The 285571-nt window shown below is 40.1% G+C and overlaps 15 protein-coding genes across 20 annotated transcripts; 8 read left to right on the top strand and 7 right to left on the bottom strand.

Annotated features, from left to right (window-relative positions):
• Positions 1-12164: 12164 nt before the first annotated feature.
• rad18 (RAD18 E3 ubiquitin protein ligase) lies at positions 12165-35054 on the bottom strand. Its single transcript, XM_080494672.1, has 13 exons — positions 34918-35054; positions 34014-34092; positions 33184-33245; positions 32869-32939; positions 28487-28857; positions 27862-27961; positions 26016-26203; positions 25205-25275; positions 25014-25074; positions 20818-20940; positions 20037-20160; positions 15270-15314; positions 12165-12515 (listed from the first exon to the last, which is right to left on the bottom strand). Exons 1-13 carry the CDS (start codon positions 34966-34968, stop codon positions 12416-12418), a joined length of 1446 nt encoding a protein of 481 aa, XP_080350798.1. The 5' UTR covers positions 34969-35054; the 3' UTR covers positions 12165-12415.
• A 12153-nt stretch (positions 35055-47207) lies between these two features.
• Positions 47208-99312, bottom strand: srgap3 (SLIT-ROBO Rho GTPase activating protein 3; the record flags this gene model as incomplete). Its single annotated transcript, XM_080494385.1, has 22 exons — positions 47208-47654; positions 48050-48365; positions 48458-48607; positions 48788-48968; positions 52023-52096; positions 52286-52513; positions 53628-53733; positions 54139-54273; positions 54396-54473; positions 55080-55140; positions 56835-56937; positions 57436-57463; positions 59263-59347; positions 59589-59786; positions 60591-60692; positions 60814-61035; positions 64553-64681; positions 66587-66772; positions 71998-72060; positions 77423-77585; positions 86066-86261; positions 99249-99312. The coding sequence occupies 22 exons, from the start codon at positions 99310-99312 to the stop codon at positions 47208-47210; spliced, it is 3315 nt and encodes a 1104-aa protein (XP_080350511.1).
• An 8451-nt stretch (positions 99313-107763) lies between these two features.
• On the top strand, positions 107764-116952 carry thumpd3 (THUMP domain containing 3). 2 transcript variants are annotated; one of them, XM_080495503.1, is made up of 10 exons: positions 107764-107782; positions 108057-108345; positions 108441-108518; positions 109347-109760; positions 110260-110390; positions 112421-112490; positions 112913-113028; positions 113119-113223; positions 114231-114354; positions 116444-116952. In XM_080495503.1, the coding sequence occupies exons 2-10, from the start codon at positions 108121-108123 to the stop codon at positions 116633-116635; spliced, it is 1455 nt and encodes a 484-aa protein (XP_080351629.1). In that variant the 5' UTR covers positions 107764-107782; positions 108057-108120; the 3' UTR covers positions 116636-116952. The 2 variants fall into 2 exon arrangements, with proteins under 2 accessions (XP_080351629.1, XP_080351630.1); XM_080495504.1 differs by lacking the exons at positions 107764-107782; positions 114231-114354 and having other exon boundaries at positions 107847-108345.
• A 2222-nt stretch (positions 116953-119174) lies between these two features.
• On the top strand, positions 119175-126326 carry LOC308129356 (prostacyclin synthase-like). The gene is made up of 10 exons (XM_080495295.1): positions 119175-119280; positions 119995-120118; positions 120612-120787; positions 121319-121462; positions 121957-122084; positions 122687-122868; positions 123810-123963; positions 124439-124620; positions 125041-125192; positions 125299-126326. Exons 1-10 carry the CDS (start codon positions 119201-119203, stop codon positions 125447-125449), a joined length of 1473 nt encoding a protein of 490 aa, XP_080351421.1. The 5' UTR covers positions 119175-119200; the 3' UTR covers positions 125450-126326.
• Positions 126327-128406: 2080 nt separating this feature from the next.
• Positions 128407-161881, top strand: LOC308129682 (potassium voltage-gated channel subfamily B member 1-like; the record flags this gene model as incomplete). Its single annotated transcript, XM_080495704.1, has 2 exons — positions 128407-128961; positions 160046-161881. 2 exons carry the CDS (start codon positions 128407-128409, stop codon positions 161879-161881), a joined length of 2391 nt encoding a protein of 796 aa, XP_080351830.1.
• A 6464-nt stretch (positions 161882-168345) lies between these two features.
• LOC308129485 (retinol dehydrogenase 10-B-like) lies at positions 168346-171213 on the top strand (the record flags this gene model as incomplete). Its single annotated transcript, XM_080495429.1, has 5 exons — positions 168346-168795; positions 170466-170564; positions 170662-170807; positions 170880-171011; positions 171093-171213. 5 exons carry the CDS (start codon positions 168346-168348, stop codon positions 171211-171213), a joined length of 948 nt encoding a protein of 315 aa, XP_080351555.1.
• Positions 171214-171830: 617 nt separating this feature from the next.
• cse1l (CSE1 chromosome segregation 1-like (yeast)) lies at positions 171831-180886 on the bottom strand. 2 transcript variants are annotated; one of them, XM_080494465.1, is made up of 25 exons: positions 180809-180886; positions 180127-180219; positions 179902-180044; positions 179421-179522; positions 179176-179321; positions 179003-179093; positions 178775-178882; positions 178066-178158; positions 177794-177961; positions 177592-177721; positions 177399-177464; positions 177010-177212; positions 176450-176534; positions 176266-176327; positions 176052-176188; positions 175563-175666; positions 175352-175449; positions 175117-175267; positions 174809-175017; positions 174166-174263; positions 173969-174054; positions 173756-173837; positions 173279-173425; positions 172603-172834; positions 171831-172489 (listed from the first exon to the last, which is right to left on the bottom strand). In XM_080494465.1, the coding sequence occupies exons 2-25, from the start codon at positions 180209-180211 to the stop codon at positions 172400-172402; spliced, it is 2916 nt and encodes a 971-aa protein (XP_080350591.1). In that variant the 5' UTR covers positions 180212-180219; positions 180809-180886; the 3' UTR covers positions 171831-172399. The 2 variants fall into 2 exon arrangements, with proteins under 2 accessions (XP_080350591.1, XP_080350592.1); XM_080494466.1 differs by having other exon boundaries at positions 180127-180232; positions 180809-180881.
• An 884-nt stretch (positions 180887-181770) lies between these two features.
• Positions 181771-192930, bottom strand: LOC308129332 (protein polybromo-1-like; the record flags this gene model as incomplete). Of its 2 annotated transcripts, XM_080495255.1 has the most annotated exons (28): positions 181771-182122; positions 182422-182635; positions 182901-182953; positions 184163-184231; positions 184365-184566; positions 184660-184861; positions 185464-185647; positions 186226-186383; positions 186586-186731; positions 186813-187061; positions 187160-187317; positions 187610-187795; positions 187915-188126; positions 188208-188847; positions 188960-189065; positions 189224-189503; positions 189613-189707; positions 189812-189953; positions 190506-190722; positions 190817-190902; positions 190998-191083; positions 191175-191273; positions 191353-191421; positions 191523-191639; positions 192031-192180; positions 192311-192458; positions 192558-192655; positions 192889-192930. In XM_080495255.1, 28 exons carry the CDS (start codon positions 192928-192930, stop codon positions 181959-181961), a joined length of 4572 nt encoding a protein of 1523 aa, XP_080351381.1. In that variant the 3' UTR covers positions 181771-181958. The 2 variants fall into 2 exon arrangements, with proteins under 2 accessions (XP_080351381.1, XP_080351380.1); XM_080495254.1 differs by lacking the exons at positions 192558-192655; positions 192889-192930 and having other exon boundaries at positions 192311-192445.
• A 4166-nt stretch (positions 192931-197096) lies between these two features.
• On the top strand, positions 197097-200156 carry wdr77 (WD repeat domain 77). The gene is made up of 11 exons (XM_080494564.1): positions 197097-197232; positions 197324-197458; positions 198016-198201; positions 198281-198422; positions 198512-198561; positions 198788-198858; positions 199035-199092; positions 199328-199399; positions 199483-199591; positions 199692-199760; positions 199856-200156. The coding sequence occupies exons 2-11, from the start codon at positions 197350-197352 to the stop codon at positions 200001-200003; spliced, it is 1014 nt and encodes a 337-aa protein (XP_080350690.1). The 5' UTR covers positions 197097-197232; positions 197324-197349; the 3' UTR covers positions 200004-200156.
• Positions 200157-202074: 1918 nt separating this feature from the next.
• Positions 202075-209820, bottom strand: LOC308128906 (uncharacterized protein). The gene is made up of 5 exons (XM_080494617.1): positions 209645-209820; positions 207503-207591; positions 205322-205409; positions 203015-204944; positions 202075-202918 (listed from the first exon to the last, which is right to left on the bottom strand). The coding sequence occupies exons 1-5, from the start codon at positions 209721-209723 to the stop codon at positions 202816-202818; spliced, it is 2289 nt and encodes a 762-aa protein (XP_080350743.1). The 5' UTR covers positions 209724-209820; the 3' UTR covers positions 202075-202815.
• Positions 209821-215236: 5416 nt separating this feature from the next.
• Positions 215237-217076, top strand: LOC308129484 (guanylyl cyclase-activating protein 1-like; the record flags this gene model as incomplete). Its single annotated transcript, XM_080495428.1, has 4 exons — positions 215237-215434; positions 216155-216304; positions 216540-216630; positions 216940-217076. 4 exons carry the CDS (start codon positions 215237-215239, stop codon positions 217074-217076), a joined length of 576 nt encoding a protein of 191 aa, XP_080351554.1.
• A 2067-nt stretch (positions 217077-219143) lies between these two features.
• On the top strand, positions 219144-225657 carry irf6 (interferon regulatory factor 6). Its single transcript, XM_080495775.1, has 8 exons — positions 219144-219332; positions 219659-219833; positions 222002-222197; positions 222290-222385; positions 222491-222730; positions 223471-223863; positions 223966-224084; positions 224684-225657. Exons 2-8 carry the CDS (start codon positions 219660-219662, stop codon positions 224906-224908), a joined length of 1443 nt encoding a protein of 480 aa, XP_080351901.1. The 5' UTR covers positions 219144-219332; position 219659; the 3' UTR covers positions 224909-225657.
• Positions 225658-227090: 1433 nt separating this feature from the next.
• Positions 227091-236850, top strand: eps8l3a (EPS8 signaling adaptor L3a; the record flags this gene model as incomplete). The annotated part of the gene is made up of 19 exons (XM_080495427.1): positions 227091-227155; positions 227268-227347; positions 227459-227523; positions 227607-227765; positions 228467-228616; positions 228746-228810; positions 228891-228973; positions 229068-229210; positions 229513-229612; positions 230203-230276; positions 230384-230458; positions 230859-231004; positions 231131-231236; positions 231381-231424; positions 231515-231611; positions 232168-232287; positions 233092-233177; positions 234374-234506; positions 236776-236850. The coding sequence occupies 19 exons, from the start codon at positions 227091-227093 to the stop codon at positions 236848-236850; spliced, it is 1866 nt and encodes a 621-aa protein (XP_080351553.1).
• On the bottom strand, positions 234948-265388 carry ampd2a (adenosine monophosphate deaminase 2a; the record flags this gene model as incomplete). Of its 3 annotated transcripts, none has more annotated exons than XM_080494754.1 (18): positions 234948-241040; positions 244892-245002; positions 245101-245274; positions 245494-245614; positions 245736-245899; positions 245975-246101; positions 246391-246554; positions 246658-246789; positions 246877-247071; positions 247189-247318; positions 247432-247521; positions 247697-247838; positions 248111-248297; positions 248387-248498; positions 249277-249345; positions 249923-250053; positions 250338-250468; positions 265270-265388. In XM_080494754.1, the coding sequence occupies 18 exons, from the start codon at positions 265364-265366 to the stop codon at positions 240825-240827; spliced, it is 2493 nt and encodes an 830-aa protein (XP_080350880.1). In that variant the 3' UTR covers positions 234948-240824. The 3 variants fall into 3 exon arrangements, with proteins under 3 accessions (XP_080350880.1, XP_080350882.1, XP_080350881.1); XM_080494756.1 differs by lacking the exon at positions 265270-265388 and adding an exon at positions 257155-257450; XM_080494755.1 differs by lacking the exon at positions 249277-249345 and having other exon boundaries at positions 265270-265366.
• Positions 265389-273174: 7786 nt separating this feature from the next.
• LOC308128891 (G-protein coupled receptor 61-like) lies at positions 273175-274578 on the bottom strand (the record flags this gene model as incomplete). The annotated part of the gene is made up of 1 exon (XM_080494601.1): positions 273175-274578. The coding sequence occupies one exon, from the start codon at positions 274576-274578 to the stop codon at positions 273175-273177; it is 1404 nt and encodes a 467-aa protein (XP_080350727.1).
• Between the last annotated feature and the right edge of the window lie 10993 nt (positions 274579-285571).

The following is a 285571-nucleotide window of genomic DNA, read 5'->3' as shown; positions in this document are numbered from 1 at the left end:
CATCAGAGATATAAAATGATCACGCATTATGCAATAATTGCAACTGTTTATTGGGAATGATTTAGCAAAGAAAACATCTCAGACAATAACAAGCTTGTTTATTAGTCTTGGGACATAAATGCACTGTTCAACACATCATATGCACACAAGGCATCAGGTGAAGACTGTGTAAGCGGCTTTAACGGAGCAGTTATATATGTATCCGTCAGAGGATTTAAATGACACCTACCAGTTTCGAGCACCTGTTGGTATCGAGATCCAGACGATATATTTCTTGTTTACACTGTATCTCCCTTGATCTCGCTGTATAATTAGGAGTACGGGCAACAGAGAGCAGAGTCAACAGACAAGGCAACTGAACTGTCAGCAGCTCTAATGTCACACAGGATTAGAAGGCTGGGCCTCCTGTGTCAGCCTTATCACAGATAATGGATTTGACAACATGAACACTGTGTGCTGTCTCGAAGGAGCCATTTAATTTACAAGCTATTGAAACGATTATCATGCATAGTGTTCTGGGCTTATGAACACAGCACCGATGTTTTCTTTCTTCCAGTCGTATTATCCTGTTTACAATACCCATGACAAGTGAAAGTGGTGGGATCTACAGTAGTTGTATTTAAACACATTTTATTTTCTATCTGTTCCACGATCTGACACAGATCAATCACGGGCACGTGAGTGGAAAACAGCACACGATGTGAAGAAGCAGGACCTACTAAGTTAATAAAATCGACTTAGGCAAGATGTCAGCTGTCTAAAAAGAAGAATCAATAAACTGTGATCCAGTTCACAAATATAAGCCCACAATAAGGCTTTGCCCTGTCTCCAAGATCAGTCTGCCAATCTCTCCAACATCAGCTGAAAATCCTCTCACAACCATTCCTACATTATTTGTGTTTCCTCAAATATCTTGAATGTTTACTGAAACACCCCAGCAGTAGGAAAATCTTCTGTTGAGTTTAATTTGTAAATGTTAAAACATCCTGCACATCCCTATCGTACAGCAGTCATGGAGATGTGCAGGATATGCAGATGGTTCACTCTCGCCACTGGTGAGCCTCAAACGATTGGCAACAATAACAAATGATATTGTTTGTGGCATATTGGCAGGTGAGAGGGAAGCAAATGAAATGCTGTCCTCTGGAAGGACAACTCTGTTTCATACGCAAGGTTTGATTGTACTATGATGGATATGAACACACACACACATCAGTATGCCTCTCACAGGCCTCTCCTCTCCTCAATTCTTTTGCCTTTTTTGTTATGCTGCGATTACAATGGTACTGTGTATTGTAGAAAAAAACAAAAAACAAAACTAGCCAAAGTAAGACGAAGACAAGTGCTGAGATGAAACAGCAGAAAGAATTTATGTATCTGACCTTTAACAAGACACAAGGTAACAAAGAAAAACTCATGATGATTCATCATTAATTGCTGAAATTATCAGACATAAACATTAAAAATGACTCATCATTGTTGCTCAGAGCTTTAAACTGAAGTAACCATATATCTATTGATGATTTTATATTGTAAAAGTTGAAATTCACAAAGTCCTGTCACATTTTCTAACTTTCCCCTATTGCCTCATTTTTAATGATTTCAAACATAAATATCGCTTTAATTGCAGACAATGTTTTTTTGGGGAAAGGAGGGGATAATCACTGACATTTTCATGTACCAACCTTCGGCATTTAATGAAAGCTCAAATGTTTCCTTGATCCTGCTAGTAGCTAGTTTGTCTCGAACACGAATGCAAGTTTAAATGTGCAGGGATGATACAACAAAATTGTGAACGACTCGATAAATCCATCAAAAATACACATCTTTTATGAATCCAGCTTGCAGGATTTTGAGTACCGGTAACAGTAAGATACTCAGCGTGGTCAGAGTAAGAAAGCCATAATCTTGAGACACAAATCGACTCTGGTCTGTGAAATGTGAAGGCGAGAAGCAGGAGAACGTATTCAAGACAATATATTTGCAAAAGGACGCCTCACATGGTGCCTGTGAACTGACTTTGTCTTCAGGTGAACATTGGCTCAGTTTCATTTCTTTGTAAGCTTGTGTTCCATCTGGTTTCAATTAAACATACAACATACAGCACGGTAATAGTTATGTATATATATTGATAGCCAAAGAAGAGCTAAACAAATGAACACTTTTATTTGTATGATCTGTTGTGTGCTTTTTTTCATGGTGTGTTCAAAAAGTGCACATAAAATGCTACCAGGAGAGGAAAAAGAAAAAGGTTAGATGGTAAGTAGAACTGTGAGACATGAGTAATGACATGACCTTCACCTTGACGGGCATCAGCATCAAAAAGCATACTTGGTTTGTCTGGTGTTTTCAATTTCCTGCTGGGTTCTCAATATTTACTTTGATTTAACCTCTATTTCTAAATAACCTTTGCATATAACCATTAGGTGCAGATTCTGGCAGCCACCTTAAAGACATAACAGCTTGAATTTGTGGCAGGGCCCAGGAAACAGGTTGAATTTTAGCCAAGGCATTGGGGGGGAGGCTGCAGGAAAGCTCCGTTTAAAGATTTGATGAGCGTCGCATACATTTTTGTAAATGTCTGAAATGGAGACATGGAGGACAGAAAGGGAAATGAAACGTCTTGATACAAGTCTCTGTGAACAGCAAAGCAATTCTGGGAGTGGCTAGCAGACGCGCTCAGGCAGATGTTGCAGCGACCTGATGTGATTTGTAATGATGTGGTGTGTGTACCAGCAAGAGCACACGGAGCATCAGTGGGAAACCTGATAAACACCAAGCCTCTTAGAGACGCCCTGAGACGAAAACACAATAGCAGAATGATAACAGCCACACAGTTTTACAGACAAGTCATGCTTTATTGTTTAATCTGCTATTTACACATCTTAACATCAGAGTGTGAGAATTTTCCAGAGATTTCAGCCAGTTCACAACTTACAGTTCTAAAATTAATTGGGCCATGTGGTTTCCACCACAATGTAAAAACATGAATTTCAGACTAATTGCTGTCTCGAAAATTGACTGTTGGTCTGTATGTGAGTCTTCCTATGTTTATGTATTTGACTTACACCATATCGAGGGTGCACCATGCCTTCCCTCATAGTTTGACTGGCTACAGAGCACTAAGCTGGATTAAACAGTGTGGTTGATAAATTGGTGGATGAACAAAAGGTATTCAGGGATCACTCGTAATCATGTCTATTTCTATAATGATGTTTTTCTTTCTTCTGTTGTTTTATTGAATGAGTTCTTGCTTTTTCCTTTGTTTTATTATTTGTTTACGTCATTGCTAAAAATAGGACCTGGTGGTTGAGGATTGTGAAGGAGGGTCGTAAAATATAAAAGATAGCCTTAATGACAGTTGGCTTCTTCCTAAATGTATGAGGTGTGACAACAAACTAAAACCAGGTCTGTTCTGCACCAAATGAAGACGGTCTACACCCTACCACTGATAACCGCTCAGAAAAGCAATAAATTATCAAACCTGATCAGATCTCATTAAGGTCAAAACACATCTTCAAAAAAAATCCTTATGAGCATCACCCTCATAAGAAGAGGTATTATCTGCGTGAATTAAACCTCTTGAGACCATTTATAAACACGCAGAAAACTCAACATGATCTTTCTTTCAGACAAGAGTGTGTTGATAGCTGGATTCACATCACATAGTGAACATATCCGGCCATTTGTTGTATATTTTAAAGCCCAATTCTCTCTCCAGATCACCCTCTTTTTGCAGTTTTATCTCTGTCTTGGTGAGATAAGCGAGGAATTTGACACAGGAGACACTGCAGAGCTGCTTTCTGGCCTTGTATGGCTTCACTGTGGTCCGAGCTATCTCCACACTTGCTCAAACAATGTGCTCAAATGGCCATACAAAAACAATCATCAGATTACCTCTGAAGAAACAAAACCAGAAACCAAGTTATGTTAAGTTCATAAATTGTTGATAAGCTGGAGATTGAGAGACTGAAGAAAACCACAGCATGTTCAAACAGTTAAAACAATATGCTAAGTATATGGGTATGTTTGGTTTGTCTTATTCCAGAGTCATAAAACATGCATTCGAGTTTAATTAGCGACTTGTGAACATTTCCAGTAGATTTGAATGCGATTGTGTGTCTCTTGAGATTGGTCCTACAATAGACTGGCAACCTCTTTAGGGTGTACCCTGCTTTTGTCACATTGTCAGTTGGAAGCAGCTCTATGAGGACATATCAATGTGGATGTGCAGTGCAGAGAACAAACTAGAACGTACAGTCTATACATACATAATTTTCATGTGAATGTGTCCAAATGTGGTTGAGCAAATTATCATCACCTGTATAAATCTGGTCCTTGGAAACATGTTTGTATAAAGTGCTCAGATCACAGAGTTCCCGCAATGGCAAGCTTATATTTCATAGTCGTGGTTCACAAATGCATCTCCAGCACTGTAAAAGCCTGCATTAGCAATCCGAGTGCTTTCAACGCCGTGCCAATCAACACAGAAAATCTTTGGGATGATAATGGCGAACACAACAGTGCAAGAAATTACAGTAAGCCGTGTTCAGCTGGAGTCGACGAAAATAGCATTTCATTTATGTCTGCTCCATTTAATATAAAATTTTAATTTGATATTGTGTCAAATAGAGATGTTTTATTTAAATATTGCAGGCTGAGCAGGCAATATGTTTTATTAAGTGTGGTGATTAATAATAAACCATCAAATCTGTTGTATTTCAATATGACTGATACGACCTTTAAGATTTTCCTTTTGAGAAACATCAGCATACCAAAAATAAATAATATATTTAGGACATAGGAAAACAAAATCATCACTAAAGTAGTACAGTTTTATGAATGTTTACAAATACCAAAGCAGCAGAACTCAAATGAGTCAACCTGAAACAGAAAGGACGTCAATCAAGGTCAGTTTGTGTGCTGGGATGTGGCATACTTCCCACTGCACCACAGGTCCAAAATAATCTCATACAGATTTTTGTTTGACTGTCACTAACAATTTCAAGAGATCTAATTCCATTGCAGTAAATTATGACCCTAAATGCATGGTTCTCGAAACAAAACAAAAAAGAGACAATAATAAGAAGGCCTTTGTTCTAATCTACATTAATGTAACTCATCTATGTGTTATCCATGTAATCCTGGCCAATCCTAAGAAGTCTCCCATGGTGGTCTGAAATGGGTGGGCTCGTGGTAGAGGTGTGTGTTTGATGTTATTGGTGATCCAGTATGTAACATTCACTGTCTGTTCCACGCATAGATAGAACTCCACCGCCGAACCTCGTTACTCTGCAGCTTAGCATCCAAAATCCTTTTCCTTATCTTATGAGGAACACAACCCTGCGGTAGCGTCAGCTCCATAAAGCAGACGGTATGGATTGTGTTGCACCAGAGCAACAGGTCTGCTCCTGGTACCGTAATGAGACTGAGCAATGGGATTATGTGCTGCCAGTTTAGACCAACCCTCAACGTTGCACGGTGATCTTCCTTCCACTTTCCACTCCTGGCCTGAGGAAGGTTTTTGTGATATTCTTGTTCTCGTTCTTTGGCAAACAGTGTCGTTGTAACTCGATATTCGGGGTAAAAATTACAGAAACGCCGGCTCCAAGCTTTTTACCATCGTAGTGTGCAGTAAATTATTTATGGGATGAATTAAAGCATTTCCTCTAGAAGTATTTTGGAGAAATATGTTTTTCACAGAATAGACACTATGCATGCCGCCTAATGAAAGTAAGCATTTAATTGTATGTAAGATTGAGTCCAGAGGATCCCAAGGGGAGCTCATTAAGAAAATAATTAAGACCAGAAGAGTTAAAAACCCAATCATGTTTCAATTTAAATCAAACTATTTGATGAAAATGCATTTAACCTCTAATTAACCTCTCATCTGAATCATCAGCAGGTGTGAAGGGTCTTCATAGACAAAGCCTCCATTCCGAGACCCATCTGCCGTAACTGCTTCACATCAGCTGACATGAGGCAAAAGGCTATGTGCACCTTGGCTTCATCGCCAGTTCATTACTGTGGACGCCAGCGACACGCACATTCTCCCGCACATGCAAATCACACACCAATGAGTCACAATCCAGACCCAGGCATGCATGGGTTCAAATATTGGCCGGGCCTTTCTATGTGGAGTTTACATCTTCTCCCTGTGTGGCTTTCCTCTCACAGTCGACCAACATGCATCAGAGGTTTGTACTTTGTTGTCCTTCTGTTATTCGTTAGTTCATATATTTGTCTATTACTCACGGACGTGTGTTTACATATGACCTCTATATGACCCCTTCCCCCACCAATGTAAAAAAAAAAAAAAAAAGTTGAAGGTACCATTGCGTATCTGAAAATTAAAAAAAAACAAAAACCCTGATTTGTACTTTTATCTGAATTTCTACTATTTTGCTTTTATTTAAGTAAAGAATCTCAATAAATAAGTTTGATGAATAAATATAAAATAAATAAAGATCACAAATCTTTGTTTATTGCATATTTATTCATTAAATGTCTCTTTTTACTTGGTTTTCTCTTTTGTGCTAGAACCATCAAGTCTGCCAACACAAAATGCAAACAGATGGCTCTTCGTGATATTGTTCATTGCCACTTCAGTGATGCTAGTTTCCAATTTTCCTGCAAAAAAAGGAAACGTCTATGAAGCTGTTACACAACCGGCTGCTGAGGATCTTTCTTCTGTCTTTCAAAGTTAAAGAAGGCATAATAAGTAGTTTTGTAATCTAATTTTCTCATCATTGATTAGATTCTGAGTGAGTTATTGGCGCTCTAAAAATCACACAACTGGACAGAACTGGACTATTGCCTCCAAAAAAAAAAGAGAGCAAAAGTGATTTAATGGACCAGAATAAAAAGCTTTAAAAGATGTGAAAGTCATGGTTTGACACAGACTGTGATGTGAGCTCTATTTCGTATTCAGTGACTTGCTCAGCACCAAACGCTTAAACCCTGTAGTGAACTAAATTTACATTCATCAAATGAACCCTCGTTTGAATGTAATCATGTCTCTCGCTAAATAAAACACACTCAGACAATCCATGTTCAGGATAAACACATGTCAGACATCATTTTGGTAAATTCAAAGAGACGTGACTGACATGCATTATGCATGTCAGTCACTTTACTCACGTTATCTGGAATACAACAGCATGACAGCATAAAGTATAAAATGTTAATGGGCTATTTATGCAAATGCGTTCTTCTTATTCAGAAACTTAATACGTGTGTGTGTGTTACAATCGTCTTTTTGTGCCAAAACCCCACAAACCTTCAATCATAGTGCGGGCCACTGGTACTGATACGTTAATCAAGAGTTTAACGACACAACAACCTGAATATCCTCAAGGGCTAAATGGTTCAATAAAGATCAATGTCTTCACACTATTTATTCTAATGCAGTTTTCTATTTGTAATATGCATCATTCAGTATGTAATTCTAATTAAATGGGTATTTAAAAAGGTGTTCATCTGCACTTAAATGATTTGTACTGTCTAAAAACCTTCAAGAACAAACTGAATTTGCCATATAAGATCTTTTTTTTTTTTTCTTTATGCATTTACTTTGGTCTGGCATCTGTCAGAGTGCACTCAATCATTTCAACATGCTCCTGCTGTGATTGTCCTGCAGATGCAATTCTCCTCTTCACAAGAAAGCAAGTAAAAGAACAGCTACTCTCCCAACAGCCATGGAAATGTCACACTCAAAAGTCAGCTTTTTAGTCTGACTACATGCCATTGAAATAATATTTTAAAAATCAGATGGATAATTCGCCTGCACAAAGTAGCTGAAATTAAACGGAGTAGTAGATTACAAGGTTGTATATATTAATTTTGACTCGGGTGGTGCCCTAAATAAATAAACAAACAAACAAACAAAACAAAAAAACCTCTTATCGTTTCATAAAGTTTTACTCAGCTACAAATTGTACAGAGAACTAAGGTAAAAATCTAAATTAAGAAGTTGTTTAGCTTTTATTTTTAAATCCGTACCACTCGAAGTGAATGTTCATTAAAAAGTCTCATGGTTTCATAACCCGGCAAAAAAAACTTTTAAAAGACAAACATAAAAGAAGGTGGTTTTCAACCAGGCATCAAAGTGGAGTTCTTATTTATGCATTTCAGTGTGAATTCTAGTCTTTATTTATTTAGTTTCGAAACCCTCTGACGATGCTGGGAGGAGCCAAATTAGATGACAGCCAGGTTCTTTCAAGTTTATTTTTAATTAGCTTTAATTTGGAGAGAGAGAGAGAGAGAGAGAGAGAGAGAGAGAGAGAGAGAGAGAGGGAGAGGGAGCGAGAGAGAGAATTTCTTCCTTTAAATTAATTTCTGTGAGCTCGTCAGGTCTTCTCACTCTGTCATGTGAGACTACTCATGTTTCAGTGAGTCTATAACCTTTACGCAGCAGAATACTTTATCATTTTCCATTTTACTTGAGGAAAGGGATAATAAAACCATAACTCTTATGCTGGAAACAGTTGCTTCATCCGCATCTCATAAATTAAATTATATTTGAAACTGAAGTAAAGGATGATCATGTAATCACAGTTCAATAAGAGCGGAGAGAAAAACTCCCCCAGTCATATGTGGGCCCTCAGACCATCAGATTAGATGTTGGGGAAGACTTAGATGTGTGACACAAGTTTCAAACTAATACTTGCACTTTTAATTTAATCAGGAAACTATCTGAAAACACATTTTAGTTCCTGCCTTTTGTTTTTCTTTTTTAATCTTATGTCATCGTTCCTGTGAGCTGGAGGAACATAACCACCCAGGTCACTGTTGCACTTGGACACAAGGCATCAAAGTCCCAATAAAGTTCAACACAACAATAAAGGAAGGCAGTAAAGCAATTATTAGGGACGATTTGACATCATTTAGTCATCAATGGTTTCATCATTTATTTATTTCAGGCTCAGCTTCAGATTAGTCACTAACTACTCAGAAAGTTATACTATACCTGGAATTAGTCCTTCTCATGAAGACATGGCAGTTTTACACAACCAGAATATGGTTGTGTGGAGTTTGCATATTTTCTAAAGATCAGCATCATAAAATGATTAAACCTGCCAAACCATTTGTCGTAGCTACGACTCTCACTCCACATTGAGAAGGTCCTCGGTCCGAGTCCAGTTTCGTTTCGTTTGTGTCTGTGTGTGCATAGTAACATCTGGGTACTGCAAATTTCTTTCCACTCAAGAATGCTTGCAGATGTGAAAATTAGTGTTTCTCTGTTTTTCCTGTGATGAACTGCTGAAGTGTCCAGGCTGTCCCTTACCTTCTCTTAATCAGCTGGAATCGACTGCATGGCCCTTAGTTGGATAAAGCAGCATGAGGGATGGATAGCTGATGTTGATCTTGAAGGAATTCCTTTGTCATCATTTGCTTTCCTGTCAAATCCACAAGTGAATTCCTAAAGTCCTCTTTCAAAAGCAGGCAAGTGTTCGTTATCCTGGAAATGACCAATTCTTTTTTTTTTGCAGCGATGATATTTGGGTGAAAACTCTTGAAATACAATATGCTGTGAGCACAGCTAAAGGACATCATAGACAAACTGTTGTTTCCAAGCTCAGGGAAATTCTTTCAAGCCAAAATGTTTGTTTAGTCTTGTGTATCTTCATCATCTTTCTGAATCCTTAAACGTTGTGTCTTCGCTACGCTCTGGCAGTGAATCATGAATAAGTTTCACCATCTCATAATGTGGGCACATTGGCGTCTATTGAGACTATAACTGAGGGATATAAACTTTAATAATATGCTTTTGTAAGCTTTAGCGACTTTTGGTTATATGTCAACAAATTCTAGCTCTTCGTGTTCAGATTTCTATCTAATCTGTATTTGACAAGTGAAACTTATACAATAATCCTGCTGAAATCATTAAGTTTCCATTTATGCCTTTGGGGGTTTTTTTTGTTTTTCCATCCGAGCAGCTGAAGGAAAAGTCACAAGTTCTGATGTTGAGTTTTATAAATAAAGTGAAGGATCAACATAAGAGCACCAACAAACTTAATATACAAGATATGCAGATGTGTAGACCACTTTATTGCATGAGGCATCAACTCCACTAGACTTCTGCAGTCGGGCTGTGGCATCTGGCATCAAGATGTTAGTAACAAACAGTCCTGTAACTTGCTGAAATGGGGCCTTGATAGATCGTGCTTGTTTGTCCAGCACAGTCAACATGTCAAACCCATTTTTCTCAAAACATTCCTGAAATGTTCACTATTCACTCTGTGGCAGAGCGCATATTCCAGCTGCAAAAAGGCCAGTGCCAGTAATTATGGTTTCCATGAAAGACTGTTCATGGCCTGCAACAACGCTCAGGCTGGTGGCACATATCAAATTAACATGGACAGTAAGACAAAAAGCTTTTTTTCCAGCAAAATAATACTGAAACCATAACTTGATATCTAATTCGCATCGGCTTCTCCAAAAGTACATTTTGGTACTGTGTGTGTTCTCCGAGTACGTAATGTGCATGCAGCCATTCCATTACAACAGGTGAACTGCTCCCATTGCTCAGTGTTCAGGCCTGATGCTCAGGTGCATAGTTTGTGATTTCATGGGCTCCCTGACTGGTCTGCAGCTAAAAAAAAAAAAAAACATACACCATGGGTCCCCAGGCAAGTAGGAAGGCCACAGAAAAAAAGCAGACAGACTAATTTTATAAGGGATGGGAAATCTAATGCATGAAAAAAAAATCTTAGTCACAGACTTCATTGTGTTCCATTTGTCATCAAGATTATTACTTTCCAAATTTGTAAACCATGGATGACTTCTTTCTATTCGTTGTCATCAACTTTGAGATTAAGGAGAGTTACAGTCTGAGACCAACAGAGCACCCAGTCCTTAGGATTTATGTGCCTATTCTGCATTTTTAATCATATTGATCTCGTAGAATGACATTCATTTTAACTTAAGATGTGTGGAAGGCTCTGAAAGCTGCACAAGGTTGCCTTAGGCCATTTGGCAAACGAGTGACTGTAATGCAGATTGAGATCAGAGAGGGAAGCCCCACAATTACTGCAGATTTATGAGTCTTAAAACCTGCATCATTGTGTGGATGAGATGATGAACATCCTCTTCATCATCACCACCTAGACACAGGCAAATATCGTGTCTCTGCACTGGGTCCAGTCTCCAGATCCCCTCCACGAAGCAACAAGCAAGTCACAATAGTTTGTTGCACAAATAGGAATCAAAACCTCCCCAACTCGACGACATGTCAAGTGTGCCGACAATAAATGTAAAAAAAAAAAAAAAGAAGCAGAAAGCGGTATTCAATCAGAGTTGGAGAGTAGCTATAAAATACTTATTCCCCACATTCACAAGAGACTAGCGCTGTCTTTAAGTGTGTCTTTGCTGTCTCGCCTCTCAGACTAAGCAAAGTCAGAAGCAGCATATGTCTGAGTCCAGGCTCCAGGCAGGCTCTGTTTTCAATCAAGCTCGGCTCCCAAACGTGTTCCTGCTAACTCTCCCATGCACATAAACAGCACCTTCTATTCCTAAGTGTTTACACTTCTGCTCGCCTTAACCTTGGATTAAAAAAACAAAACAAGACAAGAGTCTATTGAATTACATTGACCCTGGTTACTCCATTTTCAATGAAAACAATCAATTTGAACACTTCAGATTTGTTGCGAACTTCCAAATTGCCGTCGACAGAACGAAATTATGTGTGCCAGAATTTCTAACTGGAGCTTGAAAAACATGAATTGAAGTTTAAAGAACAAGGTGAGATTATCAAATAAACTGACATTTGGCAAAACAATTAAAAATAGAAACATACACTCGGAGAGATAATCTATACAAATTAACTTAAAATACAGCTTCACATAAATGTCAAAATCTGCACTTGCAAATCCACTTCATTAACTAAATACACGTGGCTTTGAATGTTTAACCTTTTAAGAACAAGTGGCCAACAGAAAGCTATGGAGCAATGTTACAAATGTTAAACAGAAGCAGCTCAACTTCCAGAGCACACGACCCAGACAGGCCACACACACACACACACACACACACACACACACACACACACACACACACACACACACACACACACACACACACACACACACACACACACACACACACACACACACACACACACACACACACACACACACACACACACACACACACACACAGGCAAAGAGAATACAGGGAGATTCATTTATGAGAAATGAAGAAACAATACAGAAGAAAAAATTAAGTAAATCTGGCTGTTGAAGGAAAAATGATGAAACGCTTCTGTCTGCTCGAACGAGACTGCGACATCACAAAAAAATAGAATTGGGAAAAAAAATTAAAATAAGTGAAACTTTAATACGATATATAATATACTGCCTGGGAAGAAAGTCGGTCAATTGTTCATTGGTCAATAGGCAATGATGACGCTCTCCACTCAGGTCTTACGCCTCCTTTTTCCAGAAAGGGGTAATGAAGCCACGTCGTCTCTTCTGGCGCTGGATGTTCGCTTTCTCGCTGAGATTTTCCTGACGATTCTGTGAAGAAAGATTTTTAGAGAATCCATTACATTACGTCAATAAAAAAAAAAAAAGGAATACAAAAAAAAAATGCATCAAGCATAATAAAGCTGGAAATGGATGCCAATTTCCTGGTGTGTCAAAAAGTTCATACAGTCAATTAACATCAAAAGTCCCTTTGCTTTGACTCGATGCTAAAGTCGGCATGGAGGTGAATATCCAGGGTGCATTCACACTCGATTGTCATGCTGGTCAGGAGATAGGTCACAAAAACAAAACACTATCTTTGTTAACAGCCAGCTTGACATCCCTCGAGGAAATACATTTCAGTGGGCAAAAGGAGTGGAGAGCACTCACACAGCAGAACAAAATCATTTTGTGTGGCCAGTTGAAAGGAGGAATGGATGCCTTTGTGAGCACAGGGCTCTTACAACTGTGCCTGTCAATCCAGCAAAGCCAAGGACAAAGTATTTCCATTTTAGACGCTATGTGGCTGGAAAAAAAAACTGAATCTGACCATTAAAAATTGAAGCTCTTCTTTTTTAGAGAAACAAAAGTCAAATATGAAAACACGCAGATGATGTTCAGGTGCTATGAACAAAGGCAGGTTTCTGAGTGTCACCGAAACACTTGATTGACTGTATGTGTTCCGCCTTTAAAGGTCTAGATATGTGCTGATAAAGATTGCCTCAATGCAACACAGTAAGAAACAAAACACAAGTTCAGAAAGTTGCAATTGCACTGTGATGGACCGGCGACCTGTCCAGGGTGAACGCTGCCTCCACCCGGAGTCACCGTCAACCAGCTAAAGACTCTCGTGATCCCAAGTTGAACAAAGCAGTATTGAAAAAGGTCAAACCTGCCAAAAACTAAAAACAAAGACATCCAGCAAAGTTAACGTGTCTGTTAAATGCCTACGGCTTTGAAACTCCACTCCGATAAAAGAAATCTGACATTAGTCTGAAATTAGTCATGGTTGAGTGAGATTTCTGACTTTGGATTGTCAGAACAACAATCTTTAGTGAGGAAACTAACAATTACCTGCAGAATATTTTATTCACTAGTGAAGACCAACCCCAGTAATGAAACACCCATGGCATCAACAGGCAATCACTGAGATCTCCTCCATTACTAATATCCAGACAAGACAAGTTAAAACCCCTGAAGGGAGCCCTGAAACCAGTGTCCTACATGTGGAATCACTTCCAGGTTCACACGAAAGGGCCTCTTAAGCTGATTGACTATGGATGTATATATCACCCCGGAGCCACAAACGAGGTCCCAGCCTTTTTATCTTCACCGAATGGACGGGAGGCAGGAAACAGAAAGCTGGCAATGGAATTTGAAGTCTCCATGTGGACAGCTGCACGATGGGGATGCTTCTCGATGGAGTGGGTTCCTGGCAAAGTGGCTGCTGTTTTATTCCTGGTCCACACTTTGCACAATCATCATTCCAATGGTCTTCTTGGCTCCAGTTTGAGATAGACTGGAGAACAGTGATCAGTTTCCTTTCAAGTTCTCTTCAAACAAACACTTGGCCTTTTCTCACAAGGTCTTAACTCAATGCTCGACGGCTGCTTGCAGGTTTAACCAGGTTTAAGCTCCAGCAGTGTGACACTCAAGCTTTCTGCATGTTGAATGTTTCTAATAGAGATTAATTCATGTTTAGAGAATCCACAAATTCTATCCAGGAACTTTTAATAAAATAAAAAAAAAAAATACTTGGACCACAGTGAGGCACATCTTGTAATCTCAGACAGAGATGTGGGTTTGAGCAGCAAAAGGCAGCGAGTCAGGCAGGGGAAGTGGGAGAACGATGCAATGCAGTGGAGTCAAAACAAAACCACCCCGGTGTTTTGAGAGTATGACTCAGAATTGTACTCCGTGATTCGCAAGTGAATGAGCTCGAGGTCAATGCAGTGATTTATACGAGTCTGCTGGGGATGAAGTGCACAGTGTTTCTGTCTTATTGTACTGTCAAAGTAATTTACAGAAATTATGACAGGAATAGCCCACTGACAAGATGATATCATCTTGTCAGATGATATCATCTTGTCAGTGGCCCACTGACTGATATCAATATAAACTTAAGCATTAATATTCAGCCCACTTGTCACAGCTATAATTGGTCCAAAATAAGAACACAGCAAACCCTGGAAAAACTTGATTTATTGCTAACATAACTGGAGTTTCTCATTATCTTTCAAATTGATGAAATCATGTTTTATTATCTTGTGAAAACAAGCACCAGGAGCTCATGGAAACAAACTACCAGAAAAAAAAAAAATCTGTCCACTTTCTTGGCAACAATAAGTTGACAAGATTGACTCAATAAAAGCTGTGCTGTTTGCCTCTGTTAATAACTGTATTTTTTGAACTTCAGAAAAGACTAAATAGTACACAGCCACAGAGACTATAATAGTAATAGTAATTGCAACAACACACATCCTGTCACCACGTCAGTGCAATAGCAAAACTCGAGCAAAAATACCATTTAACTTTCTGACAGAATAAATTCTACTTTTTTTACACTGTCAAGAATTCACCGAAAAACTTCCAATCTAAGTAAAAAGCGTCACATGGTGTGACACCGATTTAAGTCGTGAGGTAGTGTGGTGGTGGACGTGCATTGTCCTACATGCAGTTGGATAGGATAGAAATAGTATGGTGCCACAAACCGGCTATTACTAATAACACACAGAATACAATGAGAAATCTGCACTGAGCAAGTATTTGCATCACAGAAACTGACAATAACAAGCGATCACTTACTCAAGGCTGCCGGCAGGCTCAGGACCAAAGATGTCTGAAATAGAGCTGAGAGAATAGAAAGGAATGGAGACATCAGAGATATTAATGGTTTTAATCTGTGATCATTTCCAGATGCAGATTATTTAGCTTTAATATAAAAAGCACAAACGTACTTCTGACTGAGTAAAATCATCCTGAAAACTCTTGAACGTTAAATGTTAGCCGCTCTTTTCTTCAGTATAAATGTAAAAATGTCACCATGGAGCCTCAGTTGTTTGCCTGCTTTTGGAATTCCACAGTTGTGTGAACCATAAAAAGTTAGACTGTGTGAAGAAAAAAAATTAAATCATCTCTTTTTTTCCCCCCCGCTGATGCCGTCAGTCGGGGAGCGGTGGAGGTTAGTCGTTATAAGCTGCGTCAGTGCCTGTGTATCTGAAGAGCACTCAAACACACAACAGGTTTCTGGACGGGATCCGTTTGGTGCGTGTACTGTGAAGACGGTCTCATCTTCAGGGGCATTCATGCTCCGTGGGGGCTCAGAATAAACTCACTCTCACAGCACTGATAACAGGCTCAGTTTTCCATTGACACTTCAGAGCAACAAGTGCTGTTCGGTTTCTATCGAACCCGTTTTAAATTCCCTCCCGTACGGCGAAGTTAACCAGCATCTGCTGTCAAAGCATCTGTGACGTTAACCAAGCCTTTGTTTCTGTGAGTTTACAGCTGTTGTTTGTTCCACACTATTCTTCTTATTTACATTTCGAAGTGGCATCTGCTTGTGATTTTGAAACATGGAAAGACAGAAATGGACTGGATTTAGCTTTTTTTTTCCTCTCACATGTTTAACCACTTGTAAATAATAATAAAAAAGAAAAAGAAAAAAGAAGCGATTATTTGCACTCCCACAGTTGAGTGAATCAAGTTCGCTTGGAAAGAACAGCCTGTGACCGCTGGAGCTGAGCAAACGATGTTGTACTTTTTCACATCAAAACCATCTAAAACTACATATCACATCAGCTGAACCATTGCAAATTGAGACCAGATACACTGTCCTAATACGATTGACAAAGTAATTGGAACAAGGAGCACAATATGCAAACGGCGATGATATAAAAAGACCAAAATGAAAACAAATGAAACAAGAGGGCTTAATATTTCATAACACTTGAATCAGTGGAGTTAACTGCAGAATCATAAAAGCACTGCCAAAAGTGTGTTAACTTTTGAAAATTTTGGTTAAAAATTCAGTTTATACATTATTAACTGCAGGAAACCAGGTAATATAATTCCCTAACAAGCAGCTCATTATGAAGTAAATGAGTGTTACAGTTTCATTCGAGAAAAAACAAGAAAACAATTTTTTTTGGGGGGGGTGATTGTCTTTTTCTCAATATTACCATCATTAATCCTGCTCCTGTCAGGAGAAACTTTCATTCCAAACCTTTTCCACTGTCAATGGAGAAGTCCACTGTTTTAATTGAATTTCAAAACATGTGTCAGTGCAAGGTTTTAACGTAACAATAATTCACATCGAAGACAAATAATGACAAATGTGTTTCAATCTATGTTGCATTGATTCTGGCTGCTGCACATAACATAACTTTCTTTAACAGACAATAACACTGAAAGAAGTGACTCAATACTCTTGGAAAAAAAACGTCCCGAAGTGAATCAGACAGAACCTGTTATCCCTCTTAACAGCTGGAACTGAGATGTATTTTCCTTTAAAATGCGTCGTGTTTGAAGGTTGGCTGGGCACATGCTGTTGTTGGGTTTACAGCCCTCGAGCTAACATAAAGTGGTCTCTATGACAACTGCCAAAAGCTTTTTCACACCCTGAAACCATTTGCTTTCTGAACCAGGAGCTAGCTATGAACCAATTGCCGCCGATTTCAGCCCAACATACTGTACATTTTACTATTCATTGTTTGATTGGCTGTAGCTCAAATACTTTACAGGACAGACTGCAAAACAATAGATATTGAACAGTTTTTGCAATACTTTCGTACATATACATGTACATAGATGTTCCACTTTGTACAAACAAATTTAAATACATGGAAAGAGTCTTGCAGTATTAGCACAACTTAGGGATTCATTTCTCAATACATGAATCTTGTAAAATTGAATTCAACCTCCATGGTAAAAAGGCCATGTCAGTATAATTCCCTACTGATGTTGACAACATGTAGAAAAGCATTTTGGTTTTCTAGGAGTAGATGTCAATATCACAGTTCATTCACAGGTGCTCCACAGCGCAGCATCATGGCGACTCCCAGCTGAAACACACTGCAAACTAATGGAATGTCATTGACTGGAGTCATAACTGCTGAGTTTTTGAAGGGAAAAGGTGAACAAACACGACTGGACGAGTTCCAGATGAGGTGGGCAGCTCAAAACAGTGTGGCGCCGAAAAATAATTATTCTAAACATTGACCTGGCGCTGTACTTTGACAGAATTAGTATTTGTCCACGTTAACGGCATGCGGCTTTGTGGGGCTGGACTTCAACAATACAGACCGACTTCAGGATTTCTTTATCTGACAAACAACAAATGGAGCAAATGCTCAAAGATTAAAGATTAAACAGCTTGACTCAGACAGCTGCCGTGTGCGAGGCGCATGATATTTTTTTAATTAACCTGTGATACCTCATGAAATAGACATAGATGAGCTGAAGGAACCTCAATTCAATTAGCCAATTTAAACCTTAATTGTGCATATGGGTACATCACTGCCACTGGGCTGAATTATACATATATATGATCGCAGTGCAAAAATAGAAAACTCAGGCCCATCTATCGTTATACTGCTGATTATCCAGAGCAGGGTTGCAGCAGTTAAGGCCAGTCCTTGTGGACATTGGCTAAAATCCAGGGTTCATCCAGGACAAGTCATTAGTATACACAAGACAAACAACGAACAACTGAAGACTGCTTGCACACGTCAAGAAATATGACCTATAAAGACATCAATCACTCTAACAAACATGCTTTGAGATGAATGGATGGATCAATGGAGTTCAGCCAACTAAGAGATTGGGTAGTTTCGAAGCACCTGGCCTAAAAACAAGAATTAAAAGATTCCACCATTTTATTAAGATTGTGTTTTTTTTTTATTTTACATATACTGTATATAATATACTCCACATTTTTCCAACTAATTAATTATGCAAGTGATGTTCAGATTGTCCAGTCAAATCACCATCCGTAACATGAACAAACACGATTCAGAAAGTGTGTAGACATCTCACAACCTCTTTTCTGCCCAGCTTCAAAATTGTAGGTTTCCATAAATGCTGCTCCTGGAAGAACAGCCAACAGGCGATCACTGTCATTTCTAACCGTGTGGCCAAAGAGCCTCTCTGGCTCCCAAGTCTCAGATGTAGCATATGGCTGTTGGTCTGTATTTAGACAGAGCCAGTTATCTTTTCTCGTAATTACACTCAAAACCATCATCAAACACAGACTAAATGGCATAATTTCACACTGATGCTTTGCATTATTAAAGGGAAGTCAGCAAAAAATAATGGAAAAATAGTAACAGCACATCTACTTCGCAAAAAATGTTGGGGACCCGTCTGTAAACGTGAATGAGAAATCACAAAAATCAACGCAGGTATAAGTGTGATTTAGTGTGCACTGGCTTTTCTTTACTGTTTATGTCAATGCACAGGCACAATACAGAATATGGATCTTCTGCAAGTAAATCATACATATAAAACAACAAACAGTGGGACTTTTACCAAAATATTACAACGACACATGGAAGAAATTAGTGACTGTAGCAGCTATATGTTTTTTTTTAATACCTCTCTTATTAAACAGAAAGCATTTTTATGACAGACCAGCTATAATGAAGCGTGTGGAAGGCGCTCACAGTCTGTTCTGCTCTGCTGTATTACTTTACAGCAGGGGTGCCAAACTCATGGGCCTCGTGGGTTCAGGGGTCACATTCGGCACTATTTCATCTCGAGTGGGTCGGACTGGCAACATAGTGTTGTAATAAAACTTTAGTTTTTCTTTCTTGAGGTGCAGAATTGAAAAAAAAAATCTAGACTTTTTTTCAAACCAAACAATCAGTGCTGACAATCACTACAATTTCATAGACAATTTTCATGACACTTCCTGGTGCAAATATTGAGCTTTCACAGCCAGTGTGCGCCTGCATTTATAGTTCCTAGTCTAAGGTGCACGGTATAAAACCCTTACTTTGCTTCTAAAGATTAGCAGATCATTTACATAGCACTATATTTCAGTATGTCCAAGTCCCTAATTGTGCTTGGTGCCAGGCAGCAACATAATGCACGTGACGAGTTCAGGCACACAAACATTGGAACATGACATTGTGTGACATGTTTTACTTTGTAACTCCAGACCGCTGCAGTCTATGCTTTAACAAAATAAATATATACTTCATTATATATGTTCGTTTATAATTATGTTATTAAAAATCACTGGATAGAAAGGTTTTAAGGCCATTATGGAAGCGATAGAATTTTAATTTTACATAAACTTCCTATGACAGTAACATTGTGCAGGAGAGCTTTCAAGAAAAGAAAAAAGAAAAAAAACAGCTCAGAAATGAAGACAATAATGCCCCAAAGGCACTCTGAATTTTGTTAGTCATTATAGAAAGATATCTCTGCTCTTCTGAAAGAAATATTCAAAGTTTCAAAGCAGTTGCACGTAGACAACCCAGAGTTGCATCTTTTTATACAGCAACATTTTCACTTTAAAGGAGACCCCCTGTGGTTATTTAATCCTGATGCATCCCCCATCTTTCTTACCTGCTGACAGACACATCACTGCAGGTGGGGCTGGATGGAAAGCCAGTCCCTCTTCCAGATTGCTCTCCATCACTCTCTTCCTCCGTCTTAATCACTGGGGAACTCGTTGATTCCACAACAGGATCTGAAGGAGACAAACTACATGTTATAATGATAATTGCTGATTAGGGCATTACAAATAACATTATCGCAAGACTTTAAATATGTAAACTCAAATGTCATCCTGACTAATTTATCCTCTTAACACACAAAATCAACGCTAGTAGTGCATTCAAAGTATAAAAGAAGAACAGACTGTACGATGCATTTTTGTTTCATTTGTGCTGGAACTCATCTCCGTGTGAATATGCAAGTATAAAAAAAATATGACATTCTACAAAACCCTTATTTCAAACCCACATGTAATATGATCTTAAAATGATTTTATTTATTTGTGCCATTCTTTAACTAACATTTTGTTTTCACTTATTACAACACATGAAACAACCTTATATATTTAGCATAGACACATTTATTTATGAATCTCTCTTGACTCACCTACAACAAAATGCATTCCAATGATTGAGGTTAATTTGAAAAACTCCACCACATTCAGAGGTGATGCTGTTGTCAAACTGTCACTAATACTTTGCCCAGCAGATTTCCAAACAGCAAATAACTTGTGCCAAGAAAAATATACAAATACCATCTTTAACGACGGTAGTAAACTAGTCAATGCAGCACAGTGATACGATGACATTTCCAATTTATTCCCTACAAAACATAATGAGGATGGTCTTACCTGCCGACTGAGTCACTTGAGCATCCTGTTTCTCTGCAGTGACCTTCTGCTTAGGACGACTGGTCTCCAGGCGACCCCGGACCTGAGCAATTAGGCGACTGAAGTCACTGCTGTGCTGCTTCCCTGTAGACAGGACAGCATGGAGGGACGATTACGAAAAGGATAAAGTGTTTAATGGCCTTTGTACCGTAAAATAATACAACTGTAGCCGCCCTATACAGGACATGCAAGTGAACTTGAAGCTCCACGCATCGGCCTAATGCAAAGCAGCATCTCATAAATCATAGTAAGGACATGAAGTTGATAATCGAGTTGACTGGGTGCCATTGGTGCAGCAGGTGGCAACAAGGTGACAAATGGTGGCAGCCCACCAATGCTTCCAAAAAAATATTTGGGGAACAAAACAATGAGAGAAGCTCCAGTATGTGGTTTAAAAAAAAACATTAATATTAATATGGAACGCACACTCATGTTTCACTGAGACAAGAATATCAGTTTTTACATCAGACAAATCAGATTTTCAGTCAACCTTGAAAGGTTGAGCCATTTTATTGGTAAAAGTAAAAAAAATAAATATACATATATATATATTTACCAGATCCAAGATGAGACTAGTGTGGCTCTGACTACTGAGGTGAAGGCTGCAGTGGAAAGACATTACGGTCAACCAGGATTGTATGTGTACAAATGATGAGTACGAGATCTCTCAAGCAGTAATTAAAAAACTCAAGAATCTTTACAAAACAAAGACTGGAGAACAGAGCGGTAGTAAAAGAACAGAAACACACACACACTTTCATTTGTATTGCGGCAATGCAGTAGCGAGTATTAAATGTGGTAGTCTGAGCTCCTGATTACAAAGCTTAAAACACATTGCCCCCAGTGCTGCATTAACTCTTATGCATAAAGATGATTCAAAGTAAGCAGTAAAGGCCCGGAATCCTGATGTTTTGCACAATATGAACACATTTTTTTTTAGTTAAAATTAAAAAAAGGAAATAGGAATTGTTTTTTTACGTATTCGCTCTTTACATATATATGTGCAGTTGTAATATTAACACCTAAGCTTTTGCATGAAAGTGCAAATAATTTTCCTTCATCTAATATGCTTCGAAATAATAAATGACATTTTAATTAAATAATTACTGGTTTTACCATAACCATTTTCTTAGCTCGTGGTTCATTGTCAAAATCAAAAGATAGAAGTAATATTTTGTCTCGCACATAATTACAGTTTTGCATGAAGTCAAACTATTTCCAAAAGCCATGCCGGGATATTTGGCTATAGCTGTCTGAAATCTTTTTTCTGTATATACCAGAATTCATACACATTGTGAATAAGCTTTCTCCCCAACATGCCTTGCTGTTTACTACAAAGAATACATCTCTATTGAGGGGTGAATTGGTAATTAATGACAAAAGTTGAATTTCTTGTGACACCGCAGCACTTGGGCACACAGTTTTAAACCATAACAGGCAGTTTACAAAAAGATGCATTTGTAGTCAAAACGAGGAATGCTTATGTATACGGCCAATCTGCCCTTGGATGCCCTTGATTTGTGGCCTTTCAATGTGTCCAGCCAAAATATCCAAAAACACATTTGACTCCCAACATGGTCAAACATCCATAATGAGGGTGGATCACTGTCTGTCAAAACAACTTCTCTCCATGGCTGAATACGTAACAGCTGCTATCCATGTTAGGCTGGTATATCTTCCAGTGAAACACAAATCACTGTTTCATTAAAGACCATTTTCCTGGAAAAATGGATTACATTTTAATCCAATAAATTCAGTGACAGAAAGTTGTGCTCCTCCTTTCAGCGCTGGATGTGACATGAGCTCTTTTTAGATGCCTGCCATCTAAACTTGTAAGCGATGATGAAAGGCCTCGTGACTTTATGGGAGACGACGATTCATTATTATACTGTGTGAATGCAATTGATGCCAATAACAAAGCATTTTCTCCTTGGAAGCAACTACTGAGAGGCACATTAAAGTCACATTTCAGAGAAGCATGTCTTAAGTCATATTTTACTCTGCTTTTATTTCATGGTATAACAATACCAAGAAACTGATGTAGGCAGTTCAGTTTTCACATAAGTAAAAGACATTGAGCTCATGGTTAATTCAGTGCGAAGAAGTTTGCAGCTTCCTGTCTGCTCAGTTACCAGCCAACACACTGGCAGTGTGAGTCATCCACATCCCCCCCGATAAATCAAGAGGTTATCACAGAACTGCAGCTATTTTTAGAACCCTGCCTCCAGTGCGCCACATTCATTTTTCAAACTTTAAAAATTTTGCTACATCAAATTATTCTCCAACAAGACTGTCATCCAGATTCAATATGTAAACAAGTCTTTGAATAATATTCTCTCATGGCTGCTGTTCCCGTTTGACCTCTGCCCGGAGGAATGAAACACAAACCAGGTCTAGTGCTATGTGTATCTGTACATCTCTTGAGTTATTATCTATGAGTTCACAGCAAATGGGGGAGAAAAAAAACAAAAAACATCTGGAACGGACACCCAAGTAGCCTAATAAGTCTATAAATCATAATGAAAAAAAAAAAATAGTGGGTATTATTCACACTGAGGCCAAAACGCAAGTCATTTCATGAGTTTGACATTTTCATCCCTCTGCTTGCTGCTGAATTACTCAGTGCAGACAGAGTTATTCTGCATGTTTCTCTTTCTAGTAATGTGTTGACACTTTATGAGGCTGGCTTCAAAAGGAGAACTTCTAGACTAAATAAAGAAAGATTGACATGTTGGCTGGGTGGCGCTTGGAATACGCATACTTTCAATTACTTGGGCAAAAACACAAAAGGCATGTATATATTGTGAAGGATTTCAGAGAGACAGCCTCTGCTCCAACACTGCAATACTATATAACAATGACGACTCAACAAAACCGTGCAGTTTCTGTGATGGATTGGCACTGAAGAAGAAAAAAAAAAAAAAAAGAGCTCACCACTGTTGGATTGTAAAACGGACGTAGCAACCTAAAAGCTTAAAAAAAGAAATGCCCTGAGATGTTGAAAAGTTCAAAATCCATTGTCATAGTCCATTGTTGACATAAAACATAAAGCACATCTCATTTTTTGGACAGATATAATACGGAAGTGTTTTAAATCATTTGAAGCCTATACTTGTGCTCTGCTATATTCTGTGGAATATATTCTGACATAAGATGAATATTAGGAGATGAGAGAAGATGGATGGTTTTCCTGCTGGCTCTACTTTAAACCCGTCTAGCAGATGCTTTTAGCGGTTACTTCAACAGTTTGCAACAGAATACTAGGCTATTGACGTCAGATCAGCAACTTGGGAGTGTTACACCACTGGCTCTTTCACAGAAAAAGAAGCATGCCTTCTTTGGGTAGGAGAGGAGAAACAACCACAGATTTACAAGTTTATATTCCTCATATTCTCTGCATTAATGCACACTGTGGTACAGAGTGAAAAGCTGAGATCACAAGCAGAAGCAGCTGAAATAAATATTTTTTGCAGGGTAGCAGGCCAGATGTAGCAGCAAGATGAGAAATTGGCCAAAAATGAAGTGAAGCTACTGCTCCTTGACATTGAGTGACACCAGTTGAGGCGGTTTAGAGATTTGATTACGATGCTCTTTAGTTGCATTCTACCGGTGTTATATTGAGCATGGTCACCTGGGACAAGCCCTCAAGGCAGACACAGGAGCTGCTGTGAAGAATAAATCAGTCAGTCAAACTGTGAACTGCAGGAGATTCCACTGGGATGAGCCGGAGCAAACTACAAGGCACAGAGATGACTAAGCAGCTCTGCTGACTATAATTTCTTTCGAATCTGATGTGCATAAAGCTTGTATGATAATGGTTGGACAGAAGAAAGCAAACATGTGTGTTTTCACCTTAAAAGTCAAAAAGTTTTGTTTGATTTCATAAAGGATGTTTTATCAAATGGCAGGTACTGCCTGCACTTTATGACCACGTCTTTTGAGCATAGTATATAGATTTGATGGAAGGAAATAATTAAATAAAAAAAAAAAATAAAAAAAACCCTACTACACAGCACAACAATGGGTCCAATAGGACATTAGGGCAATAAAAATTAAAGCAACTAAGAAAAAAGTGTATCAAATTTTTTCAGTGGTGAATTTCGGATGTCAAACTAAATCCAACACAGGGTCGGCCCACTAAACACCAAGTCACTTACTGTAATTTGAATGCATCGCATTGATCTCTTCCTCCGTCTGGTTCTTTGAAAAAACCATTACCTGCAAATGAATAGAATAGAATAGAATAGAATAGAATAGAATAGAATAGGTGCATTTTACACTTAACATTTTTATTGTGATTTATGTTTATGACACAATTTAAAAAACTACTCAAGCTGTAGATACATACAGGTTTGGCCTTTTTCTTAAGCTGATTCTTCATCTTTTCATCAGCCTCCACCTCTTTAGCAATATCTTCCGCTGTTGACCAGAGTACAAAAAAACATCCTAATTACATGACATCATACATTTATAGTTACAGAGCCCATCCATGAGGTTAAAACAACCACTCAGATCAAACAAATGAAAGCATACATCTCTACTTCACATGTCACGAGGATGTGCAAAGAGCAGCAGCTGAAATTAACAGCACATACTTTTAATAACAGAACTATACTCCCATTAGAACATATATTTTAAAAGAAACCCTTCCTCAAAAAAGTTCAACAACATCAACATCAGATAATAGGCAACATCATTCAACCATTTATGTAACATTTCAACATGTATTATCGGAGATTAGCTTGCAGCCCAAGATTGATCGATTGGCCAGTTGAAAGATGACATACTAATCTGCCATTGATCTAGTTTTTTTTAACTCAGTCTTTTGTGATAAGCTTAGTTCAGCAGCAATTTCAAAAATTTACTGAAGAAACTACAGAGTGCTGTTAGAAAGATTTCTGAAGGATATTGATCATCACCCCTTCCAATAATTACAGGAATTCTCTTCACTCACAGCTTGTGGCTTTTCAGCAATTATATTGTACATAGAATCTTGATTTTTCTAAGGTGGTTGATTCTCTCCCTCCGTAGTGCAATGTAACCCTTGTGGTTAGCAAGTCAACCCGTTTAAAAGACCTTTAACATAAACCACAATCAATACGTTTGAGTATTGATTATAGTTGACATTAATGGTTCACATACAGACTGGGTACTCTTACCTGATTTGGGGTTTAGGGAGTCACACTGGGAGTTGTACAAGTGGACAAACGTTTGATGTCTTTTGATCATCTGGTCTCGGGAACCCTGCACTGACAGATGACATTCCTTAAGTTTCCTCTTCAGCTCCTGCACCGAAAGTAGGTTATACACCAACTTCCCCATTGGACGCTTTGTCTTGCCAGGATTGCTGAAACAAAAAAGACAGACAGTGTTTGTGGAGTGATCACCATATATTACAGAGCAATTCCTGTGCTGTATTACTTTATTCAGCTGTGACAACAATCTGGATACAAGCAGAGCTGCCCTCATGGTAATCAGAAGAATCCATTCTACAATGCTGGACATCTTAAAATTGCACTACTCAAAAAAAGCTTAGGGATATTAAGTGTTTTGGGTGAAATTTGTAGAAAACATAAAAAGTTCATGGTGTAGTGATATTATATCATGGAAGTAAAGCATTTAAGTAGAAGCATGCAATGACAAGCTCATTTTAAATAATATATTAAAACAAAAAGCCAACAACAGTGGAGGGTAGACCACAACAAATAATGTCCGTGTCCCAATAACTTGTCATGTGTCCTTGACCATCAATTACAGCTTGACGACGTCTCCTGCTGTTTACCAGTCAACTTATTGCCTGCAGAGGCATGGTATTCCACTCTTCTTGAAGGGCGGCCTCAGGTCATTAAGGGTCTCAGCTACAGTTACAAGCCACTCAGCTGATCCTCGAGGGTTTTTTTTGTTTGTTTTTTGATTAAACCAGATTCATGTCTGGAGAAAATGCAGGCCATTCTACTTTTGTTATTTAAATAGACAACACATTCAGCAGTGCAGCTGGCTTGCCTTGGGCTTGAAGTTTGACTTTTTCTGAAGCATCTATGACATGAATGCAAATTGAAGGTGACGGATTGAGACTTGCCTACTCTGTATCATGAATGCATTATTTTGGGCAGTGTGTCCGTATTAAAAAGTGTTTTGCTATGCCTGCTGCCAGGGTATTTCACACAATCTGGGCAATTACAAAATGTACAGAGATCCATTCGTTTAAAATGTCAACACTGTATACATAAATTACACAGTTCATTGATCAAAGCTTGAGTGAATATACCTGTATTCTATATTGTAGGAATAAATGATAGAGCCAAACATGCAACTGTGTTCTGTAATATTAGTTTTCTAAAACTCAGCAGTAGCGATAATCATTCATTTTCTACTTTAAATTTGTCGTCAAACAAGTAGTTGAACAAAGTGGAAAAGAAGATTCAGTTCCTGAATCTGAATCAGTTGACTAACCAAGGTTTTTGGGAAGAGATTATTATCTGACCAACGAAATGAAAAACAACCATTTAGTGAAGCTTGCAATCCTCTAGGAAGAAGGTCAGCAGCCAACACATACAGCTACTGAAAGACTGCCAGTACAAAGGGCGGTAAACTTGGTTTTGTCTTGTGGACGTAGGCTGACAGTGATTTGCTGCATAGTTTGTGTCACTCAACTTTTAGAAAGGAAAATGGATAAAAGACAAAAAGTCCAAAAGTTGGGAGTGAAAGCTGTGGCTTTTGCTCCTTGTTACTACCTCTGGTAAAAAAAAGTGGAAGACATGCTGAATGACTAAAGCGAAGGACATCCAGGAGCTGTATATCCAGAATTGGCTCTGATAATGTGGTGATAAATGGTCAATGTGTCCAAACCACATTTACAATAATCTTTAAAAGGCACTATACTTTCAAAACTTTAGACCTTGGTGTTCCCTTAAGTGACTGCATGAAAAAAGACATGGTAGTAAACACTCAGCATTATAGTTCTCTATTTCATTTGGAGTCCACCTTGTCAAGTAGTTAATTTACCTCCTCAAACTTTCTTTCTTCTCATCTCTGGAAAGACACGTGTCCAGATGCTTGTTGATGAACTGCTGCGACACACCGACAGAACACACGGGGCACTCCACTGCAAAAAAAAGGTTGTTGTTTTTTTTCTAAATCCCACACGTCAGTATTAAAAGTCATGTCCTTGGCAGATGGGAATAACTTATGTAGCGTCAATATACCTTCATTAAAGAACATGTTTTAACACAAGGTACTTTTTTTTAAGCCTCCTTCAAATAGAAGAAATACGTTTTTGAAGTTGAATTGGTTGACTTTTGACATACTGCAGCTACAAGCTGATTCTGTGTAGCTCCATGTAATCCATGATTGTCATAATGAACATGACTGGAGACTCCATTCCAGGATTAAAACATACACAACCCTCAACACTATGATTTGCTTTTTTACTTTACAGCGACGGTCCTCCCCTTACTCTAGTGGATTGAGTGAAAAATACAACTTTGATTTGGCAATGGCATAATAGCTTTTCTTGTGTAAATTCTTCCCAAGGTCATGAAGGGGCTGAAAAATAACACAACAAATAAAAGAGGCAGCTGAAAGTGTGGGGTGACACATTGCTCTTAATCGACAGGTAACCTCGCCACACCTTTGATAACGGGCTTCACATCACTTGATGGCGATGAGGAATGTGCCATCTGAATTCCATTGTCCTCCACTTCTGTTCGTTCTTGCTTCACAACCACTGAAAGTTGAGCGTTCGTTGAGTGTAGGCCAGAGCGCTTTGCATCATGGCACTGCGTGGTCTGTGCTTTTCTTTGCTGAACACAGTCAGCGACGGCGTCATCACGCTGGGCTTCTTTTCTCGGAGGTGTTCGGGGCTTCTTTTGGAAAAAGTTGCTCAAAACAGACCGATTACCATTTTGGCCCCGCCCACGGAGAGTTTTGCATTTGACGACTGAAGCTGGAGTTGTGGGTGAAATTGGAGGAGAGTCAAAATTTGCTTTCGATAGCTGCCGCCTGCAAATATACAAGAGAGAAAAATTATTGTCAACAGGAATTTGCAAAGAAAGTATTTTGACATGCAGACAACCATGCTTTTTTAAATTTATATGCAGGAGAGAATGTTCTGCAACAATTGCAACCAAAAATAACCCTAAGCACATTGAAAGGTTGACTCGGATGTACTGAGGGTCACATGCAAATATCTCATGGATATAGAAAGTCCCTTTAAAAAGGATGATAATTTCAATAAAAAAAAACTAAACCACTATGCACAGATAGATAAGAATAATACTACTGTAATTCAAATGAGCTCTTAATGTTAAACTACACCTGCTCAATTATTTTGTAGTTTTTCTACTGAGCTACAGAAAGCAGACACTTTGGCTTTAGTCTTGGAAAACAGCATAGCAAACAAATTGCCGCTGGGCCATTGCTTGGCAATAAAATGGAACCAATGAGGTGTGTGATGTGCTCCTTTCCATATTTAAAACGTATTTGTGCTCACTGTTCCCATTAGAGTAGGTACACACACACACACACACACACACACACACACACACACGCACACACGCACACACGCACACACGCACACATGCACACACACACACGCACGCACACACACACACACACAACCGCACACATAAACCCGTGGCGAAGCACAAAATGCAATGTGGGAACACATCGTACCCACAAAGATCTGGAGAAATACGCTTCCCCGGTACCAGGCATTCATCAAGCACACTCAGGTTTGACGATTAAAAGCTAACGGCAAAAGTTCAGGGGGAGTTTTGAAGAAAAAAGACAAGCCAAATGGCATAGGAAGTTTCAGATGACGATGTAAAAAAAAAGTGAAATGTTGCAGGCTTTAATGTAACTCTTCTTTCCCCAACTGTAAATTTGCATGTGGGGAATTAAATGTTATCTAACTGCACTGTGACTCAACAGAACCTGGACAAGTCCAAGGCGCAATCATTTTATGTTGCTGCCATTAGTTGTAACTGTTTCTGCCTCATTTGAGAAACAGCGTCTTCTCTGTCGCTTTAGCATGTCAAATGGTTCTGAATACGATGGTATCCATGTAGTTTATTGGCTGTTGTCATGGAGGAGACACCAGGTGGAGGAGTACATTATAACGTGTTTAAAATTCTGGAACATGCACGCAGTGTTCTTTTTAATCCAAATTTACAAGATTAAACAATAGTTATTTTATCTATTACAACATCCTGATTGGTGCAGCTGTGTGACAATTCTACCACCTCAAGGCATCTTGTTCTTGCCATGATTGAGGACAAGTGTGTCTTGCTACAGCTGAAGAAAAATATATTAGCATATCCATGGGCGGGTGGCAGCCTCAGACTTGCCGTTTGTAGGGACGACCACATAAAAGTCTAAAGATCAAAGTTTGTAGAGCCAAAGAAATAAATACAAATAACAGAAAATGAAAATCAAACAAGTGTTCTCTAGATGCGCATCATTGCTTGCTTCACTTCAGTCATGAAAAAATATATATAAAAAAAACAACAACAACCAGATTGATTGTTAATAACTCCAATTACAAATCGTATGTGAAATTTAGAAACATAAAACTCATTTTGTATAGCTCCACCATTAATAAAAGCATGGTGTGAAGTCAGTTTAGGTGGAAAAGCTGGGGTGATCTAAAAATAGTGGTTTTAATATAACGCATTATTCAGAAGCAGGGAGGAGACCTGATGCTTTTCTTTTTTTTTTTTAAAAACAAACCAATTTATATAAAACGAGACTGGCTGAAAATCTATTATAAACCATGCGGGTTACAAAACGGTAAAACAAAAAAATTCAGACTGATAGAAACAATACAATCTTCACTATTTTAGTGGTATACTGTCAAATGGTCAATGTTTTTTTAAAGGTTTTAAAATATGTGGGCCTGCAGCAGTTCAAAGCAACCAAGAGAAAGTCAATAAATTTCACTTAAAGACATCATTTGAACTTAGACCATCTTACTGGTTTTGCAAACCAATGGAACTCTGACATCAGTCATCCTTGAACTAATCTCACTTTCTGGCACATAACCACAGATTTTAAGCCACAATGATACTGTCACTGTTTCTTATTTGTCCTTCTCAGAGCCAAAAATCACAGTAAGTTTGTGACTTCAAATACCAATTTACTCATCTCAAAAATCACGTGCCTAGAAATGTCTGTTGCTTTTGGCACTATACAAATAAAAATTGAACGATCTACATAAGCTACACACTTTTGGCACACCCTGTATAACCCAATCTTTAAGTAAATTAAGTATCAGCGTTTGAGAAGTATGCATGGGGCTGTTGCAAAATGGATCTACTAATGTTTTAAGAAAAAAAGGCATTATTCCCCTTGAGGATTGAGAGTATTTCATAAAACCGTATCTAATATCTTAAAATGAAAGACATTAACTTTTGCCAAAGTAAACAAATGAAAGGAGACACTAAAAGCTCGCTTGTCACAGAAGGCAATATAAATACAGAGCACTGCAAATAACGGCTAATGATTTGCAAGAGAAATGGGCGCTTTCTGTTTGATGGCATTGAATTAGGGTCATCAGCCAACGTGCTGCTTTCACACTGACAAAATGCGAGAGCCTTGAACATGTGCTGAAGCAGAGAGTGTGCCAAACACAGGAGCACATATTCAACAATTCCTGTCGAGAATGCCCTTCACAGACGAGCCTGTGCGCATGCCAAAACTGAACTCTATAAACAGTGACAGTCTCTGAATGGAGGAAATGCATCTCCTCGGTTGAGCAAAGCCAATCATCAAAACACTGGAAAACAACAATGATTGAGAGAATATGTCTATTTGTACATACAAATAATACTTCATGACAGAGGCCCGATCAACGATTTTCAGATGCTCAGTTTTAGACAACAGGAAATTAAAAAGTGAAGGAAGGAGCAGCAGTGTAATGAACTCATTCGAGACACTGATGGCAATCAGAGCCTCGAAAGTTGGAAAGGAGACCTTGATAACACTGAGGTGACTGATGGAGCAGAGACGTCACCTCTTACTGACGTGTTAAAAAAAATGGTTTCGAGGTCTTTCTCCTGAAAATTGCACCGTAGCCATTGTTTGTAATACCAGGACAATCTGCTTCGAGGCAATGCTACTTGGACACTGTTATTTACTGTATGTGTCATTGGGGATGGGGAAACTAATGAAGTTTAAAGGAAAAAGAAAGTCTCCTTTAGCTCAACTAAGGTTACTGTTCCATGTGTCTACATCCTGTAATAAGAACAAAGCAGCCCTGAAGCAACACAACACACAAGGACAATATAGGAAGAACCCTGAATGACCTCTGTTGATGAAAAACAAATCCCCATTTGATTTACATGAAATCTCAGACTCAGAGGTAGATTACTGGGAGACAATTATACGTTGCTCCCAAAAGGTGGTAGGTATCTCTTAGTAAACGGGAAAAGGTTGCCTGGAGGACGTATTGTGGCTTTGTCTATATTGACAAGGAGATTACCTTAAATCCCCACAATAATCATATTTCTCTCTGGGTCTTAGACTAAAAATACAAATTGGAGAGATGTTCAAGTAGAGTGAAGAGATTTTACAAGGATTGTTCAGTAAATCTCTAGTATTTTTATTACTCTCTTAGTCCACTACTGAAGATAAAATAGCTGTATCAAGGATGTTAAAACCAATAATGCAGGCTGAAGGTGACGGTAAATGAACAGCTTAGATTTATTTTATCCAGCGTGGCGAGGTTTAAAATGCACTAAAATACAACTTCAATGGTACATAATGAATTTCCCCATATGGGATTAATAAAGTCCGATCTTATCTGGTCTGATTTGATCTTATAAGACAAAAACAAAGCAGCAATGATACACTACGAGTATGAAGAAAGTCTACAAATATGTAGACAAATGCTTGTCATAATTGTATTGAACTATGCTGCATTTTTTTATTTAACATTTTTCTAAAAATAACAATTCAAAGTAGAATGAAATGGATAAATAGAGACATTTAAATAACGTTTCTACAGCACTTTACCTTGCAGCTTGAAAGTTTTCCACCAACTCATCCAATAGGCGGTTGTTTCTTAGATCCTGTTCAGTCATTTGCTGGTTCAAAGAAAAAAGAGACAGACTCATGGTAACTAAGTCACAAAAATATGAAGCACAGCAGAAAGTGCTCACATGCATGGAGCATTTTAGTTTAATAAATCCCCTGAATGATTAACTGACTATTAAAGTTGTTGCTGATTAATTTTCTAAAGGTGTCAACCCAACTGGGAAAGTAATTGTCGTTATTATGCAAATCTAACCTGAGGCCACAATTACACATTCAAATCATGTTTATACTTACCATATTGCAGATGGGGCATTGCAGCTTATAGGAAAGGAATTTTCTGATACACAAGGAGCAAACTGCAAAAAGAAAACACAATGGAAGCACAAGTCATATTAATTCATGTGTAACTGCTGCCTCTTCCATTACATTTGTTGGAAATTGATTTTTATGCCTTTGATGCATTGTTTCAATTCCAATAAGAATGGGACGATGTATAAACAATACCCCATTTAGGCAGTTGGTAGTCATGGAAGGTCCTGCACATTTCAGTAGGACAATGCTGGACTACAAACTGCATTCTTCATCACAATAGGATGACCTGACAACAGAAGAGTCTGGGGGATAAACTGCCGTGTCTGCAGTCCACATGCTTTATCTACAGAAAGCTGGAAAACCCAAAACACCAGGTGCAATCACGAGACTACACCAGACAAGAATTGGCCTTTTTTTTCTCCTGAAACTCAGGAACTTGATCTCCTCACTCGAAATTTAATGAAGACTGCTGTTAGAGAAGATACTACACACTGAAAAAAGGTGGCACTGGATTTTAGATGTGCTGAATTGTGTTTTGTAATTTACAATTTTGCACGTATTGCACGATGAAAATGCCACAGCCTATGATGTACATAAGTCATCATGAATGCACAATAATAAAACTTCATTCGCAAAAAAAAAAAAAAAAAAGCAATTTACAATTTTATGTGATATCACAATTGCGAAACTGCTAACACATCCCTGAAAAGCAATGTCTGTCTATTTATCTTCTTTCCCACTCAATCCACATGAGAGTCGTAACTTCATATTGGCAATTCACCATTCAAAAGACTCCTCTGATTGTTACTTACAGTTATGTGAGCATTTGGTCATCATTGAAATATCAAGAAAGTCAAAACAGATAGGACACCGTAGCAGAGTGTCAATGTTCTGTGGATGAAAAAAAAAAAAATACATGATTTAGACAATGTCACAACCTCTATCACTGTCTAACACATGTACTGGACATTAAAGTGAAGGATGAGAAGCAATGGAAGCCTGTTTGACATGCCATGTTTGTGCCCAAACTTTTTACTTAACTTTGGTTTGACTTGTGCTAATGGCACTGGAAACTTAAGATCCGTGACCACAAAAGGAGCAGTGTTCAGCATGCATAGTGTTATGCTGCTCAAGGTTTTCTTAGTTTGTACTGTGGGGAGTGTCTCTCAGAGGAGTGCTTTATTTGGGCAACAATGATTGCATCTGTTTACTTCAGTATCAACTTGGATTTGTTTTTTTGGGGGGGGGTTTCTCCAAATTTGTACATTTTAAGAATAGTTTAAAGACTACAAAAATAAAATGTTGCTTCAGTGAACACATAACACATAATACATAACCCCACAATTAACAGGGCTCTGGTTCACATCGTTAACATAAAGCCATGCTACTGGCACAGATGCAAATTCCACAATGCTGACCACGAATTGATGTATGCTTAATGCTGCAGGCATCCGTACCTGAATATTTTCACTTTGACTGATACAATAGTGAAGTGAAGGAGTCTATTTCAGTAAACGTGTCAGACAGTAAACTTTCTCCAAAGAATAGGAATACGTTGTTGTGGGTAGAAATGACACTTTATGTTGTTTGACTAAACATGCTGACTGTTTGCTGACGTGAACTGGAATCACAGACAGGAGGTTTGCTTCAGCTGCTGTGGATTCAGACACAGCTCGTAGCCGTGAGCGATCAGTTTAAAATCAAAACTAAACTTACTTGGAGACACGCAAGATCAGGGGGCAAATCCGCCTCGGACTGAAGGGCCATGATGGGGAGATTAAGCCTCAGTGTGTTTGAGAAGTTGTTCAGTTTTTGTCTGGAATTATTGTTTCTTTATGCTAAATGCGCGCTCAACCGCCAGAAGAACGTCCTCTGACGTAATATGACCGACTTCCGCTGAGAGGCGGTGTAAATGTCACGTGACATGAAACAATAAACACGGAAGTAAATCAAACATAAAATCTAAAAAGCCTGACAGCAAAAATGATCTTCTTCTTCTTTTATAATAATAATAATAGTAATAATAATATATTTTGGGAAGAAGGAAAGTCTGCCTTCATTGTAAATATTTAGAAATATCAGAGTAGGTTATTATCCATCCGGCCATCTTCTCAAGCACTTAATCCAGTTCAGTGTCCTGTGGCGCTGGAGCTAATCCCAGTTAACTATGGGTGAAGACCTCGGACAGTTCATTAGTCCATCATGGGGCAAACATAGAGAAATTCACATTCACTCCTATGAGCAATTTATGGTCACAAGTTAACCTCACAAACCCGGCACCCAGAAGAAACATGATTATGATGTTTATATGATTGTATGCTGTATATATTTTTAAATCTTTAAATTGTTATTTTTAATATATTGTTACATGCCTTTTTGCACTGTGGGTCCGAGAGGACTGAAATTTCATCTGTGCTGTATGTCATGCATATTAGCACACTTGACAATAAAGCTGACTTTGACTTTTGACATGACCACTCGGGGAGAATGTTCAAATTCCACACAGAAAGGTCAGCCCGGTAATTGAAGATAGGAGCATAATCCAAGCAGTATACACGTGTATTCAGCACTTGTCCGCTCAACTTTACAAGATTCTGTGCAATTGCAAAGATGCACAAGCTTCCATAATTACCATATAAAGATTGAAAAGACATGATGACTAAATCTATGTTGTTGCTATAGTAGCGATACCCACTTGTGACTTCAACTATAGGTGGAAAAATGACTATTTAAAATAAATTGACTTGCACATGGTGGTGTGCCATGGTAGGGTAATTTCCTTTTCAGCTGAGAAAGAAATGTAAAAGACTTGATCCTGGAGGTGAGTGTCAGTATGGGGAAAAGAATATCCAGTTCAAAGCTTACAGTTTAAAAAATACTAGACACATATGCCTTTGACAATTGTTTTAATGTCGCTGTAACTGATGGTGAGGTCACGCAGTAGGAATCTTCTTGAAGTGAAAAATGTTCTGCAGATTTTTTAGGGGCCTCCTAGACAAACACAAACTGTGAATTGTGAGAAATAAACGCACCAAGCAACGTCCTAATGTCACAACCCCAGATCTCTATGATTAGCTTTTGGTCTTCTCTAGTAACTACAATAAATGGATAAGGTATATTACAATTGTTTTGCAAGATTATTTAATGCCGGTGATGTTATTGCCTTGACAGAGTCTGCTCACCCAAGCTGGTTGGGGATTGTTTTTTGACATTTCTTTTCACAATAACATGCTTTAATTGGTTTAAGAATTATTCCAGCATGACATCACATTCTCAAACATTGTTTGACTTGTCCTGTAATGTTTGTATTCATTCAACAGACAAAACAGAATTACTCCCACCAGAAAAGCTCATTCTCAAAATACCATCTACAGACAAGAAACACAAAGTGGTTTGCAGTCACAGGCATCGGATACAATGCTTACATTGAAAGTAAAGCCACTGCATCGGCTCAAAGACTCGTGATCAGTGACACAACTGTTGTGCCTCTGCTGCTGGCCAAGAGCTTGCAACCTAAAGCCATTACAAGTCCCAGTATCATTGATCATGGAGCCTTAACAAGCCACTAAGACCTTCTCCTGTCTACTCTTTGGATCTCGTTGTTCCCAAGACATGCATAGAGGCAATGTTGCACAAGGGTGTAAATACAAAGATGTTGTGGCAGAAGCGTTTCAGGTTTCTTTGAAGTAAATGACCAACAAGGTAACATATAATCTTTACATCCCTCCTCTAATGCAGTGTAGTCTAATTACACTATCTGCTTTAATGTTTTGCATGCATTTAAGTGCTGGAAGATTTTTACATATTGCTTTTATCAACTAGGTGGTGTTAAAAAAAAAAGTGAAATACTTACCTTTAGCTTTTTTTGGCTTCATTATTTCCTCTCTGACCAGAGTCCAGTCTTCTCTGAGTAACGGAAAACCAGATGTTAATGACATTGCAAATGTTAAGGCCAATCAAGCTTCACTATTAAAATTTGTTATCCAAGATCGGATTCAATTTGTTGATCCAAAGACAATATCATGGAGCCCTACTTAGTCCTGCTGATTAAAATCCTTATCCTGAAAGTTTCTTCAATTGTGTGAGATTGTGTCTGCCTGAAGGCTTTTACACCCTACAGCTTAATTTATTCTTTAGGTATTAGATCCCAAAAGGCTTGACTCACAATGTGAATTCTGTAGACCTGAACAGAATTTTTTAAGAATGCCCACACTTAGCTCCCTTCAAACCAACCAAAATGAGAACCACTGCAGAGTATATGACAGAAAATGCATACACCAACACGAGCGCAGATGAATGACGTAGAATCAACATCAAATCTGCTTTGTGTCTGATTGTTTCAGCTGGATTTTGACCAACCGCTGTCCATTTGCAGGTCTCTGTGGAGACTCTGATGGGTCTGGAAACTGGGAATGTTTAATCACTGGGTGCTCAGCCAAGTGGAAATTATATGCTTGTATTAGCAAGATGACATGATGTATGCCTGTGAGACTCGCTGTTTCACATTTTCAAGAGTTGTGTTACGGATAAAACCCATTACCAGGTATTTTACTGTGGATTTATTTCGATCTGGAATATTCAAATGTTTTTTTTAGGTTGTATTACTGGTGTTATGTGTCTCGGGATTATCAACAGTACATCAAATATACCAAATGTCCTCTGATATTTTATTTAAGTAAACCCATTATTCAGTTTAATCCTATTTCTTACTATTGCTTTCCTTACTCAGATTTCTTGATAATATCAACAAAGAGCAGTTGTAGTCCTAGCAGAGCTGGTGAATTATTTTTATGTTTCTCGGACCTCTCCCTGTTTACCTAAGTAAAGAAAGGAAACTGAAAAATGTTTCAATTTATTGGGCTGCATTGATCATTCAGAATTTCTGCCTTTTGTGCATAATTTGCATTGGCTACAATTTATTCGGTCGTCTTTTGACAGGGAATCAGTTGTAGGCAGTCAGCAGCACATTCAATTAAAGACCAAAGGATGCTGCTCAGCAGACATAATTAAAGATATGAAATGCAATGCTGTATTGTATAAAGTTATTGAGTGTTTGATGTTGGGGTTGTTTTTTTCTTGTTTTGTTTTTGTTTTTTTGTTGTTGTTTTTTTTTGGGGGGGGGGGTGAAACAAAAAAGGGTTTTCTAAAAAAAAAAATCATTCTGTGAAGAAAAATATTTCTAAAGCATTTCAAATTCCATTTAGATGTTTAAGTGAGTCTAAGTTTAGTTTTCCTTCCATCTTATTTAGCACGTATGTCCTGTGCAGGGTTACAATATGCTTCTAATGAAAGGGAACTATTTGTTTAACTGAAATGTGTTGATTTACTTCAGGTTCCAACAACAGTTTGGTTCTCAGGTGCTCATTGGAAACTGGTCCGTTCCTCCATGTGCAAACAAATGGAGGCTCCTTAAAGATATTTTCTGAAGGCAAAAGCATATGTGAACCTACAACCAGGTCCATTAATCGAGTGGTTAAGGTGAATTCATTGTTCATCTGTCTGATTAAAATTGTGTGACCCTTGTGTTCTTTACCTCTATATTGCCATACCATATGCTAGACTGTGTCAAAGAGCTGCACTGCACTTTCTTCATCAGTGTTAAACTGTTATCTACTGTTATCTGTTATCACATACAGCACATTCCTCTATAATGTGGCCTTTAGCAGTGAGTCATCTCACCTTGTGTTATCCAGTTCACATAGCTGGACTTGTTTGATATATTACTAACAACCGAAGCGATAACAAATCAGAACCAACCAATTATAAATAAGTTGTTGTTTCTGGTATTACACATTAAACTTAAAATAATTGTAACTTTGTCCTGAAAGATGCTGATGATTGTTATGCTTTAGGGCTTTTTCATGAGTTATGATTTATATTCATTCACTTTTAATGAATATCTATTTAATTTTATTGTTTTTTGCTTAGATTTTCATTTCACTGTCAAGATATCCATTATTCTTTAACTTCGAAGGAAGGAAAAAACATAACCCTCTTAACAATGTTAAATCTATTGATGCTGATACAAAGTATTTTGGAAAAATCCACAGCTACAAAAGGTGCGGTTGCTTCTTTCCTTAGAAATGCATCATTCATATATTGTCTTTAGTATTTAAAACAGTTTGTTTCAGATAGTAAGAGGATTATTTTGTGTGATGGATTTGGATACATTTCAAGTTGTTCAAACAAGACTTTGTTGTCATTCATCTTTTATATCAAGTTTCACGTATTTAGAGTTTTTCCAGAATGGCTCATATTTATTTCCAGGGCCACACTGTAAGGTTGTCATTGTTCCCTCACAACTACAATATCTCCAGTTCAAATCCTTAATTTGGGGAGTTCTGTGAGAATGGCAAATGGTAAATGGATTTCACTCGTACAGTATAGCGCTTTTCAATTGCTTGAGCAGTCCCAAAATGCTTCACACCATTTATCACATCCACCCATTCACACCAATAGAGGCAGCTGCCATGCAAGGTGCTCAGTCCATTGATCGGGCACAGTGATTAAGTGTCTCTCTGTGATCAAACTCTAGCCCAGATGACCCTGAGCTTGAATAAGTGGTGTAGAAGGTGGATGAATGGAGGATTTTGTTTTTTTTCTTTACATGATCACATTCATTTTAGGAGTCTGGATTTCCTTTCCCTTGTATTCCTCCCATGTGTTGATTAAATTTCAATTGTACTCAACTCTAACAAGATATCAGCGCCTTTCCAGTGAAGTAATTTGCTACAGCCTATTGTCTGTTGTCAATACGCAGTCTACTTTGAATATCACTACCTCAGCTGTGTGTTTTGCATTTAAATCATTTCCGGTTGCTGGAGTTGAAAAGTAATTTATGCTTTGCAAAACTTAGCCACAATAGTCATGACCTTGGGTCTTGCATTCACAGCCCATGTTTCTTTAACAAATATATCAATAATAAATATTGCAAAATGTAGTTTGCAGTTGAAAAATAGTAGCGGAAATACTGACAAATGAACTGTACAAGACTCAAACAGCCATGTGGCTTCACAAATATACTGAACATTCATGTTTACTGTATACTTGCTAACAACTCAGTCTGCAGCTTTATGTATTCGTGATAACTGTGCACACTCAATTACATCTTCATTCAGACGTATTGTATTTAATTGTTGAGCACAAAAGATTTGCATTTTTAAAATCTAAACCTCAAACCTGTTACTTATTTCACGTCATAATTACTGACGACTGGTGTTGAGTGACAGTTTAAGATTGCTTACAATCAACCAAAAAATTATAATTACTACCATTCTTAGACACTTGATTCAGATTTGTTTACACAAACTAAACTAAAAAAACCACTGGCTGACACTTGCTGTATATTTGTCGTACTCCGGTCCTCGAGGGCCACCATCCTGCATGTTTCCATGTCTCCCTGCTTCACAGCTGATTGTAATGAGCGGCTCATAATCAATTCTGTTATCACTTCTGTTGAACACAGTGATGGCACCATCATGACAATCAGGTGTGTTAAAGAAAAGAAAACATGCAGGGCTGCAGCCCTCCAGGACCTGAGTTTGACACCCCAATAAAATCAGTTTAATGGTGTTCTAACAGGCACTAATCAGCATCTATTGAGTAATCAGTAAGTTATTACCTTCAGTTATTTGAAGAAATAAAAGCTCCTACTTGACTGATTTGTTTTCACACAGACATAATCCATTAAAAAGTGGCCGGCACCACAGGGTCAGCCTTGCCTCACAAACATCCTTAAAGTATAAACAAGCACTGTTCCGAAGTTAAGCGCTCCATGTCTAACCTCTGTTGTCGAATGTATTATCAGGACCTATGTGCATTGATCTTGGCTGGCATGTGTGGAATGTCATGCATTGTTTGGTGTGACTGGTAAGACGGTGTCACGAACAATAACAGCCACCAGGGAACGCGTCTGTGATTCTCTGTTGTCAGGCTTAATTTATCTTGCATGCTGTATATGCACTGAGCCTGCCGCCCTCCTGTACATCAATGATACAGGCGGCTGTAAATGTCACTGAAATGAAGGCGTTGCCATTTGCTTTCAACTTGGAATTGAGATGATTGTTCCTTTTCATTTATATTTGAGGAAACAAGTCCAAATGTCATTGGCATCATAAATATATTGAGAACAGGGAAAATCTTTTGGTTTCATTGACAGTGCTATGCATCACGAGATTAACTATCAGAGGGACCTCCTCAGCAGGCTCTCTGGTCTCTATCTATCTATCTATCTATCTATCTATCTATCTATCTATCTATCTATCTATCTATCTATCTATCTATCACACACACACACACACACACACACACATTTGGAAAGAATTCATACTCCCCTTAGTAATTTGTCATATCTGGCTTCTCATTCACTGGCCTCTTTATGAGTTTCGCTTGGACAGTCTAATGAGATCTTTATAGTTTTGTTTTAGCTCATCAGAAGAGTCAATTTAACCTAATGTCCGTGTTATTGAGGACGTAATCTACATGTTCACAATATTCAGACTATTTCCATTTTTGCTTTTTTTTTAATGTATTGCAATAAGGTGGTCAGTGAACTTATATGTCAAAAGCAGAAGGTATTTTCTCTGGAACGGTGGAATTAATATAACAGATACACCAACTCACATTAGATTGTTCAAGTGTGGATTATGAAGTGGTTGCATTGTGAATGTTACCTACTAATTAGTATCGTATATTTGTGCACAAGCTAGAAACGTATTTATGTCATGAGAAATGTATGATTTGCTCTGGCCTCTGTATTCTCATTAAGACAGTACATGATAAGTGGCTCATAACAGGTCAAGATAATTTCTTTTCTAAGTGAAGAGTGTTGCCACTTTACCTCTCATTTTCATCCATTATTTTATGTAGATATGTTGAAGACCGAGAAGGTGAAGGTTGAAACAACAAGAAGAAATATGCTGTGACGCTCACAAAGACATTACAGGTTATTGAAGCCTTTTTTCCCCCTCTTTTGTGCCTTAATTAAAATGGAATATCTGACAAATGAGGTCACAGGAGAGGACTTATACAATTTATTTTTCATTCCAGCTGAAGCAGCTGCTCCTGATGAGGCGTATCTTATACTAGAGAGACATCACACATTTTCTGTGCCAGCATAAATAACTGGTTATTTGTTTGTTTTTCTTGCCAATGTATCCATCCTTTCCCTTTCTCATTTTCCTGCCCAAGAAATTTCAATAATTTTTGTAACTTCTTTTGTTTTTATTATTTAAAAGCAATTATACACATTCTGAGCCATGTTTTGCCATCCTTGCACAAAATTCAGCAGTGACATGTGCCATGAAATTTAACATTTATTGGAGAGAATGTGAGGAATGCTTTTGTTTTGATGTTATGATATGTAAACAGATACTTTCTATGTCTTTACCCCCCCAAAAAAGAAAAAATCTATGAATTTTTGTGGATGAATGACATCTAACCGAACCACAAAACTCAGAACAAATACACTTCAAGTAGGCGTTCTTTGCCAATGAGTAGTGTATTTTTGAGGTTAATCAAATAAAATGTGGATAAAGTTCCTTGTTTGACATGCCCTTGTTGAACAGCGTCTTCTCAAGTGGAACCAATTGCATTTTGTTTATGCTCTGTTGGTGTAAGCTGCTCGTATAACACTCCCTGGTCAATGAACTGGAAAGTCAATTTCAAAGAGAGATGTAATCGTGTAATATATGCAAGCCTTGGTTCACCATGTAACTTTCACTAAAATGTGTGTGTTGCAAAGTCATCTGCACCGTGCTGACTACACACGCAACAATTGAAGGTTAACCAGACAGGATTCTCTGCTGCAGTTTCCCCATCACGTGGCCATTAAATGAATTACATCAAGCAAGGCTTCTCGGTGATGTCTGTCTCCAAATTTACTGTCAGAAATGTCAAAGCTTGCTTCATTTCATTTATTTTGTAAGGTTTAAATATTGTAGGATAAAAATAAATTACTCTCATTCCTTAAACTACACCACACTATGAATACGATACAAATACCACCATGTTAATTTCAATCGATTTTATAACTATTTCTCTCGATTGAAATGTACATCTTTTGTGCAAACCCCTTTGGTCTTTTGTAAATATAAGCCTCTTGTGCTCCAAACAGCTGTACCCTGCTTTCCTCCATTACATCTTTCAAATATCAAAAACAAACAAACAAACAAACAAACAAGCAGCAATGTAACAAATGTAAATTGAAAAAACACATTAACCATCCACACCCAGTATACTGTAGCAGTAAATTAATAATCAACACAATTTGATCAATGATGCTTAGTCATTTATTAAAACCATTAAAGTATGCATGGAAAAAACTACGGTTCTTAATTCAATACATTTTTGTCACTGATACAATCATCTAAAATGAACTAAAGTGAGAGAGTTGGGCTGGATGAGATTTTGACTATTAATTTTGGTGTGAGTTTCAATGAATGATTCTAATCATCTTGTGCAGTGAAGAGCCTGTTTGAATTTTGTAGATATAATAAACAGCAACATGAGATAGTGTTAGGAGAAGTAGGCATGTGAAACAGCGAATGGCAATGGGATAGATGTAAAAAGGCTGATCAATGGGTTAATTAATTATCAATAGTTGACAGCATGAGTCCAACAACCAGATCATGAGTGAGCAGGCTACTATTTAACAATTCACTTTTGAACATGGCATGAGGCTGTTGAAGTTATGAGAATATTCATACTAGAGTCAAGACAGTTGGACTTCTTTAGTTAAAAAATATAAAATTTGCCAGAGGAATACAAAATAAGCAAATATCATGCATGATTCATGAAGTTGTGAATTGCATTCACTTAACTCAAAGTGTTTCAGTACATGTGAATATTTTGGTCTACCACGGGTGCAAAGTTATGTCTATATCACACATGCACGCACAAAACTCAAAAAATCCAAATCACAGAGCAATAATGGTTTTATTTGGAGACAGGAGATTTCACGCTCCAGTCAGTGGTCTGATGTACATTACAGCACAGGTTTCAACCAATCAGACACTCATCAACAAACAGCATCAATAGACAAACAATTAAAGAGAAAGTAAACAGTTTGACAGCAACTCACACCCAGCAGGGTCTCATTCTGCTCTCTCACTGGCATGTACTTTTTGAATAATAATGTACGGTCATCTCACGCCTGCGGACAAACAGTGTAACCCATCACAGCATACATTCCAAGAGAGAAAACATCAGTGTAACATCACACAGAGGGACAATGACCTCGAGTGCCTTATGACCTCTACATAGAGCGTCAGTTCAGCTTTTGCCTGCAATGATCTTATGTATCTCCGCAATGTAAGGAGCTAAATGACAAGAATGAAAGACTAAACTACAGCACACCAGTTCACAGGGGAAACAAAAGGATATGACAAGAAAATTCTGAGATTGTTCTACTGAACATTTTCAGTAGATCATAGATATAGTAGTCACTCGAACTTGAATTCCTTATGGTTCACCCAGACAAACTCAGTTCTTGATGAGTCTTCTGTGTTTCAGGAGAAATGGTTGGTTTAAAAAAAATAAGAAGCAGGACAAAAAGGATTAAAAGGCAACATCAGTTTAACTTATAGGCAACATAATACAGTTAAAAAAGTTTTTAAAAAGAACAAGTCGAATAAAAATTGACGTGCACAAAAGGCACTCAAATTTCCTGCTACACTTACACTTAAGTGTCCATAAATTAAAAAAAGAAATCTAGTTAAATAAATGAGGATTTCACTTTTACAATTGTGTGCTTCTTTTATATTTTAATAACTCAATGCTTGTTTTGTCATGACACCTTCATAGATTCACACAGATGCAAAATTGTAACCAGGACTATGAGACGATGAGAACTCTATGAATGAATTTCAGCATTGTAATATCAGCTCCAGACAATATTCATAATGCCTGCAAGTGGTAACAGTACCACCACAAACCAGCAGAGGATGTAGATGTTGCTTTAAATGCTATATTGTTTTTTTTCTGGCTGAATCAGCTCTTTAATCTTGATATTCCTCATTTCATAAACATTGATACATCTGTTGAAAAGTAAACAATACATTGACAACAAGCAGATATTTGAAGTTACAGCATGTATTTGTAACTGGCCTTGAAATCAGTGCCTGATTTACATGCATTTAAGTTATTTAGTATATTAACTGTTATTTTTGCTCGAACAGGCAGTAATATTTGTCATTCATTTTTATTTCAGAAACTTTTATTCCAATGGCCTAATTCAATACTCTCAACTTCATAAACCTTAAGGCCAGTTTATTTAAAAAAAAGAAAAAAAAGCAAGAAAAATCCAATGTTGAAATAATTTGTGCGTTTCACCAAGGCAAGGCACCACATACAGCCACCGAGTGTGACGTATTATGAGTTGCACATTACAGCGCAAAACATGCAGAGCAGAGTAGGTTCTTTGAGATACAGAGGTATCCTTACTACTGTAGGTTTCTAGACTAATTCTGTCAGAATGACAAGGTGCACAGTCGATACAAACACTAAAATGTTCTTGATTACTTTTACACTCATGAAAAAAGAAGTTTCTACAGTCTCAGCATAATTAAAGGCAGAAATGAAGAAGACTGCTCTGATAACAGGTTGTTACAAACAGTAGTTTTCAGCGTCCTTGTTGTGGATAACACAAGTTGAAAAAAGAATCGTAAGAGGTTATATTTCACTTTCTTTCAGTAATACTAAAACTGACCAGTGAAACTAGCAATGGAAAAACTTGAAGTTTCGTAAATTGCACCAAGATGGTAAAAACAAAACAAAAAAAACAACTAAATTCAGCCTTTGTGTTCAGCTCAACAGCAATTAGTTTTTTTTACAGTACAACTACAAAATGCATTCTGAGCACACGTGACATGGTAAATGTTTTTCATCCCCATTTCACAACTAAATGGTGTTTGTTTACTGGAGATAATACAGATGGTTTATGCTCAATACAAGTGCCATTCACACCGACCGTTTAGTTTTCTGTATTAACCTGTACACAATTAACACTTATAAATTACTAGCTATTTATTATTTACAAGTTTACCACAGGATTCCTAAATTACTTGGTGCAATATTCTTCTGCATTTCATATACAGTACATAGAAGGATCATGGAGAAAGTCATGTTCAGTCTGCCCACTGGTCAACCGTGCATGACGCGAGGGGGAGACTTGCTTTTATTTTAGTGCTGATCAATGTTGTGTAAGAGTTTTAAAGATCGTTTTCATGCCAAGATGCTTCGCCTTTTGCTTTTTCTGAGAGGGGTTTGGACACTTCATGATAGACAGAAGATAATACATAGTCAAACACGTCATATTGGATTTTAGTTTTCCTTATATACTTTTCACCCTTGCGAATAAGGCTTCAAACTAATATAAAATCTATACAGAGGTTAAAAAAAAACTTGATCATCATCACACCTCTCCTCTCAGTCGTAGCAAGAATCTTCAATATTTGTCCTATTTATTCCGGTACCTGCATGCAGACCTACGAGTTACCATGAAGTTATTTTGTTGAAAACAATCCATGAATTATAATTCAACTGAAAATATGGTGACTTCAAGTAAGTTGGCATGTAAACACTGCCTAAACTAGTTAATGTGAGATTTAGTGAACAGAAGTGACCCAAACATCATCTGGACTGACTGTGATGGGTGGAAACCAAATGACACACAAGTATTGCTTCACTTGCATTCAATGTGTCTCCTTTTTTGTTGAAACTGAGGTAAAACAAAAAGACACATATTCCTGTACACATTTACAGTGGCTTAATCAAGTTTTCTAAGAGAGCCCAGTTTTACAGTCACATCTTTACACAGTTTCATCTCCCACCTAATCATCACTGTGACATACTGTACTTTGGGAACACCCTGGATGTATGAATCAAGTCAAGCAGAAAGCAGAGAAGGAAAAATCCGTATCTGCTTTCCACACCTCAGCACCTGTTCCCATAAGCTGTTTTTTTTTTTTTTTTGTCACTTCGCACTAACCTTACACACTCGACCTCTGCTACATGGTACCAGACTTATCTCCACCATCACCAGAAATATTCAGGTTTGAGCCAGCTGATGTATTGTTACTCGGAAACAATTTCTCGGTGGGAGTCACAGCAGGACTGCCAACCCCTGAGGAGCTGGAGCTGCTGGAGCGATGTTGCGTGGGAGGCGGGCGAACCGGCCTCATGGGTGGGGGTCGCAGCTGAGCCCCAGCCAGCCGGGCGGAGAGGGCGGGTTTGAAGGTGGTCATCATTTCAGAGGTGGAGCTGCTGCTGCGGCGCATGGCTGCGTCTGGATCACGGATCATAATGGTGTGCAGTGGACTGCCAGGCTCTGAGCTGACGGGGTTCTTCATGGGCTCCAAGGTGTCCAACACCACATCGGGGGCTTGTTTGACGGTGTTCTGACGCTCCAGTTCACGCAGCTCGTGGAGAGCTGTGGTCATGGTTTTCTCTATGTCCTGAAGAGTTCAGGATGAGGAGGTGAGAATTCTCAAGAGCAACAGCCAAGTTAGAGTTTATCTCATAATAGGACAAATTACATGTTTCCATCTTGAATAATAATTGATAATGGTCTTTTCTAAAATTAGAACTGTATTATATCATGGGGCTCGATGTAAAAGCTGTCACATCACAAGCGGATGAATTGCTATTGCATACTCTCAATGAATATTCTCCTTTTTAAGACAAGATGCAATCGAACATTAGAACTAATTACTGTACAGACACATAGCTGGAAGATAAATGTGCATGCACATGAAATCAAATGAAAAATATATTAAAGAAATCTACAATTTTTAAGTAACAAATGAACCAAAGCAATAAAACACACTAAAGTTGTGTGGCAAAGCCTTACCTCAGCCAGAGCCTCAGCCTCCAGTGATTTGTGGTCTCCGAGGCTGCTGTGCCGGGTGGCTCCGGGCCCTGGTCTCAGTGGGTGGCCCTCGGGATAGGCTTTCCGGTCTAGGTAGTTGATACTGCCTGCACTGCCAAAGGTACCGAGCCGCCTTTTTTCTGGGCTCTCCATGCGACTCTTGTTGATGGACACCTTGTGAGGGCTGCTGGGGCACGCTGCAGCCCGAGGTGGTGTGTCTGACCCCCGCGTTGGACTGTGGGTGTCTGTACCACTCCGGTGACGAGGTATTGCAGCACCATCAGATCGTAGTCTAACCCTATGGACACATAAGAATCGTTGAGAAAATCCTATGCAACATCCAAAAAAAACCTTCCCACTTATAAATAAATTCATTCTCATTGTATCCACCTCCCCATGACTCCTCCAAAGTTGTAGTCAGGCGATTGCTCGCATGGAGATGGAACATCATTTTTGGATGAACCCTTGTCATCTAGCAATGGGCCACTGCTTGCCTCGCTATCTGCCTTCTGGCTCAGGTTATCTGAGAAGGCATCATCCCTGAAAGAGTGAAGTCGCTGAAGTGAGTGCAAGTTACACATGTAGTCTGCATAATTTCCTGCTGTAACTATGCGCAACAAATAATAATTGTACATGCAATTATAATGTAGAACTAAATTATACTGATTATAACATACTTAACAAAAGATAAACAATTGGTAAAATATTGTTGTTACATACAGGTCTTGTACAACGATGTACTGATGGGGGATGAGACCATCCACGCCATTGTGACGGCCCTCCCACCAGTCTTCAGACGCTCGATGATACAGAAGCAGAGAGGCTCCCTTTTTGAATGACAGCTCCCTGGGACTCCGGCCCACATAGTCAAACTTGGCGATGGCCTCAATCTGCTCAACTTCTGAAAGACACAAAGGAAAAAACACCTCAGATAAAAAGATAGAACAGAAGCACCTGAATCATGTCCTCAATCAATAAAACAGACCAAGACAGATGATCTTAAACATATTATTTTGCCTCCGGTTACATGACAATTTATACACCAATTAGTCATACCATCAGGACATGATGCTGTGTAGGTCCCCCTGGTCTGAAACTCACTTCTGACACATTCCTGTCACAACAATCATTAAGTTATGCAGCTACAGTAGCAATTGGTCCTGAGCCACGGCCATGTTGCTGTTTCATCACTTCTTTGATGGACATTTGAGAGATACTGATACTGAGATATTTGTACTTGCCTATTTCTTATGTTTTAATTTATTTATTTTATCACAGCAGAACATTACCTTCAAATAGATCAACAACTTCTCTGTTCATGATGAAAGCATCGGGGACATTAAACTTGTAAAGGCTGTTGATTTAATCCAATATAAAACACACATTAGGTGTGCTTGGTTATGGAATTATAGAGCCGGTCATAATTAAAACCATGGTAAAATGAAAAAATTTAAGGCAACTTCATTTTCTTATTATTTTATCTTGAAAAAAGAAAAGGAATACGTCTACAATGTTTTCCATCAAGCGGCCAGCAGGGGTCAGTGTGAATTAAATAAAGGTTTGACAGCGTTGGCTCCTGCTATGGTCCTGGAAAAATGTGTTTAAAAACTCAACAGTGATTTTAATAAATACTATTATACTGTACATATTAGAAATGCAGCTTTGTTTAAATTTGTTTCTCAAACTATTGACAAAAGACAGGCCCCCATTAGCAATCCAGATGGTAGACACATAAATGGTTTGCCTTCCAATAAAACTCAACCATTACCAAAACACAGTGGCTGCAATGTTACATAACAGTCTCAAAGTCAACAAGAGCACAGACTGCACCAGGCAGCCAGTCTTTGTTCTGTTTCCAAGTGAGAGTGAGAAAATATTGAAAGGTCAGTGCTCATTATCAATAAGCCCAGCTGACAGATGAAGCTCACAGATAGTTTTACGGTCACACACCACCAGCAGCACCGGGAAAGTGGTTTTGAGCATTACCTGTGTTTTGGCCTTTGTGTATGACCCAGTTATGTGTTCAAAGCTCAAAGGAGGACAGGGGAAGTACTGCACAAAGGAGAAAGTCCCAGGAGAATTACTGAATAACACTGAACAAAGAGCACGGAGAGGAGAGAGAGAGGGGGGCCTCACTCACACACAGAAACATGGATCAAAGAGGCACTGCTGCATGCCAATACTGTTTACTCAACTCGCCTTCAGCTTCAAACATCACATAAGCCTTTGCGATCAGAAGCTGCAGCAGAGCAAAACTTGCTCACCTCTGAGTCAAAAGCATCAAATAAAAAAGGTCAGGCTGTTCTTACGGCTGTGTCATCCACAGATGGATCAAAAATCGCATCACATATTACTTTTGTGTGAAAGGAGCGTAGAGCGGCACGGTGGTTCAGTTGGCGAGCACTGTTGCATCACAGCAAGAGGTTCAAATTTGGGTTAGGGCCTTCTTGTGTGAAGAAAGATATGATTATTAAATTATATGGCAACCCTTCAAAGGCTTTCTTCCAGCTTTATGATTGGGCTCTATCAGCTCCTGAGGGAAATATCTGAATCTTTGAGTCTGAAGCAAAGACTAGATCTTAACCTCAGTACAAGTGAGGTCATCTCCAGTCGTGTAGTCAATTTCAAGAGGGAAAATATTGATTATAGCATTAGTTTTAGACAATTGACTTTCCAAGGTGCCTTGCATATATCAACCGTCAAAGCTGTGTTACATACATTTGATTGCTAGGCATTCTGGGTGGATGTGAATGTGTCTAAATACCTGTATCTGTAAGTTAACAATGTCATTTACCAGTAACATGTCCAGGGTGTATCTTAACTATCGTCCATTGTGATAGCCTCCAGCATCCATGCTCCTATAATCACCCTGAATGACGTATGTTTAGAGGATAAATGACTTGGTATACAAACTGCCAAGGTGTGATTTGATCCCCTTTCACTGTAACACAAACAGACATCCTATTTATTAACATATTCTACAATTGTCCCAAAATGAACCGAGCCTGTCCTTCAAGACAAATAACCAAGGTGCAACATTCTGGGAAGCTTGGGAGGGCATTTAAACCCCTCTGGTCAACACAACCTCCTTTCTGCTTAAATATTGAGTGGGAGCGTGTTGTACTGTATTTCCCTCGCATGGCAATCAAAGCTACTTCAACAGCAGATCATACAAATCCAGAAGAAATAAAGATATGTTTTAATTATAAATGCACATTAAGAGTGAAATAAACATACTAAGCAGGTATATATAACATCACAACTTTTTTGTTCTACACAAAAAATACAGCTGAATAGGCAAATAACAGTTTGGAGGAATCTTGATTATAATGCAAATGAATAAACAAACTAAGATTTTGGCCAGATAATGGTTATATGAAAACCTCTAAAAAGGTAACATTTTTACTGACACTATCAACTTCTTCCGCACTGAATTTAATGGTGGTTCATGTGGCTGTTTTGGGCACCAATCGGGTTGTGCCACAGATAAAATCAGAAGATCACTTGCTCATTGTGGTACAATCTTTGAGGACAAGAATCAATCAGACTTTCCATTAGGATTACTTTTCATAGAAAACACGGTCTCTATCTGATTAACATTTCATATCAAAAGCTGTTAATCTATATAGGCCTTATGTGCAAGTGAGGTAAAAATTTCAATTTGAGTTTTTAAATAATAGAGCAAAAGTGTATTTATTTTAATGTTACAGTTGTTGAGTCAATGAGAATATTTCTGTTTTAATATGAGCATGTTTGTTTCAGGCAGAGAGGAAAAAATTGTCAATGGCTCAATTAGTGAAGTATTCCAATTTGGAATGAATTGAATGACTGACAGAATAACAATGACATAATTGCAACTCAAATAATCTTTAATAAAACAAAATAAAATAACACTCTCTTTAAATAACAAAACCCCTTCATAAAAACATGAAGCAGTCTATTAAAATATACTGACCTTCATCGCTAGTGTGTGGTTCAGTCCCATTATCAGCTTCATCAATGGTTCCTGGCTCGCTGTGGGGACTGTCACTACAGCAGCACACAGAGTAAAAACACATCAACATGTAGATTCAGGATAACAAGGCTTGTTTTCAGAATAAAAGGTATAAATAAGCCCAGATATAGCTAATGAGATCAAAGTTCCCCCCCCCATTCATAGTGGACAGATCATTATACACAAAATCATAATATACATAGAAATGTATAAAGAATACCTACCAGTACTCCTCTCCCCCAGTCATGCACTTCTCATAAACTGGCCCATCCAGCTCATGCTGGTTTGGAAAGATAACTTCATTGTGGATAATGATGGTCTTGATGGCCTCATTAACATGTGCCTGACACGTGACAGGATCCTGGCCGTCTGGGATGGGCATCAGGGTTGGACCGAAGCAGATAGCGAGATTGTACGGATCCATCATATTCTCATCACTGTACTGGGAAAGACTGGCAGACAGCACATGGCAGAATAAATGAGAATGAGCATGTGTATATTAACTTTTCATCCACTGACAGACAATGGTCGGTAGATCTAATTAGGAGGAATGACAGCCACATTTTAATTCAGGAATGTCAGTATTGTTCGGCTACACCACTGTTTACATTAGATAGTAATGAAGATATGAAGATGTCGACTGGTTGTTATTGCACAGATTTTCTGACTAATTTTGGACTGATGCAGTAGATGCAGGCAAAGACCTCAGCAGTCACAGAATAATTACATCACCATCACTCAGACTGAGCTTAAACTCAATGTAAATCAATAATTTTAGCAATTTTTTTGGTCTCTAGTACCCTATTTCCTACAATACTAGGTCTTGGGGCTGAATTTTTAATCATTTGAGCATTTGTGGATTTTTAAAGGTTAGCATGAAAATCGAATCTACTTGTGTAAAACTAAGGATATCAAGTCATCTATGGGACCCATGCAGTTCCACTTCAAAAAAGAAATATCAAAGATAGTTTTAGTTTCATGATCTTCAAGAAAGTACTGTGTGCCCAGAGGCTCCAAGAGTCTGAAATCAATGTATTTTTTACCTGCAGTCTTGCATGAATCACTGCACAGCTGAGATATTTTCTTCAAAGGCATGCAGAACAACCTTTTCAACAAATCAACTTCACTGACACATGCCACAACACAACCCGTTGTAACAAAATCACCCAGTACTGCAAGAGGAAGTCATAAAACAATCCTTGCATGTTATCAACAATGTGAAGCTGAGCAACACCACCCAGCTGCAGAGGCTCCACCAATGTAGGATATTAAATCGAGCTGTTTGTTCTGCAGGCGAGCTCCATAAAACAACCATTAATAACATCTATTATCAGGCGACGGGTATACTACTTGTGTGAGGTATGAGTTTCCAAACCTGTAAATAACTTCCAATACACTGAGTGCAGACAAATGTAGCACAAGATACTGCACTGGGTTGCTTATTCAATTTAGACAAACTATGAAATACATTTGTATGTGAGGTTTATGCTAAATGTCCCTTTTTTCCATGACAATTATGTTAATACAAAACACTGTACACTGTTATTGGTTGAAACTGTCACTCACTGATTGAGAAAAGCAAAAAGGTATCTCATCACAATTATGATGGTCCGGGGAAGAGTCACAACGATCTGCTGGATGTGATGTGCTCTCTCAGCTCCAGACTCCAGCTCTGAAACACAAAGTAGAAGGAGAGCGGCAAGCATTCTGGTTTACTAAGAGAGAGCAAATACAGCTTTGACAACAGTACAGCTACAAAGGCAGAGGAAAATGTAGCTCTGATTCTGAAAACTGCACTTTGAAACTTTAATATCCTCCCTACTGAACAGAGTGATCAAACTTTTAGAGCCAGCAGTGAATACTGTGGTGAATCTGCACACGGCAGACTGACGTCGTCCACACTCTCATCTTGCTACTGGCCCTCTGTTATGTCTCAAGAAAACGCTTGTGTAGGATTGCTTCCATGTGCTGCACAATCTTCTCTTTTTCACAAATGCAAATGTTCTCAGACAATGTGTGTTTTCACTTTTTCTATTCACTCCACTGACACCTCCCTGAATGTTTTCTGTTGACTTACTGATGGTCGAGATGAAGTCCAGGAAGCGCTCCTTGGGGAATAGGGGGTTCTCAAGCCCTCTGAAGTACAGCTTCAGTACGCCCGCCACGGAGTTTATATCATGTTCGTTTTGGTCATCGATCAAGGGATCTTCACCTAATTAAGAAGAGAAATGTGTGCTCTTAGCAGTTGCATTTGTTGGACTAAAAAATTGGCCAAATGTGCTACAAATCATCGAGATGTTTTTGTGACATTAAAAAACGAGAACATTGACTCACCCCTCTCAAATGAGTTCTTAATATCATTGACCTCCACCTGTGATCCTGGGACACGAAATATGCCCTGCTGCTGCAAGCCTGAATGAAGTACAACCCAGAGTTATGCTCGTGACCACTATGTCCAAGCCCCATAACCAGTTTCACAAAAGCCCACTGGTAACACATAACACAGAGCAGGAAATGTAATCTACTCATAAAGGGAGATGCGTATTTTTCCAGGAGAGGGCCCCTCAGCAAGCCTGCAGCATATGGTTTCATTTAGACGGTTCTAATCAGTTTTCTGTAGTTTCATTAGGTCCAGATCCAGAGGAAAGACCCGCGGGCTACAGCAATGAGCCGAGGACAGATGTGAAGGTAGAGAGGGAGGAGTTATAAAGAGGGTTGTGGTGGCTGAACTGACTAAACAAAGACCAATGGGACTTTCAAAACTCGGTGTGTGTGATCTATTGTTATGAGCTTGTCAAATCTACGTTAGGCAGCTGAGTGCCTCAGACGCAGAGTTGGAGAGCAGAGCAGGTCAACTCTCTACCTGCAGCTATTTGTGGAAATAGATTGCCTCATCCAACAGCTGCTGTCACTCCTTCTGAGGCTAAAGGGGGTTTTCAAAGGACTTCATAGTCCTTTTTCTGCCCTATTTCTCACTCAGAATAAGCAGGCAAGAGAGCAAGATGTGATGGGACTCACCGTAAAGATTGATGTATCTGACACAGCTTTCAACTACAAGTGGAATTGGTTGGCCTGAATCCTGAAAAGATATTGTATAAAAATAAATATAATACAAATAATAATAAAAGAATGACTTCATTGCGTCAGATCAGTGGTTTTCAAAGTGAGGAGCAAACGTCCTCTGGGGGCACCAAAGAGCTTTGGGAGGGTGGATGCTTTTGAGCAGAATACTTTCCTTTTTGATTTTTTAGGGGGAAAAATTTAGAAATTGAATGGAAGACACAGCTATTATTGTATTAAAACAAATGGTTTTGCTCCATAAAGCACATGTTTTTAAAAACCAAAATTATTGTATGTGTAATGGAGGCTAATTACAATGATGACATAAGCTTTCATACAAGCCCAGACATGAAACAGATACAAACTACATGTAAAAACCTAAATCTCCTCTACACTGTGACTTAGCAATCATACGTTCATGAGCTAATGTGACCTAAATTCAATTTGCTAGTATAGCAACATCCCATGTGTATCATCCCAATGGAAAATCAGGAAAACAAACAAACAAAAAAAACCAAACAAAAAAAACAGAAGAAAAAAATTACTGAACAGTTGTACTGGTAGCACTCATGTAAAGAGTAAATCTTAGCATGGAAGTAGATAAAGAATGTGGCTATGGTTCTTCGTTTTTCCTCTTAGAAATTTGCAAGCTATAATCTAGAGCCAAGCAGCAGTTGCGTTGATTGACATGATTTTTTGCTGCATTTCTATAGTAGTCAGTAGCTGTAACTTGTTGCAGCAGTCACACTATCCAGAGACTCTGTCAATAGATTCTCTCAGGGTATTTGAGGTTACACAATCGCAACGATGGCTGTCCAGGAACTCCTCTCACTGTATGACCAAAGATCAAAAACTTTGCTGTGATTGCCCATTTTCAATCTGGGATGGTCACAATTCCACCATGGATTCTAAAAACATGTTAACTTCATTTAAATATAATATCTCATAGTTCTAAAAACAATTCTTTGGATGTAGCAAGTGATGAATGAGTTTGGGGTTTTGGGCTCCCACACTGTGAAAATCCTGCCTGTGGGACAAAATCATTTCAGACATACAGGACAGGAATAGTATCAAAACACAGTTAAAAAAAAAAAAACAGATTCCCAGAGTTGTGAAAATTAATAGCATGCAACTGTAGCGCAAGCAATAGCAAGTACATCTGAATCCAATATTGTCTAACAGTGGTACCTGAATGCGGGTACGGGCATTCCTTCTTCCTCTGGGAAAGAAAGCAGCAAAGCACAGAGAAGCAGAGGAAGAGGGGGCAGAGAGGCACAAAGTTAGAAAAGCTCAAATGACAAATAACCCCGCTGGAGGTTAAACATGGCTAAGCACAGGGGCTGGCGATAGGAAAGAAATAGAAGTGCGGGAGGATTGGGTGCAGTGAGGTACAAAGCAGATGCACTGCAGTCTCCTGCTTCTCAGTCATCCAAAGAGTGAATGGATTCACAGAGAAAGCCAGAAATGTTAAATTGTTCTGGAGGCAAATAAAGAGACAGCTGACTACTGCTCTGTCTGTCTGCACCGGCAGAGCCATAGACGGAAGGAGGATTAGAGGTTAAACAGAGGCGATATATCATGATTAAGGGCAGCTGGAAAAGGGAGGGACAGAAGGCTAAAGTGAGGAAGAGAATGAGAGTGAAGGCTTGAGCTGCCTTCCTCTCCTGCTGCACAGGGGCTGCTCAGTCAAACACCACCATCACTAGAGGGTACCTTGATGAAGGTCTCCATATTGCCGTTAAACAGCTTATGGTTATACATGGAGCGCGGTCTAGGCTTCCGCATTTTCTGTGGTTTAGGGGGAAGGGTGGGGGGCCTGGGAATGATGGACAAAGGGAACAAGAACACCACATTTTGTGAAACTATAGAACCAAAAAGGGCTAAAAATCTGGAATAAAGGAGACAATTGTTAAAACAGAGCAACAAAACAAAGTGCAGCTCTGTAATTGATGAAGTTGGATAAAGTCTTTATCTTCATTAAAACACTGACTCACTAAAAGACAGGAACACACTAATAATTGAAGTTAAATGTATTGTTCACATACTGCAAGTGGAATTCGTAAAAAAAAAAAAAAGTGAATTGTGTACATCCTGGTAATACTGCATGCAACTGAATGGATGAATCAATATAAAGGGTGGTGATATTTTAATTGATGATATTTCAAAAAAATATTGTCCAGCAACTATTAAAAATATTAGCTTTTATTATCTGGAGTAGATTCAGATAAACTTAAACTACAAATGAGTGTAAGAAGCAGACTCATCATGACCGAAAGTCAGATTAAAGAAACAGTTCACTGTAGCGTGATCTTACCTTGTTGTACCACATTCAGCCCTTTCCCCTGTGGAAGAAAAACACAACAGAGACATGTCATATACTAGTGTCTTTGTGGCACATATTCTACAGACTGGAGTAAGTATCCAGCATCAGGGAATGGTTTCATCAGACACAACATGGCTATTGAGGCAGAGATGAATAGTGCAGTGCTAACACCATTCAATGGACAAAGCCAGTGAGCAGTCGTCACTGAAACCTCAGGGGAAACAGAGAACCCTGTAGGATTGTATTCCTCCTCCTCAGAGCAAAGAAAAAGGGGTGGCAGCTGCACTGTTTATATGATGGGTTAGGGGGGGCGGGGGTCTATCAGTAGTGACACTGAACAATGACTCTGCTGGCTCACTGAGTCTTTTGTTCGGGGGCTTCCAACTACACTTGCACATATTGTACATCTACATTGTTTATATTTTGACTAACTTAAGTAAAGAGAACACATCCACACACAGTACAGTTGGTTTCAGTTCAAAGTAGATCAAGTCTTGATGAACTGACAGTACAAATGTGCTATTTTCCAAAATCACAAAAGTATCCAACATTATTTGTTTAGCACATCTTACCATTACAAGAAATAAAGAAGGCATTTCAAAAAAAAAATCTTTCCAGCAGAAAAAGGTTGGCAGAGCAGCGGTGTGAAGAAACAGCAGCACATTATTACTTTACATCATGACACAGAGCTAAAGCTACCTTTGGTTAACCAACCTTAAAATTTAAAGTTTTGCAAGCAAGGGTGAGAAGTCTCCTTTGACATTCTTAAACATTCATATCTACAAAGCTAAGAAAGCTGATGCTTAACTGAATACATCTATTGTATGACCAGGGAAAGTGAAAGCAATCTAATTTTCTGCAAGAAGTAAATTGATCACTTTATTTTTGGTAAACATGTCTGGCAGGCATCCTAATGCCGTCTTCTGCCAATGCTTGACAATATGTCTTTATTAATGCATGCAGCAAAACGTAAACGCCATGTGGCGCTCACCACTCTCATTTTGTTCCCTCTGTGGTGCTCGCACACGACCACACATGCAAACACATTATTTCAAGTGTAAAGGAGAGAGCTAATGAGTGTGACTCAGGTCTGATTGATGACCTAAATAATTAAACATGGGTGGTACCTGGAGTCGCCATATGCTCTGTTCATACACTCTCTCAGCTGCTCCAATGTGGACACTGAACTATAATGTCAGTGTTTATGACCATAACACCATGCAGGTGATTGTTTGACACACAGCTCAGAGGGAATCGCAAGGACAAAGTGAGGTCCTGAAAACTAAATAAATGATTAAGCAATGAATACATCCCAAGTGTGAAACCTATAAATATGCAAAGGTTGCATGAGCAAAGCCTCAGCTGGCTGCACCTTATGCCCTTTCCTATTAGATGAACCACTGATGCAGGAGCAGCTGCAGGAATGGGCCCCGGTTTGGTCCAGCTGATTGATTGGGCATAAACTGTTCATGGCTGAGGTGACAAGGGGACCTCTGGGGAAGAGGGGAAGCCTAGGAAAACCTTTCTTTTGCAGACTAGAGATGGAAAGCTTCCCAGTGTCTACACCATAAAGAAACTGACTGGATAATAATGTAATTATTGGAATTGAGCAGAAAGCGAATAAAAAAAAACCTCATGTTAGCAGTTACCTGAATTCTTGTTGCCCATTAAATAAGCCATACACTACCTTAAGTCTGAATCCAACTATTTTTTTACAGAGCTATGAGAGGATTTTGTGAGCCATCATCACAGGCTGACATGCTGGGTCAATGTGCACACCATTAAAAAGGCACCTGAAACAAATCAAAGGCTCCTCACCTTCACCCAGTGTCTGCTTCAGTAGGTCATGCTTGGCCTGCAGCTTAATGATGAGGTTACTGCCATTTAGGTACTCCTTGAATTTCTGAACAGAGAGAGGAAGGGAGCAGTGAGTCCACAGCAGGTCTAATCCAGTGTGACATGAGCCTAATCAAACAATGCATTGTTGCCCGAATCCGCACAAATGCAATTTGTAGCACTTTTAATTTAATTGCTGCTCTCAGAACAAATGATGACTGAGCGTTCGATATGGAAAAGCAGCACAAAACTAGTTTATAGCCACCATCCATGAACAATTTGGACCACTGAAGTTAATATAAACTTACAGAGAAGTAGAACATTTCGGTCTCCTGCTGGTTTGCCCTCCTTTTGGCTACATTAAGCTTGCTCATGTAGGACTCGGAGGCCACAGACTTAATGGATTCAGTGGAGCGGCTGTGTTGAAAGGCATCCGACACGTCAAAGTCCTCCACTGTCAGCATATCCTGCAAAGTTTGCATGGTAGCGTCCAAGGTCTTCCTCACCTGGGTAGTTCGGAGGGTATATAAGGGAAAGACAATGACAAATAATGCACATTATCTTACACTTGGTCTTGAGGTTTAAGGACTTTTTTGGGGGAAAAACTTGAAGTAACTGATGAGATTTTCAAAGCTGAAAGTGAGTTGTGTTTTTGCCTTCAAGTTCAGTGTATCGACACTGAAGATAGATGGATTTAAATTGATAAATTGATGAAAAAACAACAATTAGACTGTGCTGAAATAAACCAATAACAGCATATCATCAAATTCAAGTCCAGAGATGGTATATATCACCGGGTATACATCAGACAGAGCTGTTCATACAATTACTGATGCTGGATTTGTGTTTCAAGCAGAGATTGATAAAGTTAATCTTCAGGATTGGTGCGGCTCATCCATTATTTACCTCAATACACAATTACAGGTAGAGAGGACAGAGACATTGTTATTGCAAGTCAAACAGGCCCCAGTTATTGGCCCTATTATGTTATTTTTAACCAATGCCTCTTGGACCGAAGCTCTGAATAAGAAAGCCCTTTCTTCATCAAAAAACATTTCAAAAGACATTTTCACATATGACTTCAGAGAAAACAAGACTGACATTGTGACAATCTAAATATATGCTCAGCTCCTGCAGAGCAAGGGGTCATCGGGGGGTAATTGCAAAGAGAACAGATGGTGATGTGGCCCTGCTACTTGGTGATTTGCCCTCGGATGGTGTGATGGCTCAAGGGAAAATGAGACAGGGTTGGGGGGGGGGGGGGGGGGGTGTCTGATGATGCTGGACAGACGCAGATCATAAATCCTTACCTCCTCATTTTCAATCTTCAGTGTTGCTAAGCGCGACTGCAGTTGATGGTAGCGCATCAGGAGTTCAGTCTGGACTGGCTGCTGTGCACTGACCTGGCACACCTGAGGGGGGAGAAGGAAAGACAATGGTTCGAAAGGAGGAAATAAAGTTTGAAATTTCTTTGCACAAGGCAACGGTACTTTGCTGTGGTAGAAAATCATTCTTTAATAACGGTGTATTTACCTCATCCCCCATGTGTGGCAGGTAGTCAAAGCGCATGGGAGGACAGAACACCTGGTTATGCATATCCATGATCTTGTGCTTGTCACTGCGGGAGTCTAGGTTGTCCACAGCATTCTCTATGATATCCAGTCCCTCGTGGCGCGATGTCTCCAAGTTGTACTCGGCAGATAAGTAGGTCCTGAGGGTGCGAGCCAAGCTTGCGTGGTAGCCCAGATCACAGCACTGTGAAAATAAAATATGACGAAGATAAACACTTGCGATATGAAGTGGAGTCATAAATCTGTAAAAAAGAAAATGCAACCAATATTCTACAATTAAAACTCATGTAACTATGTAAAATTCAAAATTCTTTTTGACTCAACTTTTGACATCTAATCTCTTGAAATAAGGTAGAGAGTACTTCTGAATTCAAACAAACGACGAGACATTTAACCACTGGGGTTTTTAGTGATATTCAAAGTCTGCGGCAGGTCTCCATTTGTGGGCAAGAGAGAGATTCGTGAAGTTGCAGCAACAACAAAAAAAGAGGGCGGGTCAGGGGATGCCTTGGAAATAAATAATTGTAAATGTGTTATTTCCTTAAAACACTTTTTTTTAAATACCTGAATTTAGACACAATTAGACACAATAAAATTATTTCATTCATTTGGCGGCTCTACTCTATAAGGTGGGGTCATCCTCACACATTCTGACATTCTGTGGAAGATGAACGGACAGAAAATTAGCAAAGTAGTATATTGTTCAGCGCACCTTCCAGCACTGTACGACCTTTTTATTGAACTTAATTCTAAATTATGACCCGCTTCAGGTTACCTTTCAAAAATAGGAAAGAGCTTTATAGAAGTACAGGAGCTGGCGCAGTAGGACACCAGAGATAATTACAGAGTCGTATCACACAGAGCTGTATGAAGTAACCTAATTAGGCAGCGCATGGCAGTGAGATGCTTCAGAGGGAGCTTCAGGCAACTGACAGCAGTGTATATCACTAAGTAAATGCTTCTTAGCACTCTTTACCTGTCTTTAGCGCTGGGAAAGTTATTTGAATACTTTGAGCCTTGTGGCACTGTTTAAAGACTAATGACTGAGGGGTGTCGGCCTCTTTTAAACAAGCAAACTTAATGAAAGCAGTTTAGTTTTAATATATTTAAATTTCTGTAGCATTAGGCTTAATGAAAAGAAGATCGAGCAAGCTGAAGACCAAGTGTGGATTACCTTTTGGTTTTAACTATTCTCTTTAGATTTTACACATTTTATAATTTGATAATCATATATTAAAAAATGTTAACACATTTTTACCAGCAACAATTCATAACATATTTCATCTAATATGGCATTACTGACAGCAACAAGACACTGTTAAACAAAAACCTTTCCCATACTCTTCAGGCCAGTGTTTTCCAACCTGTGGTCTAAGGCACTTGTGTAAAAGCACCAGAGGACACAGCGGGGGCCAGAGGCTTTGTTTGCTTTAAAGCTGTCCAAATCAGTTTTTCACAGTTCAAAGTTACTGTCTTTGTTTGTTTTTCCAGAACATCACTGTGAAACCTGAGATTGGAGGAAATCCTCATCCTTTTGTAGCTAAAAGAACCACTGTAGGTCACTACTCAGTTACAGTGAGTTGAATATCTCATTATATATATTTGTGCTTTCTGCAAATCTTATTTTACAATAGGAGGAGACAATACTTATACAATACAGGCTCACACCACAGATTCAACTCAAATATCATAATTTCCCCAAAGAAAAGCGAATAAAATGAACAGGTTGTTATATATTACATGCTCAAGTTCATGACACTGGCTGACAAAGCTCACTTCCTTCCTGTGTAAATGTCCAGTTGAATGCATGATGAGTTAATTCCCTGACATGGCAAACATAGCTTCTCCTCCTTCTGCCTGCATGTGGCAGACATCCACAATTCTTCTCTCTACAGCTCGGTAAACATGAACCTCTCAGTTTCCATTCTCTACAAAATCTGTCCAGGACAGGAGCAAGAATAACTAGTCATCGCACTAAATCCCAAAGGGTTACACACAAGTTAAGTTCATAGCATTAATAAATTAATTAATGTATTATTATGACTGACCTGGAAAAAGTACATCTATGAACATGGCTATTGTGGTGCCATGTGGTGGTCTGGCCTCAAGCAGAAATGTGACAACTCAGCCATATGCTAATACAATGTCAAAAAAAAAAATCAACCTTAATGTTTAAGTAAAAGCCCTCGATTCGCTGCGTTCCCCCATACTTTGCACCATTAACTGTCTAAATGGTGAAGCTTCACAGAGACAAAATCAATATAAAATTTTACAACAAAGCAATCCAAAAATATTTTACAATGATATATAACAGACCCAATACACAACCAACACACAAAACAAAATGTGTAAAGCCCTAGAGAATAGGTATATGGCATTGCATATAAAAATGTGCAATGCATTAGTCCTGAAACCTTAAAAAAATAAGGAAATAACTCCAAAAAATAATATTTAGGGGGAACTGAGAAAAAAAGAGGTTCAAAGAGTGTTTCTTCTTGTGTTGGATATGTGTATATCACACAATAGTGAATCTGGCAGAACACAACAAAGAAGAAACAAAATGGACAATGAAGCGCCAAATGACAATGACAGCACAATGAAAACAATACAAGACAGTGAAGCAGAAGTTACATGTGTGCAAATGTATAATGACAGTAGCGTGTTGTGCTAAAAAAAAAAATGTCTAAAGCAGGATATTCATCTTTGTCTATTTTTGGGGGGAGGAGGTGACTGGTAGCAGGTCACCCGAGGCTGAGAGACCATTGCCAACCACATTAATTACAGTCATGCTTGCATGAAGAGAGCCTCTGCTCACCAGCTGACTTCCAACCATCAGTGGTTTAATAAACATCCTTCAGCATGGCTTAATTAAATTTTTTGTTACTTTGTATCAATATAACATTGTTCGTCCATCCATCCATCCTCTATCCCACTTATCCTGTTCAGGGTCTTGGGGTGCTCAAGCCGATCCCAGCTTGGGCGAAGGCAGGATACACCCTGAACAGGTCGCCAGTCTGTCACAGGGTACACATGCATAAACAGACAACTGCACACTCACATTCACACAAAGGGGCAATTTAGCATCACCAATTGACCTCACATGCATGTTTTTGGATGTAGGAGAAAACTGGAGTACCCGGAGGAAACCTATCCAGACAGGGGGAGAACATGCAAACTCCATACAGAAAGTACGAGGCTGCACTTGAACCCACGACCTTCTCGCTGAGAGGCGAAATAAGCATATACCATTATACAGATTAAAAAGTGAATCAAATTCCTGCCGATACATTTGGTTCTTTAAATAAATCAAATTGAAATTTACACTTAAAGCTGTTTGAACGAATAAAATAAATTGTGCGTGCGTGTGTGTGTCTTTAGAAAGTGAGGGAGTCTCATAAAGTCATTAGTGAAAACAAACCTTCCATAACTCAGAGGTTCATTGCAGAAGCAATGTTTATGGCAAAATGCAGTCAGTGTTATCAGTGTTAAGTTTGTTAGTAGAAATCATTGATGAAGAAAGGCAAAGCAAATGCATTCAGTGGGGCCGATGAAGCATCATGAAAACAAGCAGCTAACAGGCTGAGAGCAGGCGAGATACAGGAACAGATGGTGAGAAAAGTGACAGTGCCGTGGAGTTAAATCAACATCAGAAATCCCAGCTGAGACATGTACACAAACACATGTGCCGTGTGCATACTTACATCAATCATATCAGAGACGTCATGGATGTAATATTTTGCCACCACTGCATTCGTAGCTGCCAGGTTCAGCAAATAGTCATTCCGGGCTTTTGTGCATTTGAGCTTATTCTCTGAATACTTGGCTTGCCTCTGGGGAGGAGAGAAGAGACAGAGCAGACAAAGGAAAACCCATCAGTGCAGGAAAATCAAGCAGTCGCGGGGGTTGAGTGTGTGCTCAGGCAGCTGCAGCTCTGGGATTATTTCACAGGTAGAGATGATGCTGAAAGTTTAGAGAGAGACAGTCTCCAGAGAAGCTACCCTGATACTAATGTATGAAGTTCCACAAGCAGGCGTGCATTTTGTTAATAATATGCAACTTGAGGTTTTCAAAATCTTAGCATTGCTACTTGTAGAAAATGTGTTGCGATTTTGAGAGATGATTTGCTTTCTTGCAAACAAATCTGTGAAACTATGCAGCTGGAACCAGCAGTCACTTCGCCTTGTTCAGCAGCCTAAGTTAAGTAATTCCTAGACTTAAAATTGTCTTTTCAGGTATAATATCAGAAGGGTTACATTTACTAGGAAATGTTTTTTGTTTTTGTTTTTTTACATTCAGGGTCATTAAAAAAAGCAACAACAACAACAAAAATCATTTCAAGTCATTTTATAAAACCCAAGCAAAGATGTAAACACATTGCATATTACATGCATTTATAATGTTTATTATGTGACAACACTCGGACAATAAAGCTCTGCTCAGCCAAAGACACTTGCGTGATTGTTTGTGGTAATACTTTTACGAAGGCTCCGGCAAAGCCAAACACAGCCCTTGCATCTATTCTTTAAGCTTGGCAGGTGACAAAAGTTTTGCAGTTACACTCATTCCTGTTGTCGTGTAAACAGGGCCTAGGGAAAACAAGACATAGGTCCAGCTCCAGATTTATTCTGGAGGCATCACAGTGCCATTGTTATTCTAATCTATTTCACTGAGGCCAACCAAAGGTTACTTCAAGTTTCACCAACATAGTTAATGTTCAGTGAGCCTGTAAGTCACCTGTTCAGTCAAATATGAGCTATACTGACTTGGCAAATGAAGAAATATCAAAGTGACCTTGTGCACTGAAAAAAACAATGCAATATATTCAACCTTGTCCCAAAACAAATTGCCACTTTTGTAACACAGTGGTACAGATGCAAGCATTACTGCTGTTTGAAATGCAAACAAAGCACCATACTTATAATGCATTAACTCTTCACAATTATTGGAATTGTTTGCACATTTTGCTATAAACGGCCATTTTATTTCCAATTTTACAAAGCCATTATGATGCAAATTTGAGCAGTGCATTTGAGAAAAACAGATTAACTTCCACTCCTTCATGTTTTTCCTCCAACCTGTTTGCAGGCAGAGCATTGAGACAAACGCTTAGAAGCAAGGCACGGGGGGAAACACAAATATTCATCACCATGCTGTGTTATAAATAAAATGTGTGCCTCCCAAGCTAAGCTTCAACTTCCAGCCTGCGGTGGGGGAAACACTGCTGTACAGACGGTCTTTAGATTTCCTGCACCTGAGATATAACGCAAGTTTCATTTGCATGAAACATTTCCAGAGAAGATTCCAGAATAGAAAAAATGTATGCGATCATCTGAAGTACAGTGTGCTTCAGAGACCACAGGTCTGATGCTGCTGGCAGGAAGATTTTTCATAAACTGGGAATCTGCATAAGACGGAAATGGAGTCGACTTGTTGGCCAGGAGTACTGCATGCAGTATGCTCAGTACGCGTCTGGCTGCAGGAACTCTTGGGAGTTTCTGACATTATAGTTCTGTTTGTTTCTATCTTTCCTATGTCACACTTTCCAAGCGAACCCAGAATATATATTCTCTGTTTATAGAATTGTGTTGATAAAACATTCAGCACTGATGAGAAGCCTCTTAATAGTTCACTGAAGCTGATTACTCAACTGAAATCTCAGGGTTTACTCATGTTGAACATAGCTCAAGTGTGTGCTTGTGAACAAAAAGAACACTCCCAGTCTTGGATACACTCACCTTCTCTTTCATCTTTTCTATTTTCCTGACAGAGCTGCGTCTCGGCTGGCGGTCCTCGTGGCGCAGGAGGTTTACATTGAGATCACCAGACTTGCTGAACTGCTTTTCCTCCTGCTTCTCAGCATCTTTTAGCTTGCTCTCCGCACTGATGCTCTCAGTGTGGTACATGTGGTATGTTTTCATCACCTACAAGAAGAAGATGATATAATATTACTCATAAACACTTCAATTAACTATGAGTCGTGGGGAGAGGAAAGTTATACCAACTCTGGGAAAAAGCAGGGTATATCCTGGACAGGCTTTCAAACCACACATGATAAGAACAAAACACAGCTCCCATGTCCACACAGAAAGACCCGGAAACAAATCATGGGCTTTTCACAGTGAGCCTATGATGCAATCCACCACACTACAAAGTGGCATTACATGAATTAAAATGTGAAAAAAACTCAAAAAGCATTTCCAAGCCAGAGGTTTAGGGTTAGGATCACAATCCTGAACTGAAAGGTTAAAGTGTTTCCCGTCTGTAGCTCTCCTTAATCATCAGGCTGTGCAAAGCATGCATGATGAGTTATAACCCTCTGTGAACATTATGTGACATCTCTGCCCCAAACATCAATAATTTCTTGTTTATTCACAATTCATCAGACAAACACTTTTATCCAATACATTACATCAGAACATCAGGTGTGGCAGGAGTGTCTTGCGGAACGAAATGTAAAAAAATATTATTATATTATTGCAGCCACAGCAAGAAAAACACAAAAGCTCTTGGTCTCAAATGGAGTTGTTTAGTTTTGTTTTCATGAAAGTCTGGACGATCCGATTGGTCCGTCAGCACAGCAGTAACACAGATGTCACTACATGTGGAAGATTTTAAGTAGATCTAGGACTGCATGTGGTTTATTCACGGCTGTCAAATTCCCCACGTGCTCCCTCTGACCCTCGTCACTGCAATTTTCCTGCCCTTGAACATCATTTCAACAGTAACTCTTCATTACCTCCTGCTCGTTCATTCTGGCCTCTCTGTGAAGCGAAGTGACAGCTTTGTTTTCCGTTTCCGTTGCAGTTGCCTCTTCACTTTGATCTTTACTTAAGCACCCAAACCACAGCACCCTCCACCCCTTGTACAACACAGTGATGACAAGACAGCAGTGACAAAAAAGCCATCGTATGACACGACAGAAGCAACCTTCGTCTCCTTTAACTCGTCACAGATGCTCGTCGAGAGTCTCTACTCATAGAGGCCCACTCTTTAGCCTCATAAAGAAACGGCCAGATGTGAGCTCCATCTTCAAACATTTCAAGCATTAATGATGATCCATGAACACTTCAGGATGTTAGACAGTCGACATAAACAGTAATTTATTTGTTTCCTGTGATCAAGCTTGGTATGCTTGCTGGATGCTGCACTAAAACAGTAGGGTTCCTATAGGATTTTGCTACTGGGCAAAATCACATGTTTGGGTCACTTGCACAACCCTCCAGTGAGCTCCAACCCTCGAAGGTCATTATTAATCATTGATGCCATCGTCCCCTGTCTCGGCTGGAATAGGTACTACTTATTTCCCAGTAACGCATACATTTCAAGAATAGTGACTAAGAACACCTGGACACAAAAGGAATATATCGAAGAAAAGGCAGAATGGTGTATTCTCGGAGTGACTGCAATGGAGCTACTCAGGGACAACAGCAAAAAAAAAGCTAACCCACTGTCCCTCTGCAGCCTGTCAAACTGTTTTTACATTCATCTGAAAATACTCTAAATTGCTGGCTACCGTTAAACCATCTGACTACAGGACCTGCAGCTAAAGACAGAATAATTTGTAAGAAGAGCCAGCTTTAGCTGTGTCTACAAGAGGTGTGTGCATAGTTAGAGTCCTTTGACAACAGCCCAGGGCTATATCACGCTTCTGCACAGTCTTCAGGGTGGTGACAGACACAGCAGGAGAACAGCTGATGTTTAGATCACATAAAAACATAGATTTTTGCTATGGTGGTGATTATTTTTGGATCTAAAGTATGTACTATCCCTATTTCAACTCAAATGTTTTCCCTTTTGACTAACATATAGAGAAAAGAAAAACATTTGGTAGTGGCATATAATGCTTATGCTTCAGAAAAACATTCAAAAAAAATATTGTGTCCAAATAATGAATTTTAAAAAGAATGATTTTTGTGACTTGGCGATGTCATGACTGAATTGTTATGGTGTTGTTAAACATGGCTTCAAGTAAACAATGAATGACTAAAGAGACAGAGGTTCAGAACTAGTGTTGTTGTTATTGGAAAACAAAATGAATAGCTGTGAGTGAGACTGAAGAGCAGACATCAGACACAACATTGGAAGATCAGAAGGATAAGATAAGCTAAAGCTTTATTGATCCCTGTGAGGATATTAGGTCGGTATGGCAGGAAATTAACTCACGTGGAGGCACAAACGTGTCGGTGCATGCAACATCAGCAAGCGCCCGCCTGACACCGGACACTCGTTCTCATTTTAGGGTTGTTATTATTATCAAGCCACAGACAATAACACTCTCACTCCCATCGATACTTCTAGTGTAGCATCATCCTTTAAACAATATTTGAAGAACCCACATCCTCGCCTCACCTCTCTCCAAGCTGCCAGACATCCAAACAGTATTTCACAGTTTTCTTCAGCAAACTTTGTGTTGTTGGCAGCCAGAGAAAAGTGTTGGAAAATACCACAAGGCAACCACCACGTGGCCACATGATTGATTCTGCTACTTCAGTACAAAGAAACACAAACAAGGATCACAGCTATGTAACACAATGTTTTTGTTTTTTTTACTGACTATTGCTACCCGGTCACGAGGATTAGGCATGTCCGGGAAAATTCTTAATTTACACAGCCCTCCAAATGTATGACACAGTATAGCGAACGCCTTAAAAAAAGAAAAGAAAAAGAATAAAAGTGCATTTTATAGCATTTGATCACAGTTAGATACACTAACACGTACTTTACAGTAAATATGTATACAGGTGCAACATTACAGATAAAACTAAAATAGAGGCATTATAATATTGGCAAGGAAATGCAAAGTCATAAGAGGAAGACAGGACACCTCGTGAAGGCACAGTGATGGTGTGACACCCTGGAAGTACAGAGAACTATGTGATATGTAGATACAGTGAGAAAAACAATTATTGAACATGGTTTAGCCTCAAATTTATCATTTCATAAGAGCTCTATTTGTGTTGTTGGGAGCCTTCAATTCTTCACCTCACACAACACCGACAATCCTTCTCACACGCACAATGAATCAAGCCTAAAGAAGCAAACCAACATATAGACATTTAATGCCAGATTGCAGTTGAAATAGTTGAAACACCAAAATTTGAACCATGCGAGCTGTATTACTCTCAAAGGGTCTCAAAGGGGTGAATGACTATGTAGTAAAACATATGCAACAGTGATTCTGAAATACACTCACTCTTGAAGCCAGACTGAAACATAGCTGGAAGGCCAGAAACTGGAGAATAAATGCACTTTCACTGATTCTAAAGAGCATAGAATATAGCAGTTGTGGTGACTTGCTTCGAAGTGTTTGACCATATAAATGTGTCTGAATATGATCAACATATATACATTTGAGATAATCATATGCTGCCCATAAATAACACTGTCTGTTGGGTCCCATTCTACAGATGGCTCAATCAGGGCATGTTTCCAGCTCTGCCCTTTGGTGCTTCTACTCCCATCCCAGATGAATGTCATAAAACGAAGGCCTGCCATCTCTTTGGTTTCACCTCAAGGGTAGACGATTGCTGAAGTTGCTTGAAGTTCATCCAGATTTTTGGAAACTCTTGATACGAGCTTGAGCGAGAGTAATACTACAGCACCAACACTGTGTTCTCATTACTGTTATGACTTCCATCAAATGGCTCTGGAAATCAAGCTGCCTTGTGTTAATGCTAATACAAGTGTATTCTGCTGCTGTTTTTAACATGGCTACCCACAGTAAGTCATTGCAACTTAATCTGTAGACTTGGATAGTTTATATTCTGGAGGTCCTTCCTGCTGTAACTGGGTTTAAAATCCAGGTCAAATATCAATCAAAGAATCAAGACTTAATTGGTCATCAGGGGTGACATGCTGTATTCATTAAGATGATTAGTTAATTAGCTCTAGTTATGTTGATTTCTGATAACCACAACTGTCAAAAGGGTGTCCATCTAATCCAAATTGTAGTCATAAACACAATGAAATATTAATGCTATGAAATCTTTTGGGGACAAGGCCGTCCTATTATAGCTAAAATGCACAACAGGATACATCAATCATTAATACCATTCAATGTTACCTCTTTATATTAAAACATATGGGAAGCAGCTGCAGGATGCCTGAGAGGTGCTTTTGATGAAAAAAAAAAAAAAGGGCTACATGCGTTTCGCAAACAATTCTGAGGTAAACTGCTCAACGAATATCAAAACAACATGGTGTACCAGCAGGGCTATTACAGCAGCTTTATACCGAATACAAACCGGTTAAGATATCACAAACAACAAACACACTAAACAGGAACAAACCTGCTGAATTATGACAAAACATTTCTACAGTTTATGCAGTTTATGTGTATGCAGGGAGATACTTTGCAGCAGTGAACTCTGAATCGGGAACAGAGCTCAAGGAGCCATGAGAGAGTGATTTAAGTTGCCCCATTTAGAGAGAAATGTGACTTTTTTTTTCATCAACGACACCAACCTGACTCACTTGCCATCATCAATCATCATCAAGCCGTTTGTACTGAACAAGTATGAAATAAATGACAGAGATTACTGGAGGATTAATCACAGGGCTGTCTTTCTAAACTGAGACATTTACTCAGTGAATTGCAAATCGAAAACTGAAGACCTTTCCAACTTGGCTGCACAGTAAATCAAGAACAAAGAAACAAAGTTCTGATAGGAACATAAACTGACGATGTTTTTGCAGAAAGTACTCGGGAGCCTCACGCAGAGCAGTTTGATTGGGCTTTTGCTGAGAACGTGGCGATAAACTGATGGATATGTATATGATAAGGACAGAGTCCAGACCTGCTGCTGGTTCTTGTAACTTTCAACACCACCAGAGTGGTCAAAACAAAGAAACAAAGATTTTTTTTTTTTTTATAAAAAAACAAACAAAAAAACACTTTCAAATCAGAACTAAACGCAAGATCAGTACAAACATTCAAAACCAACAAATAAATAAGAAAGTTAAGGTAGGGTGATAAATGGTAAAAAGACAGGAGTGGAAGCAAGAGTGAAAGATAATAAAACAAAAAGATAAAATAAAGTAAAATGTCAAAAATAGAGAGAGAGAGAGAAAATATTACTGTGGATGATCTCTGTGATGAGACCAGAGGTGAAAGATCAATCTGCAGGAGACACACCCCATTACTTACAGTGTAGAGTTCATTTGTCACCTTCACCAGCTCTTCGTGCATCTGGATCCCAATGTCCTTGCTCTGAAAAACAGTCACAAGAAGAAAAAAGAAAAAACCTGAGCTGAAGAAAGTAACTCTGTCAATTATGCTGACACAAGGAGTTCGTCGACTCAGAGAGAAATGCCCCAACAGCTACTGGATGGATGGCCACCACAATTTGATGCAGAGAATTTACTGCACTATGAATCAGCAAGCTTCAACTAAATGCTCAGGTACAAAACTGTACGATACAGAGGTGTTATGAGAGTTTAGTCATAGAATATTTATATGGTATGCAGCACAGATATTTATAACAATTAGAATATTTACTCAATAGCTTTAACACACAGACATTTCTTATTAGCAGATTTATATCTTTGTGCTTTTCGGTGACTCTGGCCCGGCTCAAATCTTTTAAGTGTTGGTGTACATAGTTTTGTCACTGTCTAAATTCATTTAGCGGTCCATGCAGAGAGTCACAAACTTCATATCTAAATTATTAAAGTCAATTCAATAAAACAATTTTAGCAAAGGATTCCAACTGTCGTTTCAATATTCTATTTAAACAGTAAAAAGGTGATAAGACAATTTGAATGTTGCTCAGTCACCCAACTGAAGAACATACCTGTGTTCGAAAACATGTTACACACCTGGACTACACAGAGATAATAACTGACAGTACACAGGTAATAATATTTATTTGCGTAAGAGTAAGACAGGAAGCCTTTATTTTAAAGGGATGTGGGATGGCACATTTCTCCTAACTTCACGGAGCTGTTGGAACCTGACATGTTTGAACGAGAATGAAAAATCAACTCTGTCGTCACAAATAGAAAACACTTAGGATTCAAAAACAGTAAAACATCGACTGTGACTCAGCCGGTAGAGCGGACTTCTCTCGGTTTTCTCCTAGTCTAAAAATATGTCACTGGCTGAAAATGAATAAAGCAGCTTGGATGGATGAACGATAATATCTCACTAATATGGGTACAATAATATTCCATGTTTATGAATGAAAAAAGATTAGCAGGAGACTGATGTGCACAGCTTGGGCAGGTAAGTGACTTGTAAGTATATGGCTGAAAACAGCTGATGCTCTGCATGCTTCACTCTGAAGTGGTTTGTTGTCAGAAATGACAACATTTAAAACCATAGAAATGCTTTGAAAAAAAACCTTACATACTATGTTTTGACACATCTTTTTAAGTAGCAACAAACCAGTGTTGTTTTTTTTGTGTATAAAACTGTAACTTGATATATCAAAAGGCATCAATTTATGTCAGCTCAACAGACAGACAGACAGACAGACAGACAGACAGACAGACAGACAGACAAGAATTAAACCAGCCTTAAACCTAATCAAACCACATTTCATGTTCTGACTTCCCAAATGAGGCATAACCTACCGAACAATGTGAGTGTGTGATTAGTCCATGTCCTCATGACATCAATAAAACAGCTACAATTACATGCACGCACATCAAATCCAACCATACACACTCACGTTTCAAAGACATAAAAGGGAACCTTTCTGACCACACCCAGCTCGGCACTGTGCTTGAAAAAGCAACTGATGAGTCAGTAATTCAAATGATTATCAAAGAAGGATAAACTCGTGTTTGCCCTAAAGTAGAATAAGGGTATATCCTTCTTCAAGAAGAGTTATCATGTCTTTGTTTTTGTTTGGTTTTTTTTATCTGAAAGCGAGCATTAAGTCTTCCTCCAACAAGCAGCGGACTGAGTGTGATGAATGGGACATAACCTCGCCGGGCTCCTGCAGCTGGTGAATGGCATCTGTATGCATCAGAGGTTGTGAAATGAGACAGACTGCAGCGCTTACTGCGGAGGCATGGGAGAGTAGGGAGCGTTCATTCAGGGAGTGAATAACTGTGATGCAACACACTGTAAGAGCTGTGGCAAGTCATACTGTAGCAGCCTTTGTGGAATTGCCTGTAATACATTTTTAAGATGTTTTTTCTACGATGAAAGGCACAAAGTGGAATATTTTGACCCACTGTAGGTTGTCATGCATTCTGAAAGCAATTGAACTCGCTGAAACTGAGCAGACAGCGGGGAAATGCTGCCTTCTGTACAGTCATCCCTGCCACACCTAGATAATTATGGGAGGCAATCTTTTCTTGTCCTGGACAAAGTGTTTCAGCTCTAATCAGTCTTTCAACAAAGCTATGACACATCAGCTATTGATTTTTGTCTCCAAAGCAAAACTGAGCAAAATTCCAACCTACCACAGTGCTTTTATCCCTTTAAATTCTTCAAGCTACTGACTACTCTCCTCCATGTGCTTGGTTTTTAATGGTTTGAGGGTGTGAACGGATTTGGGGAAAAAAAACTGCATGTTCGGACAGTGCACCCGGGTAGAGGAATCCTTTGCAAAGAGGGTTCAAGGGAGAAACACACACATTGACTAACAACACTACCGTGTTCGTTATGTGTCTAATGATCCGTCACTGTGAAGCCTAGAAAGTCTTTATTTGTTGTTGCTGTTGTTGATTAAGGTTTTCTCAGCCACTCTGTCTTGGCTCAACTGCTCGCTCAACAAAAGCTTATTGTGGCTGTTTTCTGAGATTAACTGGTCCCTCAAAATAGCCCAAGGGTGTGAATGCGAGTGTGTGTGGTTGTCTGTGTCGCTGTGATTGCCTGGTGATGGACTGGCGACTTGTCCAAGGTGTAATCTACCTTCAACCATATTCAGCTGCGATCGGCTCCATCACTGCGCAACCTTTTCTCCAATAAAGAGGTTTAGGCCATGGATGGATGAATGGATGTCTCCAGATCACAATGCTACTCACTGCTTCTAAACACCACTGACAGTAATATGTAGCAGATCTGTCCATTCATATTTTCAAACTTGGAACAAGCTTCAAATTCCACCTGATCTCAAAAAGGTTAGAGTCTCCATATTCAGACACACAAGCACACACGCACAGTATCTGAATGCAGCCTAGAAAGAGGAGTGGAGCTCACCTACAGGAAGGCCTGCAAGGTGAAAACACGGTTTTGATGTTTGGATAAGACCTCAGTCATCTCTGCTATGTGCTGACAGTGTGCCAGATGTTTCTCACAGTAGGTGAGGCCTGTATAGTATTGGACTGGAGGTCCCAGCTTCATTTACTGTAGTGATGATCAAATTTGAACGAATCGTTCAAAACCCGCGAGTCACTTTACTGAACGGTGACTCACGAGTTTTCACGTTCATTAACTCGTTCACTGAGTCATTTTTGCTACAGCCTCCTTGTAGCTGGGCCGCTAAGCACAGCAGCTTCCGGCTCCTGACATTTACGTGCGGCAGTTTCAGCACACTCGAGTCAGCTTGTCGGTGTCGTTCAGCGCGAATGACCGACTCACCTTCCCTCAATCGTTCAGCTCACATGCCCGAGTCAGCTCGCTCCAATCGTTCAGCTCACATGAACGACTCACCTCCCTTCAATCGTTCAGCGCACATGACCGACTCCCCTCGAAACTCGAAAGAGTCGTTCACTGAATCGGTCAGTAGCACTTCCGCTGTATCGTTCACCTCATGAGCGGTGAGCGGTGAGCCCTCCCCCCCTCCCTCACCTGAAAATCTGCAGCGGCGCTCCGCTCAGAAAGTTTCTGAGTGACAGCGGAGAAGAAAAAAAAATACATTGTTTGTTTCACAAAGCTTGAAGAAATAAATACACAATAAATTATGTTAAAAATACGACTTTGTTGCCTTCAATGCTGTCCCCTATAATTAGTTTCACCCTTTATAAATCACGTTATTTATTAATAGAATTAAAACTATTTTTGAGAGTTGTGAGAAGAAAATCAAAATGCTGGAAGTGAAAGGTTTCCTATCTGAGCAACTCCTTCCCCGAACGGCCGACCTTCTTGTGTGGTGGAGATCTGGTGCCCCAGTGTTCAAAAACACAGTGGAGGTTATGAAAACCAAACTGTGCATAGTGGCAACATCAGTGCCTTCAGAACGGATCTTTTCCATTTACTTTGGAAGATTGTTTACGAGATTTGCACTAATTCATAATTTGTGAAACGCCTTCATTTACATTTTGCACATAGTTATTTTATTCGTATTTATTCATTTAAGTGTAAGTTCCAGTTTCTGTTTACTTTCTATTCCAAATTTTCGTTTTTGACGTTTCAATTGTGATGTTTCACATTTACCTTTGAGGTTGTGACAGAAAAAAAAATCAACATTTGCATTTTAAGAATTTTTTATCTTTCTGTCTTTTTTCTGCTAAAAGCAGCTTGTAGCTGTAACGCCAGCTGCTAAGCACAGCAGCTTCCGGCTCCTGACATTCACATGAGGCTTTCAGCACACTCGAGTCAGCTTGGAGGTGTCGTTCAGCCCGAATGACCGACTCACATCCCGTCAATCGTTCAGCTCACATGACCGACTCCCCTCGCTTCAGTCGTTCAGCGCACATGACCGACTCCCCTCGAAACTCGAAAGAGTCGTTCACTGAATCGGTCAGTAGCACTTCCGCTGTGTCGTTCACCTCGTGAGCGGTGAGCGGTGAGCCCTCCCCCCCTCCCTCACCTGAAAATCTCCGAGTGACGGCGGAGAAAAAAATAATACATTGTTTGTTTCACAAAGCTTGTAGAGATAAATACATGAATAATACATGGCTAAATACACAATAAACAATGTTAAAATACCACTGTAGCGTGTATTGTGTTACATTTAATATTGTCCCCTATAATTAGTTCTGCCCTATGAACGTCACATTATTTATTATTAGATTATTTATTAGATACTAGTAAAAAAAGAAAATCAGAATGTTGGAAGAAAAAAAACTATAAAAACATATGTATACATTAATATATACTGTATATCTGCCATTCTGGATGCCAGGTATTTATTCAGTTTAATCATTTATCTAATTTATTTTCTGATTCAACTAAACCTTAAAAACAAAACACATAATCTAGAATAAGGAGACCAGGATCACTAAAAACTAGTGTGTACTTATTGTTTATTTTCCTCAGAAGTGTTTCATCATTTTACTATGAACACATGATTCTCCCCCTGGTTCATGTCGCAGTTCAGCTGAGCCTCCAGGTCCTGGAGCGGGTGGAAATAGTGCGCATGCGCAACTGAATCAAATGACTCAAATGACTCAAATGACCGATTCACTTGGATGAACGACTCAAAAACCCGTGAGTCCGTTCGAGGAGTCGGGTTTCTCATCACTAATTTACTGCTCTGTACGCCATGCACAAGTCAGGTACTTTACTAACTCCATGTGTAAGCCTTACTCTTCCAACTGGCATTGAGGAAAGTATTGATTCCGTCAAATGTTTCAATTCCACAACAGATTTTTGGCATCTGCATATTGTACATTGTCACTGGAAACAGTAATAAAGGGATAGCAAATATCGAGGGTGAGCTGATTGCTTCACTGACCTTCTTAAAGAGGCGAATGACGTCTTCACAGATCTGAGCCAGGCGGACGATAACGTTGTTGGTGTAGATGTCACTGAGAGTGGCGTGGTCCCGGCTCTCCCGTCTCGTCTGGTTCAGCACCAAATACCAGCAGTTTACTGATGACAGCAAGTGCTGGTCTTTTCTGGAATAATGTGACAAATACAAAACTGTAAGACTATCTTTACCATTGAAAACAAGTCAAATGCAGGAAGTAGGCTTTGACTAAAATCACCATGAGTAAGATCCCATTTGAAACAATTATTAAGACCCGTTTTAGTGATTTAAACAAGATAAACGCAAGTCCAACATTTGTCTTTGCTTTGTTTTAATGACAAGTAATATCTGAGTAATGTGAAACAGAGTTATGTTCACCGTCTAACTAAATCAGAAGCAGAAATTGTTCATAATGTTGCAAAAACCTGCTACTTCAACTGTGAACTTTATAAAGAGTAATGAAAGAGACATCTGAGTTTGAGACTAATGACAGTAGTAGTGTTTGAAATATCCTCTGTTTTAGATCCGGTCACCGAGTTTGGGATAAGTAAACAATGGTGTCACTGCCTTCTGTAGAGACACAGAGAAATCCTGCAACAGGTATTTAGTAAACTCAAAGAAACGACAAACACATACAGCTTGAATAAATCAACACTGCTTAAGCTCTTGATTTTATTTTGGTAAAACCCTCAAGTGTAAGAGTGTCCATGACTTGTAAACCACTACTTTATTGTGCTCTGTGCGCTTGATAATGCATGGAATCCCTGCATCAAAACCTGGTTGTCTAGTCTCTGTGGCATCATTGCTTTCTATTGCCCCAAGATAGCAATTTACCACAACCAATCATCTAACCCATGGGTACACCACAAACAGATCATTATTTGAAAATGAAGTAAAAGGATTGTTCCATGCACCATGTAAGACTGGGCCTTCCAACTATAATTAAAAAAAACTCACTAAGAGTAAAGAAAACAAGAATATATTAATGTTCTCACAATGATGTTTAACAACTATCATGATGATAATGTTTCTGAAGTTTTGTCTTTATATCTTAACATAATAATCAGTGCCAAATGAGTTTTGTAGGCACTAAATTAAGGCTTGCAAAAAATTAGATCACTTGGTGAAAAGATCACTGTATCGCCAAATATCATAAAAGCATCGATAACCTGCTATGGCATGAAATCCCACAACCTTTCATCTGCTCCCATGTTGCCTGACTTAATGCTACCCTCCTCTCCACAAAAATCACTTCAAACAATGCTACGACTAGTAAAGCATCAACTGCTTAAATTAACAATGCTGGTGACCATAATGATCCAGAGAGGCTTGAGCCCTGATTGCTGCATAATCACTTTAAACTGTCTCTGCCTACAGCACTTTGAAATAGGAAAGTCCAGCCACATAGACATCAGGCCACACACACACACACACACACACACACACACACACACACACACACACACACACACACACACACACACACACACACACACACACACACACACACACACACACACACACAAATCCTCTCAAGCCCATACCCTTGTCTGGATCCTATCTAAGCATTAATCAATCAGCCAACCCTGAGGAGGAGACAAAGACAGGGAGGGAAATGAGAGCACAAGAGGGAGAGAACCAGAGCAGCGTGGGGGATAGTGTTTCACTGTGAGGCAGAAGAAAGGGTTGAGCAGCACCAACATCAAAGACGTCCCATCAGAGAGAGCTTCCATAATGTTAATTACATCTAATGAAGCTGATGTCTAGCTTCGCCAGAGTGCTTTCACCATTATGTCTTTACTCAACTCTGCACCTAAACACACTTACACCAGGCTGACCTGGCACAAACATCAGCAAATCACTCTCATAACATTAGTGTGAATTGAAAAAAAAACAACAAATAAATAGGGTAACCTCACTAGAAAACTTCATTGCTTCTTCAATGCTGACTCAGCATGGTGTTCCGAGATGCTCTTTGTCTGATAGTCTCAGACTATCACTTCATAATTGCAACAATGTAGGGACTGTTTAAAACAGTTGCTACAAGTCGGCCATCATCCTATTCAAACGGTCATGTGAAAAATAAAAAAATACAATGGAGCCAAATTTAGTTTACAATGCGAATCACTACCTCTGTAAAAGTCAAGAAAAACTTGTGTTTCATCAACATTTGCAAGCCGGATTAGGAACATATTCTCACTAAATCCTCTGGCACAGTTCTGCTGTCTAATCATCTCTCATTTTGAACCAGTTCTGACTGTTCTGCCTGGAAGTGAAGCTGCCCCTTTGTGTATAATTGCTGCTTGTGGTAAAGAGATTTAGGGAAGAAGCACCTCTACTCCTGGATAATCCTTAAAAATGCTCATTGATGCTTCATCTCATCCCAAAGCACAGCCAAGCTCTTATTTTAGTCCCTTTTATATCTGCATCAGCTTTACTACAAGCCCTGCACACTGTCCACAAAAACATAAATCCTTCACCTTGCTCTGATGATTTAAAATGCTTGTGGACCTTTGGTCCCAGATAAAACCCTTCTGCCATTTATTATTTTACATTAATGTGTGTTTAATTGCACTGGGACAGGACAGGGAGATTATGGAACTATAACAACAAAACATGTATCTCACCTCACAGCCAACATATTACCAAACCGGGTCCTTTCTGTGGAGAGTTTGCATGTTCTTCTTGGTTTTCTGAGTATCCCATTTCCTTAACATTTCTGATGATGTATTTAATTTCACTTATATCTAAATCAACCTGATGATGGCAAAATGACTACAAATACAGTGTCCAGATCAATAGATACATATCAAAGCAATTTCAATTTATTAAAAAAATTATATTTGATAGGTGAATACATTTACATTTTGGGGACAGTACAGCAAAGCTAGTGAGGCTTTAAAGCCTGTAGACTGTAGCTTTCAATGAACCCTTGTGAAAACTGTCCTGAAGATATGTCAGCTTGACCTAAAGTAAGAAATAGATCAAATCCTCCCTTGAGCCACATATTTAAATCGTTAAAAAAAAATACAGATTTATTTTTTATGCATTTTCATATATTTGGCAATGAGTCATATAGAGCAACCTAAGTATACCAAAGTAGCCATTCAAGGATAAAAATGCTTAAAGAAGAAAACGAGAAGGGTACATATAGCTAATGGTCTGGGTTACAACCTCGGAAACATTAGAAAGAAAAAGACAAAGGAAACAGGAAGTCTTTCCTCTCACTTCTGCCCTCATTTTACAGGAATTAGGAGCAGAAGGTCAGTAATTAGGCCTCTGTACCCACCACATCTCTGGGAGGGATTTAACATTGTTCCAAATGTAGCTCCCTGTTTTCTTGTAAAGCATCTTGTCTATAGTCTTAATTTAACAAAGGTGTGTCTATCACAAAACACAGGCACTCAAAGTCTGCATTCCCACTGCTCCTTTTCTGATTTCCCGTCAAAGGATGAATATCAGTCGAGAACCTGTGGGTCAATTAATCTCTCAGGCTTCAAACAAGCTGGTTTAGGATGGCTCTGTGCCCTCGGTATTTATCCACAGGATATCATTAACATGCAGCAGAAGGCAAACGATGAGCTCCGAGAGTCTCTAGAGAAGTGAAAAGGAAGAGGAGGAGGAGAGAAGAGTGCAGCTCTCTGGCATCCTATTACATCCGCCTCATCCTGCAAAGCACTGTCTGACTGTCTGCATGGTTTTTACGATTCCTGCTCTCCTTCCCCATTGCCGTCAGAATGAAACAAGCTCTATAATCTGTAGAATACCTGATGACCATGAAGCAAAGACCATGTGAGCAAAAGGGGAAACAAAGACAGAGTGCATGGTAGGAAAACGCAGCGAAAATCCTTTCATTCAGGGATAACTTGATCGCGAGCTGTCTCCATAATGTGCATACCCTGAACAAGTGAGCATTGTATAGAATGGTGCCCATGCCTCAATGCCACCATCTAATCACCCACAGCCTCTGATGTGTCTGAGCCAGGATTTCAAGAAAGGAAGTGTGTATTTATCAAACCACAGCTCAGCTCTATGAGGCCTTTAATCCCCTCCACCCTGCCTGCCTGCTGCTTATCAATGAAACATCCAAGGAAAGGAGAAAGAGCCAAACAGTTTCAAAAGACAAGGGCCACATAGGCACATGCTACTGGTTTCAGTCATTTATACTCATTTTGCCACGGTTTCTAAGCAGGGCTTCAATACGCTACATTGCTGATTTGCACATTTAGCAATGTTCTTCCCTGTTTTACGGAGGAAGCATGCTGCCAGCATTTGATAATGCACAGCTGCACAGACACATGAGCCAAAGCACGACATAGTATGTTGCAGCATTACTGAACAGGAGACGTTGGTTTGACAAGAGCTAAAAGGAAAACCACAACTCAGAAAAGCTGCAGATGTTTTGTATACCCATTTCTTCCAGCTGGAGTTTTCAACATGACAGGACAAGGGTATTGACTGCCGTGGTCCAAAAAGCCAGGTCTGGAGATAAACTGCTTTACCCTTTGACCTTCAGCCCAGCGAAGAGTCATTAACAAAAACACAGATACACTAGGTGGGGAGCCTGTCTACTATGGTGTTTTAGTGCCTGAATTCCAAGTTAACATTAAACACAGAGATGCAATTAAACATTCACGCATATTCAAACCTCAGGACAATTTCGAGTCAACAATTAACCTCAATCACACATTTCTGGTCTGTAAGAGGAAACTAGAGTAGTCAGTGGAAAACCAATGCACTCATTGTGAGGCGACCACGAGACCACTTTGTATCACTACAAATCATTTCACCAGTTTATATTGCAACCGGAGTGCATAATGGTTTTTAGAGGTCCTTAAAAGAGACGCATGCTTGAACACAGATGCAGTGCAATATATGATGTTGGAACCTGCAGCAGTATCCACTGACCATGACATGAACAAACACATCAATCCTCTGGAATGGGAAATTCAAACTAAAGTAACTCACAAACCTAAAGCTCTCAGATGACTAAGAAGCAAAACAATGTTTTCCTCCTATTCTTCTTTGAGCAATTACGGGGTCAACAAACACAAATTGACACCCTGTCATATCTCTTTCAGACTGGTCATAATCCATATCAATTTTGCACAACTTGACTCTAATATTTATCCTTAAATCAGATTTTTACATCATAACTGTGATCCACTAATATGACAAAAGCACTGCAACTGGAGTACAGAGCAGCTAAGTAACCATTCAATGTTTCTTTTCACTGTGGCAAATGAGGTGAAGTAAATGAGCAGAATGATTCTCGGTCTGGTTGCTGCGGTATAGCTGGAGCTGCAGTCGCTGTAAATCACAGCTGCATTCAACTGCATTCAGCTAGCTAATGAATCTGCACTGGAAGAGTTCAGCCAGAAGACTGTAGGACCGGAGCCAGGATACATAGAAGTTCTTTCTAGTCAAAATCCCTTTAGTTTAGCCTACATGTTTCTTAATAGTGTAGTATCATACTTAACCAAGTTGTTTATGTAGAACCTCTCTGAAGTGAAGGATATACTGCATTCTATTCTGTCTATTCTATTGAAAACCTAAAGAACTGTGTATGATAGCATTCTAAAGTAAGAGAGTTTAAAAAAAACCTACTTGTGTGCACACGGTGTAAACAGTCAGAATTCGTAGGCATTCTGTGTTTTTGATGGTGCTGAGTGCATGAGTGGGCTGCATGCCTGCAAGAATGTTTTGATTCGACAATTGCAAATATTTTCTTTTAGTCACTCATCATTAACTTAAATACTGTAGCTGGAACTGGGAGGGCAGGCATCGTCATGGGCGAGTCACAGCTGATTACCAGGATTTGTGGTTGCATGCCTGCAGGTTAGGAGTCCATGGCACTGATGTTTTAAACATTTCATTAGCTTCATCAAAGGTTTATCCATTTACTTTGGATGTCCTGTTGGTTTGAACTGAATTTGACTGATGCTTGTCGGGGGCTGAAGCTGATCCCAGATGACTTTGAGTAAAGGAAAAGATTGCTTTGGACAACTTGCCAGTCCGTCAGAGGGAAAGCAAAGAGACATGCAGTCACACACACTTACAGTCACTCCTGCGGGCAATTTTACAGACACCAAATAAGCTTGAATTCATGTTTTTGAACTGTGGGATGAATACCCAGTAAACACCCAACCACAACGAGGGAGATTATCACTGTGATCCAAGAATGCTTCAAACTGCACCATCTTGAAACATCCAGGTTAAAATATTTTCACAATATTGTTATGCCATTAACAACTTGGCTGTTTGTGTAGTAACAATTTTATGACTCTGCATCTGCACAAGTTCATGTGTGTGTCTGTATCCATGGTCTTTGTAAAGACACAGTGATCTTCGCAGTGTAAAGCATTATGTGAACATGTGTCCCAGAATTAGGTGTGCCTTTCCAACACCTCCTCCTCCTCCTCACTGCGTGGATAAGATCAACTGTTCAGTCCAAAGGTTAAGCTGGTGTGTTGCAGCAGCAGCAGTGCAGCTCTGTTGAATATCAGCCAAGTCTGTCGTCAGAACGAAACCTGACTCGTCTCACACAGCTGGATCCAATTATCCGGTCAAATCCTCTTTCACTTCACACAAACATCACTCTCCTGCATCCCCCACATGTGCACATGCTGTAACGACAGTTTAAAAAAGCTTCTCATGAACTTGCTTGTGACATCGTGTATAAAGTAAATTTGAAGTCGAGGCATGATGTTTTGTCTTCAAACTGTACCTCCAAACATGGCTTCAAAGTTTTCAAAGAAAAAAGAGCCTCATTTATGCAACTGCATAAAACTGAGAGTTACTGAGGGAAGCTAGAATATTAAAAGGCTTCTTATTCTCTGATGCAGCATTACCAGCTATTTAATAATATATAGAGACATAACAATAAGAGGATTGATTGGGTGCAATTAATCCTTTCACAAATGATAGTCTTCTCATAATGCTCCCAGACTAATACACTTAAACAATATACTATTTGTAGGCTTTTTACACATCAATATATAGAATACCTTAATAATAAAAAGTCTTTCATGTTTAATAACATTACAGGGGTTTAAGTTATAAACAATGAATTGCACGATTGTGTAATGGTTAACACTCATCTCTCACTGCAGGAGGGTTAGGGTTAGTTTGAGTCTGGAATGGGCTTCCAGGCCTTTCTGTACAACTGCAGGCATTCGGTTCAAGTTGGTTCCTTTAAATCGCCTGTACATGTGAATGTGAGCATGTGTGTGACTCAACTGAATTTCTCTGAAATGTGCTGATGATCTGTCCAGGATGCACATCTACAAACAAGCGACTCCCAGAAGTCTCAATAAAGGACATTTATTTATTTAGTTATGTATTTGTTTAAGTTATATTCAAGAACACTGCTAATGCAACAGGTAGTGTAAAATTTAAGGAAAACACAAAACTCTGTTCAATGTTTCAAAATCCCCCCAAAAAATAGCAAAATCTAAAATTCAAAGATTGCTATTTTCATTTGGAAGAATCAGAATTGGTGTTGAAATACATACTTTATATTCTGATGCACACTTTATGTCTGAGATCAACTTCCAGATCACAGCTGGGTTAATGCTCCCAAACACCAACTGAACTAATCTCACCCACTTGCCTGAGGTGCTTGATTTTGGGAGCGGCAGAACTCAATTTCATGCCCTGCATGAGTCAAGCACCAATGTGTTGGTAGTGATTTCAGGGCAAATTAAGTCTCATTTCTGTACTTGCATAAGCTTCTGTATATTTCCAGGGCTACAAATCTAAATGGGTCAAAGCAACCGGTGGTCCGAGTTTGACGTGTTGACATTTGTTGACCTTCTTTTTTTATCATGCTTATGTTATACTCTTGTTACCTTTGTAGTTATGACACATAATTATTGTTCCATCGATAAAGCATTCAACAAGGTAAAAGGCAATTACTTAGTCTACAATGTCAGTTTAATAACCTGCATGTGTGTTTATATCACGAGATTGTTTTCTTCTATGCAATACACTAAATTCACCAAGTACTTTGCGAACTGTCTCCATCTTTAATGACAAGTAATTGAAAAGTGTCTTTTGCCAACAAATATCCCTCACGCAATTAACCAAATTGGTAATATTACAGATTATACTGCATCTCGTGCACGTAACTTCTTTGAATATTTCTGAATAAATATCCCCCATGTCTTAATGAATAATTAAGTCTCAGGTTTTTGATGTAGACATTGAGGAAAATATGACATGAACATGAACAGGACTCTAAATGTAAGCAATAATAAAGCTGCACTCGTGTTTTCGTACAAAAGCAAATGAAATAGGGGCCTTTTTCCCCACCGTACAGCACACTATACCATCCTTAATAAACTATCTTGTCATGCTGGAATTTGACAGCTTGCCTGTTTCATTATTTAATCACACGCTGAGATCAAATGTGGTTGCTGTGCTCGCGTGAAAGCTTGATCCCACAGTCAGCTTTTAGACACGCCAGTGTTCAAACCAGAAGCAGGTAAAGTAAAACATGAAAGCCCTGTTGCACTCTGTCAAAATAATTGCGCACACTTCCAAATTCACAAATGTATATATACACAAAACAGTTTCGGTAAGGATTGCATGCATATTTGTCAGGCCGCCAGGATGAGAGAAACTCACTTAAACTGTTGGTGTTCTCTGGAGCTGCGGATCTTGGAGGAGAACCTCTCAGCCAGTTTCTCCAAGCTGCGGGAGTATTCCAGTTCAATCTCTGCTTTGCGGCGAAAGAACTCCTGCAGGTCCTGCAGCAGCTGGATACGAGACTCGGACTGCTGCTCCAGACATTTGAACTGCTCAACCAGCTGGTTACGGATCTCTGTCCATCCCACACACAAAAAAAAAGAAAAGACATGAGTCAGAGATTTACAGTCAAAATAAATGCATTGGTCTTCCATAGGCATAACTTTAAAGCCAGTCTCTACTTCATCAGTAGTTTCTTATTATTGAGACACTGGTGAGGCATAAAAAGGAAAAGGAGGCATCTGTTCAACGGGTGTTCAATTAATTCCAGCAGCTGTCTGACAGATTCTGCTCATCTTCAAGTTTATACATTTCTTTGCTTATTGACTCCAGATTCTGATTATGAGTCATATAAGTGTTATCTACACACAATTTGCAGTCTAAAAAAGGCTATGCCCAGTAAATTAGGCTGTTGCACTTCCAAATACTACAAAGACATGTGACAGCTTGAGCCCGCATCACTTATTATCTTATACAAACATCCACAATATCTATACTGTTGTTTTATCCAGGTTAAGATCTCAGAGGCTGCACTTATACCAGGTGACATCAGGCAATACGCAGGGTACACCTTGGGCAGGTCCATCACAATGGTCCAAACAAACAAGTTGGCTTGCATCAGTAATCGTATACTCAGTGGTGCATTCTTCCCCAATTACTTCAGAACAATTAGTGCCACGTAAAACTGTATAAACACAAAAGCTGATAATATGGCCATGTGTGTTTGTGCTGTGATATCCAAGTGTCTGAATAAGAAGCTAAAACAATCTTCAGATTGGACGATGCAACACTTCTGTCGGGGAACCTGATGCTACGAGGCTCACTACAAATCCTCGATGCCAGTGGGAGCTTCAAGCGAAACTTGATTCCTCTTTATAGTGCTGTCATCAGCAGCAATGATCGCCTCGACTCAGGAACAGCAAAAGGCCTATTCTGCAGAACACTTTACAGAAGGAGCTGCTGTAAACAGGAGGAAAGAGGAAGGAAACTTCTGGAAATAAGACACCTCTAAATTGTTCCTTGATCAAATGAGATTGAAGTTGTTTTACTGTCACATTAAAAACAGGGATTTCTTAGTTGTTGAGGCAAATGTGGGCATGAATATCAACAACCATACGTGCCTATTTATTTTTAGCATTTTTTTTTTTTTGCAAGGCACAAAAATGTGTGCAAAAATAATATTAGAAGTCCTTGTGCTTTTTGTAAAGAAATGTTTTATTTTGCATGCATAGAATTGACCAATTAGGTTTCCGTCTGCTCAGTGGTTTTCGTTCTCTAAAAAGAGCTGCATGGAAAAGTATTTGAGCAATAACAGAAAATCGAACTTCCTAATGTAACTTCTTGGCATTAGTACTTCTTAGTAAGTATGTTGTGACATCCTTCAGCTCCAGCATGACTCACTGCAAGTTACAAACCCCCCAAAATACAGAGAGGATGAATCAAAGTGTTTGAACCCAGGCAGTAACACTGTGCAGGCAGATGAACTGCAGCTGAGTGGCAAAACCACAGCAGTGACACACACACTGCGTTTTCTGGACATCCAGGGTGTAATTTGGTCAGCCTAGCCCCGGTGGTGGATATAAGCTGGCTCTGACTGCTGGGGAAACAGCGGTGTTGTGTGGGGGAGCCTTCTGCTCTCCCTGTGATGTCGTGCCGCCTGGCCTCAGCCCCGAGCAGCATGCTTCACTCTGTGGTTAACCATTGTCCCAGCCCTCCCCTTCATCCAGGGGCCTCCCTCTTCTCCCATCTCGAAGGCCTTAAAGCTCAGTTTTTAGAGGGAGCTCAGGGACCGATACGACTTTACTACTTCAGTCCTATCAGGAATGTCTTGCTTTGCCAGGCATAGAGTTGCGTTCATTATTTGCACTATTTAGTTGTTTTTCTTTTTCTTTTAATCTAACAGGAAAAAAGTAGTGCCGAATCAGGCGAGCCAAGAAATGTGTCAGAAAAAATTATGACAACGACTTGCATGAGTGACAGGGAGGACTTTTAAAAACACCATTTAACAAGGGAACTCTGCACCACCAGCTGCAGCTACGGTTTTGACAGATGAGATTGGAAAAATAGGTCATGCACACCAGAACTGCTACCTTCCCTCTGAGAAACCATGTGCAATTGGAGAATTACACCCTAAGTATTCCCAGCTCCATGTGCAGTTTCATTTGCTGTGTTGTATTCAGAGTGAAGGACCCCTCTTTGGCTTATTTCAATTTGTGAGAAGCAGGAACACATAATATATCTTCTTTATAAACATTACGTATGACAACAACGTGCACCTCTTGCATGAATACATATTTCTAATAAACATAACAGTTTTTGTACTGATTAGTTAACAAATTAGGGAAAATACCACCAATTATGATATAGGTGAAACGCTAGTTGGGCACTCAACCTTGTAGTGCTCGAAGGAGTCGTTGCAGTTTCAACAAATCTAATGTCTCTCATTGTTTGCCGGTATATTTGCCACACAATACAACTGAAAAGTGACACCACCCTCTCGTGCTATACTTCTCTGCCTGTAATAAAGCTTTGAACCCACAGATTTCTGGTTATACATACTAAACATGGATGCCCCACTTTCAGCTTAGCTGCTCTGGCTTTCATAAAGATGGTTTTGTTGCTTAAATATAATTGAGACATTAAATAGATTTATGATTTTAGAGTTAATTTCAAAAGCAAAGAGCACGAGGTTTTATCCTACAGGCATATTTGAAGCTGTTAATCTGTCATTTGAAAGAAAGACGTGTTTATTATCACACTCTTGGGCAACAGATGGGGGAGTACCACAGTTTAGGTGGGACTGTCTGGGCGTCCTACCAAGAACACAACTCCCCTGATTCACAGTGAGCAAGTCAAACCACTTTGTTGATGCTTGATTAGGCATGTAGGTAATATCTGTTGCAGACCGACTGTGATGACGCTGTGTGTTTCTATTGAGAGAGAAAGAGAGATAAGAGAGAGAGAGAGAGAGAGAGAGCGAGAGAGCGAGAGATCTCCTTTTTGTCAGAAGGTGGGGGTTATCATCAGACAAAAGAGGGGCACAGGAGGGGGGCAAGCCTGAAGCAGATGAAACAATGGGATCAAAAAAGCGGGAGAACTATATGAAGAATAGATTTTCCCCTGAAGGTTTTTGAGCAGTTTGTAATTGAATGACCAATACACAGCAGCTTTATAATCTAATTTTGCTTATAAAGCCAAGTCTAATCTAGACTTTTTGACACTGGTTCATTTATAAGTAATGAAAACAAATCCTCTGAAATGTGCATCTATTGTTTTTGCCTGTATATTTCACTTGTTGTTTAATAATACCAAACACTGTGCCTAAGCTGTTTGATCCTTCATCTATAATTAAAGCTTCTAATTTAACCTCAAGCATCGCAATAATGTTTTCCAAACAGTAAATCCTGAAAGGGTGCATTCATGTAACAACAGTTCTAATTATGGCTCCTTAAATACTTTGACATAACCGACTTAGATGCCCAAATCAAAAGCTGCAAATAACTGAAGCATAATTAATTTGTTTTTAAATGTTGTTTAATGACTTGAACGTTTGTTGGAAAATAGAATGTGCGTGTCTGCAGATATACATTTATTCATGGTAATTTGACTAATATGTATCGGTTTTCCGCCTGCAAATACCCAAACAGCTTCGCCAGAGCTGCTGTCTGTGAAACATGAAAATAACAGACACTTTACATTGTTGAGTTGAGTTTTTTCATCTTGATTATATGGGCTCCGACATTGTACACCTGTTTTACAGTCTCATTTATCCTCTAACAATTATGGACAGGAACTGAAGGCACAGCGGGCACTTGTCTCTTCTACTTCTGAACAGGAAAACCTCAGAACAATCGCAGGATGTGGGACATCTCTGAACTTTGACCCCCACCGACATAATCCTGCACTGACAGCTGCGTTACAGCACACAGATATTCTGGCTTTCTTCCGTGAAATGAGGGATTGGTCGACGTTACTTTTGTAGCATTTTTTCTCCAAAGTATCAGCCATAACAGTCATCTCTGTTGAATTCTGTTAAAAATGTTTCATAGAGTGCTTTAAAAAAAAACAAACGAGGTTAATAACAGTTGGACGTTAGCTTTCAGTTGATTTGTATTCCATCAAGCAAATTACATAATATTTTATTGCTTTTTTTATGATTATTTATATGCTGTGCCCTTTATCACTGAATACAACATTAGTTTGCAATATTCCCACCTGTATTTCTGCTAATCACATCAGATTTTATCAGTCACATGTCTCTTAGGAGAAGGCACCAAAATACTCCAATGTTTGCATGATTGTTGTGGAACTCAATATGCAGGTAAAGTCGAGTCCTCTGGATTAAAAAAAACTGCACTGGAGACCTCGCTTGCAGGGTCGTCTGACTGTTCCTCACGCATGTGAAATTCAAGGAAATGATTTGCGTATCCATAATAGTCATTCAACATGTGTATGGAATTTCATGGCAAAAAGTACTGTATCAACTTTTTTTTTTTACTACTTTGACAGAGTAAGAATAAATTCACCTGACATAGAATAGTACCTGCTATTTAAACATTTTTCTTTGGAGGATATAGACACATTTTATAGCCACATTTCTTTCAGATGCTTGAGTGTTTACACAACATTTCGGTTAAAGTTTCCCTATTCACCTGAAGTCCTCCTATCCCGTAGGCTTCATTTGAGGTCTGCCTTGGGCAAAATGTGACTAAGTTTGAAAACGGATTCGGAAACATTAACAAAAATATCAAATTAACAAACAACTTTTGAAATGTCTTGTTTCTGTTCACATACCAACCATCTGACATTATAGTGTTCAATGTAGTTAAAAAGATAAGACTTGCAGTTTGTTCAGGAGTCAATTAAGGACACCGGAGGCAATGCACTGGTGCAGTATTTTACTGCAAGGGGGCTGTTTGGGAAGACCATGTGACACTTTGACGCAATGAGGCCGAGATAAAACTGGAGTGCAGTGAATGAGAGGGATTTTCTGCAGAGCATGCTGAGGGCAGCAGGGGAAGTCGGACCTGGGAGGAGCAGGAGAGATAGATCACCCCACCGCAGGATAATAAAACTAAAATACGAGCTGCCATATAACGGAGTGTCATGGTTACCATTCTCAGTTACAGTCAGCAGTGTATACAAATAAGGGGTTTGAAAATGGGATTGAACTCATATTAGTGCAGCAAGTGTTGACGCAAGGACTACGTACCTCTCTGTGCATTTAGTATAAATTATAAATCATAACCAGTCTCAGACGGTATTAAATACTTTGAAAATAATGTCTTTAGGCATTTACATCACCATGCAGCAACACACAAGTACAATGTTCCAACACACATGCACACACACTGCTCACAAAAGCAACTCTGAGCCAATTTTGTCTAACTTAATCCCCAACTCAGCTCTGCAGTATCTGGGCTGTTCTCTGCAGAGCCAAATTCAACTGAAAAGAAGACACACAGACAACTGCAACCCTTATCCAGACCTTAATTCACTCTCTCTCTCCCGCATAGTGAGTCTCGTTATATGAGTTCCAGCCACTGAGCTAATCTCCCACTTCTGTGTCCTGTTTTAATCCTCTAATGATTAACACAATTTTGGATTCATGAGGGCATGCTCCTCATGTCAGTGCTGGTTCTTCTCAGTTAGTCCCTATCTCGCCTGGCCCCTCTTCAGCTCAGGCTGTGCAGCAGCACATGTAGTCAAAGATAAGACAACAAAAGCTGAGACCAATCAATGGCTGCACAGAGATGAGCTGATGGAGCCTCCTTCAGCATGATGTCACCTGTCAGTCTGTGGGTCGACCTTCCCAATTATCTGCTGGTTTATTGGATTTTCTGTTGGCTGTTCTTTCTTTCAAAATCAAAAATCAATTCTACTGTGAAAAACTTAATGATGTTAAGAGCGTTATCTTCCCCTTGTATTTCTTTTCGTATTCTAATTCTCATGCAACACATATTTATGTTACCTCAAACTTTCTTTTCATCTGAAACAAATATGTGATAACCAATGTGATTGTAGAAGACTCACTGCACATTGTGGAGGACAAAACCCAATTATAACAAAGACATTAAATAATTGCTCTGATTCACTGTTCAAAAAACAGAAATATCGTCCTTGACCTCCTGATCATCCCTTCTCATATACCATCATGGTGTATACTTCAGGGAAGCCCAATCATGAGCTTGGGAAACATCCTTTAACAGTCTCGCTGTCTCCCATTCTCTGTATCCAGCATCCAACTCTGCAGGACCGGGCTGAGAGGTGTCTCCATGGCAACATGGGCGTGCACCAGTCCCCCAGGAGCAGCTTATTGGAGGAGAGGTGGAATGTGATAGATGTGGATAGGTGACAGCGCTGAGTAAAGACGCATGTGCTGTTTGTGTGCACTACGACAAATTGAGTAAATCTGAGAATTGGAGGTGATAAAGTAAGCACACAGCGGCAGCCTCTGATCAAAGCAATACAAATGAATTTCCCACCTTCCTCAGAGCACTGATTACAAAATAATGAAGAACAAAGCTCCCTCAGCACAGAGTATGCAGGAATGCACCAAGATATTTAGTGTTTAAGTGATTGAATTCTTTTAACAGTATTTAGCTGTAATTATTGTGCATGCTTCCCAAAACACTTAAGCAAAAGCAGATTGGTGTTTTACTGGCTCAAAGTGAAACGAGGTACAGAAAAGGTGAAAATCAGAGGAGACACAGTACATGCCACCTTTGTTTGTCCTGTCTTGTGACCCACATTTAAAGTTTGATCCAGCATTGCAAACAGCAAGAAAATACCCTTTCACCTCCCCTTTTCTGCCTTTCAGCATCTACAGTGACAGCAATGTGGGTGTTTGGGGCTATTGATCCCACAAAAAAACATATTCGATCTTACTGAGTGAGTATACATTGCAGAATAACTGCTACTGGGAATAATTGTTTGTTGTAGTCTTACAGTAAACTTTTCATTAGCACATTTCTATATAGCACGGATTTGCACTCCGAATAGCCAATAGCGAGACTGTGCCACATATGCTTCTATTTCTGCCACCAGCGCTGCATGAGAGGGATTTGGGAGCTGCAAATAGGTGTACTCCGTAATTATCTAAAGTCTATTGTGGGACACCGATACATGATAAAGTTAATCTGACAGGTCCCAGGCCTACAGTGAAAGACCTAAACTAATTACGTTACCAAATACTAACTTCTTCAAACTATTGCTTCAGTTATTTCTGTAAAGGTGCCCTATTTCCTAAGTTTCTAAGGTTACAGTCTCTCAATTCAATTCAATTGAACTTTATTTATATAGCACCAAATAGAACAGTCATTTCTAGGTGCTTTTTACAGCAAAGAACCCAACAAGTCCACATGAGTAAGCATAAGTGATGGTGGCAAAAAAGAAAGAAAAAAACCCTCCCTCTAACAGGAAGAGTTTTTTCTCAGCAGGAAGTCCTTCTTGAAATCAAGATATACATTTTTTTTCTAACAGTTTTTTTTTCCATCAGCTATTTCACAACTTTGTCAAAGTGACATTTGCTCATTTCCCTTCTTTCATGTTTGACACCGAGACTTCACAAAATCTTCATATGCGGGCGAGCATGTAGTGAAAATGGTTTCTATCATAAAATACAACAATATTTCAAGCATAAACCTTGCACTTCTACAAATACTGTTAGATGAACTGATTACAAAAAAAGGGCTAAAAGAGGACAGAATACTTTGTGATTAACAGATTCTGTCTGTCTAATCAATCACTCTGTAGATTAAATGTGTAGAAAGTCTGAAACTTAGCCTCAGTCCCCGACAAACAACAGTGTAACACTGGACCTCTAATCAGATAATGTCATTAAAAGCTACTTTTCCAGACAGTGAAGGTTAAATCTGCAAAGACAAAGGAGTTCAATGAGAAGTGAAATCATCCACCGACTGGCACTGAACAGCCAAGGAAATGAAACCCATTTTATGTTTAAATGGACCTTTGTGCACTTCATCAATGTCTGCACATTAACTGAAAACCTACTCTGAGCCTGTGTTAAATGATCATGTATGACCCGTTGTTCCATGAAAGGCCAATTATGCTGCTGAATACTTGGAAATGGTTTGAACAAACTCTCAGTGAATCGAGTTACAGCTGCGTCCATCGTACCGAGTTTAAAGAGACCAGAGAAGAGTGGACAAAGTTGCACAAACTCTGAAACAAAACTATAGTCGCGGGTGCCAGGATGATGCCACAGTGCTTTTCGAAGTCTTGGGGAAGTCTCCCCGGAGGGGGGAGAAGACGCTTGCTCCTTAAATGATTATTTCTGTTAAATTGTCAAGCAGAAATTATGCTCAAAAGTATCAAAGTAGTCTCAAGAAAGCAATAAATGGAAGTGTGATAGAAATCCATTCGAATTATAAAATGTCTTTGAAAAAGAAAAAGAGCAATAGCTACAATGGTTAAATACTTACCAAAAATGCTTTTATTTGCCATCACAGCCTTCAACAAAAACATCATATAATGTGGAAAAACACATTGTAAAATATGCCAGTGAACTCAACATTACTATTTTGGCCAGAGAAAGAAAAAGTCACCATGTGGTTCGTCGAATTTGAGTTTAAAATGTGAAGATGCCAGTAGTAAAGTCATGATTGTGATATTTGACATAAAACTGTTGATTAGTTAGAAGAGGAGCACACAGTTGGATTTTATGACCTTTTTTAACTGGGCCTTTTGATGTTATCCATTTTTTCTGAGTCTTTAAACTTACCTAAACTATTTCCACACCTTGGACAAATACAATTTGTATTTTTTTGTGTATCTTTTCAAAAAAAATATTTCTATTTGCATGATAAAGTGCTTTATTGAATATAAACATTCACTGGACAAGTTTACGGAATGTTTGTGTTTCCTCCTTTCCCTGACTTATCGCTGCCTCTTCACACAAACAAACCAAACCTGAAAAAAGTCCAACATTTATTGGACCACAGAATAAACAGGCTGTCCCACTCATGAGGATGATTCTTCCTTAATAACAGCCAGTAGATGTTTTTCCTTGGTTGGCCAAACAACCGGGCAGCTGGAGGATCATCAGACACTGACTAAGTGCGACCATTTCTTCAACCCTGAACATGTCAGCTGCTACATCGTCAGCTTCCTGCTGCTCTGTGGGACCTTGATTGGTAACTAACCAAATCTCATTATGATGAATAAAGAAACATGGCATTCAGACACACTACCAGCGTCGGCTGATCAGTACACATCACTGATAAAACAGTGTGCACAAAATGCCAATTCAACTGGTGTCAATTTGCAGGGAGTACAGTGAGGTTATATTCAGTGATGATTGTTGTTGTGCAAACATCACGAAACAGCCTTTTCTAGCATATAAGTGCTCAGTCACTCTGCTCGGCTTGCAGCAACAACAAACACACACGCACACGTATGGTGTCTCACATAATATACATAATAACATCTAACCAGACATTTTACAATTTATTTGATATGTTTCTGTTAATAACAGTGTCTTGGGAGGAAATAAACCACAAGCTAGTTTAAAAATATCAGGCAAATTGACGTTGGAACTTGAATGGAATATTTCATTCATGATGCTGTAACATTTGAATTAATGGTGTGCCATCAAAAGTGATATATCCATCAGGATATTTGAATTTGTTTGCATTTAGTCTGGGTAAAGTGGAGACTAACAATGAATGACAAAAGCAAACCTGACCCCAGAGGTGTAAGAACATGCTTCTTTTGCACAATCACCTCAGGTGTCTGCCCAGTGTGGGTGGGCATTAATGTGCATCTCTGGAGGAAAGTGAACATTTTGCGTGAGCGGGAGCTGCATTAATTTTTCTGATCAGAGCCGTTATTTGCAATCTGAGAAAACATGGAGAAACAAATGGAAGTCACAAGTAATCTGCATCACATTAAACCTGCAATTCTACTGAATGACACTTTACTGTGCTGTTCCAAAGGTTATATGAGCAATGTGTGTCTGTCTCCAAGCCTGTTTGGATGTATTGAGTCAATCAGAGTAATAATCATTACAACTATGAAATTACTGCCAATAAAAGTTGTACATAAATGGCTTCCATTAATGAATGAAGAAACCAGAAATAAGATACACGTGGATTTGTCCATATGCATTTGGACTAAACTCAATTGAAGCGAGTGATCACAATGAAATTCTTCATAAACTGCATAATGTTAGTGAAATGTTTTAGGATTTGTTCTTCCAAACGATAGTGGTCTTTTTCTCATTGGATCCTATTTTAACCAGATGAAACTGCCACTTTTTTTTTTTTAGGATTTTGGTTTTATGGTTTTAGCTTTTTCTATAGGCAGAAGAGCTCTAGCTGCTTGGCCAAATATGTTGACATAGTGAGTTCACAGTGCATGTAGCACATTTCAATCTTTTTCAGTTTACATGTTGATAGTGTGGATATTGTGAGGGCGAAAAATTTCAGATATATTGTGCAGCCCTAATAAAATTTTATACCCTTCTATCACAAAGCACTGCTGAAAGATCCTAAGGGCTATGGGCAGGATACACGCTGGACAGGTTGCCAGTTAATCACAGTAGTTGGAAATCAGACTACTCGGGAAATTGAAAAAAAACACAGACAGGACAAGTAAACTCTATAGAAAAGCCTGGTAAGGACTCAAACTGATGGGATTTTCTGTGCTAAACATTACACAAATGTGCAGTAAATTACTGATATACTGAGACAGTATGAAGGAAAATGGCCGTAACAAAGAAATGCAATACAGTCAAACCTGAGCATTGAAGATTCATTGCAGAGTTGAATTCAGGGAAACTCCTCTCCCTTGGGTCAAAATACAATACAATAAAGCCATAAAACCAGATAAAATAAGTCCTCTCAAAGACAGCATTGAGGTTTGATTTGAAAGCCCGCTAAACTACAACACAATTCTTTTAAAACACAAATGTATACATAAATAATAGGGAGGAGCTGGTGTATCTGTGAAGTTCCCATTGTAAATGTCTCACACCTGCTGATGGTTGAGCCCACTTCATAATCAGCCAATAAAACGGTAAAAAGGAGGAGGCCGAGCTGCAGTCCGACAACTGCACAGTGGCCGTCTACAAACAGAGTCCAAGGTCCTCACTCAGTCTTTCTCTCTCTGGTGTATGGATCCTCACTATTGACATGCTAATGCAAAAATCCAGCAGCTGAACAGCTTGGCTAAAGTGAACAACATCTCCAAGGGTCCTTCAGAGTCCCTGGCTTTAGCAGCCACTCTCAAGGATTGTCAGGAATTCATTCAGGACAGTGGTTTATGAGAACACTTTCTTACACGGGGGAATTTAATCTTTATTTAATGGCAATATTGATCCATGAAAAAAATATCTTCTTTGTTGTTAATACTTGGTGAAACCAAGAATTTCCTATTTTGTCATATGGGTATTAGTCCTCATACATAATAAAACAAGTCTTCCATCTTGTTCTGACTGAATCAATGCCACTGATGATTTGGCCTCTTCTGCCATGTACACATTAACCACAATGCAATAACTCAGAATGAGACAGGTGCAATTTCCAATCTGAATTTCATTACCATTTACTGACTGCCTGGTTTAAGTCAGAACATTGCCATTGTTTTGTGGCCATGGATTTAAAGTGCAGAGTCTTCTGTTGTCTGTAGGGTATGCAACACACCAGCTGTGAATGAGAACAAGGCACCATTCTCCATAAATCAACATCCTTCTTCCTCACACAACTAAATGACCCAATCTAATGCAAAGAGGCACCAGACAGAGCTTCAAATTTGAAATATGAGCTACTCTCACATGACACAGTGAGATCTAAACTGAATAAATGATGCCTGAATAACAAAACAAAACAAAACAAAAAATGCCTGCAGTAAAGTGGAGTGCAAGTGAATTAGACAAGCCCTGGCAGATTGACAAGTCCCCAAACACAAGGAGGGGAATGTTTTCTAATTTAAAAAAATAAAAAAAAATAAAAAATCTAATGAATGTCTACACAAACAGGAATGTCTTTTATGTCCAATAATTTGCACTTCTGATACATCAAGCATCCAAAGGCTGCTATGTGATGTAAAGGGTGATCTGCTAAAATCCCACAGAGTCAACCAAAGTAAAACCACAGGCACTGAGCTGGTAATCAGCCAAGACCTTGAGACTGAATCCAACCCAGCTTTGGTAAATTGTTCCCTCTTAGCCAGAACCATCTGTGTTGTTTTCTCATCGTTTTTAACAAACCTCATCAGAAATATATTTCATCGAGAGTACCTTTCACATTTTGTATAGTATATTAAGCTCACAAATGTACATTTAAGAATTTTTTTTTTAAACACTGATATGCAATACTGACATAGGAAGATGACACACACAAAGCTGGGGATAAACATTGGGGTGAAAAACAACACATAGTACTAAGAGTTACTCCTCATTCAATCAAAAAATTAACTCTGACTATTATCTATGTTGCCACATACGAGTGGAACTTCATTAAACATTTTAGAAATTAGCACATAGAACGCTAATAAACATTGAGTGCAAGATATACGTCTTTTGCATCTCCCCCTGACTGCCACAACAAGCCAAATCGGGCCCCAATATATATGAAAGAATGAGGGGCAATAAAGCAGGCAGACCTCCATCCTGCACTGTTTCCAACACTGATCATCTTACCCAGCAACAAAGCCTGCAAGAAGCACAACCCTGCAACCAAACCGTGACAAATTAACAATCAGCGGGAAGAAATCCCACCGGCTGCTGATGAATTTGTGAAGCTATAGTCTTTGCAAAGGAGCAAAAGAAGAAAACGTGGGGATAAAAAAAAAAAGAAGGGTTTCGTGTCATTGGATTGACTGTCACGGTTTACTTGTCATCTGAAGGAGCGCGAGTCTCACGCTGCTGTGGCTATGTTTCACCGCGGAACATTCACACGTCGGTGAATTCCCTTTAACCTACTGTAAAGAAAAGAAAAGAAACAGGAGTAAAATGAAAACACGGGATGCGATCAACGGGCGAGCTCAGCACAGACAATGCGCGCGCCCCGCGCACAAAAAAAAAGCCAGATACGCGCCGCACCTTTCACTTGGGTCTCGTATTCCGCTATGATCTCCTTGTCCTTCTTGTATCTGGTGGATGACATGGCTCCTGTGGTTGCAGGGTGAGACCCCGTTGGACGAGGACTCTCTCGGGTCTGAAAGGTTCGATCTCCGACTTGCAAGCCTGCAGCGCGATCCTCTTTTATTTATTTATTTATTTATTTCCTCTCCGGGTCTTTCTCTCGCTCTCTCTCTCTCTCTCTCTCTCTCTCTCTCTCTCTCGCTCTCCAGTGGCAACAATGACCAAAAACGCTGCTCTGCTCACTTCAAAATCTCCTTTCTCGTTCAAATCAGTGCAGGGCGAAGACTTGAGTCCCGTGTTGCATTCTTCTCTTTCAGACTGTGCTCTCTGGGCAGGAGTCCTCTTCCTCCTCTTCTTCCTCCTCCTCCTCCTCCTTGTGGTACCAGTCAAGTGAAAGAGGTCTCGCAAGAAGAATCAAAGAAAAACGGACACAAAACTAAGACAACAACATGATGAAGGCAGCAGAGCGACGCTTGAAGGTTTCAAGCAGTCCAGATCCTCCTCGTACCTCCTGTGCCCGCAAGAGAGACACAAAAAAAAGAAGAAGAAGCGCAGGCATGCGTAAGAGGGCTGAGGAAACCACACAATTCAGACTCTGACAAATTGCGCTGCAGGGTAACAGGAATTTAAAAGAGCGTCACGTGAGGCTCCTCACATTGACAAACCCCCTCCACCCGTCACCCGTCACCCACCTCCCTCCCTCACAGACCACTCTCCCATCACTTCAGAGGACTTTAATTCACCACAACGGTCTAATTCCACCCTCAGCCAATATCACTTTTTATTGCAATGCAAAGCACAGTGTTTGAAACCCACAGTTGTCTGGAGTTGACAAATGTAACGAAAATAAAAAGCACAATTTTTTTGCTCAAGTTATAGATGCATTCACGTACAACGTTTCAATACAACACAATGCACTTTATTGTGGAAATTCATTTTGTCCATAACACATTTAGTCCATATTAGAATAGCTCAGCAGAACGTGCAATCACTGCAAACGAATTCTAAGAACATTTAAGCAAAATGGTGCAGTTTGTGTGCAAAATGCAGTGGCACCAATAATGTAAAGTGCATGTCATGAATTGCATTAAAATAACACTTACAAAAGTTAATGGTTGAGTTAATGGAATTTAATCATATCACACATGTCCATCTATTCAGATTAAGTAGATTGAATCTCTTCTAATGATATTACCTGAACAACATGTATTACAATGAACCATTTAACGAAGACAAACTCAGTATGCTCATGTGAATCAAACATATTTCTGATATGTAAACTAAAAACGGCTAAATTGATTATTTTTTTTATTTCTGGAGTGCATTGTGCCCCAAATGTAAAATGTTACTATCATCAAAACAAGTGGATTTGCCTTAAAAACAAGTTAAATCAAACAACCATGATACTTTTGTTGAGGATGTTCATGGGGAGAAGAGCAGTATAAAGCACGTTCAGCCTGCATCCTTAACCGCTGGATCTTCTACCAGACGACAGAAGATCATTTACTCAGTATGAAGAATTTGAGCCACGTCTGCTACAATTTTCTGCTCCTCTCAACAGCGAACATTCATGCAGGCGCTGCACCAGCATGTTGTCTCTTTGACCATGAATCTTTGTACAGATCTGAAAAATAAAGCACAGGTTTACTTTTCTTTTGAATCAAATACCATCTCCTTTGTTTTTGTCACTTTTAATCACAACAGGTGATACATGAACGAGCCACACAGATCTTATGTTCCATATTGGTTTCTCTCTGTAAAATCAACAGTGGGGTGCAAATCATCCTACTCATAATTACAAGTTACTACCAACCAGGCTCCATCACTCCTTGCAGAGCAGTAATAACCATAATACCCCAGCTTTTCTCCAAGTACTGGAGGTTAGTACGATTTCTAAAAGTAGAATTTGAGGCAGAGCACTGAGCTCTCAGGCTGCTCACTTGTGGAACCAGCACCCAGTTTCAGTTCAGCATGCTCCTACAGTTTCTACTTTTATAATTGGACTCAAAGCTCTCCTATTGAATCCAAATTATGGTAAGTGCTGGCCTGGGCCAGCTTGGGGCTTTAGACTAGTGGGAGACCTTTGATGCACTGAGCTTCTCCATACATCCTTATGTCAGCGTTGCTTGACATTTGGAGTTTGACACACACGTGTGCACACGCACGCAGTGCAGCACATCTCAGGGGACAATCCTTGAGAAGGGAGAAGCCTGGTGGATGGTAGAGAACTGGTTCGCCTTTAATAACTTACAGGCTTCTCCTCCACCAGTGATTTAATAGCCAATCAAAGAGGGGGGCTGCAGTGTTACATGCAGATGCGCACAAGTGATTACCTTCCGTCCATACATTATCAATTCCGAGGTGCCGGTGGAGGTGGGGCACACCTTGGGCCGGTTGACAGACCATCATAGAGCACACACAGAGACAGACAACCACACACTCACATTTACGTTCTAAATTGAAATTTAGAGATGAGTTAAACTCAAATGCATGTTTTCAGATGGTGGGAGGAAACTGGAGTATGAATTGACATGCACAGGAAGACACATACCTCTCAAAACCCACCCTGAACCGGGGGCCGGTTCAATGAGGCGAGATGCCCCTGAAGCGCCGTGACCTCACAACATGAACTTGCACCTTCGTCCTGAGTTGTCAACTGGCATGTTCTTGGTTTTGCAGTGTGCCCTGCCACTCCAACTATTGTCACACAGAGAAATGACAAATGTGACTGTGGTGTGACAATAACAGTGGCATTAATCACAGCAATGTCATTTGCCTTCTTTGTAGCAGATGTGAAGAAAAAAGAAACAAAAAATCTATAAAGATGAGAATAAACTATACAGAGGAAGCATTATTTCAAAACATTAGTTGAGCAGAATCAATACATATTAAAAAAAACACAAAAAAAAAACATGACCGCAATGCAGATGACATTTTCAGGAAGGATGGTTTGTATTTCTTCTGTTTTTTTATTTAAATAAATCATGTACATCTACTCCCGCCTACCCGATCGCAATATTATATTTTTTGTGTTGAGTGGAGGATTTAAATTCATGTCATGAGGAGGAGAAGCCTTCCTAAGCATTGTGCTGACAGAAACAGTGTCTCTTATGACAAGATACTGTCTTCTGGATGCTTCACACGGTCCAGAAATCTTGTCTGCCACCTTCACTGTTCTCAGCTCAGAACGGACCTGACTCACAATGAGGCGGCACACGCCTGCATGCAGCACGCCGTGGAGGATCTCAGTATTTTATTCGCACCAGCACCTTCCAGGCATCAATGTCTATTTTCGAGCTGACAGGTGGAAAGGTATTCATGACAGACTTTTGATGTAAACCCTGCCACAAGTGCAAAAATAATTCCTAATCTATCAAGTCTCTCTCCCATTGTTATAACGGGCTTGAAATTGATCCATGGTGATGCTTTGGCGATTGATTCATCAGTCATTAATGAGGATGTCATACATCTAACATGCATGGTGCTTCTAGTTTCAGATTTAGGCAGTCTGTTTTAGTAACTCAATCCTGTGAAATTAAGTGATTAAAAAATATATTATTTTCATTTGCTTGTTACAGTCACAGTCATCCAGAGATTCAAATTAATATGCTGCCAGTGACACCAATTTAAAAGACAATGAAATATGAAGGTATTATGCAGCGCAGATTAGGTGGAACAATAAGTTAGTCACCCTCCAAGCACCTAATTCAACAATTATTACAGAAGATATAAGGAAATTATCCATTTGTGCAACTCCATACCATAATACATGCAAATTCCAAATGACTGTGAAACCTGTTTAATCCATTTGATAACAAAAGACCAGATCTTTATACTCACACTTACATTATGAACACCTTCTCAATCACAGAAAAACCTTTAAAGCATTTTTGGTAATGATTTGTTTTTGCAATTCAACATTATTGGTGCTGTTTTTAATTCAACCATGTTGATTAATGTGATTTATTTTGACTTCAGAAATAAATTAAACAGGTATTGTGATTGCGATATCCAGCCTCCTGTACGCTATAATTAAACCAAATAGGTCTGATTTGCATTCTTTCATTCTTCTAAAGTGAAATGATTTATGCAGGCGGAATCTTTTTCACAAAACTGAAAATCTCTAAAGAATGTCAAATGCCTTTAAGCAGTGTTTGTGTGTAGGTGTTGGCGTGTGTATCTATGTCTGCGTTCAATGAGCCTATTAAAGAGAAACTAAAAGGGGTTAGAATCTTTCAGAGTTTTACTGCAACAGTTTGGCAATGAGTTGAAGTTGTTTTTTCCCAGACCTTATTTGTCACCTACACATCTGAGGAGTGAAGCCCTGAGAGAGCTGACACTTCAGTCGTGACACACTAACTGAGACGGGGCTGCAGTGACAGCACGGTGGATTGTGCCTGTTTGTGTTTACTACAGAGAAGTAGGTAAAAGGTTACTCTTCTGAAGTCTCTTCTCTCTCTCGCCGTACATACTGATAGCTCCGGTTGTCTGGTTGTGCAAACATTGCTCTCCCACTACTAATGAAGTAGTTCTATTTTATTTAACTGCACATTACTGTTGGCCTGTGAATATCTTTGAATGTCCTTTGCCAGCCTCGCCACATCCTGCAGGTCAATCTCTACTGTACGGTTTTAAAATTGTATTTGAGATTTAGGCTGGACAGCCGGCGCAGAAGTGGCAGTACATGGAAGATGTCTCTGGAGATCGTCTTGCTCTTGGATGGCTGATTCAGATGAATGGGTTGTTGTTCTTCTTCTGTGGTGCTCAATGATTAGAGATTAAGTTAAATCCTTAAAAACATGCAGGCCTGCTGCTCAGACAGATGTCAGATGTTCAGACATCTTTGCTCAGTTTTTCCCAAAATACTTAAAATGTATACTATATTCAAAAAACATGTTAAAAAAAAGGAGGGATAGTGTGGAATAAAATTGTGAAGCTTTATTAAACTGCCTTGCCAATCTATAAGTCCATCTGTTCAAAATGCACCTAGACCTCAGAGGCCACATGCACTACTTCAACTTATTTAATATGAGTTGAGATTGAAAGTTTCTGGATCAGAATATTGGACGCATGCACTGTTTACTGATGAATGTGGCAGTGTAGCTATGAACACATTTGAAATAATATGAACTACACTTATATATTGCTTTTTCAACTGCGTGAGTAACCCCTTGGAAGCAAGTTGGGGTTCAGGGACTTGCCCAGGGACACTTTGGCATGTGGACAGGTGGAAATGGGAATCAAGATTCCGATTGGTCGATGGCCGCTCTGCCAATTGAGCCGAGCCGCCGTGTAGTTTAGTGATTTAAATTCTTTTGAATTATTGCTTTATTAATGAACGTGTCGTGAGGGTCATGATCCAAGCTGACAATGGGTGAATTCAAACTCGGCAAACACAGTCACACCAGCATTCATTTAGTAAGCACTCTGCATGCCCACGTCAGTGGAAGGATTCTGGGTTTTTTTGTACTGGATTTCAATACATCAAAGCACTTTATAGTTTTTGTGGTCAATGGATTTTGTGGCAGTAATTGTACCATTTCAAGTTTAACACCAGAAAAGCCACAGGAACTGTCTTTGACTATGCAAGCCAATAAATATATCTAGGTATGTGTGTAGTACATAGTATTCCATTAAAATAAACTGTAATCCTCAAACTAAACTGCCACACTTTCCAATGTCATTTACAAGCATTGAAGTCTAAAACTAGTCTTAGAACCTAAACCTTTCCAATATCATAGAGATGTAATCTGTCTGTTTTACATGGCTTGTTCACATGCTGTCACAGGAACAAATATGATACATTTATTTATTATTATAAGGGATGACCTTTATTTTTGTAAACCTTCTGTCTTGATTTAGACTTATACTATTATATTTCAGTAATCAAGCACTCACGCTGAGACAGATCTGTGCACCGGATTGCCTTCTTCAAAAAAGTAGAGCCATATTTCTGTTACATCAGGAAATGTGGTACAAAAAAAGGATCTGAAGAATAATCACAGCAAGGATTCTGTCAACATCAGGAGAGAAGCTTGGTATAAAATCCCACTGGATTTCACATTTTTGCTCTGATAATAATCCCTTCTTGCGAATCTTTCATTGAGATTACATGCTTTTCCTTTAGGTTGCAGGTTATTGCAGCTGCGAATGAGAGCATCTCGTCAGGTTTGTGTGTAGTGCTCAACTAACGCCTAAATAACATATCGTTATCTAAGTTATTTGTGCAAAGATTTGTCTTTGCCACTGTCTTTATCATGAAAACAGGTTCAAAAAAATTCTCTCCACTGACTGTGCTTTGTAACACTGACTGGACATCTGCTGTGCCAGACTTTTTGTTCCTTGAGATGAGCAAACGCCCACTTGTCTCTAAAACTTGACACACTGACTCATCATTTGACCTGGACGAAGAACTAAAAGCTCAACAAAACATTTTCAATGAACACAGCATGCAACTGCTGGAGGCTTTCTATTGGAGTATTTATTCAATTAAAAAAAAACAAAAAAAAAAACATGGTTTTATTAGCTCTCTGTTCCTAAAGACAATGAAAGAAAAGGAAAGTGTTTGTGAAAAGGGCGTGGAATAATTTTTTTTGCTACTGCCCTGAGACTTAATTAATCACAGATAGGAAATGTGGAATAGCTGGGATGACAGTTATTCTTATTATCACCCATTGTATGAAGTCCATCAATCACATAAGATAAATGGCTGGAGAGGATGGAGGCTGACTGTCGAGGATGATGTCTGAGATGTGAACAGCGGTCATGAGACTGCAGAACAATTTTCATTGTAATCAATGAAATTGTATATGGCCACACTGTCACATGAACAATAAATATCACCTCAATACACGGAAACTATTTCCTTCATTGTCAATTAAAGTATTCATTCTTAACTGTCATTAATTATCGGAATACACTATTATTCCCTGGTGGAAATTAATGTCACATGATGTAAATTCAAGAGGACAGTTACAGTAACATTCTTTATTTTTTTTAGTCTTTGTATTGATTGGATTTAGGGATTGATTATTTAAAAACCTTGAGTCTGATTTTGAAGACAAGGTCAGTGTATGAATGTGGCGTTTGAACATCACAATCTATCTATCTTTGTATCAACCTTCCTCATTCTGCCCCTCTTTTGTTTCATATGCGTAAAGTCCTAACTTTATGCTCTGGCGCCCCCTGTCTATTTCTTATGGTAAATTATACCCGGAAGTTTTGCCTGTGAAAGCTTGACGGTACTCGTGGTTTAGACTTTCAAACTAAGACAGGCACTAAAAGCCCATACATACTAATCATTTAGGGAATTTCCTCAAGGGAATGACTTTCATATTTAAACAAAGCCGCATACCGCAAAATTCTCAGCAGTATAGCATTACAGTTAAATAGTCTGAATGTAACCGTCTGTAACACCATACAACAAATATTAATAAAGAAAGATTTGGGATTGATAGAGAGTTTCATACATCTAATGAGAAAGGGAAAATGTATCCAACTCAAAACTCCAGCTATTGGTCAAATAAATGGTCTTGCTTTAATATTAAAAAATTTGTTTGTATTTGATTACGAATTAGTTTATATTTGTAACAATTGTTGCCTATTTTTGATAAGTTATTGAGTAGATACAGATGTGTCTCAGCTCATGTATAGTTGCCAAAGTTAAAAAATAAATAAATAAATAAAAATAAAAATCCCCCAATGTATGTCAGGATTTCAAGTCTGATGCTGATGGAAAGTTTTCTCCTAAACATATTCTTCCAACAAAGTGCAATAGCACACCAAATTTCAGAACTTTATACTGTTTCGAGCTTTGTAAATAGTTTTTTGGGGTATAATCCTGAGCACACATAGTCTATTATTGCATCTTAGCACGAAATATCTCTGACAAACATTTTGTGACCTTTTTTGTAAATGTCGGACTCTATCACATTTCTACAATGGATTAAAGGTTTATTTCATACATACAGGGTGATGACAGACATATGGTGGCGTTTAGCAGGACTTCTCATCAACAATTTGTATTGCAGTAGATGAAACCTTGTGTTTATTGGCATCACACCAATCTACTTCACCAATGTCTTCCTATAAACCTGTTATCCAAGTATTCTTTATACATCACCCATTTACCATAGAATAACCTCTAACGCTGTAGATATGTTTTCTGAAAGTGTCAGAATAGAAATACTGTAACTTTAACATTTTAGTATTGAGAGTCACTTCATATTTGTAGAGATTGTTAATCCAAGGAGGACGCTTGAAGTACTATATATATTATACGGATACAGGAAGCTTTCTCAAATTAATTTGACTGAACTAATAATGTGATAAAGGAAACAATCATTTTAATATATCGCGATTGTGATGTGGGCTTTACACAGTAGTTCTTCATGTTTTATAACAGCTTTCAGGAGGTGATGCTTTGACTGTGAAAGTCCTGAACCGGAAGTCAGCTGCAGGAAGGAAGCTTGTTGTCGCCTCGTGTGTGACAGGTTGGTTGGTTCCGCAGTTAGCCGCAATCATTCATAAAACTGTAATTATTTGTTACACGTGCACCGGACGGCTCAGTGCGTAAATACTCATTAAAGTGTGGGAGATGTTCAGTTTAAAAGCCGAAACACAGACTGACGTCACACTCAACAACTTTTTAGCTCCGTCAAGCTAACGTTAGCGTCAGCAGATGCACTGACAGCAGAGGTTCATTCAGTTACGCAACGTGGAGATTTGTTTAATGCATAGAATTGACAGCGTGAATACTCTCTCCAGGTAGCTGCAGGGCTTTTTCTCACCTGTTCCCCGGTCACGCCTGCCCTCTGTTCGCACGCCCAGCATGTCTTCCCCCGAGGGTGAAGCCGCAGAGCCGGGCACATGTCCTCCGGTCGAGCTGGAGGCCATCGGGGAAGAAATCATCAGTGTCACAGTGGGAGCCACCGTCCCCACGGGCTTTGAGCAGACCGCAGCAGAGGAGGTGAAGGAGAAGATCGGAGTAGATGCACGAATCAGCAAAGACCGCGGCCGCATTTACTTCCCAATAACCACTGACAGGCTTTTCCAGGTGAGAAAGTGCAGCTGCATCCAGGTGGAGCTGCTGTTGATATGGAATCCTATGTGTCCATTAAACCCTGCGTCTGCCTTTCTGTCCGTCTGCAGGTCCATCTTCTGAGGTCCGTCGACAACCTGTTTGTTGTGGTTGAGGAATATGATCATTATCAGTTTAAAGATTCAAAGGTGAGACCTTGTGTCAGTTAGTTCACACCTAGAAACTTTGGGAATTCACAATGTGACCCTCACTCAGGCTGTACAGTGTATGACGAATGCAGATATTGATGTCAACATCCACAATATACCGGCTGATAAATCAATTCACTAAATTTGTCCCATGAACTATTTAGAAATATTTTAATTGGCAGCCGCAAATATTTCATACACAGTGGCCACAGAGAAGAAGTTAGAAACAAGGAAGCCAAAAAGAATCAAGTCATGTAATTTCCTTTCTCCAAAATGCTGCAAAGGCACATGTGATTGGGAATAAAACTGTTGCAGCTGGTATAGGTTAGCAGCAAGAGAATTAAGAACGATCTCAAAGCATAAAGGCATGAACATCATATATTTAAGTTTTTCTATTCATCGCAAATCATATTATGAAATACTCAATGATAGTATTGCAGTTATTGCATAATCTTGATGTGTTCACCCATGTGGCCATCTTGTATATAAACTGATGTGGGAGGTCAGTGAATAGGCTGGTTTTCTCTCTTTGCTGTCACATCACAACAGTAAAGTTGGCTAAATGGGGAGAATTTAAGTTCAGTAGTGACTCTAAACCATGTTGTTACTCATTGTATTGACTGTCATTTTAGTTATGGAGACGACTGATGATGATGTGATGACAGGATGCATCAATGAGAAAACATTTTCACAGTTGACTCATGCTGTTTCAACCAATGAAATGAGATTTTTTGCAAAGTCCAGGATTTCCCAACTCCCCTGAGTTTTTCAATACATCATTCTCTATACATGTCAGTGTAATCCTTGTGTTTTTGTCTGTGTGTACAGGAGGAGACACTGGAGGAGCTGCAGCAACTCGCCTCCAAACTCCCCTGGACGAATGCCCTCCAGGTCTGGAAGCTAAATAGAGCCCTGAAGAAGAAAAAAGGCCACCGTAGAGGAGGGAAAGCCAAACCCAATGGTGAGGCCAGTGACTCGGCTGTCGCTGACGAACAAGGACAACCCCCGGCGGCGACTGCTGACGAAGGCCTCACGAAGACGGACGGCGCGCCTGAATCGGGCGCCTGTGAACAGGACACGCAGAAGGCAACCCCTGAGGCGAAGCTCATCAAGTTCCGAGTAACTTGCAGTAGGGCCGGAGATAAACACAGCTTTTCCTCCAATGAGGCAGCCAGAGACTTTGGGGGAGCCGTACAGGAATTTTTCCAGTGGAAAGCAGATATGACAAAGTTTGACATCGAGGTAGGCGTGCTTGTTCAGACGGGACTGATGTAATGTGAATAACATCACACAGGCCAAAAACAACTCTGGAGGTTCTGATAATCTCTTTTTTTTTTAATAGGGTGGGTAACAAAAGAAAGACTAACAACTCTATTGAGTCCCTTTTAACATTAATAGCACTTTCAGCTTCCGTGTGACTAGTTGGAAAATGCATCGTGAAAGTGGGATGAAGGCCTATTATGATATGAATGTTACTCAAGTAATACATGGGCGTCTTTCAATTATTTTAAAATTAATGATGCAAAAATGAATTAAAAACCGACAATAACCTGGCTTGACTATTTTAAGAACGTTAGGTTTTATTCCATCTACTTTTTGCACATATAAAGTCAATATATAAGGAAAAACACAAATCCATGATTAAATCAATTGCATTTTTATTCTGTCACTTCAGGGAGTCATTCTGAAAATGTGTTTCATGTTTCACTAATAATGGGTGATTCATGATGATCCCCTGCAGGTCCTGCTAAACATACATAAGGAAGAGGTGGTGATTGGGATCGCCCTCACTGAGGAGAGTCTGCACAGGAGAAACATCAGTCACTTTGGACCCACCACCCTGCGCTCCACCTTGTGCTACGGCATGCTCAGGTAACTCCGTATTCATAATGGTTGACCACAAATATCTTCCAACAATCATTCCAGCAAATCTTCACACTGACGGTGAAACTCGAGTATCAACTCTGCACTTTGCCTCCTGTGTTTTCAAAATTTGCAATATTGTTCTCTTAACGGACAAGAAATATGTTGACAGATGATTGAGCGCTTTTTTTTTTTATTTTTTTTATTTTTTAAGCAAAAATTTGTATAGTCACAAAACAGCTCTCAATCTCTCAAAGGCCTAAGCATTGTTCACGAATTTGAGTAGAAAAGTAGTATGCCAATGCACAACAGACCTATGGACCGTTTGCAGAAATGGCACTGCTCAATGTGCTACGATGGGACTTTGACATGTTAACTGTTGCCATGACGACGACATACCACATGACAACAGCAGGTGTTTTGCAACATGCTCAGATATGACATCATATCCGGGCTGTAAAGTCAATAAATTCGAATGCGCTGCAAAAAACACAGACGTGGAGGGGAAGTTCACAAATGACCTTCGGTACCGTGGTAATGCTAATCCCCTGTGAATACAGCATTAGGCTGAAATCAGTAAAAGGCCGCTCTTGAATGTGCAGTTTATCAAACGGCACAATGCCACAGATCTAAGAAGTGTTTTTCCACTTGTGGATAGAGCAGCTTGATAACTGGCAATGACACACATCGTGAGTCAGCTTGTATCATAGGTGTGAGTCAGAAATTAGTAGGGATCTGTCATTGCCAGGACGGCCAACTATATCTTCATGGAGGAGTGATCGAGTGCTTTGGCCACAGGAAGGATGTCCTGTTGTGCTCTGTCGTCCACTTTGGTGGTATGAAGTCACTGAATCCAAACTTTCTCCCAGTGGGGTCCGAGCACCATTCATGACAGTCGCGATGTGTTTTGAAGTAGTTAATGTGTTATTGAGTTGTATTGAATATTTATGAATTGGTGCATTCACAGGTTTTGGACTTTCTAGTTACACTGACTGAGCCATCAGATTCATCAGCAACGGTATTGTGAGATATCTGGCGCCTCAGTTAAGTTTAAACGCTATTTCAACAATACAAATAGGAATAGCACCAATATGACTTAAAAACAGTAAATTGCTGGGACCGCACGCTGGTTTTAACACCATCAGTAATGCTAATAATTCACTCCAACACTTTTGCGTCATTACTTAAGTAGGCTGTTCAGACACAGTTTACGTAAAAACAACAGAAGCTGCACCTCTGTGAAAACGTCATGTCCCTCACGAACTCCTCCCGTCAGGTCGTGTTGAAGTTAAACTTTCAGTTCAGTCAGTATTTTATCCAGGACAAACGTTTGAGGTATTTCTTGACGCATTTCAGTACAAATACTTGTGTTATGCCCGATAGATGAACAGAGCAACACATGGCGGTGCCAAATAATGTGGCTGAAATGTTACTTGGGGGTATTCCATCTGTTGAGTGAAAGATAGAAAACATATCAAATGATGATGTATCAAAAAATAACAATGATGTAAACAGGATAAGTTAAAATGCATTGGGAGGGTATTTCACTCTTACTTAAGAAATCTCTAAAAAGTAAATAAAACACAGCGATGGTGAAATTCAAATTATAATGTGTGCTTTTTTTATGACTTAATCTATGTAAATAATAAAACTAATCACTGAGATTGTGGTCCTATGATCTTTTTAGCTACTGTCGAACTGGCTTGTCCAGATTTCAAAATGTGAAAAAAGAGGTCAGTTAAGAATGTTTGATGATAAAAAGTAAATGGGGGAGTTTGGAATAAGAGCTACCAGACAGTAGAGGAGAGTGTTGACAAAGTGTGTGCGAGTTAGAGCAGCACTCATTTCAGCGTGTTTTCACATGTGTCTAGACCAATAAACCTGAAATGAATGCATCATTGCAGTGATGTCAGCGTCAGCGCTGCAGAAAGGGAAAACCGTGCAGGTGATAAATGTTGGAGGGGCTGTTGATCGACGTGAAATATGTTCAAACGTGTGTTGCTTGAAAGTTGTAGTCATGGTGTGTTTACTTTTACCAGGTTGTGTAAACCTCAGCCCGCCGATATCATACTTGATCCTATGTGTGGGACTGGAGCTATACCACTGGAGGTGAGGCTCGATGTTGAATTTGTTGGATAAATGTATTTTTTGTGGTGAACAGTGATGTTGTGTGTCATCACACTGACACAATCTGCACAGACATTACAAGCAATGGGATGGTCCGGACCCTCGGAGGGTACAGAGAGGAAGCAGAGTTCAAACTTCACCTGACCTGTTAACATGGAAATTATTGCTGCCAAACATATTTCATGTATGCTTCCTTGAAGTTATCTCACATCCGTTGACCTGTAATCACAACATTTGACTGCGTCTTCAAGCTTCCAGAAAATCTACATTTTCTGGGAAGTTTCGGCAGCACAAAAGATTGTAATTTATCTCTGATGTTTGTGTGCTTTGACTAAACAGGATGTCAGAAATGAACTAATGATTAGAAGAGCTAGCAATAAATACAGATTGTTCATCTTGTCCAGGGTGCCATCGAATTTAACAACTCCTTCTACATTGCCGGTGACAACAACGACATGGCGGTGAACCGCACAGTCAATAATGTATGTCACATCCAGAAACGGAGAGCCGACAAGGGCAGGTAAGAATGTGCCAGCTGACGAGGAACTGATCTCCATGTTGCTGCTCCTCATCATCATCATCATCATGTAAACTCTTTGGGTTTGAACAGCACACCTGGACTGCCGATCGACACGGTGCAGTCGGATCTGTGCAAGTTGCCCATAAAGACGAGCTCCGTTGACATCATCATCACTGATATGCCGTTTGGAAAGAGGTAATGTCGCAGCAGGAAATTCTACAGTCCAGTGACGGTTCACTGGCGTCACGGCGGTGGAGTGGTTAGCGTTCACTTTGCACAGCGAGGCGGTCGAGGGTTCAAATCCAGCCTATTATGTGAGGAGTTTGCACGTTCTCTGGATATGCAGTCATCCTCGTCTAAAAACATGCAAGTGAGGTTATTTGGTGACCCTCAAGTGAATGTGAGTGGGTGGGGTTCTCCGTCTGTGTGTTTTTGTGACATTGTGTTACAAAATATTGAAAATGTAAACGAGCCCATAAACACTATGTCTATGTTTAGCTCACCAGGCCACAGTTAAGTGCCTGGTAAAAATGGATTTTGTTGCATAGAATATTCATACAAATATAGTTCAATCAGTATATGAGCAGACCGATATACTTCTATATATGAAATGATTACATACTATATTATCCTCCGTGAGTAGTAGCAAATATAAGCCTGTAGCTCATGTCCAGGTTGGGCTTCGGGAGGGATTTCTGTGTGGGGTGTTCTCCCTTCTCATCCTTTAGTTTTTATTCAGGTTTTTTGTTTGTTTTGTTTTTTTCTCCCACAGTCCAAAGATAAACATTTTATGTTAAGTGATGACTCTAATTTGCCCTTAGATGAGAATGTGAGTAATTGTCTGTCTCTTAATTTGTCAACACTAATCTAAATTTACCGTAACATCCAGAGAAAACCGTAAACCACAAGTAACTTTGGCAATCACGTAGCTACCGAGATAAGAAAATTCTCTATTATCCAGATATACTACTATCTAATGTTTATTCTTGCATGTCGACATACGCTGACTAATATATGACAACAGACTTTCACCGTTTGTCTTTTTGAACCAAAGATGAAGTAAATTTCAACAGACAGTATAACAGTTTTCATGTTGTTATTCCTTGGATTAGGCGAGTTGAGCCATGGTTTTAACAATATAACTGAACTCTTCTTAGAGATGAACCATGCGATTGTGTTTTCCTGTGTGTCATTGTTAAAAGAATGGGCTCTCGGAAGAAGAACTGGGACCTCTATCCATCCTGCCTCAGAGAAATGGCCCGCGTGTGCAGACCAGGCTCAGGGAAGGCGGTCCTCTTGACCCAGGACAAGAAATGTTTTGCCAAGGTGATCCCGTTGATTCAGGAGATGCCAGGAACTTAAATCTGATAAGGTTGAATTTTTTCCTGAGAAATAAGGCCTCACTTCTTCAAAACCAACAAGGAAAAAAAAGAAAAGATAATCACAGTGAGTGCCAGCTCATGCCTGTCGTCTCCCAGAGAAAGTGAGCAAGCTTCGTCTTGCTTCAGGGAAATGTTAATCTGGATTCACAGTTCAATCCACAGGAGTGGTCAGCCTCCACACTCATCGGAGTTTCAGTGAGCGGGAGAACAACTCCCTTCCTGGAGAACATAGCTAATGTTAAAAAGCAGCCGTTTACAATTGAGCCAATCACAAGCAAACATAACATGCTCGTTCTTTTGTCACAGTGATACAGGAGCCAAAGAAAATCCAGTTGAAGCCGTTTGCAAAAAGCGCCAATATTTTGGAGAATTATCTTTAATCTTGTATGCTCATCAAAAACTGCGACGCTTAACCAGCACCTGTCAAATAAATGACTCTCACAGTTAGAACAGGGTATTAATGCATTATAAAAGCAGGTATTGTTTCAATGGAGGGTAGGAACATGTCGACGCACCCGCTGACCACATAGGCTTTCGTATTGAATTGCTGATTGCACGGCTGCACCTGATCACCTTAAACTCTCACTGACGTTTCTACACGCGTCCTGCGTACGGTACGGACAGTACTACGATACAGGGACTTAACATGCTCCACCCAAGTACAGTTATACAGGTTTGATTTGGCACCATTTATCGTTTATTGTTATACCTTCTACACACCTCATCAGGTGAGACAAGGAGGCGTGTTCGGACTAAATAGAGTACGATGTTGTGTGTAAATATGCCACCTGTTGCCATGCAGTAAGTCTATGAATAGTACATTTTCGATTTATTTCTGGTTGTGGCCAGCCAGTAGTAATTGGTAACATGTGCCTCCCCAGCTGGCTGACGACATTATTAAAAAAAACACGCACATACACCGCATCTATAGTTTTGTTTCAATAAATTGTTGGTGTGGAAGATGTTGCCATTTCATGCTTCTACTTAAATGTACTATTTTCATGATATAATAATATAATATCCCTGTAGCTTTAACTTTATGTTTTCCAGCCAAATATCTCCTCCTCTTTGTGAGTACCGTAGTTTATAAAACATTGTGACTCATCTATATGCTAATGTGGGAATATTAATGTGCTGGTGTGAGGCAGCTCTGATATTTATTTACCACATTCATTTAGTTTGTCAAGTCCACAGTTTTAATTGCGTCTAAATACAAAGCACAGCAAAAGCAAATGAGAATATTTTTAGTTTTTCTGACATCTTTAGAAAGAAAGCTTTCTGTGCCGAGCATTTACTCGTGTTAATATGAACATTATCATTTGTCATCGTTTCATACCAGAGACTTTAGTTACAGCGGGAACATTGCAAGTTTGACCTGATGATGGCGCCAGACCGCCAACGCCACTGTCACAGGGTTTCACCCTTTAGGGTGCAGACATGTCTGAAAAATGTATAGCAGCCTTTTCAATAGTGGTTGGGATATTTAACTGCCTGGCTGCAGTTCTGAACGTTTGTCTGGTTCATGAAGACACTGATGCTGCCAAGTTTAGTTAACAGTGGCAAATACGGGTTACCAAAATGATTACCTGACTATACAGTAGCAATGTGAAGATTGATGGAACAAAAAATTAATAAATAGAAATATTTATATTTGAGTATTTGACTCAAATGCATAGGCTGATGAGGTAGATCATAGTTTCAATGTTTGGCTACTTATACTTGTTTTTTGTGATTGTGTAGTGGTGGTCTTATGTAAAAGTGGTCTTTTTTTATGTTTACGCAGCCCTCTATAACTTTAAACAACCTAATCTTGCTCTTTCTCTTAAAAGCGTGATTGCCATATCAATTCATCCCAAAGTAATCTATAAATAATCCCTCAAAGGTCTGACTAATGCAAGTTTAATTCTGCTCAGTCACTGCATCACGGAAACAGACTTTTAAAGGCTGTATTTTGTCTAAGCAAAGATCATGTTTTACATAAAACACATGTCTCACTTGTTAGTTTGCCCTCATAAGATTTATGTTTTCTCCAGGCGATCTCGAGGATGGGGGGACTGTGGAGGAAGCAGCACACTGTTTGGGTCAATGTTGGAGGTTTACATGCCGGAGTCTATCTCCTTAAGCGGACCGGAGGTCTGATTGGCCAAACTCCAGAAGATGTCCATGAATCACGAGGAATGGTTAATGCACAAGCGGACGAGAAGGACAATAAGGAGCCGTCTTAATTTACATGCGCATCTAAGTTATGATTATAAATCGAGGCCAATATTTACTATATATTGTTTCACCAAAGTTAGCTCTTTTTTTTTTTTAAAGTTCTTCCTTCAGGCATACAATACAGTTTGTGTGTTTTTATTTTTTAGTATTTTGTATTGGTTAAGAGCTGTTAAAAGGCTGTGTTTATCAGATTTATGGTTCTCACACTGTTCATTTGTGTCATTGTTGTTCAGAAATCTACTGAAGGTCGTTTCATGGGTCCCCTGGGATTTGTTTTCACTTCATGTGACCTTGAGGCTGTTCAATAAAGGTTCACTCATGCAACATTAAAGTTTGTTTTAGTGAATATTAACTGTGATGTAGGTAGATGTTACACTGGGGAAAGGCTCTTGCAGAAGTGCAAATTATTCATCCATGGATTTTCTTGAGGACAAGTTACTTCCTGGACAAGTCACGGTCACAGGACAAACAGGCAGTCATAATGTGTAAATCAATTTATAGCAGGTATAAAACATTAAACCTGGAAGGATTTAATCTTCTACAGCAAGAGGGAATATATATATATATATATATATATATATATATAGTTTTACTTTAGATTTCAAGATCAGATATTCTACATTTGCTATTTTGCAATCAGATCTGATAATTATTAAATAAAATGAACAGCTTGAAACTTCAAATGGTATATAACTATTTTATTTTACAAGGCAGCTGCTTCAGATTGTCTCTACTCTGTTCGTATTCATGTCAAATGGACTGAAATCCAAAAGTGCCGGGTTGGAGTGTAGAGCAACCTCCCACATCGTTTATCAGAACCCATTTTAAAAGTCATCTGTGATGTTGGTGTGTTTGAATATGGAGTGTGAAGGCTCATTTGCTGCTCTATAATATCTACAACTTTGGGAGTAACACGAGTTGCATCATGCTACACTTTACACACTTACAGGCTGGATCTCACACCTTCTGAAAACATTTATTACAGTTCCAATACAATCTTATTGACAAGAGAAGTCCCAACTGGTGAGCAGCTAAAATCCAAAAGCCCAGCATGAAGATAAAAACATTACAGCCGCAGCAGCATCACACCATCTCAGCTTTTTCTAAATGTTTCACTGGCATTCAATTTGAAATGGGCCAATAGCTGTCAAGGACATGTACGGTCAAAAGGAAGTTGTGGCTTAGTGTGTTTGAGTGACTCAGTGATCCTGAAGCTGTCAATTTTTGTTGTACGTGAATGCTTGCAGGCACTTCCTTGACGTACTTGTGAACTCATGGTGGGTCATAGGCCCATGGGAAATTTTCAAATAGGAAAAATTCTGTGAAACTAGTCGTGAAGCTTGCCATTTAGCAGGAAATGAAGACAGTAAATCCTTCCTGGAAATATTTACCTGGCTTTCGGGAAAGAAAACAGGATTAAATTACAGGTGTTTCCCAAGGTGGTAAAGCAAGTGAAGACATTAAATTAAAACAAACGGGTGAAGTTGTCCTCTCTCATACACTAGTTAATTAATGGCTTCTGAAGTCCAAGGAAGTGGAGTTGTTAACTCACAGAGAGTGACGGTCATGCCGGTTAACCACACTGCTGGTTTAGTCTCATGCTGAGTTTCAAACTGTTTGCTGTCACACTTCATAAAGAATTTCACGTCAGGGGATGTTGTTGTTGGGATCCATAGGCAAAAACCTTTAGAGTATGTAGAATATCCATACTATCATAACTCTAAAACATATGGTTATATTCACTTTAGCTCATTTTATCATATACTTCTTTATTCATTACATTTTTGTTACATGGAGTTATTTATACAGACATGTCTGCTTATAAATAAATGGCACTTCTCGATGGCAATGTTACAATTACAATAAAAAAAAATAATACAGAGAAAAGATACACTGGTTTGAATGAATGACCAGTTTGAACGAAAGCCTAAATTCAATGTTTCCTCAAGAAACAAAATTAATGTTTGAAAAGGAGTAGAGGGAAACTAATTAATCCCTTCCCCTTATTTACGAGTATTCTATTATTATGTATTGCGAATTTCCCCCAATGTGATGAATAAAGTATCGATCGATCTATCTATCTATCTATCTATCTATCTATCTATCTATCTATCTATCTATCTATCTATCTATCTATCTATCTATCTATCTATCTATCTATCTATCTATCTATCTATCTTATCATTTTAATCAGTTAACAGCAGTTCACATACTCCAACAGTCTTTTTTTATTTGATTCCAACATTTATACTTTTCTTATTTTAAGTATGTAATTATTCACAACCTGGCCATTCACTGCAACAGAATCAAATGTCATGATAACAGCTTTCCGGAGTTTGTCTTTTAGGCATTTCTACAAAGAAAGGATAGCATTTGATTGATTTGCTCACGTTCATATGACGTCAGCCACAATGAGGCAACTCGTGGATGTTTTTATTGAGCTGGTGATGATGGTGACACGAGGGAAGCCGCTAGGTGTGACGTCGTGTGGGCGAGGAATAAAAGAAGACGACGTGACGGCTGAGGGGACTCCTTATCACTCCCCGAGGCTGAGAGAGGGAAACACACGCGACATGATCCTGACCACACTGCTGCTGCTGCTGCTGCTGCTGTTGCTCGTTCTGCTGTTCTTCACTCGCACGCGGAGATCCAGGTACGTGGCCGCGCGCTTCACCTGCGCCAACACCACGCAGTGGAACGTTGCTGCAAAATCCATCTGCTGTTAAACACAGATTATTAATTTCTGGTTCGTTTCTCTTTTGCGTTACTCCAGTGATTTGTCGTGTAAAAATTAAAGCGTGTCTTCTTTCACTGCGTTTATCTACACTGGCAACAAAGAGAAATTGTTGATAAAATAATAATAATAATAATAATAATAATAATAATAATAATAATAATAATAATAATAATGACATGCACCACGCGTTTTACTGACGGGAAGTAAACCCAGTGAGTTGTTGTTTTACTGGCTTGTTCCTCTTTCTGGAATGTAGGTAAACTACAAAGATACATTTAGAAAACTCTTAACAAATAGCAGGGTTTTTTTTTTTTTTTTTTTTTGTCTTAATGGGTCATTGTCAAAACAAAAACAAATATGTGCCATAACGATCTTTTTCAGCTAATCGTTGTTATTGTTCAGAGCTTAAGGCTGACATTCATAGAGACTGCCTGCATAAGCATGATCTTGCAAATCACAGATCCTGTGCACAGATAAAGGATTAAAAACCTAAGTGTGCAAATATATTTGTTTTGAATGAATGTAAAACACCGTATTTGTTTTAGCAGCACCAATTATCATTTGATAATACACAAAATGTGCTGCACTATTTATCTACTTCATGACTTATTCATTGTTTCATTCTTTCAGATTGAAGGGAGAGCCACCTCTGGACAAAGGGATTATCCCCTGGTTGGGCCATGCACTGGAGTTTGGAAGAGATGCTTCAAAGTTTCTTACTCGAATGAAGTTGAAACACGGCAACATTTTCACTGTAAGTAACAAAATGAACAATTTCATGACAAAGTCTCTGAGTAGGAACTTTCATTGTAGGGCAAGATTTTGCAATGCTTTGGTATGAGACAAGCGAAATTTGATAAGAGGAAGTGAACTATAAACCAACCTTTCTGAGGAGTTTTTCTCTTGTTTCTATATTAATACGTTTGACTGAAATGTTTAAAAAAAGAAAAAAAAACATGTTCACATTTGAAAAAACAGAACTTGTAATTGTGCATCATAAAGTGTCGTTAAGCTGCTCTGTGATTATATTTGATGCTCTCTACGATTTGCAAAAGTCATGTGAAAATTCGCTGACTTGTAAATGATAAGAACAAATCATTTAATGCAACAAATGAATATTGCAGAAATTTGCCAAAATAACAACTTTAAATTAGTGTTTATATCAACAATGTCAAACATGTCTGACAGAAAATGTATTTCTGCATCGTGTGTCTCATGCGTGTCCTGTCTGGGCTGATGATGTATAGGTGCGTGCTGCAGGCCGCTATGTGACCGTGCTGCTGGATCCTCACTCGTACGATGCTGTTCTCAATGACTCTGTGTCCCTGGACTTCACACGCTACGCGCAGGTGCTCATGGAGAGGATCTTCAACCTGCAGCTCCCAGATGATCAGCCGGCGAAAGCAAAAGAGATGATGAAAAGGTATCATTTCTATTTTCATTTTCATTTCATCTCTGGGAAACACCCAAATCATGCCTTACTAATAGAATAACTGTAGATAATCATATTTAACAACCTTGCAATTTTAGTGAAGCTATTTTTGTTTTGGCCTTGTAATTTAGTTTCTTCTCAATCTACTGAAGGGAAAGCTCGCTAATGTATTTAAATGCAGCGTGCAGTGCTGCATTCAAAGGAAAACTTGGATCTTGTTTCTTTTTTTTTTATGTTTGAACTTTAAAAGAAGCATGGGCTCCACCAGCATATACTAATATAACACAGCTTAGACTTCCTTTGTTTGTATTTTGTGATGTCATGCAAAAATGTGCTAAATATAATCCTTGCGATATATTATCTTACCAAGTACGTCAAACAGTAATGGTATTAATTTGTCAGTGAGCGACTGTTTTGTTTTCACAATGCCATTGTTTTCCATCACCTCAATTAAAAGGTTCCTACTTTGTAGTAAGATTAACCTCCATTTCTCTTCACCCCTTCAACCTTTTTCGCCCGCAGGCACTTCCTTGGAATGAATGTCGCCAGCCTTAACAGCATTATCAGCAGACACCTGAGGGCCCTGCTGAAAGCCAAGACGCCTCCGAACCAGAAAGACTGGAAAGAGGAAGGGCTGTTCAACCTCTGTTACAGCTTACTCTTTAAGTATGAAAAAAAAAAAAAAACACCTCATACGCTCACGCCCACACACTAATGCTCTTAAGTATGTGAAAAAAAAGCGTTGGATTCATGCTTCAAAAGCCTTCAGCTAAACAGTTTACACACCAGTCAGTGCTGAGGTCCTCTGTTTGTAAACGTGGCATGAAAAATGTAGGACGATTACACTCTTTACAGAAATGTTCAGGGTCACCTTTCCGGGTGACCATTTTGGCACAGGAGATGTAAATCAAAATGCGGAGTTCCCCGATGTGGATCATTCGTGAGCGAAAGATAAAAGAGTCATTACAGTTCTTGTCAAACGTGAAACAGGGAGGAGTGGGACCTCCGGCACGAGAGTAAGCGGCACGTTGATGTGACAGTTGGAAAATCGTGACTTCTAACCGCTGTGTGGGCTAGTTATCTTTGCATCACAAGAACAAAACAAAAAAAAATTGGCGTCATACATCCCACACATTCCCACAGTTTGCGTCTCTCTGCAGGGCGGGGTACCTGACGCTCTTTGGAGGTGAACAGAACAACAACGGCAGCGACCCGTCAAGTGTCTACGAGGAGTACAAGAAGTTTGATGGCCTGTTGACACAAATGGCGAGGGGCACGTTAAAAGCAGGTAGAGACTGTCCGTCATTTCAGAACTTTCTCTAATTCACATCATCCATTCATCTGACACTTCAGAAGCATTCAGCCCTCAATCAATGAAAAGACAAAGTTTTTGCTGGAAGTTGTGAGTCAGGAGAAAGTCAGACTTTCTGTCATGTTTCTTCATTGTTTATGACGAGGCTCATGTAATTTTGTACCACTTATGGGTGATTCCTTGGATTTGTTTTGTGATTGCCATGGTGAGGAGCGCTTAGTCAGCTTCTTACATAGTGTCTCAGTGTTTGCACTGCAGAAGACATGAAGGGGGGGGTTCACAGTTCATCATCAGACATTTGAGAGCTCAGCTTCGCGTCTCAACATGCATCACATTTTCCCAGGCTTCATCTATCTTTGTACTTTATGTCACTGTTCATAATCTCACCCGCCCTGCTCACAAAGACAGCCAGGTAGAATATCACCATTCAACTCTGTCAGTCCTGCATGTCATGACTTCACATTATTTCTCCCTTTCAGAGTTGTGACTTACATTTCATTCACTGATGTTCACTTTGACTAAATATGTAAATCTGTGACTCACTGCCTGACTTTCTGATGTTTATCCATGTGCGACAGAAGAGAAGAAGATTGCACACAGTGCTCGGGAGAGATTGTTGGAGCTTTTGGCTCCAGCGGGTCTGACGGAAGACTCGGAGTCAAGCCCCTGGCTCCACGCCTACGTGCAACTCCTGCAGGAGGAGGGAGTCGACAGGGAGATGCAGAAAAAGGCTGTACTGATGCAACTTTGGGCCACACAGGTGAGTCATACTACAACAAAGTCTTCTAGTACGTGCAAAATAAGGATTTCAATTTGGAGATGACGTCAGGGGATTAGGCTAATCTCCTGCACACTCAAATGACTCTGATATCAGAGTGAGCCTGTTTTCTGTCACACACATCTTAAAAGAAACTTCCGCCCACCCATCCTTCTATACAGCGTTATACAAGGGCAGCAGCACCAAACTTGGCAACACACAAAGTCAGACCGTCACTCATTTTCACATAAATGAGCATTTCTAGAGTTACCAGTTAACATCAAACGTGTTTTTTTTAGACTTTGGGAGGAAACCACATGCACGTGCAGGGAGAACATGCAAACGCCATATAGAAAGGCCATCCAACCCAGATTTGACCTGGAGGTGTTCTTGTTGTGTAGCGCAAACCATTTCACCAAAGGCAACTTGAGTTTGAAAAAAAAAACAAAAAACAAACCCGTGACACAGAGGTGCAGTACTCTTGTTTGCCACATGGGTGTGCGTTACCTCCGCTTTTAGAGGGGCCTTCTGTGTGGGGGAACCCTTTGGGTTTCAATAAAACAGTCTACAAACTCTAATTACAGGATTACAGAATGCTTTTTAACGGCGGTGGATGGCTTTGTCTGCAAAGACGAATTTAGTAAAAATCACAGAGGTTGGAATGTTATTTATAGATTTTCTGCCTTCTTCTCATCCACAGACACATGAAAAGACACACGCATATATATCTATAAAACTAAATAAACTAAATAAAATGATTTGGCTTTTAGATTTAATGTGGCTGATCTTTTATGGCTCCAACAGACGGTGGGCGTAAGAACCATTGATGTCATCTGACGTTATTATTTGCTTTCTCCAAATAACCACCTGTGCTGTCACTATGCAACGCCAGAGAAAGACAGACCTTATCGCTGTCCTCATTTGTGCCTTTGTTTGTTTTTTAGGGTAATGTGGGTCCTGCTGTATTCTGGCTGCTGGGACACTTGTTGACAAATCCAGAGGCTCTGACAGCAGTGAAGAAAGAGTTTAGCCAGATTTCACGAATGGAAACGACAGAGATTCCTGTCAAGGACAACTCCATGAACACACCAGTGTTTGGTAAGGGCTTTGCCTCAGTTTGTGTAAACTGAGGAGCATTTCTTTACAATTAGTTTTTTTTTTTAGTAATATGGGTTGTACTTGGAGGTTGTTCCGACAATTGGTCATATGTCCATGTGTCAAGCTCCTTGAGCAAAACACTGAACCCCAAGTAAAATACTTTTACCATAAGCTTTGGTTATGTCCTAACACCTGCAATAATAGACATCAAGTGCAACATTTTTATGGTACACAAATACACAAATTTAATTATCTAAAAGTTTAGATCTATTTACCAAATAGAAAAAGAAAATTGGAGTTTAATATAGGCAAGTGAAATGGGGAGGTATACATTACAAGAATTGACTCAATGGTGTGGACATGATTCTCAAAAGTAATGAAAAAAAAAACCCACAGAAGTTGTTTTATTTTTTTTCAAACATAAAATGTGTCTGATTTGACTTGATTCTAATGACTTCTCTCTGTCTCTTTTCAGATAGTGCCTTGCAAGAAACCCTCCGGCTCACTGCTGCCCCCTTTATCACCAGAGAGGTAGTGCAGGAAAAAACCCTCCGCATGGCTGATGGCCATGAATACCTACTGAGAAAAGGAGACAGGGTGTGTTTGTTCCCCTTCATAAGCCCTCAAATGGACCCTGAGATCTTCCACGAGCCACAGGTTTGTTCCACCTTATTTTACAACCACTATGCTGTTTCAAAAAGTTCTACTCTAAACATTCCAAGACGTCCAGCAGCAGTATTACTTGTCGTAGTAATTATCTTGGAGATTCTTTTGAGTTATTCTACATTCAGTGTAATTAGCAGATGTCATTGTTTATGTAAGGTGGAATCAACACCTACACGAGGCTGACCCTGTCCTGGTCAAAGTGAGGTCAGTCCCAGAGTTGTGAGCGATTGAGAGATTAGTAGAGCACAGGAACAGAAACAGAGCTGATAGGCGTGGGAAGGACATTGTAAGGCTTTAAAAAAAGTATATATACCCAGAGTGATGAGAAAAACAACCATTTTGTGATTAAGGTGTTCCACTGTGATTGTTTGCACATAATAACTGCCTTTTAAAAAACTGTGTTCCTTCCAGAAATTCAAATACAATCGCTTCCTGAATGAGGATGGATCAGTGAAAGAGGATTTTTATAAGGAAGGGAGGCGGCTGAAATATTACACCATGCCATGGGGTGCCGGGACCAATGGCTGCGTGGGAAAGCAGTTTGCCATCAATACTATCAGACAGTGAGTGGCCTAGATTAATATCACCAGATACCTTTACAACTCGTGACTGATCACGCTGGAATGTACTTTGAATGATTTTGTGTCTTGTCTTTGCTTACTCTTTCAGGTTTGTTTACAAGTTTTTGACAAGCTTTGACTTGGAGCTCTGTGACCCCAGTGTTTCCATGCCAGAGATAAATGCCAATCGTTATGGATTTGGGATGCTGCAACCTGATGGAGACTTGTTTGTTCGATACAAACCAAGAAATACAATCTAAAACACATGAAAATGAGGAAAAACTAACAATATCAACATTTCAAAGTATGAAACATTGTATATTGAGTTAATAAGCCCTTTGTACTTTTGTATATTCTATTTATATATTAACATATATATTTTAATTTATCAATAAATGTAAATATTGCATTGCTCAGATCTAGTGTTCTCCTACTTATTTTGAGTTTTCAACAGAGCATTTGGTTGATTTTTTTTTGGTCCTCAAATAGTAGACATTTGCTAGATTTATTTTATGTTTTTTAGGAGAAATCTAAATGATTAAATAAAAATTCTTCATGACCAATAAACTCAGAGGGTGCGCACGCACGCACGCACGCACACACACACACACAGACACGCACACACACACACACACACGCACACACACACACACACACACACACACACACACACACACACACACACACACACACACTCACTTGCAGAGTTAATCAAAGTGAAAAGTCTTGAGCCACACTGGGCGCTTAGAGTACTTTGGCTGTTCCTGATTAACCTGTGTGATAACTTTTGAAAAAAACAAAAACAAATGGAAAGAAAGTATGTACATGACACAGTCAAACAACAGCCTCACTTTTGTTCTAGAGGTAGCAGCTTTATTCTTGACTGTATTTCGTTTATATGGGCAACTTTTACCAATTTTAGATGTGTTGACATTTATTGCAAGTTAAATCATCCTTATCAGAGAAAAAAAAAGCCCACTCCTAAGACAAGAACTTGACTGATGTAGAGAGGAAGCATTCTGTCAAACGTATAACATGCACTGTTGGCACTTTAACAATCTTTATTTTATATCTGATAGGCTTTTAGTTTATTTATTCTACTGAGTCACTAATACTGATGTTGTTTCAGCACGGAATTTTTAAATGTTGTATACCATGTCTGTATGTGTGTTATTTATGTTTTGTACAATTCAGCAACAAATTGCCCAATTGCCCTTTGGGGAGACAAATAAACTCATTTGAACTGAAAATGAAGTATCGTACTGCCTTTCAAATCAAGATATATCAGCTGTGAGAATAAGTTGTGGCTATAGGACAGATATTACCCCATGTTTTTCAAGTGATCTGTGAAGTTTGAAAAGCAGCTAATAGGAACTCAAGTAGGGGTTGAGACTCTTAAGACACTGTAGATTTTGATTGAACACCAATTAGTCCTGTTACTGCAGTTTAATGTGCCTCTTCAGTAAACTTCACTGTGCCAAACCAACTAAGCCAGGATGTCTCGACCATGTATTTTCAGCAACTCCATAGGACCAAATTGTTTGAACATTTTGTTGGAGAGATTTTAACATTGGCATCCTTACTTGATGGCAATTAGTTTGTGTTACTTTTGGTCTAGAAGATCAGGTGAAATATTGAACGAATATTCCCATTGTTGTGTGCTGCCGCAGATGAGAGACAGTAGATGTAGAAGTGGTTCTCTGGCTCAGTGGGGGTTAACTTCACACAGGCTGTGCCGCTGGAGGAATCAGCTCTGCAGGATCCCGCTACAGTCTCACAGTCCCGGCCAGCACACTCTCTCTCTCTCTCTCTCTCTCTCTCTCTCTCTCACACACACACACACACACACACACACACACACACACACACACACACACACACACACACACACACACACACACACACACACACACACACACACACACACACACACACACACACACACACACACACACACACACACACACACACATACACACTGCCTGCAGGTGGAGGGGAGATACCTTCATTCTGCTGTCAGGAGTCTACTTGTTGATTCGCGACTGGACCAAGCTGCATATTGGGACATCGGTGTGTAACAGATCCGTCTTTCAACATGTCGGTACGTCGCACATGATGCCACCATCAGCGCCCGGCAGAAAGCCGGGGACCTGCACAGGCACAACTTTTAGCATATTTACTCTTGAAATCTTGCTGGTGTTGCTCCATAATGAGAATCGGGACATAAGTAAGACACGTATGTATCATTTCTTTCTCGTTTTTACATCTGTTCTAGTCTCAAGTTGATATTTCTCAAGTTCTTTTTTTTTTTAAGTGTCGCGGCTTTTGAGCCTATGGAAAGAAGTCATGTAGGAATTTTGTTGGTTTGTTTATTTAGTTATTTTTTTGGCAGGGGGCACATCTCACCCTCGAGATTGATCAGTTTTCGGGTATCTTTATTTGAATCCCACATCAATAGTATTTTTGCCGTTGCATGATTCAAAATATGCGCGTTTGACTCAAATAAGTACACTTTTTTAATGAGTTTTTATTGTCTGTTTTTTGGTCTAAAATCAATGGACATTACATAAAACAAACATAAACCACTGGCTTCTCTGAGGACAGTGTGCACACTGATCAGTGAGGATCATGCAGCGGGTTACGGGCTCTTAATGAAAGTTGATAATCGGTGTCAGTATTAGTCCAGCTTAATAGCACTCTGGAGAACATTTCTTCAGCACTGTATCATATCAACGCTACTGTTGTGGCTTTAAGTCGTGAGGGATCGCTGTCTCACCCCGTTTAATGAGGCGTTTCAGCACCGCGGACAGCTCCGGCGGAGCGACGGGCGGCTTTCAGCACCGGACAGTGCGCGCGCACCGGCCGGGTCCAGTCTACCCCCCCGTCCCTTCCCCACCGCCACCGTGTCAGCAAGAAAAGCGGCTATGCCTCTTAAAGCTGATTAAAATATCTATTTGGTTCTCTGATGAGTGGATAAACCACCTGACATTGCTGCTGTAGGACACCGGCAGTGGCCCGTTCAGCTGCGCCACAATAATAATATTAATAATAATAATAATAATACACTTTTTAATTTTCTTTGGGTTTTTTTTTTTTTCAGACACAAGAGAAGAGCAGGACCCCTGATGCGGTCACCTCCAGGACTATGTCTTCTTAACCCAGTAGACTGCCTCTTACAGTCTTTTCCAGTGACTGAGTGACTCGCGAGAGAGCAACCATGATCAAACAGGTGTCCCGGACGGGCACCGCCGTGCCGCCGGACGCGATGGACATCATCCGGAGCAAGAACCACTCCCGACGGGTGAGACTCAACGTCGGCGGGCTTCTCCACGAAGTCCTGTGGAGGACGCTGGACAGGTTGCCCCGCACACGATTGGGCAAGCTGAGGGACTGCAACACCCACGACTCCATCATAGAGATATGCGACGATTACAGCTTGGATAACAACGAGTACTTCTTCGACCGACACCCCGGCGCCTTCACCTCCATCCTGAACTTCTACCGCACCGGCAAGTTGCACATGATGGAGGAAATGTGCGCACTGTCGTTCAGCCAAGAGTTGGACTTCTGGGGCATCGACGAGATCTACCTGGAGTCCTGCTGCCAGGCCAGGTATCACCAGAAGAAGGAGCAAATGAACGAAGAGCTCAAACGAGAAGCTGAGAACATGAGAGAGAGGGAAGGCGAGGAGTTTACCACCACATGTTGTTCTGAGAAGAGGAAGAAACTGTGGGACCTCTTGGAGAAGCCAAGTTCATCATTTGCAGCCAAGGTAGGGTCCACCTCATCATTTTACCTGTGTCACATTGTCTGGGCAGATCAAGTGATTGCAGTGGGTAACTTGAGAGGTGGTAGCACTGGCATGCAGCAAGCAGTGTTCAGTTACTTACATTTCAAAGCTATTTTGGTTCTTGATAAATGGAGTTTAAATTCAAGACAAAACAACAACCAGAACTGACAGCAAGAGAAATCCACTGTAACTTCCAGAGGGTAGCACACGTCTGTCTTTGAAACTGGTTTGATGTGATGTCTGACTTTATTTTAACCTGAACCACTGCTTTCAATCTGTCACTTCCAGCAGCTGGAGAGGGGGAGGATGAGAGATGGGTGGAGCGGAACATGTTTTTGTGAAGGTGAACTCCAAAGCTATCTGCAAAAGTTTAGCTTATCCGTCTCTCCGTATGCAGTCGTATGACTTCACAAACTTAAAATCTACTTTTAAAATAGTCTTGGTGTTTTCGTTGAGTCCACAAATAAGATAAACTCCCATCAATGCCTGTTCAGTTCAATCCGTGTCAGAATCCTGGATGACTCTGTTGTGCAAAATATGTATTTTTAGACCATCGCCATCACATAACACCCCTCCTCCTTTCCACACTCTCCCCTCTCAGCTTCATTAGCCACCTCTGCCTCATTTCCAGCCCAGTATTCAATCATCCAGCTCATTAACAGGCTCATAGCTCACAGTCCAGGGACAAGACAACTTCACTTCGCTGGATCAATGACTGTTGTGATGTTAACAGCCGTTTTAAACGAACTAACTTGCTGGAAATGTGGGGTAGTCAATACTCACTTAAAATGTTAAATAGCCACCCAGCTGTATATGTCCACAGCAACTGTTTTGGGGATTCCGCTCAATATGAAATTATACCCCGTCTATGTGATTATCAGAGAGAGCTAAAGGAGGACTTTAATACATTTCACCAAAATCTTTCAGTATGGTTGCAAAATATTTAATTTAAAATGTATCATCAAGAAGTTTTAAAACACAGTGCTACCCATACAATTCATAAAAGTATTCCACTAAAAGAACTTGCTATATTTCTGACTTAGAATTTCCCACCAGTTTATTCTTCATGTTGAAATCTGTGCCTGAAATGGAATTTCCCATAAATATATTTAACATCCCTGCTATCAAACCTTCATTTTCATTTGTATTTGGGGACATAATTCAGGCTTCCAGTTCCTCAAAAATGCCGTAAACCAAGAAGAGAGAGCTCAACTCAGTCAGATTCTTTGATGAGTACCAATTTTTACAGATGCTCTCAGATACAGAGGTTATACATGGGCAGTATGTTCAATTAAACACATTTATTTGTTAGCAGATAAAGAAGCCTTAGACTAATTATTCACATTTAGTTCAACCCATTCTGAGATTGCCTCGTAAAAAATTTGAATCAATTGCTTCATAACTTTAACAGTCAAATTAAAGGTTATATTATCAATCCCTTTCAGAATCTACTGTCCCTTTAAATTAGTAACTTTAATGTGTATTTCAACACAATCATGGATTTAAGTAAGTTGTATCACCTATTCTATCAACCCTCTTCAAAAGGACTCACTCATTCACTCATTCACTCACTCACTCACTCACTCACTCACTCACTCATTCACTCAAACTCGAGATGTAACATCTCTTTTCATTGTTCCGTGATTACAGCCGCAACATTAAGTACACTGTGAATGAAAACTGACTTCAAAAGCTTTTATATAGTAACACCACTGTTATCAAACTTTTCTCATTGATTTATTATATATTATATATTGCATTTTTAGACATCTCACACCAGCTGGCGTGAATGATATAGACTTGTATTGATCCTGTACACATTACTATATGATAAATCCTTTAGACGGCTTATTTTTTCACTATAATTAATAGGTGCATATTATCCTTTGTTTTGCTTGTTTCTGCTATTTTAAAGTAGACTTGACTGCAGCGAGTTTATGAGCAAATATGGGCTTGAATCTGTATATTTACTCAGCTCTGCTGCTGTTCACTGAGCCCAAGTGATGAGGCAGGGGAATTATGAGGTAAATAGCAAATTTTAATGATTTTATTATGTAACAGTGTTTACATTTCCAAATCATAATAGGATTGTGCAATGACCAGCTGAACAAACAATAATGAACAATCTGTTCCACCTCTATTTGTGTGATATTTAGGAAAATATATTGTCCGGCAGTTTCAAAAACACCGTGACAAGCACAATTCTCACCTCATGAAATGTCCCCAGGGTCTTTACATTCATTACTGTGCATTTAGTGCTGGTCAGTGTCTTCCATCTCTGATGCCTGTGCCATTCAGCTCAAATATATGAACACAGTTCAGTAGAGATAGAAATGGGAGCACGATTTCTGTCCTTCATCCGTGGTCAAACTAGCATGCAAACGGTTATACGTAACTAAATGCATAAGCGCTGTCCTTGGTGCACAGTGAGTACAGTTTAGAGAGAGAGAGAGAGAGAGAGAGAGAGGAATGACAAGCAGGCAGTGTTTGATAACAGGGTCGCTTCTTCTTAGTTTAAAGCAGGGAAAACAAGTAAAAGGAAAAGAAAAAAGTGAAATTGGGGCTAAATGACAGCGATTAAATGCAGTCTTGTTTCAGCAGTTTAATTGAAGGGTTGCATCAGTGGGATGGCCAGTTCCTAAACATATACTCTGCCTCATTTATTTTTTAGTGCTGATAAAATTTTTATTGCACATTAATAACACTTGACTTTATGGCAGGGAGAGAAGGTGTAATCCAGAGTATCTATCTTTGGAAGTCTTCTTTATTTCTTTAAATCTGGATCTTTTGGAGTCATAGTCTTTCTCCCTCTCTCTGATTCTTAATGTTGAAAAAAACGTTTAGCAGCAACGAAGCATGAAGGACACATTGTTAGCGTCTACTGATTGTCGAGCTGCCTGTTTGAACTCTTCACCACCTTTTTGAATCTGCTACATGTTTTTTTTTTTTTTTTATTTGTTTGTTTCTTGCGGGAGCAGCAAGGGAGGATACTGGCATGCAACCGTTTCATCAATATAAAATGAGCTCCTGTTGATATGCAACAGCAGGTAGTGAATGCCTATGTTGTCATTTTTTACAGTAGCCTGGCTCAGCAATGTGAGAGGGTAAGCACTTGTGACTGAAACCACACTATGCAACACAGCATGTCTCATCATGTCTCTGATGCTTATTTGTCCCTCAGGTGCAGGTCTGTCCCAGAGGGGGGGCAGTAAGCCGATAAATCACTCAGCTGGTGGCTCAGGATCAGAACAGACAGAGTTATGAACTCTGAAGCTGTTTTGTTTTGTTTTTTAAATCAAAAGGCCAGTTATCTCTGTTTGCAAAGCCATTGTATACAGTATAATACTAGAATATAACTGTACACACATCTGTGCAGGATTTAGATGGTAGACTACAGCCTTACTCTGAATAAAAGAGATAGAGAAGATCAGTGAATACATAATTACTCAGTCATTACAATAAAGGCATCTGTGAGGCAGAATTTAAAAAAAATGGATGTGTTAAGATGTGTCATGATACATTTATTGCTTAAGACACCATATAAATGCATACGTTTTAAAATATTCATCACACACTTTACACTAGCTCAGACTGATAAAGCAATGTCAGGTTAGAAATGTATGAATACAGAGTAGACATCATGTTTATATTTTAGCTTTATGCTGATATGATTATTTTCTTCAGAACAATAACATCTCCGGTTCGATTTCTGTTTTGTGTGCTTTTCTTTGTGTTTAAAGTTAATCAGAGACTCTAAAGTGGTATTAATGCAAGTCCACTGGTGACCTCAAGCTGGATAAAATGGTGAAGAAGAGGGATGATGAAATGATCAGTCCAGCATGGTGGTGCAGTGGTTAGCATGATCGCCCCAAAACATCAACTTTCCTGAGAAATGTTGTGCTTCACGCTCAAGATGAGGAAAGCCATGATTATATTTTACATTAATGGTAAAAAGAAATCCAAGTGATCATAAGATAGATCGCTGATTGGTGAAGTGATTGGAGTGGCACAGTGGGGGAGTGGTTAGCAATATGTCCTCGAAGCAAGAAGGTTCATGATTTTAACTTCTTATAGCGGATGGAAGCTTTTCTCTGAGCAGTTTGCATTTACCTTCTGTGCCTGTTTGAGTTTCCTCTAATTATAGTAGTCATCTTGACAATCAAATGCTACACATTCTAATTGTTGAAAGATTTTCTATATTTTTGGTGTAGCCTGTACAATCTCTCAGTGAGGTACAAGAGGCAGACTAATTAAATTTAAATTGAATGAGAGCAGGTTTGATCATCGCAGCCCTTTTGGGTTCCACAGATATTAAAAAGCCATGTTGACTCATAGCATTCACTTTTCAGATTTTTTTTTTTTTTGACACTTCACCATGGGAAAATAGATTCATGTCTCCTAAAAGCCTTGCAGTGCTGCTTCTACCCACTGGAGCTCTGGACCACAGTCGGATACTGAGCAATAAAAACTGACACTTATTTCTCTTGCTTTGGCTGTGGAGGCTATTCGAACTAATTGCATGGAAACTTCTCTTCCCACCGAGCCAGAGACTGTCATGACTAGAGGCAGTTAACTGCACTCCTTACTGCGCATCAGATATGCCCGACCGACTTCACAGGAAGCACTTTGCTTTGTTGTTTATGAAGTTGAGGAACGCTCGGTGTGCCTGGGCCATGACTCTGTGTAGTGTCGGTGGGGAGAGACCCCTGCAAACTGTTACCTGCTGCACACTCCGTATGGCCCCGCAGGACACCTTTTGTAAAAAATTCCGGAGAAATCATTAAGATGTAAAGTGACCCGGGTTGAGTGAGGACACTCTCCGACGTGTGACTTCCAGAGGAGGACCACTGGCTTCTCGTAGCTCTGCATAAACAAGAACCTCCAGCGAGTGTGCCGCAGGAACAGCAGGAGGATGGGGAGAGATGTGGTGGTGAAGTCACAATGATTTTATGGTCTTTGTGTGACACAAGCAAAGACTTTCCCCGTGTTTGTGTTCATGCTAACAGTCATGCTTGGGACTTTCAGACACCGCACAAGTTATTTTCAAGAACTGCTCCTCAGTGACAGACACCGTGCCTTAGGTAAGCTTTGAATAGCCACAATCAATGGTGCTCAGTTTCCCTGCTGCTAGAGTGACTCCGTGTATCATCAAGCGGGTTTACAGAGAGTCACAAGGATTGTTTGGCAGACTGACAAAGAGAAAGAGTCGCTCTGTTTCTCATCCTCATTGTTTCTCTCCTGCCATCCCGTTTGCAGTTTTTAGTTTTCCTCCATTGTATTCCTTCCCGTCATCATTCAAACGCAACGACCCTGATCAGCGTTTGGCCTTTATTGTCCAAATTCTTCTTGAGGATTGAAACAACTCCAGAAAACCCACTTGAAAAATGCATTCATTAATCATGATTGAAAAATCCTCTTTTTTTTTTTGTTGGTTTTGTTTTGTTTTTAGCTTTTTAAGCTTTCAGAGTAGGACAATTCCGAGTCTGAATCTATAGTCTGAATGTACAAGTAGCCATACATCATGCACATGTAAACAGCCACACACATTTACTGACACACATTATGCTGACTGTGTTTACGCCCCTTTGACATCAGTTTTAGTGGCAATGGTAAATGTCCAAACTGTCCAAGTATTTCATTACTGTATCAAATTATGTGATTGTCTTCTTGTTCCATTGTTTCTATTTTTAACTTCATCTTCATTCAGTCTTCTCTTGAAAGAAAATCCTCCCTGTGCAATAGCAACCATACAGTATAATGAAGCTGTGCTCTAAACAGAACAATATTAGCATTATTGATCTGAAGCATGCCTTTGATGCTGTTTAATCAGCACGTGGCTACACATGAGTGGAAATTCACCTAAAGGAAGTTTCATATCCCACCAGAGTGGCTGCTAATCTATCGAGAAAATCTTCCCATCTGCGAGCTGCCGGGAGAAGGATTACATTGTTTGTGGAGTGGTCAGAGGGGGCTCCATATGCATTTCTCTGCTAAGCCGGAATGATTTATCACAGACTTCAGAGACTTATAGAAGTTCCACATGCATGAAATCCAAAGTTGTGCAAAAGCTCTTTTTGAAAGTTACAGTGTGACTTCTCATTGCAAAAAAAAAAAGAGATCTGGGGGAATAGTACAGTTTACAAATGGGAAATTAGCTTTTATCTCTTTTTTTTTCTCTGAAATTATGCATAAAAACAGTGTCAAAAACAGTATTCGGGTCCTCTCTTTTATAAATGAATCCCTTACTGACGGAGATGCCGTTTCACCAGAATTTGCCTGCCAGCGACTGTCTTTTCCTTCCGGAACTTTTCTATGTCTGACAAATTATGGGACTACACAAATGACCTCTTACACAGACAGGCTATACATTATTTAATTTCCCCTGTGTGGTCCAACACTAGCTCATAATTTTTGGCACACAGAACCCAGCTGAATATGTTGACTGATGAAAGCATATTTTTTGAGGAAAGAAAATGTTTTCATGTATCTTTAAAGATTCTCAGTAGGACCACCATGAAAGGGGAGAAGTTATATAAGATTATGGGTTATATAAAGACACAATAGTTTTTATTTTTCGATCTAACAAGGAAAATAGCAAAGCCAGTTCAGAGGTTATAACATCCATCCATGTTTCATACCACTTTATCCAGTTCAGGATTCCAAACGTGATCGTTAATAAAAAAGTACAACTTTTAAAGTCACTGGTATCGATGCCTTTTTGGATTAATTGATCAGATCATTATGTGTGTGATTGGTTTTATAATGCTTAAAAGTGCTCAAGCTCATTCTCATTAATATCCGCGCTACAGTCAGCTGTTTTCAGAGGAAAAGCTCTAAAAGCCCATTATACGCTTCAAGCTCTGAAGTGAAACAGCTGACAAACACTCTGAAAACAGCTTATGAGCACAGTCAAATATTTAACAGTTAAAAGCCCAATTATTTCTGTCAAAAGTTTGTAGATAGAAATTGCATGAGTGAGAGTAAAATGTGAACTTAAATTCATGAATCAGATAGAAAAATAATGTGCCATTTATATACATATACTGATGCTTTGGTGCACTTTACAGCTTGGGACTTGTCAGACAAGAAAAATAGTCAAATTTAATTCCCAAATCGGTCGAGAACAAGAATAATCATCCACTCACCATGTGCATTTGTCCTGCCATCAAACTGTATTGTACAGATTGCAATCAATGACACAAACGTATCAGATTTGTGAATTCTGGTGACTGTCATACTTGCAAGAGGAGAAAAAGTTAAAGTAGCATGTGAGCTTAAATTTGCAACAGACAGTGGGTTGAAGCCATAAGGAGAACTAAAACAACCAAACAACTACGACATTTTCAATTCACAAATGCAACAAATTTCAACATGCAACAAGCAGGTGAACAAAATAATTTGGCAGGAAAACATCCGACTCATCTCAGAGAATTCCACAAATGAAGCTATTTAGAGCTTCAATTTTAACACATCAGTTCTTTTTTTCTTCTTCTTTCCACTATTTTCTTGTTAATGATAGCCACAGCAGATCATTTTCTTCCAATATCCCCTGTCTCCTGTATCCTTCTTCCTCACAGTGATCACCTTCATGTCCTCCCTCACTGCATCCACCAACCTCCTCATTGGCCTTCTTCTTTTATCTTGCCTGGCAGCTCCATCTTCAGCATCACGTTCCAAACATAGCCGTCATCTCTCCCACATACATGACTAAACCATCTCACCCTCGCCCCTCTCTTCCTGATAAAACTGTCCAACATGAGTTGTCCCTCTAACATATTCATTCTTCATCCTGTCAATTTGAAACGTTCTAAAAAAAAAAAAAAAACAAGTTCTCCTGTGCAAACAAGAATCTTTCATCAACGATGACAAAAATTCTGTGCGATTGGATCTAATGTTGCAATGATAGTTTAATTTGGGAAATCAATCTGTTTTGGTTTCATTGTGAGGGTCTCCAATGTTTTCGACTTGACTTTGCCTTTTTTAATCCAAATGAGGGTTTCTGGGTGTTGGAGCAAGAAAAAAGAAAATAGGAAAAAGAAAGAAAGCCTGCACCCTGGACAGCTGGAAATAATACATTGAAGAGGAATTACAATGAATCACTGTATGAATTATCAGTAATAGTTACTGCTTCCAGCCTGCATGAGTGAGAACATAGACTAAATGTGACCAATAGCAAATATGTCAGCTTTGTTTAAAAAAAGCAAAGATAGACTCTTTCTGATAGTCACAGTTCAGAATATATGGTTTCAAGGAAAAGTAGACAACCGCCTTATGAAATATTCTATTTGCGTTTACTCGGAGAGAGGTGATCCTGGACACTACATTAGCTTATCGTTTAAGCCAGCCGGAGAGAAACACACACACACACACACACACACACACACACACACACACACACACACACACACACACACACACACACACACACACACACACACACACACACACACACACACACACACACACACACACACACACACACACACACACCTTCACTGCAGGGTATCTTTGGTTTACAGACCTAAATACACCCTTTATTTTTAGCACAGTGTTTATCTGGCTACCTCTATATTCCTCACACAACGATGCTTCCAGGATCGTAGCTGCGGAGGTCTTCACTGACGCTGACATTTAAAAGGTGAGAGGTCAACAGTAAGAGGATGGAGGCTGAACTACTTTGCAGCAGAACTTCATTCATTATTCAGACAGACTTGTCAGCAAGAGAACATCACTCAGGAACGATGTAGAGTGGTGTGGGGCCCTGTGGTCATCTGCAGAGTGGAGTAAAAGTTTCCAGAGAGACAAACATCAGGACCCCAAACGTTGCGTGCAAAAACTTCTTCTTCAGCAACATGTCAGAGTTTTCTTTGCCCACTTAGAGCGGAGATTGAAAAGGTCAGTTTCCAGTTTCCAGCCAGCCTTGAAGAAATGGCTCCAGGACTGAAAAATGGAATCAAATTATCTATTATCTTGCTGGTCTGATGCATTTTTCTGACAGCTGAGGTTTTTGTTTTTTTTTCTTTTTCCTAAATCAATGCAATTCCTCTCTTGGCTTTCATGGATTTTTCTTTACATGACACTCACTGATTTCACTCTTCTGCCTCCATCTTAAGTCAAACGCTACATGCACTTTGCCTTACTTGTCATCCGCTGTTGACAGCAGGACAAAAAGATGCTTCGTGCATTTTTAACCAACTTTAATCTTTGTCACGTACACCTCATCCTACGCCACTTAGCTGTCAAGGAAATAACGAGAAAACACAACGCTATGACACTAGAACTGGAGCTTTGACCACTTGTGGGGCTGGAGTGCGAGGGATCAACTGAATCTTTATGATAATGAGCTTTTGTTTACCCAGATTTTTTTCTCCCCATCGAAATCATAAATAAACTCAAGGCAAAATATGTTCGTGAATCCATACACATTACACTCTTGATAATTTGTTGCAATGTGAATATTTCAGTACTTCCCAGAGCTGTTTCACAAGCATTGCTTACATTTGATAGATAGGTAGATAGATAGATAGATAGATAGATAGATAGATAGATAGATAGATAGATAGATAGATAGATAGATAGATAGATAGATAGATAGATAGATAGATAGATAGATAGATAGATAGATAGATAGATAGATAGATAGATAGATAGATAGATAGATAGATAGATAGATAGATAGATAGATAGATAGATAGATGGATAGATAGATAGATAGATAGATAAATAAATAAATAAATGAATAAATAAATAAACCATCAATTCATTCTTTCACAATTTTTATTGATTATAATTTGTCGAAGAAAAAAACCTAATACTCTAAGTTTTATTTCAGCACATTTATTCAGTGTAAGATTTTATTGAGAGTATTCTTTTTCTAAACAAAAACAACAACACTCATCCCTCATTTGTTGTTCGACCCTCAAGCGAGTTCTCCTTAGGCTGAGCTCAATTTAATCCCAAGCAGATGTAACGAAAGTACGCAGATTCAGGTGAAAGTACAGATGGGTGTCTAAAGAATGGTCAAAAGCGAAATTAGACATTTCTACCAATCCTGCCACTTTCTCAAGCAGTCAACTTCAGATTTTTTCTTAAATAAGTCCAAAGATGGGGAATCTCTTGATGCTGTCAATCTGCTCTGTCGTCAGTGTTGGCTGGTCCGGTTTGAGGCGTATCACCACTCTTTCTCTTTGTCACAGGCATCGTATTAAATAGACATATTTTGTCTGTGGTCAAGTTTCTCACTCTTTTTAATTTCCATCAAATTGCATCTTTAACATCATTTTCATTTGGTGTCTGCTGGATGAAATTCCACTCAAGGATGCATGCAGAGCATCTCTGTTATTCATGTCAGGTAGGAACTTAATAAGTACAAGTTTTCTCCTGTGTAGTTTTACCCTGCATTTACTTCTTTCACTTCCATTTAAAAAAAAAAAAAAAATAGCTGCCCGGTTGTTTTAATTTCTATTGATGACAATACATGGTGAAAGACTGAGAGTGTGCAGTTTGTGATTCAGAGGAATAACAGCAGCAGTGACATGCTTGAATTTCCTTTGTTCTGCCATTAAAAGGCTCTAAATGTCATACAACATTCAAGGGCAGCTATGTATTACAGGGATTGGTCATAGTAGGAAAGCAGTGATAATCCTAAACACTGTGTACTGTTTATATCTCATTTTATTTCAGGAGCCACAAAAAGCTCAACTTGATTTCAAATGGGGCAGGCCAGTGAAATAAGAGAATAATAACCTGCTTAAAACAACAGTGAGGGATGTTTAAAAATGTATGAGTTCATCAAGAAAAGGTTTATATTTAATAAAGTTTATTTTTCTACAAAAGCTCAACAATTGGAAATGTTTTAGGACATTTTCAAGTTCCACTAATGTTGGCAAAGGCATGTTAATTTGTGTTAATTTACAATGTTGAATAGAATCTATTCTTTTACTCAAACAGTGTGATCCACTGTGAATAAATTCCAAACACTTTAGTTTTTTCAGAAAAATTATTTAATTATATTTACTCTGTAATTCTAACACTTTGTGTGGTCATCCCAAGGGACTGCAGGCCAAGTGTTTACCACCAGGGTCTAAAAGAATATATCCTGAAGATATACTGTAATGTAGTTCTCATCACTCCAAACTATAACACCACTTCAGCTATGATATAAACAGCAGTTATATTTATTATAATTTTTCTTTTTTAATGATGTTTTCCTTTTGTACTTAAGTGCATTTCGGAACAAGCACTCACTCACTTTTAGTTAAATAAATCAGTTAAACCATTAACCACCTTTTGCTTTTCCTGGAGTGAGTGTAAACGAGAATGTGGGACAACGGGTAATAATGGTTGAGAAATATATATGTACAGTATATATTTTCAGTTGATACTAACGTTGAAGCTCAAGTAATAAACAACATTTGTATGTGAAATATATACTCAAGGTGAGAGATGAATACTAGACACAAGTGCAGTAATTGGATGCACTACATTTCTCTCTTGTCTTTGTCTTGAGACCAATACAAGGCAGCAAAATTCCCTACAGGTTCTTCCTGCTTTAATGGCTTAGTGTTTGTGTCTTTTGAGTAATGGTTGTGTAATCAGTCTTTCCCTTTGTGATGGTCGTCACATGATGTACAGTACAGGGGTAAATAAGGTTCAATGGATTTATTTGAAGAAGCTCTTTTCTACTTGGTCCATTAGTCTGTTGCCGTGGCGTCCCAAGATGCTTACGCTTTGTTGCAGGAGAACAAAAGGAAAATGTGTTGCTAAAATGACAGTGGCGTCTATGATGCGTGGATGTTTTCAGAGCGACTCAGACGTCATCACGAGTAATAAACATGATCTAAATACTGCGCATCAGTGTGCAGAGATACAAACTGCGGCATTTCCTTGGCTTAAAATGAAATTATTCTCAGAGGAAGCATCTGATGACCGACGACAGTGTTGCTGCTCCCAGTGGCTTCCAGACTGAAACAGTAATTACCTGAACCTGATACAGAACCCAACACCTCCACGCCGCATAGATGAACAGTCAACAACAGGGTTCAATTAACACAAGAACACCTCCAGTCTCTCAGTGAGGGTCATCGCCTCAGCCGTGGCAGACAGGCTGAATTTTAAAAAAAAGCGTCAGGTTACAGATGTGGTGAGCAGATCCTCTTGCGTTGCTCTTATGGAAGCTGGTGGCACGTGCAGACGTGTACCAAAAGTACAATTTGTCCAACTCTCTAAATGAGATAATCATCTTTAAAAAGGGGGGGAACTAGGGCTGTCTTCAATATGTGTTGAGAACTGAAATGATAGGAGGATGTGAGAAATGCCCATTGTTCTTCCAGCGCGTCCCACTCAATAGCTTTTGATCCTCAGCACACAGAGTGAGAACGCAAAGCACAGGACTGGTGTTTAAACCCCGACATCCGCAGCTCTAATTTCACAGCTCTGACTCAGACTGAGCTGTGTTCATTCATGTATAAAAAAAATTAAAAGTATTCGAAAAGTGAAAATATAGTGCACAATGAGGATGTTGAACTCATCAAACCACACACAGAGCTTTGTGCAGGTCCCGCTGTGGTTTACAGAGATAATGCAGCTCCTCGGGTCAGGTCGTTGTGAGTGGGTGTCAGGTGTGAGGATTTTCCCAGCGGCCCCACCTCTAACGATTGCCACAGATTAAGAAAGGACAGGGAGATTTGATCTTTGCTTTGCTTTGTCTGTGTGTTTGTTGATCTCCTCACTTCTCGGCTTACCTGAGTGGACTCAAAAGGAGCAGCAGCTGCAGTAGGAGCCAGTCTGTGTTGTTACCAGGACTCAGATACTCTATTCCCGAGCAACTGTCACCAGGAGTTCACTTCGATTTTTGGATCAATGCATCCTCCCACGTGCAGAACAACTCACTCACGAAAAGGCAATCACTAATGATAGACAGCATGAAACATCTGACAATCTCTTCTTTCTTCATGATTGTGAGAAAGCCCACACAAGTGTCCAGAAAACATTGACATATTTTTAACTCCAGTCCCTTGACAAGCTGTTTCTTCTTTCAATAGCGTTCACACAAAGACATTTAAAAGGACAGTGGAAAATAGATGCACTTGTTATTATTATACAGGGTGTTGATCACCCTAATGAGGAGCGAGGAGCGATGGAACCACCTCAGTGTGACATCCAGCACAGCCACACCAGATTTTCTACCTTAGCAGGATAATGGCACTCCGCTCCCAAGGGGCTTCTATAAATAAATACGCTTCCATACACATGTACACACACACACACACACACACACACACACACACACACACACACACACACACACACACACACACACCTGGATCCTCTAAGTTCCTAATTTCCCCACCTTGTCTCCGGCTTTCTTCTCGACTCTTGTTATTTTTCCCACTCATTCTTCCCCATGAAGAGAACGTGCACCGCATCTTGAAATAGACACCTTGATCTTGTAAATTCCATGATCGTTTGTGACGGGCTTGAACCTTTTCATTGGGCGACATCAAACTGTTTTGCAGTCATCTAATTTCCCATCATCACACTGGCACATTCAGAGGTGTGTTTTGTTCGTAAATCAGCAGAAGGTGCAGCAGAGGAGTTTCGTACACAAGGAAGGGAGTGAGAATGAGAGGTTTAGTGTAAGACTGGCTGACACTTAACTAATTGGTGTGATCGCACAGTGTCGACGGAGATGGAAAGTGGTCAGAAGGTAGTGGATTCAATGTTCCCGAGGACAAGAAAAGAACTGCACATTAATTTTCAATCATAAAAAAAATCGTTTCAAATACTTTCTTGTTGAGTATTAGCTGGGAAGATGATCTCATATCTTTACTTTCTCAATGTGTAGCAACAATAATCGGTTCAGAAGCCACATACAGTTGGGCCATATCATCTCTGGGTCTGTGTTAGTCTTACTCAAACAATATGATATATTGTAGGACTAGTAGTTATATTGATTGAAAAGTTGCTATTTCATGTTCTCTTTTTAAGTTTTACACTTTAAATGTTTTTTTGTTTGTTTGTTTGTTTATGCTGATACTGATGCCTTAATGTATAGGTGTATAGGTGTTATACATTGCCTTTATTTTTTCCCATCATTTGCAAAGCTAATGTCATATCTATCTCATATCTATCTATTGAGTTTAGCATAACAATACAACCACATATTCTGAGACCATTACTGGTGTAATCTGAAGAAAGTGTAAAGCAATGTGGATTCTATCAAATCTAAAAACTAACTACGTATAATTCCCAATATTTGTACAGTTATTTGAAGTAAAGACGAGGCAATAGTGAGTCCTTCAAAAGTACAAGCAAGCTTTTTTGGCTTTGTTTATGCTTTTAGGCCAAATGCTTGCTGTAAGTGGTATCTAATGGATGCACATAACAGCACTTGGCATGAGATAAACTGATCTCTGATGCCCACGAGCCACTTTCCAAAGAGATCCCACTGAAGTATTAAGGAAGCGAGACAGGAAAGGGAGGGTAATGATGGAGATAGGGCCACACTACTATAGATATTTGTTGGTATTTTTTTTTTTAAACCTACAAATGTATGATTTGTTTTGAGGTTACATACTTGAAGATGAAACTGCGAATGATTACAACCCTTGTTTTCGTACGGCAATACGTATTTCTTTGTGTGTCCTGTATTAACTTGAAGAGATTCTGGTTGTGCGTATTCATCAGCTTCTTTGAATCCAAGCAAAAGAGTGTGACGCAAAAGTGAAAAGGTTTTCCGGGGTCAATACAGAGAAGAACTGTGCTGAATTTCCTTCTATATAATACAGAATAGAATTTTTCCTGTCTGAGTGACAGTCTGGCTTCTGCTGCCAATCAGCTGTGTTTTTCATCCTTCGGGTTTTTAAAATTCACTTGTCATACCGTGAGGCAAATCAGACCACAGCTCCACTGCCAACCACACACACAGCGATGAAGAGGCGTTTCGAAGAAGAGAGAGAGCAGAAGTCTGTTTAAAATCCAGTGATCCAAATTGAGCGTGTGGCTGTGTGAAAAAAGGAACACCTTCCCGTCGCATTTGTATACTAATATTGACGGTAATTGTATGGGATTCCTGTGGTGTGCTGACTGAGCGGGAACTAATGTTAATTTGTTGTAATTATTCTCAAGAGCAGTGATTTGAGAAGGGAGAGCCATAGACGAGCCATACGAGCCTCTGGGGATCACTTTAGTGGAACGCTACTGCTTGCCAGGATGACACTATAGAGGGAGTCTTGCGGGAGCGGCTGACAGCAGTACACCTCCTCAGGTGACTCACCTGAAACCCTGTGGTCACTCAGCACATGGGATGACTGACCCCCAGGTGGTTCTCATTAAAAACTCCTTTGCATGCACTTGAATTTGAATGCAGTTCCAAATATAATGCATGATATTCCACCAAGAACCAGTGAGGCCGAGTGTGTATAGCGGGAGGACTGTGTGAGTTTCAGTCACTATACCATTCTCCAGGCAGCGGTCCCAGGAGTGCCTTTCTTCAGCCTTGAGTCTGAGCCATGGTGATGCTCTAATTTCTCCCGTCCCTTCCTCCAACTACCCTACACCAGCGAGTTGCACATCACTTTACCTCTGTCTGGAAAGGGAGATATAGGTCTCATATAATCAGCATGCACAGTCGATAACTGGGCCAAGCAGGAGAGGAGAGGAAATGGGTTGCAGGTTGCAGGCTATGAAATTCTAGGAGACTTCATGAGAAAACCTTTTTTTTTTTTTCTAACCTACATTTTCTTTTATAATGTTTCTCCTGAAAAGACTGACAACTTCATAATTCATGCCGGTAAACATGAGTGGGTTGGGTTATGGTCGTGCAATATGTATTTTACGTGGCTGGCTTAAGCTTAATTGTTGGAAATGTGTTTCTGGATACTTCATTCTGCTTGTCATACCTCTCGCTTAAACCACCTGAGACAGCTCAGAAGAAGAAGCTGAGTGTCTGGGGGTTCTGTGTAAACTGAGCAGCGTGATGTAAATTGAAAGGGTTAGTGATCTGTGCGAAACTCGACTCCTTTGTTGTTACATTAGCACGTTTGTGGTTCCAGATACAGCGCACTGTGGAACGAAACACACATTCAACTGGGGGGGGGGGGGGGGTATTACATTTAAAATGTAATACTGGGGCAAACAGAGAAAAGTTCTTCTATTTACAAATGGAACCTTCCTCTTTTTGCTGACTAATTCCAATAAAGTTGCAGCCATCTGATTAATTTTGCCAACATTTTTACAGCAGATGTCATAATGTTATTGTGAATAGATCCCAGTTCACTTTGTTTGGCAGGGTGCTTAAGCTGAAATTAAAAAAATAACTACTCAGATTTCAAAATTCATTAAATTCCTAAAATGAGCTGCAATATTCAAATATATTCTGTTGAGGGATTTTTCCATTTTAATTCCATTTTCAGTCATTTTCAACGGCACTTCATTTAAAATGACCATGATGATTTGATCACCTCTTCGCAAGTGTTTGTTAAATTGTTGAAGTTGTGTTAAATACTTACAATAAGCATGGGCGAGGCATATAAATAGAAACTAGTCATTAGGTGGCGAATGCGGAGTTCGATCTGGATTAAGGAAACACTTCTCTTAACTCCTTATTAGTAATCACACACTTGCACGAAACTAACAAACATACATTCCAACTTATCCTTCCTACTGGGTTAAAAACAATATGACATGTTTTGTATAACTTTTTGTTCATCCATTCTCATTATGTGTGAGATTGGCAACCAGAATCACATTTGAGAATCAGATGGTACAATGCTTCGGGTCCCGTGCTCTCCTATTTCATTTCAGACTTGCTTCATACTTTCCAGGAGATTAGATTTCTGGTTCACTGGTGATGTCTACTTTTGATTGTTGAGAGAGAGAAACATGCACGCCTACATCCATTCGTATCTTGTTGTGCAGTAACTCAGTCACCCATGAGACTCGTGCTCCATTTGTACCAGTTCCTCGAGTCCACGTGCTGACATGGGGAAAGCTTTGAAATAGCTACAAGAATTTAGATTGTTTAAGACATATGGTTGTTTTTTTGTTTTTTTTACTTGTGGGATCACTTCTGCTTCTCCACTGAAATTCATGACATTTTAAAGGGCAAACCTCATGTAAATGTGTGTTTATTTGTGTTCAATCATTTAAATATTATCAAGCTGCTCTTGAACCATTTCATTTTGGGCAGACTATATCTAATAAGGAAACAGAATGGATGGTAGTGGTTTGAGCCCTCGCAAGAACAAAATGGATGGATGGGTGGATGGATGGATGGATGGATACATTTGTTAAATGGACTATATTTTGCACACAGATCATTCCACAATGATCTAAAGCAAGCCAATTGGATGCTGTATTCTATTCAGCTTCTCTTCTCTTCTCGTTCATTTCTTTTATGAATGGAAAAATGTGTAGCTACTCAAAATAAAAAAAATTAAAATCCGAACTGTTGGACTGAGGGTTCGCTGGTGTCATAAGGTAAATGTTGAGCATGCTTTTGCTCATTTATTGACTGTCACAAAAAGACACCACTTTGTTTGTTTTTTTTTTAACAAATGCAATGTGTTAGCTCTTTGCACAAAATCCCGACCATATGTGATCAAAGCTGATCAAAGGGTTGCATTGTCATAAATATTGAAATGTCAAGGGATTGTATTGCCATGGTTTTTAGAGGATTGTTGCAGTTAAGAACTTAAATGACAAATAATTTTAATGGGGTTGCTTGATATTAGTTTAGTCTATCATTTGCAAGCAGGTTTTACACACCCACATGTTTTTTTAAATTGTACTATGCCTTGATGCAATATTCTTCCTCTCGGGGGGTCATTCCACCGGGGTTGTAGCAGGACGGGGCTTTGAGGAAATGCAATGGCAAGACTGCTTATTAGAGCTTCTTAATCAACCCTCTACCCAGATCAAAATCAGTATTAGTTGGAAATCCCAGGGGCTATCCCATTGCACCCTTGCCTCTGTGGATAATGCCAACTGCAGTGTTGCCAAATCTCTCCGGATTTGCTTTCTAATCTGGGTGTGATCTCACACTTTCTGAGTCTAATGCCAAAAAGTAATTAGGGAAATGCTTTCAGTTCTTGGTGTTAAGTATACAACCATAGCCGACCATGTTGAAACAAGAAAGACTATTTGGTATGTGGTGCTGGATTCCTGACAAAGTTGTAGGTTTTAGCGCTTTAAGAGAAAAACAAAACAATAATGGCAGATGTAAGCGTTCAAGTATTACCTATAAGGAAATGTAAAGAAAGCTCGAGTGATGTGGTTGATCATGGTAAGTATTTAGTCTTTTATTGTGATTCTCAGTCTTTACTGATTCACTTCACACACTTGGTTGTCAGGATTGACCCATTTGAAGATCTGTCTTTACTACAAGTCAGTGTTGAAAAAAAAAAAAAAATGTGAATGAGTCATATCATTGAAAACAGGCAGAACCAACCAAGGCCCACTACAGTGCCTCATGAATACATTAGCCAGTACAGTAGATGGTAGGAAGAACAACTGCTGCACAGGCAACAGAAAAAACAGATTAGCAGTGGGAAGGATAACAGCTGCGAATTAAAAACAGCTCCCTGATTGATTTCTTTCATAAAAGGAAGCACTGTGACGGTTCATCGGACAAACAATAAAGTGTTGTTTATTGAGCCTAAAGAAACGCATGATCGGTAGCAGGGGCTGCATGTGTGGTGTGAAACTGGAGCTGAGTTCAAATTAAGTAAACTAAGATTAATCTCGAATATGTGGGAATGGAGGTAAAACAGATTTATACATTAATGTTTGTCTGAGGTGAGCACAGGGTCAGGAGGAGCAGCAGGAGCTGTGTTCGCTGTGTTATAATTTGGGGTCAGAATGTCCATGTATGGCAGTGATGGGCCGGGGCGGCATGCTTGACTGTCGGACAGTTTACAGCACGGCTGGATGGATATAGGCAGCGTGTGGAGCATCATCTACCAGTCTGACGTTTGTTTAACTTTTTATTCAGCCAGTGTCGCTCTCTGCCTGGGAAACTGAAGTGAGAGCAGCTTATTATGAGGCAGTAGTGTATTTTCTCAAAGGATTATTTTGTCCGGGGTGATTAGATTACACCTTCTCCAATCAGAGAGGCTGGTGTCTCTCTTTCTGTGTCATGTCTGAACATTAAGATCCTGTGTATGGCAGTGACATCAAACACAACCCTCTGTAATTTAGGGTTTTGTTCCACTTGCAAATCACTGTCATTCCTGCTTTACACAGCTGGGAACAGCTTGGCCATCCCAGACTGGAATGCAGCACGCTACAGATGATACCCTCTCTGTGTCGTCATCTTGCAAACAGTTCTTACTACCAATATTATGAAAGCAAAGTGTCGACCGGATACAGAGGGCAATCCTTCACACAATTGCGGTCACCAAATCAAATTGGACATATTATGGATTTAAATAAATAATATTTTATACACTCGTTAATTTCTGGACTTGAGTCCCTTTTATGTGGAGTCTGCTCATGATTTTTCCTTGTTTCTTCTCACAGTCTAAAAACATTCATTTGACGGTACATGTTGACAAACTTTTTCCCACGGATGTAAAATATGTGTGTGACTGGCTCTCTGTGCTCGTCGTGGGATCAACTGACAACCACAGAAGTGAATAGTTGTCTGTCTCCATGTTTGCCACTGTGGTGGACTGATGAACCATGCAGGGAGTACCCTGCCTCCCAGCCAGTGTTTGATATGATCAGCTCACTACAAACATCATTTTATCTCCGTGATTCATGTGTATAAAGTTTTGGAATGTTGTCTTTAGAGAGGTCAAGCTTATTAAATTTGAAGTGGCAGGATCTTGTCATTCACAGATTTGTCTTATCAAATTATATCAAGTAGTCTCACCGAAACCCAAACTCATCATCGTGTTACCAGAAGTCACTCCATGAGTGGCGTGTGCTACTGGAAAATTGTAATTCTTCCACGCTGATCACATTAACCCTCGCCTCTGTTTTCCATGGTATTTGTGAATATCCTCCCACATCTGTGATGTAGCTCATAAAGCGTGCATGTGTATGTGTGTGCTGCTGCTGTCTGTCAGGTCATGTGTGTGCATGTGTACATAATGTATATATGAGGGGCGTGAGTAGGGATAGAGTGTGTGAGAGAGGCCAGGAATGGATTAGCCTGTTTCATTTTCTCCTGTAAAAATCCCTCCTTCTGATCACAGAGTGTGTAAATCCTGGTCCAGCCAGTCACACAGATCGCATGCAGCTGCGTGTCATTGTTTGGACTTGCCATATGTTGTGGCAGACTGCTGGGCACGCTACTCTGTCTCATTACAATCTCTGTCCACTCTTATTACTGCATGACCGAAAGGCCGCTGTGACACTCTGGCGTGTGCCGGAAATCTCCCATTCTCATATGTCATTGTAAACACAGACACGCAATGTGTTGTATAGTGTACTGAATGTAAGGTTTGTTCCCACTCTGCCCTCTTGTTATTTTTTAAGCCTGCACTGAAAGGCATTATGGCTTTTTTATTCCCCCCGGTGTCTTGGGCTTCCGAGCTCAGAATGAATGTTCATTTTAAAGGTTAGACTCCTCAAGACTGTTCTCATGCCAAATGTCAGACTTTTCTTTTCTTTTCTTTCTTTCCTTTTCTTTCTTTCTTTCTTTCTTTCTTTCTTTCTTTCTTTCTTTGTCACTCAACTAATTTTTAACATTTTATTGAGAAATAAAAAAACATATATAGCTCACTTTTGAAGTTTCTTATCCTCTACTGCCTTGGGGCTCCTTAGTGCCTATACATGTCAGCTGCATATATTATACACTACATGCTGCACTTCAAACATCTTTTGCTCTTGGTTTATTTCTAAAATATGTATCTCTGTCCCGGCTCTACCAGGGAGAATGAGTGGGCATCCTTAGTTTTGAGTGTTGTGGTGTACAGAGTACAAGATAATTAGAGAATTAGAAGCAGAGTGAGGAGACATTCAGTACTCTGAAACTGATGTAACACACATACTGTTTGAGCAGAGAGACACAAGGAGTTTTGTTTGTTGGTCGTCAAGCAAGAAATTCCTTAATCTGACACTCAAAAAAATTGTTTTTTGAGGTAATGTAATTTAATCATGCCACACATTTCTATCTATTCACATTAGGTAGAGTGAATCCATTTTAATCATATTATCTGAACAAAATATTTTAGAATTAACCATTACACAAAGAGAAACCCAATATGCTCATATTAATCAAACATATTTATGATATGTAAACAAAACAACTGCTTAGTTGATGTGTTTTTTGTGCAAAATAATTTTAAAGGGACACTGGCTACAGGAGTTTCACTTACATAGACTTAAACAAAAAAAGTATTTCTGATTCTGATGATTCTGAATGAGAAAGAGCTGGTTTTGTGCTACTTAAGGTACCCTTCTTGAGTAAAAAAATTAATATTGTTAATAATATTAGACATGTGACAAACTTTCATCATCTGCACAATTGTCAGGTAATAATGCCAATAAATATCAATATTACTATGTGACTCAAGTGTTTTAAATCTAATTGAATAATTGAATTGAAGGAAATGTGGATTTTTTTTCCATAAGAGTGAGCTCAAGCAGGAATTCTTCTGCTTTACTTATCTTAACTACTATCGATTAATCAATCAATCAATGGTTAAAGGATTTCACTTATAGAGCACTTTTTTCACTGCTTGAGCGGTCCCCAAAGCACTTTACACTGTTAATCACATTCACACATTCACACACACATTTACACACGCACTCACATACACATACCAATGGAGGAAGCTGCCATGCAACACGCTCAATCCATCAATTCAATGTATAATGAATAATACTTTTACCACTAACTTGTTCATATTTCAAGAATTGTTTTTTGACAAAACTAATAAAAAATGGGGGAAAGAAATGAAGCACAGGTGAAAATTCTGCTAACACATGTGAGAAAACTAAATCGAGAGGTGACATTTTCCATGCTGTTATAACAAGTAGGACATTTAGTGCTGAATCAGCTGACTGATCATCTCTCCATATAAGATGCTGAGGCTCAAGTGCTTCAGACTCTGGGCAGTTTCTGCCCATGTGCGTTCATCTCACTCATTGCAGATTTCCATATTGAGCTGACAGTGTCAAATGGAGCACACTGAATGTGCCATCTGGCTTTACAACCGACAATTAGCTCATCATCCATCACACGTCTTCTTACCCAGTCAGAGAAGAATGTGAGATATTCACAAGGAGAGGCACAATGCAAACTGAAGCGGACAGTGGAGATGTACAGGGGGAAGGAAGTAAGTTTGTTCTGCCACGCATCCAGTGGCATAGCACTTTCTATAATTACAACTGGGTGAGTTTGTTGTCATGGCTACAGTGAGTGGTGGGCCTGGCACAATGGGACCCGTTTGGATAATTTTAGTTTTGATGCTTTAGTAGATTCACACATACACAATGAGGTGACAGAGTTTCCCTGCTTTAACAGAAAATAAAGGGAAAGCTGAGAACATAAAACTTCATAAGGACAATGACATATGGTCCTTATGGTAAACACCTTTCAGGCTTGTAGCGCCACAGTTAGAGGTCAATGGTGAAGAAAAAGAGTGAATGTTAATCAGCGGTCAGCAGAGACCACACCAGCACAGCCACTTTATCGGCCCGTGTGTGTCCACTGTATGTCAGCGGCTTTGAGTCAAGGTTCAGGTCTGAGGCAAGACCCTGTGATGAGGATCAGTGCGCTGGAGTCATAGTGGCGGTCAAGCACAGAGCAGGGCTTGATGAAGGGCGGGAGATCCTCATCTTCAGCTGAAAGATGCCTCATCAATTACTTTCTCTGACCAGATGTTATGAGCTTTTTCTCTGATGTAAGAGGTCAGGACCTCTGTTTGAATCCCAGCTGACATCTGCATGGTGCAGCAAGTGGCAGTATGTGCAGGTCAAAAGGTCAACAGTTTCATACTTCATCATCATTATAATAATAATAATAATTATTATTATTATTATTGCTATTATTGTTGTTGTTGTCGTCGTCGTCGTCATCATCATCATCAGATTTTATTTTGTTAAACTCATAAATTACTGTTATAATGCAGTTTAACATGTATGTCCAGTTAAAATATTGACCTTTAACTCAGAGTTCAAAGTTTAATTTGCTTCCTCAAAGATCTTACCACTCAATGAGGAAAGAGATTAAATAAACAGCCAGACTGAGCGAATGAATGAAGTGCGTTTGTTTTTCCTGCTCTGCTGTGTAAACCTTAGTTCCCTATAGCTGAATTCAAAGCTGCACGGAGCTAAGACAACAGCCTTGGTAATATGTAATCAGAGGCCTCTACTCGGGTAAATAATCACCAGCTGCTACTGGATAGTGGTGTCTTGTGGCTGCTGTGTCTCTTTAGGCTGCCTGCATCTTGAAGTTGATTACCTTTTCGAATTGTAATTAAACTTGACTTGGCTGACATGTTAATTCCAACAAGCTGTTGCAAGTACTTTCTTCTCCAGTACTTACTGTTTTCTGTATATATTGTCTTGACCCCACAGGTTTAAAAAAAAAAAATGTGGTGTTGTTATTTGCACCTAACTGCCAAATGGTACACTTCGGCTGAGTTGGTGGTAATTCAGCTTGATACTGTATACCCCCCCCCCCCCCCCCCCTCTCTTGCCCCCACTGTTGCCAGTTTATGAGTGAGCAAAGACCATAGCAACAAGAGACAGCTGGAGCTCCAGCCTGCAAAAAAAACAAGCACAGAGAACAAAGCCAGATTTTGAGTACTTGTCATTTTCCACTGGGCGTGATGTGTCTCTACTGATTGGAGATACGACTGATTCTTGCCAGTGTGCCCCATTTTTAGCACTTGCACACAAAAGAAACACCTTCAGAATCTCGGAATTGCAAATTGCTGGATTATAGTGAGGTATTTTATCAGTAAGACTTTAATAGCTTAACTATGGAGTCACCACGGCAGGTTTATATGCGTATACATTAAAACAATCAGACACACATATTCACTCCTGGAGACATTTAGAAAGACTAATTAACCTCTAATATATTTGATGTACATACAGTCAGCTCTATGTGCCAAGGTTTTGTGGTAAAACATATTGTATGCACTTCACCTTTCATCACATGCACCATCCCTTGTTCATTACATACTTTCGCTGTTAAAGTCTCCAAAGAATTTCTTAATAATCTCTTTATAAGGAGTTTCCCATCTGTTCCTACAGCCGGGTGCCATGTATTTGTCTGGGTCCACCTGATAGAACAGGTGCTCCAGATGTTTCAGAGTCAAGGTTTTCTGTTGCACTCCGTGCAGAGAACAGATGTTTCATCAAGGGGACTGACACTCACAGACTAACAGCACTGCTGATGATTTGCCCGTCAGCCACAGGGAACAATCTTATTTCAGTCTCTCACCTCCTCACTTTCTTTTTTTTTTTTCACTTTCCCATGTCACCTTTATTCTTTTCTACATTCTGTCTCCCTCATTCGTATACTTGTATATTTGCACAATGATTTTTGACATTTTTCATTGTATTTGTTTGTATTTGTCAAACAAACATTGACTTTTGAAATGGTCCACCTTTGTTAACAGTACAGCCTTATATGACTTCTAAGTGTAGTATTTATTTATTTATTTTGAAAATGTCCAAGTTCAATCAATGCTGATTGAGCCGCGCAAAAGATATTGAGTCTTGTTATTGCATCCTAGTGAAAAGGTGTATACTGTTACTTGTACTATTATTGTGTGTTCAGAGCATCTCTTATAATAAATAAAATTAGATAATTCTTGCCTAAAAGCATTGATCACTTGTAAATACTGCCATGTGACTGTTACGTAGGCTTTGACTGTCATCAATTTGTCAGGTTGGCAGAAAAAGAAAGAAATGTGGAACCAGGAGAATAAGGATGAAAGTTTTCTGTTATATTGAACTTGGTTTTATTGAGACATCCTTCAAGTACGGGAAGAATTTGTTACACCTACCGCCATTGTGCATGATGGATTCATCGCAGCTCGGCAAGCTGGTGAAAGCCATACATCAGTGCACACACACACTTAATGCACTGTGTCTGTGTGCCACATCATTTTAGCACCACCTTCACACTTTCAAAAGGACAAATCCTGCGAGGAGCCGCAAGCACAGTAATCCATCTCGCCGCCTTCTCCTCGGTGCATTGCATGGATAGACACGGGCTTTCTGCTTTAGCCTGTGAGGTGGGACAGAAAAGGTTGTTCAGCAAGGTGAAACATGCTGAAGAGGCAAGGCCACATCTGTGCAGCACACGGGAGGTCTTGTCAATTTGGAAGATACTTAATGGCACTGCCTTTGTGGTTCACAACCATATGAGGAAAGTTAGGGGGCACTTATGTAATTAGAAGCTGTTAAATGCTTTTCAAACACTTTAACATCAGATTTTATTTGCTCCCAGCGGAAAAACCACAAGTTTAGCTCATATGTGTTGTGGGAGAGTGCAAGAATTATTGTCTTGTGTTTTTATAATAATTCATATTTCTTGTAATGGGAGACTTTTGTAAGTGAATCATTATTATTGGGGTTTTTTAATACCTCATTTAGCCTTTTTCTGCAGTGCCATTGTCAGTGGGTTGGTTTCACTGGACTTTACTTATGCAAAAAAACTATTTTTTCGATTAAGCTTGTTGCTAATGTGTATTATGTATGCAACACTAAAAAAGAATCAAATGAAACACTTTATGACCAAATCTCAACAACTGCATTGTGTTTCACTGACCCATAATACTAAATCAATATTATATATTGGTATATAACATAAGGAGGACATTTATGTGTATAACATAAACATAAATGTTTATAACATAAACATAAATGTACATAAAGTTTTGGATTCTACCAATGACGATTTCATAGACTGACTTCAGGATTTGGTTATTTATAATCAAAGACTGCAGTGAATTGATTCAGTAGCTCTAATGTAAGCTTCGATCAGAAACTATTGAAAACATGCCACTATGTGACACTGGCCTTCATTAACATGAATATTGGAAAGTGATTTATATTTAGTCAATGCACGATACACACTTCTGCTTCTGTGCATGTTCTGTATAATTTTTCCTTACACTTGAGTACAGTGTACTCTATTTACGTAACCAATTCCACTACTTTTGATACAATCAGTTGCGAATCACTCCTGTGTGTCAAGGGTTCTTCCTATAGCGCCTTGGTTCTGCAAAACAAACAAAGTGAAAATAACAAATCACCACTAAATCCCAAATGTTCCGATTTTGCTTTTGTGGTTTTTCCTGAATTTTACCTGTATGATAGAGTCAATAGTAAGCAGTGACATTATCGGCAGATTTTTGCAGAGTTTGTAGAAATTTCCCAAAAAAATTAGCCTGCATGGGAAATGTTTATAGTGCCGTCTCAACAGCCACTTCCACCCTTGCAGGAAGACTTTTCCACTTTGTTTACTGGCACTACCATTCAGTCGTTCTCCTCCTATGAAGTTTCTGTTGAAAACAACAACCTGATCCCGTTTCCCATAGCAGGATTGTCTGCAGAACCAACAGCAGCCTCTGTAGGAAGAAGGTAACACAGGCATGGAAAATACTTATTTGCCAGTCACAGAAGTAGTACAATAAGAGGATTAAAGATGCCATCTTGTGCGCAACACGTCCGCTGAAAATAAAAAATGAGTGAGTCACCGTGTGACATAATGCTTGCATTGATTCAGCTCATGTGGTGAAAAGGGCAAATCCAGCTAAGAGGAGATCGGACAAGTGAATCAACGTTTTGCACCGCGTGACGCAAGGGAAAGCCCTAATTTATGGACAAAAAGACAATGGCACTTTGTTCCTCCTCTCATCTGTTCTCAGACTCAAATGTCAGTTGTGTTTCTTGTATCTCTGTTTTTATTAATAATCCTCACACGCCTCCATTCTTTATCGAGCTCTGAATGCTCTTGCTCCTCTGTCTCATCTCTCCTGGCTGGTTCTGCCACTGTTGAAAGCTAATTTTGTCCTGAACAGTTGGAATTTCTGCAATGTTTCCATGACTTTTAATCTAGCGCCACCATCAGGTTAAATTGTGTTAAAGGCGTAGTACTTTGTTATATGATTCAATGTCCTCTCATGATATACATGAGGAGCTGCAACAATTCTGCATTAAATTTCAACTTTACAAAGTAGAGCCTCTGAAGCACAAAATAAGACATGTATGACAACATGGAGCTGGAAGAACTGTTCATGTTTTATTAGATCTTGACCAGAGAACCTCATGATCCTGATGGAACACTCGCTTTCCTTTTCTTTGTCAACTATTCACAGGAACTCATGTTTCCCTTCCCTTTCTCTCTTGATTGAGCGTGAAGCAGAAGCTTCGGGGGTGAAAACTAGGCTACCTCTGTGACCCTGCAGACCGTCATGGCCCAGTGAGGGCCTACTCATGCACACCTTTTCCAGGACAGCATGCACTTCAGGGGGATATTAAATATTCAGTCTCCTGCCTCTCCCCAGGCCTGTGGGGAAAGAAGACTTGGGGCTAATTACTGAGCTGTGTGTGTGTGTGTGTGTGTGTGTGTGTGTGTGTGTGTGTGTGTGTGTGTGTGTGTGTGTGTGTGTGTGTGTGTGTGTGTGTGTGTGTGTGTGTGTGTGTGTGTGTGTGTGTGTGTGTGTGTGTGTGTGTGTGTGTGTGTGTGTGTGTGTGTGTGTGTGTGTGTTTTGAATATTCTTGAGTGTTTGGGAGAGTTGAGTGGGTGCCATGATTTTGCAAAAGCAGCAACAGTCTTAGGCAGATTTATCTTCTGTTTACGCAGACAGGAAGGTGGACGGGTTGTCCCCATGACCCCACTTCTTGTCATTAAGAGCTGATGAAGAAATACAACCCCAAGCATAAGCATCTGCTTCCTAATGTCCCTGTTACAAAATGTGATCATCCAATTGCATTTTAGCTTTGGGGGGACGTTTTAAGCACACAAAAGCACACATTTAAGGTCTCTTCCTCTCTTCCTGCTCTGCTTTATCAGCAAATTATAAATATTAATATTGGGCTTCCTCATTAGGGATAGAGTTGCCTAACTGGGGAAACTCACAAGTTAATGTTGCAAAGCACCCAGTGAGCTCGCAACAGAGCCTCCGTCACAGATTTGTCACCGGTAGACATTTCTTTATATCGCTCATCCTGAGTGAGAGTGTGTATCTCTGTCGTGAGATCACTTCCCTGTCATCTCCTCTTTGGCTGACCCCACTTGGCTTACTCTGGAGGTGGGAGGGAGGGGAAAGGTGAGTCAGAGAGAGAATTTGATGGGAGATAGAGCAGGCCATTCTTCAGGTGTTCCGTTTACACAATACACCAAGCACAGCAAGGGTTTGGTTTCAGCGCTGTCTTTGGCATTCAACATGATTTATGAACTGCACTCTAGCCCGTTTAGATCTGATAACTGAGGATTCCACAAGATAGTTCATTTTCAACCTGGGGACAAGCAACAACAGTAATTCATTGTGAAATGCTGCTGTTGAATCGGTGCACTTACTGTATGTTTGTTCCTTCCATGGTCCAGATTTGGAGGTTTAGAATAGAATAGAATAGAATAGAATAGAAATACTTTATGAATCCAAGAGGCAAATTATTGTAGCATAGCTCCACACAGAAAAGAACACAGAATATATTGCATAGAAGTTAAAATAGCAATATGACACAATCATGTTAAAGAAGTATGAGCATAGGCCACACGGTGGCAAAGTGGTTAGTGCTCTCACCTCACAGCAAGAAGGTTGTGGGTTAAAATATGGCCCGCTGCCTTTCTGTGTGGAGTTTGCATGTTCTCCTTGTGTATGTGTGGGTTTCCTCCGGATACTCCGGTTTCCTTCCACATTCCCAAAAACATGCACTGGGGCCCTGGGGATTAATACAGTACTACATTTTTTGATGGGTTTGTTGAGCCTGTTGGTGTGAGCCGTCCTCAGCCTCCTGCCCCAGCATGGAATAGCAAAGAGGAACCTGCTCGCCAAATAGACTCATAGAACACCTTCACCGTAGTGCGGCAGATGTTAAAAGACCTCAATTGCATGTTTTGGCCCTTTCTGTAAAGGGTTTCAGGGTTCTTGACCCAGTCCATTTTATTTGAGTCCGCCTCAATCTTTAGTCTTCCACAATGTCCACAATGGCCCTCAGTGTCAAATCTTTAAAAAAAACAAAACAGATCAAGTTCATCCGCCCTGTCCATGGATCCATCCACCTCTCCGGTGTTCTGTCTGTACCCTATTATTGTCCTCATGGCTCTCCAGATCTCTAACATATTGTTCTGCTGGAGTTTCCCCTGCAGCCTCCTCCTCCTGTATTTTTCTCACCTCTTCCATGTAATAACTTTGAAGGCCTGCTCCTTTTTGTTGAGGATGGCCTTGATATCCTTTGTTATTCGTGGCTTGTTGTAAGTTTAAAAATGGACAGACCTGAATGGGACGATGCTAGATCCACACAGAATATGATGATACAGTGTATCCAGTGATACCTTTTGTGAGGCTATTGATGCCTTCACCATGGAGATTTCTTATAAACTCTGTGATCACCACTTCTTCAAAAAGTACTTGGAATCATAGTTTTTGCTTTTAACTTTTACTCATGGATGTATTGACTTTGGATGTTTTAGTCTCCCGAGTGTGATTATCCAGTAGCACCATGAATAGGTTGCATCGGATAGTTTTCATTTATCATTTAGTGTCTTGTGGGATCCAAAACAGGGGGCAGGCTATTTCAGGGACACTGCTGGTAGGGTTTGATTAATTTGTGTGCCCTCTAACATGTAAGCTATATAGCATGTAAGGTTTATACTACTTCAGTTTGGTATTCCTCCTGGCCTGTCCCCCAGCTGGGTTTCTCTGTGTTTAGTCCCTCACTCTTCAAATGCCATGGTAGATGTACAGGCAGCCGCCTGTCAAGATTAATTAAAGCTTATGGAGGCTGATTGGTACCAGAGAATAATCCCACCCGCTACTCACCTGGGAGAGCCTCGACAGTGACCTTGTATTGGATTTCATACTGACTTCGGGACAGTAATAATAGGTGTGGCACACCTACACAGGTACAACTGTGCAACCTGGGTAATCCCCCAGCACTGTGACGAGACTCTATTGTACTCAGCAGATTATATCATTAGTCAGTAGCTCAGTTCTTCCGAGGTTTCCAGTCGCCTTTGAGTTGGATTTACCGGTCAGATATGGTATGCTTTGTAAACTGATGTCAAACAATGGGATTTTGAACCCCAAAGGACTGCAGCAGGCCAAATAGAAAAAGGAACAAACACTGAAGAAGTATGACAAGGAGTTTAGAAGTGCATCAATATACACTGGCAACACTCTCATTCTTTGTGATGTTGGAGTCCTGAGTCCTGAGTTCATATTGGCTTGCTTTATAATACAAGCATGAAATTATGTAAATAAATAAAATGAAATGTTTTTATTTCTGCAAGTAGTATTATATTCTTATATTGTCATTGTTATGAGTTTGAGGTAAATAGTAAGTAGTAAGTTCAATTCACTTATATCACCATTGTGTTAAGGTAGGGTCACAAAGGTATAAGGTCAAAGAAACACGCACACACACGCACAGAGAGAGAGAGAGAGAGAGAGAGAGAGAGAGAGAGAGAGAGAGAGAGCTTATTAAAAGAATTATTTTGAGATATTTTAGTCTATCATTCATTTGAGTCCAGGTTAGTGAAAAGACATTACTGATGATCACACATTTGCACACTTGTGCAAAAGCTATCCACATTTTGCTTGCAATAACTTTCTTTTCATTGATATGCTTACGAATGGCTTTGAAATGTACAAAATCAGTCAATTATCAATGATTCAAAGAAGCTAAATAAAACCAAACAATTAGACTGTTGCTGCATCATTAGACCTTTTAAACTGTATACATATCTGTGTTTTGATCGCATATCGGAAAATATGAAAATCACTGAAATGGTTCTGACTGAGTGTGACATGAATTTGTAATGAACAGTTCATCTATGTACATTTTGTAACAACCCACTGGATATTTGCTCTGATTTGTTTTCACATTTTTTAACTTTTGCCTTTTTTCTCCACTTTTTTTCCAGATCCTGGCAATCATCTCCATCCTGTTCATTGTGCTGTCCACCATTGCCTTGTCTCTGAACACCCTTCCAGAGCTGCAGGACACTGATGAGTTTGGCCAATCGACAGACAACCCACAGTTGGCCCATGTGGAGGCTGTATGTATTGCCTGGTTCACCATGGAGTACCTGCTTCGTTTTCTATCATCTCCCAACAAATGGAAGTTCTTTAAGGGTCCTCTGAATATCATTGACCTGCTGGCCATTCTACCATACTACGTCACCATTTTCCTAACAGAATCCAACAAGAGTGTGCTTCAGTTTCAAAATGTCCGACGCGTGGTTCAGATTTTCCGAATCATGAGGATCTTGCGTATCCTGAAGCTGGCCCGTCACTCCACTGGACTTCAGTCTCTGGGCTTCACCCTCAGAAGAAGCTATAATGAGCTGGGCTTGCTCATCCTCTTCTTGGCCATGGGTATTATGATTTTCTCCAGTCTTGTATTCTTTGCTGAGAAGGATGAAGAAGACACCAAGTTTAAAAGTATCCCGGCTTCTTTCTGGTGGGCCACCATCACTATGACCACAGTAGGTTATGGTGATATTTACCCCAAAACGTTGCTGGGAAAGATAGTTGGGGGCTTGTGTTGTATTGCAGGAGTACTCGTGATCGCCTTACCTATTCCCATCATTGTGAATAACTTCTCTGAGTTCTACAAAGAGCAGAAGCGTCAGGAAAAAGCCATCAAAAGACGAGAGGCTCTGGAGAGGGCTAAAAGAAATGGTAGCATCGTCTCTATGAACATTAAAGATACCTTTGGACGCAGTCTGGAGCTCATGGATGTGATGGTGGACAAAACTAATGAAAAGAAGGAAAAAGAGCATGATAATCATGTGTCTCCTCTTCCAGGGAGAGGCACTCCCAAACTCAAGCCACAGACGAGCCACAGCAGCCCAACAAAGACCCTGGAGTCAAGCTATCAGGAGCAGGCTAAGCCATCCACCAGCCCTCAGCATCTCAGTGTACAGAAACTGGAGGAGATGTACAACAAGATGGCAATGACGCAGTCTCAACCTGACCTCAACAGCAAGGAAAAGGGAATTCTGTCCAAATCTGCCAGGCAGAAAACTGAATTTGAGATGGGAAACATTCCCCCTGAAGCCTTTTCAAGCAAAGTGGAGGGAGTGACAGACATGAAGAGCATGTCCAGCATTGACAGCTTCATCAGCTGTGCCACTGACTTTCCTGAGAGCTCTCGTTTTTCCCACAGCCCAATCAGCAACATGACAGGGAGGTTCAGCACCAACCCCAGCCTGGAGCCCACCTTGGAAAATGAAAATGAAGGATCACAGGGCGCCGTGACGCCTCGAACAGGGGAGCATACCAAGCCAAGCCCATATTCTGACAGCCCTGCAGGCCTGCGCTGCAATAACCCGCTGAAAAGTCGTTCACTCAGGGTCAACTTCAGAGGCGGTGAGGATTCAGGGACAGGAGTCGTCTCAGACAGCTCATCAGTTCAGAGTCCCGAGGTGTCCATCTGCACCACTGCCAGTAGCAAGAGCCCTGAGAACGCACTGCCCAGTATCTTCACATTCCACGATTCGTCCATCAATAAGTTCATTGACGCCGACACTGATGAGGACGAGCACCTGCATGACGGTTCGAGCACCAATACAACCCAAAGACTCCTGGAAAGAGCCAGCCCCAGAGTTGGCCATGTGTCCAGCTTCCAGCAGGGCTCCAACCACACGGTGGGCCTCCAGAGAAAGCTGGGGAACAGCACACAGCCATTAGAGGGGCAGGAGAACCATGTGGCTCAGGAACTACAGCCACTTCAGGGAGAGGAAAGTCACTCTTAACTCTTCAGGTTACAAAAAGAAAAAGAGACCATGTAGGAAACAAAAAAGCACAGTGAACTTCCCATGAATATGAAAGGCACTGATAACTTTTTTCCTGAATGATTGAACAATTCACAATCCATCTCCTATGAAAAGACAACTGTGGACAATGGGGAGGAGTTTGTATTTTACTCCTGAAGTTTTTGTTTTTTTTCCTACCAGTGATTCTTGAATATTTGACATAGGATTTTAAAAGGTTATGAAAGTGAAAATAAATGCAGTCTGATTATTTTTATCATTTATACATTTGTTTTAGCTTATATGGTTATTTAATAATTACCAGCTAGTTATGAGGGCACGGTATATTGTTTTTATAAGCTAAATAATATCTTACGACTATAGCAAAGGCTGCCAGTAGCAAACCACCAAGGGCATTGAAACATGACACATGCAGCAGATATATTTCAAATGACTATATAGTAGTCAGAGGGGAGATTTATTTTTTTCGTTAGACAAAGCATATTACTAATGGGAAAAGTGCAGTTTGCTTCCTTTAACGTCTTTCTTCAAAATTGGCCTTAGTTCATGTTGTCTACAGTTTTATGTATGTATGATATGAGATAAAACCAGAGACGAACAGATGGATTGCATGCATAGACATGTGTGTGCAATTATTAGCTTTAAAGTGTAGTCAACTCATTACGTAGTGTTACCACTCTTTTGTCTCATTTGTGACTGTTAGTTGAATCAGTCTCTCTGTGAAGCAGGGGTTTAGTGTCTTTTGCTCCTTTGTATTTTTTACTGCACAGAATTACACTTGGACGATGCAAAAAGACACTGTGAGGCTGCAACCATACCCATTTTGTTCCTGTCGTGCTGCGAACGAGAGAGCGTCTTAAAGTGATCATCATTTGTTTTGGGAACACACAGGACTAAACAATGTGCTATTCTTTCCTGTTCAATCGTTTTGGTTGTTTCTAGGCGTATGTGTGCCCCTACGATTGGTTTATTTTTAAATCTTTTGAAATCTAGAAGAAAAACACAAAGTCTTGTGTGATTTAATAACTTTCTCAAGGATGAGACGCCATTCCTGTTGTAGCTGATATATTCAACTTATCATAAAAATGAAATGAACGTCACTATAACTGGAAAGACAATAGAGAAAATCATACAGATTTTCAACGTTGATCTGCCAGTTCTGTAGGAGTGTGAATACTCTAAAGGTATAACTACAGAAGTAGAGCCGATGTTGAATAACACACATTTATTGTACAAGGTAAAGATTTAAATAATCTATATTTTTAAGATATTTTCTAAAAGAATAAGCTCTTAGATGGATATATTGTGCAAATCTCAGTTTTGCATTTCAGTGTATTTACTGCATTATTTTGACGGAGTTGCATTTGTTAGACAGTATGCTGGAGTGGGTAAATTTCTATTGTTTGCTACTGTCTCCCCGTAATGGTATGTCCCTTTGTTTCTTTGTGCGATGTGAAGAACCAAAGACTTGTTCTTTCTAATAACGTACAGACAGTAGTAAGTTTCAATGCTTTATCTGAAAACCGTAAGCATTCCTTGTCTGAACCATAGATATTGACACGTTTCAGGGAACCTTAAAATTATCATTTGAGACAAATATGTGAGCCAGACAATGCATCATCCTTAGAGGAAGACAGTTATTGATGAAAAAGGAGAAAAGTCGAAGAACAGGGGGCCGCAGCACTTTATTTTACACTCAAAAGCTAATTAGATTATTTACACAACAGGGATCTTAGTAAGTGTTATTTTCTTTTAACCCAAAAAAATCCAACACATTGTTCTCTTGTGAACCAACATGACGTCTCATAATCTTAAAGACGCCTCACATCTATATACAGCCTGCCACTCAGGCACAGGAGCAGCAAGGTGGCACATACAGTCTGTAGGCCACTTTAGCTCCACCGAATATTTCCCATCCTCCTTGTCTCAATGCACCTATGAGTCTGGGTGTGCATGGTGCTCTCATGCTGTCTTACAATAATCGTGCAAGCATGGTCTTACAAGGTTAATTTGCAACATATCATGCAAGCATACTACAAAGGAGATGTTTATCCATCGTGAAAGTTCAGGCTTCAATAGTTTGGGATCGTAAGACAATATACTAGTTAGACATCGATGTGCCTTTTATTTTAACAAACCCCTACCTTGCACTCTTACTTTGTTGCTGTGCCCCGCTTAATTAAACAAACTGTACAGCAACTGAACAGACAGGAAACTGGGTCATGATCTTGCCAGACTGATATGTTAGACATCCGCCGTCCTCCTGCAAATGTTTTTCGCAGTTACACTTACACACACCAAGCATTTACATCAAAAAGGCGCAGTCTGCAAAAAACAAACAGGTGCAGACAGTGACTAACCACTGTTTCCATGGTAATGCTTGAGAAGACTGGATGGTTCACATTTGATGCAAGCAAGTAGCCTAATTTTGTAGAGGCCTTAAAGGCTCAAATAGCATATTACAAACAGACGGCTTTTCCACTTGCATTCACTCATTCATCTCAGTGGTTTCCTGCTCACTTGTGACGTTCGTGTGGCCAAGCCTGAAGAAGTTATGTAAACAGAAAACTGGACTGAAGACCATTTTAATCCGACTGCTGTGTCACGCTCTCTTTTTTTTTTACATCGCCCTTCTTCAGAAATTATTCCAGCAAATAAATCAACACGGGAACAAACTTGAACACATACCTGAAACGCAGATTCCACTGCGATGAAGCCATTCAAACACTTCAGCGACCCATTCCTGGAGGAAGTGGGTGGGAGATGTGAATGGGATAGGAGCAAGTGTAGTGTGACACAGACAGCTGTGCAGCAGAACTGTCAGCCTGCTTTCAGATAAAATCCTTAATGATGGCTGTTGCACTCGTTCACCTCATGTTCAGCCCAGGCCCACAGAACCCTCCGACAAAGACCCGACGATCACTCAAAGCAGAGCCTTGACAACTATTTTGTTCTTTCATGGTAGGAGAGTAAACCGCTCCTTCCGGAAAATGCCTGTCCTAATATTGTCTATTCAAGAAACACAGCAGGGTTGTGTAGACAGCACGTGTGTGTGAGAGCTTGATTTACTTTTGTGCAGAATGATAATGCAAAAAAAAAAAGTGTCTGATGGGTTGAAGCACCCTTTTGAGGATATGCTCAAAGCTGGGATTCTATAAATAACATCCTGGGCATGCAAGGAGAAAGTCTGGGCCTGTAGGAAACGCTCATTTACAACATCGTGTTCAGTCTGATGGTGTCACGCAGTTCAGATGAACAAACTTTGCAACAAAAGAGTTGGTTGAAAAAGGAAGCTGTGAAGGTTTACAGAGAACTATACAGTCGCTGCTGTGTGGGATGTTTGCTTTGCAGCAGCCCTGCCCTTAACGCTGCATGGTAATAGGATAAAAAGGTCCAATTGATGAACGGTCACACAACTTTCCATGTCAAAGATGCCAGGAACAGAAGAAAAGGCAAAACAGATACAAAAAAAAGAAAAGATAGAGGTGTTATATGAAGGCAAATAAAGGTTTATTAGCATTCATAACACAACAGTCAGACATGCAGTAAATAATATTCTATAATGAGAATCCAACCACAGTGGATGTTCGTATAAACAAGCCATAGTGTATTTGAACAGAAACAACTTCTTTTTCTGTCCGATGAATGTTATAGCAATGTTATATTTCGTCCTTATTTTACAAACTGCACTTTATTCATTTTTATTTCTAAATGAAGTCCTCTGTTGCCCAGTGACAGAAATATAAGCAAACACTCTTGGTTTAAATATAATCATCCAAAGCACAAACTAGAACTTGTTAAATGACCCTTTTCATTGAGAACAATATGCTACATGAGAGCTTTGAGCCAAATACAGACATATAATCTAATTTCCTGAATCTTCACCCTTTTTCAGAGAAATTATCTCTTTGTTCACCTCAAATCGACTTGCGATGCTGCCCTTTCTGTATCTGGAGAAATGTTTGTTTTGTAAAGTTTCATACTTTGTACCAGTTGACTTTGTAGAATTCTATCTTTGTGTTTTCCTGTGGTTCAATGCATGTAGCGCTATTAAACTTTGACACACTGAACTTGTAAATAGCATCTAAAAAGCTGTATGAAAAGGTATCTGATGAGCAGTTCTGAAGCATTTTTCCTTTTACTGACTGATGCTTAATAAAATACAATAACCCAGAGTTTGTGCTATGAGTCTGGTGGTATTATCTGGATGTTTTGCTGTTGGTTTTTTTTGGTTTTGTTTTGTTTTTTAAAAAGACAAATAGCCTGTACTTGTAAAAGGGCAAACCTCAGTCTATACAACAGTGCCTCCTGGTGTTGTGTAGTTATCCACCATCCATACGCCTGCTTGAAGTGCTCCACTCAATGATTGAAACTTGTGGCAATACATGTAAGTCATGCTTCCACATTAACAACAAACTAAGAATAAATTATGCGCCTGTACAATATTTTAAAAATAATTAAATAATTAAAGTGTGACAAAAATGTCATATATAAGGGCTGCATGATGTTGTCGTGGTTAACCTCACGTTTTCCCACATTTCATCTTCAGGCTGTGTTTATGTCTGAACCTTACATGTTCTCTCTGTAGTTGCATTGGTTTCATGTTGGTACTCTGGTTTCAAGGTTAATTGATTACTCTAAATTTCCTGCAGATGTGAAGGTGTGTGGTTGTATTGTGTTTGCCTTGTGAAGGACTGATGACCTCTCCGGGGTCGACACTAAATTGGATCAAGCTGTATAGAAAGTGGATGGATGCAAAGGTTGAGGAGAAAACAGCCCACAGTGTCTCATGTGTCTGTGTCACTGTCTTTTAATAATATGCCTTGTTTATAGTAAGAGTCTCAAACCATTCTACAAATTCCTAATGGTCACACCGCATGACGTCCCACTGCATCATAACACCCGAGTTTTGAGAAGGATTACATCACAGTCTATACTAGTCACAACTTCTGGCTTTTCCCCTCAAGACATGGTCTTCATAACATAAATAACTATTTCATTATGAAGGACAGAGTTACCTCCAAGGCTAAAATATGTTTCAATTATTGAAATTAAAACATGAAAATACCCCACAGAAGAAAAACAATGGTTATCCAAAAATCATACTTTAAAACAAAACAAATATTGCATATAAGGGATTTGTGCACATGGGCTAAGCAGTTTATCACCTTAACAGAGTTGTATAATCCCTCTCACATCATGGATCAGGAATAACTTTCAATTACACATGAAAGGATTTCTACATAATAGGTGACCGCTCATGAATGAAATATTAAAAATGCCACAGAGCAGTACAATAGAAACATGATTTTTTTTTTAAACCAATATAGGCTATTGTAGAAAAGTTATTTATAGAAAATAAACTGGACAATTAAGTGTATTCTGACTTCTGAACATGTTTTAAAATAAAACTAACCGACAATAAGTTAACCTGATGCTATGAACCAACTATCAGTTGAATGCTTATGTCACATCAACAAAACGTTATCAAATACTGTGAAAAGTATGTAAAGAGTATGTGGCACTCATTTTTGGAATGGGTTTTAGTAATAAACATGACAATATTCTTAACTGAAACCTTTGTTTATTGGCATATGAATTTTAATCAACATGCTATGGCAATACCAATTAAAATCTGCAGAATCACTGTATCACAGCTTTTCACTACATTTTAATGCACTGAAGCCACTGTGGAAAATCTTGCAACGTAAGACAAAATAAATTTCATATTTTCCCATTAAACCTAGAATCATGCACAGGTCACTCACACAGGAGACAATCACACTGGCCAGTTTTCACCGGTTTTAAAGTAAACCATTGCCAAAACAAATAATATTGTAGCAGCCGGGGTACATTCATGCATTGTCAACATATGGTCACTTGAGTTGTTTTGTTTAGAATAAAACTGTATAAGAAAAAAAAATTCTAAAAGCATTGATTACTGCTCAGAATTAAAGTGGTGGGGTTGTGTTAAGAAGACAGAAGTGATTCTGTCATGCATCAACAAATACTAAATGTAAAATTTTAAAAAAGTGAAATTGGTGATGTAACATCATGGTTTATCACAGAGGGTCTATATCTTGAACGCGTTGGTCCAAAATAAATATCCATTATGAATATATGTGAGGGTTTAAGATTGCATGTTATGTATGGTGGCTTTGGCTCTGTGTGATCCTAATCCCTGCCTCAGTCATCCCACCACTGTTTACAACTGAGTTATGAATGTGCACGAGTTAGTCAGTCAGCTCCTCAGTCATCACACAAAAAGCCTCTCTATTGGTGGCCACCATCAGTCGGTGCACCTAATCCGGCACACGCACGTTATATAAAATGGACATCCAGCCTCACGTCACTGGGGAACGGCGACTCCAAAGCTTAGCGGTCTGCTTGTGGGACCCTTGAACCATCTCCTGGGCTCAGAAGGACCGGGCTCGGACCGCAGCATCATGATCGTCATCGTGGACCTGCTGCTGATGCTCATCGACCTGACCTACTCCATCCTGAGCGCCGTCGTCCAGACCTTCCTGCGGCCGAGACTCAAGTGCATTGACGGGGAGCTGTGTCTGATCACGGGGGCCGGGGGCGCGCTGGGTCGCCTCTTCGCCCTGGAGTTCGCCAAAGAGGGCGCACACCTGGTGCTGTGGGACTGCAACGCGGCCGCCAATGAGCAGACCGCCAAGGAGGCGCGCGAGCTGGGCGTGCAGGTGCACACGTACACGGTGGACCTGTCCAAGCGCCGGAGCATCTACGAGGCGGCGGACAGGGTGAGGGCGGAGGTCGGGATCGTGTCGATACTGGTGAACAACGCGGGTGTGGTGGCCGGGCGGAGGCTGCTGGACTGTCCCGATGAGCTCCTGGAGCGGACCCTGCTGGTGAACTGCCACGCGCTGTTTTGGGTGAGTCCGCTCGTCCGTGCGTCTTTTACGCACGCATCCCGCCGACACTCGCTTCATGGACTCACGCTATCTGACAGTGTGACGAGCATTATGTAACCGCTTTTCACTGTCGGCTCGGGTCACAGTTTGTTCCGTGATGCGTGAAGGTTTGAGATCAGCCGCCCGGCGGCTTTAGATCACCACAGGTCACTGAACACAACTGCGTTGCCATGAAGTTACAGGAAACTTTACGTCATCCCTGAGAGTCGGAGGAGCACAAGCAAACACGTGGTCGTGTTTTTGATCCTCTTAAGGTCCCGTGCTCATAAATTAAAAGGTTAAGCTCATTAGCAGCAAAACACAAAGGATATCTGCAGCAGACGTACAGTGGAAGGCTGTTCTGTGACTTTGTAAAACCCACTCAAGTGCTGCTGATCTGATTCAGGAGACTTTCTCCTGAATCCGTAAGCAGAGGAGGAAAACTGTACAAAGGTGGATCACAAAGGCGAAATGTCACTAATGTTTTCCTTCAAGAAGTGGAAATAAGCATCTTGTTGTCGTGGGTTTGTGCCCTATGACACTGAAGAAGAAGAATAAAAAATGAATAGTCACATTTCTTTTATTGTGAAGTACACAATGAAGCCCTACAATTTTGATGAAAGACATAACTCCAGACACCTCCTTTGACAATTTACTGTTAGGTTTGTGTTTTAGTTCCCTTCCAAAATAAAATGCCATGTAGCAGCTTCACACAATGGTAGATATCGCTGAGGGTGGATAACATTCGGGCATCTGAGGTGCAGATTTGTGAGCACATGACATGAAGCACTTGACAAATATGTCATAAAAAAAAGACTTCTCACAAAAAAGCAACTAAAATATTTTACTCGGTGGATTTTTCTCAAATCAAACATTGAAAATGCAGATGATTATCTGCTAATGGTATAAACATTAAAGAAAAGCTGTATAGGTTATTCATGTTTGCAGGTGGGAAGCTCTGTCCCTGCCCTTCTGTCGGCCTGATTCTATACTTCCCATAGTGTCATTGTGTATTTTCACCAGCTCAGTAAGAAGATTCACCATGTAAGTTGGTTTGAAACTGAGAAACCACCAAACAACAAGTCTATCCACCACTAAGCACAGCATCACTTTTCTGTAAAACATTTAAGCAGATTAAAGCAAACGGTTGATTTCGTGGGGACAGATTTTTTGGTGGTTTTAAAGACCTAATGCTCTTACAGTACTCGCCTCGACGTCAGATTCATATCTTGGTCACTTCTCATTTAGAGAATGCATCCATTATGTAATGGGGTGGACAATTCCATATACTTCAAAGAGAGTGCAGTTTAATAAACTACATGTTTGTGCTTTCTTCTGCTTTGTATGGCAAGGGTAGTTTTGTTAGATCCAGTTTTGGGTTGTGCATTATTTCATTGTGCCTTTTTCATGTACTTTGTGCATGCAATTTATATAATAAAGTTAAAGCTTTGTCGTACCTGTTTAGGGTGAAATCAGAATAACAAAGGACCAAAAAAAAGTATTATTTGAAATGCAAATGAGATGGAGACCGTGTTAGAACTTCAGGAGTAAAAATGACTTAGAAATACTGACTTATTCAAGCACACCATTTGTACATTTTGAAGTCCCACCTCTCTGAACCCATTGTCTTTATTTTGATCCCACCTTAACAGATGACAAAAGCTTTCCTGCCCCAGATGAAAGCCAAGAACCACGGTCACATTGTAACCGTTGCCAGTGCTCTTGGACTATTCAGCACAGCATGCGTGGAGGTATGAAAAAAAAAACCAACAACTTTAAAAGGGTCTTTTATTCACCCTATACTAACTGGCCAGGCTGTTTTCGTGTCCACCTTGCTTCCTCCTGCAGGATTACTGTGCCAGTAAATTCGGAGCCGTCGGCTTCCACGAGTCACTGACCCACGAGTTGCTTGCAGAAGACCTCGGCGGCATCAAAACCACTTTGGTGTGCCCGTATATTGTAGACACGGGGATGTTCGCAGGCTGTGAAATCAGGTGAGGCGCTGTGCTCCAGAATGGAAACTGGAATAAAGAAAGTTTAAATGATGACTTTTTGCCATCCACTAGGAAGGAGCTGCGAAGCCTCATCCCACCTCTGGAGCCGCTCTACACCGTGCAGCAGTCCATGAAAGCCATACTAGCAGAGCAGCAAATGATCTGCATCCCTCGCCTTATGTACATTCCTTTCCTCACAAGAGCGTGAGTATTACTCAGCAAAACATCTCCACTTATTTCCTGAATGCTGAATTAATGCCATGCCTCCCCCTCCCCCTGTTCCAGATTGTTACCTTGGGAGGCAAATGTTGCAACCTATCGCTTCATGGGAGGCGACAAGTGCATGTTGCCTTTCATCAAGAACATTGAATTGAAGACGTCCAACGGTCATATCAAATCCTTATAAACCATTTTAGACACCGTCTTGTTAAATGATCAATGACAATATTGTATATAATAAAACATTGACTTGTGTTTTATGTCTCTGGACTTCAAAGCTTAGTTTCAGGCAACACTGCATTGATACTGACAAAAACAGTCACTGGTGAAGTGCCAGGCATCAGCAGGGGCTTGTAACCTCCATGACCAAGTCACTTTTGTGACTTTCTACTAAATGAGATTCAAATATTTCACCTTTCAGCTGTTTTTGTACCAGATTTGAGTGTTTTCACCCTATAAAATTTATCCTTTTACATTTTTTTGCTTGTTTTCCCATTTAAGTTGTGTGACTTTTCGACATCCTTTTTAGCCAAACGATGAGTTGTTCTTATGACTTGCGTAAAGCTAAAAACAGGAAAATGTTTATACATTTTCTGAAATCTTGAGAGAACCACAAGGAGGGCGGGAGAGCCACATGTGGCTCTAGAGCAGCAGGCTGCAGACCCCTGGTCCCTCCATCAGGGTAAACATGTTCTGCCACCAGGGGGGGGGGCTCTGGCCACATGTTGTCTCAGATGAATAAAAGAAATTCAAAATATTTTTTGATAGGAAACCGGAAGGTGCAGAAATGGTCTAAACAAGTGCCACTTTTTTTTAATCACAATAACCAATAGTGCGAAAACAAAGACCAGACAGATCTATAGGACACATGCAACAAAAACAAAAGATTGAGCACGCTTTAGCCACACATAATACCTTTGACTGTAAAAGAAATCCAAACATACAAAAACCTTTTTTAAAGAAAGCCATCCCTACTTCATTCAGATATTTAGTGATCTAGAACCTTTTTGCTTCATCTTCGCTCCCCGCTTTTTATTTGACAAACAGCACCACGGCAAAGTATCTAAATGTGTTTCAGCCTCGGTCACACAGTAAACATATGGCCCAAACAACAAAGAGCGACTTAACTGTGTTAACGTTTGGTCATGTCTTTAAAAATCTTAAATCTTAAAAAAAAAAAAAAGACTTTCAGAGAACACACTAATTTCAGGCAAAAGGATTATTTCTCTGATAAGCTCATCATATGAACGGGTAAGTCGAACTACGTTTGCAAAGTCTCGTGTTCGGCCGCTCTGATGTATCTGCAGGGCCACTGTGATAAAGGCAGCAGTTTACGGTGGTCTGGTGTTCCGTGGACTCCACTGCGTCAAGTCTCAAACCAGCTGCACGGAGGCTGCCTGCAAGTATCCCTGAAGGTACTGGAGGGCTTCTGCATTCAGACTGGTGCTCAGCATAGACGGAACCTGCGTTAAAAAAACACAAACATGTGCTTTAATACACATTTCTATTGAGCGGTGGCAGATTCTGTTTAGAATGTAGGCTCAAATCGCAGCACAATAAAAAGCGCTGGACGGACCCGTCCGGGGCAGGCAGTGGAGAGCTTGTGCAGTGACTGGGCCAGCAGGATTCTGGGATTGCCGACAGCGTCTCCAATTGGGTCGTGTTCCTTCTTCCCTGCGAAGGCCAGCTGTGAGAATGCAGTCTGATAACCGGGCGTGTCTTCAATGTCGATGAAGTGCTCGTCGTCCGGGATGCTGTCGTCTTCCGGCAACTCAAACAGACCAATGAGGGCCTGGAGCAGCGGGGTCCTAAACAGACGCACAGTTTCACTCAGAACAACCCATTCGTGGATCATGTACAAGGTGTTAAAATAATGATCTGTTTTTTTTTCTTTCAGTTTCTTCATATGTTGAGCTTAAGTTTTCCATTGGTGACCATTGGTGAAATATATGGGCTGACGTTCAGTCTTAAATATTTGCTTGAGATGGAAGGTTGACCAATCATCGCATCATTTGTAGTTAATTTTTCATAATTGTCCCAACTTTTACAAAATGTGTTTTATCAGAAGGGTGTTTTTTATATCCTGTGCAGAACTATTTAATAGAAGTATGTACAACGTGTAATCTGAAGAGAAAAATCTAAGAGAGAGTTTCTGTGGATGACCTCATGGTACAAATACATGTGTTAAACAGAAGCCTGACAATTTCAAATGTCCTAACATTATATTCATGTTGTAAAGTCTGATTCCTTACCAGAGTTTAGTGTATTCCGTGTCCATCATGGAAGGACACTCGGTGAGGACTTTTATGATGCCGACAGCGCAGATCTTCTTCTCAACAGCACCAGACACCTTCTGAACCTCAGGAATGACTATTTTCTCCAACACCATACCAAACATTCTGAAATACAAAGCAAAGAATAGCATGCACTTTGCCACAATTGTCATTTTTGAAAATAGACACATACTCGAGACACTCAAAAACAACAGGGCCATAGAATACTGCTCTCGTTGTGCACTGACAAAAGAAATGTGACATGAACTAACTCAAGTTGAATAATTGTGAAAAAAAATGTTTTTTTCCTAAGTCCTAGCAATAATTCTTGAACATCAGAACCTTGCAGAAGTGCAACCCAGTCTCAGCACTAAAACAAGGTCCATAAACTAAGTGCAGCCAGAGCAGTGGACTTTCTGCCAACATGTTGTGGTTCTCTGTGAAAATAGTACTTACTTTGGCTGAATGCTGTCGAAGATTTCCTGAAGTGCAATCGCTCCATATTTGACAGAATATAAACAGATGAACACCAAGAAACCTGAGAGAAAGATGTTAGAAACACTGTGATTGACAGTAATTAACAATATGCCTGGTAATATTCTGCTCCATGCTGGGTAACTGGGTAAAATATAAAAACACGAATGCTGCAAAAGGGATAATAACACTGACTCTTGATAAATTTGGTGGTTTTGGAGCTTTGTAGTCTCTGGAAGAGCAAAATGAAGATCTGCTTCCTGTACTGGATAATAGATTCTCTGGCAACAGAAAATTAAAAAAAAGGAAATGTGTTATGAATTGTCAAAATATTACAACTTGGCGCACACCTTCACAAAATATTCAGTAATGAGAAGTATAAACAGACTCACGGGGGCATGTGCTCTACAATGCTGTTGAGAAGGTAAAAGCCTTGGTGGTCATTGGCTTTGGAGGCAATAAGCTTTTGGAAAACCCCAAGTAGTCCAGGCTGAGGAGAAAACAAGCAAAGATCCAAACATGAATACGTCACATAGAAAACAAAGATTAAATGTACATTCATGAATAGTTTGATTAAAGTGCACACACTTTTTTTGCTCTGGTTTGAAGGCAACGCATCACGTTTCCATGACGACACGGAAGTGTAATATAACTATGATAAAGTCTCTTTTAGTAGTTACCTGCAACACTAAAGGCTGTTTTACGCCTGACGCGTCTACGAGCTCCACACATCATTAATACATCAAAACTCAGAAGACGACACAGAGCACATAGAAACATAGACGTTGACTCCTGCTGATGGTGCAAATGCAACCGAATCTCATCTAGATTTTCTTCAGGGGGCTTGTGAAAAAACATTTAAGTGTGGTGCAATAAATGTTTAAACCAAGCCAATGGAAAACTATAAAGCCTATAGTGTGAAATAACTAAGACCAACATCTAAATTAAACTACATTTTCATGTTGTCACCGACATTTTTAAAAGGGTAACCGCATTGAGGTCTCTCCTAGTCTTCACAACATTTCCACTACTTACTATTTTATCTGCAGCAGATGCTGCGATAGTGGCGCCTCCTTTCTCCAGGTAAGCCTGCAGAAGGCGCACCAGAGGCGGGATGTTCCCAGTTCTCTCCCAAAGCACAGGCTGCAGCAGGTGAGGGAATAACGCCATGTAGGAGGAGGGAATCGAGTTCGAGTGGATCTCCAGGAGAAGAGACATCACCTGGAACACGTACGGTAGAAACTCTGCAGCAGGAAGAGAAAACGACAGATAAGTTCACTTGTTTCTCGATCGGCCGCTTTGTTTAAGTCATCATGTATGGCCATTTTAACGTGACAACATACCCTGGACATCATTCTGGAGGATCTCCGTGAAGACGGGGAAGAGCGCCTCCTCGAAGCTGCTGACAGTCGTTGGGTTGGCCTTGCAGGTGATGCGGACCGACAGGCACAGGGACTCAAACAGGTAGTGGTTGAAGTGAGGTTTGCTGGGATTCTGATAACAGGTTTGAAACAGAATGAATCTAGGCAACAGACGGACAAATCTCTTCTGATCTATGAACAATAAACCGTTTATTACCTTGCTGACAAGAAGAAGTTTATGAGTGAGCTGACCAATCAGAGTGGGAATGTAGGGAACAATGGCCTCCTGCAGCAGGGAGAAGCTGCGCATGATGGCTTTAGAAATGAAGAAAGGAAAGAAACATGCATGAGGAGGGCGTTTAAAATAACTTTGGAGTTGGTGTGTCACTGACCGAGGAGCTTATAGAGGACGGTAAAGTTTGGCTTACCTTTCATTATGTATTCATTCTCTGCAGAACCAGGGAGAGCCAGAGATTTGAACAAGTTGTTGAGTAGCTGTTCAGTAAAAGGTGCCATTTCTACAGAAGTGATCCTGGATAAAGGAGAAGATTGTCAGAATAAAAAGTGTTGGTAGTCAAACAAATTCATTTTGAAGTCTGCAATTTTTCTAAAAACTTAAGAAATAAAAGAAAAGAATGTGGGAAACGTTAAATATGAAACTTTCAGAGAAAAGACCAGAACAACTCAACAATCCCAGAAATGAAATGGATACTGATACAAGCACAAATGAGCATGACATACTTGCATTTTGTTGACTTTACTTTCCAAGTAATTATTTAAAATCCAAATTGACAATTTCAAATATGGGAAACCAGTCTTGATTGAAATTTGACTGCAGTACTAGATCAGAATAAAACTGCATTCATGTATGTTTTGGCTCGGTTGAAAGATAGAGACGGAGTTTCGAGGAAACTCACAGTGTTGTGTTGTTGGGGCCTCTCATGGTGAACAACCGCTCCAGAGCATGGGCTGCGTAAGTGTGCTCCACTGAGCTCTCTGCCTGCAGGTGAGTTATCAGTAGAGGGACTGCCTGCAGCAGCTGCTCTTTTGGGAGCTGAGAGGAAAACACATGAAACCCTCAGTGATCGACTTCTCCCTTTAAATTATTTAATCCAAAGCACTCGGCCTCACCTGGCTTCTGAAGATCATAACATACTTGATGGCGTCTGCTTTCAGCACCGGGAACTCATTAACTGCAACCAGAATATTCCAAATGTTTAAATGTGATATATTTCAATATTGTTCATTCAGCCAATGCTGCTGAAACACAGATTATAGAACCCGTCAGTTTGTCATATTGCAGCTGTGCATGTACCGTTTTGGGATTTTAGGTCCGGAAGGATTTGGTTCACAAAGAATTCTGTGAGATTCACCAACTCGTTGGCTTGTGTTATTCCATGCTGTTGAAGGAAAACAAGAAATGTAAATAAATAAACTAATTGCACAACTTGTGCCTTCCTGGTTCAAGTCTGAGTCTTTCAGAATGTTCTCCCTCCCTCTCTCTCTGTGAGACCTGACCTTTCTACATCTACTTCGGTTTATTGTCATACACCAACAACATATATTTCCAGACTCCTTATTGACTCTGCCTGCCATCTATGTGTAAATGCGAGCGTGTGCTAGTTTTTTCTTGTTTTGACCATCTAAAAGCCTGCCTTCACCAGTTCCTTCAGAAAAGTAATGATAATGAATTAAGAGATGTACATCAACAACCTAAATCTTTCAGTCTTCCCATGTGGAATCTGCTAGAGTAACTTTAAGATGGAATTTGACTGATTCTATTTCGAATTTATGATTTTGTATTTGTTGGACATTTTGCAACACTCATTAAAAGTTTAACATAAACAAAAATTGTTTATAAATTACAAGGTTTACCTTCTGCGTCTGGGCTTTAGATGCCAGTGATGTGACCAGGTAGATGGCAGCATCTTTGTGTTTCCAGTTCTGCCCAGGATTTTTGGCGTACTCTCCCAGCATCGAGTTCACATAACCGGAGAATATTGCCGTGACTGGCCCCTCAAAGAATTTACAAAGGCCCCTCACCAAGTCACACGCTGCCCTGCGACGAGTGTCGATGTCTGGCCGGATGGAGAAGAGACGAGCGTCAACACACAAGCTAAACGATATCCGTTAAGTTTACTAAGCGGTCACTTTATCATTTTGGGCAAAATGAAAAATGTCAAAGTAGTTTATCAAGTCACAGTAGAAGAGGAAATGACTTTCGATTTAATACAAATATTTACTGCGACAAAAAAAGTTCTCACCAGATCCCTCGAGATCTCTCCGGATATATTCCTCAGAGTTGTCTTCAAAAGCCTCCTCATCGGCACCTAAACTGACACGAGACCTGGTCAGCGTCCTTCACACACTAAGTGCACAACTTTATTTACAGACGAGACGAGGTCTGGGCTCCCATCTGTCACAGGCAACAGTTTAATATGTGATCCAATCGCTTACTTCTGAACTCCATGTTGGGCACAATGACCTTCTCACAAATACTGGTGAGTGTACTCTGGTCCTCAAACAGATGCTTGTAGTGTGGCCGTTCACACACCGACGCCAAGAACTGGATAGCGTTGCTGACAAGCTGCAACAGAGAAAAGTTGTTAGCGAACAGCACGAACTTCCAAAGCAACACAACCTCCACCTGTACTCTCACCAGGTCATATTTGACTTCCTGGCCAGTGGAAACTAAAAGGTTCCAGATAGCAGTGACAAAGCGCGGCAGGTAGGGCTGGAATTCCTCGTCATACTTCTGAGCGTAAAGAGCAGCATTGTCACAGATCTGAGACTTCAGCAGCTCCAGGAGACCGGCTTCCTCTTCATCCTGGTGGGGTGTGCATAAGAGACACATGTCAAAAAAAAGTTCTGCCACAAGTACTGAATAAATAAATACAGTATGGATTAAAAAAAAACCCAAAACAAACTCACATCTGTTTGTAAAAGCTTGTTATCCAAAGTCAGAAGGCCGTGGAAATTGGTCATCCACGTTTCCATGTTGTCCTCAAAAAACTCTGGAAGGTCCTAACAAACAGTGAAGACTTTATAATAAATGTGCGAATAACAACAATTTATCTCGACAGAAGATGACGCAAATTCTTTGAAACCTACAGAAATACCATCCAATACGTTCAGGTTTCTTATAGCGTTGGAGGAGAGAACTCACATAGGCTTTAAAAAGTCTTGTAGAAAGAGATGAAGCATTAAAAATACAGCATACCAACTACTTTAAGTACAAAGAAATACACATACATTTTGAAAATGTTTTCATTAACAACCTGAAATGTTGAATGCACCGCGCACGAATTTCATGCAAATGCTATTTTTCATCACGAGGCAGCTTTTACTGCCGTTTTACTATCAGAGTTCTGTTCAGTTCTGGGTCTCAGTGTTATTTTCTTTTTTTTATCCCACAGTGGACCAAATTAAGTTATATTGACCAATTACAGTGATTTTCTTTTGCAATTTTGTGCCAGGTTTTTTGTGGCCAGACTGGAGCCTTTAGGCTGGTTTTGGCTTTCAAGAGTTGAAATGGACATTGTCGATTAAATGAGTGTTTGTTTTTTTAAGATCATAATAGCTATCAAATTAAGATCATTTGCAAAACATGTTAGATTGTGTGCAAAGGAACTGAACTGACCTGAAAGTTAAGACTGTAGAAAAGCTTGGAGATAAGTGTGAGGGACGAGAAGAGGACCTTCAACGCATTGACATCTGTGGCATGAGTCTGACACAACTCAATAGTAGCCTGCGAAAGAGAAAAAAGGACCCCATCTTAAACTTGGCCAACATTTCTAATCATGATACGATTTTTTTGTTGGTACATCCGGTTCATTTTGTGACAACTTCCCAGCAAAGCATTGTGTACCTTGAACAGCTCCGTCAGCGGGAGGGCGAATGTGTCCAGCACCAGCTTTATTTCAGTCCAGAGTTCATTTGACTTGAACTCATGGCGGTACCTTCACAAAAGGAAGGAGGAAATTTACATTTGGCAAAATCAAGAGTCATTTTTACATTAAATCAACAAGACATGAGCTCTACCTCTTGAAGAGGGAGTGTGCAGTACGAAGGACTCCATTGATGATGTGGAAGTCACCGCTCCTGAAGCGAGTCACCATCTCCGTTAGAAGATCGGGCCATTTTTGAGGGAAGTCTTCCCGTCCTATGATGCTGATCGCGTCACTCAACTGTAGGGTAGGGAAGAAGAAGAAAACAGACCAGCCAGGGTGTGCGTCAGCATACTGCTTAAAACTTGTCAAATGGGCTTATATGGGGTGACTACGTACCTGCTTTTGAATCTGCTCTGGGCTGCTCAGCATCAAATTCACAATGTTTGCCTTGATGGCCGTTCGATCTTGATCTGAGATTTTGCTTAGTTCATCTTCCACCTGTGAAACAAACAAACCAGTGTATTAGGACTAATAAGGCAAACACATAAATAACAATTGAATACATACTGTGACTTTTTATACCTGGTTCAAGTATCACTAAGACGAGTTACTCATAGTTGACACTTTCACTGTATTATACAAAAATGTATTATAAAGTCTAGCATCAACATTAACTTATATATATATATATATATATATATATATTGTTATACTCCCAACAGACACTCTGCTGTATGCTGAGCAAATTTAAAAAGTAATGCTGCCAGTTCAAATATTCAACAATCTGTGGGAAAACCACGCAGAAACAAATTGACTTTATATAGATCACTTTGCAGAACGAAGCCTTTCTGAAGCCAATGTTAAGACAAAGACTCACTATCCGCCAGTTTCTTTTGATGTAGTTCTTGAAGGTAACAGCAGCACAGACACGAATCACGTTGTCTTGGGATTTTTCCAGCAGAGTAAGAAGTAGCAAGGGATAGTTTTGACTTCTTTCCACAGATTCAAGGAACTTCTCAGCTGAGGGTGAACAAACATGGGCATTATAATCGCATTTGAAAGACGTACAGATTGGTGACTTGAAGCCATGTTGTTGTTTTACCTGGTCGTCTGACTGTTGGGTCTGGGTCGAGGGTTTTCTTCATGAACTCGGTCAGGGTTTGTAGGTTCGCATCATTCAACTCCATGATGACAGCTGAAGACAAAACCTTCAATATTGAATGAATGAATAACAAAGCTTAGGTGAAGCTTTTTTTTTTTTTTTTAGCTTGTGACTATATAGCATGCTAGCCGCTAGTAATGCTGGATCGTCTGGTCTGGCACGGCTCGGCAGACCCCGGTGACTCCAGCCGGGTTTATGCAGGGTTTCGTGTCAGCTAGCGGGCTGAAGGTTGCATCGACTTCTGCAACTTTAAACATCCGCACATGGCGGCCTGAATGTGGAAGCAATGGGGTCGTATGTACGGCTGAAGTTAGACCAATAAAGGTGTATCTGTTCCACACTGTCTGCAACAACGAATTAAACAGATAACAATTAAAAAAAAGCGACATAGGAGACCGGAGCCAAGCTCCAGTGAATAGACAAATCCAGCAGCCGGTCCCCAACGACACAGCTAACATTAGCTACACCACTAGCATGCTAATGTCACTGCTACTAACCGTGAAGTCGGTTAATAGCCCAAACACACCCCATTTAAACAAAAGTTACCTTACTGTAAGCACAATAAGACGTTTAATCTTGTATTACTGAACGCGCTCGCTGGGTATGTAACTAAACAGCATACCTTTACAGTGGATTTGGGTTTAGTTGGTATGGAAAGCCACAGATTGTGGAGACGCTGATCGCCGAGCCAGCTTTCAAACGGAACTGCGCGGTCAGAGTTCCGCGCATGCGCACAAGTGTCAATGTGGCTCAGACACGCCCCCCCCCCCCCCGGGCATAGGCCTTCAGAGAGCAGCTGAAATCAACTCAGTACAGCTGACTTGAGACAGGAAATCCTTCCAGTACAAAACTGACTTTACATGGAATTACTCACCTGTATGTGACTATGCTATATTTACAGTTCAAGGATTTCGTTGTTTTCAGGAATGTAACCTCTGGGATTAGCTGAGTAGCTGTGTCGAGGCTCTCAACTCTATAACCCCCAGAACCTCAAATACCTGAGGGCTGCCCTTTTAGATGAGTGGGGTACCATGCCTCAGCAGACAATAAGAATATTTTTGAACAGCAGGAGATGATATTGTCAAGCTGTACGTGATGCTCAAGGGCACACAACACTGAGACATTGATAATCATTTGTTGTGATATACCCTCCACTGTTGGCTTTAGTTTCAATAAATTGTCTGAGATGAGGAAATCACCATTGAATGCTTCTCCATAACGTTCACCACTTTTGTGATTTATTACTGTATAGTGCATGAACTTTTGTATGTTTCCCTATTATCCATAACTTTTTGTCAGTAATGAATCATGCTTTTCCATTGCTTATAGACACTTTTTGGTCGTATCCAATGTTAAATCACCTATTCACACTCGCATACAAATAGAGGCTGCTGCCATGCAAGGTGCTCAGTTCATCAGCATCTTCCTCAAGTACACTTTGACATATGGACAGATATAACATTTTCTTAGATAGACATAAAAGATTGTTACATTTCCACTCACAAACATCAGACAGAAGGTGCAACTTTGTAAACTGAACTCTTGCCATTTTTATTATGAAAGCATGAAAGCCGCCATCACAGACATTGACAATAATGCACTTGGAACAATTTATCGGAACTGTAAAACATATACCCACTTCAACACAAAAAGCAGCTGGTATGATTTCAAATATATTTTTCCAACGACAACACAAAATGAAAACTATTTTTGAGTAGAACCCTCTTCCTGTTTCACAGGTTTGGAGAACAGAGGCGAGCAATATGGGCATGCTACAGATTGTGCATCTGACGGATGTTGAGGGTGTCCCGCAGCATCAGGTCACGGAGTCTCCAAAGCGCATCCGCCATTGTTTTGTGGGCTCCCTTACTCTTCAGCCAGTGGGAGGGTAGTCGACTCTCTTGCTCTTTTGTCAAGCGCACGTCTTGTTTTTGAACTGAAAAAAAATCCCCAAAACACATTAACATATATTTTAATGGAGAAAACCATCTCAGTGCATGTTGTCTGTCCCCTAAGAGGGTGATCATACATCTTGAAACTGCCAACTGCTGGTCGACTGGGATTTTCACATGCAACCATCTCTAATGTTTACAAAGGATCGTATCAAAAAGAATGTTTCCAGCACCTTGTTGAATCTATGCCATCAAGGATTAAGACAGTTGCAAATTGTCCATAATAAAATGGCAGGCGAGTGTGTAATTAAGCACAGGTTGTTTATTTAAGTCTATACATTACCTGAGAGAGCATGGTCCCACTTGCTTACAGTGGAAGACTCGGCATTGAGGCCCTCAATGTATCGGAGGTATGCCTCAGAGTGGAGCAGACGCTGAGACTTGGCTGGTGGAGACACAAACATCGGTGTGGAGGGCTGATGGAGTGCAGGTTGACCCATTTGACCTTGGCCTGGATACGGTGGTGGAGCGTGCTGCCCAGAGCCAATCAAACCCATCTAACAAAGTGACAGGAATTCAATCATTTGTCCATTTCAAAGAGAAAGACCGACAGCTCTAATGTATAGTCAATTCATGCACGAACAGTGTAGCAGCCCTAAAATGGCTTAAAGTGAACAAACACCTCCGGCTCCACAGAGTGAGTGTACATTTGCTGTTGATAAATGTGGTTGAAGGAGGTAAGAAAGAGGTGCATTTATGTCAGATCTGATTTTACATCCAGGATACTGTTTTTCATATTTTCATCAAACTGAAGAGCATTACCTGAGATCCATGAGCGTTTCCTGCGCCATGTCCACCTCCCATGCCGTTAACACCTGTAAGGAAATTTGACATCAAAACATTGTTAAAAAGTGCAGACAGCAAATTGTTTCTGGATGATAATCAAATTATGCTTTTGAATTTCATTTACTTTTATTTTAGAAATGTTAATTAACTTGAATTTGGGATGTGGAAAAAAAAAAAACTCCAAAGAGTGCCAATCATGAAAAGGCCAAATTCTGACATTATTCAAAATCGAGAAAAAAAAACAACCTGTGATTTATGATAGGAAGACATTACCATCAAGTTTACTTGTGCTGCACAAAGGCATCAGTCCCAGTTGATATTTTGTCCTTAAACCAACAATTTAAGGGACAGGATGTTTGCCTATTGGTACAGGTAGCCCCTCCAGCAAGTCAGATTGGTCGACAGGAAGCAACTGCGTGCGACAGGTGGATTGGCTATGACAGCGTTCTTACCAAAGTACGACATTCCAGGGAACCCAGGCAAAACGAGCAGGGGATGCTGGGGAAAGGCAGGCACCCCTATGTGATGTGGTTGCATGCCAATCATACTAAACATGCCTTCAACATGGGCCTGCAGGGGCATCAAAGCTGGCCTAAATGCACCCATCATACCTTCTCAAAGAGGGGACAGTAGCAAAAACAGCAACATGCATCAGGCAAACATGCATTCACCACCAAGCATTCATTGCAGTGACGATGTCCAGTTAATGCTACCATCTAAATAAAAAAAAACACAAGGACAGAGATGAATGGAAGTCAAAGACACAAAAAATGGAAGATTTCTATGAAATTAATGGACATGCACTACAATCTTGTATGTGTGTTTGTTTTTCCAATTTACAACCCTCAAATGGTTTACAGCATTCTTCCTTACTCATGCTCGAATCCACATTCACATCCAGTCCAATCAAGAATTGATTATGTTGATTGTCATCATGATGTGAGTCTTACAGCATTATGAGTGCTGTATACAATTCAAGCTTTGGGTTAATAAAATAATAGCAAAGGCAAATGAGGCTAAACATCACAACACAACAAACATGCAGGCATGGGTGTGTGCAGGCCACTTAAAATGTGAGTAATTCTCGCAGTCCAGCTTCTTTTTCCAGCCTGTGAGTGTACACTGGGGCTCCATCTGCATCCATGAGGGGTTACCTGACACAGGCGTCATGCTGGGATTTAGCATCCCCATGGGGGTTGGGGGAGGCACTACCCCCATCAGTGCCCCTACTGGGGTACCTGCTCTAGGGGACGTCTGATGCAGGGCCCTGTCACGTTCCTGTTGCTCGGCCACTTTCGCTGCTCGCTCTGCAACAGACAAACTCAAGTTCTGAGCCCCGTATTACGCAATATGGCAGCACGTGATCAATACGACAGTGAAATATCTGTTAATGAAAAATAAGACAATAAAAAAAAAAAATAGATAAGAATTAAATCGCACCTTCATAATCTGCTTTTCTGGAACTCTCCAGGTTCCTCCACTCAGTACCAACAAGACGGCTCAACTCCCCAAAGGAGAAGTCTGGGTGCTGGGCTTTGATGACTGCTCGCATCTCACTGCTGAACAAGATGTATCCACTCATGTTGATCTTCCGCTTTGAGCCTTCCTTCTTTGAAAGGCCCTTGATGGATTTGGGTGTCGACTGGAACCCGTCACAAGGAAAACATTTTACAGAGAGTGTACACTGTCACCACAGAATAATGAACAAACTCAGAATTAAGCTTTGGAACCCGACCTGTGGAGGAGTGTAAGGCATAACATCCATGTCACTCGACATGGAAGACCGCATCTGTGGAAGAGACTGGTCTCCCAGCTCGCCGTCGTCTTCCCCCAGATCTTCTAGCTCTTCGTCAGTCATGTCAGCAAACTTCGCCTCCAGTTCCTCAATCTTCTTGTCTAGCAGAGGTGATGGTTCCTTCTGGGGCACTATAAGCTTTCTGTACAAGACATAATAAAAATTAAATGCATGATTTATCCATTTTATACACATGAATTCTTTGTTTTGGAAAAAATGGCATCTACCCAGTACATTCTTTTATTATTAGTGAGAGGGCATAAATGAATGATTATGGAAGAGGAAAATGTATAGTGGTTAGGACTGATGCCTCACAGTGAGAAAACTTAGTTTAAATAGTAGGAAGTGACTTCTTTACACATTTTATTTAGGTCCTTAGGCTTCCTCACAAAATACCAAGACATACTTGTTGGGTTACATATTGACTTAAAGTAGCTCATGGATATGAATGTGTATGTGCCTGTTTGTTTTGATCTGTGATAGATTGTTAGCCTTTTTTAATTTCAGCCTTCTGACTAATTTCAAGTGAGACAGGCTCCAAACCCACCGGACTCTTATAAGGACAAAACTGTAAGAATAAATGGAGCAAACACAACAACAGCTGTGAACAACAACTACTCTCCATCCTTGAATGCGAGTACACTTTATACCAATAACATTTTGTTTGGTTTAATTTAGGACTATTGAATACTTATGTCATTTTAGACAAGATTCATATATACTTTTCACGTGTGAATTGATCACCTAAAATAGTAGAGTTCATCCTCCACCACCTTCCCAGAGAGTGAGAAGCGCTTAAGCCCCTTAAACTTCTTCATCTGTTTCTCGCTCTCAATGTAGCGACTCTCACAGAGTAGAACGTTCTCTTCAGGCACTTCTGTGGGCCGACATGACAAGTAGTCTTTGAAGGACGACACAATGCATTTTCCTGTGGAGAAATAAAGCATTCAATCAATGTATTTTGGCCACATGCATCCAGGTAGAAAAGAAGCACTAACATGGCTCTGTACAGCACCCAGATTGTATTTTGCTTTTCTGATCATATGCTAAGATTTAATACATAACAAACAAGCACAAGAACATTTTAGTATCATTTTGGCACTGTAAATTTAATTTATATACTGCTGCCAGGACACACTTATAAAAGAGATTATTGATCTCAATGAAATAAAAACATAAACAGCCAGAAGTCTCATCTATTCCAATATCTCTTTAATCTAAAATAATAATGCCTCCTGCATTTAAAAGACATGTTTGGACAAAAGCACACAGCAGTTTTATTCAGAGATAGAGGTTCAGAGATATTTCAGAGCAGGTAATCTAAGAGTATTCTATATTGGCAAGGACTATTTAAAAAAAAACCACACAAAAACCACTGTTTTTTTCTTCCTTAAAGGAGCTGATTATGCTTTCACCTCAATGACAACACAAAAAAGGGACAGGCTATGAATTGAATTTTAGCCATTTTACATTGTTGGTATTCAGATGGACCGAGTGTATGGATACCTATGATGCAGGTCATTGGACAAGTCTCCTCCAAGTTGCTCAGGAACACTTCTTTCTTGTAAAACATCTTTGTGGGTTCGTGCTCAGTTTCTTCTGGATGGATAAAGATGGGACCATAAAAGTAGCCAGCTCCATCCCGCATCCACATTTTCTCAATCCTGCTCAGTTTTGAAACAAATGAAGCAGACCATAAACCATGAGATCAGTGAATGGTTAAAAAGAAATTCTAAACAAACACTGGTACAGTTTTTTTTTTTGCCCAAATGAGTGGAAGCAAAAAACAATTATTTGGAATAGAAATAGCACTGAAATTCCTGTAGGTTTTTAGTATATGTATATATGTATGAGCATTTCTCCTACCTGCCCACTCGATGGCGCACTAGTCCATGAGACCCAATGTAAACACAGTCTCCCACTTTCAGCCATTGGTTGTTGTAGCAGAGCTGCTCATAGTACTGACATCCGGGTTCTCCATTAGTCATATCCAACGGGACATCCTCTCTGTCCTGCAAACAAAGTTTTAGTAACAGACAGTACCACTGAAGTGTGTACGCTTTTGATAAAAAAACATCAGACTTGATACTTACCTTGTCAACAATACCATTTGTCATTTTGCTTTCATCAACCACCTCTGGTGGCTTCTCCTGTTTGGGTGCAAACATGGATGCCACGCGCACTACAGGTAGAGGTACCTCTCTGGGAACAAACCGAACAGAGCTCAAGGGCATGGCCCAGAGTTTGATCTTCTTAAACGACTTGGACTTGGCGGAGTAGCGTGACTCGCAGACATAGACATCCTCTGCCCTGAATCCTTCTGGGTGCAACTTGAAGTACTCCTTAGACACAAACCACCAGGAAAAACTCAGTCAACACAAATGTTAATGATTACCAACAAAACCGAACATAATTATTTGTGGGAAGAGCCATTACATACCTTCACAAACATAACCACGCATTTACCCAGAATCTTGCTGACAGGAGCTTTGTTATAGTAGTCACTCTTGAAAACTTCCTTCTCCAAGAATTTCCTCGTAGCTAAATGGAATGTTTCATTTGGCCTGTAGAACCAGCAGCCGTATAGCCATTTCTCCCCTGTGTGTCGAACAGATCAATGGACTTGTGATATATAGCATGGTTTCAGAGTTCACTGTTTGACATAAGGACAGAGTGAGTTGGCAGCACAAATCATCAACCCTGGATTGAAAGACAACCAAATCTATTAACTGTACCAAAGATGTCCACAGTAGAAAAAGACACTGACAAAAAAGATATACAAGTCTGTCTTCCTATACTGAGGACACTGATATAAAGCGGAGCCTGTTGAAAAAAGGCAAAATATCCAAAATGTCATGTAAAATTTCTTTCACTAGGATTAAAGACTGACCAGTGTCATCTTCCCAGAGGCGTTCAATGTAGATTATGTGTGGTTGCAGGTTAGGCTCAGCAGGCTCCACGTACACATAGTCTCCCACATGGTACATGCTGTCTTTGAAGCTGCAGTCCTGGCTGTACGTGCGCTGAAGGTTTGATTGCCATGACCCCCCAACAGGGTCCTCCCTCTTTTCAGCTTCTGAAAATTCAAGACGTATTCAGCTAGATGAGTCGACTGCATAGAACATAGCATGTTTATGCATTTTTTTTCTTTAATGTCATGTGAGGTTTAGATATATACGATCTTTTAATGGTTACCTCTTTTTTCCTCCTCCCTCTTGATTTTGTCTTCTTCAAACTCCTTGGGAAGCTTGTCTTTTTTCTCCTTGTCGACATCATTATGCAGATGTCGAGAGCTATAGCTAAGAGCGGGTGACATCAAGATCTCCCCATTCTTACACAGCTCATCTCTGATGCGGATGAAGAACTGCTGCAGCTCCACTGCATCTTCAAAGATTTCAGAATCTGTCCTGTAAAAGAAATATGTGATACTAAGTTTGGCTTTCCGTGAGGTGATGTGATTCAACTCGTCATAGAAAACAGTGTCTCACCGGTTTAATCGTCTGGCCTTTTCCAGCACTTCAAACATGTGGTCCTGAAAGACATCCAGCCTCTTGTAACGACCACGATCTACATTTTTCCTGATAATATCAAAATTGAGGAGAGGCTTCTCTGGGTTTGCAGGATCACCCGCAGGGATCTCAGCGAGTGAATCGCTGTAGCAACGTCCCTCATCATCCTGGTGACCGAGAACAGAGACAAAGAGGCTGCGGACGAGGTCTTGGATGAGGCGGGGAACGTCAGGCACATGGGTATCGTCTCCTCCCTCCAGGTCACGTCTAGTTTCTAAAAGCACTCTGTGCAGCAATAGAGCGTCCCGATAAATCAGTGACTCTGGCTCGTTATAAGTGCAGGCATTGTTGAACATGAGCACCAAGTCTTCTACCAGGGCATCCACATCCTGGTACTTATTTGCCAACATGTGGCTTTTGATCTTTTCCATGTCGACAGGCTTCTTGATGGCAATGTAGTAATCTGGCAGCTCAGCACGAGACGGCAGCCGCAGGAAGATTGTGCTGAGGCGACGACCCCGCTTATCTGTGTAGTTCTTGACAGCTTCATAAAGTTCATTCAGTTTCTGTTGTAAAGGAGTTAAGTATTTTGATTTCTTCAAAGTTATGCTGTTTTTTCCTGCAAAATAGAAAAAAGCGGTTAAAGTAATGTCTGTCTTATCTTCAATAAATAACAAATGAACACATTTATGAGATTAGATTTTGTTGAGCTGCCTGACCGAGTGTCTTACTTATTTTCAGCTTTGGTGACATCACATCATCGTCATCAGTTGCAGGCCCAAGATCTTTGCGACGATCTTTCATTATCTTCTCCAGGACGTCGGCGTCATTGTAAACCTACAGAATGAACGGCAACACGAGATCCACGTCAGTGTAAAAACATTCAATTGATCAAAACTAACAAGTAAATATTCATCATAGTGTGTAAAAAAAAAAAAAAAAAATGACAAAATGGAATTAACTCAAAGAACATGACACAACAAACAGAGCCTCACCTGTGACCCTTCCTCATTGTAGTGACGCGCATTGCGAAACATCAGCTTCATGTCTTCCACCATCGAATCTTCGGTCATGTACTTGTCTGAGCGGACGTTGTACTCAATAGTCCTGAGGTCCATTGGCTCCAAGATAACCTTGTAGTAATCGGGATAGTCTTTCTTTGAGGGCTTGACCATGAAGAGGTCGCACAGCCTTCGGCCAGTGCCAGCTTCTCGTGCCTCAGTCACTGCGGCGAAGAGAGCTTTCATTCGATTTTTCTTTGTATTCTTCTTGTGACTGGAAACCAGATGCAAACCAAGACATAGCGTCACACCAATGGTCGCCCAACCATACACCAAAAACCCTACCAAATCAGAAAGCTGACCAGCAACATGACCATGTGCACCTTTTTCTTTTTGTGCTGCTGGTGTCGGACGTGGCAGACGACAGCATGCTGTCTCCGTCATCGTCATCTCTTTGTAGAAGCTCTTTCCTCTTTATCTAGGCAGGTAACAAGTGTAAAAGAAGCTGAATGGTTAAAGCAGACGGAATGGTTAAAAAAAGTGTTTTTGATCCAATTGAACATAGAAGACACTTTGACGGACCTGCTGGATGTGCTGAAGTTTGAGTGCACGCTTGTAGATGGAGGAGTGAGGAACATTATACCGTTTGGCATTTTCGAACATCAGCGTCAGATCTGAGTCGACATGCTCAACACTCTCGTACTCATTGTTCTTCATCTTGTTCCTGTGGGGAATTATGGGCTCTCACATTTGGGAAGGAGGGAGCAGAAATACTGTATGGTACAGTGAGTGTGGGTGACGCTGGATTTTAATGTACAAAATGAAAACACAACATGCTGATGAATCTAAACAATATACATCACTGAATAATAACAATGTCTTTTTTCAACAACTAATTAACCAAAAATGTTTCTATTTTATACAATATAACATTTCTTAGGCTTTACTGCATTACTTTTACTGCATCAAAAAACTAATTTAAAGTATTCAATAAACAAATGCCTTGGTATAAAGCAAATATATTTCTTGTACAATGTGAAAATTATATGTCAACCACTGAATTGTCACTCATTCCGAGCTCCTGAGACATTACACACCCCCCCCCCAAAAAAAAAAATCGAAAACAAGTCCCTTGTGATATTACAAATTAACGTTAAGACAAAACGTTCTACACATTTAATACATACATCAAAATGTGTATCATGATTGAAACCAATACATGAAACATGAAATGAAAACACTTGATTTTGGAATACGGGTACTAGTTCTTTCTTACTTGATCTGATGGAGGCAGATGGGCTGGCTGATCTGGTGGTAGTAGTCAGGATAGTCTTTCCTGGAGGGCAGCTGCAGGAAAGGCTCAGAAATCAGCTGGCCCTGACTATTCCTGGCTCCTCGCACGGCCTCGTACAGCTGAAAGATGGGATTGGTCATGTCCATGTTGGAGGTCATACTTTCTGCCTCGGATTCTCCCTCATCATAGTGGACAGACCCTAAGAAAAGTGATAAACAGATGATAACTTGGCCTCCATCACAATAACTACAGAATCATTTATATGCTTGTCTACCAAAGAAGTATAGTTGTACCAGACAGAATGCCTTCCTCATCACTTTCGTACTGAAGAGCCATGGTGATTGCTGAGAGGCGATCTCCCTGAGCAGATCTTTTATTTCTTAAAGAGACAGGCAGCATAAGAGAAAGAGAGATTTAAAAGCCAGGCACCCTTCGCTCTCTCCACATCGTTCCCAGTGAAGATTCCCAAAGTACCTGATGCGAATGCTTGACTTGATTGGCTCCCCGTGTTCCATCTCGGACTTCTTTTGTGCAAAGATCTTCTTTATGGTGTTTGCATCCTGGGACACATGAGAAATTCATTGAAAAGGTTTACAAACATAAACATGATTCACGCATCATATTTTTACAGTCTCTTCGTTTCACACTAACCTTGAACACTTGTGATCCAGGTTCATTATAAGTCTTGGCATTCTTGACCAGCAGGTCAATATCTTTCGCCATGGTGGTGACGCTCCTGTAGTGACCCAACTACAGGCAAAATATCAACATTTGCAAAACAATTCTAAACCCATAATCAGCATTTCACAGGGGAATTATAATTGTGTACCTGAATCTTTTGGGCGATGATTTTGAGATCTATAGGTTCCTTGATGATAGCATAATAATCAGGATATTGCTGAATGGAAAAAAAAAAAAAAAACAGGTTCAGGACAACAAATCAAGGCAGAGCTGCTGCATTTTATAAATTGTACAAGTCACGCCGAGTGTTGCTGATACCATTTTGGAGGGAAGCTTCTGGAACAATTCGCTGACGAGGCGACCAGTCGGCTCGGCGTACGACACCACAGCGTCAAGGAGCTGCTCAAGGACTTCCTTCAAGGTGGTAGGTGCACTCTGCTGTTGACAAGTAGTCACACGGTACAACGGGATGAACAAACTAGGTTTAGTGATGTATAATGCAGACTGGCTATACATTGAAAATAATCGTTTAACTCAACCTCATGATAAAGTAACTATTCATGCTGTATATTATTATGTCACATTTTCTTAAACACGATAAACTCATGAAAGCTTTTTCAATTTATAGTTCGTGATGTTTTTTCGTAAGATCACAAACAGGCACCATAAGGTAATATAGCAGGTAATGTAATATGTATGGTTGTTTAAACATCCTGAAAAAGCAAATTAAAGAGCATACTAAGGCCACAATTTCAACAACAAATTAAGATGAATATTATTGACGATATGTACTGAAGAGAAGTCATCATTAGTCCATAAATGTCACCTCATCTTCAGTGGAGCCCCCTGGATTGTCTGCAGCATCATATCCATCTTCCTCATCCTCGTCATAGTCCCCCCGCTGCACAAACTCATTCTTGGTGCGCAGGTAAAGATCCCACAGTTTGCAGGCAGCCCTGTATTCAGGACTTTCTGACTATATTCAGGGAAGACAAATTTACTTCATGATTGATGCATTAGTTTAATATTTCTATCAATTAGATACAGACCGTTTTCTCTCTGTTCATATATATATGTATATATTGGGTTTTTTTTTCGTTTTTTACCTTATAATAGGTTTTTGCATTGTTGAATAAAAGCTGAAAGTCGCTAGTTAGTTGTTCAACATCGTCATACTCCTCCATCTTTAATTTCTGCTGGATCTTCATCATGTCAATCGGCTGGGATACGACATGGTAATAGTCCGGTTGATTCCTGCAAAAAAAAAAGAAATAAAAGGAGTCACTTTTTCCTAATACGTCTCATGTTGGTGTCACTTGGTTGGATAAGATGTGCACTTGTTCATCTCCTCGCCTTCGTTTGGGGACTCTGATGAAAAGCTCGCACAACATCCTGCCGTGGTCGTCCTTGTAATCTCTGATTGTGTTGTACAGTTCATGACATACAGCAATCTGCAAAATAAGAGGCGTAAAGCGTGAAGAATATCCGCATCCTCCGACACGTCTATTCGATCAATCCGTGAAGAAGCAGAGTTCTCACAGATCATTTGAAAAAAAGAAACTGTTACTGAAATTTGCAAAATTACAGGATCCACAGTTGGAATGTTTGAGGTCCTTCTCCTCTTTCTCCCAATTGAAGACACTAACGATGAAGTCTGGTTATCGTCAAAATCTCCTCCACTCACACTGCTCGAGGGGGACGTCGCCCTTCTCCTTTTCAAGGCCATGACCGGCCCTGAGAAGACAAATTTGAAATCATTAACAAATAATGTTGGATATAAAACATTCATCAAAATTAAACAATGGTGAAACTTAAACTGATACACTTAGTTGTTGTGAAAACCTCTATTCAAAGGATAATCAACTCAGCAGCTGATGAAGCTGCCATCCAAATGACCTAATTTAGTTGATATTATTCAAGACAATGTCGCGATATTTAGAACCTGGGACCTGCAGGAGCACCGTCTGATCGCTGCAGGGCCAGTGTGGCTTCTCACAACCGAAGATTGTATACTATATAAATACCAAAGAATACATTGTATTCTCGAAAAGCAAAACAATCTTCATGGACGAAACATGAAAAAAGCTCTGGTCCACATGCAACAACAACATGACACATCCACGGCACATCCAGCTATCTTTGTATCATATTTCAGAAACTGCCTTACTGGAGCTTTAAAACAAAAGTCCCTTTGCTTTACAGCTCAGCTCCTGTGCAGCGACTGCATTACTGCATTATTGTGTACTTCTGGAGGTACTGATCCACTCCCTAACCACGTTTCACTCAGCGGTGAAAGGGTTCCAGTCCATACTGAATCTGCAACGGCTGAAGGAAAATCTGACGTGGACTTTTGGAGGAGTCAGATCGTTCTGCTTACTCTCAACTCCTCTCTTGAACTTTCCACTGACACGAAGGATCCTGCAGCAGAACACACTACAAAACAAACCAAAAAAAGGGGGGGGGGGGGGGGGGGGGTCTGGTTTCTTACCCCTGCTATGTTCTGACTGTCAGGGGTGTGATTCCTGAGCGAAGCCTCTGTTCACCTCACGTTACAAGTGTACCGTCCAACTAGGAGGAGGCTCAGAGGCGGGCCCAGACCCACTGGAGAATAAACAAATAAGGTTCCAATGGGCCTCGCCAGGAATTTTTTTTATCCTCGATGACTTAAGAAAGTAGTAAATACACAAAAAAGACAAAAAAAAAAATTATGCATCATAGTCCTTATTTTGGCTAATTATTTACATAAACAAGACTAATTAAAAAACTTTGCAAAGCTACCTAACAGACGTAAGAAAAAATAACTCATTTTGTGTGTTTTATTTTCATGGAATCAAAAATTAAATTCAAAGGGTTAACATCTAATTAAAATTTGACATTTAAAAAATGTCCTCCTTGGATTAATGAGGTATTTCTATTCAATTCTATTTGACAGAAAAATATGGAAAATATTTGATGGTTTGGATCGGAACCATTGTGACCTTTCTCCTCTGACCAGAGAAGTACAGCTCTCTGGGTATTTCCAGCGAGCTGTGTGTGTGTGTGTGTGCATGTGCATGTGCATGCGTGTGTGTGTGTGTGTGTGTGTGTGTGTGTGTGTGTGTGTGTGTGTGTGTGTGTGTGTGTGTGTGTGTGTGTGTGTGTGTGAACCTCAGCAGCTCATCTTGACTATATGTTTACTATGTTTAAATATCTCAGCCAGGATTATTTGGCCAGTTCAAATACTGAGCCACTAATGAAGTGGCTGGTGAGCGTATAAATAATGTGCATTGGAGAAGAAACATCTCTGCAGTGGGACTGGAAGTTTGTGGTATGAGCCTTCTGCCCTCATCACACCTACAGTGGGTACCAGAACAGCGGAAAGCTGCTCCACCTCTGAGCCTGGTTCTCCAGGTTTCTTTTTGTTAAAAGGCCGTTATTTCTTCCTGCTTGCTCACGTGGAATTGTTGGGTTTTTTCTCTCTGTAAAAGTGCCTTAAAATCAGTGTGCTGTATTTGCCACTTAAACAAATTGAAACATATGTATGAACTTAAATTCCTATATATTGACTACAATTGATAATCAGACTCAAAATGTAAGTTTTTAGAATACATTCTCACTTCATACTAGAAAACCTTTGATTGATTTAAATGCATTAAGCATGTCTTTCTGTATGAATGTGATTTATGTTAATTTATTGTTTTAAATTGTGTAATATGCTTTAGGACATATATAACCTTGAACCTTGAGTTTGTTTTGTTTTGTTTTGTGTTGGACCCTCTGATGAATCGATGGCCATTAAATCAGAATAGATGTTCAGTATTTAAGGAAAGCAACATCTGCTTTCAGCTCTTTATCGACATACGACCACTGATGATATTGGGAACGACGTTTTTAAAACGTTAAAGCAAAAAAAAAAAAAAGAAAGAAAAAGAAAAAAAAACACCCACAGCTGTGTCTAATGCCACCGAGCAGCTGCGCACATCCACATACGTCCGCTGCCCCCCGGAGCGGCAGCTGTCCGCCCGCCTGCAGTGAGTGTCACCCCGCGGCGGACAGGTAGACACCTAACGGCGCCAAGGTTAGCTGCGTTTCACGGTTCACGGTTCACGGTTAGCCGTCAACATCACCTCCTCGGAGCCGACACACAAAGGCATCACTGCGGCGACTAACGTTACAAAGCTGCCCCTGAGGTGTGTCGACGACGACACTCGGTTGCAAATAGCTCAGTTTAACTGACATGACAGTGAGCTTACCTTTAATGAACGCGGAGGTGTACCCCCAAAATGTAGACCCTGAAGAAAAAGCCAATCACTTATCGATTTTAGACGGTCAGGCACAAGTGTCAGGTTATCAATCTTGTACTCATCGCTTCCGGTTTGTCCCTTCACAATAAAAATACCAAACGATTTCTGGGATCTGGTTTTATATCATTTACGTTATTCTATCAGTTTTCATATCTTGCTTAAATATATTGGATAATCAGGTAGCGTAATTATGGGTCGTTTTATATATGCAAATGGAACCATAATGGAATAACTGGAATAAAATTCATTGTTTGAAAGGTGTCAGTCCACACGTTGATTTGAACAGACTTCCGGTTCACCCAAATATTTTACTGTCTCGGTAAAACCAGACCAGAAAAAAGAAACAAAGACATCCACTTCGGCTGGAGCTGCCATTTTTTGTAGGGAATAATAATAACGACCGTCATCATGAAGATAGAGCATTTATTACATTGCATGTTAGAATTTTTCTCCTATCATGTGAAAAAGTCCCTGTGAATCAAAACATTTTGTAATTAGTATTTTTTTTGGGGGGGGTTATGCTTATCTATTTTTGAGACAATGCTGTACTCATTTAAATTAAGACATCCCTTATTTTTTTACATGATCTTTACCTCTTTTATTTATCTATAACATAGTAACATTTAAACATTGATCATGAAGGTCTGTTTGTGCTTGTTATTGAACATCCAATGTCACATCTTACCCCACAATGCCTTTAAGGAACAAAAAACATATTAAATAAAAATGAAAAGTTAGTACTTTTAAGGATATGCTCGTAGCTTGACAAGGAATATAGCCAGCCGTGTGTACTTTATAATAAAAAGATGGAAGGATGGTTTATTGAATCAAAGATAGAACTGTGGTGAATGTTTTGTACGCCATAGGTTCATTACATGTAGATGAAAATATAGAAGTGTGTTTGTTAGTTTTTCTGTTTGTGTTCATTCGTTCGGTCGTTCGTTCAAAATATACATTGTGGTACCACTCATAATGATAGAATGAAAGTTGTCAGCTGAGGGGTGGTTTGACACTCTAAATGCAAATCATGCAGGTCACAGCTTTGTGGAGTCTTATATTCCTGAACTCTGAGCCATAATTACTTTGCAAACTTCTTCAAAATGTACTTGACATATATCCCACTGCAGTAGAATCTGTTTTACAGTTATACATCCTCCATAGAGCTCACTGAGTTCTCACCAACTGTTTCATCTCAGCAACGACAATATGTCTGTTAGATCAAATCTGACAGTTTAAAGACATTTCTCCCCCGACTAGTATATAAATACTAGATTAAAAAATAATGTATCCTTAGCAATGGTCTATGTGGCACCGGTCTTTAAGGTTACAGTTATTAGACATCCCCCTAAAGCCCACCACTTAATCACTTTATTTATTTATTTATTTATTTATTTATTTATTTATTTATTTATTTATTTATTTATTTATTTATTTATTTATTTATCCACCCTCGTGTCTCTGATTTGAGACACGTGGTCCAGTTAACGTGCCGTCTCCTGCCCTGAAGGAGTGAACTTTTTTTTTTTTTATCCTGCAGGGGGCAGTAATCCAGCAAAAACCCCTCAAAGATCGAGAGGATATCCACAAAGAAGAACGTCGGAGCAGGAAGTGTGTGTCCTCTGCTCCCATGTGTCGTTTTGATCGCTCATTCAATCCTCACACAACTACTTTCCCACTTGACGTTTTCACGGGACGCGGGGATTCCTGTGCTTTTAAGATCCAGTAATTTGTGATATTTGTCGAAGGTAAAATTGCGTTGTCTACAGTTGCGACTGCTAGCTAACGCTGAAACTGCACTAAAGTTGTTTGGATTGTTTCTGATTTGTCGCCGGCCAGAATTTGGGGCGCGCTTTGTTTCCTGGATGAAAAGTGCAGTGGATACTGATATGATCAAGGAGAACCGCTGGAATATTCCCCCCAATGCCCCTGCCTGCATGGAGAAGCATCTGTGTGCTGCAGAGTACAGAGCAGGTACGGAGAGAAGCTAGCTGGAGGGCCACACGTGCCATCAGTCTGTTTACAGGTGCACTTTTCAGAGATGTTCATCTGGAATGAATAATCTGACTAAAATTGAAGAAAAACAAAGCTGCTTCGGTTTAATTCTATGCAGTAACAGACTCGTTCCCTGAAAGTGGACAGCATGCCACTGATTTAAATGTTTTCCGATTGTTCTGTCATTTATAATCCCTGCAAAATATGTATGACTGATGCTTACATATATATATATATATATATATATATATATATATATATATATATATATATAGTTATTGACGAGTGTAGATATTTCAAACTCATACATGTTAAACAAAACATTACTTGAGTTGCAAAACGTGTTTTTAGTCGTTACATTTTAAAAAATGCATGTTTTTTGTTTCCAACTTGCTGCATTTTGACATTGGAAAGTAATTTTGATGGCAAACTTTAATGCCAAAATTAATGGTTACTTATTATTTGATGTTGAATTTTTTGTTATCGAGTCATTATTCAAACAAAACTTTAGTAGTTTCCTCACTGGCTCTCCACAGATGGTACCCTGCTCCTGGGAGCCTCCGGCCTGACTGGCAGGAGCTGGCAGGGATCTGTGTGGATCTACACCGACCGGGAGCAGGCCCCCAACGAGGGCTTCTGCAAAGCTGGTGTTCAAACTGAGGCTGGAGTCACAGACGTAAAATGGGTGTCTGACAAAGGAGTTGTTGTAGCATCAGATTCAGGTGGGAAGATATTTAAGAGAAGTTTGATTGAGCATCATTGAGGAAGCTTGAGTGAAGCTGCATTTGTTGAATTGTGCAGGTGCTTTGGAGCTCTGGGAACTGGCAGAAGATGAGCGCCTGCTGGTGAATCGCTTCACCAAATATGACCACGATCATGTGGTCACCACAGTGAGCCCCATTGCTGGAGCAAGCAGCATTGTCACTGGCAGCATGGACTGCAGGTTGGACGGTTTCACACATGTACTTGTTGATTACTTTTGTTTGAACCTGATTGATGGTTGTTATAAACGGACTCCTTTCTTCCTAACAGAATTAAAGTCTGGGATCTTAGCCAGGAAACGGTGGTTACTACTTACAATGGTAAAGTAACATTTAAAAACTCTTTGCTTGATTCTTTAGATGTATTTTTGTTTGACATTTTTGTCTGACAGACCCCTGCAAATATACTGGTTTAATTTCCTGACCTGTATGATGTCAAAGTTTACCTCACTGGTGTTATTTCTTAGACCTGTGATAAAATATAAATCAATCATAACTGACCCCAAAACTCTCAAGTTGATGTATTTCTATTGTTTTCTACCTCCAGTGCACACAGATGTGGTTAACTGTGTTTCCTGCAGCCCAACAGATGATTCTCTCTTCATCTCCTGCAGCCAAGTGAGATAGTGATCACTAATTTGAGTATTTTACTGTGAAATAGAAATAGATGGAACTTTACCTTCTTATTGCAATTGTCAAAGTAATAGCTGTTGTGTTTAAATTTGTTTAAAAGAAAGTGAAGAAAACCAACACTGAACTCTGTCCATCTCCCATTATAATCTGTAATCTTTCAGGATGGCCGTGTGTTGATGTGGGATAGAAGGAAGCCTAACAAGCCTGCCACAAGAATAGGTAAGCATCTTGTTCTATTAAGGATAACCAGATTTAGTAGTTTAATGTGTTGTGGAAACTATAGGGATATTTAAATGTTGTTTAAAAGAAGTATTATTCCTAACCTCAATGAGCTGATTTGTTTATTATGTGGATCAAAGATGGGACCAACATCCTGCCATTGAAATTTGTTTTACATCCGTGCAGCATACAGTTGTTTTGCATTTCTCATTTCTGCTGTTGTGTTTTCTCTTAGCCGTGGAGTCCCCCAGCTGCTCTCCTACTGCTGTAGCCTGGCACCCTCATCACAGGAGCACCATTGCTTTTGGTGAGGAGAATCAGCAGATTGATTGACTGGAGACATTGCATAGAGAAGCTTTCTTGTTTATAAACATGTTTGGTGTGTCACAGGTGATGAGTTGGGACGAGTGACTGTGAAGGAGTTCCTCGGAGCAGAGCCGGCTCAAGTAAAGCGCGTTCACACCCGGAGAGTTAACAGACTTGCTTATTCTACACATAGGTATATATAAATGATGTCACACTCTTGCGTGTCTTTCACATCGTGTTCTTACAGAAGTCTAATGCCTCTTTTTCTCCCCCCCCCCCCCCCCCCCCATCAGTGCTCCATTGCTTGCTTCTATTAGTGACGACTGTTCCCTCGTGGTAATGAACTCTGACCTGCAGGAAATGTGAGTTGTTGCTCTTCATGTTCAACACGCTTTCCTTCGATACCTTAAAAATGATCATCTATTTTTTGTATTAAAATTTTTTTTTCCCCCTGCAGATTTAGAGATCGACAACACCAGGACTTTGTCAAAGGTGTGTGCTGGCTTCAGGGTGACTCCACCAGTCTCACTACAGTGGGCTGGGATCATCTTGTGCTTCACCACACAGTGGATGCCGCCGCTGGAGCAGCCAACTCCTCGTCTTAGGCCCAACTAACATGAAAATGATTTAACAGCTTATTTTCTCCATTCACATTAGGACTGTGTTTATTCCAAAAAATTAAACAAACACTCTGGACATATGCATCCATCTGGACTTCTGCTGTGTCAAACTACTGTTTTCGTACCCTATACCATTTCTATGTCTAATTCGATTTGAGACACATTGATGTAACATTACATTAAAGGAAACTCAATGCTGTTCTCCGTTCCCTGAAATTGGTTCTATTATTGCAGTAAGGAATCGAAGCTTTGGTAATGGGAGGAATTGTGCATTGTTTATGTACATGAAATCTCAATCAGTTGTGAACAAGCCATATATGCAACTAATCCACACTGTAGCTGTCCATAAAGGAACTTGTGTAGTTACATGGAAGGACACACAGAAAAAAAGCATTGAAAGCAGGCGCTAACATTTAAATCGGTACAAAACCTTTTTGGCGGTAGTGACAGATTCCTGATAGTGAAACCAGCCACAAGTACTACAGTGGCTGAGGTCTTTTATGAACCGTCATGTTTTGCATGAGATTTTTAATTGGATGGACTGTTATCAGCTTTAATTTGCTTCTTGTTTGGCTCCGTTTTGGATCATTATCTTAATGAAATGTCCACCATAGTTTCATCTTCACTCCGACGGATTGCAGCAGTTTTTTTTTTTTTCAACAATGACTCAATTTTTCATTCATTTTTCCGTCCATTATATTAGGTTTGCTCATAAACAGGCAAACATCATGAGATATCCACCGACACACCACTGTTTTTAGGGTGATCTGCATTGCCATTATTCCTCCAAACATCTTATTATGGCGTCCATAGAGTTCACTTTTTCTCTTTTCTGATGAGACTACATTCTCATTATTTGACAGACTTTCAACAAATTTCAGTATCTTATTTGACTTTTTTTAAGCAATGGAATCTTGTGTGGTGACACAGACCTTTGCATTTGACTGCGTTACTATTTTTTAGATAAAATTCTACCTTCTGGTGCAAGGTCTTTGGAGCTTTTCACAAATGTCCTTTGGCTTTTGGGTAACTGCTGATGATTCTATTCACTCCTTTTTCAGAAATCTCGCAAGAAACTAGTCCAAGCTGGGACACAGTGAAATGAAGTGTGTTTCCACTTCCTGATGATGCTCCCACAGTGCTCAGTGGAACATTCAGTAGTTTAGAATCCTTCCTGTAACCAATGCCATCAGAATGTTTCGCAACAACAGGATTGCATTCACATCATCACGTTTATGTGGTAACACTATTAAATAGACTGTCAGCTCACCGAACCAGTTGACATTACTTCTCGTTGACAAGGTGCAGGGTTACCTTCTAATTACAGGGTTGGTTTTTTTTCCAGATGGATTTTTGTGTGCATCTGCATTGTTGCCAGCATTTGATAAAAAAAAAAAAATCATGTCAATCGCAACTTTAGAAATATAGTTCCTCAGAAAAACCTGAGACTTATTCATTAATTTTTCACCTACTGTATACACAATTCAGTTAAATGTAGGCGTGTTGTTCAGTTTCTCCGAGGGATAACATGCACTCTCTTCATAATGACAGTCTTGGGTTTGAATCCATGCTGGACCTTTCTGTGTGCAGTCAACATGTCCTTCATGTGCATGCATGGGTTTTCCTGGGTCCTATATCCTCCCATAGTCCACAAAAATAAAAAAATGTCCCCAAACTACTAGGATCAGCTCGAGCTCCCTGCAACCATCATCTGGATAAAACGATAATGAAGTTGGATGAATCTGTAGATATGTTGTTTTTTTTTCTTCCTTGAATTGCAACCTGTTCTGGATGGCAAAAACACATCAATTGTAAATCCATTATAAAAATGACAATCATTCAGATAATTTTATGGCAGTAACAACTAAATTCTTTCACCCTATATTTGTTAGTAAATGATGGCCTCGCTAATCCTTTATTGCATTAATCTGGTTGATGTTGCTTCTGTGGCGACCAGTTGACAGTGATGGTTGAAAGAATGCAATAATCTTCATTTGCATTAATGACAGCTTAATATGTACTAAAAGGAGAATTTCCTCATCAGATGATGCAAATATTGGCTTTATTTTCTGGGTTAATAGTTGTTGCACAACATTTAGTGACGATACCTCAGGTTGATTACTTCTCTAATCCTTTTGCGTACATGAAACTATACATATTTATTTAAAATGTACACAAACGTATATATGTACACTAACAGGTGTACCTATAGTAACACAGATATTACTCCAGTAAAACAGCATGAATACATATGGTAAAAACATTGTTTTACATCAATAAATATGAAAAGCCCTTGTGTAATGGCACTTTTCTGAATTAACCGTTGGATTCTTTTCAGTAGACCTACACAATGTACATGTAACAGTGTAAGACATTTCTATTTTGGGTTATGTAATTACAGCATAAACAGCATTCATATTTTACTTCATTATATTTTACAATCAAATTTATAGATACATCTATGAAACACTTTATGTTCAACATTTAATTTTCACTGACTGAATTATTTTAGCTATACAAAGATTATCACCCACGTAGAACTGAGACTGATTAAGAGCTGTAGTTAAAAGGGCAACTTGTTTCCCTCATAGCAGCAAAAAAAAAGCTTTTTTAAAGTTGTCCACTTGACAACACTAACACTTAAATATACACAACTATGGTGTGATCTTCACAATCAAGCAAACCTTTGTCAAGAGACACTTCTGTTAAACTGATTTGTTGAAGATGTTTTCACAAGTTGTGCTGATAAAGATGTACAATGACATACAATGTACACTGTAATTGTTTCCATGGCTCTTTAAGGATCTCCTCTCTGAACAACAGTGATGGGATTCCTGGTTCCAGGGCGAACTGTAAACGTCATACCATACTGGTATTTTGACTGGTGGTGTGGTCCGTTGCTGAAAAGAAGAATAAATTATGAGTCTACACAGAAACCACCAACTGACTTTATATTAGAATATTACAATTTCACATCTGCGCGTTGAAGGTTTTACCTGGAAGAGGAGACTTTCACTGATGAGCTCTCTTGTGGTCTTCGAGCCATTCTATTCTCTAACTCACTCATGTTCAGGGTTGCCGCTTTGTTGGCAACAGGGTACTTTTTCATCTGTGGTTTGGCTTTGGTTACAACAGAAGCGGTATTGTCCTCGTCGGACAAAGGAGAACCCCAGTCATCAGAGTTGGATTCTGCCTCCTTCATTGGTGACATTTTGTGATCCATCTCCAACATTTTCTTCTGCAGGATGCTCAGGAGGGTGACCTGACTGGGTGAAAGATCTGTTGGTAGCTGGGTGGGGGCTGACTTGGGAATTCTCTGGGAGATTGGCTTTAGCTTTACATCAATGTCAGGAGGTGGGAGCTTTGGCGGTGGAGGGGGCACTGCTTTTGGAGGAGGCGGTGGTGGTGGTGCTGGAGCTCGAGGATAGGTGTTGACAGTTGGCGTTGGTGCCTTTTTCATTGGCGGGTCTGATGGGATGATGGATGGAGGTGGGTCTGTAAAGCCAGTAAAATCACCAAATTCTGGTGGTGGGGGAAGAAATGGTATATTTACCCCATCTTTATTAACCTTGTGTTGTGCAGGCTGCAGCCTTGATGGGCTTTCATGTACATATCTGGGATCCAGGAGGTTTCTCGCAGGTGTGGGTGTACCTGTGATCCGACTGAGAGTTGGACCAGATGGTGTTTGACTCTTGACAAGTGCAGGACTGCTGTATTTTGATGGGGTCAATACTTTTTGTGTGTGGTCCATGAGACCAGACTTTGGAATCTCCTGTAGTCTTTCTTCATTAGGTGGTAGCGATGAATAAGAGGTTGATGGAGGGGTGACAAAAGAGGAATTTTGACTGAAGTCACTCGGGTGAAAGCCTGTACTTGGCTGGCCATTTTTACTGGTATTGTCTTCTGGTATTGAAGAGCTGACAGATCTGTGTTTCTCCCTTTCCTTTGCTGCCTGTAAAAGAGCCAAGGGAGATGCTGCAGATCCCTCTCGTGGCCCGTTGGTTTCACCCTTTATATTACGTAGTTTACGATCCAGCAGTGGACTGAACTTGAGGTTCTGATCTTGAGATGCTTCAAATCTGTTCTTTGTGGATTCTAAACTTGGTATAGTTCCATTCACTTTCAGCGGCTGTGGTGACTTGTTAGATTGATTATTCAGCAGTTTGCTTATTTCCACTGGCCCGGTTCTTGCTTCCTTCTTTACCTCAGGAAGGCGTGATTTTGATGCCGGTGGACTTTGCAATGTTTCCTTCAGATCCTGAACATCTCTAGGAGCAGGCTTGGATGGTGGAACCACTTTAGGCACAGAGTTAACATACACAGAATCTTCCATAAGGAACATCTGTTTTGGTTTTGTGTCTTCATACCCACCGGAACCTGTGGTTTTAGGAACATTATAAAGCTTTGCTGTGTTTTGGGGATTGAAGGTGGACAATGTGGGTGTCTTCACGGGAGGAGGTGGTGCAGGAGTCTGTGGTGGGGAGTCAAGACTGGAGGCAGAGGAGAATCTAATGGGCTTGGGGGGTGGCATCTTTTCAGTCTTTAATTGTTTGTCAGCTGGGGGCAATGGTGGGGCATAGTTTGGACGCTGAGGAACTGTGGCCCGAGTTGGACTGATGGGTGGAGGGGATGCAGGACCTGTTGAAGGGACCTTTGGTGGAGCCATTGATGGTTGTTTTAAGAAGGATAAATCCTCATTCATCCCAGATTGTGCCGGTGACATTGGTTTTGGTGCAGGCACAGAAATAGCCTGAAGGTTTGCCAGCTCTGGACTGTTGAGGTCTCCCAAAAAGTCTGGTGGGGGAAGGATAAAAGTCCCTGGAGGTGGCGGAGGTGCCACAGAGGGGTGGGGAGGGACCAAGATTTCCCCTTCGACAAGGTCAGGCACAGACATAACGGAGCCATTGTATAAGTGATTTCCACCAACTACATGAAAAAAGAAAAAGTATATTTCTATAAGCTGCTAAAACAATGAAACAATGTAGTCAAGATGACTGCATGCTTCCATGCTACCTGTTCAAGTTAACATCATAAGAAATGGCATTGCTAAATAGGGAAATGGAGTTTGAAACATAAATGCAAACACTCCCAAAATGTAAACATACTTGGCATCTGGAATGGCTCTTTGGACATTTCCAAATAGTTCTTGAGCAATGACTTGGACAAACATTTACTTGCTCTGAAATTTTCCTCTAATCTTACTGCAATGATTCATCTGCTGAGGCTGAGTGAAGGCGCCACAATATCAACCTATTAACCAAGTTAAACCATAAGTACACATGAGAGGCAGTTTAGATTGTCACCTGAACCATTGATCATTGAACCATTGCTGGGAGGCAGGAGGGGGACTTTTGGTGTCGGAACAGCATACCCTTGAAAGTTGTCAGAGGACTGTGGGGAAAAAAAAGACAGAAAATGAGATTGTTGATCTGGACACAAGAAACAAAATACAGTTCAAGAATCAAAAAGTGGCAACAAATTGTAAATCATTATCTTTGGATTAAAATATTCGAGCACTCTCAAAGTCAGAACCAGTTCTCAGCTATTGGAGATCTCAGTGATCCTTGGAAATATAGAAACGTGTCCTTGACTGAGTGTCCACAAAACAAATATTGTTGCCCAACTACCCAGTTTGCCTTTAGGATTTAACATAAGAAGAAACATCCAGAATGGCTGCTCACACATACCCCCCCTCAAGAAAAAAATTAATTGCCACATACACATGATATATTTGTACAACACATTTTCACCACAAGTATGAAGAACATTCGGTGAATCAGAGGATGGATACACCTATAATTCAATCCATTGTCTGACGGTAAAAGTAGGCCTGGCTGACAAAATCACAGGCTGTCACCTAGATACCAAGGCGTGTGTGTGTGTGTGTGTGTGTGTGTGTGTGTGTGTGTGTGTGTGTGTGTGTGTGTGTGTGTGTGTGTGTGTGTGTGTGTGTGTGTGTGTGTGAGGGAGAGAGAGAGAGCAAGAAAGAGAGAGCATGCGTCAGGGAGAGAGTTGCTGTTCTCTTCACAACCTGAACACCAAATATAAACACAGACTGTGTTGACACAATATGAATCCATGTGACTCAATGGACTACGTGCCCTTCAAAAAGGCTTAAAATCATCGAGCAGCACAGACTTGGCGTCTACCTCTGCACTGTTGAGTGATCTGCAAACTGCCCAAAGCAATCAGCTCAAAATTGATTACATTGTTGAGCTAATGATTGGCTACAGCTCTCAACATTGCCAAAATACTAAATTCAAACCCGTTAGATCTAATCAGTGAATACCATTATGATCGATAACAAGTTTTTATGAAAGCTCATTGAAACCATTCAGCTTCAGACAGGTGGAGCGAATTTGATAATCAACAGTGTTCTTCTGATTCCAAATCTCTGACTAGCTCTTCTTTACTACCAACTACTCAGAATGGTTTGAAGACTGCAGTACGGCCCACAGGGTGTGTCACAAGATGGCGTATGATCCAGTTTGATTTCATCGGCTTGTTTTGAGTTATGACTCATGCTCATCTGTCGGGACAGTCTGAGTTGTCCTACCCATGCGCTGCTAGGTGTGCCTCGTCCACATGCCACAGTCACATTCAAAGAACACTCCCAAAAACTGCGCTGAGTTGTGTGAACCAAAGTTTCAACAGGCTTTTTTTGTCTACACTGCGGCATTTTAATGGGAGTCCTGCCAGTCAGATAGAATGCAAACGATCCTCTTTGTGAACAACTTAAATGGACACTCAGGTACTAACCGTGCGAGAATGCAGCCACACACACAAAAATATCCTACTGAAGCTAAAGCGTCAATATCAAAACTTAATAACTTCTTTGCGAAAACAAACCTTTAAAATAATTTTTTTTTTAACTAAATAAAATCAACTTTAATTACCAACTGTAATTATTGTTTTAAGCCATACAGCATACAGTTTAATAGATAACACTGATTCAGTCTTAACAGTCCATTGAAATAAGACTACAATATGTTTTATAGATGGTTGTACCCAATAACTTGAGGAAAAAGTGCAGCAGAGTCCAAGTGAACTATAGGCACTTTCACCAATAATCTCATTGTTGTTACAGCGTTATCCAGTTTAGCTGTTTATTGAATGTGCATGCCTTTGACTATACCATAATCCACTCTTTCTTGCGAATAATACTCAGACATGTACTTCTTGTCTCTCAGTTTGTTGTGCATGGTGATACGATCATGTGAGGTAGGCCAGCCTTGTGACCCAAACTGCATATCAGTCCAAGAAAAATATGAGTGTTGTTGCTCCTTTATTAGAAAGGAAAGTGAGTCAGCAGCACTGCTTTAAGCTTTTTAAATCCCAATAGGTTCTCTCAACCCTGAATGAAGACGAAAGAGCTAAACTGTCTGCTCGTGTGCCTTTTGCGTCTGCAAACACAACACCCATTACCAAAAAAAACCTTTAATGATTATGTGATCTTTCTTGTGAAGCTGTACACAGATACTCACAGCATGATGCTTGACAGTGGGTCTGGCTCGCACACTGGCTGTGCCTGACTCTGGGATAACAGATGATGCCGGCACAAACTCCACATTTTCTGAAGAAAGACGAAAGCAGATCATTATCATCTTTGGACAGGCTGAGGAGAGCAAACCAAATTTTGTCTTATTAAGCTGTCATGTTTCTGCTCAGAGCTTTATGAACAATTCAGAGAACAAGGAATGGGTTTTGAGAGACGACATAGTAACTGTGATTGTTCAGGTAATCAGAAACTGTATGCACCAAAGTGGCCTCTTTATGATTGTCAGTGAACCTGCTAATCCACCATGTTGCTGTTTGTTGCCGACAACAAAATACTTATACAAGGCTGAACTAATCATTCGCACCTTTCTATACAATTTACTATTGTGTTAACATGAAAGCTCAGTTATGGTGGCAACGGGGTTTGATTACATCATCACACCCTGAAGCTTACGACGCAGTTACAGTCAACCCAAAAATGTGTGTTTTGAAACAAAGCAAAGCAAGTGTTCTAATAATATTTCTAATACAATAATGTGCATCAGATAGCTTGAAAATGACTTTGACATGTCTTTGCATGTCTCTATTATGACCATTTCATGCTTGAACAGAACAGAATGAACCTCTCGTGGAGAATTCTGACCACCTTCCAGGTCAGTAGAACAGAAAATAAATGCAATTCACATTTATTCCACAAGCAAAGGTGAGTTAATGAAGAACCAATTCAAAGGCAGGGGAGTTTAATACACCGACAGAGTACACATAGAGCCATTTGAGGTTTAATGTCAGGCAACTGGGGCTGACTGGAGAACAGTGCATTCCTTTACTGCTCCTTAGAGAGTGGCATGTTGTTTTTCCATCAAAGACCTGATGAAAAACACTTGTCAGTGAAAGCCACTTTGTCTGTTGGTTCTTTCAAACTCGTCTGACAATATGTTTCCTCAAGGCTGAAAGAGCAACCGACTGAGTGAGTGAAGAGAACGGTATAATAGACAGGTACAGCAAAGTATTTTGATGCCCTGAAATTATGTATCTTGGACTAATGATAGTAAGTTTCCTTGCAAACAAGTGAGATCACAGTTCAGCATTAACAACTGCACAGGAATCCAGTCTAACCAAATGATAACTTTCCCTTTGGTTTGGTTTTCTTGTCGTCATTATATTAGGCAAATGTTCACTCTCGTGTTGCACATTTGCATAGACATACGTCTCGTTTCCTCCTTTTTTTGGTCGAATGGAAGTCATGTCATTGGCGAGCATTTCTGTAAAGTGATGGTTTGATAGCAGATACTGTTTGGCACTTCAGTTACTGCCCTGTAATGTCATTTTTTGTTTCTCTTGGCATTGTGTTAAGAGTGGTTTTGAATTTAAAGCATGCAAAATTTGCATTTTACAGTTCTTACTGGATGAAAGGGACTGAAGTACTCAGATGTCAAATGTTTTCAGGTTAGTTTATCTTTTAACTGATTGTCATCCTTATGTGCATTTTTCCAGTAGTCAGTCAAAACAAGTTGTAACTTGGACCGACTTACTTTCGATTTGTGAAGATTCCAGCAGTGGTAAACCAAGTGTGGCACAAATATTGGACTTCATAGATACACTTACAATACATTCTGTTTATACAAAAGTAATTATGGTGTCAAATTTGTAACTGTAGAGATTCATAGTGATTACAAAACTACCTTTACCAGATACACAACTATTTGTACTGGTCAAACGAGCCAACGCTTCATTTCTCAGGGCCAAAAAGAGCTGTTTTAGATATGATGTCATTTTTTTTTTTTTTTAAGATCTGAGTAAACCCGATGAAGAGCCGAAAGGTGTTGGTATAAAACTGGGTCACTCAGTTGATCATGAAGGGAACGTTAAGCAGCATTTTTTTTTTTTTTTTTACTTTGGTGAATCTCACACACACTTGAAAACAAGCTGCTTCCACCTGTCACACACATTTCCAAATAAAAACACAAAGTTGATATTTTCTTTCGGATTCATTTCACAGCGGTGGTGAAGAAAGCGGCTCTATGTTTGTCCACTTCAAGTCCAAAGGTCGTGTTATTCTTCTGTGAACAGTTCATGAACTCCAGCTGTTACGCGTTAAAGCCGTGCGGGCCTGACAGAAGCGTACTCACCTATTTCCCTCATTTTCACACTGGTGTCGAAGAGGGACTGGTTCTTTCGACCCAGAATATTCAGCGGATTTTTCCTCATATTGACAAGTGAGTTGGTCTGTATGTGTCTTTCTGTCCTTCGGCCGGGATCATTGGCGCATTTCGGAGGAGGCGCGTAAATCCGAGGCAAAGCGCAAAAACGGTGTAAAACAGGTGCACCGTCGGGATCCAGGTAAACCTGACTCCAGTGATTTGTTGAAACCTTTTCGGGACTGACGGAGGAAATGGAGCAAACTCCGCCCTCTCCTCCTTTCACTGTGCCTCCCTGTTTCTTTACACTCCCAACAGGTGAGGCCGCAGCGCCTCCCTTTCACATGCATTCCTGCACACGTCTCGCCTGCGCAATGAGCGCTGCTGCCGCTCCAGACATGAGATCAGGCTGCACGATGATGCACTTGCGCGATCCATTCACTTTGCACATATTATATATTGACAAGAACACTGATGCACTTTTTCTTTTTTCTTTTTTGGGAGTGGGACCCACCTTCTCCGTTCATCATAAATGTCCGCATGGATCACGCGTGGTTTTAACGTCATCATTTCCAAGTAAATACTGTTCATCAGAGGAGAGTTTATTATTTTTATTCACTTTCTGTTTTATTTATGCGGTGCCAGTTACAGAATAACCGTGTCATGCCAACTCACACTCAAAATATAAAAACATGGTAAACATTTCCACATGAAACGAAACAGAGAGATTAAAAAAAAAAAAGACTTTGACAGGAAGAAACCTGAGAGAGAGAGAGAGAGAGAGAGAGAGAGAGAGAGAGAGAGAGAGAGAGAGAGAGAGAGAAGTGATAGGAAGTAAGAAACTCGTTAAAGAAGGTTCCCCAACAGCATAAACATAGAGCAACATAATAAATGGTGACCCGAGCCATCGATAATAATCAACCGCAGAAAGGTTTTTTGCTTGGTATTCTTTGTTGTAGTTTCCAGAACTGAAACCAAGCTTCTTTTTCTTTCCAGACTTTGTGTAAACAGTTCACAAGGATGGTAATAAAGGGGTAATGAAAATAAAATGTGTCAAGATCTTAAAGGGTTCCAAAATGAAACCAATAGCCTATGGAAGAATTATGATCTATACTAGTTTCAGTCACTGCTGAATTGTGGTTCGACTTAAAGCTTTCCAAATACCAGGCACCCTGATAACAAAGAACGACAACACTCAAGTGAAGAAGTAACAGCTGGATGGTAGAATTTTGCAGCATTGCCAGGGACCAGCATGCTCCTGATTTGAATTATATTGTGCAGGTAATAATATCTTCAAATATGTAAGGATGGTCAACATTTATTCATTCTCAGATTGCAATTAAACATTTTTTCACATGATCGTATTTAGTATCTTCATATATGAAACATATAACAGTAAGTTTTACATGTTATGAGGGTTAATATGTTTGATTTTGCATGATGCATATTTGACATGTATATGCTCAGCAAAAGAAATAAAAAAAAGTATTTTAGTAGCACAGTGTTATGAGAAATACTACCCAGGTTTGAAATGGAAACAAAATTACTGTTATCTAAACTAAATGTATCGTATAGAACCATGGCAGTAAACTCAACATGTTTCCGAAAACCTTTCACAGTCATTCTTAAAAAGGAATGACATTAACATGTTACTTTGCAAACATACCCAAAAAAAAAATGCTAATGACAATATTACAAAGTTGATAAATGTTTATAAAATGAAGTAATTGAGCAATTAACCAAGTGTACATCTCCTGTGAAATAATTTCAGTTAACTTCCTTCTAACTATTTTCTTTATATTTATATATTCAACAGTATTGAAAAAGGCAGCTCTTGCATCCCACCTGAGCTACAATGAAATAACTGTATGCTATAAGCAGTTAATAAAATGTGTAAAAAAACAATTGAACATAACACATTACAAACATCGTCACTGGTCCTCTATATGTTTGTTTTTTTCTTCACGCTATGACTTTCCATTGAAATCTTTATTACAAATCTGTGCCATCACTAAGTATTTACTCACCTATAAGCGACGGGCAAACATGTGACCCCTGTAAGCAGGATAACTGAGATGATGCTGAAGAGCCTTGACTAAAGAGGATCAAGAATCCTGGTTGAGCTGACCTGAGAGAGGGTCCCTCCTCCACAAATCACCCACTGCACATCCATACTAATGGAAACATTTGCTCTCCTGCTGCCCCAGACCTCAGAGGGTCAGTCTATGTGGCTGTTTACACGTAGATGACACCATTTCACATACGTGACATTTGCAATAAAGTTATTGGTTACTTGGCTTTATAAAAGACTTTTTGGCTGATTCTTTAACTCCACTTCATTACAAGAGAAACAGTGAACTTCACAGTTTGTCTCTGCTACGGCAGATGCTCGTTTCTGTGCGTAATAATAAAAAAAAGAAATGTAGTCATGAGCATTATAACTGATATATACGAGGATGTGATTGCATGTCAATGTTGTAGAGGACAATAAAAAGAAACAAGAGCAACTATCATAGGTGTCCATAGATCATATATTAGAGGAGCAATCATATATATTTCAAGTGAAGAGCAGGTATATCCTCGCCTTGCCTCACTCCTATAATTTCCTTCTATATGGTTTCATGTTGATCACAATTTAATAGATTGATCAGATGACCATGCGAACACTGTATCTCTTGCTCACTAAGTTACAATTTGAAATGATTTACATGATTTATCATCCCACAATGTGTGGCATTTTGAGTGTGAAACTCCCAATACAGGTTATTATGAATTATTTTACTATAATAGTTTAGCGGAAATGTTTTTACTCAAAACATATGTTCCAGAAATACAATTTTAATAAGACTGTTTTTTTTATTTATATCTCCCCATTAAGCCAGTGAGTCTTTTTCTACCCTGCCCGAATGCCACCATGTGTTTCTTTGTTTCTGTTGTGCCTAAAGCTTTTTGTCCTTGAGACAAACCAGACTGGTCCATCCAGTTCCTCCTACCTCGGTGGGGATTCGTCATAGAGACCGATGCTGGGTAAAATGCGAAGAATGTGCTGGGATCATCCTTTAATGTTTTACCTGCTTTATAGTTCTTGAAAGACTGAAAAGCTTCTCCCGGTACAAAACACATGCAATAAAAGTTACTGTCTGCATGCAATAAACTTGCTATCGACATACTTGTTTAAAAACTTATCAGAATACTTTAACTATCTCATGAGGAAGTAAGTCAGTAAACTGATTAACACAATTAATGCGCTCTTTGAAGTTTGTCACAGGAGACAAAGGGCTGACTCACCATTGCATCTTATATGCCAGAGTTTATTACTCATACGCTGGTACAATTATAGTACATTTTATAACGTATGTGTGTTATAACGTAAGTGTTATGTTTGTTAGTGGTAAATGTAACTTGGCAAAAAGAAGACTCAAAAAAACTTTGGGTGACTTTTCATCCTACATAGGAATAACTTTAAAAATAAAAATGCAGTGAGTCATTTCTGCTGTATGAGTGATCCCAGTCCTGGTGATCCACTGTAAAAAATGTTTTAAATGCTCCCTGCGTTAACGCCCCTGAGTGTAGTAATTGGCTTCACAGGCTTTCTACGGATCTTCATGAGGACACAGTTATTAGATAATAGGTGTTGAAGTCGGACGATGTGTTGTGGTGTGAGTATTGGAAATAAATTGGGAATTGTTTCCGGAACAACAACAAAAAGAAACAGTCCTGCAATAATAATTAATCCAATAATTAATAAATGCTTGATTTTTCGGGAAGTACTTTGAATGTGTACAAATACTTTGTACTTTGTCTTTTATACTTACTACAATATACAATACATTAATACAATGGTATGTGGTCATAATGCATCATTTTGATTTATTTTCTTCGAGTGTGAAGTAACAGGTGCAGCTAAAGAAAATAGAATAAAATTGAAAAATAATTTGTTTTCATTGTTCTTTATGCTCTCTCAGCAAATACATTGGATGAGTTTCATCATACCATGCCAACTTTATTTATAAAGCAATTTAAAAGAACCATTTTGATGTGATAATTATGGCTTCAATTTGGTAAAAGGAAAAACGTTTCATCCAATATAAAATTAGGATATTTTAAGATTCTCTATTAATTTTCATGACCGTAACGATAAAGAATAAATTAATACAAAAACAAAAAACTCATGAAATATTTCAGTTTATGTGTATTAACTCTAAAATAAATGATGGTTTCACTTTTCAAACCAAACTGCAAGAAAATGTTATTTTTCAAATATATTTAAATGTTTTGAGAGGAGGTGAATGTCATTTCTCCTGTGATTAAGCAATTAAAAATTAATGTTGATGAAATAGAATACTTTGGGAATTATTTATAAAAGTTATAGTCCCACAATTTTACTGTTGATTATTCTTTGTTGTTTATATTATATACTGTAGAGTCTGAACGCATGACATTTACAGACTCAGATTTTAAACTCTTAAACAAACAAGGATCTGTGTTATGTGGGTGTCTTCTTTTTAAATGAACTTGAATTTATTGCTAAGCTCATCAGTTTTCTTTTTTTCCTGCAGTGTCACTGACCCTTGCCGTCGAGGTTGAGTTCATGTCAATGTGAGCAGTGACACGTTGCTTCAACTAACAACTGGCCAAACTTTCAATGAACTGAAGTTGACGCCAGTTGTTTCCCTTATTTCACCTGTCGGACGTTGACATTTCACTTACACAACAACACGATTCAGTGACAAGCAGGATCCACAAGTGTGCATTTAATAAGTCACTTTCATGATCTGACAAATAGCCAATCATTGTTTTTTTTATTAACATTAAAAACATATATTTATCCAGTCAAACAGCTTACTTCCAGAAATGTGGTTACATTAGCATTCAAGTACAGATCCTGTTAAAAATCTCAACATTTCCTCATATAATAATGTAAGACAATTTTTTATTTGGGTTTATTATCGGTAACATACAAGCAAATTAAATATCTTAATTTGCTTGTGTTTACAAACACCTGTGTCACAAATTATTGACATGGGATTATATGGATTATATTATGATATCTACTTTTATATATATATATATATATATATATATATATATATATATATATATATATATATATATATACTCAGAATGACTTATGTCAGTAACAACCAATAGACACTCAACAGTACTCTTATCAAATTGTAATGTACTGCGATTCAGCGATACATTTAAAAAGACAGTAGTTCAGTCAGGAAAGTTAGAAAAAGCACAATGATTACTATTATAATGCTAATCTATTTGATGAGGTTAATAAATTGAATGTTGAGATGTTATAAATATTCTATATGAAGTTTTGTCCCCTGGGGCATCTTGTACAACAGGATTTGTATTTTCTATTTGGTATCTTTAACTAGTAAAGTCTTTACTTGCCAGCAAATTGGATTACAACTTGTGAGCTTTTCTCACAGATGCACAGACATGATTGGTGAACATGCTCAGCGCTTGCGGCGGCTCGCAGACACTTTTCAGTGTGTGTGCAGACGTAGATGCTCCCTGGATGCGTTGTCGCTTGAGGATTCATTTGTTTTGGTTTTGAAAGAGAGAGACATGGGAAACAGCAACGTGTCACATGTGGAGGAGCTGCAAGCCTGTGAGAGTCATCAGTGGTACAGAAAGTTTATGACTGAGTGTCCCTCCGGACTTCTCACCTTCTACGAGTTCAAGAAGTTCTTTGGCCTCACTAACCTGACGGAAACATCAGATGCCTACGTGAGATCCATGTTTACAACCTTTGACATGAACGATGTAAGATCCCTCTTTCTTTACTTTCAGATTTGTTATAATGCTGCTTTGTTATGAGAGACGTTGCCTCTATATTCTCATTGTATGTTGCCGTTTTGGTGTTTCCTAAATTGTACATCTTTTGATCGTACATGAAAAATATTTGTCTTTATTTGAAAATAGTTTAAGCGATGACCAACAGCTGTAAATATGAATCACAACACGTGTCAATATACCTGACACCAACAAAAAAAATAACAGTTACCGTCAGTGTTTTCTTAAACTATTCAGTAAGTTTGTTTACATTCAATTTCAGGTCTAACAAGCGGTTACAGGAAACTGATCTGGTGATATGATGTAACAAACTGGTTTGTGTGTGTAACAGTATGTTAAAAATGTGCATATTTATTTTTGTCTGGAGGGGAAAAAAAGGTTGACAATATTATTGTCAAGAGATTTGTGTTTGAGAAGAACTTAGCCTATTAGGGAGGGGGCTTATCCTATGTATCCTATAGATGCTGCTTATCCAACTGACCCACAACCTTTAACAAGACAGGTGCAGCCTCTTTTTGGATGCATGTGAACTAGAAGCAGGTAGACACACCCTCACATGACGGTTATTTCAACAGGTGGACATGTGTTAGTGTCAAGTTAATTAGAATTGTTTAATTCGGGTTGAAAGCTTTATCTTTTCACTGCAATATTACTGTAATTGTGAATTTTAACAGTGTCTCTGTGCTTCAGGATGGCTTCATCGATTTCATGGAGTATGTAGCTGCTCTGAGCCTGGTACTGACGGGTGGAGTTCAGCAGAAGCTCCGCTGGTACTTCAAACTTTATGACATAGATGGGAGTGGCTGCATTGACCGTGAGGAGCTGCTTCAGATCGTCAAGGCACGTATGAGCCCGCAACGTCATATTAAAGCCTGGCTTACAGACCGGCCAGGTTTCCAAGTGTCCTGGCACAACCTGCTCATACCACCCAAGTGTTAAAGCATAAATCCCACCTGGGGTTTAGAGGCAGTGGAACACACACTGTGCAGGCCCAGCTCACAAGCTGATAGTCAGCTGACATCTACTGGTTAAAAAGCAGAACAACTTACAGGTGCTTCTCTTTTCCTCTCTTTAGTCCATTAGAGCAATCAATGCAACTCCCTGTGAGATGTCAGCAGAAGACTTTGCCAACATGGTGTTCGACAAGATTGATATCAATGGAGATGGTAAGATGACTGGTCTTCATCAAAATATCCCCAAATAAACTGTACATTAGTGGGACACTTTTACATTGTCATTGTCTGTACCTTGTTTCACATGTGTACATGTCAGTCGCCCACTTTGCACGCATCCCAGTCTCCTTCCTGTTACTTTTAACGATGAAATGATGCACTCTGTTCAGCCCCTTCTCAAGCTTTACCTTGATCAGAAAACTTCAGGTGAAGGAGGTGTTATGTTCAGAGGTCCATCTGATTACATTGACCCCCCCCCCCCCCCCCCCCCCCCCCCCCCCACACACACACTTTATTTTCCAGGTGAGCTCTCCTATGAGGAATTTATGGAGGGAGTCCAGAATGACGAAATGCTGCTGAAGACATTGACAGAGAGCTTGGACCTCTCACATATTGTACAAAAGATTCGAGGAGAGATGAGAGCCAACAAAGAGTGTTAACATTACATGGACCATGTTCATGCATAACTGTGCAACAGCTGATTGAATGAGGATGCAAACTTGCAAGATTACTCTGAAATCACCATCAGGGACGGATGAATTTGGGATGTCAGCCGATCCCAGCACCTTATTATTCCCATGCACACTTTCACAAATATCATGGTCAGTTGTTCAGTGTTCCAACTTAATCCCCCATGCGAGTAAACTTTGAATTGTATGTGCCATTATTGCCATAAAAGTGACATTATATATGCGAGTAACTTTATATGTTTTAGAAAATCTGCCACCAGTAGTTGCTGAATTCCTTCACTCATATAATTTCGCAGGTTTCTGACACTCACCTGTTATTTCTTGTATCTTATGCAGTGTCACTGTATATAGATATTTTGTAAGGCCTTCTCAGCAAAGCTGACTTATGATTATGAAAACATCATTATATGTGACATCCTACAAACATAAGAATAGTTATTTATATATATTTTTTGAAATAAAAGATGTTTATCCAAAAACTGATTCTTTCCTCTGATCCAGTCCTTCATCTGATATCAGCTGGGTTTTGTTCTTCAGAGCTACTCTAATGAATGAGTCTGTGAAAAGAAAGTTCTGTAATTTTGTTGTCATTGTCTACAACATGATAAATGAGCTTCTCACGCTAGCTTTATTTACATTGCAGTTTGGAGAAAGTAAACTCTAAAGGTGTTTGACATGACAAGAAGTCTGAATATTTGCACATATGAAAATCTCTTCAAATATAATCATGCCACTGCAGAATCACACAACTAAAGACAGAGACCAAATGTTGTTTTTAGCATCTTGTGCTCTCGGTTAATGTCATTAGAAATGATCACTCTGGGTTGCTGTCAGATAGATCAAGTCTGATACTAATTTCAAACCCACAGATAAGTTAATTAATAATTATCATGTATGTTAAAAAACTCAGACAGAGCAGAATGTGCCATTAACCAAACCAAACACACACATTATGTGTTACAAATATAACAGCCAGGGTTTCTTTATTGTATTTCATTTTTTGGATTGCTTTCTTGCCAGTGTGCTTGTTTTAAAATTAGCAACAAGGTTTATTGTGAGAGCTAATGATGGGGTATGCATGTGTATATGCCAACCTGTTGTCCAAAAGCAAAAATCTTAACTTAATGACAAGTTAAGTTTTTGCATTTCGCTGACTGCCATTAAACACATTGCATATTTGATAGCTATTGATAGAAAGTTAATTAGAGAGTAATTGAAAGAGTTCATGTTTCTGCTATTGTCCCATTCTTACCATTCATCTTTAGATTAAATGTATGTTGGGACAATAAGGGCTACATATTCAACATCCATATCACTTGTAATGCAGTCACTCACATTAGACCATCACAGCCACCAACATCCCTCAATGCGAAACTTCAACATTAACATCACACAATGGATTTTATGCACATTGACGTGAAACTAGGAACACGGGGGGTTGATGTAGACAGCCTCCGGATAGTGAGTAGTTTCAGGGAGTGGCTTCTTATTATTGAGCTGCTGTTCCTCTTATTAGAGATCATCATGAGATCATACTCCTGCCCTGTAATCCCAATATATTGGTAATTGTGAGAAATCCCGCCTTGCCCGCCGGTTATGTTATAAATACAGGCTCTTTAGAGCGGCGTGTGTTTACTTTTATGAGGAACATGATCTTGGTGATTATTGATACAACTACAAATGTGTCTGAAAATACCCATAAAACACCATAAAATGTCACATAAAAGCACTCGTATACACGATTTTACCTTCAATTCAGATGTTACGGACAATCCCGGTAACACAATTTGATATACTGACTGTTTATTTATTATTTGAATAGAACATGTTCAACCCGCAAATATTTCACAAACACATATTTTTTATGTTCAGAACAAGATTGATGGACTGATTCTCTTTGCCGCACTCTGAAAAACACGGAAAAGAAATAAAGAAGCTGAAGTTTTCTGTTCTGGGGAGGAAAAATATCCCGGGAAAGGTGTGTCAGCTGCGTGACGTCACGCCCCTACCTGAGCGAGTTTCGATGAGGAAGGGGGAAGAGCCGCGCCGGGTGAAAAAACATCAGCGTCTCCTCCGGTTGTATAATCGTCAGTCCGCTGACTTCAAGCGATCGTCGATAAAGTTTGTTGAGGGTGGATCAGTGGAAAGCTCGGAGCTGCCGGTGGTTTGAATCCCAGTCGCAGGCCGACGTTAAAACGAGCGCGCCGACTTCCTGCTTCACCACAGGTATGTGCGTCCCCACTCAGTGCGCAACTCTTCCGCTTTGTTTATTTAACTTTTGGATCGATCCAGCTTTTACCCACCTATTTAAAGCTAACGTGAACAATCCAAGTGGACCAGACGTGCGGCGGTTAATAAATGAATAAATAAATAAGCAAAGTGAAGTCATGCAGCTTTTGAATGTTTGGAAAGTCCGGGAGGAGGGAAGGGAAGGGGAGGGGAGGGGGGGGGGGGGGGTCTGCAGCTCCACGACATTTATCTGCTGTCCAGAAGAAAAAAAATTGCCTCTATCTCTAGTCCAGTGCAGGTGAGACTGACTGGTGTTTTCCCAGGATGTCCGTCACGCCTCGACGTGTCCGCCTGAAGCCGTGGCTGGTCGCCCAGGTGGACAGCGGCCGGTACCCGGGTCTGGTGTGGATGGACCGGGAGGCCATGCGCTTCAGGATCCCGTGGAAACATGCGACTCGACACACACCTCAGCATGAAGACGAGGACACCATATTCAAGGTAAATATGCTGTTTTTTTGCTGCTGGTAAAACTGATGTCTCTGCAGGACCGAGAGCTGGGGCGTCCCCCAGTAGAACAACTCACCAAGGACATGTTGTCTGGCAAGTGTCAAAATATATCGTTTTGTGAAATTACGCGAGACCTTGGTATGCAACATTGTTTTGTAACCCCTCGCATAGACTCTTTCTGGCCTCTTATGTCAGATATTCAAGGTTCACTCCATGTCTCTGATGGACAAGACTTTAGAGACACACCGGTGCAACATCTGTTTAACGCCAAATGAAAAGCGGGTTTTCAAACAATGATTTTGGAAAATTATTCGTTCGTCTGTTGTGCTCTATGTACATTTTTATTATGCTTTGTCGAGCTCTCTGTTTCGTTGGGAAAATGTAATTTTAAAGAAACAATCAAAATGGAAATTGTTGCAGGCAAACTGCAAGCAAAAGGAATATTATCAATCAGTATGAGCTCTTACATGAACGATGTCTTGTGAATGGCTTTATTTTAAAGTCTCTCATGTTAGACAGAATATGTGTTAAAAGTAACATCATAGATTGCAATTACGTGTAGCGCCAGGCCCCAAAAATGTTATATGCAGTGGTTTGATTCCATCCTGCTGATGGCTGGACATTTGCAGAAGACTTTTATGTTTGTTACATTCGTATAGCAAGTTGTGTTTTGATGTTGATAATATGATTACAAAAAGTTTTACTACTTTGATCCGAAGAACATTTAGTTGTTTTCTTAACAACTCAATTTTCTTTTAGTATCCAAAGGTGTAATACTTTTGCAGTTTGCAATAATGTGTTTATTATTGAGGAGTTACATTACTGTGAAAGTATTTCATTGTCTTCATCCTAACCATTCTTTTATTTGTATGCTGTTAATATATTTCTACACAAATATAATACTTGCACAAGTGCTACAACATTTATTCTTTTATTCTGCATTTCTTTAATTTCTTTGTAAAGCACTGTGAATTGCCTTGTGTTTGAATGGTGCTATATAAATAAGTATGCCTTGTTTGTATAAACATTTAAAACTATATTTGAACAATGGCAATTGTTTGTTTGTTTGTTTGTTTGTTTTATCCTGGGAAGCTTTTATCCAGGAGTTGTGTTTATCCACTGTTGCCCGTTGCAATTTGTCGATTTTGTTGACCTGTACGTAAACGCAACGTCTTTACGTATTCAATCTAGAAACTCCAGGGGCCAATCAGGCAACTCCGTCTTTTTCAGCCAATCAGGGTTGAGTTCATTTGACGCTATACAGGTGCGTGGTTCGTCCAAAGACGCAACCTGAAGTCTCAGCAGTAAATTAACAAACGTACGAAGCTTCTGCCCTTCTTAATATCGGTAAGTGGAATCGGACACTTTTACCTCTGGAGTCTCAGGTTAACTTTGTTTGCGCAGTTGTACATTTTGCTGGAAATCCGCAGGCCAATCAAGGTTGTTACAGAGTTAACGAGCCCAGAAACACACCTGCTGATTGATGCTGATACTCGAACAAACTCTTCCACCAAAAGTGTGAATTTGTTTCATGAATTCCTCACTTTGGAGCTTCTAAAAACGTATTAAATGACATCCAGGTGGAGCTGGTCACTAGTAATTAATTGACATGTAACTGGCTTGATTTAATCAATCATTGAACTTTATCATGGTTCACATTTTCCAGTGATAGTTCACTTTCTTCTAAGTGAAAAGAGAAAAAATTAGGTTTTAGCACTTTTAATTTTGCTTTGACTTGTGGCTTTTTTTTTTTTTTTATCAAATTTGCTAAACCAGATAATGGAGTGTACATCCAGCTGTGCTAACAAGGGTACCAACCAGAGGTCCCGGTCCATCACAGACTGAACACATTCAAACAGTTGCACACATTCACTACTACAGGCAATTTTCGAGCCCCAAATGGATGTTTCTGGAAGGAAGGAAACACACACATGCACAGGGACAACATGTAAACCACATAAAAAGGCTTGGTGGCCCAACTGGGTCTCACACTACTTGATATGGGAGAGGCAATACTTGCTGACTGGTTTTAACATATGGAAAACCTTGTATGAGATGAACATGTGCTTTATAAGTGAAATCCATTCACCATTGATCCGGTGCATGTATGAAAATGTAAAAACTGTTATTATCATCCTTTTGTTTTGACACTCCTCTAGGCGTGGGCTGTAGAAACCGGGAAGTTCCAGGAGGGAGTTGATGAACCAGATCCTGCAAAGTGGAAAGCCCAGCTCAGATGTGCCTTGAATAAAAGCAGAGAATTCAACCTCATCTACGACGGCACCAAAGAGGTCCCCATGAATCCTTTGAAGATATATGATGTCTGTGACATCCCGCAGTCCAACAGTAACCAAGGCAAACACAATTTGCTTCAATATGACTGATTTCCTCCTCCTTCATCATAACGCTCCAATCATGACATTGAAATCCTCCTATTGTTCCCACAGCCTCCTCAGAAGGTTCTTGGACGCCACATGACGACGATGTTGGTGAGGAAGATATTCCAAGTACCCCTGGCTCTCTCCCTCCATACCCATCCAATGGTAAAGGACCTTTCCTCAACAATTATTTCTTTTCTTTTCTTGACAATATAACGGCAAGTTCGCAAAGTGTTTGCTGAATAATCAATGACTTCTCTCCTCACTCAGGTACAAGTCCTTCTCCTCTTATAATGTGGTCCCCGATGGGCTCGGACTCCTCCATGCAACCACCCAGCTGCCCGCCTTCAAATGAGGTCTGGCCCAAAGAGGAGCCCGTCGACATGGAGATGCAGTCGACGTCCCTGGGCGCCCTGCCCCCTGCGCCTCTGCCAGATGCCTCAGTGCAGCCGCCGCCTCTCACCGAAAACTTTTTTGTGTCTCCAGAAACGTGGATCAGCTCTCTCCCAAGTAAGTGTGCTCCGTCTGCCGTCGCATTCATAGAAATTAAGATCTCGGGGAATTTAAAAGAAGCCAGCGAATTACAAAACGTTTCTTCAGCTCACTGAATTTCAGGATTCGATGCATTTCCTTTGACTGAAAGTTGAAGAATGAAGCATTCGCTTTTATGTATTTTGGCTCCCGGATTTTTTTTTTAATTTACTGATTGAACAGATCATTTCAATTTAGAAATGGAAAGATTTGAACGTTCCTGTAGAAATTTAATAAAATGAACGATTATAGCTTAGGTTGAGCGTTCCTTTTAAAATCAAACATTTATAAATTAGACAATTGTTTACGCTGTCAAGTTCATTACATTGTCGCAATTTTTGAAGTTGTCCAGAATTGTATTCGCCATGCATATACGATTAGGAGTACAACATAATGTAAAACAAATGCACATCTAGATAAAGGAATTGATATAATCAAATATGTTTAACCACAAAACATTTTTAATCCCTAAGCATTTCTTCACATGATGAAGAGCAACAACCTAAAGCATTCTCACTGTAGATTTTTTTTTTTTCGTTTCCCACAACCAGATTAAAATTCAGCAAAATTCTTTGTAACTGTTTCTCTTGTTCATTTCTATTATTGACCGCTGAAGGACTTTTAAATGACGTGTATTCGTTTGAAGGGTGCCGTGTAACTAAATCTCGAATGGAAACGTGTTTCAAACCTCGGCTTAACGTGCGTCTCCTGTGACCCAGTGACGGACCTGGAGGTGCAGTTCCTCTACCGGGGGAAGGAGATGTGTACCGTTATGAATGTCAGTAACCCACAAGGCTGCCGGCTGTTCTACGGAGACCTGGGCCCCATGGTCAACCAGGAGGAGCTGTTTGGGCCGGTGAACCTGGAGCAGTTGCGCTTTCCGACCACAGAGCACATCACCAACGACAAGCAGAGGGTCTTCACCAACCGCCTGCTGGACGTGATGGACCGAGGCCTGATTCTGGAGGTCAACGGCCACGATATCTACGCGGTGCGTCTGTGCCAGTGCAAGGTGTACTGGTCTGGGCCCTGTGCGCCAAACCCAGCCGCACCAAATCTCATAGAGCGGCAGAGAAAGGTCAAACTCTTCTGTCTGGAGTCCTTTCTCAGTGGTGAGTTAATGATTCTGAGACCATTACAGTGTAGAACGTGGACCTTTTTTTTTTTTTTAAGATGCAGTTTGATCGGATTCCTTTCATATCTTTGATGTACAGGTGTGATCGCCCACCAGCGCGGTCAGACGCCAACCCCTCCTCATTTTGAAATTAATCTGTGCTTTGGAGAGGAGTGGCCCGATGGCAGACCCAAAGAGAGGAAACTCATCATGGTTCAGGTACGGACACATCTTTAGAATTTTCAGAGGTCATCAACAGACACTGCAGATCAGTGGATGTGGAGTCAGACTGTACACTGCAAATCTTAGATTTATAATCAAATAATTGCAGTTGGGGTTTTTTTTTTTTATCAACGGTTGTTTCACCAATAAAAACCTGTGTTCATATGTCACAGCAAAGCATTTAGTTAAGCAACAAACTATCATAGAATAAACCTCTATTGTTATAAGAGATGAGAAGTGTAAACTCAGCTCTTTTTGATTGGTTACAAAGAAATACATTTAAAAATCCTTTCAAAGGATACACAGTGCTGATTAAGTAATATTACAATCAACTGAATTTGTGTCCATCTCTGAATTGTATCTATAAAGGCTTTGAAAGGTCTTGAAGTATAAATGGCAGAGAGACCCAGTTGAAATAACTTTCTGTAGCGCTCTGCTCACTTGGATGAGAATCAAATGTTGAGGTTTGCCCTAATTCCCTAAATTGATGCAAGTCTTCCCAAAATGAAGGGGTTACATTTCCGCCCCTACCCATTATAACAAGTTTAGAGAGATTTTCCTGCTGTGATTCACTCCGTCCCTCTTTCACCCTGCAGGTCATCCCAGTGGTGGCTCGAATGATAAGCGAGATGTTTTCCGGAGACAACACACGGTCGTTGGACAGCGGCAGCATTCGCCTGCAGATTTCAATCCCAGACATCAAAGACAACATCGTGTCCCACCTGAAGCAGGTGTACTGCCTGCTCCAGCAGGGGCAGGAGAGCTGGGTGTTGCCCCCCGGCCAGGCCTTGAACACTGTCCAGGCTCTGCAGGCTCAGTGAAGCAGCAAACACTGGACTGTTATCGATATTTCCTCCAGCTACTGAGAGTTACCTGCTGTTAGCAGTAATCTGTGTCGTCATTTGTACAAGTGTGCCCAATATGTAGTCCAGGATTCACCCGTTTCTTAGTTTCTATTGCATGCTGACAATTCTTCTTTATAAATATAAGAGTTGTGCCTTAAATGGAGCTATTCTGCATTAGGAAACTGTAAATGGACACCATGCTTGCATGGGCCAAAGTCCTCCTGCCTCAACGGAAATTTGAACATAGTTAATGAGTTACAGATATCGTTCAGTGTATTATTTATCCACGACGGGTCAGAGATGACCAGACTTCATCTGTCATCATGAAATGGGGCAATAACACAAAAAAAAGCCTTTTATTGTTTGACTTTTTAATGTTTTAGAAGCATTTTTACTGTGTGGTTTGTATATTTGGGCAGAATGTAGTATAATGTGAATTAAAGGTGGCTATTTTTTTGGACTTGTCAGGCCAGTGGAGACCAGTTCTTAATGTTATTGGCCCAGTGGATGCATTTTTCTAGAAATGATCGTCAAAAACCATGCATTATCGGTCTGGGACCTTTCATTCTCAGCTCTTTGTATCCAGGCAGTCCTTTTTATACGCAGCACGATGAGCTACCTGGATCTCTCTGGAAGTGGATGCACTACTCCTAAAGTGCTGATTTGTTTTATGGCTTGTTGAATGTACGATTATTCACCTTGTGATTGCATGTTTATCTTATCAATAAAATGCTGAAATACCATGTGCAGAATACTTATTGGGAACGATGTGGTGTAGCTTAGCATGTTTACTGTATCTGATATTTTCATGTATGTTGTGGCCAACGGTCTGGGAATGCATCAGGGTGATGCTGTGCTGTTTACTGATTATTACTGGTTAACCAAATTGTCAGTTTTAGGTTTTATCTTCTTTAGACTTGCATGTAAAGTGTTTCTTAAAAAAAAAAGAAGTTTCTCCGTTTCAGGAGTTGTGGTAGAATTTTCATTTTAAATGTGCACTTTAACGCTATGCTGAAAATGGGAGGAGTTGCACTGAAATAATGACCAATGTCAGCAGTTTTGCAGCACATCAAGCTGCTCCTATTAAAGTGAACCCTGTGTGATCTTAATTTGAATGTTTTTGTTTTTTTTATTGACTCAATGAGTCACTTGTAAATGTCTTTGAGCTAATTATAGTTCTGCTGTACCATGTGTTTATCAGATAACTGAGGATCTCTTGTTGGTTAATATTTGGCTTATTAGCTCCACCTGACATGACGTAAAGGTGGGCGGCACTCCCATCTAATACGATGCTTGTTGGAGGCTCAATTGAAAACAATCTACACAAGTTAAATCCTCCTCACTTCATTTTCTGATGCTATTTTAGATTTGGCTTCATGGATAATTAAATGGCTATCAAACATTTCACTGTTGAATGGAGAACATAGATTAACTTTTTCATTGTATTCAAGGTTTTGAGTTTCACCTGTACACACAAGAAAAAAAAATGTTAATTGAGTAATTTTCCTGGGTGAGGTGATTTCCATATCTCATAACCTTTGCTCACATTATGTGCTACAGTAAAGATCTCACACGCTCATGTGCCTCACTTATCCCGCTACTGGTGGACTTTGACCTTCTCCCTTTATGAGGAAGTCTCCTTGGGTGTATCTTGTCGATGTGGTGGACTAAAACATAGTTACATTCAGCCGAGAGTGAAGGTAAGAGCCAGTAACTACTAATAACATTATTTCTCATTTGATGTGTTGTGAACGCTTGAGGAGTGTTTGGATTTCATTTCGGACAATTAAAGTCGTATAACAACTGTGATGTCATTAAACCTCGAGAACTTCACAGTGAGATCCTCTTTTTAAAACTTTTTTTTAATAGATGAACTTCGATTTATTCATTGTGTTAGCACAGAGCTTGTACGTCTGTTGTAGAATTATGCTAAAATGCCTTTCATTCCAAATATACAAACTTGGAATCTCATCGTATTGGAAATATCTTTTTAGTTGATCCTTCACAATTCATGATTAAGTTACCGATTGATGAAATTCAACAAAAGCTCAACCTTGTGGGATTATCCTCAGTAAAATGTGTGTCTCAGTTTACCACTGACATTTATGGTGAACATTTTTCTTTCTGATATGTCATCCCACAGGTGTGTTTGATCAGTATGTTCAGGACACACAGTCCCTTTGGTGGAGACACCAGCAGCTATGCAGAGTCGATAAAGTCCTTGTATGTATTTCTCAAAATATTCCAGCTTCACTGATCCACCTTTTGATGGTTTCATCAATTAAAATGTTCACAAATGTTTCACTTTTTGTTTCCGTGTGCCCCCTACCTGTAGCAGTGATTATTCTTCCACCCTGGATGAAGTGTCGTCACAAGTCTCAGGTCTGTCCAGACCAAGTGGGAAGTCCATTTACTGTAAGACAACTGCTGTGTTTAACAACGTTTCACACCCATTCAGTTAAAGGTAATAAGGAAAATACAGCCCGTTGGTTTTTTTTTTTTTCTTGTTATTTAATCTGTCAACAGTGCAGAGGAAGGATTATGCAACGTCTATAAACAAGCTGATGGACAAATTTCAATACAGAGTGGAGGTAAATACAAAGGGAAAAACAGGTATCCAGCTGTTTGAATATGATAATATTGGTCATTTTTTTTCAATGTCTTTGTGTTGCAGCACTTGTTTACTTGTGATCTGGATGGGAAGGAGCTGAGAAACGTCATCGACTGTGTGGAGCGTCTGAAGCTGCTGGATCAGCTGGGACGTTTGTGGGGTCAGGACATGCTCCTGGAGGTGCACGGCAGCAACCTGCTGCTCATTGACATTGAAACCAAGGTAAAAGAAAATGAACACGACGCTTGTAGACATGTGATGAGACACAAAGTCAAACGGATGCAGTCTTTGATCGATGGTCTCTACAAGGTAAGAAGGTTTGAAAGTTAAACGTGCAGTCTCCAGGGTTTAACTTAACTTTGGTAAAGGCTGTCGGAATACATCTTATTTACTTTTCCCAACATGCTGCTGTGGAGAAAAGGAGGCTACACCCTGGACTTATCACCAGTTCATCATCACAGTACAAACAAATAGAGACAGATAAGCACAATTACACCTAGAGACAAATTTACACTGTTTTTGGATTGCGGGATGAAGCCAGAGAACTCATAAAAGAAATAACTGTAAATTGTCTTCAGTTAATTTAGCCTCTCTCTTTTGTAATTTTAGAATTATACAGTTACCATTTATATTTTACCCAATTGCACAAATAATAAATTAATTTCTAAACTTTGTTTTGGTGAAAGTAATTAGCAGTTTTAGCTGCCCCTTATTTCATTTTATCGTGACATCTTCTTAAAAGAAATAAATAAAACACATGCTTGGTATGACAACCCCAACACCTTGAAGACACTTGTGGATTATTTAACGTTCCAAGGTGACATGTAGCCACACAAAAAGGATGGTGCATGTTGCCTGTGAGGAGGCAAACCCTCTTTGATCGCCGTAACAGCGTTTGACACCCACTCTGCTGATGTTCACAGGAGGAGTTGGAGTCGGTGGCTCTTGGTGATATTCAGGAGCTGAAAGCTGTGCTGAACACAGGAGTGTTTAACTCCCTGCTCACGGTGTCGGTCCAGCCCAGGAGGAAACACACCACCACAGTCTTCATGTTCCAGTGCGATGATGTCCGGGTGAGGGCAAACATGTAGAATTGTTTGTTTTGTTTTGGGGTTTTTTTTAGTTGTTGTTGGTTTTTTTCCCTCCATAAAGCCTGGTAAATGAAAGATAGGGATGAGTGATTTCTTTGGTGTTGCTCGCAGGCGGACTATATCGAGAAAGACCTCTCGCGAGCAGTATCACGCAGAAGAGAAGACCCGGGCTCCAGGTAGTTTAAAAAATGCACCTTCCTGTATATTTTAAGCATTATCACTGTATCACTAAAAATACTCGTGACACTCTTTGAAGGATCAACACAGCAGGACCTGCAGGTCTGGGTGTGCTGAGGTCTGCAGTTGAACTGGACACACACTGGGCTGCTCCGGACTATGGTGAGGCTGCTGCTCCGACTACTCCTGCAACACCTCCTCTGAATATATTCTCTTGAGTCTCTTCTCTATCTCATTTTGATTGTGCGCCGAGAAGACGACCAGTTCGATCCCGAACTGGCTTCGCCTCTGGAGGAGGAAGACGGGGATAGATCTCCACATCTGCGGGAGGATGGACTTTCACCACATTTCTCTATCACTGGCTCTCCTCACCCGTACACAGAGGCAGACAGGAATGTGGTGAGTGTCCCTCACAGATGAGAGCATCCATCCATCTTCGGGAGCTGCTTTATAGTGACCCCTCAAGCCAATTATGATATCTGATTTGGATCCATTTATGAGTAGAGTGACATAGTCTCTTTTTCTGTGTGCGTGCTCTGACCGCCAGTGTCCGTCCATCAGGCCAGTACGGCAACAAGCTATGGATCATGTGGAATGCAAATAGATTTGGACCTGGCAGTATTGTAATTAATCTACATGATAGGTGGAAGTTGCAATGTATGAAATGTGCGAAATAGATGTAAATTTTCTTTTTTTTACAGGATATTTTGAATCACATAATGACTGAGTTGGAGATCTTCATGGGACGAGTAGCTGCAGTGAAAGCTAAAACTGCAAAGAAAAAGAAGAAAAAGAAGAACGGTAAATACAAAAAAAAAGCCCGCACATCAAGGCGATGCTGACCTCAAATTGGGCTATTTTGCAGTTTTTTTCTTTCTAAAATCAAATCATGACAGTTTTTCATTTCATTTTCACTTCTTTGAGTACATGTTTTTAAAGCTTGAATATATTTTATTGATTTGGGCTTGTTTTTGTGTTTGTTTATATTTTTGTGGTCAACTTTTCTTTGTTAAAAAACAACATTTATAATATAATCGTTTGCTTCATTGGTACTACTATTTGCTTCTTTGATTTAGATCCATTCACTAGAATGTTTTGTATTTAGTTGACTCCCAATCTCTCATTTTGTCTGTTATATTTGAGCCTATTTTCATGTACATGTATATAACTATTGTATCATACTTATGATAAATGTTATGATTAATATTAAGGTCATGACTAAAAAGATACAGAAATACTGTTTCTTGAACTATATATACATATCTTTAAACATTTATGGTTATTGCAAATATATTTATGATTATAATGATTAAAATATATTTTTCTCATTGAAAATATTGTACTGTATGGCATTCACTTATGGATTATGGCTGTATTTTAATTTGTTTCAGAAAGAGAGGGAATGCCTTCTATTGATGAATTTGCAGAATGTCTCCATAAAATCAAATATGGCTTCAACCTTCTGGTTTGTTTTTTTAACTTCACATTTTTAGGCCAAGTCCAGGGTCTGTTTAGTTTCAGTTGCCATTGTGATATGTTTTGTGTATAACACTTCTCTCTCTCTTTTTCAAGGTGGAACTCAAAGGACGGATCAGTAATCCTGGTGTTCCTGAATTTGTTCACTCCTTGTTCTCCACGTTGGCTTTCGTAAGTCGCCATGACTTCAATTGCATTAATTGTTTGAAGTGATTACTGTTATAAAATGTTGGGTTTTTTTTGTTTTTTATTTTTTGCTTAAAGATGGATTTTGTGCTAAAAATAAACCAGGTTCTACTTACAACCAAACACTGTTATGTCTTATTAATCTCTTTCATTAACATATGTTCTCCACCCTTTTGCTCCTTCTTTTTTTTCTCTGCGTAGATAATTACTTCTCTGTAATGGCCATGTTTGCTCTATTTCCTATTCATGGTTGCATGACCAATAATTCAATCTCGCTTCACTACTTTGACCTCAGTATCAGTATCATTACGTTGGAGCAATATAATTTACACATTGAGATCCTGCTGCACTCACTTTTTTGTTAAGAGATTATTTTCATTTTTAGGTGGTGTCTCACTGTCCAAAAGATCTCCCTCCGACCATTGTGGCACCGCTGCTGACGCTCCAGACCATCCGTCTCATGGGTGATGAGGCGACCACAGAGGAGGACCAGCTGTGGCAGTCTCTGGGAGACGCCTGGAACATTCCTCGGTGAAGAAACTTTGTAGTTCTTTTCGCCACACACGATATTCCATCGCACCAGGATTGTTTTGTATAATTTCATCTTTATTTAGTCAGCGGCAGAATAATCAGGTGTTGTTTTGACAATGTTACCAGCACTCAATGGCCAGGGGATGAAGAGGACATTCCCACTTACACCCTCCAGTTCTTTGACGGCTGGCAGCCCCGTGAAGTCAATGCAGCGTCTGAGCCCAGTGAACAGGTGAGGAGGAACGTCACAATCTTCAAAAAGATAGGACGATAACCTATAATCATAACAACTCTAAATTGTTTCACTGCAAAAAAAAAAAGGTATGGCTACATTATTTTTAAAAAGCAAACAAATCAGTTCACCTTTTCTCCACAGACGTCAGGCAGGTTGAAATCTACCCGTTCCAATGGAAGCACACAGTAAGCAGCAGCACACTGGTCATTCCTCAGTGATTTGTTGATGTTTTGAACCTGGATGATCTCAGTAATTCATGTCGGTGTGTTTTCCAGCCCAGCCGGGACTAGGCAGTCCCCCCAGCGCGTCAAGTGGGACTTCATTTCCAGAAATCATCAAGAACTGACCGTCACTAAAGGAGAACTGGTCGAGGTATTTATGACATAATCCAGCCGTTTCCTCTTGTTTCAGTGGAAGCACATCCAATCTTTAATCGCTTTTGTTGTGGGGTTGGAAAGTATAAATATTGACGTTACTACAATTAAGTTGTATATTTGAGTACTTTTATGTGATTTTTGAAAAAAATTAATAGTTTGCAATATGTATGTTTGCTCATAACATATATAAAAAAAGATATACTTAACTCCACTTTTAAAATACATTTCCATTAAGTATGCTTGAAATTTGAATTGAAAGTTGAACCTTTTGGTCTGCAACATGGATAAAACTGACTTTACGTCCATATTTCTTCATCTAATTTATTATTTGTGTTATAAATATACTTCAAACATAAATATTCTATTGTTGACTGTATAATTAATTGTGCTTCAAATGTACCCAGTAATTTAATTATCTAATTTCTGATAAATATTATGTTATTTTACTTTGATTTGAGTTCAACTTAAGGAATGCAATAGTTGAAATTGAGTACAAACATTCAGAGCTATTTCCACTTGTGGTTGTTATTTAGTGCTTTGTCCCTCTGCAGATACTGGACAGGTCAAAGCAGTGGTGGAAGATAAGGAACAACAGAGGGGAGGACGGCTTTGTGCCCAATAACATACTGCAGGACCCTGACGAGCTCTCTGATGAGGTGAGTACAACTCAGGCAACACAAAACCCAGAGAACCCAGAGAACTGACAACTCAGTGGAATATACAGAACTGCGACGCTGTTTGCCGGTGTAGAACCACCAACCTTATCATGAGCAGAAACACGTGTGTATACATATCTGAAATATATTCTAAAGTAGTTTTGCTAAGGAAATACTTCATTATGACCGCCTGCTTAATATTATATAGGTCCTCTCTGGATCCTCTCTGTATATGTGTTGTGATATTTGACACCAACATGCTACCAGCTGATCTTTGAGTTGGAATTTGGAACCACATTTAGATGCAATGTTTACAGTATGTTGTCTCCCAATCCCAGGTTGGCGGTTTGTGAGTGCATGAAATTGATTTTATAAAGAAGCCTTGAAACTACTGAAGCCTTAAAATGCTATGAGTCTATTTATCATTTACATGCACCAATGAGGATTTGGCTGCCCATGATCCTGCAGTCGGTTTATCATTTTACCTTCTTCGAATGACTTTCAACAGATACTGCAAGAGCTTGGAAATGCTATAACCCTGTCAGCTAACCATCACTATTTGGTCCTTGTCCTAGTTCTTTGTTCCAATTGACCCCGTTTTTTCTGCTCCCAACATCAATTTTGATCAAAACGATTCACTTTCTGCCTAATATATTCCTAAAGTTTGTCATTTCACCTGCCAGTGGTCATAATGTTATGGGTGGAAGTTGTATGTCAGTGAATAGGAGTAAAATAATCAGCAAAAAAAATAAAGTATCTGTGAAATGAAACTCTAATCAAATTTAATTCAAATGACAAGACATTATTATAATTTTTCAGGATTTTGTGGCTTCCCCTGTTCTCACCAAGAAGTCGAGGCCTGCGGAGGTGAAAGCCTGGCTCGTGGAGAAGGGCTTCACGAAAATGTAAGTATAAATACAACTGACTAGTGACGATTATAGCAGACTGATTACATGAGAATTGTCTTTGACTGTGAATACAAAGTGTTGTACCTGAAAGTGGATGTTTTGGGAAAATACTGACAACTTGAAGAGTTTGATGACACTTGAAGCCAACATGTCCCCCGATTGACTGAATTATTAGGTCACAACAAACAGATCATCATTTTTTATTAGTAATTTATTAAGAGAATCAACTAAAAAAAACCTAAATCCTTTCAAATGCATCTTTCAGGATCAGTAGTGAGATCAATATTAACTTTCTTTCACTTAAAATAAATGTGTTTTTCACCTGGAAGACAGATGATACTCATATTATCAGGACTTATCAGTTGCTGGTTAGAAGGAGCTTTTACTCCCTCTGTTAGTGATTACATCTATGGCTGTAGAGGCGGACAGAATACTTTGTGAGAGCCTGGCAGGCATCGTGTGAAGATTTTTCTTTTCTGAAAACAGCAACACTTATGAGACACGGGAAAGAGGGAACGATCTGAGACTTTGTGTCAGTTCACAGATATAATTTAAAAAAAGGCTACTTTCAGACTGCCTTCTCTGATCTCGCTACACATTTGTACAAATATCAATATGGTATCAGTACCATTATGTCTTGTTTTATGTTGGATCAAAGCGCAAAGAAAACAAGCGATATACCGTGGAAATCACCAACTTTTCTCTCTCTCTCTCTCCCTCTTTGTGAAACACCAAAACATTCAGAGGCCGATTCTCAGTGTATAACTAATGTACAGGACTAGTAACCAAACAACACAGTGCCTGGGCAAGGGGCAAAAGTACTTGACTGCACTACACCCACAATGCATTTGCAGGCAATAAATGCAATGTTGTCAAGTTAAATGTGAATGTGAAAATTAACCAGCTGCACATGCAAAACAACATTTTATCTCTGTTCATTGTTTCCTATATTAATGAAAGTTAGAGAAAGAACGACGACTATAGAAGCCTGATTACTGTTGATTTCTGCCATATTTACCAAACACAGTTAAAAAGTTTCCTAGATTAATAATAAATGAGGAACATGTTCCCCCTTCCCTCTATGCCTGAACCCCCAGTAAACCTGGGCCAATGAATGTTGCTTGTGATCCGTTTGTAAAGGTTCTAGAAGGATTTTAAAAAAATTTTTTATTGTGATGTATGAATTCTTGCAGAACTGTACGCTGTCTGGGCGTGCTGAGCGGTTCATCGCTCCTCGGGATGTCGAGAGAGGAACTGAAGATGGTGTGTCCAGAGGAAGGAGGGCGAGTCTTCTTCAAATTACAAGCAGTGAAATCTACTCTGGCTGTAAGTGGCCTGCGTCACATTACAACGCAAAAATGCCATTTTCCTTGCATTGTTGATCACGGATATAAATCCGACCTTTTGTCTTGCAGAGTTAAGAACCAGCTACACATTGAAACCGAAAGAGGAAACTTAAACCGAGCTCACCGTTTCTCCAATACTGTGCACTTTCAACTGATGTTAGTCAATGAAAATGGAAGATACTGTGGATTTTTATCATTATTTAAATATGCTACATTTTATACCAAATAATATGACACTTTAACATATATATTGAATTTAACCTGTGAAGAAATCAGCACATTGTCAATAAATGTAAATCACCCGAAGGAAAGTCAACACAGGTAAAGATGCATTATGAACACTCGAAGAAGGTTGATATGTGTGGTCCTCGTGTAACATGTAAATAAAAGTCAAGCCTGGTGAAATCTTGGTGAATAAACATGCTTTATTTTGTTGTTTAGACACACTAACCTCATCTGAATCTCTAAAACAGTGGCAGTCCATCACAAGCAGTAAGGCTACAGATCAATGGACACAAAACAAGGCAGAAGTGAGAAGAAAACAAAAACTGTTTCAAGAAAGATATTAGAAACACAAATAAATCTGGAGTTTGAGATTATATGATGGGTGTGAAATACACTGAACAAACCAGTTTGAAAACACATGGGATAGTGAGAGGCTGAGGTTTGTAAGAGATTAATAAACAGTGTGTTGGCTTGCAGTCACAGTGTTAAAGCTCCGAGGGAAACTCTTCGTATGGTTTCTACAGTTTGGTCTTTATCACGACTCATCTGCCTTTATTTTAAGGAATAGATTCATAAAGCTGATCAACTAAAACAAAATACACAATGTGCATGCCAACTGATTTTTGAAACACTTTTTATTCAATGTGGCACTTAGAGTTTTTTCATAAATTGTTAAAAATTTGTTTGTAAAAACATTTCCACCAGCTCCTTCTGCTGAACAATTTTCTATATTGACATTTGCTGAAGTAAGATTTTAAAATGTTTGTCCCTGTTTTCCAATATTTCATTTGATTTATCAGTAATGGACTTCTCAAACTGCATTTCTTTTACCAAGAAATGTATCCAAAAATTAAACAACAAATGAGCAGATTTACTAAGATCCTAAAGAAACGGTGCTTGCCTTCTGGCAGCACGTTCAAACAGGAATATTTAAATGAGCTTTTTATGTGTTCAGCATAGAACATTTGAACAAAGAGCACAAACTTAAGTTTGATAACATGGAGTTGAATGTGTTTGGGGAGGAAATGAGGAAACAAATATAAAAAAAACCCAACTGGATCAACTTTAGAAATAAGCTCTGCCAAGTCCTTTGTTGTTTTGCTGGCCAACCCTCACATTGTGTATTTGTTTAGGTAAACAAAATGGATTCTGTGCATCGTTTTGATTTGACTGTTGAACGTTCATGCGGATATCAGCTTTCACGTGTCGTTGTCCCGGTTCTCAGGTTTGTACTCGACTTAACACGCGACCACATGAAGTGAATCAGTGCTAACGTGTCAGTGGTCAACGAGACGACTGTCGGACATCAGCGTGGGTCACGGGGGCCATGATGAATTTAAGCCTCAGCAATTAAATACGGCAGACAGATGGTAAGGAGTCAGATTATACAGTAGTGCTGTAAACGAGAGAACAAAACGTGTGGAAATGTGTGGTTTTATTGTCAACATTACTGATGCAGAGAATGGCTTGGGTTGGATTTGTGTCTATTTCAGACTTGTGGCTTTATAGTTTATAGAGGTACCAGTGTTTCATTAATCTATCGTCAATGTTATATTTACAATCAAACAATGGGAGTGATAAAGCATTGTTTAAATGCACAGGAACCTTGCTACCGTGTTGTCGATCATAGTCGACACTGATAAAATAGAGTGTAATGATTTCGATTGTTAAAAAAAAAGAAGCAAACAAAAGTGTTAAAATGACAATAGTGACAGCAATAATTAACAGAAACAATAAAAGGTTAAACAACAATATATTGTGAATATAAAATTTCTTATCTCTATATTGCCTTTAAAAAAATACACTTTATACAATAAATCCAACAATCACACAAAATCTGCCGCGTTCAGCGATGCAGCTCCTTCTATAATCTGAAGTTAACATTATTCGTATCTTTGATCCTAATTAATTTACACACAACACTTTAATAACTTTGACAAAGGTTGTTTTTTTTTTTTTGGGGGGGGGGCATTCTCTTCTCATGTTGGCATCAAAGTTGACATGTGTTAATCATGTCTTCACAGGCGCGCTCCCAATCTGGTGGGAAGCTGGACGTGTCCAGCAGCTGGCGGCGGGCCGGCTGCGATAACGTCACATAACAACACTCCGAGGCCAACTTACTGGGTTTTGGAGGAGAGTTGGAGGTACAATATGTAAGCTCTTTAGATGGAAATGTCACAATTAAAATAAATGACACCACTGACAAGTTATGAGGACACTACAGTCATGGTGTCACCTTAAATACATCCATGTATTGTGCTTGCAATAAATTCACCAAAGTAATCATAAGCAGATCAGTTAGGTCTGGAACAAGTTAATGTATTACCACTTTGTACCACAAGATGGAGTAGTGAGTTTAGTCTGTTTTCATTCCTGCAAGACAAGATGAGTCTGCATAATAAAACCTGGCTACAATCAGACTTTTTATTTATATCTTTTCACTACAGGCAGGATTTGCCTCCTTCAAATAGCCACAACCCCTGGACTGTTTATCATGTTCAGATTTAAAGTCTCACAGAAAGCAGAGAAATAAAGCTAAAATTACATTTTAGAAGTCAAAACAAAAAGTAAAACTGGAATACCAATTTTGCTCAACTGGCAAACATTTTTTTTCAGACTGGTGAATATATAATGTTTACTGCTACAAGTACTAATTGATTGATACTACAGACAAAGTCTTTCAGACAAATTGTGGATCAGGGAATCATCCTGATGCCTCCTCAGCTCCCCAAAGTGCTTCTACATTAAAGTAAAACATTTATTATGCCCACAGTCAGCTTAATTTATTGGGAATTTAAAAGTTATAAATGCTGGCAAACTCATTTATCCAGACAAAGATACAAATATCAAGGTAACAAAACACAGGTAATGTGTTTGATTGATCTTTTGTGCAACCAAACACAAATAGTATTGAAACACATGTTGACATGTGGTTGGCCGCAGCTTTTCTTGCTAAGAATAGAGCTGAGCGCACTGGAAGGTGAAACACAAGCTGACACCACATGTGAGGATTATGAGACATCAGTGTAAACGTTAAGGTAAAATTAACTTTTCAACATTGTTTCACAGCAGAGAGCCTCTGATTGGTCTGTACAGTTTAACCTTTAGATGAAAATCATATAATCAATATACTAAAATTTACAATGAAATATATAAAACATAGAAACAAGTACTGTCTATCTATGGTTTGATGAAAATAAACACAAAGTTATTCTTCATGTTCTGGCTTGCTGTATTTATGAGACATAAAGAGGTGGTGTATCTTGCTAGGATGAGTTTTAGTGATGGTTATAATGATGCTACTTCCTTCAGTGTGCCTTTTTGTGGGCAGAACTACCAACAAATAATCTGTATATTTTGAGTGGACATCTCTCCTTTGTTATCTGGCCATAGATCATTCGGTAAGCCTCCCCTCTGTCAGTATGTGGTATGTGCTGTTGAAACTTTGAGGAAAAACCAACTGAAGTCATATATAAAATGCCATAAACTAAGCAGGATTGAAGGCACCACATTATGGAGACCCAACAACATGACCCTTTGCACAAAAGTGGCCTTACCATACAGAAATCCAAAGTTTACATAATGTACCTTCGAACAAAAATGCTACAAGATTCATGCAACAGTCTTAACCATGTCCCAGCATGGTAAGCTTATTTCTACAATGCAGAGTTCAAATCTGTTTTCTTCTTTACAAACAGATCAAATGCTGGTCGGCAGCCCTGAATTCGATAAGTGTTTTCTCTCTCTTTTATTGTTTTTAACATTATAGTTCACTGTAAACGTCTCGTTCTCTCTCCTGCCACCGATTACTCATGCAAGCATGCAGGTAAAGCACTTATCAGCGAAGAACAAACTATCCTTTCCCGTCAAAGGCCAAAGTTTAAACTGAGCATGCAGCAAGGTGGTCCCATCGGTATGGACGTCAGGACAGTATCGAGGCCACACTGTAACCCGACTGAGGGAGAAGACATGGGACACTTGCTGTATGTCACAAAGAGAGAAACTGGACATGCAGTGCTCAAAGCTACAAATGAAAAGGCACTGTGACTTTCGTGGTGCAAATGTACAGTGCACTGCATGCAAAGAAAATGTCGAGCTTGCTCAGTGGAGAAGGAATGAGGCCGATCAGGGCCTGAGAGAGTATGGCGTGAGCCTCTTAGCTATGGCGAAGAAATGGAGAGAATTCATCTACACTGGTTTGTGCTGTGATTAAAAATAGTCTATTTTTACATCTCTTTCACTTCAGAAATACACAATTGAACTACAATCATTTCCTCTGAGTGCTTGAAATAATTTCCTTTGCACTTCCAGAGGCCTGTTTGCTTCAAGGAATGTTTTCCATCAACAACAGAAAGTCAGTTTCAAACTTCCGGTTATGGCGGCTGCCGAGGCCAACGTGATTCAAACTGCTCCTCTCCTGCAAACCACAATTTATGCTACATATCCTGTTCTCTGTAAGGACAGGCATACATCAGAGTACTCGTACGAGTATGGCAATGCCGAAGGCCACACACAACCACGAGACCAAAGGTGCGGCATCCAAACAGCCAAAGTTGACTGACTCTGAAGTCTGCAGCGAGACTTTCAAACTAAAGCTAACGACATGGAAAAGCTGGTGACTAGGCCGACATTATTTTAGCTGCCATAAACTGTGAAAACAGGCATTGCAGCGAAGCTCGACTTGCTTTTCAGTGGCGAGAAATGACATGAAAAAGGAGGTAAAGGATGGTTCGGAGCAGGTTTCACGCGCTGAGCAATGCATACTGTCCACGGAAGACAAGGCGGCGGAGTTACAGGCTAAAGTAAACAAGCTGGAGATGGCAAACAAAACTGTGGAAGATAAAGTTTTGGACAATGTAAACTAGATTTCGACTAAACAATTTGAGAGTTGTGAGAGTTCTACAAGGAATCGAGGGCCTAGACACCCGCATGTTTTCGGAGAAATGGATCCCCTAAGAGTTTAATAATGACGTTTCTCAACTACAAAGACAAGGTGGCACTTCTGGCAACTGTATCGGCTCAAAAAGAAATATGCTACAAAGCTAAACAAGTGAGACTTTTCCCCGATTTGGTGACTGGGATTCATCATCTGAGGGAGAAATTCAATCCAATAAATTTAAATCTAAAAACACTGCCCCTGTTGTTTACATCAGCCATAGTGCCCCTTGAAATAGCGGTATGTTTACATGCACAGATCCGTGAAATAACAATGAACCCAACAGAACACAGAATAACTTTGTATGCTGATGATGTAGCTTCAATGATCTTAAATTTAAAACCAATTTTGCTTCTACTTTAACATGATGGCCATACAGTTTTTCTTTTTCTCCCTTTCTAAGCAGAAGTTTTCTTCACGCAATAAGAATTCAAAATTTTGCAATTTGGCAAATTAAATTAAACCGCACCAAAAACAACACATGGCTGCAGTTCAGTGCTGCAGCGTTCGCTGTATTGAAACATGCCCGAGTTCGTTGTGCAGGTATGTCTGACCTGCATCAATTTTCCTTCACAAAAACAAAGTCCTATTTACTGAAGAGGAGGCAACGTCAGGAGTAGGGTTACAGTTAAAAAAATAAAATGTTCCCGACTGTATTTCTGCACATGCTCGCTATGAAAACATTACAGAGGAACTAACAGTACAACAGGGTTTATTTGGGAGCATCAGTGGCACAGGAAGAAGAACATGCTGCTCATTCACTAAAAACCCTGATGATCATTCCTGCAAACCTTCATATGCGGACTGACTTGAGGAATTTGGGAGGGAAGTTCGAAGAAAAAAAACATAAACAAATGAAAGTTCGGATTTTGTCCTTCAACATAAACAACTCAGACATGTGAAATCAAAGCGCGTCAGTACTGAGGTGATCTGGGAGCAATGCATACTTGGCTTTTTGGTGGCTGTGTAGCTGTCAGTGTGGCATACTGCTACAGTGAAGGTTAGCGGTGGTTATACTCTCAATAGGCTGAAAACCAGATTTTTTTTTCTCACGCCAACGTGTGTCGTGGGTGTCGTAATGCTGAGTGGACCGCAGGTTTGGAGATCTAATGGACCGTAGACAATGAGACCGTAGTCTCATTGTCCTCCCGGGAGAGGACCCATCGTCAGAGAATCCTCCTCCTCGATGGCGTCCAGCTCCTCCGTGCGCACGGCGTGGGTGATGAGATGAAGCTCCTCGGTGAGTGTCTCGCTGCGGTATGCCACACGAATGTCAGGAACGTTAGTGCGGCGGATGTCGTTGCTCTCCGGACCCTCCCTCGCATAACTGGGGCCCAGCCAATAGCTCTTGGCCTGGAATTTAAAAAAAATGTATACGAGTGGGAAATCGAACAAGTAATGGAGCCTCGTGACAACAACAATGGGTAAAATAAATATACAATAATATATAAACAAGTTCACGCAACAGTAAATCTATTAGTACTACTAGACTTCAAGTCAGCAGATTTTCAATATATCCATCCATCCATCCATTGGCTACCGCTTTATCCGGGGCCGGGTCGCGGAGGCAGCAGTCTGAGCAGAGTAGCCCAGACTTCCCTCGCCCCAGACACTTCCTCCAGCTCCTCCGGTGGCACCCCAAGGCGTTCCCAGGCCAGCCGAGAGACATAGTCCCTCCAGCGTGTCCTGGGTCTGCCCCGAGGCCTCCTACCGGAGGGACATGCCCGAAACACCTCCCTCGGGAGGCGTCCGGGGGGCATCCGAAATAGATGCCCGAGCCACCTCAGCTGGCTCCTCTCGATGTGGAGGAGCAGCGGCTCTACTCCGAGCTCCTCCCTGGTGACTGAGCTCCTCACCCTATCTCTAAGGGTACGCCCAGCCACCCTACGGAGGAAGCTCATTTCAGCCGCTTGTATCCGGGATCTCGTTCTTTCGGCCATGACCCATAGTTCATGACCATAGGTGAGGGTAGGAACGAAGATCGACCGGTAAATCGAGAGCTTCGCTTTTTGGCTCAGCTCCTTCTTCACCACGACGGACCGATACAACGTCCGCATAACTGCAGACGCTGCACCGATCCGCCTGTCGATCTCACGCTCCATCTTTCCCCCACTCGTGAACAAGACCCCAAGATACTTAAACTCCTCCACTTGGGACAAGGGCACTCCACCGACCTGGAGGGGGCAAGCCACCTTTTTCCGGTCGAGAACCATGGCCTCGGATTTAGAGGTGCTGATCCTCATCCCAGCTGCTTCACACTCGGCTGCGAACCGTGTCAGTGCACGCTGGAGATCCAGGCTTGATGGGGCCAACAGAACCACATCATCCGCAAATAGCAGAGATGAGATTCTGTGGTCCCCAAGCCGGACCCCCTCCGGCCCCCGGCTGTGCCTAGAAATTCTGTCCATATATATGATGAACAGAACCGGTGACAAAGGACACCCCTGCCGGAGGCCAACGTGCACAGGGAACAGGTCCGACTTACTGCCGGCAATGCGAACCAGACTCCTGCTCCGGGAATACAAGGACCGAACAGCCCTCAACAAGGGACCCCGGACTCCGTACTCCCGGAGCACCCCCCACAGGACATCTCGGGGGACGCGGTCGAACGCCTTCTCCAGATCCACAAAACACATGTGGACTGGTTGGGCGAACTCCCACGAACCCTCAAGCACCTGGCGGAGGGTATAGAGCTGGTCCAGTGTTCCACGACCAGGACGAAAACCGCATTGTTCCTCTTGGATCCGAGGTTCGACTAACGGCCGGACCCTCCTCTCCAGTACCCTGGAATAGACTTTCCCGGGGAGGCTGAGGAGTGTGATCCCTCTGTAGTTGGAACACACCCTCCGATCCCCCTTCTTAAAGAGAGGGACCACCACCCCGGTCTGCCAGTCCAGAGGTACTGTCCCCGCCCGCCACGCAATGTTGCAGAGACGAGTCAGCCACGACAGTCCCTGCACATCCAGAGATTTAAGGAACTCTGGGCGAATCTCATCCACTCCCGGTGCCTTGCCACCGAGGAGCTTCACAACAACCTCGGTGACTTCAGCTTGGGAGATGGACGAGTCCACCTCTGAGAACCCAGTCTCTGCTTCCTTAATGGAAGACGTGGTGGTGGGATTGAGGAGGTCCTCGAAGTATTCCTTCCACCGCCCAACAATGTCCCCAGTTGAGGTCAACAGCTCCCCACTTCCACTGTAAACAGTGTTGGTGGAGAACTGCTTCCCCCGCCTGAGGCGCCGGACGGTTTGCCAGAATTTCCTCGAGGCCGACCGAAAGTCCTCCTCCATGGCCTCTCCGAACTCCTCCCAGACCCGAGTTTTTGCCTCCACCACAGCCCGGGCTGCGGCTCGCTTGGCCTGCCGGTACCTGTCGATTGCCTCGGGAGTCCTATGAGCTAACAGTGCCCGGTAGGACTCCTTCTTCAGCTTGACGGCATCCCTTACTTCCGGTGTCCACCACCGGGTTCGGGGATTGCCGCCACGACAGGCGCCAGAGACCCTGCGGCCACAGCTCCGAGCAGCAGCTTCGACAATGGAAGTGGAGAACATGGTCCACTCGGACTCAATGTCTCCAACCTCCCTCGGAATCTGTGAGAAGCTCTCCCGGAGGTGGGAGTTGAAGGCTGCGCGGACGGAGGGCTCGGCCAGATGTTCCCAGCAGACCCTCACAACACGTTTGGGCCTGCCGAGTCTATCCGGCCTCCTCCCAGTCCAGCGCATCCAACTCACCACCAGGTGGTGATCAGTTGACAGCTCTGCCCCTCTCTTTACCCGAGTGTCCAAGACACGCGGCCAGAGATCAGATGACACGACCACAAAGTCTATCATTGACCTCCGGCCTAGGGTGTCCTGGTGCCATGTGCACTTATGGACACCCCTGTGCTCGAACATGGTGTTCGTTATGGACAAGCTGTGACTGGCACAGAAGTCCAATAACAGAACACCGCTCGGGTTCAGATCGGGGAGGCCGTTCCTCCCAATCACCCCCTTCCAAGTCTCGCTGTCATTACCCACGTGGGCGTTGAAGTCCCCCAGGAGAACAATGGAGTCCCCAGTTGGGGCACTATCCAGCACCCCTCCCAGGGACTCCAAGAAGGTTGGGTACTCTGAGCTGCTGTTCGGTGCATAGGCCGAGACAACAGTCAGAGACCTGTCCCCTACTTGTAGGCGTAGGGACGCAACCCTCTCGTTCACCGGGGTGAACTCCAACACGTGGCGGCTGAGCTGTGGGGCAATAAGCAAGCCCACTCCAGCCCGCCGCCTTACACCGCGGGCAACTCCAGAGAAGTGGAGTATCCAGCCCCTGTCGAGGAGCTGGGTTCCAGAGTCCAAGCTGTGAGTGGAGGTGAGCCCGACTATATCTAGCCGGTATCTCTCAACCTCCCTCACAAGCTCGGGCTCTTTCCCCCCCAGCGAGGTCACATTCCATGTCCCAAAAGCCAGAGTCCGTGTCCGGGGATCGGGTCGTCGAGGCACCTGCCGTCGACTGCCACCCAATCCACACTGCACCCGACCCCTACGGCAGCCTCTGTGGGTGGTGGGTCCACAGGAGGATGAGGAAGAGGGGCCCGCGTCGTCCCTTCGGGCTGAGCCCGGCCGAGTCCCGCGGGCAAGAACGCGGCCACCAGGCGCTCGCGTGCGAGCCTCCACTCCGGGCCTGGCTCCAGGGTGTGGCCCCGGCTGCGCCAAACCGGGCGACGTCACCTTGCTCCTCTTGCGTGTATCCATGGGGGTTTTGTGAACTGCTTTTAGTCTGACCCGTCGCCTCGGACCTGTTTGCCTTGGGAGACCCTACTGGGGGGGGCAAGCCCCCCGACAACATAGCTCCGAGGGTCATTCGGGTGCTCAAACTCCCCCACCACGATAAGGTTGCAGTTCAAGGGGGAGTTTTTTCAATATATGTCATGTTTATTTTGTAACTCTCATCAGAGAGGTTCAGGGCTGGCCAGCAGGTGGAAAACTTTGGATCCCCCCCCCTCCTTTTCCCAATACACCATGTGGCCTTCTTTCAAATATTAAAACCTTCAGCTATAAATAATAATTCTGTTAGTATTTTGCAACACCAATGTACTTTGATTTATTTTTTTTTTCAAACTTCAGATCATGTCTGAGCCATTTCGACTCTGTACAGGTAGAATCTATGACATAAAATCCAATATACGAATGCATAAATCATGACAAATCAATTAAATTAGTTTGTACCTTGTGTGAAAATCCACTCATGAGAACACTGTTCCTTGCAAGCTCACACATGTCACAAGAACTCAATTTCCACACTTGTGTCGCGATGCTGTACTCCTCCATCAGAGGCTCCTTGGGGGCAAACACACAGGAGCAAACACGTCAGTTTCACCTCTGAAAAACCAACAAGCTGTTCCTCAGGTGTTGCTCGTGTCTGGACTGAAACCGACTTTGGTGAAGTGAAACTGAAGAGGGTCGTCAGTGGACAGGGACACTATGAGGCCTCTGGACAGGTACTCGGGCAGTGGGTTCCGGTGGTAGCTGAGGAACAGGCTGTTGTTACTCAGCGGTGACATGGCGATGCCAATTTGAGCCAGGTAGTAAAGATACTGCAACACCGGAGCCTGAGAGATGTTAAAGCAGAGCAGGAAAAACAAATAAAGACCCATAAACCAACAAATACAATCACACACGAGTACAGTGACATGTTGGTTTACCCTTTTTTTTTTTTCATGACCTTTGCAATAATCTCTTGGACTTACAGTTAACCTTCCAAATTGCATTTTGAACTCACATAAGCACTTAACACTTTTCAAAAAGTGTCCAGTGAGACATGTCCTGACCTTTCTCAGCAGCAGCCCATGAGAGATGTTCTCTGACAACATGAAACCTGACACCAGGTGGTGGATGGGTCCCGCTTCACCGCAGTGAGGTCGGAGCACAAACGTATGAAAGCCTCGCCGCCTTCATCAGACAAATTAGGAGGGAAAAGAAAGAAGTGAGACGTGATTTGTTTAAATGAACAGCCTAGACACACGACTGAATGAGATTCGGATTGCTGAGCACTGCGAAAGTAACACTGCACCGGCGCAGGTGGTTGAGTGCAGTCATGTTGGCATAGGTGTAGTAGAGGTAGTAGGAGTAAGGTGGGTTGTCTTCTTCGGTCCAGTTGCCTGGCAAAGGGCTGTCCAGGTTGAAGATGTGGTGCTCGGGTTTGGACTCGTCGTCCACGCTGTCAAAGCCCACCACCTGTTGACAAATACACACGTAAACATGGCGGGCAACTTTAAGTGCTCGGCGGACTCCTTGTGAGGTGACGCTCACATGATCCAGGAAGAGATGCAGCTCGGGGTGACTGCGAGGGTCGATAGTCACTTCGAACAGCGGCATGAATATGTTCTCCAACATCTCCTGGAAATTAGCCAGCTGTTTCTTGGTGTGGTACACATCGCTGGAAGGTGAGATTTGAAAAGTTAAATGCCATAGGAAGTATTGAAAACTTTAATGCATGTTAAAACAATAGCCTATTGACATTCCTTGAGTTTTGCTTTGTGAGTCTCTTATCAAAAAAAGAAAAAGAAAAGAAATGGACTAAATACATCACCATGTTTCTCCATGTTAACGCACATGGAGAAAATAAAAAGAGTCTTCTCAGACTTGAATCGTGTTGTAATTGGCCTACTTTTTCGCTACATCACATTTTAGTCGCAATATCCAGCAAGATAGGAGGGAGCACTTACAAGAGGCGTGGCACCTGAATGAGCCAGCGCACATTGTGAGAGTACACGCTGTGCTTGACGGCCCACTGAGCCAGTTTGTCCCATTCGTCGCGGGAGCGACCGTAGATGGATAGACGGAGCTCAGAGTTCTGGTACTTACTCTCCTCCAGGTCAAACATCACCTCCTGCACAACGGTGGACAGATAAACAGGGTTGTATTCACTGTATTGTGTGTATTCAACAATCATTTGCATAAAATACAAGCATTACATGAAATGTATTTCACACCTTAACTATATGTGCAAAGTATTTCCCCTCAACGTGATTGTCGGTCTTGATGAAGATCTCTCTGAGGATGGACTCGCCGATGGGATTGTATTTAGCATTGAACTTGTCGAAACGATGGAAAGTGTTACGGTCCTGAGAGGTCAAAGAAACCAGTCAAAAAACGTATTTCCCACCATTTGAATGCATCTTTTTTTGGACAATCTTTTCAGATAAACTCACCGCGTGCATGTCCAGCGTGTCAACGCTCAGGTCGAAGGCTGTCAGGTTCATGGTCTCAAACACCTCCTTGAGGGTCTGACCACGCCCACGCTCGATGTGAACGATCTCCTCGGGGTACTTCTTCATGGCTCTCTTGATGAATCGCAGCAGGTGCTTCTGGTTCATGCAGGACGACGCGTGTATGTGGGTATCCACCTTAAGTTTGGCAGAACAACAGCAACACCGGTAGGTTTTATCTCTCCCGCAATCTAAAGATGGTCGGAGAGCTGCACTGGAATTACATTAAGCTACACCTTGTTTGTTTGCTCTTACCTTTCTTATGTTGTAGAAGTCTCGATGAGGAACCTTCTTCTGAGCCGCCAGCTCCTTCATCTCGTTCAGCAGGATGTGCATCTGGAACTTAGAGCTTAGGTACTGCAGGCGACGGTAGCAGAAAGACTTTCTGTAACCAAAGGAAAATAAAAAAAATTATATATATATATTAAGCATATAGACTATATGCAGATCTGGTAATAAATGACATCTGTGCAGAGATACAATAGGATAAACACTCACACTGGCCCGTTAATGATGAGGGCCATCATCACATTCATGTCTGCGATGTACTCCTCCAGGTCAGGGTACAACAGGTCAAGTTCTGTACTTCTACAGATAGATAGGATAGATAATTCAAGGTGCCCAGCAGCTCACAATTTAATAATCATAATAATAAGAACACACATACATTTTGACAGAAAAAAAAATATAAATAAGTGGAATAAATCAAAAGTTATCTAATATAGTTGGTTATACATTATTAGGTAAAGTCATAAACACATACTTATCCATGTTGGTTTTCTTGCTGTAAACATGAACAACTCCATCCACCATCTTGCAACCATAGCCAGTGTCTGGGGGCATGTTTTTGGGATCCTGATTGTCATAAGGGTGTTTTTTAGAAACAGGAGGGTGAACCGGTGCATCTGGGAGAAGCATAGTGGCAACGTTGTATTACACAGTGACTCTGTTGCTTCATTGTATACATTAGATATAATGGTTTATTTCACAGTATTTATAAGATATGTATAACCTAAACATGCTACAGTACAACAGCCCTTTCTGTGAATTCCAATCACAATCTCCTGATGTACATTAAAGATAATATCAATGATGATAAACCCTCTGAGGCTTTCCAACCGCTATGGTTGCATAGTTCCAAAATTAAACACGTTTGTGTATGTGCATGTTTTTTTACCAGCGTCGACTGGGGTCTCAGGTATGTCATCATAGATTCCCAGATCCAGATTCCTCATTTCAAGATCTTGCAAGGCGTGAGTGGTAGTCTTACAGAAGTTCTGCATGGAGCGGTTCATATACTTCTCCCGGATGAATAATGCCTTCACCACACACTTTGCAGCATCGACCAGGTCAGAAAAAGGCACCTGGACATGCACACGAGGCGACGGTCATGGACGTGGTGGGAGAGAATTTGAAATGCAGTAACGGTAACAGTTCAATCAGATATTCTCACCCCACACTTTTCCTCTCCAGATATTGACACCCGCTGATATTCTCTCTCCAGCGGTAATTGCCTCTCTGTGAAGCCATCGTCTACAGTGTCGACACTCTTCTCCTTCATTAACCTTAAGGGTTGGAGAGGAGGACAGAGGCCGGATGAACGAGAGAATGTGGAGCCAGGGAACAGGAGGAGATAGGATAGAGGAAAAGTACATCTTTAAAAAAAGGAATAACTTTTGTAAACACGAGTTTCAACATTAACATTTGTCAGTAGACTCGGAACGTGGGAATATTGAGAGACTGGAGTCAAATTCCACACATACACAGTGGTTATGGTGTTATGGCTTTAGCCGCAAGGCTCTCGGAATGCCTATAATAGGAAGGATTTAAAAAGGGATCAAAGAATCTAAGCTACCTAAAAATGATCACAGTCAGTGGCCTGAAACCCTGAGCAGTCGCGAATATAATACTTTTGTAATTAAGCCCCCAAAAAGAAAGTTTTTATCTGTAGGATGGATTAACCTTTGAATACCATTCAATCTTTTCTTGTAACAGATGATATCTGTCATACTATCAATATATCTGCATCAAAAACTAAAATAAAAAAGTGAAAAGAAAAAGCAAAAGAAAAAGGTATTATTTTTACTTCTATTAAATTAAGTCACCAGCAGGGGGAATGTGTGGTCTTTCGCCTCTCTTAGTAAGGTGAAACGCCTGTGAGAGATTCTCGAGAAAAAAAAGTCTTTGCACCAGTCCTTAAGTTTGCAAGTACTGGCATTAGTTGCCATGCAAATTTCCTGGAGAATAAGCAAATAAACAAAACAGAGATGAAGAAAAACAATAATAATAACCACAGTCATCAGCACTGCACGGAACATACATACAGAGGCAGAGCTCACTCACTCGAGGTCTGCAGCACTGTCGATTTTCATGAAGTCCTGTTTGGCGCGGAGCAAGATCTCGGGCTCAAGCCTTTGGGTGATATGCAGGGTAGCGTGGGCAAGGCGGAGGGGTGGGGGGCAGATGAGCATCAGAGGCAGTGAGAAGAACTTAAGCACACAGACACAAAATATAGGCACAGGGAAAGCTCGCTTGCTCGCTCGCTCGCTCACTCACTCACTCACTCACGCACTCACTCGCTCGCTCACTCACGCACTCACTTCAAATTCTAAATGATTATTGTGATTGACACCTAAGAATAGCATCTGTTAGTAGTGATAAAAATCTGATTGGTAAACAAGGAAGCTGCTGTGGGCGTGTCGAATAACCACCCAATGAACACATTAGTTGTGCAGGCAGCGCTCGCTCTGGTAATGCTGACAGAACTCACCTGGTTGTAAAAGTTTGGGTAGAAAAAAAGGATGTGAAAACAAATCAGGACAACAACGTCAGTCTAGCCCAGGCAGCTGAGGTTAGTTAGCCCGCACACGAGCATGTTTGGAAGACGATAAGCGAGTATGCGTTGGTAACAACGAGGCTCCGTTTTGTAGCCGCGCCAAATACTCTATGGAAGTGGCTGCGTGTGTCCTGTGACTTTGTATTTCCTCACTTGATGTCCTGACTGATTTGCCTTTCGAGGCGATGCCGGCGTTCTTCCAACTGCTCGATGGGACTGTCCTCCGGGAACTCATACGGAGCACTCCGCATCTCGTTTTCCGTCATACTGCGTGTGAACAGTTCCTAGTTCAAACATAACTTGTGTCATTTATGGTGTCATAAAAACCAGGATACGGCATCAGTATCTATGTGCCAATGGACAAGTGGAATGTACAGAGACAAGCAAGAAAACATAAATAACATTAACCTGCAATCAAAGCCATAAAACACAGACACCAATAACTCCGTTTAGTTGCTTTGTGTAATAAGTCACACTCGATTCAACAAAATGCAAATTGCTATATTTTTTTAAACATTGACTTGGAAACAGGGTTGCATTATTTAAAGGTCAATTAAAGAGTTTTTACCTCAGCGATCTCTTTGTACTTTTCGTCCATGGATGTCCGCAGGTCGATTGGGTAATGTGTGAGGGAAACAGGCGTTCCAGGTAGGGATCGCTGAGGCTTCAGGGTCTTCTGCCCAGATGCACCACAGAGGTCTGCAGGAACACAAGAAGAGTTACAGCATGTGGCTGAAGCACCGGTTGTGGATGACAATCACCTCTCCGAAGTCAATAATGCAATAAGTGCTCATCTGGTAGAAAAACAGAACAAACCAAAAGCTGGAAATTTAATCTGTGAATATTTGCAAAGGAAAATGGAAGTAAAGAGTCATTCAGAATGTGAAATCGGTGCAATTTTTCTGTCATTTCCATTTTAGTCTTTGGCTCCACAATGTACTGACGAGTATGTACTGTCAGTCACTTTTGGCTTAAGTTTTGTTTTCAAGGATGTGAATTCAGACAGTGCAACTAAATAATCTATTCTAAACGTTACCAAAACATCCTTATGTGAGAAACTTTGCTGCTGACAATTTGTTTTTCTTTCTCCTTCTGCACTCATGTAATAACACCTAAGTAAAGTAGTGTAGAAAAGGGCTCATTTACAAAATTGTTTGTGCAGGGAAACGCCGGGCTGTTATGTACCATGTAAATGTTGACAATTGGAGCAGCCCTGACTGTCAACTATTTATTCGGTGTTTCCAGGCACGCAATGCAGCTCACCTCTCTCGGGGCTGGAGGCTACCACAATGACCTGCTGTGCATTGCAAGTATAAGCACTACTGACAGTTCATCCATCAAAAAATATAATGGTGGACTTTATTTCAGGAGGAACAGTTGGGCCCATGAATAAAACACTCAACAAAACTTTATTATGACTGACAACACCTCGAACCACCTCAAACAAAATACATGTGACGCACTGAACTGCTCTCAACTGAAGCTTGAATCAAGCTTCAAATGTGCCCCTCGTGCAAACTGTGTGGCTCATTCAACCCGTTACCATAGGATGCAATAAAGGTATTAGCACAGGTGTGGCATTGACATTGTTTGTACAGCTATAAAAAGCTATCTCCATCATCATTGTCTTGCCTTTGTTCTACGGTCCTCACTCAAATTGTCGTATCAGTCTTGGTCAACTGTGAAGCATCTCGCACCACACAGACCTGTACAGAAAGTGTTGTACTTTACTGTGACTGACAGAACGTGTGGCGAAGTGCCGACATGACATTGACATACACACACGTCATCAGACTGCTTTCCAGTCAGTAGTGACGATATAAAATGTTCTGCAAAGTTAAAACCTCTTAATCTTTGCTGTCTGTTAAGTACAGATTCAGCTAAGCAAATATGCAAGCGTGGGCAAGGCTATTATCAGTACACACAAAAATAGCAAAGCATTTAGCCTTGGTTTACCGAAGATTGCAACGTGCGGTGTTTTGAGAGGGAAAAGCTCTGAATTCCGTAAGCACAAATTTGGCCCAGACGCAACAGCTTAGTCTCACGTAGTTCAGTGGCACAAATACCCAATTAAGAAGTGGAAGGAAAAACAATTCTTCACAACACATTTTTGAAGTGACACTGGATATCGAGGTGAATTAAAAAGCCACTGCGAGTGTTACTGTAACACACTCCAACAAAATAAGCGACTCCTGCAGTTAGTATTCATTTGCTCTTTATTCAGCTGGGCAGACAAGCCTTTTTCGTCAACCGTGCATGAGGTCAAAATGTGGCGGCAGAGAGCGTGTCACTCCAGGCCAAGTACATACTTGAAAACAGAGCACCCTCAGTCACATGTGCACAGTGACTTCACCTGCAGGCACACCTGAGAGTGACAGAGAGAGGCTTTCCCCACTCTACACCTGCTGGGAACAGATGATGCCCACTTTGCTCAATCTGAAACCAAATCTGGTGGAAGGAAGGGAAACCAAACAAAACACGCTTCAATCTTAATGAATGCTGTTCAATTTCTGGAGCCCGACAAAATGAGTCTTCTAAGTATGTCAGACATACAGAATATGGCACACGGCAATCTGGTTGTCCTGATTAGACGTCTGGTTTGGGAGTGGCGCGTTTCATTCCTCTGTAATTGCGGTTATTGTTCGTGCGTCTGGTTTGTGATCATTAATCTCTTCCATCTACTTTTTTCCTTTAAGGACAAATCAACAGTATATTTACATCACACTTGACGTGTGAGCCCACTGTCAGCTGGGCTGGGTACATCTGCAACCTCCCCAGTATTTTTTTATAGTACATGCAGACATACTGTATATTGGTGCCCTTACGTGCTGTTTAATGTGAGTTTTCAAATGGAAAAACAAGTGACTCCAAGTACAGGGACACACACAAACGGAGGCGCCCCCAGTATAGTATCTGAGTAATCCCTTGGCATTTCCAACAGAGATGACCCTTAATCCAGCTCCCCCAACTCAATTTATCTCAGTGACATCACTGCAGAAGGCAGCGCCAATGTTCGACAGACTTCTCCACAAGCAAAACAAACCAAACAGACACACTGTAGCCATTAAATAATTAAAGTATAAGTAAATAAAATGTGAAAATTTTTAATCTGCACAGCTACACTAATTCTCCCTGTGAGTATTTGCCCCTGATTGACTCAAAACTGTGCCCCCCCCCCCCGCCAAAACAAAAGCCCCACAAGTCTGAACATTGAACAACCAACAAAATCAGGGAACAACGCAAAAACTCAGAAAACAGCTTGAATAATTTGAGTTCAAAGATAACTTAGTAGCTAAATAAATCAAATATATGAATAGATATGACGATGCAAGTTCCAAAAATTAATTGCGAGATTAAAAACAAGAATGCAATGATTTACAAATCTCATGAGCACAAATTTTCTCCAAAAGAACATAAACAACAGAGCAGAAGTTGAAGCCAAGGCCATTTCTCATGAAAGTAAGGAACAGGAGTACCAAGAAGTCTTGGAACGTGATCAGAAATAAGTCCAAGAACTCTTAATTAAGATAATTAGCAACAGGTGACGAAAATAACTGGGTAGCATTGCAATGAAGCACAACAGGTCAGATCTGGAAAAACACCATCAGCGATGAAAAGTATGTTTTATGTGCTCATATCCAAACATCTATATCAGGAAAGGCCTTGCATATTTCAGCAAGACAATGCTAAAGCAAATACTGCATCCATCACAGCAACATGGCTTTGTAGTAGAGGAGTGCGGATGTGGAACTGCTCTGCCTGTAGTCCATAAATTATATCTGGAGAAAATGTTCAGCAACTCATAAAACAATACTCTCAACTAATGCCCAGTATTGTCTCTGCCAAAACTCCTCATTTCCCAAACAAGAAGAGGGACTTCTCTGCCAACATATCCCACATGTGTTCATAATCTTCATGATCGGGTGAAAGCTCTCAGTTTCAACACAAAGCAAAACCTTTACACCAAAATTGAAGTATAATGTCTACAAAGTGAAGTACTTGGGCTGTAGGCTTGTCCTTATTACATTTTCTTTTGAAATCTGCATGACTCTTTTGAACGGGAGTAGAAATAACATGGAGCAGAAATATCTTTACGTATATTTTGAGTCTTTCAGCTATTTTTTTTTTTTTCTAAAGCTGTGATATTATTCTTTTAGTGGTTTTGATGTGATTTGGCACAGAGGCTAACCGAGACCCAGACCCTCTTGTACAAACACGATGTTTAGTCTGCAAATGTTCCTGTTGGTTTAAAAATAAGAAGCCTCAAACACTTTCACCTTAATGATGCGGTCAGGAGTTAACTGCAATAACCCTGGGAGCTGACTGTGGGCTCCACCCTCATGCAAACTCAGTATCTGTAAAGCTGCCTCTGCTGTGGGAGGATCAATATACATCTTTGAGTCAGCCTCATCCTTCTCATCTCTCAGATCACAGGAAGCACCAGATTAATTTCGCCTGTGCCATTCAAGATCATCATGAAGGAGCAAAACATCATTACACAGAAAATCCAGGAATATTTCCTAAGATCAGCGCTATCTTAGAATAGTAACCATAGTGGATGTTAAATCGGCTCGTGAAACCTTACCCCATAAATCTTACACCGTTAATAAAACGTCAGTGTTATTGGGAGAAGAATTATGACATCTGGATGTGAATTCATAGATGTGCAACTGCAATACAAACGTGTTCTGCAATCTTTTATGGTTTTATTGGGAACATTTAATGTAAAGACACAGGTGCTGTGGTTTCTATTGTTAAATTAACAATTATATCAGGTATTTTATTTATATATATATATATATACATATACATACTTTCTTTTGTGTTACAAAAATGTTTGACTGCCATTGTGTTTGTTTATCTTTGATTGCTTAAATGATGAGTAATTTGTCTTGGTATGTCGTCTGCATCTCACAATAACTAATTATTGATATCTACACTTTACAAAAACAGCAAAAACTTGTGAGATCTTCATAATTGACAGATGCACATTTTGTAAATGATCGGTTGTTGAATTTCTATGTGCTCTAGAGCTCTGTGGCTGTTTCTGAGGAGATGAGCTGTCCTGTTCCACTTCCACCGTGTAACCTATAAAACTTGAGAGTATGTTTAAACTAGTTTGTTGTTCCTGAACTACTTTCAGGGCAGTTTCCTCCAAAGTAAGAGCATCCAATGTAACTGGCATTTTCGTGAGGGGATCTGGCCTCGCACAGGCTCATCTGCATGGATCTCAACTCCTCGTGCCTCCCCTCTAACCTTTACACAAAGCACGCTTTGGTCCAAGCACAAATGTCAACACAACAGAGAGCTACATCAAAACTGAAGAAAAAAAAGGCTATAATTTATAAGCACATCTTGCTTTGTTCACAATGGTGGAGTCAAGAGAAGAAATTTCACGTTCATGTATCAAAGAGCTATTTCAGTACCTTTAATAGCTGACAGAATCGGGCCTCACCAGTCTCATTTGGAAAATGAATGCAGAAGTTTAATTGAAGCTTGTGAAGAGATGACTCGCAGAGAGGTTTTCAGGAGACTCTTATCTGAGGTTCTCGTTGACCAAGGGTCAAAAGGGAAAGATAACCCTACAGGAACTAGATGCATAAAAACAAAGTAAATTATGTTAAAGCATGGTTGTAATTTTGATATAACCATGATGAAGTTACTGAAAAAACAGCAGCCAATATTGATATATCATAGTAGGATGAGTGAATTAAAAAATCAGACAAACATTAAACAATAAACAAATTTTACTTGTTTTCCTCTTTTGCACATTTGACAAAAAAAATCACACATTTCAGCAGAACCTTAACAAATCTGAAATTGCATAACTTGTTTATAGTTTTCTTTCTTTTAAGTGACAACAGAATTTTGCATCACAATGTAATGTGTAATAATCACATTACTCCACTTAAACACTGCAATGTGACGAAAAGCCTCTCAAACATACATATATCCATTAAAGTGGCCCTGTGTTTGTATTATTCAAATATGAAACCTGAAATGCACTTGTTTTGTTTTTTGTTTTTACCAACGCCTAACCACATAAACACTGGCGCAAATTCATTAAAGAATGGTTGCGTGCACAGAATTGCAGTGGGTTAAAATGTGATAAATGCAAACACAGGGTTACTTGTTGTCATGGATGCCATGCTGTTGCAATGTATTCTGGGAACTTTCTCTATAAAAAATTAACAGCTTATGGTACAAAAATAAGACATTGTTGCATGTGAGAATGGGTTTTAACTGTTTGCTCCACCAAGAGTATGGCCCTGGTGTTTTGAAACTTGTTTTTCTATCCAGATTTGACTCAGGGAGAGTGATGACACACGCTTCAGATGTTCCCTAGCAACCACAGATGAGAATAAACCTTTACTTAAGGTCCTCATCTTTAAAATGTATGATCAGTGCTTCACACTGGGAAAGAAACTGAAATTTACCTGCTATAAACTACCTCCTGTAAAGTCACTCTTCAAATATTTGGGGCATCAAGGATGTACATTCCAATGATGATTACAGTGGCCTGTTGTAGAGAGAAAACGTTTCAGTGGATGCATAAAAACTAACAAGCTTCTTCTCAAGCGCAGTAGCCGGCTTTAAATAACACAAACAGCAATGAGGAGGAGACATCCTCAGCCATCCCCATCACTTCCACCGACACAGAACAGACACCAGCTGCTCTCATTAAAACGCTGCCCTCATGAACATCCCGAAGGTCAACATACTCAGGTGGACTTTTAAAAGTCAGCTCTCCGCCAGCGTGGGCACAAACAGACCCCCCGCCGGGCACTGTGTTAATGAAGCTGCAATTCTGAATGATCTTCTTCTTCTCTCAGCCTCCAATGGCTGCTGTTTACACACTGCTGCAAGTTGCCTTTACAGTTTCTCCTGCACACTCTCGGAGTGGCACACAACCCCGACAGCTCACGCTGAAACATTTCAGTGATTAATCGCACTGCATCACACCAAGACAAACTGGAGCAAAACAACAGCAGGAGCTTGAAGCCCCCAATGTTCACTAACTGCAAACTACTGGAGCACAGCGTGCTTTGAGAGAGAAAAACAAAAAAACAAAAAAACAAAACTGCATTCCAGTGACAGATGAACTTGTTCATGTTGCCATTAGAATGTCTTTTCTCTCCTCAGCATTGCAGATTTACACAATGTCAACTTATCCCACAACACATCAACTGTGTCGCTGCTGTCACATCTGTGATAAGCTATGAAAGTGCAGCATCTTGTGATGACGAGTACCATTTCTATCACAGAACTACTGAAACTTCCAGCAGAATGGAATTCACATGAACAAAAAAAAAAGAAGAAAAAAAAACAACAACCCCCAAACAGAATGAGTACTGTCTGTGGCACATTAGCGTAGGTTACAGTACCTCTCTCTCTCTCACAGTGTCGGTAACAGTCGCAGTGGCCTTGTCTGAGCTCTTGCGGGATGCTGGGACATGTAACTAGGCCTGGGACGGCTGATGTGCCCTCCCCCGCTGGTGACAGTGGAAGAGAGCTAATGACAGCAGATAGAGAGAAAGGCGAGACGGTATATGTTCCAAGCTACTCTAAACACCAGGATCCCACAATTTCACTCCTTTTTGTCTTTTCCTTTGCTTCTCCTGCTGTGACTGTCGCCTCCCCTAGTGTGCTGGTGAAGCAGTTTATTTTCCTCTCTCTCTCTCTCGCTCTCTCTCTCTCTCTCTGTCTCTTCGCTGCTTCCTGGATTACACCGGGTTTTCTGTGCATGAACAGCACAGCCTTCAAGCTCCCGGATTTAAATACTGGGTCGGGACGTACCACGTGGCAGTAAAGGGGACGGACGGAGTGAACCACTTCATGCTCTATTGTGCTGTAAAATGGAGGAAGACCAGGAAAACTGGCCACTCCCACTTCCTCACTGCCTCCCACCTCTTATTCATGAAGCCAGAGCTCCAATCATCGCATGACTGTAAAGGGAAATTGTGAATACTGGTACTTTAAGAATGCAAGAGTGACAAAGATATCAAAAGCTTTCTCTTATCTCTTGCACTCTGTTCATGTCTTTATTTTCATTATATGCTACCCACTCATTCTTATTCATTTCACAGCTGGATCTGTTTCAACACATCTGTCTTTGCGACGCTATGCACCAGAAGGAACTTCCTTCCTCACTCACATGACACACAATGCCCGAAGACTGAAAAATTCAAGCTGAGCTCAAGTTTTTGGTGGATCTTTAGACCGTTGACAAATTTTCTAAACAAACGTGAGGCAAATTTTCAACAACATAAAATACAAATTACGATAACAGGGGCAGAATAAATAAATACATTTGAGTATTACATATCCACACATACATAGAACTGCAATGTTACATTATTTCTCACTAAAGTGGCAGTGGCATTTTGACCGCATGCTGGACGATGCTAACAAGAAGGTGATGAACTTGTGAACCACAATCAGCTGGACGTATTCATAGCTTTTTAGAACGGACAGTAAACACAGAGGGATACTTTCAATTATTTTTAACAGCATAGAAACCCTTTTCTTCACTCACGTGGGAAAAATTGAATAAGGTAAACTAACAGGGTTGAGCCTCCGGTCTACTGTCACAATTCACTGCTGTAGATAAACGGCACACACCATTACAGGCACGAAAAGGTGTGAGCGGTGAAATTTCCACATCTGCTCTGCCGTGCGCAGAGGGCAATGATATCGACAGTTTAACTACAGCAACACCACAAATAAACCGTCTGTAAACTTCAACTATCCTAGAAAGATTGAAAAGTCTGCAAGTATAAGCAATTTAAAGAAATATTTATTCAATTGTAATTGTCATATAATTACAACTGTAGAATATAGAATGAACTGATTTGAAGACTACAGGATGCCCTGAAGGCCTTTCACTACGCTTCTGTATTTTCTGTGTGAACTTGTTCTAATGCATCGATAACATTTTGTTCTATTTTTGATGGTGTCACGATTGTACGAACAAGTTGAGTCGGTTTTTTTTTTTTTACATTGGAAAGCAGTCTGAATTCCATTTATACCGTTTTCTTTAAGGAAGATATCTCAAATGTTCTCTGTGAGTGTTTTTATTTTCATTTTTCTGCTACTGCCGCCGTTGTGTTCACATTGTGTTCACATCTTTTCTGTCCCAGGAAACTCATCAAGAGCACAGGGGAGTCAACGGTGCACAATTTCACATACTCCCCTACTCCCAGAGGAGCTGGTGTTATTGTTGAGGTCATTATCAGGAAAACATGTGCTCTCACTTGAATACCCCTGTGAACAAAATGAGACCAATATCCAAATAACATGCTTTCCCAGTATTCAAACTGACACTGCGTACTTTTCTTCAATCTCAAAACAATAAATCTCCCCTGGAGACCACCACATGTAAATACTGTAAAGCCGTATAAACACATTGCCAGGTGTGTGCGCGTGTTCACATCCCTCCTCTCACTCTCCTCTGTGATTATCCAGACAATCGTTCTTGTCACAACTGTCAGTGCAGCTCTCACCATATCTGAATATAGATAAGAGCTCCACTATGTCACCTGACTGTCAACATGTAACACGCTGTACTTCATGCTGCCTGAACATAAAGAGATCAGTAGGGTCAACATCCCACTCCTGATACAAAGGTGTGTCAACGACTCGAGCCGGTCGAACTGATAGGAGCGTTGCTTAAGTCGGATGACTGAGCAGAAAGGTTTGTGATAGCACCGGGAGTAGATATGAACTCACATGGAGCACACACTTCTGTGACGTTATCTTCACTTCAAGCCAATCAGCTGGGACCAACAAATCTTCATTTGCTGGAGTCCGTGTTTTGAAAGTTTGGCAAGATAAGCCCTCACTTACAACCATCAGCTCTCATACCTCACACGCTTTGTCCCACACTATACTGTGACTTTGGGTCGACTTACTTCCTGAATGTTTTTCATATCTTGTGATATTATTGTGAACTGCTGTTGAGATCCATAAGCAGTAAAAAAGCATAACAGTGGATGATAGAGCTTCATATAGAGCGATTACTTAATGGTAATGTCCTAAAGCTTGAATTTATTTGTTATATTTACAATAAATCTCATTCTAAAGAGTGCTTCAGTAAAATATCTTATAATTTAAGATTCCAGCTCTTTCTTTTAATAAAGGAAAAAAAGTCCATGCTTGGATAGGACCTCGATTCTGGTTTTTCAGAGTAATGCTCTCCCCCTGAATTCTCCAGCTCTCCCAAAGGAGGCCCACCCAATGCTTTGACAACTAGTGGTGTCGTAGTCCATCGTGCATTCGTTCAAAATTTCATTACAGAAGAAGTATATATCTTGATATATCTATATCTGATCGGTGATAACACAGTCGGCTTCTAAGGGCCTAGTTTCCTTTTTCACAATGCAACTTTGTTTGACTGTAGGAATGAATGGTTTCGTCTATGCAGAGCCAAAAATAATTTGAAGCAAACGTTCATTTAGTTCGCAACAAAAGACTGGATGAGTTCTTTTCTAATTGGTTTTTTAGAATGTTGAGGAAAATATACATATCTTCACCAATCTGAAATCATTTGCTCAATAAGTGTAATATTCACAAATAACAACAATTTTAAAGGCTGAATTCAACCAGTGGAATTGTAAAGTTCCTTTTAGACACACACAAAAAACAAAAACTAAAACTAAATAAACTAAAACTAAAAATGCAAGCGGCCTTTTTGTGGGCCTTGATAAACATCGACAAGACATTTAGAAGCAATAGAGTTCCTCAAAGGAAGACGTTGGGGCCTTTTTCAAGCATCTGAACAAAAAAATGTCCTTTAAAATAAAAAAATACAAACTTTTTAACATATAATGTTAACTCTGCAGCTCTCTTTACTCAACTGCCCATTGTTGCTTAGGAAATGTGTTTTCTAACGCGGACAAACAAATAAACAGCAGAGAAGAATACATTTTTTTAGATTACGACAAATTGCTCAAACATTGTGACTGTCTGAATAGGGCACACAACAAGTGACCACACATTTTTGCATTCTGAAATCACAGCCAAAATATGACCTGAGTGATTGTTTAATAAACAGAGATGTGGTAGGCAAAGCGGTTCAATGACCCACTGAGGTCATGAGACAATAAAAGGCCAGCGAGGGACCAAATATCAGCTGACACTGATGAACGCGCTGGATTAGATGAAAGCAGATCTTCATTAGGAGCCATGCTACAAGTAGAGACTGAACAAAGCTTAACTGTACCTCGGCTATGAAATACAAGCCATCATAATCGTGTGCATAAGCACCGTGTGTCACCCTGAAAATCACCCCAGTGAGACGAGGCGGCCAGGAATGATGTTGGGGTTGTAGCGGCTGTGTGCTGTTGTGAGTATGAGGGCGTGAGCGTTGCTGTACGGACAGACTTTGAGGAGGTGCTGGATGTTTGGTCGCCTTCAGTGACAACAGGCCCACCTGTTGGGAGTAAAAGGTTCAAAGGCCTTGGTTCTTAGATCCCCTCTTCAGATCAGACTCTCGGTTACACGCAGAGCAACCGAGTTATTCATAGCAGACGAAAGCCCGAGAACCTTCCTCTTAAACCGGTTCTCTGTCGTATCAGAAAAAGACTCACAATAACAAGCTGCAACTTCTTTTAACTGGCTGGCTCACAAAGCACTATTGGACCACAGTCTCCCTCTAGCGGTGAAATGGGAAAGTGAAAAACATCTGTAAACTAGTGGCTTTAGTGTTAAAAATTCAAAAACGAACACACACAAAAAAACCCAACAATAAATATTTCATCGGCTGACCTCGTTTGTTCAATCAAAGTTTCACTGACCCGTTTACATTACCTCTTCAGTTGCACCTCATCTGAAGTGTGTCTTTTCTGGTTTCTACAATGATTTAAATTCTATAGCTACTCCTAAAATATATTGTCGGCTCAGCAGCGATGAAAAGGTTCTGCATAATCACACACATTTGCAGAGAGAAATAACCACTGTGACAATTTTTCCAAAGGGGAACACCTACAGCATGCAGTATGACTGAGACGATAGGAGGTGGGGGGGGGGGAAGGAACTCCCATTTGCGAGTCACGTGTTTCTGTTTGACGACAGGGAAACAATGTGGAAATGGGATAAGGCGATGAGGCACGCACAGATCGCCACAACAATTGGGTTGAAGTCCACAGGGAAAAGCAAGCGCATATGCAAACGATGCAGGGAGGAGTGCATCAAAGCCCCATGAGGGATAACTGAACCGCTCCCACGACTTGACAAGTCATGAGATACAGTCGATACACGATTTCATGTCAGACCCATGGAGGCAAGCCATGGCAGAAACAGTATATCCAATTAATAATGAACCAGAGCAGAGCGGAGGAGTGAGTCGACCTGTGCACGCACACAGCAGGACGGAATGTAAGAAGCAAACAGAGTAATGTGCAGCAGACCTTTTAACAGTCCCATGCAAAGTTTTTCAATCGCAAAAATATAAAAAAAAACAAAAAAACAAGCACGGCTTGGAGGAAACAAGTACCTCACAAGGAGAAGTGAAAAAAGAATTAACACAGAGAACCATTTCTGAGTCAGGGAGTCAAAGCGGATGCTGAATTTGCAATAAGTGACTAAACTATGGTTAAGTTAACATTCACTGTGTAAAGACAGCGTATAGAAGCAGCTGATAGTATAACCTCGACCGCTGTGGAGTTCAATGGAAGATTACAATACTGTTACAGTTTTCTTACTAAAATAGTCCAGTTAAATGCAGTTTAGGCACTGAGATCGGGGCTCTCATTCCTACACTTTAAAATATAGAAAATTTTTTGATATGGTTAAGGACAATTAAATATTTATAAATATATGATAAATATTTCCATATTCACATAAAAAGTAGATCATACTTGTATTTTTACCTGAAACGTAACCGTGTTGGCATTTTATTATTTTATCCAGTACAATGTGGATTACTCAAACATTGTAAAAACAAAGAACATCTGGATTACAAAGGAAACCTGATAAAAAAAAACAAACAAACAAAACACTTAAAACATACAACAAGACAACCTGTGAATGGAAGCTACACAATGTTGTGTGGCACTGGAGCCTGGGGTTGCAGGGAACAGCAAGATCAGATCCTTCATATCATGAAACAACATAAAGCATTAATTCAAGCAGGAGAGAGGAATTCCCTCCACCTCTCTGGCAGATGCTTTAATACCCTCCATACATCACGTCATATAACTTGAGCTGCAAAGCAAGGCCATAATGTATTCTGCTTTATGTGATGCAGTGAAGCTCCAAAGGGGGGGGGGGGGAGAGCAGCCTGCAGGAAGAGAGAGATTCCTGCAGGAAGGAAAACCGATTGAGGAATCAATGTTTCCACCAGCTAATCAACTCCGTCTCTTGCGTAAGAGAACTGTTTAAAATGCATCGGAGTGCGACCGGGGGGGCTATCGGAACAAACGTCCACTCGTGTGATTCTTGAAATGAAAGCTGCAATAGGGCAGAGTTATTTCTGCTACGCACACAAGGAGTGACAAAGGCAATATTGATTCAAAAATGTGGTTTAAAAGTCAAACTGCTCAAGATACAGCCACGGCAGATTCCTCCCCGACGGCACTTTAGAGGCAGAAACGCTAACAGGGTGAGGTGGTCAGAAGGAAGCGCCATAATAGTACCGACATGTGACGCTCAGGACAGACCGGGAGTGCAGAGGGCTCAGCCAAGCGGCTAATTGAGAGGACTTAAATGACTGCATGGATGGAGAGACCTCTAAGTTATTTATTACTGCAGCAAAGACAGGCTTCCTCAGCAAATACTGTACAGTGTGTGTCAGCGTGAGTTACTGCTTGAGATCTGCTGCTGCATCCTTCCAAACACCCAACTTTAGCGATGTGCTAAGGCACACAGCCTAAATAGCTTCATGCTAAATCAATATTAACATTTAATTGGTTTCACAGATACACTGGTTTGACTTTGCTCAGAGATTATTGAGCATTAAACCTCTAAGATAAATATAGAGTCACAATCTGCATCCCTTCACGATTAAAGTGAATCAAACACCGACACACACACGCACCCACCGAATAGGAACCATTGTTACTCAAATAATGTCCCTATGAAACTGGATGATAGGCCTGTTTGAGAGTTAAACGTGAACGTATGAGCGTGCGAGGTGAAGCTATGAGATAAACCAATCCCACTGTTCTGTCTAACCCTGAGTGTTGTGATAAGGAAGGGCCAAAAGTCGGCAAACTGCTGATAAACCGTTGTTGCAACTGTAAAAGGGAGTGACCCAAAGAGCCCGGCATCCATTTATGAGAGGGACAAACATCCAAATATCTTCAGGCAATCAACATTCATACACACGCCATAACATTTACCATCACTAATGTTTCTGTCGCAGTGGTCACTGTTGGGTTACAAACAGATATACATGGTAAATCAATGGCTTCACATTACGTCATTGTCACAGCGCATGTTATAACTAATGTGGAATCAACCCACATGTTCAATAAAAAAAAAAAAATGTTAAATGGTGTTTATCAATTGAATGGAGCAATATCAGACTGAAGTATTTGATGATGATGGCAATCAGTTAAAGCAGAGTAGGAAACAATTGCTGCCACTTGGTCATAAATAACCAGTAGAATATATTGTTAATAAATACTTCTCTGGTCAGATAGTGAGTAGTAGTTTATAGAATTTTATATCGGTAAGTGATGGATGGATGAAGACATAAATGGATGCTTTTGTTTTGCAAAGTGATGAAGATAAGTGAATCTGTCAGTTTAGTCAAAGAATTACAGGTTAATTGCTGAGTCAATCTACTAAACATCATCATCAGTTATCATGAAAACATAAACATATAAGGTTTTCCTGAATATAAATGTTTGAGGTTCTTTCTGCTGTTCATGATAACAAGCTGCCGAGCTTTAGGTTTTGGGATGTTGCGGGGGGGGGGGGGGGGGGGGGGGGGGACGGACATTTTAAGGAATCTGTATGCTTTGGGAAAAGAAATTTACACAATATTCTCACTTTCCAATATTTTTAAGACCAATCAACAATCCTTCGAGAAAATCTGAAACCAATCACTTTACAGGGAAAAAAAATATTTTTTAGTTTTTTTTTTTTTACATTTCATGTCCCTTAAGGACGGAGATAATTTCTTTAAGATATTTCATCACAATTCACCGTCTACCTAACAATGATGATAATTAAGGCGGTTTTCAAAAATAAAATATTTGCAGTTAAGTGGACATCAGAAGTGCAGTATACATAGAGGAGCACGCCTGCTGAATGACAAATAACTAATATAAATCAAAGCGTCAAAACAAATTCTACTCATGCCTCAAAGATGGATGAAAATAAAAATTGAGCAACTAATCAGATTTGTTGTGATCTCCACCTCTGTAAAGTCACTTTCCTACCTTATTGCTCCTAATGAATAGCATGAAATCTTAAGTAGTGATGCACAGGCATCTGCATCAGTGTCCCCACTGAGTTTCCTCACTCTCTACGGGACCCCCTCCACCCACACTCACCAGGGCTGGTGGTGCTCTGCAGGCTCCCCCTCTTGTGAAACAGGGACTTAGACTTAGCCTTCCCTTGTCCATTGTTGCTGGAGGAAGAAGATGACATCTTGCCGTCTGTGCTCCTGTTACTAGAGGAGCAGAGCGAGTCAGAGCTGCGCGGTGGCCAGCAGAGGGAGAGAGGAGCGCGAGCTCTACGGCTGGAGCTCTGCCTCATGGTGGGGTAGCAGGGCGGTGGGACCCATACTGGGCTGGGAGAAGCTCCTCTGCAGAGTTGGCTCCTCCTCTTCCTCCCAGCCAGCAGCAGGTCAGCGGCCATGCTGCACAGCGGCAACGAGCTGAAAGGCAGGCCAAGGCTTCCCCGGCTCCTGCTGGGGGCCATCCTCCCCGGTTGCCCTAGCAACCAAGGAACGAGCTTCCTGTAGCCAGCACAGTGAAAAGCAGCCACGGAGGAGGCCATTGCAAACCACAGTGTGAAGCGAGCATGACAGCCAGTGAGCCAGGAGACCCGAGTCCACCCTGCCAGCTGAGTAGCAAGGTGAGTGAAGGACAAAAGTTTTTTTTTCCACTCCTCTAAAAATAGCAGTTTGACTTCATATCATTCAATAAACAAAAACAATCGCAGAGACGAAGAAAAAAAAGCAAAGGATCTTGATGAACGGCAAGCTACCGTATAAAGCCACAGAAGACTGAACAGAAAGTGTGAACGAGGACTGAAACCGGCTCTGTCTGCAAACTGACCAATTGCATATCCTTTGCTGGAAAATCTGGAGGGGAGTCCTGCAGCACACACACACACACACACACACACACATACCCATGGCCCGCCTGATGTTAAGTAACATAAATAGCGATGACCAATGCCCAGCTGGGGCCGGTAACACAATTCATGACACTATATCCACAACATCTTCTCACATTGTTACTGTAGTTCCATTTGGTTGTATTATATTGTACATGTTTTAATAAAGTGTGACCATGTGCAAGTGTCAAAATACCAACAGGAGTCTGTTGAATAATTAAGATGTATCTCAAGAAGCAGAAGAACAAGAAGAAGACTCATGGCAAATATCATGAAGTTGCTGGTGACATCAGTACATACTATAGTGTGAACAAGAAACATCTTCATTGCGAGTTACTATGTTACTTTTATTAATTGTTTTTCCTTCTTCAATCTGCCATATATTAAATATATAGCTTAATGAGATCAGTAAAAAAAATCACTTCAAAAATATAGCAAATATGAAAATATCATCACCGCATTACTTGACTTATATACTATCATTTTAAAACGTATTATGTATAACAAGGATGACGTCAATACGCACATTACATAGTAAAGGTCGCCATCTAGTGGTGTAAATATTTAATTGCACCTAACAATCATTTCCTATCTGCGTCTGAGTTCATTGAGCTTCACTTCACCAAATCTTAAATCATATACCGTTAATGTTTAGCATTTTTTGTACCAAATGTTAAAGCTATACAAATATCCATAAGATATTATTTATCAGCTCGTCTGCACAAAAACTGTATCCCATTTACATAGTGTTTGATGTGTAACCATAATACTTTTAACCCAGATAGCAACTCCAAGAATGAGACTGTCATATTGGGATAAACTCGAGAGTTAAACAACAGATGGAGTCATAAATCATAAAAACGAGTGAACTAAGTGTGTCTAAGATATAATACTGTAAGCCCTGAAACATTATCTCTGATCTCTACAGTTGAAAATCCAATCAATAAAGTTTTCTATCAGAAAAACCGTGCCATTGAAAGATAGATTCAAGTGGGTTATTAACTAGTCAAGAAAAAAAAGTATTCCACAGTCTATCGAACCTTTCCTGAAATCTGACCCAGTTTTTGAGAGTCAACACTCACCATCTGGGACAACAGCAGCAGAAACAACCTTAAAAAAAAAAAAAAAAAAACTACAACGAGGCCTACATTTAAAAAGGAAGAGATCAAACTGCTCCAGGAACATACAGGTTGCACTTACATTACTAAAATTACTCACATTCTTAAGGCAAAAGCAGGAATTGTTGCAAGTATGACCTGATGGCTCTTCTTTGCTTTTCTATTTGCTTCTCTTGCTTGGACAGACTTTCTGTTTGCACACCCTAGTGCTAAAAATTAGACCACTGTGCATATATCCAGCTGCTTTGGGACTTCTTTTTTTTCTCTTTTTCCATCAGTGAAAACCTGAGGCCAAAGAAGTTGTATGCATACTCTCGTTAGACAAATAGTCCAAAGAGAAATCAAGATAAAATCTAAGGGATGGAGGTTTTATGTATTCAGATTATAAACGCTGTGAAAGGGGGACATCAAGTGATTATTTTGCATCTCTTTTAAAAAGCACTGATGTTTTCTTGTATTAATGCTTACATGATCAGACTCATTGGTCAAAAAAACACCTGGAATGTGTTCTGCAACATAACATGTGTGGCTTGAGCCCTCAAATGTTTTAACACATTAAAAGACACCTATCATTTGCCCAATTAAAACAAAGCTAAGAAAAGGAGGATACTGGATACATATCTTTTTAAATAACAGAGTTTATACATTGGATAGATCGTGAAGCTGCTTCATGTGGTGGTGGAAGTACTTTAAACCAATTGAAAATTCCTGTAAACAGAGTTAATATAAATTGCATATAAATTGTAATATTACTTCTCTGATATGATCGTCTAATCATCTCATCATCTTAGTGATTTAATCGTGTACCTTTAACTCTTATAATGCATTTACTTTGTGGCTCTTGACTTATTCCGTTCGGTTTTACTTAATTTTTACTTTACTATTTCTCTCAATGCCATTGTTAAGTGTCTCCTCATGTAAAACATTTTGAATTGTTTTATTAAATTGTGCCTTGCTATGCCAGGGATGTGAAACTCATTTTAGTGTAGGGGTCCACATGCAGCTCAACTTAAATGTGTTTAATATGTTTAAAAATAAAATAGAGGAATAATAATGTTTAATCACAACGTCGTCGTCGTTGTTGTTGTTGTAACGGCAAATCAAAGGTGCCATATTATTGTTATTATTGTTATTCACTACTCTTAAGACATTCCACGTTTTCTTTGAAAGGTTTTACAATTTGCTTGGTGGCTTGGAGAACCCGAGTAGATCCTCTTGTGGACTAAGTTCTGCTCTACATTTGTTTTTGGTGCAAATAAGTAAGAATTAATTTAGAAAAACTTTATATTCAAACATGTTTCTTTTTTACAGACCCCGATTAAGACGAACATCTTGAGTTGTGATACAATTATTCTAACTTTTTTTTTTTTAACAGCCTTTACCACGCATATCTTTACAAAGTCAGCATGTCATGTAATGTTTGCTGTAGATTGAAGTTTTTATCCAGAAGTTTGAAGTGAGACTCACCAGATTGTTGACAGGAGCTCAGAGAGACGCTGTGGAACGACCAAACACGACACGTGTTATATTATTAAATAGAAACAAACACATGTCATCACCTGGGACAGTAACGTTTAAAACTATCGGATCAGTAAGTTTCCGTTAATAATAATAATAATAATAATAATAAAAAACCAACATGTTTCACAGCCCGCGTGCTTCCCGTTAGCCCCCGTTAACCGTCGTTCGCTGGAATCAACCTGATTTCAAAGGTTAATGACTGTGACGGTAAGACGCTCGTGGCGACTCGACAATGTGTCGTTGAGCTTTATTTATTCTAGTGTATGGGTCAAATTAAGTGATTTCATACCTTTGTCGGACTCGATGTGTTTTGAGGTGAGTCCAGTTTCCTGTAGACGAAGAATGAAGTTTCACTTTTAAAGGATCCGCCTCCTGACAGAGTCGCTCCTCACGAGTTCCACCTCCTCCATGTGTTTGATCATGTTGACATGTCAGGTATGTTTTGGCCATATGAACCAGAGAAGTGACTTTGAAAGACCCTTCGTTATATTGAAGACTGAATATTGTTGCCCATCATCATTTAAGGCTGATGGCAACTCCCAGCAGGATGACAAGTCATGTCACAAAGGTCAAAACATCTCAAACTGTCTTTTAGGACATAATAACTTCACTGAACTCCAATAGTATGTTATAAAACTACAATAATAATGAGTAAAAATGACATTTGAGATTGTTTGTTTGTGTCAGAGCACCTCGACAAACACCAGTTCAGGAGAACAATGAATCAGTCAGTGTTCATTTTATTTTATTTTTGGTTTGTTTGCTTGTTTACTGGACCTTTTTTGGGACCAGGCAAGTCCTTCAACATCAAACTGATTGATGCATGTCTTTATAGACTTTGCTGTATGTGCACTGTTGGCCAGTCATGTTGGAACAGGAAGTGGTCACCTCCAAACTCCTCTGAGTTCCCAATTCTGAGAGACCAAACCAGCCAAACAGCCATTAAAAACACTGATTTTGAGCAAGGCTGTTCTGTGCAGAGTGCCAGCCAGTTCACATCTGTGTTCAATAATCTCTTGAAAATCAATGAACTTTAGATATTTTCATGAATTTATGGAGTGTAAGGCAAATGCCCCTGACAGGATATCATAAGGACATTAAGTCACTCACATGTTTATGTTTATTATGATCTATTATCTACATTTTGTGTAAATATTTATGTGTCTTTGTGAATACTTTATAATGGCCTTATTTCTCTGTTGTTATTTATATGTTTTGTTGCTATTTGTTATCAGATTATATCCATGTATTTGTGTCGTCATTCTATGTGGGGTGAATTACTATTTTGCTGTGTCTCTGTGTTAATACTTTACTGGAGTGAAAGTATGCTCAGATGTAATAAAAAAAAAAAAAAAAAGACCAAGTAACAACCAGATAGACTATTTATAAAGACCAGCACACTGAGGCACATCTCGTCGAAAGTGGAGCACACAGTTGTATGAGTCCAGCAGTTCAGTTGATAGGGTCACTCAAACGTTTCGTTATCATTAAAACCAACAAATACGATTCACAACAGTCTTAAAGATCCTTTCTATCATTTGATTTTGTTTTACCATTTATTTTCAAAAAATTTTGCGGAGTGTTAATATGCTGCTGATATTTGGACTGATTGTGTGGTTGTTTTTTTTATATGTAAAGAGCCTGTTTTAGGTCTCAGCAATCATTCAACCATTACATTTTTATAAGGTACAAAGTTCATCTCTTCAGAGATGAAGTATCTAAATTGGATTCCTTCAATGCCTATCATAACCCACTTTCACTTAGTGATTCAGTGATTCATGATTTTTTTTTCTCCCCTGGGTTCTCTGCAGCAAAATGTATCTGCATTGATGAGTTTATTTATATTGAGTGAGGTGATGCAAGATCACATGAAATTAAAATAGCGGAATCGGCATGAAATATTCACACAAGCAAGAGAGCGCTCGGCATGTGATAACACAACAAAAGCAAATGTCAGCTGTGTTTCCAGTCTCGAGAATATAATTTAAGTAGTCACAGATGAGGGTGTCTTGTTGGACTCCCAAGCTCCTCCTACCGCCCACCAAAGCACTGAGAAATGTCACTAGGTAATAATTGCCATGGGGATGGCAGAGCGTGTCGAAGCTGGGGGCGGTTTGACTGAGGTCCATCATAGAGGTGTGAGGCCTGTCACACACCAGCAACTGAACTACAGCGTAAAACTAACTAACTATCTATCTATCTATCTATCTATTTATCTATCTATCTATCTATCTATCTATCTACCTATCTATCTATCTACCTATCTATCTATCTATCTATCTATCTTTCTATCTATCTATCTATGTGTTATTCGGTCCATATTTCTTTCATCTCTGGGTTGGTCGGGATTTGCACTTGGTTGATGCTGGAACGCCCGATGAATTTACTGTAACGTCAAAAGATTTTCGTTCCTTTTCGTTTTAGTTTGTCTTCAATATAAATGTATGTTTTCTTCTTCTGTCATTCACCGCTGGTTGTGGCTTTTGAAGATTTAAATGTCACCTGCCGAAGGTCGAAGCGTTTGAACTGTATCCTCGCTCCCTTCCTCTGTGGATCTGGATTTGGATGAATCAGAGAGTATTACATAGCAGTACCAGAGCAGTGACATGGCAACGTTAAAGAAGAAGAAAAAAAAAAAAAAAGATTACATGAGTATGAAACAATTGGTGAAAAATGTTTTCACAATAGAGCTTAATTGTAGTTGAAATTAAGAGAATACATCCAAAATGTTTTACAAACATAGAAACTCTTTATTACAACATTGTCTCTCACTCAAATTTTCAGCAATGTTTTTTTTTGTTGTGTTTTTTTTTTCTAAATACTTTCGTATCAATGCAGTACAATGGAAGTCATTCTTTATGTTTATCACAGCTTAAAAAAAACAATCTCTGAACATGTGAAATTCCTAACACGACTGTTCAACATCATTCACAGTTTTGGATAATTAGACATGATGAAAAGGTGTCAAGCTCAGCAAGCTGTTGATTTTGAATTTGCATCGTCACTAAAACACCGTCCAAAGAAAAATATCTCGGAAACCCTGTGTCCACAATACATAAGAAAAACTTGTGGATTTAATCAAGTATTTCCACACATAGTTCAGCATATATATTTTTTTCTAACAATTTGCTATAAAATACCTCTTAATTTTCTTATCAAGCTGTAAAATGTAACAAAGTCTGGACCCTTGTTTTTATGTAATAAACCCCCAACAAACCCTTTCGGCTTTCGTACTTACATTTTTAAAAATGTGTGCAGGAATTGCAGCTGTAAAATATTTTATTTTCTGCACTGAGGTACTGTAAAAGCCATGGTGATCAGGGTAGTCAAAAATAAACATACATGTGTTTTCCTTCAGAACAGAACAGAAATCATTCGCTGCATACTTGTGCAAAATAAATTCGCCTTCGTGTCACCAACTTAAAAAAAAAATATTAAAAAGGTAAACACAACCAAAATGTACACAGCTTTACTTAACATAAGAAACTGTTTATTACATTAAATAATATAAGAAATCAAATTTTATTTGAACGTACCGCAGTGCTTCAAAATAATGCTGATTTTTTTTTTTTCCGATCGAATTCCAAAATACATCAATAAATACACCACATGGCAGAAAGCAGTGTGATCCTAAAATGATCAACCGACATAGTGGACTGAGCCACGGCAGATCCGGCTTAACGTGATGTGATGTATTTGGCCAAGCACCAAAGAAAGTTTATCTGTAAACAACTTGCAGCGATTCCATGAGAGGTCCGTCCGCTATATGTACACCTCCTAATGTAATATATTCACATTGTCATCGTCTTTGCTGAAGTGCAGCTCAACACTCCGAATTTTGTAGACTTTATTGCTGTCTTCTTAGACGTCACCTTCAGTAAGCTTTCGCAATGAATATCTGAACTGTTTCATATTCATATACATGAACCCATTAATCCAATCATAGAGCACAAAACTAAAGCGATTATTTTAGAAGGAGGACATTTAAGAAGTTAGTCCCTGATTAGAGATCAATAGACAGTCTGTAAATAATTTGATCCAAAAAAAACCCACTGAATTTCTTTCATGTACTCCAACATCTAATTCATTTCTTTGTTCTTTAATTATCCTGGGGGGGAAAAAATCCTTCTACAAGTTACATCAAAATTAATTCACTGAGTCCTTTGCTGTATGGAGATGAGTATTTGTCTTGAAGACTGAAATACAGCTTTGTTTTTTTTTTTCTTAAAGTTGTAGTGGTTTCTGCAAGTAACAGTTTGAAAAGCATCTCAAACAGCTGTGTTTTGCTGAATCACCATGACTGTTTTCAAAAAGTTGGATGAAAACCGATGAACTACAGTACAATGATTGAAAGGTTTAAAAAAAACCAATTATGTCAGTTGAATGGACAGAGCTACCAGATGGACAGTTTTCAGTGTAAGCAGAGAAACATTTTATATTTTTGAAACATATTTTCAGAAAAAAAAAATTATAAACTCAGTTATCTGTATGTATATGGTTGTTTTTCGCCTGTTCAGTCTCAATAAACTCTGAAGTCTCCTCTGCAATTTGTCCGGGGATACGGAAATCAATGGGCATGGGCTGTGCTGGCTCAGGAGGCTGAGGCTGAGTCACGGGGCAGCAGGCCTCCCCCTTCGGACTGGAAGTGCTGTGAGAGTTCGGAGGATCCAAGTTGCAGCCGGTGCCCTGAAGAAACTGTAGGAAATTTTCCTCAATAGATCCGTCACGGCTTGGCAGTCTGTCTTCCACATCGACCCCTGCTCGACGAAACAAACAAGGCAGGTGTTTGCCCAGCTCTTCTCGGATCTGTCTGTTGAGACAGCCATAAAAGAAAGGGTTGGAGGTGAAGCAGAAGTAGCCAATCCAGGTGACCACCTCCTCCAGGGAAGCCAGTGCAGCAGGTGGGCTAGCAGCCAGTGCTGAATACAGATGGAAAGTGAAATAAGGCAGCCAGCAACACAGGAATTGCCCACCGACTGCTGCCAAAACTGCTGCGGCCTTTCCACCGCCAAAATGGCGCTGTGGGGTCGCTCTGCCTGTACCAGTCCCTGTTCCGGAGCTGGTAACCATCGTGGAACGACTGCTGAGAGACTCTGAGCGCTGGCGACGAGGCGTGTCCATCCAAGTAGGCAGTGGCCCATGGTGCATGGCAGCGACTCGAGCCACTTTGAACATGTTGCAGTACACAACGAGGATGACCAACATTGGACACAGGAAATAAACCAGAGTGAAGAGGACCATGAAGGCCAAACGATTTGACCCTCCCCCTGTCCAGTGAAGTGAGCAGCGCCTGTGGCCCTGAGCAGGGGGAGATGGGACGGCCCCACCACCTCCTCCCCCAACTCCACTGCTCTCCAGAAGAGGAGTTCTTCCACCTTGCAGAAACCAAGCAAGTAGCGGCAGAGCAGACATTGCCAGAGCTTTGACCCATATCCCCACAAGCACAGAAGCTACGAGGCCAACAGTCATCTTCACTTCGTAGCGCATTGGATGGATGATGTAGTAGTAACGCTCCACATTGATAACCGAGATGGACAGGATGGCAGCACTGACCAGGCACACGCTGAGAAAGAGGTAGCTCCTACAAAGAGCCTCCCCGAAGAAGGCTCGGCTTGAGAGCATGCCAAGGGGCATCAGCACCAGGGCTGCCAGCAGGTCTACCATGCACAGGTGGAAAACGAAGGCAAATTTGTGGAGCTGTGGGGCCTTGGCAATGACCGCCATTACAGCCACATTACCCACCACAGCCAGCAGATCCATGAGCAACATCGCCAGCAAGGCTAGCGACTGGGAGAGGGCCCAGCCCTCGGGCAGCGAGGAGGCAGACGCGTTGGATGTGGGCTGTGGAGGTCTGTGGGAGGAGTTCCACATTGGCTCCATTGAAGGGTGGGATGAGGCAGGCGAGCAGGATCAGTCACAGGCCCATCACCCATCCTTCAAAGTCAGGAAGTGCGGCCAGAAAACAGTGGCTTTGAAATTAGGTCAAAAGCAGCCTCCTTATCCAGAAGATGATGCTGCAGACCTCAGGCAGTTCAAACTTTCTGGCATCAGTCACAACCCACCCTGAAAAAAAGAAAGAAGAAGAGAGGGCAGTAAATTGTCACTGTACATGCTTTTATAAGGCTTGCGTCTGCAGAGGGCTTGGAAATCTTAATTATATGAACTAATCCTTCCGACCAGCTGCACACCCTAGTCTCACGATTACCACAGCTACCATGAGAAGTTTTATCAAGTATTAGCTACTCAAATCTCTTCTAAGCCTATCTTCCTGATTACCGTAACCCACAGCCAGCCTTCACGCCAGTTCACTCTGGAACATCTTGCCTCGCACCTTTTTAGCAGCGTGGCACAAGATTGAGTGGGTGACATTCGTAGACAGACAAATGTCATCAAGTCATTGAGCCACTTGAACGCATCAACTCAAAATATCTCAGTGATGCGCGTGATCACACTGACCGCCTGGAAAAACACAAATAAACTTTATGGAATAGTTCATTGCATTTTTCTATATTGATATAAGCAGGGATGGAAGATGACTCTATCGCGGTCCTTCTTGAGCAGCAGCAGGTGATAAAGATGTGTCAAGCACACATCCTGTCTTGAGCATAAGCTGATTTACCAAAACCAATTTTATCAGCGAATAGGCAACAGCCCCTTTCCATCACATCAATATCTGTCATGAGAGCTTTCATTGAATACGGATATCCATAGAGTAATGTTAATATATACAACTAGATGTTCCAATTAATATGCCATCCCAGCATGTCTTTCAAAGGCCGTGTCTGTGTGTGCTCCACTATGTAGGTTTGAGATTGTGTGGACTGTAACATCCAGCAGATATATAAACAAATCAAAAATGTCTACCTCCAGAAAGCCTGGACCTTCCACAATAAATTAATACATTAAATGGTTTCATGTAGAAAACCTTATATACTGTCAGCATATTATCTGTGTGTGGCTGTTACATATATCAAACAGACAAATTTAGCTGGTTTTGCATGAATGTGTCAGATTCAGAAAATCCTGCTGCATGTTTACCAACAATGCAACAAAAGCCGAGAGTGCTTTGACTTCTACGATGATTGTGATTCCAGTTGAAAATTAAACTCAAGCATTTCATCACCTATGAATGATTGCCCTCACTGTGCAATGTCTGTGTATCACACACAGGGGTACTCCCAGTTCAGTTGAGCCCTTCTGCCTGATTTAGTCATGTCTTACTGCCTACTCGTCCATATATTGATCATTAATGCATTACACCCACTGTACAAAGCAAGGCCCACCGTTTTAATTTCAGAATACAAATAAAAATGGATGTATTGGTTGCACTCAGCAGTACATAATCATCAGAAAAGAGGAGGAGGGAGAGAACAGGCGAGGAAATGTGTTGAGAAGCAGGGAGTATGATGGGAAGAAGCAGAGAGAGAACAAGGCAGAGAGCATTATGTACCTGAATCAGAGTATTTCCTGATGCAGCTGTCTGCTGCTTTGGTCTCTGAGGATGAAAACCTGGTTTAGCTCCCACTGCTGAGGTACACAGTGGAAATCAATCACTGTACCTTGTAAATGCTGTTGAGGTACTTCCCACTGTAAGAGCCTGTTTCTCTTCCCATGCCTCGGTCTGCTTTCTGCATCCTTCTCCCCGGATGACAACAGCTGTGGCAACAGAGGGTTGTTCTTTTTTTTTCTCTCCCTGAAACGATGCTGATGTAAATGCCTGCAAACACACCAGCTCTGCCTCTTCTTTCCCCCTCCACTCACACTCAGTGACCGCAGAGATGGAGCAGGAGGCAGAGAGAACCAGGACCATAGCTGCTGCCTCTGCAGGGTCCTAGTGTCCTCAAGCTCCTGTAATCTTAACCTCAATACTCCCAGATGCTTTTGCAAAATGTGATGTGAACGGAACATGCCATGACTGTATCATGAAAATCATCCTCACTATTACAGCATGTTTCAGCAGTAGGATTGCCGTTCTGTTAAAACTTACAATCCACATATTTCACTTTCAGTGCCATCATCACATAAATGTTTCTGTTTTCCCATCACAGTTTTTGTTCATTTGTTGGCCAACCTTGAAGTTGGCATGAAACCGATTGAGCAGATAGGGTCCAACACATCCACTATTAAACAACAACAAAAATGCCAACACTGCGTGTACTCCACTGTTTACTGTGATACACTTATTACACTTTAAGACGGCACATCTGCACATTGTAATATTCTGGTCACAGATATCATTGCATACCTACATACCTGCAACTTCTGTTAAAATGTTAACATTCATCTTACAATGAACATATACAGCATACCTCACAGGAATTCAACATTTTGTAAATCATCCTGTAAACCCCAGGCCGTTGTCTGAATGTATGTGGCGAACACGGCTGTGACTTGATGACCTGGGTCATAAATAACAAATACATTTAAAATGCATAGACCATTTTACAAGCTTGCCTCATCAGTGAATTTTCAATTGGAATGTCATCTTTTACATGACAATATTTTGCTCTCATTTAAAGACAATAATTTGCCTAAATTACTGCAGGGTTTGTTTCACATCCGTATGAATCCGCATTTGCAAGTATGTGAGGAGTAATAGAGTCTTGTGGAGTGCTTGCATGGATTTCTACAGATGACCTCCAAGTGACCTGTTTCTGATCCTAAATATTTGCATGTTCAGAGCATGACTCGCCCAGGAGTCATACCTTATCCCTTGTCCTTGCTTTTTGACAGGAGTAATCATTTTTCTACCAGTCGGTAATGATCCAGGTAAGAATTCCATGGATTAAAGTGCCCTCCAGTGAAAGATTTACTGAGACAGTGAGACCTTGATTAGGCAAGGCTTCAGCCTTCAGCGATCCCAGCTTCTCAAACTGGGGCTTCTGTTGCCACGGTGATCTTTTTCACTTACAGTCCATCTCATTGCTCTGTCTACAGAGGACAATGAAATCTGGGTTATTATGGATAAGGCTACTCCACTGAAGGAGTGGGCATGGAGCCACTGAGTCCTACATGGTTTTCATTTGCATTTGTAAGGTTGCCCATGATGATACACGTAACATTTGCATTTTATGGAAATTACATTTTCTATCTCATTCACAATTAGGGAATATGCTTTATGTTTTACCACTTGTCATGCATTGACTGAATAATACAGTTTGCAAACTGCCTTATTGTTATGATTTAGGTGTTCTGAATAAAATGTTTCAGTTGTCCCCATCTCACATGTATCAATGTATTTACTGAAGAAGAAACAATGGATGAACCCACAATGACCACCAGGGGCTCAGGATGTAAGTTAACAAATTATAACACAACCGGGTTCCACAAGTTGACAGGAAATTACTCTACTAGAACAAACCATACTCTACATGCAAAGACTTTAATATTTACTTTAAAGTAATATGAAATGTTCACTATTACTGACATTTTTCAATCAGTCATTAAGTCAATACCAGCTAATGTACTAGAACTGAAAGCCTATGTCATTGTTGGCGATGATAAAATACTGGACAACAATGGAACAGCTCACATGTGAGCAGATGCAGATGACAATACAGATTTACATCCCTCGTTTAACAGGAGATGACTGTCAAACGTAAACTCTGAACATTTGGAGGTGCCACAATAGAGTTTTGAATGATGACTATTACGACAGGTTTACGTAACTCTGATCTGATGTGACTTAGGTCCAAAACATATCTCACATCTGCTCTTTTGTTATCAGCTATCCAGACCTCAGAACCAAACACGCAGAAGTTGCTCTCACTTTTAGGCACCGAATATTTGGAACAAACCCCTTGAAAAATGCATGCTAATTCCTATTCTGAGTACGTTTATAATCAGGCTGAAGACATTCCTGTTTTCTTTCATTAAACAATGTATTCATTTTATGTTCCACGGTATCTTCAATTCTGGTTTTCATAATTTGTTTGACATAATTTGCCTTAATTTACTGTTTTTGTCTTTGTATATTTATATTCAGTTTCCTGATTGTTTTTTTCAAGATGCTCTTTCAGTTAGACTGTTGTTGAAATATACAATGCAAACAAAGCTGCCTTGCAAATTATGCAATTCGACACCATGTACATTAAGATGCAAAGTAATGTCAAATTTGATTGAAGCTCTCTGGTTGTTTTGGGTTTATTTTTAATGCATTTAATAAAACCTCTGCAACAGATCGGAAAACATGATGCATTTGGGCGGAGAGATTAAATTGACATCTCTTACTACTGTTGTCATGGTGAAGATGTATAGAGGTGCCCTGTAACACGGAGGGAAAATGGGAATTATACATATGCTTGTGTAACACAGTGTCTCTCAGACACTACATGAGTGGGAAAAAAACAAAGCAGGTGTGTGATGTGTTTCAGTGCATCATCGGCATGAGTGTAGCTGTCTGTTTGCATCAGTATTCAGACAGGTGTGTGTGTGTGTGTGTGTGTGTGTGTGTGTGTGTGTGTGTGTGTGTGTGTGTGTGTGTGTGTGTGTGTGTGTGTGTGTGTGTGTGTGTGTGTGTGTGTGTGTGTGTGAATCAGGTGTTGACTCACGATAAAAATAGCAGAGTCTTGCTCGGCCGGCAGCACCAATCACTGCCACCACAAATACAAGGGTTTCCATGGCAACCTTGAAAATAGACTCTACATTCGCACTCAGAAATAGCAAAGGACGTTGCAATAACCCCAGAGAGCCCTGGCTGCCAATAATAACTACCCATAGATATGGACGCACAAATACCGACAGCACTCAGAAATAACACGGTGCCATTGCATTTACTGAAAACATGATTAGTGCAGCCTACACAAACAGTCAGCTCAGATTCAAATGCGCTCATAGTATGGGTGTAAAAGAGATGTGCAAACAATGAACAGCTTTATATATAATAATCCAATTTTTTTTTCGTGCAAGTGTCCATATTTGTTAACATGCATATTTCTGATTACCTTATCTTTTGCTCCCTATCAGACCACCTGAACAATTTAACTATAATGAATAACATATGAAAACTTCCATATTAAACTCCTGTAGACCAACTGGTAGTGTGTATCTTTTAAATATTTATCAATATTTGGGGGGGGGGGGGTTGTTTATGTACCAATGTGGACTACTTTAGTGTTTCCCCAGACCAGTGAGAAGTTATTTGACGTGCAGGCATTTTTAAGTAACATAAATCGTGACTGATGTGTGATTGTTCAGTCGAGCTGCACAACATCTGACACTGCTGATGTTTTCAAACGTATAAGAAATCTCGACACTGTCAGATTCTGAGAGAACTTGTTTTGTAAATGTTGGCGTGGATTTACTGTCGACGAAGGCTGAAGTGGTAAAAGTTCCCTTGGAGACGCTTCAGTGTTCATGCTATAGCAGACAGTGAAATGTAGAAGGGTTCTTTTTATGTATTTCAGGAAGAGATTATATGTTTGGAATGATAATAAGGATTGTTGATGTTTTCTTGTGCGACCACACACATTTTACTTTATAAAGCTGCAAAGTTTAGCATCAGCAGCAAAGTAAGTGGGAAAAACTGAATGAATACATTTTTGACGAACTTCCTTTGAGGTACTTGTACTTCTACTTTCCTGCTGATGTCTTCATCATTATTTAATTGCCTGCTGTTTTGTGTGGAAGCTCTCCTTATCATACCAGGTTGTATTTTATTTCACAAGATGTTCCTGGGAATGTAAATATTCTCTGAATGTATCAATCCTGTATTATGTCACAACAAAGACCCAAAAAGTCTTTAAAGTATACAAATATGTAATTTTAGGCTCAATGGAAAGAACTTCCCTTTTAATAATTATGATCATTCCTTGTAGTTTCTTTTATAATACGCAGAATATTGCATATTTGCAAGCAGTAGCAATGCCAAAAACAAACGGACAAACAAACAAATAAAATCTTCATATAGTAAAAGTATATCACTTAATAACTACTTATTTCAGAACATATTTGTGTTGCCGAACATGTTTGCGTGTTCTCCCTGTGTACATGGGTACTCAGGTGTCTTCCCAGAGAAACATCATATATTTTAGATCAAACAGAGACCCGACATTGATAATATAGGGGAGAATGTGAGTGCGTAGTTGCTTTTCTCTCTGTGTTTGGTCTGAGATGGACTGTGACCTGTCCACGGTGATTCCTGGCTTCGCCTGTCAGCGGGGAACAGCTCTGGCGTCCCGCAACGCTAAACAATGAGAAAGGAATCGGCTTAAGATTGCTCTTTCGATTCATAAGTATTATACTAATTTCACTTGCATTAAATTTAGAACCTTATATATTAATATCAACTGGACTATTTTGATATTTGTATCATTTCCCCCATTTCTGAAGATGCTTGTTATGCCAGATGGTGGCAGTGTGTCCACTCTATTGTACACTGGTACAGAAGCTGCCTGCACCATCCAGTTTACAAATGTGATAGCCATATATATATATTTACTGAAACTGGCTCAGTAGAAACAATGAGAGCATCTCAGTAGCAAAATTTGTCCTCACCATGCTGCTTTCATACAACAGATTTTAACGCTGCATCTTGTAAGTGAGGAAGAATGACAGGAACTGGAAGACGGGCTCAGTGATGGATTAAATCAAACATACTGACAAAGTGGGAGACAAACACACACTGTACACCTCCACCCACTTTGTGCCAAACACATCTTGTTCAGAATATGTGTGTCAGTGTATGGTGATGTGTGTGTGTTTTGTTTTGTTTTGTTTTGTTTTGTTTTTAAATACTTTGTCCCATTCATTTTTCTGAAGTTATTAAAACTTACTTTGTCCAACCATTGCACTCTGCCCTTTTTTTTTAATCAGATAGAAGGACTCATTTACACTTACGGGCAATTAATCTCAAATGCATCTGTAGGAGGAATCTAGAGAATCTGCATACAAACTCCAGAAAGGCCCGAATTTGAACCCTCAACCTTCTCAGCAGAAAGCTGGAGAAATAACCAGCTTCCAGTGGTTATTAAATGTATTGATAGTGCAAAGTGGGTGAACCTCTCAACCTCTATTGAAGTGCACGTCTTTGTCCAACAGGTGGCAGGATTGACATGCACACCCTAACATTAATCGCGTGCTGGAGCCACTCACAATTGTTTTTTAAATCTTTATCATTCTGAGAGTTCTTTGTGTTTTTTGACCATCTTCTACTCCTACAATCTTTAACCAATTTCAACCATTCAAATATTAAATGTGTCTCTCGCAAAGAAAATGCACCATAAGACAAGACAGCAAGAGTTGTATATGTTGTGTCATAGTGACTAAGAGGACTCAACATATGTTACAAAACATCTACCGGTACATCCATTCATTTTCTAGTTATGGACAGCAAGCAGCTCCTCTTTGATGTCACTCTGTTAATGGAGGAGCTCCTTTCAATATTACCTTAACCTGCTGCTGCTGCCCCCGGAGCTGCTTCATTTATAATTCACAGCAGAACAGTAAATCTCCTGAGAGCAGAGGGACCATCCGCCAGGCAGCTGCCTAAATCAACCCTGCTGTCTCCAGCTGGCCAACTGAGTGCACATCAAACCTTTTCTGAAAAGGTTGCTGTGACAGTGAGAGGTCAATTTGATGTGGCGCTTAAATAAGAACTGTCAGGAGACAATGTGAGGAGAAACTGCGCTGGAAAAGCTAAATTCAGGAGGGAGAGTCAATAACTAGAGAATTAGCATTTGGACCAGAGAGTGTACCTCCCGAGTCCCCCAACGAAATGCTCTGCAGAGACCCTGAGGATAAGCTGCTCATCACTATCAGGTGTGTTGGTGCAGGGAGAACATGCAGTGTGCTCCCCCGACAGGGCTGTGATTAGATAATCCTGCTCAGTTGTAGGGGTTAATAGATTTGTCTCAAAGCAAGAATCATCTCACTGTCCTGAGAGCAGCAGCAAGGGTCGGCGGAGAGTCGAGAGCTCTTCTTTATTGAAGAATTGGAAAAAGGGGAGGTGGAGTATGCAGCCAGCAGACGTAGTCGTACAGATGAAGGTCAGAGCCGGAGGCAGGGGTGTCGCTGAGCTTGCAGAGATGTAGTGGTGCAGGCAGGGGTCAAAAATTGGACTGGTCTGAGTCGACCCTGCTTTTACCTGCAGTCAGCTGTGGCCAGCTCCAAGTGACACCCTGCAACACTGACTTGGATAAAGCAGCGTAAAAGATGGAAGGATGGACAGACCTTATATCCTTTATAAATTTTGCATTGGTAAATTTAAAATTTCATTCAAAAAAGCTTTATTTATATCGCACCAATTACAACACAGCCATACTCTAGCACTTAGCATTCAATGAAAGATGGAGGGGGGAAAAAAGCCATTTTCACATGAGCAAGCATATAGGAGTCTGTGAAAAGCAGCATCTCTTTTGCTAAGAAGAAACCCTCAGCAGATGCAGGCCCGGTGATGCCATCTTTCTCCATACTGAAAAATCTGATTTATTTTTTTTTCCGACTTGTAATTAATTCACTATCTGTGGTCATTTAGCAACGACCAATAATTTTTTGGATCTTAGCTTGTAGCCCTGCCTGGTTCACTGGAGGATTACAAATATGGAGTTTTATTGTTTATCTCTTCATCTTCTTTCCCACTTAATCTATGTTGGGTCACAGTATGAAAAGCAAAGAAACCCATAAATCCCTGACGCCCCTCAAGGGGACCATCCCAAAGCTGAATCAGACGTATAATCTCTCCACTGCATCGTCTGTCTTAAGTATCTCCATGGGGTCGGTCATATAGTCCCAAAGCCTTGTCAGTGAGGAGTTTTCTGGCTCCCCAGGTGGTGGATGAGGTTTTCCTAAGAGCTTCGAGCCCTGCCGCCTGTGAAGGAGCCATGTTCCCCAGGTACATGAGATTCTCAGGGTGCTTCATCAAACTCTCTCCTCACCTGAGATCAAAAGACGTCCTCTTGTACTGAACACAGCTTGAGCAAAATCCCTCCTGAGCCACCACACGTTAACCTCTTTGGGAAATATTGTGTATTTTTCGAACAAAGACAAAACATATTGGTTGTGAACTCTTCTCACTTGCAGAATACTGCCCAGTCGGTGCTCGACTGACCTGCCGTGCACCATAAGAATAAACTTCAGAAAAGGTTTCTGGTGCTGTGACGGAAATTGTCATTAGTGTGGTTAATTGATGTGTTTGTGTTGACTGCAGTGGAAACCTGTCAGGCAGAGGAATAAATTAAAACAAGCACTGGTTGCACAGGAAATGTTATACATTCTAGTAATGATGAGCAATTACTGACTTTCACATTCATGTCACATTCTTGAAGTAGACGCTGCAGATGCATTGCTCCATTAACTTAATGGACCTCACATGATGTTTACTGTTGCTGTAAGGTGATACACAATCCTCTCATGTATTCATTTGTCAATTCTTTTAATAAATCAATACAATTCTCTTTTGTAATTCAATCTTAAAACTTCATTTGAACCTATCTTTGACTTAACTTTTGTCCAATTCTGAAAATTGTCATCACATCCTTGAATTTATTAATAGTATGGTTAGTCTGCAAGGCAAATCTCATCAGCAATTAAAAACAGTAAATAGGAAATATTATATTTATGATTATTATTTATTATTATTCTAAAAATTAAACTGTCTCTTTCATAGGAATGTATCTATTTATGTGTTTGATTGTAAAAAAAAAAACACACACACAAAAAACAAAAACAAAAATCCACTTCACTAAAAAAATTTCTTGACTTATTTAATTGCATTTTTTTTTCTAACAAAAAGTCAACAAGATCTTTTGGGTTTTAGTCAAATGTGTAGGATGCCAGCAGTGTCAGTATCCTGTAAGTGAAACCTCATGTCACGATGCAACTTGATCCTACGCTGAAATCCTGCATGCAGCTCCATCTTCTTAAATAAAGACTTGCAAGTCGACAAATCTTACCCTCGAATTCAGCTGATCTAACAGCTTCCTGTTCACGTTCTTCCATTTCGGTTAAATTACTGATCAGCGAGTGCATTAAATCTTAATTGATAGGATGTTACATAGTCAGCAGATGGTGTCTTGTTTGTGCAACGTGAGGTCAGTCGAATCTGTTTGGCAATAGAAATGACGTGTCATCGCATTTAATCAATCATAACTCGCTGAACACACACACACACACACACACACACACACACACACACGCACGCACGCACACACACACACACACACACACACACAGTCATGAGACAGACAGAGACGTAGTGCTGCACAAAGCACTCCCAATGTTTGCTCTTTCTGACATCATATAATTGCTGACCTTGGCATATAGAGTATGAAAACTGCCGTCCATTTCATGTGTGATTTTTTTTTTTTTTCTTCCATATGTGGGGGTTTCGGTGCAGGGTGACCTTGTGGTTGAAGGACTGATAATGATGTGGTGCAGCCATACGTGAGCTGGGCGGTCATCTGTCATGTTGTGTAAATTGTTGCTCTTTTCACCTTCAGCTCCATAATGCAAAATCACTGTCCCAGTGTGTGTCTCGCCACATTTTTTTCCCCCCAGTCTGACATGAAAATCAGTTTCACACGACAGACTGACTTATCGCAGTCCGGATGAGGTGGGTGTATTAAGGATGTTTTCATCCCACTCAGGGGAGGTCCTGCTTTTGTGCATGATGGTGCACGGCTTATTGAGGAAAACCTAATGGAACTGAGGCATCAATAATTTCCTTGTGCTCTCACTGCAGTGACAAGTCATAAAAGGGGTATATTGCACTCCGCTTGGCCTCCTTCCCTCCTCGAGGGATGCTCACCATGTTGTCCCTCCTCTCCTCATCAATCTCAGGAGCAGTTTTAGTACCTGTTTAGAAAGGTTTTCTATGCATCGCTGCTTCAGTACAGAAGCCCTTCGTGCTCAGTATGTATTCCTTTGTTTACACCTC

The sequence above is a fragment of the Blennius ocellaris genome, assembly GCF_963422515.1.
Source record: "Blennius ocellaris genome assembly, chromosome: 4".
NCBI lineage: Eukaryota > Metazoa > Chordata > Actinopteri > Blenniiformes > Blenniidae > Blennius > Blennius ocellaris.
Note: the sequence above shows the minus strand (reverse complement) of the source record. Positions and strands in the feature narration are given on the sequence as shown.

Excerpts from the sequence above, each read along its gene's own strand:
- cse1l (XM_080494465.1), bottom strand. The coding sequence starts at position 180,211 with ATGGAGTTGAATGATGCGAACCTACAAACCCTGACCGAGTTCATGAAG. Across the intron at positions 180,045-180,126 it reads CCCAACAGTCAGACGACCAG|CTGAGAAGTTCCTTGAATCT; the intron begins GTAAAACAACAA and ends GTTCACCCTCAG. Across the intron at positions 174,055-174,165 it reads ATTGTAGAGCACATGCCCCC|AGAATCTATTATCCAGTACA; the intron begins GTGAGTCTGTTT and ends TTCTGTTGCCAG.
- LOC308128906 (XM_080494617.1), bottom strand. The coding sequence starts at position 209,723 with ATGAGGAAAAATCCGCTGAATATTCTGGGTCGAAAGAACCAGTCCCTC. Across the intron at positions 207,592-209,644 it reads TGTGAAAATGAGGGAAATAG|AAAATGTGGAGTTTGTGCCG; the intron begins GTGAGTACGCTT and ends GTCTTTCTTCAG. Across the intron at positions 202,919-203,014 it reads GTGAAAGTCTCCTCTTCCAG|CAACGGACCACACCACCAGT; the intron begins GTAAAACCTTCA and ends TCTTCTTTTCAG.
- thumpd3 (XM_080495503.1), top strand. The coding sequence starts at position 108,121 with ATGTCTTCCCCCGAGGGTGAAGCCGCAGAGCCGGGCACATGTCCTCCG. Across the intron at positions 110,391-112,420 it reads TTGTGCTACGGCATGCTCAG|GTTGTGTAAACCTCAGCCCG; the intron begins GTAACTCCGTAT and ends TACTTTTACCAG. Across the intron at positions 113,029-113,118 it reads CGGAGAGCCGACAAGGGCAG|CACACCTGGACTGCCGATCG; the intron begins GTAAGAATGTGC and ends GGGTTTGAACAG.
- LOC308129356 (XM_080495295.1), top strand. The coding sequence starts at position 119,201 with ATGATCCTGACCACACTGCTGCTGCTGCTGCTGCTGCTGTTGCTCGTT. Across the intron at positions 120,119-120,611 it reads AACACGGCAACATTTTCACT|GTGCGTGCTGCAGGCCGCTA; the intron begins GTAAGTAACAAA and ends GATGATGTATAG. Across the intron at positions 121,463-121,956 it reads TGTTACAGCTTACTCTTTAA|GGCGGGGTACCTGACGCTCT; the intron begins GTATGAAAAAAA and ends GTCTCTCTGCAG.
- wdr77 (XM_080494564.1), top strand. The coding sequence starts at position 197,350 with ATGAAAAGTGCAGTGGATACTGATATGATCAAGGAGAACCGCTGGAAT. Across the intron at positions 199,093-199,327 it reads CAAGCCTGCCACAAGAATAG|CCGTGGAGTCCCCCAGCTGC; the intron begins GTAAGCATCTTG and ends GTTTTCTCTTAG. Across the intron at positions 199,400-199,482 it reads CAGGAGCACCATTGCTTTTG|GTGATGAGTTGGGACGAGTG; the intron begins GTGAGGAGAATC and ends GGTGTGTCACAG.
- rad18 (XM_080494672.1), bottom strand. The coding sequence starts at position 34,968 with ATGGCCCTTCAGTCCGAGGCGGATTTGCCCCCTGATCTTGCGTGTCTC. Across the intron at positions 27,962-28,486 it reads TGTGAAGCCCGTTATCAAAG|TGGAGTGCCCCGTGTGTTCT; the intron begins GTGTGGCGAGGT and ends TTTTTTTTGCAG. Across the intron at positions 25,075-25,204 it reads TTAAGAAAAAGGCCAAACCT|GTAATGGTTTTTTCAAAGAA; the intron begins GTATGTATCTAC and ends ATTCATTTGCAG.
- irf6 (XM_080495775.1), top strand. The coding sequence starts at position 219,660 with ATGTCCGTCACGCCTCGACGTGTCCGCCTGAAGCCGTGGCTGGTCGCC. Across the intron at positions 219,834-222,001 it reads ACGAGGACACCATATTCAAG|GCGTGGGCTGTAGAAACCGG; the intron begins GTAAATATGCTG and ends ACACTCCTCTAG. Across the intron at positions 222,731-223,470 it reads GTGGATCAGCTCTCTCCCAA|TGACGGACCTGGAGGTGCAG; the intron begins GTAAGTGTGCTC and ends CCTGTGACCCAG.